Consider the following 288,358-nt stretch of genomic DNA (forward strand, 5'->3'; position numbering starts at 1 on the left):
CATACTTAGATAATAAAATGCCTGGGCCTGCTTGTGGTCCTCCAGTCCTCATATGAATCAACAGGATATAGCTACTGGGATATATAAGGTGACGGTATTAGTATACGTTTGTGTGTTTATAGTACATGTGCCAGTTGTATTGGTTATGTACTTACTGGGTAAGTATATTCTCTAGACCAGTTGAGGGAAGAAGGTATTAGATCAACCCGTATTAGGTCAGGTCTGTATATGGAAGGGAGTATTTTATTAAATATTTAAGAACAATATTTACTTTTATATGTTCCATATTATTTTAGTACTTACTTTGCGACATAAAATTATATAAGCAATATTGGTTCCAGCATTGTCCACTAGGTGGCGTGTTGTCCCAACTGGTCTTGTAGTGCTATACAGTTCCAGTGGTCTCCACTGTGGGGTGCTGGTCCGACTGTTCCTGTTCTAAATATAGTGAACAGGAAAAGTCTTGTCAAAAATATATCCCAATATGAAGATACCATCAGTGCATCTTTTGCACTATGGTATACTTACAGTTTTTGTCCTTTGGTTTAGAAGGAAGAGAGGTAGAAGGTCCGAGTAGCGTGGTCCGAGCGTCCTCACCGTCCCTCAGCTCGAGGGAAGTGACGCCCTGTTTGAGATTCCCGGCCTTTTATATCGTTCGCGCATGCGCAGTGAGTGCATGCTTATGTAACAGAAGATCCTTGCCGGATGACGCGTCGCGGGTGCGCGCGCATCCTGTCTTCGATGTGAACGGTACATTCGATGCGACCGCCGACACAGGAGGCGGAGTTTGGGTCCCAATTCAGGGTCCTATTGGCAGAAGATGACAGGAGGTCTGCTTAACTCCTTGTTCCCCGGTCTTAATCACCGGGGTTACCTGTGCCGGATGAGGTTTATTTGGGGGAAAAAGACCTAAAAAAAACCTAAATGACGTTCCCCCTTTTGGATGTTTTCAAAAAAGCCTAAAACCGGCTTCCAAATGGCACGTTATTTAAAATAAATTAATTCACTAATTGCTATATACATCCCCTCGCCTGGAAGTTTAAAAGCCTGCTTGTCTTTTTCCCCCAAATAAACCTCATCCGGCACAGGTAACCCCGGTGATTAAGACCGGGGAACAAGGAGTTAAGCAGACCTCCTGTCATCTTCTGCCAATAGGACCAGGAATTGGGACCCAAACTCCGCCTCCTGTGTCGGCGGCCGCATCGAATGTACCGTTCACATCGAAGACAGGATGCGCGCGCACCCGCGACGCGTCATCCGGCAAGGATCTTCTGTTACATAAGCATGCACTCACTGCGCATGCGCGAACGATATAAAAGGCCGGGAATCTCAAACAGGGCGTCACTTCCCTCGAGCTGAGGGACGGTGAGGACGCTCGGACCACGCTACTCGGACCTTCTACCTCTCTTCCTTCTAAACCAAAGGACAAAAACTGTAAGTATACCATAGTGCAAAAGATGCACTGATGGTATCTTCATATTGGGATATATTTTTGACAAGACTTTTCCTGTTCACTATATTTAGAACAGGAACAGTCGGACCAGCACCCCACAGTGGAGACCACTGGAACTGTATAGCACTACAAGACCAGTTGGGACAACACGCCACCTAGTGGACAATGCTGGAACCAATATTGCTTATATAATTTTATGTCGCAAAGTAAGTACTAAAATAATATGGAACATATAAAAGTAAATATTGTTCTTAAATATTTAATAAAATACTCCCTTCCATATACAGACCTGACCTAATACGGGTTGATCTAATACCTTCTTCCCTCAACTGGTCTAGAGAATATACTTACCCAGTAAGTACATAACCAATACAACTGGCACATGTACTATAAACACACAAACGTATACTAATACCGTCACCTTATATATCCCAGTAGCTATATCCTGTTGATTCATATGAGGACTGGAGGACCACAAGCAGGCCCAGGCATTTTATTATCTAAGTATGTATTATATGACCTACCATGAAACAAATGTCTCAGGATGGTCAAAAAACTAAATACCCTTACTACCATTTCATATATCTTGCAGAGATGGTTGACATTTTTCCTTGACAAAGGCCCCCCGCCGAAACGCGTAGGAATCTAAATACTCTCTCATACAAAGATCCAACGCCAACCATAGACGTTCGGGCCACAAGAGAGAGACTAATGTCACATTTCCACCATGTCACTTTTTTCATACTATTCTCCTTCACTCTCACCTATGGGTTCTTAGCCCATACATCACATGTAACATATTTTCTGCTAACCAGAAATGTATGATAATTTCTTTTATGTTATTTTGAAATAAATATTATATTTATACTTAGAAAACTTTTTGTGTATATTAGCCCCTTTAAAGTCCCACAAACCTTGACTTGAGGCACCAAACCTCTCCTTTCAAAGATATTTTAGGGATTATGGCTAAAACTGAACTATAAACTTCTTAAGGAATCGCATACCCAAAAATTTTGCCCCGGGTGGAAAACACACCCACTGCCTCACAGATTCCCCAAAGGAGAAAAAAACAACTTTTCCCACTCCTATGCTGACCAGCAAGGCATAGGAAAACTAATATATTAAAGGGTACAAACAAAAACCCTTTCTCCAGTTCAGCACATAACTGTAACAGGAGTGACGAAGGGATTTGAACCCCAAATAAAACTACTATACAGGCCAAAAAATATTGACCTGGTAAGTACCTGTGCATGTGTGATGGAGACAAACATGGAGGAACTGATGGGCACGGAATGGGACTCCCTAATGCAGGGGATCCAGGATAAATTTCAAGAGAAAGAACAAATGGACTCAGACATACTAGCATTATTTTCAAACCTCAGGAAACGCCTGGTAAGAAAATCTGCACTGTATTGGCACATCCAAAGCTTTAACAGATACATAAAGGAAAAAATAAACCCAGCTGGACTGCGCATTCAAATTTTCCCAACTATGGACCACATAACTGAACAAATGAAGAAAGAATGGGAAAATACTTTAAATGAATGCTCCAAAAACCTCATGATATTACTACAGGAGGAATACCGGAGACAAATTAAAAACCTAGATGAGGAAATAAAATCAGTATATGAACTACTTACCCCCCTTAAAAATGCACCACTATATAGCGAACAGGAAACCAAACTTAAGACACACCTAGAGGAATATGGAAAAGAAATACTACAAAAAAAGGAAAGAAAATACTGGCGAGACAAAAACGCATTTACCCAAGGCAGAGCATATAGATGGTCAAATACATCAAGAGCAAACAGAAACAGAAACAAACCAACAAAAAACCCCAACTACTCTACGGATTCATCATCCTACAACTCTGGGACCGATACCAACAGAGGCAGAGGTAGGAACCAAACAACAAAAAATTATCAACAAAACCCGCAAAGGAATTATGATAGAAGAGAATGGGGAACACATAATGAACCAGGGGAATTTGACACCCAAGAACAAGAAATTATTGAAGTACCCACAACCAGCAGACCTACCAACTACCAGATCTTCACAAGATCCCAAAAAAACAGGGATGAAAACCCAAAACAACCCCAAAAGGGGCCTTTTTTAGTCCGAGAAAAAACCAAAACCAAAACCAAACCACCATTAACACAGGTACAACAGGAGCAACAACTAGAGGAACCGAGGGACTGAATGTGATCAACCTCTCCTCCTACAACCTAACACCGGAACAGAAAGAGGTACTATCACTAGGACTGTCTTTTTGCCCCAATAAAACTATGGATACTTTTGAGGCTATAAAGGATATTAATTTATTCGCACGGAATCTATTATTGAAATTTTTGCATCAGAAAAAACCAACAACTCAGGAACAACCCACACCACTGACGGCCGCAGAATTTCGAGCCATCCGAGACCTAAACTTATTACTGGAAGAAGGAGGCCTGAGTGACTCTGAAGAAAATGATGAACCCACGGATAGTGAGGATGAAATAGAGGAAGCCGCAACAACTGACATTTTCCGGAAAAAGTCACACAAATTCCCACCACTAAGTACAAACCCTACCATCGCGCTATTTGTTAGGCAAATGTCAAAAGACGTCGAAAAAATACAAAAAAACACCCGAACAACCAACTTAAATCCCTCACAAAAGAGAGCATTACAAGAACTCAAAGAGATTGAAAATATCACTATCAAACCCTCAGACAAGGGAGGAAACGTCGTCGTGATGGACAACGACCACTATGAATATATGTGTATGCAAATATTGGAAAACAAAAAATGCTATAAAGCCATCTCACCTCTCATGATAGGGAATTACAAGGAGGAATTTTACAAACTAGTAGACAGCGCATATAATGACAAGGCTATATCTCAACCCCTCTGGGAATTCATTAGAACTAAACATCCGAGAACCCCAACTTTTTACTCACTGCCAAAAATCCACAAGAATCCAACAGACCCACCCGGCAGACCCATAATCTCGGGGAACGGGAATATTACGGAGAAGGCAAGTCAAGTCATAGACAACTACTTAAGACCGCATGTGACCCAACTGACATCATACACAAAGGATACGGTACACTTGCTACAGATCCTGGAAGGCCTCACAGTTCCAAAAGACGCATTACTGGTTACCATAGATGTAGAGGCTCTATACAATAATATTCCTCACTCACACGGCTTAAAAACCGTAGAAAAAACTCTTAACCAACAGAGCAACCGCGACAGGAAGTTTAACCAATTTATCCTCAATATGCTAAAGTTTATATTGAACCACAACACATTCTCTTTCGGTGGAAACTATTACCTCCAGGTTTGCGGAGTTGCCATGGGCACAAGTTGTGCACCCGCCTATGCCAACATATACCTCGGTGACTGGGAAAACGAATTTCTGACAGCAGAAGAAAACTCAGAATACACAGAAAACATCCTCTTGTGGCAAAGATACCTGGATGACATCCTAGTAATCTGGAATGGACCCGAAGATCTCATGAAAAAATGCCTTGAAAAAATGAACAAAAACAACCATAACATGTTTTTTACCATGTCATATCATAAAACCAAAATTCCATTCTTAGACACGTACATCTATAAGGACAACCAAGGGAACGTGATGTCAACGCTCTATAGAAAAGAAACGGCAGGAAACACAATATTACATGCCACCAGTTTTCATCCGGAATCTCTAAAAAAATCAATCCCCTATAGTCAGTTCCTGAGACTAAAAAGGAACTGCACAAAAGAAGTGGACTACAAAAAAGAAGCATATGACTTAAACTTGAGACTACAGGAACGAGGATATACCAAAACGTGCCTCAGAAAGGCATTTAACAAAGTCCAGGAAAAAAACAGACAGGACATCCTCTTCAAGAAATATGCCCCTAAGGCCAAAACGGAAAACAACCAACAAGGTTGATTTTGCGATTTTCCAATGAACATAAACAATTAAAAAAAATACTACAAAAAAATTGGTCTATATTGACCGAAGACCCCAATATAAAAGAACTGGTAACAGAAAAACCACTTGTTACCTACCGGAAAACAACCTCACTACAAGAAACACTGGTCCACAGCGAGTTTAAAACCAAAAAAGATCCCTGCCAGACTAAAGGCACTTTTCCATGCGGATCATGCGCACAATGTTCAGTTATTAAAAAATCCACATATAAGACACTACCGAACGGAGACCAGTTCACCCCAAAACATTTTGCAAACTGCAAGACCAAAGGGGTGGTCTACCTTATGGAGTGCGAATGTGGCAGCTTCTACGTAGGGAAAACGCGACAGGAGTTCGGCATAAGAGTTAACCAGCATTTACAAAGTATGTCCATAAGCAACTTTTATTTACCATTAGGCCGCCATGTGGCCAATCACCACAAAAACCATATGCCCAAAGTCCAATTCTCCATACTGGACAGGATACATATCCCCCCCCAGAGGGGGGGATTGGAACAAAGTGCTCCTCCAGATGGAACTTCGCTGGATAAAGAAACTAAATGCAGCCCACCCACCGGGCTTGAATGAAAATGTTAGCTACCGCCCCTTTTTGGAGGGCTTTGTATCTGGGAAAACCGATTGAGGCACAGTAACAAAAGACCTAACGTCAGACATTTATTCCCAAAAAAAACCCCCTCCACACATGGAGGACAACCTACCTTGAAAAATACTATTCCCCTCCGGAATTTTCCGATATTACATCTAAAACACCCTGCTGGGATCGAACATTCCCTGACCAAAATCAAGAACTTCATGTCTCATCCATATCACACATGAACAGCTCTATACTAATTGCTGCTCAAAATAAAATAAAATAAATAACTCTATTTTTTATTATATTATATATAACCTAAATGACGTTCCCCCTTTTGGATGTTTTCAAAAAAGCCTAAAACCGGCTTCCAAATGGCACGTTATTTAAAATAAATTAATTCACTAATTGCTATATACATCCCCTCGCCTGGAAGTTTAAAAGCCTGCTTGTCTTTTTCCCCCAAATAAACCTCATCCGGCACAGGTAACCCCGGTGATTAAGACCGGGGAACAAGGAGTTAAGCAGACCTCCTGTCATCTTCTGCCAATAGGACCCTGAATTGGGACCCAAACTCCGCCTCCTGTGTCGGCGGCCGCATCGAATGTACCGTTCACATCGAAGACAGGATGCGCGCGCACCCGCGACGCGTCATCCGGCAAGGATCTTCTGTTACATAAGCATGCACTCACTGCGCATGCGCGAACGATATAAAAGGCCGGGAATCTCAAACAGGGCGTCACTTCCCTCGAGCTGAGGGACGGTGAGGACGCTCGGACCACGCTACTCGGACCTTCTACCTCTCTTCCTTCTAAACCAAAGGACAAAAACTGTAAGTATACCATAGTGCAAAAGATGCACTGATGGTATCTTCATATTGGGATATATTTTTGACAAGACTTTTCCTGTTCACTATATTTAGAACAGGAACAGTCGGACCAGCACCCCACAGTGGAGACCACTGGAACTGTATAGCACTACAAGACCAGTTGGGACAACACGCCACCTAGTGGACAATGCTGGAACCAATATTGCTTATATAATTTTATGTCGCAAAGTAAGTACTAAAATAATATGGAACATATAAAAGTAAATATTGTTCTTAAATATTTAATAAAATACTCCCTTCCATATACAGACCTGACCTAATACGGGTTGATCTAATACCTTCTTCCCTCAACTGGTCTAGAGAATATACTTACCCAGTAAGTACATAACCAATACAACTGGCACATGTACTATAAACACACAAACGTATACTAATACCGTCACCTTATATATCCCAGTAGCTATATCCTGTTGATTCATATGAGGACTGGAGGACCACAAGCAGGCCCAGGCATTTTATTATCTAAATATGTATTATATGACCTACCATGAAACAAATGTCTCAGGATGGTCAAAAAACTAAATACCCTTACTACCATTTCATATATCTTGCAGAGATGGTTGACATTTTTCCTTGACAAAGGCCCCCCGCCGAAACGCGTAGGAATCTAAATACTCTCTCATACAAAGATCCAACGCCAACCATAGACGTTCGGACCACAAGAGAGAGACTAATGTCACATTTCCACCATGTCACTTTTTTCATACTATTCTCCTTCACTCTCACCTATGGGTTCTTAGCCCATACATCACATGTAACATATTTTCTGCTAACCAGAAATGTATGATAATTTCTTTTATGTTATTTTGAAATAAATATTATATTTATACTTAGAAAACTTTTTGTGTATATTAGCCCCTTTAAAGTCCCACAAACCTTGACTTGAGGCACCAAACCTCTCCTTTCAAAAACTTTTATACGTATTATCTTTTTGTTTATAGATATGGATCATACACCTACTCTTGAAGAAGTGGCGATATTAGGCCACGAAACGCGTCAGTTATGGATGTTATGATCATACTCAATTTACTTTATTATTGTCTATTGCTATGCTGGTTCTTTTAAGCTGGCTTGGGGACCACTCATCATCTGTATTACTCCAGTTTTTTATATACCATGCATTGTTTATCTTGTATGTTATGATTATATGATATATATATATATATATATATATATATATATATATATATATATATATATATATATATATATATATATATATATATATATATAATAATAAATACTATATTTTTACCGACCAACCTTGTCACTGTCATGTCTCTCATACAAAGTCCCAACATTTTGCCTTTTGGCTTTTTTTCTATATGAAATTAGGGATGGAGACACATGGTTTACCCCACCATGCGCCTCATTTAAAGTCCCGCCCTCCTCCCCCCCTTTTCCCAATGAATCAGGGATGGAGAGACATGACTCTAATTGACAGTTCCACACACATCTCTGCTTATTGTGCAGTGATTGCGTGTGATGGCTTATGTTCCTTTAAACCTCATATACTGTGTCATAACAGAATTTTTCTGGACCAGTTGGGGGCTTGATGTACTTGAGTCATACGGACAGTCTTATTTATACAATCTCTATTTATGTCTGAGATATATGTAGTAGTTATATACATTTATGTCATCAATTACTGTGTAATCACTACTTTTGGTGTTTGGCATGGATGCTCCGACATTGCTGGCTGGCTGGTGCGGCTTTCTTCCCCTGTCTTTCCCGGGAGCTGCGATGTGTGCTGTATGCCCTCCCCCTCTCCCTACCCCATTGGACATGGGTGATTGGGGGGGCGGTGCCACCACACATCGGCGCCACGTCCTGCGCCGACGTGTGACGTCATTTTGGCGCCGACACGCCGACGACTGTTTTACATCTCAGTGCATAAGAGGGAGCCCGTTGGACGGTCGGCACTGCCAGCCGCTCCCGCGGGTCTTCCCATCTATTGTATGCACCGACGTGACGCTGGATGTTACTGGTTTGGCGGTCCCTGGCGAAAGCAAGACACACTCCTTCATACTCCATTCCTGGGTATTCACCTCCTGACCTCCCCCACCTTCACCACTCACTTTGGATCACACATCTATTTTCTTATGTTCATTCACCTCGTGGTGTCCATCCTCTGGTTTTTTGGCTTACTTGGTTTTCCAATCCCACTCTCTCTCCTCTCTTTACTTTGGCACTTATTCTCTTGGCTCTCACATTTCTACCTTCTCATCTACATACACACTCCTCATTTAGTGTTTCTTTTCACATTATGCATAACTTCTTTTACACTATTTCAGTCACTGCCACACTTTCTTATTTTTATAATTTTATTTATTTTCAACTCACACCAATTCATATTATTTTAACTTTTACTCACACCATATATAATCATACCATGTCCATTCACATAACACACACTTCCCGACCCCATTTATATAGTTATACGTCATTATCTACAATTTTAACTTTTTTACTCATTCTATATTTTTTATCCAATTCATTTCCTCCAAATTCCCTTTCAGTCTCTTCCAATTTTTACTGATACAATATAGGCAATATTATGTGAAGTCCTCATAAAAACATACTTTTCTACTCATTTGATACAGGTATATGTTACTACCTATATTACCGCAGTTACTTGTACTTACAAATTCTTCCTGTGTGTGGCGCTATTCGCCTCTTCCGCTGACCCTCTGCATCCTCAGCTCCCGTGGGAGGCATTGGGTTCATGTCCCACCGTCATTGCCAGCTACTGCCGGAGCCACCATGTAAGTTGTGAGACTGTGGGGGGTTTTTCCCTCCCTCTCCCTTCCCCTCTCAGCTTTTTAATGACCATCATGCTATGCAAAATTGCAAAATACTTTTATACGTATTATCTTTTTGTTTATAGATATGGATCATACACCTACTCTTGAAGAAGTGGCGATATTAGGCCACGAAACGCGTCAGTTATGGATGTTATGATCATACTCAATTTACTTTATTATTGTCTATTGCTATGCTGGTTCTTTCAAGCTGGCTTGGGGACCACTCATCATCTGTATTACTCCAGTTTTTTATATACCATGCATTGTTTATCTTGTATGTTATGATTATATGATATATATATATATATATATATATATATATATATATATATATAAATAATAAATACTATATTTTTACCGACCAACCTTGTCACTGTCATGTCTCTCATACAAAGTCCCAACATTTTGCCTTTTGGCTTTTTTTCTATATGAAATTAGGGATGGAGACACATGGTTTACCCCACCATGCGCCTCATTTAAAGTCCCGCCCTCCTCCCCCCCGGTTCCCACCGTGAAGCATGGCGGAGGAGGTGTGATGGTGTGGGGGTGCTTTGCTGGTGACACTGTTGGGGATTTATTCAAAATTGAAGGCATACTGAACCAGCATGGCTACCACAGCATCTTGCAGCGGCATGCTATTCCATCCGGTTTGCGTTTAGTTTGACCATCATTTATTTTTCAACAGGACAATGACCCCAAACACCTCCAGGCTGTGTAAGGGCTATTTGACCAAGAAGGAGAGTGATGGGGTGCTGTGCCAGATGACCTGAACTCCACAGTCACTGGACCTCAACCCATTCCAGATGGTTTGGGGTGAGCTGGACCGCAGAGTGAAGGCAAAAGGGCCAACAAGTGCTGAGCATCTCTGGGAACTCCTTCAAGACTGCCGGAAGACCATTTCAGGTGACTCCTCTTGAAGTGTGACTCTACAGTTTTCATAGTCATGAAAATAAAGAAAACTCTTTGAATGAGAAGGTGTGTCCAAACTTTTGGTCTGTACTGAGATATATATATATATATATATATATATATATATATATAATGTGTATATATATATATATATAATGTGCGTGTGTATGTGTGTGTTTGGGGGTTCTAAGTAATTTTCTAGCAAAAATACAGATTTTTAGTTGCAAGCAATAAATGTCAGAAAAGTGGTAGAAGGTACAGCAGGGTAGGACAGTAGACGCGTTTCACACAACTGCTATGTGCTTATTCACTGCAAACAGTACATGTCATTCCTATCTAGAAATGAAATGGCTGCATCGGGGGTGGGGAAAGGAAAATAAAGAACTGTAGTGTTTTATAAATATAGATTACACAGAGGGAGAAAGGAAGGAGCTAGTGTGCAGAAGACTGGAGGGGCGGAGTTCCGATCCAGGCCGAGAGCCAGGGGAAACCCGCTTTTCTTCAGGAAAGTGAAACAAGTTTCAGCAAAACAGCGTACATCTGCCAGGCAGGAGTCACACATTGACTACAGTGATCAGTGTACAGCCCGGACACCGAGCACACCACTGACCTACCGACCGAGCCATGATCTGTCCAACAACTTCTCCTGTGTATGGGGGTGAGTGCACATTCTGGGGGCACAGTGTGACATCGGGGAAGGGTGGGATTGATCTCAGATCACTGAAAGAGATTCTCCCCCTGAGATCTGTACCATTCATATACCTCCAACAACAGAGGAGAGAAATCTGACCGATCATAGTGACCGTACTCTGCACACAGATACGGGGACTGCAGTTCCCTCCTCCTCCAAAGGATGGCAGCACCGCACACAAATCAAGAAAATTAAAGTGAACATAACTGCAATCTGCTCTCCCACCATGAGGTGGCAGCATAAAAACACGGCTCTGGGAAGTGGAAGTCAGTGGGTTCCTCCGGTGTGTTTTCTGTAGAGTCGCAGTTATAATCCTCCCGCCACTCCCCGCTCTTCTCACCCCACACCACTGCTATCTGCTCATCACATCCCATACAGATCCCCGGATCCTCTCTGTACTCCGCCACACTGTACACTCTCCATCTCCTCCCCTCTCATACCTCACATATACTCAGCCAATCACTGTACATTCTCCGCTCTACATCTCCTCCCCTCTCACACCTCACATATACTCAGCCAATCACCGTACACTCTCCGCTCTACATCTCCTCCCCTCTCACACCTCACATATACTCAGCCAATCCCCGTACACTCTCCGCTCTACATCTCCTCCCCTCTCACACCTCACATATACTCAGCCAATCACCATACACTCTCCGCTCTACATCTCCTCCCCTCTCACACCTCACATATACTCAGCCAATCACTGTACACTCTCCACTCTACATCTCCTCCAATCTCACACCTCACATATACTCAGCCAATCACCGTACACTCTCCGCTCTACATCTCCTCCCCTCTCACACCTCACATATACTCAGCCAATCACCGTAACTCTCCGCTCTACATCTCCTCCCCTCTCACACCTCACATATACTCAGCCAATCACCGTACACTCTCTGCTCTACATCTCCTCCAATCTCACATATACTCAGCCAATCACCGTACACTCTCTGCCCTACTTCTCCTCCCCTCTCACACCTCACATATACTCAGCCAATCACCGTACACTCTCCTCTCTACATCTCCTCCCCTCTCACACCTCACATATACTCAGCCAATCACCGTACACTCTCCGCTCTACATCTCCTCCAATCTCACATATACTCAGCCAATCACCGTACACTCTCTGCCCTACTTCTCCTCCCCTCTCACACCTCACATATACTCAGCCAATCCCCGTACACTCTCCGCTCTACATCTCCTCCAATCTCACATATACTCAGCCAATCACCGTACACTCTCTGCCCTACTTCTCCTCCCCTCTCACACCTCACATATACTCAGCCAATCACTGTACACTCTCCGCTCTACATCTCCTCCCCTCTCACACCTCACATATACTCAGCCAATCAACGTACACTCTCCGCTCTACATCTCATCCCCTCTCACACCTCACATATACACAGCCAATCACCGTCCCCATACATATACCAATCCCCACATTCCAATCCCAGCCCACGTCATTACCCTCAGCCGTGAGCAGGGGTGGGCGTGGTCTGTGAACTCCAACCTATCCCATGTCAGTGTAAGTGTTGGTGTCCTCCACTATTGCAGATCCTTCTATCTGAGCTGTGATTGGTGGAGGGGTGGAGTTGCTTTCAGTGTCATGTGACATCAATTTGTGACCCCTCTGAGGTCAGAGGTCACTGACAGGTGGAACTCACCTCCTTGAGGTGGGTTTTATCCCCCCATAGATTTGTATGGGGAGAGAAGCAGTTGTGATGTGAGGTAAAGCCCATGGACACCGGTTATAAATCTCACCATACATATTACAATCTGACCGCACAATCTTTATACACTCACATTTACCAAACTATGAATGCCAATGGATTGGACAGTTTAGGTCGCCCTCATATTACAATCAGGCAGATCTTCATGCTACATAGTTGTAGCGCACCCCCCCCCAACCTCCTAGGGCCTGATGGTGACCCCCAGAGACAGAGAGGGCCGACATTCCTCCTCAGGGTGTAGATCACTAGGCATAGTGGGTGGTGAACAAGTGAAAAAGATGGGTGCCAGTCACTTTTATGCTTAAACAAGAAGGGTTTTATTTTTTCTCAAGAGCAACAAAAATGGGAGAGAGGGGTGGGCACAGGACACCCTCAGTGAAAATAGCAAATAGGCAGACTCCGTACAGAAAATGACATGCAATCAGACAGAGGTACAGGAAGAAGACCTTGAGGCTCAGACTGACCTGGGAGGCAATTCCTTTCCCACTGGTCCAATCTCTTACAGCAATCTGTACTGGCTGGACAGCTTTCTTCCATATGAAAAAGGCAGGTAACTCACAAAAGGATGTAGGAGCTCTGTCTATTCTCACCTCCAGGCAGTACACAGGCTCTCCTCAGCAGAGCTTCAGGCACATGGCTAGGCCCCAGGCTTCAAGCCTACCCAGCAGCAGACACAGTGGCCCACACCCACACTCACTCCAGACAGGGGTCACCCATCAACCTACCTGTCACCATATACACTAATGACCCCTCAACCTACCTGTCACCGTATACACTAATCACACCCCGACCTACCTTTCACCATATACACTAATCACACCCTGACCTACCTGTCACCGTATACACCAATCACCCCCCGACCTACCTGTCACCGTATACACTAATCACCACCCGACCTACCTGTCACCGTATACACTAATCACCACCCGACCTACCTGTCACCGTATACACTAATCACCCCCCGACCTACCTGTCACCGTATACACTAATCACCCCCCGACCTACCTGTCACCGTATACACTAATCACCCCCCGACCTACCTGTCACCGTATACACTAATCACCCCCCGACCTACCTGTCACCATATACACTAATCACCCCCAACCTACCTGTCACCGTATACACTAATCACACCCCGACCTACCTGTCACCGTATACACTAATCACCCCCGACCTACCTGTCACCGTATACACCAATCACCCCCCGACCTTCCTGTCACCGTATACACCAATCACCACCCCAACCTACCTGTCACCGTATACACCAATCACACCCCAACCTACCTGTCACCGTACACACTAATCACACCCGACCTACCTGTCACTGTAAACACCAATCACACCCCGACATTCCCGAAAATATTTGGAGGGAGCTGAAGGTTAGAGTTGCCAAATGTCAGCCTCAAAACCTTGATGACTTGGAGAGGATCTACAAAAAGGATTGAGACCAAATTCCTCCTGAGATGTGAACCTGGTGGCCAGCTACAAGAAACGTCTGACCTCTGTGATTGCCAACAGGGGTTTTGCCACCAAGTACTAATTCAGGGCTCGACAAACCCCAGGCACCAAGTCGCATTGGCGACTAGAATTAGCGGCCTTGCGCCTGGGTTACACTGCCGGAGGGGGTCTTGTCGCCAGACATTCCAGTCCCCTGCGAGGTGCGGAAGTCTCCCGCATGCGGGCTGTGGCTCCCTGACACCCATACCCGCATGGGGGAGACTCCTGCACCTCGTGGGAAACTTAGGATTTCTGGCAAAAAACGGCATCTGTCAGCTGTGACAGAATGGAGCTGATGCTTCCTGTGTAGTTCCAGCTCCGTCCTGTCACAGGAAGAGTGATATCAAATGCACTCCGCCTGTGAGAAGAGAGATACAGGAAGCATCGGTTCCGTATGCTTTCTCCAGTGCTGCTCCTTATGCCCCGTACACACGTACAGATTATCTGCAGACTTTTGTCTGCAGACTTACCTTTTCTATGTAGTGCAAGGGCCTGCCGGATTGCATACAAATTGAAAGTGTTTAGGTTTGACCTCATATTATATGGTTTTGGTAAGTCTGCAGACAAAAGTCTGCAGATAATCTGCACGTGTGTACGAGGCATTACACTTCGTTGTCTGTCATGCGTCTCAGGAGCCAGCATTACCCGCAAGGTGTACCCGCCAGCAGTACCCACAGTAGTATCCGCGAGCAGTAAGTCACATGTGCTGGGGGTGCAACTAGCCACCAGCACATATTTGTAAATATCCCAGCATGTGCAGTGTCTCCGACTTCTACCACCACCATGACCACTTCAAATCACTGAAGTGGTCATGGTGGTTGGGGTGCTCCTCTAATATCTCTCAGAAGAAGTAAACAAAGTACACATGGGTCCAATGCCGGGCAACATCAGCCGGTTCTAAAAAAACTGTCCGCCATTGGGCCAGAGTGTATGGCAGCCCGTCCGACAGAAGCCGGCCATTCAGCGTGCGCAAAAGAAAGGATAAAAAATGGTAAAAAAGGCGCTGGTATCCCTTAATATAAAATAGATGTCAATGGTGCACTGATTTTCTGAAAATAATATAAATGTGTAAAATACAAATATCTGTGACCAATTAATTAATGTTATAAAATTAAAAAATGAATATAAGGTGCAATGCCTGGTGTTTGTCTGTGACAAGGAATAAATTAAGGTAAATAGTAACTTATTCTTAAAAAAAATGGTAAAAAATATATAGGTCAAATTTTATAACCACTAATCATATATACCATCATAAACCTTTTTGTAAAGTGCTAGGGCCACAGAATATATTGTGCAAACCCAATAAGGTGCTAAAAGCTGCAATAAAGAACCAATAAAGTGCTAGTGATCACTTAATAAACTTCTAATTCGAAAACGTATGTGAATAAAAACGCATATACAAAATAATGTATGAATTAAATTGGAAATTGGTTCCACATATATAAAATAAGGTGCATCTCTAAGGTTCACCTTAATAAACTCTAATTAAAAAACGTATGTGAAAAAACGCATATACAATAATATATGAATTACATTGGAAATTGGTTCCACATATACAAAATAAGGTGCATTTCTAAGGTGCTTAAAGGGTTAAAGCAGTGATCCAACAAAGACAGTTCGTGTAAGGTAGTGAATGATATTGCTTGAATATCAGGTGCTCCAGTGCATAAATATGATAATCTTTGTCTCTTACCGGATACAGGAGGGTCACACAGACCCCACAAGCCTGTGATCCCTTTATCCTTTGGTGGATCAAACCATGGGAACACCTCCTCTCCTCTTGGATATTAGTTGAATGACTCCAAAAAAGATAATTGGCTCCTTCTCCTCACTCCTCCAAATAATTACCTCTCACAGGTGTTTTTTAAAGCCCATGTGCAGGGAGACAAATAGAAAGTCAAAAATAGTGTAATACTGCAACTTTATTAACAAATATACATCTATTTAAAAAGTGGCTGCTTACTATTAGTTGTGCCCACCCGTCACAGGGCAATAGGCATTGGTTGCTATAGGTCGCTGGATGGGGACAGGATCTGCAGACTCCTGCTGTTTATCCCTCTGTGTTGCTCCCTGTAGCGTGCAGCGGTGCCAATAGGCGATCCGATCTGTGTACCAGTGCCTGTGGTTAGGAGGTAGCTTCTTCCTCTTTACTTCTGGGTTATTTCAGAGACCACAATGCATTTCGCTCTCCTAGCATCGTCAGGCGGTTACTCGGTCTAGCTTGTACAAGTATAGCTTCCTCTCTTACTATTGGCTGACAGTTATGTTAATCAAGTTTGCTCTTATGGGCGCTGTGCAAAAGACTATTAAGCGGCCAAATTAGCAACCGAGAGGTATGGAAGACACTGTTGCGGTATTTAAATATTGTTAAAACTGATGAGAATGTGTTTTGGAATAAAATGTATTAAATATTAACGTTTTTTTTTTTTTTTTTTTTTAATGCTCGTCCTTTATAAACGTTCAAATTCGGTATTATAATTGAGTAATAAAATATTGCTCCTGAAATGTAGTAAAAAATGTGTACTATAAAGGTATTTTGGGGAATCTTTAGTGTGTCTCTAATTTTCCTGCTCCCCATAGCAACCATTGTCTTTATGCTATCTTGAGACATTCACATTTTAAGAGAAATATATTGATATTACTTACAACATAGTTGTACATGTGTAAATTAAAACGTCCAATGTAAAATTCATTATATCCTAAAAAAACATATATATTAATGACACTCAATATATAGATATATTTAGTTTATTTAAATATCGCCATCTAGTGGGAAAAAGTTTTATGGACCTAGATCTAGTTATATATGCCATTTAGATATCGCCATCTAGTGAATAAAAAATGTGTATGGTGTTTTTTTTTTTTTTAACATAAAAAACAAATAATGATATTGGGAATTGTATATATAGATAATATTATAAGTTATATTTTATAGGCTGTATAATATTAAAAAATTCATAAAAATGTATAAATATATAAAAAAATATATAAAAGCTCTAGACTTTGATATTTTTGAGGCTTAAGATGAATAAAATAGTAAAATCTTTTTCTTATGTAAATATCAGTAGAGGGGAACTAAAATTTATGCAAAAAATAATTTAGGTCAATTGATTATGGTGTACCCTAAAATGATTGGACAAGCTGTGTTTTTTTAAAACCTTTGCGTATATTGTCTATATGTTCCCCCATTCTTACAGCTAGGGTGGGGGTAGTACGTCCTATATATTTGAGTCCTCAGGGACAAATGCACATATATGTGACAAACCTAGTGCCACATGTTATAAACCGCTTTATTTCAAATTCTCTATGGTCTGATGATAGAAATTTTTGTTCAGTTATTTTTTTGTGTTTGCTTACTCTACAAGCCTTACACCTTGTGCATCTGAAGAAACCGTTTCTTTCAAAAAACATTTTGGGTTTCTTTGGCGGATCTGGTACGTTTTTTTGCTAGAATATTTCGTAGGCCTGGGGCTTTTTTATAAATAAATTTGGGTTTTTTGGGGAGAAGTCCTTTCAGTGTATCATCTCTTAGTAAAATCTGCCAATTCTTTTTAATACAATTCTCGACATCCTTATATTGTGTGTTAAAACCGGTAATAAAAGCTAAATCAAATGCTGTGTTCTCCTTTTTCTTTTTTGTTTTTAAAAGTTCCGTTCTCTCAATTTCGGATACTTTTCTCTCTATATTTCTTAACTCGGTTTCTCTATATCCCTTTTCTTTAAACCGTTCAATCAATTTGTCTGTTTGGGTATTATAATCATTTTGGTTGCTACAGTTTCTCTTGATCCGCATGAATTGTCCCTTAGGGATAGCTTGTATCCATGCTGGGTGATGGCAACTCTTCTTGGAGATATACCCATTTGTATCCTCTTTTTTAAAATATGTTTTGGTGTTTAAGAAATTATTTTGTTTGTAGATTTCTAGATCTAAGAATTGAATCACATTTTTGGTAATTTTTCCGGTAAATTTTATATTGTATTTATTCTTGTTAATGTGTTGAAAGAATATGTTTAGGGATTCTTGTGAACCTTCCCATACAATCAAAATATCGGCGATGTATCGACGGCAATATTTTAATTCTTGCGGTCTATTCTTGTAAATTTCCTCTTCTTCTCATTTGGCCAGGAATATATTTGCTACGCTAGGCGCATATCGAGCTCCCATGGCAACACCTTTTATCTGGTTGTAATATTCTCCATTGTGCCAGAAATGATGATTTGTCATTGCCATATTTAAACCGTCTAGCAGGAATTCTCTCTGGGAAGACCGCAAGTTTGTGTATTTTTCGAATGCCCATTTCACTGCTTCTGTTGCATCCTTTTGTATTATGTTGGTGTAGAGAGACTCTACATCAACTGATGCTAATATAGTGTTTTCATTTATGATGATGTTTTCCAATGATTTTATGGTTTCTTTGGTGTCTTTCAGAAATGATTTACCGTTGATTTACTATTGGTTGCAAGAAAATATCAAGGTATTCTCCTACTCTGGCATATACGGAACCAATGCCACTAATAATTGGCCTTCCAGGCGGTTTTACTAAATTTTTATGGATCTTTGGGATCTGATATATTACCGGCATCCTTGGTGCTTTTATGTTTAGAGCCACAGAATATATTGTGCAAACCCAATAAGGTGCTAAAAGGTGCAATAAAGAACCAATAAAGTGCTAGTGATCACTTAATAAACTTCTAATTAGAAAACGTATGTGAACAAAAACGCATATACAAAATAATGTATGAATTAAATGTATTAAGAAATATTAGAAAGAAAAGGATGGGGCTTTGCAGGCCAGTGGGAGTAGAAGGATCGGACAGAAAACCAGTTTATAAAACCAAATAACATTTTATTAATACATAGGATAAAACGCATGGACCACCATGCATAGTAAATTTAGGCTAACATACAAATGAATAAAATCAAGCAAAATGGGTCATTAGCAACATAGAAATACATCCCATAGGGGAAACAAGATCAAAGCCTGTGTAGGATGGAGAGTGGGTCTCACGATGGAATCGGTCAATGTAGGTCCCCAGCAAGCCGACGCATTTCGCTCAAGGCTTCCTCAGGGCCTGAGAGACCATAACAGACCGGTATTTCTCTAAATAACATAAAGCATAACCAAATGAGTGTTATTCAATTGTACATCTACTAATAATTCATCAATATTACTATCATACAATGTTGCAAATGGTTCTGTTTTTTTACTGACCCTTGTTGATAATGACTCAGACCAGATGACAGGATTGTGATGGCACAGATACTGGATAAGAATTGCTGCTTCCGTATTTAAGAAATAAATTCAATGTTGGCGATTGAATTTTAATTATACTCTATTAGTGCTGAGTTCAGAAACTTGGACCCTCGTATACCATAACAGGAGAGGCTGTGAAGTAGAGCATCATATAGGTATGTATTAATATCCACTATGTGTTCCCTAATGTATTTGTAATATATGTGGTGCTTAACCCACCTTATAATCTCCTTTGACAGTAAATTCTAGGAGTAAGCGATTCTCCGTATCCTCTCCCTGATATATTCCACAATATGAATATTCGGAATTGAGTGTACAATATCTATCGGTGTAGAATATATGGTATCAGCTGAAGTTAGGCCTTTTAAATAGAGAGAATAATCGATACAGAAGATACCATAGGGTAGAGAGACGGTGACTACATAGAGTGAAACTTAGCATATAATAGATGGACCTATATAGTTAAAGGCACATAAAGGATTGAAGTTGGAGTGTTAACATCCACCTATTATGATATAGAAATAGCCTCAAACGTACACGGGCAGGCACATTTTAGATGATCATATAGGGTGTCATAGTTCCGACTTGAAAGTCCCAGGAAAACAGCAGTGAATACCTATAGATAATAAGGCCGATTATTATGGATACATGAGGTAATTAATTATATGGTATTTTGCTATGGCCAAAAGCCATAAAGAGAGGGGCTCCTATCATGATAGAGATAGAGGAGTAGGGAAGCATGAACCCACCTATTTGTAATGGAATGATAGCTCCAGGCTGGAGAAAACATGCATATGTATATCACTATGTTTGATAGAAGGGGTAATACATCCCGAGCTCCATAAGCCCTAGAAAGAATATCCATTTTCAAATTAAGGGTTCTAAGCCATTGCTGCTGTCAATATAGTGGAATGCATATCGCTATTCTAGGTCAGCCATGATGGTACTTACCTCAGTAACTGCAGTATACCGGCAGCCTGCCTGGGGTATCTTGCCTTCTGTGGGTAGTATATAAGGGATGAGAGAAGGAGGGAGTGGCCACTTTCTTCCATTTCGTTTGGCGCTCAAACCCTGTTGGAGACAGGTGAGGCCACTTGTTAATTGTCTAGGTCGGCGGTGGCGCTGACTTGCTGCATCACTTCCGGTCGCGCCGGAAGTGATGCTCTTCCCTTCGAGGTTGTTTACCTTGGATGGCAGACGCCGCCTAACCGCATCACTTCGGGTCGCACCGGAAGTGAAGCAATCACCTCGGTGTATACCCCGAGCTGTATAGGATCCGCCTTCTAGCTAGGAGTGCTTATACATACCTTAAGATGCAGCCTCTATTTTGTTCTATGGGCAGATGCCCATAAATGAACTCCCTCTAGTGGAACTTCAACAAAATGCTTCCGTTCACAGCCTTACTTCCCACAATGCCACATAAGGATCCGAGTTAGTCCCACAACAGCCATGTAGATGTCATATTTTTGCCAATTTAAAAGGTCATATTTTTTAGAGATTATATACTCGCAATTCATCATCAAGCATTATAAGATGATGTCTCAACAATATCTATGTCGTCCCCGTCATCTCACTGGTCATTAATCATAAATACATACATTTATCTCTGCACACAGGCAGAGTCACAATACATTACTGTGCATTTTATCTTCTTATATAGTTACATATATGCAGATATAGTCCTACATTAATGGCATGTATATAGTAATCTCTCTATGTGGAGAATCTCCATGCATCTTTTTTCCCTTTGTGGGTGAACACTAAGGGTGGGGAAAGGCGAGTGAGACCTGTAGGTAGAAGGGGCAACATTGAATATTAAAGAAACGGTTTGTAGCTGATTACATCGTTCAAGCCTGGATATACAGTCGCCTTGAGATCGTATATCCATCTAGCCTCCCGGGCTAGGACTTTTTTACCTATGTCTCCCCCTCTTGTGTCCTCAGGAATGACATCTAAGATGGTAAATTTTACAATAGATTGATCATATTTATGCTTTAGCCCTACATGACCACCAATAGGGGTATTGATTTGGCCGTTGTTGATATAGGAGACATGATCAGAAATTCTTTTCCAAAGGGGTCTAATGGTTTTACCCACATAGAACGCCCCACAGGGGCACAGCATTATGTATACTACCGCCTTAGTTTGGCATGTCACTAACTGATTAATGAATCTTCTACGTCCGTTTGGCATTGTAAAAGACTCCCCCTCAAGTATATATGGGCAAAAATCACAGCTCCCGCATTTATAGAGGCCTTTAGTGTCTGTTATCTCAGTAGGTCTGCGGTAGTGACTTGTAACTAGGCCATCCCTTATGGATTTAGTTCTCTTGTATGTAATATTTGGGTAATCGTCTAAATATTTTCTGAGTATTGGGTCATTTGTTAGGATTTCCCAGTTTTTTTGGAGGATATTACGGACTTCATTATATTGCATAGAATATGTAGAGATGAACCTGACTTTGTCATCTATTTTTTTGGTTTTCTCTTTGAAAAGTAGATCATGTCTGGTGTTCCCTTTTGCCTTGTTATATGCTTTTCTAAGCATTGTCCTACTGTATCCTCTCTGCAGCAAACGCGCTTCAAGCTTGTCTGCTTCCATTTTGAAATTTGTGTCATTTGAACAATTTCATCTCAATCTTAGGTATTGAGAGTATGGGATACTCCTAATTAGGGCCTTGGGATGGGAACTCTAGGGAATGCAGTATCACGTTCCCTGCCGTCGGTTTACGGAACAGGGTTGATCCAATACTTCCATCATCCTCAAAATAGAGAGTGGTATCAAGAAAATCAATCCGCTGCTTACTCCATGTCATAGTGAATTTCAGATTTAAGGTGTTAATTTGGAGTCGTTGAAAGAAGGCTTCAAAGAGGTCAATATCCCCGTCCCAGATGATGAGGACATCATCTATGTACCTGAGCCATGTAACTATGTGGCTCAGGTACATAGAGAGGGCCTCATCATTGAAAATATCTCGTTCCCATCCACCCAGGTGCAGGTTTGCGTAGGCCGGGGCACAACATGTGCCCATGGCCACGCCCTGCACCTGGATGAAATGGGAATGTAATGCTCCTGCGTTTTCTGAAACAAGATGGATTTGCAGCTGCAGAAAAACTCCACTCAGTAGTCATGTAGAGATAGGTTGAAATACCAATTCCAACTAGGAGGCTCAAGAGCTAGCAATCTAAACAACAGTGCAGATGATAGTAACAGTCCTTAATATGCAGAGCTAGATAGTGTAAGCTTAGTAGGAAGGTTTATGGAGGATTCCCCTGCGGGGTACTTATCACTAATAGCAAGCAGTAGTGGAGAGGTTCGGTATGAGCGAGTGATCCGGTAGCGGGATACAGGGATCAGTAGCGAGGTTCCGACAGCGAGGTACGCTTGTGAGCATGTGAGCTTCAAGGCAGGTTGAACGAACATGTGAGTGAGAACGCCGGCGGTTCAAATAGCCGCTTTGCGGCGCTCAGTGATGACAGCATCGGTCTTAAAGGTGTATGCGCACCTACCAGAAGAGAATGGTGGGACGCATACACTGACTTGGAAAGTGGAATAAAGGGTACCAGAGGTACCAGAACATTACAGGGAACCATCAAAAGTAAACACATTATTTTGCAAAATGTGTGCCAATCCATCCAAGATGAATTGATTGTAGGGTTTCGCTTGGGGGCCTCGTTCATTCAGGAACCTTTTTATTGTTTGTAATCCGAGTGCGTGTGGAATCTAGGAGTATAACGCCTCGATATTCAGTGCAATCATGATACATCCCATAGGCATTACTCGATCGTATAGTACTCTAAGTAGATCTGGTGTGTCCTGGATAAAGGAAGGCAAACCCGTTACATGGGGTCTTAGATATTGATCGATTAGTTTGCTTAATGGTTCTGTATAAGACCCGATTCCTGATATGATTGGACGTCCCGGGGGATTTTTTAAGTTTTTATGCTTTTTTTGCAATGTATAAAAAGTGGGTGTATGGGGTAGATCTATTTTTATGGCCTCATATGTTTCCTTATTGATTATGCCATTACTATACACTTCATAAATCAATGTTTTGTATTTGTTTTGGGCTGATAGAATTCTTTCTTCATTGATTGGCTTGTACCACTCTCTATTTTTCAGGATGTCCCAGCACATATTGCGGTATTGCAGGTGATCCATGATTACAATATTGCCCCCCTTATCGGAGGGCTTTATTATAATTTGGGGATTTTTTCTCAGTGATTCAATTGCCTGTTTATGCTGCCTACTCAGATTTTCTTTCGTAGAGTTGCGGATCTTTAGGCGATTAATATCCGCTGTGGTCTTATTTACAAAGGCCCAAATATTGGGGTTAGTCTGTAAGGGGGGAAATCTATTTGATTTTTTCTTAGCCGTAGGGGCTTGTGTTACATGCAGATGTTGTTGCATAGATACTTGTGTCCCTTCTATTTCCCTAAGGTCAATATCTGACTCAGATGTTATTTCCTCTATGTCTGACTCTGTAGGGGGATCGTTTTCATCAAGAAGTTGGATAAGATCTTTTAATGCCCTGAAATCTTTTACTGAGAAATCTTTCCATAGTTCTGACATCTCTTTGTTTTTTCTGACTTGCTGTCTTTCATTATCAAAAATATAGGGATAAGTTAGCTTTCTGGCAAATAACTGTAAGTCTTTGACGACGTCAAAGTGTGTTGTGTTACTATCAGGACAAAAGCTAAGACCCCGGGACTTCGACTTCATCCTGTGTAGGGATGTAAGAGGATAAATTTATAATCGAGAAAGTAGATTCCTTTGGTGAATCAATGGTATGTGTATCAGTGGGTGGTGTATCTACAAGTCATTTGTTTTTCACAACTTTGGGTGTGGCACCCAAATTTACATTGTTTGTAGCTCCTGCGTAGGATGTTATTAGTGCTTGTTGTGTGCATATACTCGTATTCTCATTTGTTCCTTGTGGTTTAGTGCGATTTCTCATATTACCTGTTTCCGTAGATAATAGTTGGGAAGGTGGAAGAGAAGTGGTGATAGAAGAAGAGTGAGTAGAACCGTCACCAAGATTATTATTAGATGAGTGGAAAACTGTGGGGTCTTCCACAAGTCTTTTCTTTTCTGTACCCCCGTGCTCCTCTGGTGCTTTGGGTCTTTTTCTGAAAGCGCGATTTCTCGGTCGTGAGTGTTCCGAAGTGCGTGAAGAAAAAGAAAATTGTGACATGTTAGAATCTGATTTGCTATCATTATAATTTCTCCTTTTGTTATTCTTTGTCCTCGCCAATTATTTCCTGTAAAGTTATTTCTGGGTTGTGGCCATGAATATGCTGAACCTGTTCCAAAAGCTAACTTATCTCTTGAGAGCTTCTGTTCTTTTTTCTGGATTAATTCTTTTGTGAATCCATCCAGTTGTTCCTTAATCTCTTTTTCCTTTTCTTTAAAGGTGGTTTTTACAAAAATATCTTTGTGCTCCAGTTGCATGGCTTTTATTTCTTCATTAATGGCTTTCTGTTCTTCTTGGTAGTAACCTACTAATAATTCCATCATTCTACGGGAGCAAGATTTTAGATTGCTCTCCCATGAATTTTTAAATTCTGGGCTAATTTGCCAGATGTTAGGAAACACCTGGATCCGCAGACCTTTGGGATTCAAATCCTCTGAAATATATTTTTGAAAATATTTTATGTGCCAAAAGAGACTAGCCCTGCGTTCTAGAGCGTGTTGCAATTTCTGTATAACCACCTCTATTTCAACATCATTGTTAGTTATATCTGAGCATTCTCGTTGTATTTTGATCATATATCCTTCCCAGTCATCCCCTAAAAATTCAGCCATGTCCCCACTTAAAGGGTCCTATCCACCTAAGAGAGGCAAGAGTCAATGTTCAGAGGCGTGGTATAATAATACCCTAGCGTCTGAACTAGAGAAATTACTTATGTATTTGTCCCTATTTTAATTTATATTTTTTAGTAATACATTTTACATATAGGATCATACAATAACAATAATATAGTTGATCGTACTACTCCCACATTAGCACGGACAGGAAAAGGGGGGAAGAAGAGAAGTGTGTGTTAACCACCCAAATATATCGCATACAAAAATTGCCGTGTAGTTTCGGCCCTAACCCCTATGAGGAGACCAAAAAATATTAGAAAGAAAAGGATGGGGCTTTGCAGGCCAGTGGGAGTAGAAGGATCAGACAGAAAACCAGTTTATAAAACCAAATAACATTTTATTAATACATAGGATAAAATGCATGGACCACCATGCATAGGAAATTTAGGCTAACATACAAATGAATAAAATCAAGCAAAATGGGTCATTAGCAACATAGAAATACATCCCATAGGGGAAACAAGATCAAAGCCTGTGTAGGATGGAGAGTGGGTCTCACGATGGAATCGGTCAATGTAGGTCCCCAGAAAGCCGACGCATTTCGCTCAAGGCTTCCTCAGGGCCTGAGACACCATAACAGACCGGTATTTCTCTAAATAACATAAAGCATAACCAAATGAGTGTTATTCAATTGTACATCTATTAATAAATCATCAATATTACTATCATACAATGTTGCAAATGGTTCTGGTTTTTTACTGACCCTTGTTGATAATGACTCAGACCAGATGACAGGATTGTGACGGCACAGATACTGGATAAGAATTGCTGCTTCCGTATTTAAGAAATAAATTCAATGTTGGCGTACATATATACTCTATTGGTGCTGAGTTCAGAAAACTTGGACCCTCGTATACCATATGGAGCTCGGGATGTATTACCCCTTCTATCAAACATAGTGATATACATATCCATGTTTTCTCCTGCCTGGAGCTATCATTCCATTACAAATAGGTGGGTTCATGCTTCCCTACTCCTCTATCTCCATCATGATAGGAGCCCCTCTCTTTATGGCTTTTGGCCATAGCAAAATACCATATAATTAATTACCTCATGTATCCATAATAATCGGCCTTATTATCTATAGGTATTCACTGCTGTTTTCCTGGGACTTTCATATCGGAACTATGACACCCTATATGATCATCTAAAATGTGCCTGCCCGTGTACGTTTGAGGCTATTTCTATATCATAATAGGTGGGTGTTAACACTCCAACTTCAATCCTTTATGTGCCTTTAACTTTATAGGTCCATCTATTATATGCTAAGTTTCACTCTATGTAGTCACCGTCTCTCTACCCTATGGTATCTTCTGTATCGATTATTCTCTCTATTTAAAAGGCCTAACTTCAGCTGATACCATATATTCTACACCGATAGATATTGTACACTCAATTCCGAATATTCATATTGTGGAATATATCAGGGAGAGGATACGGAGAATCGCTTACTCCTAGAATTTACTGTCAAAGGAGATTATAAGGTGGGTTAAGCACCACATATATTACAAATACATTAGGGAGCACATAGTGGATATTAATACATACCTATATGATGCTCTACTTCACAGCCTCTCCTGTTATGGTATACGAGGGTCCAAGTTTCTGAACTCAGCAATAATAGAGTATATATGTATGCCAACATTGAATTTATTTCTTAAATACGGAAGCAGCAATTCTTATCCAGTATCTGTGCCGTCACAATCCTGTCATCTGGTCTGAGTCATTATCAACAAGGGTCAGTAAAAAACCAGAACCATTTGCAACATTGTATGATAGTAATATTGATGATTTATTAATAGATGTACAATTGAATAACACTCATTTGGTTATGCTTTATGTTATTTAGAGAAATACCGGTCTGTTATGGTCTCTCAGGCCCTGAGGAAGCCTTGAGCGAAACGCGTCGGCTTGCTGGGGACCTACATTGACCAATTCCATCGTGAGACCCACTCTCCATCCTACACAGGCTTTGATCTTGTTTCCCCTATGGGATGTATTTCTATGTTGCTAATGACCCATTTTGCTTGATTTTATTCATTTGTATGTTAGCCTAAATTTACTATGCATGGTGGTCCATGCGTTTTATCCTATGTATTAATAAAATGTTATTTGGTTTTATAAACTGGTTTTCTGTCTGATCCTTCTACTCCCACTGGCCTGCAAAGCCCCATCCTTTTCTTTCTAATATTTTTTGGTCTCCTCATAGGGGTTAGGGCCGAAACTACACGGCAATTTTTGTATGCGATAAATTTATTAAGGTGAACCTTAGAAATGCACCTTATTTTATATATGTGGAACCAATTTCCAATTTAATTCATACATTATTTTGTATATGCGTTTTTGTTCACATAAGTTTTCTAATTAGAAGTTTATTAAGTGATCACTAGCACTTTATTGGTTCTTTATTGCACCTTTTAGCACCTTATTGGGTTTGCACAATATATTCTGTGGCACTAGCACTTTACAAAAAGGTTTATGATGGTATATATGATTAGTGGTTATAAAATTTGACCTATATATTTTTTACCATTTTTTAAGAATAAGTTACTATTTACCTTAATGTATTCCTTGTCACAGACAAACACCAGGCATTGCACCCTATATTCATTTTTTAATTTTATAAAATTAATTAATTGGTCACAGATATTTGTATTTTACACATTTATATTATTTTCAGAAAATCGGTGCACCATTGACATCTATTTTATATTAAGGAATACCAGCGCCTTTTTACCATTTTTATCCAGCTTGTATTGCATTTTGCAATTAAAAGGGCAGCAGGTTCTACAATCCAAAAAAATCCCCTAAGAACAAGGCGCCTTCACATCATCCACCCATGCGCAAAAGAAAACTGGCTCCAAAAATTTTTAACTGGCTCCTAGATTTCAAGCAAATTTGTCAAGACCTGTACTAAGTCATGTTTTGCAAAGGGATCAAATACGTATTTCACTCATTAAAATGCAAATAAATTCATAACTTTTTTAAATGCGTTTTTCTGGATGTTTTTGTTGTTATTCTGTCTCTCACTGTTAAAATAAACCAACCATTAAAATTATAGACCAATCATTTATTTGCCAGTGGGCAAACATACAAAATCAGCAGGGGATCAAATACTTTTTTCCCTCACGGTATAAACTATGATCTAATTTCTGATGTCTTCTCTTCCCAGGTCTCCTGTGTATGCTGATCATATCGGTGTCATCAGGAACGGTGTATGTACAGAGCGGATCAGACATCACTGACTGTAATATGAAATGTCCTCATGATGATGTTACTCTGGAGCTGTACAGAGAATGCAGAGGGGAGGACAGGACACTGCTGGAAAATCACTGTTATATAAACTACACTAAATCTCATGACCCCAGACATGACCCCAGACTCAGACTGCACACAGGGAGCGGCTGCTGGAAGCTGACACATGCCAGGAAGGATGACTCCTGTGTGTATAATATCTGGTGTCACTGTGCTCCGGGATATCTAATCTCTTCTACAGAGATGCGTGTACTGGGTAAGAGTCCATATACCATATAAAAGTTCTTCTCCCCCGAGGGGGGCCCATGCATTGGTCCGTTTGTGTTGCTCTGCAGGTTTGCCACCATTGCTGTCTCGTGTGTGGGAGAGGTGCGGGAGGTTAAAAGTGGTTCTTTCCATCGAGCCTAAAATTCTGAAGGAAAAAATCTCCCAGTATTTGTGACGGAACTGATGATTCTCATGTGAAATGACCCATAAGGTACAGTAAGTGCAGAAAGTATTCCTGATATCTATTGGTCGGGAGCAGTGGAAAGTTCAGACCCACAGGAGCCCCAGATTCCTCTTATGGATATAAATATGTATTGACCACTATAATTGGTGAGGTTCTACTATAAGATGAGTGTCACCCCGATTTTCTGGTCGCGGTTGGTGGTGATTACACACTCCTGATTCCTTCAAGCACCAATTTCCCAATGCGTTGAATGGTGGATTTGCAGGACTTTAGAATTTGGCATTATTAGGATCTCTATTGAGGAGGTGCTTCCTTAAAGTGCTGCAATTTACATTTAACTTCTAAAAGTCCGCTCTCCAACCCTCCTCATCTGGAATATCCCGGTCTGATTCTAGAGTCCTGAGATAAAAGAATTGTCTCCCCTTGAGATTCTCCATGAGAGTTCTGGACCTCATGGTGGTCGATGAGGCTGTTCCATTTGCACAATTACAGACCACATGAATATTCAGCCTGTATCCTGAGTCGGGTTTTAGGGGATACCCAGGGGGATGTCCTCCTCAGCTTTGCCGGTTGAAGGTACAAGCCTAGAACCCAAGGTTGATGAATATTCATCCCCTGTCCTGTACTGAACTGTAAGATATGGATTTACAGGTAAATCAAAATTGCTTTTCTTTATCCTTTATACAGATATATAACAAAACACTTTCAATGGTATACTGTATTTAACAGGCCAAAAGGGAGCAAATAATAGACATCTACTGTCAGGAATAGTGCAAGGATTTTTTGTTACCCTAGGCGAAACCTCATTTTGCCACCTCTCTTCCTTGTCTCCCTGCCCCTGACTCCACCCTCTACCCTGCCCATGTATACCCAAACTTTTTAACCACTTCCCGTCCGTCATATAGCAAAATGACGCCCGCAAATGGATTGCTCTAGCCTGACTGGGCGTCATATGACTCTGCGCGCCCCCGGTCACTGACACACCGCATCTCCGATCCCGGTAAAGAGCTGGTCACATAGTAAATAGGAAGTGCCATTGATCGGCTTTCCTCAGTTCTTGCCTGACAGGCGGGAGTAGAGGACAGCCGATCGGCAGCTCTCCTGATTACCAGTGCAGACCCTTGGGGGATGCCACTAGAGCCACCAAGGATTGCCCACCCATGGCCACCAGGGATACCAATCATTGCTCAGGGAGCCTGTCAGTGCCCTCCTCATCAGTGCTGCCCATCATTGCCATCTATCAGTGCCGCCCACCAGTGCCCATCATTGCCATTTATCAGTGCTGAATATCAGTGCTCATCAGTGCTGCATATCAGTGCTCATCAGTGCTGCATATTAGTGTCGACTATCAGTGCCCATCAGTGCTGCATATCAGTGCCTCATCATCAGTGCCACCACATCAGTACCACCCCATCAGTGCCTGTCAGTGCAACCTCAAAAACTTTTTTTCTCTTACGTCCTCTGGCAGTCGCAGCCCGTTCAGTATTCCTTCACCATTGGGTAATGGCGCCCTCTGCAGGAGCAGGCTAGGCAGTGAATAGACTTAGCAAAAAAGTTTTACACAAAGACACACCTTAAGGAGGCTGTCCCTCAGACATTACCCATAGCCACTCAGTGCTGCTCTTCAGTTTCTTGCTGCCTAGCTTCAGGAATAGGTCTAGGTTTCCCAGCTGGGTCTCCTGTCTCTTTTTCTTTGAAAAATGTTGGTTTTATTTTTCCTCACTCACTATCGCTAGCTAGTCAGGGGGATCCTCCTGGAGAACTACAAGCGACAGCCGGGCTGGGTCTCGCACTGGATAATCAAGATCCTTGTGGTGTCCCAGCCTGACCAGCGAGCGTGTGCAGGTTGTGGTCCGCCCAGGCCTCGCCACGACGGTGCCCTTGTGGATGGGGACAAGCCTGCGGAGAGCCTGTCTTCGCCGAGACGTCTCAACTCTAGAACACCCTGTGTTGCAGTGTCCACCCTTGGCTGACGGCATCCCCACTCAGGGTGGGAGGTGGTCCGTGTCGGAGCGGAGCCCGCGGTCCGTGGTATGGTGAGTGATGCTACCCCCCGTGTCACTGGAACAGTCACTGAGGGGGGGATTATGTGGGTCCATTCTTTTGGGGATGTCAGAACATGCAGTCTCTGTTGTGTCCCCCCCCCCCCTGGCTGGTCTGGACGGTCCCTGCCTCCCTGCCCCCTATGGGGGGGGGCGCTCTGCGGTAAATGCTGCATGGGGGGGGTGTGGGGACTTTTTACCTTGTCCTGGTGGTCTCCCTGGTGGATTCAAGCAGTGGCCAGTTCCTGGGGTCCTGACTTTTTGGCGCAGTTTATCTCGGCCGCCATTTTGGGTGAGGGCAGCCTGGCTGACTCCCTGTGAGGGCAGCAGCCATTTTTTGTTGTATTTGACGCCGGTACCAGTTCCACGTTGGATGTGGGCAGCCGCCTAGTAAGGGCAGCGGCCATTTTGCTGGTGCTTTTTTCCCCATTGATTTTAATGGCATCCATTTTTCAGTGGCTCAGGGCACTGTATCGGCCTCTAGTGGATGAAGTCACTTCCTTTTCCTGCAGCAATACGCGAGAGAGGCCTGGTAACTTACACTCTGACACTGTGGGGGCTGTTTCTTCGGTTTTCTCAGGCATTTCTCCTCAAAAATTGTGCTTTGCCTGTTTCTGCATCTATCTAAAGGGGGACTCAGGCGGCGGTGCAGGTTTGCGGTGCGGACCGTGTAAATCGCAGATTTAATGGGCCAGTGTCCAAAAATGTTATTTTCAATAAAAATGGAGTCCCAGGATAACAAATTCCCCACAGACCTGGTTGGTGCTTTGGGAACACCTGAAGCATCTTCCATAGCCTAAAAACAAATATAACAAAAAACTATCAGCACAAAACCAAATATGTGATATAACACTCAAAATAGGTAAAAACACTGTGCGTGAATGATATACTGAAAAAGTGCTTGAATATCACTGTACATAAAACATATATAGCCGGCAGCATACACTAATCGTGTTCACATCCCACAATAAATCAAAATAAATACAAAAAAATGTGCTGCGCCAGACGTGCACCAATAAACATAAATGATGTTAATATAATCAATATCTGAAGTCCATACAAGCTGTGATTGTGCTCAAAATCCAATAAATGTGCATTAGTGTCCAAGTGTCCAAATCAGAAATGCAATCTGGTGAAAAGTGCACACCAATCTGTGAAATCCCTCCACCTGCTAGATTGGCCTCTCACCTCCAAACAAGACCCAGACGGGCCAGCAAAAGCATATACTGAGGATATCAGACTCCTGGAAACACACTCCAGCCTCTCACCTCCGGAGGTCTCAAGACACGGGACATGCGATGCAAAATATAAAAGGGAAAATATAGTGCTCTCCGTTTCAACAATCAGGCTTTATTGAGGAAAATAGAAGTTTACTCACATGTACAGGGCACTTCACCGTGCCTGCTGTTATGGCAATAATAGCGTGTGTCACTCGAGACATGTTCGGCGTCAGTCACGCAAGCTCCGCCCCCCTATACGCGTTACGACGAGCGTATGGCTCCAACGTCTTCCTCGGTAGGGGTCAACCCCAGGGCAGCCATCAGAAATTTTGGGGCCCCTTACACAGCTTTAGGCCTGGGCCCCCCTGGGACTGACCACAAACATTCCTCAAGGCTTGCCCACTGGCTCTCCCAACAAATCCACCCACTGGCCATCCCACCATGTCCTTCAGTGCACCCACTTTTATTTTAATACTTTTACAACCTAATATATCCTCCATCCCATGTCCTCTTCCTCCTCCACTCACATATCCTCCATCCCATGTCCTCCTCCTTCTCCATCCCATGTGCTTCTCTTCCTCTTCCAGTCCCATCTCCCCCATCCCATGTCCTCCGCCTCCATCCCATGTGCTTCTTTTCCAGTCCCATCTCCCCCATCCCATGTCCTCCTCCTTCTCCATCCCATGTGCTTCTCTTCCTCTTCCAGTCCCATCTCCCCCATCCCATGTCCTCCTCCCCCATCCCATGTCCTCCTGCTCCTCCAGTCCCATCTCCTCCATCCCACATCCTCCTCCATCCCATGTCCTCCTCCCCCATCCCATGTCCTCCTCCTCCATCCCATGTCCTCCTGCTCCTCCAGTCCCATCTCCTCCATCCCACATCCTCCTCCATCCCATGTCGTCCTTCTCCAGTCTCATCTCCTTTCTATGATAGTCCTCTCTGTGTCCTCCCACTGTAGTCGTTCGTTCTATCCCTTCTGCGCTGTCAGTACAGCCCAGATCCAATCCAGTGTAATCCCTCCAGTATGTAGAGAAGAGTGTGGAGGGTATGAAAGTGGCAGAATGGGGAAGGAATTATTTTAATGGCAGTCTGTGGGGTGACTAGGGAGTGATGTTGGGCAGATAAGGGTCCAAGTGATGTCTGTCAGCTGGATGTATGAAGTGGTCTGGGGTGATGCAAGCTGGGGGGAGTAGGGGGCTGAGATGTGGTCAGATTGTGGTATTTAGAATTAAAAAAAATAAACTATTGTGCTCACTCACTAATAATATACAACAATACATAATACAAAATTGGTACCCAAAGAAAACATCCTCCTTTTATAAGCTGTAAATATATATCTATATAATCCACCTCCAGCACTCTGTTCATGTCCAGATGATGTGAAATTAATTTATGACAATTAATTTAACCCTGTGTTATCCAAGTTCTGAGTCTGTACAATCACAAGTGTAAACTAACCATATAAACAAAGGGTTAAATGAACGATCATACATTACCTTCACATTATCTGGACTGAGTGGTTGGGGGATGTTTTTATGTAGATAGGGCTGTGTGCCAGCTTGGGAGATATCTGTCACACTCCCTGTCTCTTCTTGATTCTCCTCCTCTCCTTATCCCTGCAATACCTACAAGACAAATCCTAACAGAAACTTTGGCAGCTTTTCATCCAAGGAGCCTTTGCTCAGAAAAATCTCAGCTCACCTTCTCCCTGTAGTTTGAGCAGCCGTCCTGGCCAGCAGTAGCTACACTGAACACCGCCCTTCTTCAGCACACCGCTGAAGGAGGAGGGGGATGGGGAGGGGTTTGAGTTAAAGATCAGTGCGGGAGACAAGGGAGTGGAGAAGAGAAAGGAGCTGTGGAGATTCTAAATATATACACCGCCGGTGCAGACAGTGTATGTATTTAGAAGCAATAACACTGCTGCTGTCCCCACAGTGGCAAGTATATCCCCCCCTCTCCCTCCACTTACCCTGGACCCTCAGTCCGCCCCTGGTCAGAATGGAGGAAGAGCCCAGACTCCATCGGCTAGTTGTGCTGTTGTGATAAGCAGCCGGGACCTGTCACAGAGGGGTTCATAGCGGCCCCGGTCCTCAGAGAATATGCGGGGAATGTGCCCAGAGAAGCGATCCCTGCCCGGGCCCCTAGAGACACCTGGGCCCCCTACAGGTGTATGGGCTGTACCCCCCTGATGGCGGCCCTGCCTCTAGCTGTTGCCATTGACATTCTCCAGGGTGAAAGCAAATGTTACCTAGGATTTTCAATTCCTACTTTGCTTAACCTCAAGACAAAGATATTTGAAAAGATTCCTCATTTGCTCTATAATGCGCACATTGTCACCAGTGTCAGTGAGGCCATAGAACAGCGCTTTGGATCAGTGTTACCCAGCCATGAAGCAAAGATGGCGACCACAACCCTGCCAAAGTTCTGCTTAAGCTGGCTTAAGCCCCGTACACACGTACCGATGGTCGTCATACAAATGTTCGTCTTTTCTCCCCGGGATGTCGGTGTCTGTTGAAAAGTGCAAAGACAGCACAAGGACAGCACAAGAATTTTGTCTGCAGACTTCAGCTGACTGCAGAAGTGACGTCATGTAATGGTTAACTTTCCCTGTGTTTTTAATTTTCTGAGCATGCCCAGTCTTGCAAATCTGCGGTCTGTCGGCCGAATTCTGTACTGACAGGCGAACAATCGTCCGTTCTGGTGTCCGCAGACAAAAATTTTCATGTTTGCACGAAAGACTTTTGTCCGAGGATTGTGCGCAGACATCTGTCGGAGGCACCATACTAACACGCGTACAATCGGCAGATCTTTCGTCCGCCGACGTTTGTATGCCGACGATCGGTACGTGTGTACGGGCCTTTAGCCCTGAGAAGAGAGAAGACATGAGGAGAACCTTACTGCAGGAAGCTATTGCTGTGGAACCACTGCACAGTCCAGCTGCACTGAGAGACGACAACTCTGTGAAATCTGATGAGTCAGAGGAAAACTTTTTTTGTCTTTAATAATAATGCCAAATCATCATCTGACAGCACAACTCATGATGAAGTCAGAAAGTACTTAGAAGATTCTGATAACAACAACCTGACATCTCTTAAGGCATTTTATATAGTTAAAGAGGAAGTAAACCCTCCTCTGTAACTTGTACCTATAGGTGATCCTATGATAAGACTTACCTATAGGTACTGTAAATATCTCCTAAACATGTACCGTTTAGGAGATATTTACCTTACATGCAGCCAGTGACGTCACTGGCGCATGCGCTCTGAAGGAACGGCCGCTGGTGCTGTTTGTTCAGAGACCGGTGCCGTGACCGTCGGCTCCGGCCAATCAGATGCCCGGATGCCGCGATCCCTGAACATGTCGCCCATCATACAGGTAGGCGGACGGCATGGCGGGGGCTCGTTCTAAGGTAAGTATTTCATAATGAGCTAGTATGCGGTGCATACTAGCTCATTATGTGTTTCTCTTTCAGGTTGCAAAAAGAAAAATATTTTTTTTTCTGGTTTACAACCTCTTTAAGAGACTTTTTATCAAGTACAACACCGCATTGCCTTCCAGTGCTCCAGTGGAGCGTCTTTTTAGTCATGGAGGCAATCTTTTGACCTCATCTAGAAACAGAATGAGTGATGACATTGAACAGGTCTTACTGCTCTGTTACAACAGACAGCACTGTCCCACTGACCTAACCCAAGATGACTGATGTGTGATGTGGACACTTTATCTGTCGCTCTATTGTCCAGTTTGATTTTTGGAGCATAAAGAGCACACACACACACACACACACACACACACACACACAGACCCCCAGGTTTAAACAATGTATTTCCCTAATTGCATTGATGGCTATGAGACATCAGTGTTTTTTCTTTTATTAACTGTTTTAATAGCTGTTTTATTGCCTACTTGGGTTTATGTATATGCTTTAACCGCTTGCCGATCGCTGCAAGACTATTTACTGCGGAGGTCAGCCCCTCACAGGCAGAGCGACGTAGTACTACGTTGCTAGCCTGTGAGGGTCTAGGGAGCAAGTGCGCGCCCCCGGAGGCGCGTTCCCGCTCCCGCGCAGTCACGGACCCCCCCGCGCGTGTGACCGGCGGACCCGATGTCCGCCGGTCACTCAGCGATCGTCGGTGGAGAGGGAGAAAGGCAGGCGGCTAATGTAAACAAGCCGCCTGTCATTCTCCCCTGTGTAGGAATAGTGATCATACGGTTCTACTATGTAGGACCGTTGATCACTGTTCCTACACCTCAAGCCACAGCCAATCACAGTTAGAATCACGCCCCTAGGGACACACATAACCCCTCCCATCTCAAAAAAAAGTTAACCCCTTCACTGACAGTGTAATCTTACAGTAACAGTGCATATGTATAGCACTAATTACTGTAGAAATGTTTAAAAAAAAACAACAAAAATGACACAAATCTTTCCCTTTGTTATTAAACGCGATAACTTTTGCGCAAACCAATTTTTGCGATTTTTTTTTACCAAACATATGTAGCATAAAACAAATTGGCCTGAAAATGTTAAAAAATTGTGATTTTTACATTTTTTTGGGGGAAATTTCATATAAAAAAAATGTGAAAAATATTGTTATTTTTGCAAAACTGACGCTCTTTATTTGTTTATAGCGCATGATCAAAAAATCGCACAGGTGATCAAATACCGCCAAAAGAAAGCTCTGTTTGTGGGAAAAAAAGGACGTCAAATTAATTTGGGTACATCGTCGCATGACCGCGCAATTGTCCGTTAAAGTCACACAGTGCCGAATCGCAAAATACCCCCTGGTCAGGAAGGGGGTAAAATCTTCTGGGGCTTAAGTGGTTACGTTTTTTTTTCAAGGCATCGTTACTTGCCAGTGTGTCCTGTTATAGCTATGCAAAGAGTTGATTCCTAAAACAGTATTAAACAATTCTAACAGTAAACAGAATTGAGTATTACTATAACATTACCCAACCTGTTATAATTGTTTGGAAATAGTTTAGTTGAAAATATCTATTAGAAACTTAAAAGTAATTAAAAAGTAATAAAATGTAATCAGTCCCTTTACTTTTATAAAGTAATTGAAAAGTTATACTACTTATTACATTTTGTAATTGTAACCTATTACATTTCCAAACTAACCTTCCCAACACTGTGTATGATTGGTGAGATCACACAGAGAACATCACAGAGTGCTGGGGGTTTTGTAGAAAGAGGAAACATTATCAGCGAACTTACCACATTTGACTGCAGTTGGGTTGTGAAATTTGCTCCTTTGAGTTTCACTTTATTATCAGCAGAATATGGGGGGGAGGGGGGGGGGGGTTCTTCTGGTGGAAATCTTGGCTGCAAACACAACCTGGTTACAATATTTTTAGTGTTTGATTTCAGAGCGCTGGAAGGTTTTCCTTTGTTAGGTATTTTTCTGTGCTTGCAGCATTATTAAAGCCCAATTAGAAATACATTATTTAAGTTAAAATAAAATCCTGGCATTCAAGCTTTAAAAATGTTACTGGTTGTTTCATTGAAGGAGTCTATAGAGGAGAGCAGATAAAAGAGACATTTAAGGCGCTGATTAAAGACTCACAAGATTCATTATATGACCAAAGTCTGTGGACACCTGACCATCCCCCCTATATCAGCTTGTTGGGGGTCCCCTTCCAAATCCATGGCCATTAATATGGAGTTGCCCCCCTCCCCCATCCCCTTTGCTGCTATAACAGCCTCCAGTTTTATGGAAAGGCTCGCCCCAAGATTTCGGGGTGTCTGTGGGAATATACCCCCATTTGTGAGGTCAGGTATTGATGTTGGATGATAAGACACCCTAAACCAGTGACGACAAACCTTAGCACCCCAGATGTTTTGGAACTATATTTCCCATGATGCCCAACTAGACTATATAGTGCATGAGCATCATGGGAAATGTAGTTCCAAAACATCTGGGGTGCCAAGGTTCGTTATCACTGCCCTAAACCCACCCCACCCCCCTCTGTCCCTGCTGTACTTACCTCCATGGGTGATTAGCTATCACTGCCCACACAGCCGGTGTAGCCAATCAGTGATCTGATATCCCCGCTCCTCTTTTCTTTCTTTCTTAGAGATTCTGGAATGGATCCGTATGATATTGACTGGTCAGCGCCAGCATGTGACTACTTTGACCAATCAGAATCACATTGGTCCATCCCAGAAACCATAAGAAACAAAGGGAAGAAGAGCGAGGATTTCAAACCACTGAACACTGGCTGTGTGGGAACTGACAGCTGATCACCCATGGAGGTAAGTACAGTGGGGGAGGGGGGGGGGGGTGTTCACCATTTTATTTTTAGTGAAAAGGTGAATTTACACTTTAAGGTGACAGGTGCTGGGACATAATGATCAGTGTTGATCCTGGAGGTTGGACATGTACAGTACAGGGGACAATGTAATGAATGGATTGTAGAAGATATAAAGAAACTCAGAGAAACATTGATTTGTGATCGGTAATTCCTCCATATCTTGTGTGGATGACATCTGTGGAATGGGGAGCAGTCAGTGTGACCCCAATTCTGGGCTCCATAGCCCTCCTATTCCTGTGTTCAATCTTATCTTCTATAATCCACCACCTAAAGAAGGATGAAACCTTATAATCTGTATATACCGCTTCTTCTGATGGTATAATCCTCTGTACTGTCTGTATATACCGGATCTCCTGATAGTATAATCTGTATATACTGATCCCCGGATGGTGTAATCTGTACTGTCTGTATATACCGGGGTCTCCTGATTGGATAATCTGTATATACTGATCCCCGATGGTGTAATCTGTACTGTCTGTATATACCGGGGTCTCCTGATTGGATAATCTGTATATACTGATCCCTGATGGTGTAATCTGTACTGTCTGTATATACCGGGTCTCCTGATTGGATAATCTGAGCAGTCGGTTAAAACCAGTTCTCCCGTTAGGATTGGATGATTTTAGGATAAAGCACTTTGCAAAGATAGATGTATAATAATGACACATGGAGTATAAAGTGTACCTGTCTAGTTACAATGAGGATCTATTATCTGTCCAGAATGTAATCCCATCTCTGAGCCTCCCTTCCTCTATGGAGGACAGGAACTCTTCACCTCTACATAGAAGAGAGAAGATTGCTCTCAATGGAGGGAAAAGTAAATTGCATTTTTCTTAATTCTCATTTTATCATTTGTGTCCCAGATTTCTATCAGTCACTGTCACACGTTTGGGACAGAACTAAACTATGTTTTTCATTGTATTTATATTTCATGTACATTGTATATATTATAATAAAATGTCATATGATTATAGCAGACATAGAACAAATCAAATAAAATGTGGAATTTGGATATAAAGATCTGCCTTCTTTACCTTCTTCCTGTACAAATAATCTGCAGAAAACCTCCAGATCAGCCATTCTCATCCAGAGTTCCTCCAGCTGTTGTGGATTGATCTCCCATCTGATGGGGTTTGTCTAGTTCCTGGGTGACACCGCCTGTCAGAACCAGAGGCATGACACCAATGATCTGTAGCTGTCTGTAAGGAGGACATTCTTCCCACTAGACGGGTGAAGTGTGAAGTCCTTATCTGTAGACATTCCCTGAGAGGACTATGGAGTCGGCCTTCATTAATGTCTCATATAATCGTCTCCTGGCTATGATGGTCATCCTCCGGCTTCACCACTGTGACTCCCTCACTCAGAACAAGTCTACAGATAAGGACTTCACACTTCACCTGTACGGGAAACAGAATTTTCTGAGGATCAGCAATGGCGTCCTCCATATTCTTTTCATAGATGATTTACATAGACCCATCCCCCACCCCAAAAAAGTAAGAGGCACAATTGATTATATTATTAATCTTTATTTGTATAAATAATAAAAGATTGACCAATGACATCATACAATGATAGGAAGGAATGTTGTCAGTGTATCCCCCACATTGGTGAGAAGTGGAAGTATTGGAAGAATAGATTTCAGCTTATCATTGCATTGAGCCGGCTGTGAGTAATGCAGCCCAATGGATGGGATGTGAGCGACCCGCATACATGCAAAGCCTCGTACCTCTGTATTATGTATGCAGAGCCTCATACCTCTATATTACATGTACAGCGCCCCCTCCCTCTCTATTACATGTACACACCCCCCTTACCTGTCACCATATAAACCAATCACCCCCCAACCTACCTGTCACTGTATACACTAATCACCCCCGACCTACCTGTCACCGTATACACTAATCACCCCCGACCTACCTGTCACCGTATACACTAATCACACCCCAACCTACCTGTCACCGTATACACTAATCAACCCCCGACCTACCTGTCACCGTATACACTAATCAACCCCCTGACCTACCTGTCACCGTATACACTAATCACCCCCCGACCTACCTGTCACCGTATACACCAATCACCCCCCGACCTACCTGTCACCGTATACACTAATCACCCCCCGACCTACCTGTCACCGTATACACCAATCACACCCCAACCTACCTGTCACCGTATACACCAATCACCCCCAGACCTACCTGTCACCGTATACACCAATCACACCCCAACCTACCTGTCACCGTATACACCAATCACCCCCAGACCTACCTGTCACCGTATACACTAATCACCCCCGACCTACCTGTCACCGTATACACTAATCACACCCCGACCTACCTGTCATCGTATACACTAATCACCCCCCGACCTACCTGTCACTGTATACACTAATCACCCCCCGACCTACCTGTCACTGTATACACTAATCACCCCCGACCTACCTGTCACTGTATACACTAATCACCCCCGACCTACCTGTCACTGTATACACTAATCACCCCCCGACCTACCTGTCACCGTATACACTAATCACACCCCGACCTACCTGTCACCGTATACACTAATCACACCCCGACCTACCTGTCACCGTATACACTAATCACCCCCGACCTACCTGTCACCGTATACACCAATCATCCCTCGACCTACCTGTCACCGTATACACTAATCACACCCCGACCTACCTGTCACCGTATACACTAATCACCCCCCGACCTACCTGTCACTGTATACACTAATCACCCCCCGACCTACCTGTCACCGTATACACTAATCACCCCCCGACCTACCTGTCACCGTATACACTAATCACACCCCGACCTACCTGTCATCGTATACACCAATCACCCCCCGACCTACCTGTCACCGTATACACTAATCACCCCCGACCTACCTGTCACCGTATACACCAATCACCCCCGACCTACCTGTCACCGTATACACTAATCACACCCCGACCTACCTGTCATCGTATACACCAATCACCCCCCGACCTACCTGTCACTGTATACACTAATCACCCCCCGACCTACCTGTCACCGTATACACCAATCACACCCCAACCTACCTATCACCCTATACATTAATCACCCCCCGACCTACCTGTCACCGTATACACCAATCACACCCACACACAGTGTAGCGCAGTACAAGGTGTCAGCAGTATGTGGGGGATATTTGGGGTCCATATTACATAACATGATCTATAGGGAGATGTGATGGAATAGAGGAGGAGGAGATTTGTAGTGATTATAACTGCAGACATTCCATCTCAGAGATCATCCGATCAGAGAAGTATTTCTGGTTGGATATTCAGGAGAAGAATTAGATGAGACAATATATAGCAGAATGTAATCTATAAATAATCATTACACAGAGATGTCACCCCTCCCCCCTCTATATCTTACATTATGGGAGGATTTTACTGTGGAAATTTAAAGATCGAAATTAACTTAAACCCATTGTTTAGAAAAGCAACACTTTTTGAAAAGTTATAAATTGTTAAAAAACAATCTCCCATTGGAGGATATATTTCTATTTACACCCCTTCATGTATAAAGCAGGGAGTGGATTGGTCAGGGATGATGGAGATGAATTTATTCTATCTGTAATCTCTGTAGAACGGGACGATTTTTTTTTTACATTTTTCATCGCAAATTTTACTTTTGTTTTGACTAAAATGTCATTTATATATCCCTCCAATGGGAGATTATTTTTTTTTTTTTTTTAACAATTTATAACTTTTCAAAAGTGTTGCTTTTCTATACAATGGGTTGAGATTTGCTTGTTTGGATCTTTACATTTCCACAGTAAAATCCTCCCATAATGTAAGATATCATAGAGGGGGGGAGGGGTGTGTATGACACATCTGCATTGTAAATGTATTGGTCCAATGGGAGGTTTCATTTCTGACCCATATTGAAGTATTGTGAAAATATCAGTTTGTAGCCAATAAGTTGATATTTGGGGCTCTTTATCTATAAATGTGCTCAGTAATATCCTCCCATGGTGTAAATGTTATAGAGGGGGGAGGGGTGACATCTCTGTGTAATGATTATTTATAGATTACATTCTGCTATATATTGTCTCATCTAATTCTTCTCCTGAATATCCAACCAGAAATACTTCTCTGATAGATGTTTCTGAGATGGAATGTCTGCAGTTGAATATAGAAAGAAAAAAAAGTGGATCTTTCTATAGACAGGTTGATGAGGTTTGCTGATAGATGAGAGGATGTGGGGTTTGTGGTCATAAGAAGTTCTGTTTGTATGTAAGAAGTACACCGGGTTGGTTTGTCCCCGGGAGTCGCTGTATATATAGAGTCAGAGATCTGTCAGGCAGAAGTTACACATCGCCTGCAGTGCTGAGTGCAGAGCCCGGACACCGAGCCATGATCTGTCCACCGACCTCTCCTGTGTATGGGGGTGAGTGCACATTCCGGGGGCACAGTGTGACATCGGGGGGGGGGGTCAGTGATATTGGTGGGGGATGGGGGTCAGTGATATTGGTGGGGGGGATGGGGAGTCAGTGATATTGGTGGGGGATGGGGGGGGGGTCAGTGATATTGGTGAGGGATGGGGGGGGGTCAGTGATATTGGTGGGGGATGGGTGGGGAGTCAGTGATATTGGTGAGGGATGGGGGGGGGGTCAGTGATATTGGTGGGGGCTGGGGGGGGGGGGCAGTGATATTGGTGGGGGATGGGTGGGGAGTCAGTGATATTGGTGAGGGATGGGGGGGGGGTCAGTGATATTGGTGGGGGCTGGGGGGGGGGGCAGTGATATTGGTGGGGGATGGGTGGGGAGTCAGTGATATTGGTGAGGGATGGGGGGGGGTCAGTGATATTGGTGAGGGATGGGGGGGGGGGCAGTGATATTGGTGGGGGATGGGTGGGGAGTCAGTGATATTGGTGGGGGATGGGGGGGGGGTCAGTGATATTGGTGAGGGATGGGGGGGGGTCAGTGATATTGGTGGGGGATGGGTGGGGAGTCAGTGATATTGGTGAGGGATGGGGGGGGGGGCAGTGATATTGGTGGGGGATGGGGGGGGCAGTGATATTGGTGGGGGATGGGGGGGGGTCAGTGATATTGGTGGGGGATGGGGGGGGGGGTCAGTGATATTGGTGGGGGAGGGGGTCAGTGATATTGGTGGGGGATGGGGGGTCAGTGATATTGGTGGGGGGATGGGGGGGGTCAGTGATATCGGTGGGGGATGGATGGGGGGGGCATAAACACACGGCTCCGGGAAGTGAAGTCAGTGGGTTCCTCCGGTGTGTTTTCTGTAGTCACAGTTATAATCCTCCCGCCACTCCCCGCTCTTCTCACCCCACACCTCCGCTATCCGCTCATCACATCCCGTACAGATCCCGGCTCCTCTCTGTACTCCGCCGCACCGTACAGATACCCGACTCCTCTCTCCGATGTCCGTGTCTCATCTGACATCTTCCATGTACTCAGCCTATCAACAGCTCTACAATCCAAGCCCCGCCCCTGTTTATTATCCCGCCTCCCAGGCCGTGTGCAGAGTGTGAGCTGTGTCTTGTTCTGATTGGCTGCAGAGTGTTCGGTGTGATACAATGTATCTATTTATATCCTTACAAGAAATAATAGAGGAGAATGTAGGGGGAGGGGATGGAAGTCTTCCTGGTGTCCCCCCCCCCTTATTACAGGAGAAGCCGATTTTACATTTTATATCCCCTTATCTACTAAACCAGGGAGATTTCCTTCATTTCTGCACGCGGTAAAATCCAGATTTTTCATAGAAACACGTAAAGAACACAAAAGTATTTATTTTCTGACAGCAGAGACCCCGGAGAATAAAATGATGGTTATTACACAATACTTAACCACTTCAGTTCCAGGATGTTTTAACCCCTTAATGACCAGGCCATTTTTTGAGATTCGGCACTGCATTGCTTCAACTGACAATTACGTGGTCGTGTGACGCTGTACCCAAATAAAATTGATGTCCCCCCCCCCACGGATAGAGCTTTCTTTTGGTGGTATTTGATCACCTCTGCGATTTTTATTTTTTGCGTGTTAACCACTTTACCATCGGAGGATTTTGCTGTCTTACGTCCAGGCCACTTTTTGTGCTTCGGCACTGTGCGACTTTACCTGACAATTGTGCGGTCATGCAATGCTGTACCCAAACTAAATTTACGTCCTTTTTTTCCCACAAACAGAGCTTTCTTTTGGTGGAAAGTCGATCTTTCTATAGACAGGTTGATGAGGTTTTCCAATCGAAGAGAATGTGTGTCAGGTTGATGAGGTTTGCCGACAGATGAGAGGATGTGGGGATTGTGGTCATAAGAAGTTCCTGTTTGTATATAAGAACAAATATATATATATATATATATATATATATATATATATATATTTGACAAAAAAAAATTCAATGAGCGTATTTTTATTGGTTTGCGCAAAAGTTATAGCGTCTACAAACTATGGTGTAAATACTGAAATTTTACGCAGCTTTAATTTCTGACTGCCTATCTCATTTCATGAAGTGCTAAAATGGCAGGGCAGTACAAACCCCCCCCCAAACTACCACTTTTTAAAAAGTAGACATCCTAAGGAATGTTCTGAGAGGCATATTGAGCTCATTGAATATTTCATTTTTTTGTCACAGGCGTTTGAAAAATGACTAAAAAAAAAAAATTTTTTTTTTTTTACACAAAGTTGTCATTGAAATGATATATTGCTCACACATGCCATGGGTATATGTGTAATTACATCCCAACATATATTTTGCTGCTTCTCCTGAGTACAGGGATACCACATATGTGAGACTTTTTGGGAGCCTAGCTGTGTACGGGACCACGAAAACCAATCCCCACCATCTTTAGGTTTTCTAATGGCGTAAATTTTTGATTTTACTCCTCACTACCCATCATAGTTTCGGAGGCCCTGAAATTTCAAGATAGCACAAAATCCCCCCAAATGACCCTATTTTGCAAAGTAGACACCCCAAGCTATTTGCTGAGAGGCATGGTGAGTCCATGGAATATTTTATATTTTGCCACAAGTTCCGGGAAATATATTATTATTATTTTTTTTTTTTGTTTTTTTTACACAAAGTTGTCACTAAATGATATATTGCTCACACATGCCATGGGTATATGTGAAATGACACCCCAAAATACATTCTGCTGCTTCTCCTGAGTACAGGGATACCCCATGTGTGAGACTTTTTTGCAGTCTAGCCGAGTACAGGACCCCAAAAACCAGTCCCCACTTTCAGGCTTTCCAAGGGCGTAAATTGTTGATTTCACTCCTGACTACCTATCACAGTTTCGGAGGCCATGAAATGCCAAGACAGCACAACCCCCCCCCCCCCCCCCCAAATTACCCCTTTTCGGAAAGTAGACACCCTAAACTATTTGCAGAGAGGCATGTTGAGTGTTTTGCAGATCTCACTTTTTGTCACAAAGCTTTGGAAATTGAAAAAAGAGGGAAAAAAATGCATTTTCCGTTTTTTTCTTAATTTTCCCAAAAAAATGAGAGATGCAAAATACTCACCATGCCTCTCAGCAAATAGATTGGAGTGTCTACTTTGCAAAAAGGGGTCATTTGGGGGGGGGGGGGGTTTGTGCCATCTTGGCATTTAATGGCCTTCAAAAGTGTGATAGGTAGTAAGGAGTGAGATCAACAATTTACGCCCTTAGAAAGCCTGAAAGTGGGGATTGGATTTCCGGGTCCTGTACGCGGCTAGACTGCCAAAAAGTCTCACACATGTGGTATCCGTGTACTCAGGAGAAGCAGCAGAATGTATTTTGGGGTGTCATTTCACATATAGCCATGGCATGTGTGAGCAATATATTATTTAGTGACAACTTTGTGTAAAAAAAAAAACAAATTGTCATTTTCCTGAAACTTAGGGCAAAATATAAAATACTCCATGGACTCAATATGCCTATCAGCAAATAGCTTTGGGTGTCTACTTTCCAAAAAGGGGTCATTTGGGGGGTGTTTGAACAGTCCTGGCATTTTATGCTCAATTTTAGCAACACATCACCCACTCTTCTAACCACTTGAAAACCAAGCCTTTTCTGTGAGTTTTTGTTTACATGAAAAAATATTTTTTTTTCACAAGAAAATTACTTTGAACCCTCAAACATTATATATTTTTTAAAAGCAGAGGCCCTACAGAACAAAATGGTGGATGTTGCAATTTTTTTTGTCACACAGTATTTGCGCACACATTTTCCAAACGCAATTTTTGCGTAAAAAAAAACACTTTTTTATATTTAATGCAGAAATACACTATATAATTCCAAATTGTTTGGTAAAATTTAAAAGATGATCTTATGCCGAGTTTATAGACACCTAACATGACATGCTTTAAAAATTGCGCACGCCCGTGCCGTGGCAACAAACTACGTACGGTTTTAAAAGCCTTTAAAAGTCTTTACAGGCTACCACTTTAGACTTACAGAGGAGGTCTACTGCAAGAATTACTGCCCTCAACCTGGCGTTCGCGGCAATACCTCACATGCATGCTGCAATTGTGGTTTACATATGACACTAGACCTACGCTTGTGTGCGCATTTGCGCGCAAGCACGGGGGGACAGGGGGGCTTGATTATTTTTTTTTTATTATTTGCTTTCTTATGTTATTTTGACACCTTTTCTTTCATTTTATTTTTCTTTAATCATTTTTATTGTTATCACGGTGAATTTAAATTTCCCCTATGATAGCAATCTGTAGTGACAGGTACTCTTTTTAAAAAAAATTGGGGTCTTTTAGACTCTAGATCTCTCCTCTGACCTTAACGCATCTGACCACACCAAAATTGTTGTGATAAAATACTTTCCCAATTTCCCAATGGCGCTGTTTATTTCTGGCGAAACAGAAGTCATGAATTGCTCGTAGCTTCCGATATCTTAGGCCATAGAGATGATTGGAGCCATTCTCATCTCCAATCAGCTCTATGGTTAGATAACTGAACCACCGGCTGCACTCTCGGGTTAATCGGTGGGACAGGAGAGCCCGAGAAAAACCGTGGAAGGCGGCGGAAGGCGGCAGGAGGGGGGGGCAGTCCCCTCCCACTGCATGTAAAAGCAGTCTAGCGGCCAATTATCCTCTAGGATTGCTTTTACATGTAAGCCGACCGCTGGCTGTAAAAAACGATAACAAGATGATGCCTAAATCTGCAGGCATCATCCTGGTATAACCACTCAAAGTCCAGCAACGTACCAGTACATTGCTGGTCCTTGTTTGGTATATAGGTTTTTTTTTTTTCATGCAGCCTGTGGGCTGAACGAAAAAAAAGAGAACCTATCAGAAATCAGCACAGGAATAATGCGTAGTATTACTCATCATTAACAGCCCAAACAACCACCCACTGAATTTAATGATGGGTATACACGACACTATCCACGTATACCAAAATAGGATTTTAACTGCAGTGCTGAAATCAGAAAATCACCACAGCTGCTCCCAGCAAAGGTATCCATATATGCTGAGCGCAAACGCTGTTTGTGTCAGAATATATAAAATCAATGCGTGGCAGCCGACGAGTACCTGCAAGAGAAACAGGTCACAAAATAATGAAAAAACAAACAAAGTACATTAAAAGTACAGTAGGAAGAGTAGAAGAACATATAAAATGACTGAGACTACAACTATTTTTAGCTTTTATGTATTTTTTTTTTCTTCAAACGTCGAGTTCCAGGTTCCAGGTTCGGGTCTCTCAAAATGACGATAGCCATCGAACATCTTTTGAGACCCTGTGTAAATGTGCCCTAAACTGTGCCGTGCTGTACCCTACGCTAATAATCCAGTAGTGTGTGGTAGCGACGGAAACACTGCCGTGTCTGGGTGAATGGAGGACAGCACGTAAACGTTTTGTTTGTCCCTCCACTTCACTGCAAGCAATTCCTCGCACCTCAAGCAGGCTCTCTCCCCCGAGCTCAGTGGGGCATTTACTAGCCGTTGGGGGAAGCCCCGGCGATTAGATCGCACGGTGCCACAAGCGCCAATTTGAAATTGAAAGAGGTGTCTAAAAAGTGGCACGCTTGTATAGAAGTTGTCCACGTACAAGTGGTACCCCTTTCCGAATAAGGGTGACACCAAGTCCCAATTTATCTTGCCGCTGCTCCCTATGTAGTCTGGGCAATCGGGGGGCTCCACAGTGCTATCTTTTCCCTCCTAGACACGGAAATTAACTGTATAGCCTGTGGCCCTGTCACACAGCTTATACAACTTGACCCCGTATCTGGCACGCTTGCTGGGGAGGTACTGTTTGATAGCAAGGCGGCCAGTAAACTTAATCAGGGACTCGTCAACGCAGACATCTTGTTGGGGGGTAAACAAGGCTGCGAACCGCTGATTGAAGTGGTCTACGAGGGGCCGAATTTTGTGGAGCTGATCATATTCAGGGTCTCCCCAAGGACGACAGAGTTCATTGTCGTTGAAATGCATGAACCGAAATATTTGTTCGTTTCGAGCCCTGGACATAGCAGCAGAGAACACGTGCATTTGATGAATTGGGTCAGTGGACCAATATAACCGCAATTCATTCTTTCTTGTAATGCCCGTGTTGAAGGAAAGGCCCAGATAGGTTTTAAACTCCTGAATCGTAATAGGATTCCAGGCGAATGGTCTGGCAAGGGGTGAATTTAAGTTGGCGGCGATGAATTGTTGAGCATACAAATTTGATTGTTCCACAAAAGATCTGAAAAGATCTTCAGTGAAAAACAGCTCAAAAAAGTTTATAGGATTAAAACCAGCTGTTTCCACTTGGATTCTGGGTTGGGCGGTGAATGGGAGAAGTACTGGCGCTGTGGAATCTGTGGGCTGCCAATTAGGATATGCCAGCGCTTCAGGGAGGACACTATGGGCTCTACGGGCCTGTCTTCGGATACGCGGTGGCTGCGGGCCACGACTCATGCTAGCCACCGCACCAGCTTCAACTGCACTCAGGTGACTCGCCACGTCACCAGGTGATACTGCAGTGCTGGTTGAAGGTCCAGGATGTACTAGGCCGCTCGTGCTTGCCAGATCACGAGAAGTGTGAGCGGCACTAGTACTGGCACTCTGCTGCATACGAGAAACTCCCGGTTCTTGCAAGTCAGCAACTCCAGAATGGGGTCGGGTACGCCTGACCCTAGCAGGGACCCCTCTGTCAGGGCTATCTGTCAGGGAGCCGCTGCTGTCATCTGGTTCATATACTGACCCTGATTCTGCCAGTGAGGCTTCCCCATCGCTCTCGCTTGACATGGACAGTATATTGTAGACCTCTTCACCACTGTACCAACGTTTGGTCATTTTAGTACCTAAATTTACCGGTACAGTAGTGTGACTACTAGGTAATAAAAGCACCTGGTTGTCGAGGACTATTTGGTCGCTACAAAAAAAAACTGCTAGTGCTAACAGAGATCAGGCCTGACTCTGCTAACGCAGCGGTTTTGTGTGATGTGTTTTTTGGAAGTGTCAGTAATCTATTGATTACTACACTTGCCTGGGTAAGGTGGGCTGGGCAAGGGGGCTAAACGCAGGTGCTAGCAGGAATCAGTGCTGATTGTGCAAACACTGCGTTTTGGGAACACTAAATTATGAGGACACTAGCATAGTTCTGATCAGATCAGATATTGATCTGTTCAAACACTATACTAGTAATGGAGGTGTGTGTGTGTGTATGTGTGTTAGTGTACTTGACTCTAACTGACGCTAAGTAACGGTGGTGTAGTGGGACCCTGACGCTAACTAGCTAGCCTAAGTTGTGTCACCCGTGACGCTAATACAGTGATCGGTAATCACTGTATATAGTGAACACTGTGACAGGGAAGTGAAGGGGTTAACTGGGGGAGATCAAGGGGTTAAACCTTTATAGGGGATAGATGGCGGGTGGCCTAAACCTATTCGGGCCTAGCGCAAGCGCAAATTAGGGTCACAAGTGACACTAAATACAGTGATCAGTAGTTATCTGATATACTGTATATATTAGTGCACTGTGTGATAGGGAGTGAAGGGGTTAACTGCGGAAGATCAAGGGGTTAAACCTTTATAGGGGATAGATGGTGGGTGGCCTAAACCTATTTGGGCCTAGCGCAAGCGCAAATTAGGGTCACAAGTGACACTAAATACAGTGATCAGTAGTTATCTGATATACTGTATATATTAGTGCACTGTGTTATAGAGAGTGAAGGGGTTAACTGGGGGAGATCAAGGGGTTAAAAGTTTATTAGGGGATAGGTGGCGGGTGCCCTACCCTATCTGGGCTTAGCGCAAGTGCAAATTAGGGTCACTAGTGACACTAAATACAGTGATCAGTATTTACCTATATACTGTATTTAGTGCACAGAGTAATAGGGAGTAAAGGGGTTAACTGTGGGTGATCAAGGGGTTAAAACTTTATTAGGGGATAGGTGGCGGGTGCCCTAACCCTATTTGGGCCTAGCGCAAGCGCAAACTACGCTCACATGGACACTTATACAGTGATCAGTAAAATATCTGTATACCACTGTATATAGTGTTCACTGTGAGGGGTTTGGGGGTGATCAGGGGTGATCAGAGGTGATCAAGGGGTTAAATGTGCCTATGTGAGGTGTGTCAGTGTAGTGTTGGTGGAAACTCACGTTTTTGATGTCTCTCTGTCTTCTCCTGGAACCGAAAGGACTCCAGGAGGGACAGTGACATCACTTCCCCTGCCTGTGTTTACATTACACAGACAGGGGACAGATTTCTATTGGCAGGGACAAATCGCCAGACACTGACCAAAAATCATTGGTCAGTATCTGGTGACTGAAACGTTCCCAAACGAATCCGATCGGAATCGGCTCCCGCGGTGCGCGGGAGCGTGCTCTGGGAGCCCAGTGTTGCCAACCGCCCGTAGATTTACGGACAGCCCGTAAAAACAGGGCACTTTTCTCCTGCCCGTAAATGCCCGTAGCAGGAGAAAAGTGCCCGTAAATCTATGGCGGCGGCGGCACTGTCAGAACTGCGCGTGCGCGGCGCGCAGTTCCGAAGATCCCCGAGTTCTCTCGCACTCGCAGAGAGATGCAGACTCGCACTGGATGATGATCGTCGCCGGACGAGTGCCACGGCCCGCCTGCGCCCGCCCCTGCCTCCGCCCCCCGCCGTCATTTAAATTTTCCCGCCGGCCGCCAGGCGCTGCGCCAGCAGTATGGAGTGGAGTCTGTGCTCCAGCGCAGCTGTGGAGTGTGGACAAGAACTAGAACTCTAGAAGATGCCGCTGGACGGACGGATGGTGGAGTGGAGTGGACAGAGCAGACAGGCTGCGACAGCAGAGGCAGAGAGAGCACACAGAAGAGCAGGAGGACTGGTCTGGTGAGTGGGGTTCTGAGCCACCGAGGCTCAGACACTCAGTACACTGAAGTAGTAGAGAGATGAGTCAGGGGGCAGAGGACATCAGTGTCCTGCTCCTGTGCCCCCTTCACCTCTCCACAGGCAGTGTCACACAGCTTCACTCTGCAGTAATGTCACTGATATTGCTATGGAGAGGTGAAGGGGACTTAGGAGGAGGACACTGATGTGGAGAGCTAAGGTAAGGGGGACAGAGGAAGAAACTACTGTGAGGGGGTGAGGAGGGCACTTCCATTGTCCACGCAGGCTCTGACCACCCCCTGTGCCATGACCGCAGTCTCTGACCACCCCCTGTGCCATGACTGCAGTCTCTGACCACCCCCTGTGCCATGACCGCAGTCTCTGACCACCCCCTGTGCCATGACCGCAGTCTCTGACCACCCCCTGTGCCATGACCGAAGTCTCTGACCACCCCCTGTGCCATGACCGCAGTCTCTGACCACCCCCTGTGCCATGACCGCAGTCTCTGACCACCCCCTGTGCCATGACCGCAGTCTCTGACCACCCCCTGTACCATCTCCGCAGTCTCTGACCACCCCCCTGTGCCATGACCGCAGTCTCTGACGACCCCCTGTGCCATGACCGCAGTCTCTGACCACCCCCTGTGCCATGACCGCAGTCTCTGACCACCCCCTGTGCCATGACCGCAGTCTCTGACCACCCCCTGTACCATCTCCGCAGTCTCTGACCACCCCCTGTGCCATGACCGCAGTCTCTGACCACCCCCTGTACCATGTCCGCAGTCTCTGACCACCTCCTGTACCATATCCGCAGTCTCTGACCACCCCCTGTACCATGTCCGCAGTCTCTGACCACCCCCTGTACCATGTCCGCAGTCTCTGACCACCCCCTGTACCATGTCCGCAGTCTCTGACCACCCCCTGTACCATGTCCGCAGTCTCTGACCACCCCCTGTACCATGTCCGCAGTCTCTGACCACCCCCTGTACCATGCCCGCAGTGTCTGCCCACCCCCTTCACCATGCCCGCAGTGTCTGCCCACCCCCTTCACCATGTCCGCAGTGTCTGCCCACCCCCTTCACCATGTCCGCAGTGTCTGCCCACCCCCTTCACCATGTCCGCAGTGTCTGCCCACCCCCTTCACCATGTCCGCAGTGTCTTCCCACCTCCTGTACCATGTCCGCAGTGTCTGCCCACCCCCTGTACCATGTCCGCAGTCTCTGACCACCCCCTGTACCATGTCCGCAGTCTCTGACCACCCCCTGTACCATGCCGCAGTCTCTGACCACCCCCTTCACCATGCCCGCAGTGTCTGACCACCCCCTTCACCATGTCTGCAGTGTCTGCCCACCCCCTTCACCATGTCTGCAGTGTCTGCCCACCCCCTTCACCATGTCTGCAGTGTCTGCCCACCCCCTTCACCATGTCCGCAGTGTCTGCCCACCTCCTGTACCATGTCCGCAGTGTCTGCCCACCTCCTGTACCATGTCCGCAGTGTTTGCCCACCTCCTGTACCATGTCCGCAGTGTTTGCCCACCTCCTGTACCATGTCCGCAGTGTTTGCCCACCTCCTGTACCATGTCCGCAGTGTCTGCCCACCTCCTGTACCATGTCTGCCCACCTCCTGTACCATGTCTGCCGTGTCTGCCCACCTCCTGTACCGTCTCTGACCACCTCCTGTACCATGTCTGACCAGAGTCTGCAGACTCTGATGTAAGGGGGAACTCTGTGCTGGCTGGGTTATGGTAACCCAACCTTCATGTAAATTTGAGAAATATGTTTTTTGACTTTTGTTTAACTTTAACACATTGCTAATAGCACTAGCTATATGTTTATAGTTAAAATATTGATATTTGCACGGTTTAGCACTGAAAATTGTTATTTTAGGTACTTTTTTCAGTGTCCGTAAAAAATTGGTGCTGTCCCTAAATTTTGGTTGTTCTGCCAGTAAATTTCCCTCCGGGGGGTTGGCAACACTGTGGGAGCCGTGATCGCGCCCGACGTAGGTCTACGTCGCTGGACGGGATCATGGCAAACTGCCGCAGTAACCTCCATGTGAGCGGAGGTAAAGTGGTTAAACAACAAAATAGCGACAATTTTGAAAACAAAACAATATTTTTTACTTTATGCAATATAACACATTCAATAAAAATCAAATTTCTTTATCAGTTTAGGCCAATTTGTATTCTGTTACATATTTTTGGTAAAAAAAAAAAAAAAAAATCCCAAAAAGCGTAGTTTGATTGGTTCGCGCAAACAAACTATGGGATGGATTTATTTACTTTTTTTTTTGTTTGTTTTTAATGGTGGCGATCAGCAAATTTTGGCAGGACTGCGACTTTGCAGTGCACAAATCTGACACTAAAGGCCCGTACACACGTAACGATTGTCGGCCTTAAATATTTGGCCGCCGAACGATCGTCCGATTGTCGGCTTGTTAGTATGATGCTTCCGACAACCGACAGCGACTTTTCGGCCGAACAGAATCGGGTGTGCAGGCATTAAAATTTTTATATGCCGTCACCAGAACGGCCGATTGTTCGTCAGTCAGTACAGAATTCGGCCGAAAAACAGCAGATTAGCAAGACTGGGCATGCTCAGAAAAGAAAAAAGACACGGAAAGTTAACCATCACATGACATCACTTCTGCAGTCGGCTGTTGTTGGCCGACAAAATTCGTGTGCAGTCTTTAGCACTTTTCAGGACAGCACCTGGACAAAAGACGGCCGATCGTTCGGCCGACATTCGGTACGTGTGTACGGGGCTTTAGTGACACTTTTGGGGACCAGTGACACCAATACAGTGATCATTGCTAAAAATATGGACTGTTACTGTATAAATGACACTGGCAGGGAAGATGTTAACATCGGCGATCAATGGGTTAAGTGTGCTCCTAGCAGGCCGGACTGGGACAGAAAATAGGCCCGGGCATTTTGGACTGAGCAGCCCAGGAGGGGGTGACAGGGGCATGGTGGGGCGTGGCGTGGTGGGGTGTGGCGGGGCGGGGCGTTTGTTGGGATGGTTGATGATAGGATTTAATGTTCCAGGATGTGTGGATTAGATTACGGTACCGTTTTTAGTTTAATCTGACAGACTGGGTCCAATTTAGATCAGAGCTGCCATATGATGCTGTTTTTTTTTGTCTTACTTTAAATCCTGTTTTGATGGTTGAGTTCTAAAAATAGTATGAAGCAGCACAAGATGAGGGTTACTCTAATCAAGGGGTAGACAACCTTTTTGGGCACACCTTCACACCCAGTGGCGGCTGGTGCTCAAAATTTTTTGGGGGGCGCAAAAAGAAAAATGTAATAGGTATTGCTTCACGTCAAAAAACGCGGTAAAAAAATTGCATGACTTTGAGGTCATGGTACAGGCATGGCACAGGTGATGGTATAGGCATGGCACAGGTGATGGCACAGGCATGACACAGGTGATGGCACAGGCATGGCACAGGGGATGGTACAGGCATGGCACAGGTGATGGTACAGGCATGGCACAGGTGATGGTATAGGCATGGCACAGGTGATGGCACAGGTGATGGTACAGGCATGGCACAGGTGATGGTACAGGCATGGCACAGGTGATGGCACAGGTATGGCACAGTTGATGGTATAGGCATGGCACAGGTGATGGTATAGGCATGGCATAGGTGATGGCACAGGTGATGGCATAGGCATGGCACAGGTGATGGTATAGGCATGGCACAGGCATGGCACAGGTGTGGCACAGGTGATGGTATAGGCATGGCACAGGTGATGGTATAGGCATGGCACAGGTGATGGTATAGGCATGGCACAGGTGATGGCACAGGTGATGGCACAGGTATGGCACAGGTGATGGTATAGGCATGGCACAGGTGATGGTATAGGCATGGCACAGGTGATGGTATAGGCATTCCCACTCCTTCACACCTCAAATCACCCCAATTCCTGCACCTTCACACCTCAGATCACCCCAATTCCTGCACCTTCACACCTCAGATCAGCCCAATTCCTGCACCTTCACACATAAGATCACCCCAATTCCTGCACCATCACACCTCATATCATCCCAATTCCTGCACCATCACACCTTAGATCACCCCAATTCCTGCACCATCACACCTCAGATCAGTCCCAATACCTGCACTATCACACCTCAGATCACCCCAATTCCTGCACCTTCACACCTCAGATCACCCCAATTTCTGCACCATCACACCTCAGATCAGCCCAATTCCTGCACCATCACACCTCAGATCACCCCAATTCCTGCACCTTCACACCTCAGATCACCCCAATTCCTGCACTATCACACCTCAGATCACCCCCAATTCCTGCACTATCACACCTCAGATCAGCCCCAATTCCTGCACCCTCACACCTCAGATCACCCCAATTCCTGCACCTTGACACCTCAGATCATAGAAACATAGAAACATAGAATGTGTCGGCAGATAAGAACCATTTGGCCCATCTAGTCTGACCAATATATCTGAATCCTATGAATAGTCCCTGGCCCTATCTTATATGAAGGATAGCCTTATGCCTATCCCATGCATGCTTAAACTCCTTCACTGTATTTGCAGCTACCACTTCTGCAGGAAGGTTATTCCATGCATCCACTACTCTCTCAGTAAAGTAATACTTCCTCATATTACTTTTAAACCTTTGCCCCTCTAATTTAAAACTGTGTCCTCTTGTGGTAGTTTTTCTTCTTTTAAATATGCTCTCCTCCTTTACCGAGTTGATTCCCTTTATGTATTTAAAAGTTTCTATCATATCCCCTCTGTCTCTTCTTTCTTCCAAGCTATACATGTTAAGGTCCTTTATCCTTTCCTGGTAAGTTTTTTCCTGCAATCCATGTACTAGTTTAGTAGCTCTTCTCTGAACTCTCTCTAGAGTATCTATATCCTTCTGGAGATATGGCCTCCAGTACTGCGCACAATACTCCAAGTGAGGTCTCACCAGTGTTCTGTACAGCGGCATAAGCACTTCTCTCTTTCTACTGCTTATACCTCTCCCTATACATCCAAGCATTCTGCTGGCATTTCGTGCTGCTCTATTACATTGTTTTCCCACCTTTAAGTCTTCTGAAATAATTACTCCTAAATCCCTTTCCTCAGATACTGAGGTCAGGACTGTGTCAAATATTCTATATTCTGCCCTTGGGTTTTTACGCCCCAGGTGCATTATCTTGCACTTATCCACATTAAATTTCAGTTGCCAGAGTTCTGACCATTCTTCTAGTTTTCCTAAATCCTTTTCCATTTGGCGTTTCCCTCCAGGAACATCAACCCTGTTACATATCTTTGTGTCATCAGCAAAAAGACAAACCTTACCATCGAGGCCTTTTGCAATATCACTTATGAAGATATTAAACAAAATTGGTCCCAGTACAGATCCCTGAGGTACCCCACTGGTAACATGACCTTGTTCTGAGTGTTCTCCATTGACTACAACCCTCTGTTGTCTGTCACTCAGCCACTGCCTAATCCACTCAACAATATGGGAGTCCATGCTCAATGACTGCAGTTTATTGATAAGTCTTCTATGTGGGACAGTGTCAAAAGCCTTACTAAAATCTAGATATGCAATGTCTACTGCACCTCCACCGTCTATTATTTTAGTCACCCAGTCAAAAAAATCTATAAGATTTGTTTGACATGATCTCCCTTAAGTAAACCCATGTTGTTTTTCATCTTGCAATCCATGGGATTTAATATGTTCCACAATCCTATCCTTTAATAGGGTTTCCATTAATTTGCCTACTATTGATGTCAGACTCACTGGTCTATAGTTGCTCGATTCCTCCCTACTACCTTTCTTGTGAATGGGCACGACATTTGCCAATTTCCAATCTTCCGGGACGACTCCTGTTACTAATGATTGGTTAAATAAATCTGTTAATGGTTTTGCCAGCTCACCACTAAGCTCTTTTAATAATCTTGGGTGTATCTCATCAGGACCCTGTGACTTATTTGTCTTCACTTTAGACAGCAATCTTAGAACGTCTTCCTCTGTAAAGACACATGCATCAAATGATTCATTAGTCATCCTTTCAAGTGGAGGTCCTTCTCCTTCTTTTTCTTCTGTAAAAACTGAACAGAAGTATTCATTAAGGCAGTCAGCTAGCCCTTTATTCTCTTCTACATACCTTCCGTCCTTTGTTTTTAATTTAGTTATTCCTTGTTTTAATTTCCTTTTTTCATTTATATATCTGAAGAATGTCTTATCCCCCTTTTTCATAGACTGAGCTAGTTTTTCTTCTGCCTGCGCTTTAGAAGTTCTTATAACTTGCTTGGCCTCTTTCTGCCTAATCTTGTAGATTTCCTTATCTTCATTGCTCTGGGTTTTTTTATAATTACAAAATGCTAGCTTTTTATTTTTAATGATTTGGGCCACTTCTGCTGAGTACCACAGTGGTCTCTTCCTTTTTTTGCTTTTACTGACAAGTCTAATGCAATTTTCTGTTGCCTTCAATAATGCACCTTTTAAGTATTCCCATTTCTCCTGGACTCCATGTAATCCGTTCCAGTCTGATAAGGACTCATTTATGACTAATTTCATTTTTGAAAAGTCTGTTTTTCTAAAATCTAAAACTTTTGTTTTTGTGTTGTGTGACTCTTTCACAGTTCTTATATTAAACCACACTGACTGGTGATCACTAGATCCCAAGGTTTCGCCTACAATGACATCATATACCGAATCCCCATTTGTGAATACCAAATCCAAAATGGCCTCCCTCAGGGTTGGCTCCTCAACCACTTGTTGCAGAGACAACCCCAGTAGGGAATTTAGAATATCTGTACTCCTGGTAGAACTTGCTATTTTGGTTTTCCAGTTTATATCTGGAAGATTGAAATCTCCCATAATGATAACTTCTCCTTTCATTGTCATTTTAGCTATTTCTTCAACTAGTAGATCATCTAGTTCTTTAACTTGACCAGGTGGTCTATATATCACACCTACACAAGTTACTGCATGATTAGCAAACTGCAACGTAACCCAAACTGACTCTATGTTGGCCTCACCAACTTGTATTAGGTTAGATTTAATGCTATCTTTCACATACAGGGCCACTCCTCCTCCTTTCTTGCCTTCTCTGTCTCTTCTGTATAAAGAGTACCCTGGTATGGTTATGTCCCAGTCATTTCTTTCATTAAACCATGTCTCCGTAACAGCCACTAAATCTACATTCTCAGATGCCATTATTGACCCAAGTTCATTGATTTTTTTACCTAAACTGCGAGCATTTGTAGACAGGACTCTGAGCTTATCATTTCTTAACCTCTGTGCTTCTGACCTGTTCTGGCATTGTTTCGGGGGGCAATTGGACTCTTGTATTTTCACTCTTTTGCCCCCCCTTCCTAGTTTAAATACTCTTTCGCAAATTCTTGGAGTTGTTCACTAAGTACATTTGTTCCTTTAAAAGAAAGATGCAAACCATCTTTTTTGTACAGTTCCTATCTATTCCAAGTAGAGCTATCATGAGAAACAAAGCCAAATCCTTGCTCTTGACACCATTTACTAAGGCATATGTTGAACTCCTTTATGCGCCTCTGCCTATCATTCTGAACATTATGCACAGGCAGAACTTCAGAAAATGAAATGGTGGATGCAAAATCCTGTACGTCATTACCAAGTGTGATAAAAGATTTTTTCACCTCTGACACTTCATTGCAAGCCAGGTCATTTGTCCCTAGATGGACAAGAACATCCACGTCCCCTTCCTGCTTTGCTTGCTTAACAATATTAATAATACGTCTTCTATCTCGTCTAGCAGTAGCACTAGGGAGACATCTCACAAAACCATTTTCTTTAAGCTCCACACTTCTTATGATTGAATCACCCAGCAACAGCTGCTTCCTTTGAGACTTCACTTTATCTTTTTTGTCCTTGGCTGCAGTCTTGCATACATTAGACATAGGAGATCACCCCAATTCCTGCACTATCACACCTCAGATCACCCCAATTCCTGCACCATCACACCTCAGATCACCCCAATTTCTGCACCATCACACCTCAGATCAGTCCCAATTCCTGCACCTTCACACATAAGATCACCCCAATTCCTGCACCATCGCACCTCAGATCATCCCAATTCCTGCACCTTCACACCTCAGATCACCCCAATTCCTGCACCATCACACCTCAGATCAGTCCCAATTCCTGCACCTCCACACCTCAGATCACCCCAATTCCTGCACTATCACACCTCAGATCACCCCAATTCCTGCACCTTCACACCTCAGATCACCCCAATTCCTGCACCATCACACCTCAGATCAGTCCCAATTCCTGCACCTCCACACCTCAGATCACCCCAATTCCTGCACTATCACACCTCAGATCACCCCAATTCCTGCACCTTCACACCTCAGATCACCCCAATTCCTACACTATCACACTTCAGATCACCCCAATTCCTGCACCATCACACCTCAGATCACCCCAGTTCCTGCACTATCACACCTCAGATAAGCCCCAATTCCTGCACCATCACACCTCAGATCACCCCAATTCCTGTACCATCACACCTCAGATCACCCCAATTCCTGCACCTTCACACCTCAGATCACCGCAATTCCTGCACCTTCACACCTCAGATCACCCCAATTCCTGCACCTTCACATCTCAGATCAGCCCCAATTCCTGCACCTTCACCCCTCAGATCACCCCAATTCCTGCACCTTCACAAATCAGATCAGCCCCAATACCTGCACGATCACACCTCAGATCACCCCAATTCCTGCACTATCACACCTCAGATCACCCCAATTCCTGCACCATCACACCTCAGATCACCCCAATTTCTGCACCATCACACCTCAGATCAGTCCCAATTCCTGCACCTTCACACATAAGATCACCCCAATTCCTGCACCATCGCACCTCAGATCATCCCAATTCCTGCACCATCACACCTCAGATCAGTCCCAATTCCTGCACCTCCACACCTCAGATCAGTCCCAATACCTGCACTATCACACCTCAGATCACCCCAATTCCTACACCTCAGATCAGCCCCAATTCCTGCACTATCACACCTCAGATCACCCCAATTCCTGCACCTTCACACCTCAGATCACCCCAATTCCTGCACCTTCACACCTCAGATCACCCCAATTCCTACACTATCACACCTCGGATCACCCCAATTCCTGTACCATCACACCTCAGATCACCCCAATTCCTGCACTATCACACCTCAGATCACCCCAATTCCTGTACCATCACACCTCAGATCACCCCAATTCCTGCACCTTCACACCTCAGATCACCGCAATTCCTGCACCTTCACACCTCAGATCACCCCATTTCCTGCACCTTCACATCTCATATCAGCCCCAATTCCTGCACCTTCACCCCTCAGATCACCCCAATTCCTGCACCTTCACAAATCAGATCAGCCCCAATACCTGCACGATCACACCTCAGATCACCCCAATTCCTGCACTATCACACCTCAGATCACCCCAATTCCTGCACCATCACACCTCAGATCACCCCAATTTCTGCACCATCACACCTCAGATCAGTCCCAATTCCTGCACCTTCACACATAAGATCACCCCAATTCCTGCACCATCGCACCTCAGATCATCCCAATTCCTGCACCATCACACCTCAGATCAGTCCCAATTCCTGCACCTCCACACCTCAGATCACCCCAATTCCTACACCTCAGATCAGTCCCAATTCCTGCACTATCACACCTCAGATCACCCCAATTCCTGCACCTTCACACCTCAGATCACCCCAATTCCTGCACCTTCACACCTCAGATCACCCCAATTCCTACACTATCACACCTCAGATCACCCCAATTCCTGCACTATCACACCTCAGATCAGCCCCAATTCCTGCACCATCACACCTCAGATCACCCCAATTCCTGCACCTTCACACCTCAGATCACCGCAATTCCTGCACCTTCACACCTCAGATCACCCCAATTCCTGCACCTTCACACCTCCGATCACCCCAATTCCTGCACCTTCACCCCTCAGATCACCCCAATTCCTGCACCTTCACAAATCAGATCAGCCCCAATACCTGCACGATCACACCTCAGATCACCCCAATTCCTGCACTATCACACCTCAGATCACCCCAATTCCTGCACCATCACACCTCAGATCACCCCAATTCCTGCACCTTGACACCTCAGATCACCCCAATTCCTGCACTATCACACCTCAAATCACCCCAATTCCTGCACTATCACACCTCAGATCACCCCAATTCCTGCACCTTCACACCTCAGATCACCCCCAATTCCTGCACCTTCACACCTCAGATCAGCCCCAATTCCTGCACCATCACACCTCAGATCACCCCAATTCCTGCACCTTGACACTTCAGATCACCCCAATTCCTGCACCATCACACCTCAGATCACCCCAATTTCTGCACCATCACACCTCAGATCAGTCCCAATTCCTGCACCTTCACACATAAGATCACCCCAATTCCTGCACCATCGCACCTTAGATCACCCCAATTCCTGCACCATCACACCTCAGATCAGTCCCAAATTCCTGCACCTTCACACATAAGATCACCCCAATTCCTGCACCATCGCACCTCAGATCATCCCAATTCCTGCACCATCACACCTTAGATCACCCCAATTCCTGCACCATCACACCTCAGATCACCCCAATTCCTGCACTATCACACCTCAGATCACCCCCAATTCCTGCACTATCACACCTCAGATCAGTCCCAATTCCTGCACCTTCACACCTCAGATCAGTCCCAATTCCTGCACCTCCACACCTCAGATCAGTCCCAATACCTGCACTATCACACCTCAGATCACCCCAATTCCTGCACCTTCACACCTCAGATCACCCTAATTCCTGCACCTTCACAAATCAGATCACCCCAATTCCTGCACTATCACACCTCAGATCACCCCAATTCCTGCACTATCACACCTCAGATCACCCCAATTCCTGCACTATCACACCTCAGATCACCCCAATTCCTGCACTATCACACCTCAGATCACCCCAATCCCTGCACCTTCACGCCTTAGATCAGCCCCAATCCCTGCACCTTCACACCTCAGATCAGCCCCTGGTAGGCTGGCACTGGCAGCAACAATTTTATTCAAATCAGGATTTCTTCTGCAAATAGGCTGGCATCAGAGTCAGACAATTACCAAAACCAATGTCATCATGTCACCTATGTGAACAAGGGGCGGACTGGGCCGTGGGGGCAGGGAGGCAATTGCCCTCCAGGTCGCTCTGATGCTTCCTAAAAAGGCCACTTGCTCCGCACCGCTTCCACCCCTGCAGACAGGCATGACACCCGCCGACCGCTGCTACATTGTGTTATACTTGCGGTCGGAACTTCACTGCTCTGCTGCAGCTCTGCAAGTATACTGTAATACAATGTAGCGGCGGCTGGCGGGTGTCATGCCTGTCTGCAGGGGTGGAAGCGGTGCGGAGCAAGTGGCCTTTTTGACTGGTGAGTCCAGTCACTTCCCTGTCAGTCGGAGTGATCTCCACCCGACAGGGGCTTCCTAGTCCCGGCCGAGCGTGATGTCATCCAGAGGCCAGGAGGCTGGAAGAAAGGACAGAGGAGAGTGCTTCTGTAAAGAACTGCGAGGAGCCAGTCCAGGCAGTGAAGCCCTGTGCAAGTGAGTTTCAGAGGCTGATAATACACCTTGTGTGAACTGGCTGAAGTGTTTAACTCATTGAGGGGAGGGGTTAATTTACAATGCTGTTTGTAAAATGCAGCATGGAGGGGGTTAATGTACTGCCACTGGCCACTGATGCATTAGTGACCAGTGGCAGTTAATTAACCCCTTTGTGCTGCATTAGTGACAGTGGCACCAGTGTCAGTGTTAATTAACCCCTGTATTGTGCAGCATGAAATGGTTAATAAACACTGACACTGGTACAACTAATGCAGCACAAAGGGGTTAATGACTGCCACTAGTTACTAATGCATCAGTGTCCAGTGGTGTATTTTATTTTTGTGCTACCCTAGGCAAGATTTAAATCGGGCACCCCCCATCTAAATGTATCCCACCCCAGCCACAGTATACTGTTCTTGTCTCAGGGTCTGATGAGGAAGCAACAGCTGTTCACAATGAATGGCTGCGGCTTCCTTATCAGACCCTGGGACATGAGGGCAGAGGATGGGGTCAGTGGGACATAGGACGTGGTCAGCAGGGCAGAGAATGTGGCGGCAATGGTAAGCACTGATCAGGAGCAATGAGTAAGCTGGATTGATATGCACAGACTTGTATAAAGTACTCGAAATTTCTACTTGAGTAAAAGTACAAGTGCTCAATCAAAAAGTGACTTGAGTAGAAGTGGAAGTGCTCGCAGAAAAAGTTACTTAAGTAGAAGTACTAAAGTATTCAACATTTTTTTTACTTAAGTATTGCAAGTCGTTTTTTCAAAAAATTTGCTACTTAAGTACTAAAAGTAAAAAGTACCAGTAGTTTTGAAAAAAAAATTCTACTCAAGTACTGAAAGTAGAAGTACAAGTACTGTGTTATGTAGTTATTAAAGAAAGAAGTCAAAAGTTTGAACATCATATTGTTTTTTATTATTTCAAATGATTTATTCAAATGATTAACCTGTGTTTGTTAGTAGTTTCTTGATGCACTTTAAGCGCTGTAGCACCATTTATTTGTTTGTTTCATATTTTCTTTTTATTGGAAAGATTTGGTATAGCAGCTTTTATTATACACAGCCTTTATTTTCGTATGCGCTGATTTACAAATGACATTATACACATTTTTTTGAGCTTTATGCAACCTGCCATCTACTGTTCTGGCAGTGGTAATTTTTTTAAAAGTAACGAGTAACTATGCAGCACAAAAAAAAATACTTGAGTAGAAGTATTGAAATCATCGAAAAAATGTAGTGAAGTAAAAGTAGAAGTAGGAGAAAAAAATTCTACTCTAGGAAAGTACAGATACCGCATTTCGGTACTTAAGTACAGTACTTAAGTAGTTCTACTTCGTTACTATACATCTCTATGCAGCACTAGTAGGTGGCACTGATGGACACTGATAGGTGGCACTGATCAAGCTGCACTGATGAGGCTGAGCTTGAATGCACCTTAAACACATTTATGGATATGAGTAGTGTTTATTTATTTATACATCACATTCATTTTGCGCAGTTTTTGTTGGGTTCACTAATAATCTTCTTTCACTGATGAGGCTGAGCTGATGGACACTGATCAGGTTGCATTGATGGGCACTGATCAGGTTGCATTGATGGGCACTGGTGAGGCTGCATTGATGGGCACTGATCAGGCTGCATTGATGGGAACTGATAAGGCTGCACTGGTGAGGCTGCATTTATGGGCACTGGAGAGGCTGCATTGATGGACACTGGTGAGGTTGCATTGGTGGGCACTGGTGAGGCTGAATTGATGGGCACTGGTCAGGTTGCATTGATGGGCACTGGTCAGGTTGCATTGATGGGCACTGATCAGGCTGCATTGATGGGCACTGGTCAGGTTGCATTGATGGGCACTGGTCAGGTTGCATTGATGGGCAATGATCAGGATGCCTTGATGGGCACAGGTGAGGCTGCATTAATGGGCACTGATGAGGCTGGACTGATGGGCACTGGTGAGGCTGCATTAATGGGCATTGATGAGGCTGGACTAATGGGCACTGGTGAGGCTGCATTAAAGCGGTTGTAAACCCTATTAAAAAAAAAAAAAAAAAACCTGCAAGACAAAGGCATAATGAGCTAGTATGCATCGCATACTAGCCCATTATGTTTAACTTACCTTAAAACGAAGCCCCGACACGGACCCCCGGACATCGATGCGGGCGCTGCCATGATCCCTCGTCGTCTCTTCCGGGTTCGGCGGCTCCGGCGCGCTGATTGGCCGGAAGAGACGGCTCCAGCGCGCTGATTGGCCGGAGCCGTGATGACGTCACTCCCGCGCATGCGCGCGGGAGTGATTTTTCTGGCAAGCTCCCGGCAAGTTAATTGAAGGTCCCCCCGGACCTTCAGAGCGCATGCGCCGCTCGCGCGAGCGGCTGCATGCACTGTAAATATCTCCTAAACCGTGCCGGTTTAGGAGATATTATTTGTACCTACAGGTAAGCCTTATTATAGGCTTACCTGTAGGTAAAAGTGTCAAAAAGCGGGATACAACCGCTTTAATGGGCACTGATGAGGCTGGACTGATGGGCACTGGTGAGGCTGCATTGATGCATTATTTTTGTTAAACCTCCTTTGTTGCTATTAACATTAAATTATGTTACCACATTGTATCATATTTGTCTTGCTTTATAACATCAATATCAGTTATAAACCAGGTGGGCATAGATGGTGAGCTCGGTGGTTCAATGGGCCACTTGACTGGACTTGCCCCCCAGGCCCAAGGCTGCCAGTCCTCCCCTGATGTGAACCCACTATTAGGGATAAGAAAAAAGTGAATCAATGAGTAGGGTGGGGTGGTATGTGCTAGAGAAGAGCAAAGTGATGGGGTGCAGAGAAAATTTGAATATTCTAGGCTGTGTGGGGAGAGGACAGAAGAGCTAAAAGCAAACTGGGATGGAAAGGGTGTAAGATCAGTGTGTGGAATGCTGAGCAGAGACCAGAGGCTGCAGGACAAGTGTTGTAGAGATTTATAGACAGAACAGATAAGAGAAGGAAAAAAAAATCAACAGGGCAGAGAAGCAAGGAGGATCGGTGTGGCTTTACTGGCTTACATTCACTGCATGTCAGAAAGTCTTATCTTTGTGACTGATGAGTGAGAGCCGCGGCCTACCGGGAATATGCCCGGTCTTCCCTATGGCCAGTCCGGCTATGGTTCCTAGGGAGTGCTTTCTAACTGTGTGGGAAATGGACTGACGGCAGGAAGAGGGAGATCAGTGTTCCTGATTAGTAGGAACACAAGATCTCTCTCTTCCTGCCTGACTGAGAGGGCCATCCTACCGAATGGGCACGCTCGGCAGTTCCCCAGCGACCCAGCCAAGCATTAGTCCCGATTCCCATGTGCATCCCGCCTCCAAACTTAGCAGGTGGTAAGCGCCTGTAGGTCCTGCGCTGCTGTCAGGCCACTTGGGCCATGGAGGGAGAGCCCACAACTGCAGGAAAGCCTGTCCGCCTCCACGGGAACAGCCACACACAGGACAATCGAGTCTGACTCCCATCCGTGTGTGTGTTCACCGGACCCAGCCGCCTAACTTAGAAGCTGTCATTAGCCTGGCACTGCTGTACCAATAAATATCGCCTGATCAATAATTTGCATTTTTATTCTCCTGGGTGATTGTGTAGGTGGGGCCCCAGTGCACTGCATTGCCTAGGGCCCTTTAATGCTCTTAAGATGGCACTGCTGACAGAACAGCTGTCTGCCTTGTTTACATAGGCAGTCCGTCATTCTGTCATTCTCCTAAACGATCGTGGGTGGCTGGCTGCCATCGCGGCTTCGGACCCGCTGATTGGCCTCTGCTGTGTCTAATCAAAGCGGGAGTGTGGCCCATACAGTTAGAAAGCACCCCCTAGGCTCACACTTAACCCTTTGATCACCCCTGAGTTAACCACTTTCCTGCCAGTGTCATTATTACAGTAACAGTGCATATTTTTAGCACTGATTACTGTAGTAATGTCACTGGTAACCCCAAAAGTGTCAAAAACGTCAGTCAGGTGTTCGATCTGTCCGCCGCAATGTCGCAGTCCCGCAAAAAATCGCAGATTGCTGCCATTACTAGTAAAAAATAAATAAATAAATATGACAAATCTTTCCCCTAGTTTGTAGACGCGATAACTTTTGTGCAATCATTTAAAATACGCTTATTGCATTTTTTTTTTTTTACCAAAAATATGTAGCAGAATACAAATTGGTCTGAAAGGTGGAGGGGATTGTAGCCGTATTAGTGCACTTGCGACAGAGACAAATCGAGTACTGTCCGTGATATTTTTTTTACTTGCACTAACATACAATTTTTCAGGACAAGCTTTCGGGGAATGTCCCCTTCATCAAGATCCAAGCAGTACTGATTCACAAAAGTTTTAACAGAATGGTAAAAAACAATCTCTAAGCCAAAGAAAAAAAAAAAAAAAAAAGAGAAAAACAAACGAACAGAAATAAAGCTTAGCAAAGCATAGCTAGTGAGATAGGACAGAGGGAGAGCTATGGGGGGGGGGGGGGTGGTAATCACAGAGGGGGTCATATAACTGTAGGATAATGAGTGAGGAAAACCATATCTAAGTTTAAGCCGTTATTTTTTGTGTCAAAAAGAAGTATCATTCTTAATTCAAAAGTTTTCCTTTCCTGGATAGTCCTGAAATTCCCTTTAAGAACTAAAACATTGAGGTCTTCTATAGTGTGGTCCAGTTGTGAGAAATGATGTCCCCCAGGTGTGCAGAAATTATTTTCTTTATGTTCCCTGATGGGATGTCTGTGCAAATTCATCCTCGCTTGCAACTTCTGTCCTGTTTCGCCTACATAAGATCCTTTGCTACATCTTTTGCATTGGATGAGGATGAGGTACACAACATTACTGGAGGTGCAGTTGTATGATCTTGTTATATTGAAGGTCCCATTTGTGTGTGTGACACTTTTAGAAAGATTTATCTGGTTGCAAAGTTTGCAGCATTTTTTATGGCAGGGTTTGCTCCCATTATTTGTGACTTCATAACCAGAATGAAGTTTCCTGCTGATTAGTTTATGTCTGAGGTTGGGTGGTTGTCTGAAAGCCAGTATTGGAGGTTCTTGGAATATTCCTTTCAGAGTTTCATCCTCTGTTATGATGGGTTGTAAATCTTTGATTATCTTTCTTATCCCTTCTAGTGCTGGGTTGTATGTGGTGACTAGAGGTACACGGTTATTTGTTTTTTTTTTCTTTGTATTGGAGAAGATTGTCTCTTTGAGTTTTCAAGGCCGTGTTTATGCCGGTGTTGATGGTTTTGTCTTTGTAACCTTACGGAAGGATTTTGCTAGTGTTCTGAGATGTTTATCTCTGTGTTCTGGGTCTGAACATATTCGGTGGTATCTGATGGCCTGGCTGTGTATGATGGCCCGTTTAGTGTGTTGGGGGTGAAAACTGGAACTGTGGAGGTAGCTGCATCGGTCAGTCTGTTTCCTGTATATTGAAGTATGAAGCTTGCCAGCCCTGATGTATACTGTGGTGTCTAGGAAGTTGACATGCCTGTTAGAATACTCCATTTTCAGTTTGATAGATGGGTGAAAGGTGTTAATCAATGAGTAAAACTGTTTTAGATTTTCCTCACCTTCTGTCCATATGATGAAGATATCATCAATATAGCGATAATATCTGTATGGTTTTTGTTGTGTGCTGTTCAGGAATTTGTCCTCCAGATCAGCCATGAATAAGTTTGCATATTGGGGTTCCATTTTACTTCCCATAGCAGTGCCCATACACTGGAGATAGATGTTATTATTGAAAGTGAAGTAGTTGTGTGTAAGAATGAATTCGATGAGCTGTGTGACATCCTCAGCACTGTATTTGTGGTTTGGTGAGGATGATAAAAATTTGTGACATGCAGCCAATCCATCCTTGTGAGGGATGTTACTGTACAGCGGTTCTACATCCATAGTGACTAGAAGTGTATTTGGTGGTAATTGTTGTATATTGTTGGGCCACTTAAACCCCCCCCCCCCCCGCCCGCGACAGAAAGTGGCTGTAGAGAGCCAGGAATGTACGCAAAGTGTGTTACCAGACTCTGGAATGGACACTACATTGCCCAAACTGTCCAGTGGGACTGCTGGGGACTGGGATTGTGTCATCCTCCCAAGACCGTGGCATCCTCCTAAGATCCTCCCCTACCATTTGGGGGAAGTGTAATGGGTCCCCTCCCCTCTGGTGCACTTTCGGTAGCATTCATCCAGGAGTTAGAGGGGTCTCAGGCACCGGGGGGTTTCTGCCCAAGGGGTCCCTGCCCAAGGGGAGGGTGAGCCTATAATAGAGGCCCCGGTGGTTGTCCCGGTCCCCCCAGTTCTGGTGCCCCTGATCCCAATGCAACCTGAGGCACCCCCGGTTAATCCATCTACAGAAGATGTAGTAGAGGGGAGTGGAGAAGGTGCTAGTGGGGGAGGACAGGCAGAAGCCCCTGAAAGCTGCTGGGCCCTGTCACCCTTCTCACTGCCCTAAGAGAGGGCAAAACTTTCGCTAATGTGGTTGGGGGTCCCACCAAGATTGCCCACCTTTATGACCGGATGGGTCCCGCCCCTTTCGTGAACCTCCAAATGCAGAAAATCCTGGGGGTGGTCAAGGCGGGTGGTCCCTGGGTGTGGGGGGTCCAGAGAAGAGAAGGCATAATGTGGTCCAGGTGAAGTTCCATGGCTCGGGGGAGGTTCCATCTAGAGCAAGGTTATAGATATGGTATTGGCCTTAGGGTTCCGTGTCGCTGGCCTATACGCAGTGATCCATCCATATAACTCAAATGAGTATGACGTTAGCTTCACCTCCCCCGTGGTCATGGAACTTTTCCTGACCAGGTATGAACTAGTAAAGCCGCATGAATTATGGCGCAATTTCCATCTTGTTGCCTTGTCTCGCCAAGAGGACATTAAGAATGTCACCATTTTAGTGAGAAACGAGTCCCTTCCTCCCGAGGACATAGTTACCTGGCTGGGGAGATACGGCCAGCCATAGTCACCGCTCAGGAAGGTCCTAGATGAGAGGGGGATCTGGACTGGGGCATGGCAGGTGAAGGTGAAACTTGGGAGGAGGGGACTGTCTGTTTCGCATATCCCGGCGAGCGCCTTTATTAGCCGGGACCGCATTATGGCCTTTTACCAGGGCCAGCCGAAGCTATGCTTGAAATGCAGGAGTCCGGCACACTTCTCTGCAGACTGCTCTATGTTGCACTGTGTGGGCTGCGGCAGTCTGGGGCATCTGGCTGGGGAGTACACCCTGATTAGGTGCAACCTGTGCGGCGAGATGGGCCATCCCTTCAGCCAGTGCCCCAAGGCTTTCCGGGGTTACACTTCCCTGTGCTGGGAGGGCCCCACAGGAGCATGAGGAGGAACAGCAAGGAGAGGGTGTGGCCCAGGCGGCAGAGGGGGCTAGTGCGGAGGCAAGGCCAGGGACAAGTTCAGAGGCAGGAGAGGTTGGTGAGGAGGGCAGGACAGCGGTGGGAGAACAAGTGGTAAGAAGGAAGTTCACCTCCCAATTGCGGTGGTCTGAAAGGAGGAGGGGACAGGAGACAGGTGCCCCTGCCGGGGAAAAGAAGGCTGGTTCAGCCAGCGGGGGAGTCGGGGAAGATCCGGCACTCATGCACCCAAAGGCTGTGTGCGATAGCGCGGCCAATGTTAGGGCCGAGCCTTTGGGTGGTGTGGGGGTGCCGGAGGAGGCCTCCTCTCCCCCCCCCCAGCCTAATATTTGGGGCCTCTTCCCCTGCTTCACAGGGGGTTGGGGTATTTGCCCCTATGTCTTTGCCCCCCCTTCCACAAAGGGTGGAAGGTAAGGGGAAGGCTAGGGCCAGGAGGGCCTCTGTACCATCAGTTGCAGAGGTGTTTGAGGGTAGGAAGGCCAACAAGGCTGTCCTGCCTAAAGCAAGGGGTGGCGCTCAGTCACAGGGCACTAGTCATGGGGTGCAGAAGCGCTCAAGGGTTGTCCCGCCTGGGCCCTCAGGTAGCCCTTCAGGGGAGGATAGCCCGGGGAAGTTGAGTGGGCCACAGCCTCCAAGGGCAAAAGGAAGAGGAGGATTCTCAAGGGGGTTAGTTCCAAACCCCTGTCCCCTGGGGATGCTGGGGGCAGTGGGAGGGCCCTCTTGGCCATCACTAACCCCTTTGGTGTGTTGTCCTCGTCGGACTCAGAAGACAAGGAAATGGATATGCCCTGCAAAGGGCCTTGAAGATTGTTTAGGGTAAGTAGAGGGAAGCATTACCACCTTAATTACTAAGGATGGCAGTGCTCTCTCCAATTCAGCTTGTGACCATTAATGTCACAAGTATCAGATCTGTGAGAGCTCGTTATGCGGCCTTCACTTTTCTCAGCGAGGTTGATGCTGACATTTTGTTTTTGCAAGAGACCTTGCTGGCATCGGTGGCAGAGATGCATGCAGCAAAGAGGGAGTGGAGGTGTGGGCCCTCCCTCTGGTCTCTTGTGGCCGAGCCTTGCAGTGGAGTTGCGGTCCTTTTTAAGACCGGTTCGGTAGACTGTCGACGAGTAATTGAGGTGGAAGTTGGCAGATGTTTGGTCATTGACGTTGTCATGAGGGGGCTTCTTCTGCGCCTAACTAATTTTTATGGACCCCAGTCCAAATGGGCAAGGAAGAGCCTCCTTACGGCTGTCAAGCCGTACCTTTTTACTTCCCAGCAGGTGGTCTTCGGTGGCGATTTTAACACCGTCACTAGGCCCAAAGACAGGGCAGGTGGCGGAGGCCCGCTGGGATATGATAGCATTTTTTTGAATAGCATAGTTAGGTTTGAATAGCATAGTTAGGGAAGCCGGATTGGAGGACGTGCATGTTCGCCACTTTCCAAATCACACCGGGTTCACCTATACCAGAGGTAGGTGTGGATGGTGGGAGGCCTGGAGATCTGAGAAGATCACATGGTTATCTCCCATCCTATGTACCAGAATCTCTGAAGGTGCTGAGAAAATGGCAGATATCGGCCCTTGAGGTGGGCTCTACTGGTTGGCGAGCGCTATATCAGAGGGTCATGTCCTCGGACATTTTGAAGCCATTGGCTCTGAGAGACTGCCCTGAGAGGGTCCTCAAGGAGGGGTTAGCCCTCCTGAATTCTGCTAGAATTCCACCGAAATTCTGGGACCTGGCATGGAGGGCGTTCCATGGACAGCTCTATGTCCGGGATAACCTAAATTACAGGAACTTAGGGGAGAGAGGCTGTCCCCGTCCAGAATGTGGAGGAACGCTGGAGTTCATGGACCACTTTTTGGTCCAGTGTCCCTTCAATGTGGAAGTTCAGGAGAGGGTCGGCGGTGCTATCGGCTACCCCCGCCTCTCGGCCCTTACCTATTCTGAGTGGGTCTATGGTGACTTCGGGGTCAGGAGACGGTTTGAGTTGTGCACCTTTTTTTTAGTCAGCAAGGTTGTGCTTTTTTACACATGGCACGCTAGGTGTTTAGTGTCCACTAGGGGTAAAACCCTGCCTGTCGATGTGGTGGCGGGTGATATCTTTGGTGAAGGTGAGGAATCTTGAAAGGGACAGGGTTGGATATGATAGGTGTAGATGTTTGGCTTCCTCGTCCAGCCGCCTTGAAGGCCATCCTTGTTCCTTGCCTGGTGGCGGGTCATTCCCTTTTCCACTCCACTAGATTTTCCTGACGGTTAGATTTTTGAAGTATGGCTGCATTCTCTGGTTTTCTTGTGATGCTCCGTTCTGCTCGGGTGGGTGGGTAATATTTTTGGGAGGGAAGTGGGATTTGTCCTTTTTTCTGTATATTGTTGCTGTCCCTCCTGGGCTATAACACAGGAGTGGGCCTACTACGGGAAGTTGTGTTCTTACATACAATGCTGTATGATCTGCTTATTTTTGCATGCTGTATGTTTTTTTTTTTTTCCATGCCTAAAGTTGGGTTTTTAGGCCATAAGCAAGGCCATGCTATGTGATGTGGTCAAATTGACCAGAGTAGAATTATTTCATTAGGACTATCATGGACTGATATGGACTACCAGGGGGTGGAAAGTGCATGGGATACCTTTGTTTATGTTTATAGTTTTATTTTTTGTATGCCTGGTAGCAGTTCCTGATGAACACAAAATTTCCAGCCCCCACTAGGTAGCGGGGATGCCGATCCATGGGACCGGTAGCACAGATTAACACCTGACACCCGCGATCGCTCGCCGCTGAGAGAAAAGGACGGTCGGCTGTTGAAAACACAGCTGACCGTTGTTCTCCCTGGGATGATCACAGAGCTCGTGATCCTTCTATATAGGATCACAGGTCTCTATGGTCATCTCACAGGCCCCCCCCCCACAGTTAGAAAACACTCCCCTAGGCTCACAATTAACCCTTTGATCACCCCTAGGTTAACCCCTTCCCTGCCAGTGTCATTATTACAGTAACAGTGTATATTTTTAGCACTGATTACTGTAGTAATGTCCCTGGTCCCCCCAAAAGTTTCAATAACAATCAGGGGTCCGATCTGTCCGCCGCAATGTCGCAGTCCCACTAAAAATCGCTGATCGCCGCCATTACTAGTAAAAAATAAATACATAAAAATTACATAAATCTTTCCCCTAGTTTGTAGACACGTTGACTTATGCGAAAACCAATCAAAATATGCTTTTTGTGTTTTTTGTTTTTTTGTTTTTTTTTTTATTTTACAAAAAATATGTAGCAGAATACAAATTGGCCTAAAAGGATGAAAAATTTTTGATTTTATAATTTTTTTTTTTCTTTAATTGTCGCTCTTTTATTGTTTTATAGCGCAAAAAATAAAAATCTCAGAGATGATCAAATGCCACCAAAAGAAAGCTCTATTTCCTGATAGACTCCATGGCAGCCTACGTGTGGTTAGTCCCGCCTCCTCCTACCTCATAGGACCCCACTCCCATAAATTTCACTCTGCCCTAGAGACCATGTTCCTTTTTTGTCCTCCTCCTGTTGGATGGATATCAAGTCTTACCTCATGAAGATTTTCAGTCTATTTCCTGGTGATTTACACGATTGATTCCAGGCTGAATTCCTGAAGAGTCCAGTACGCCCTAGCTACTAGCGGGGTAGGACACGGGTGTGCAATCCCATGCATTGGAGAAGCATAAAGCCTGGCCACTGGCGGGCAAGCTGAATATGGCCAATCGTCCTAGCTACTAGCGGGAGGCCCATTAGTACACCCCGAATCGATGCGCTGGAGGTTTTCGTGTCCCAGGTCAGACCGTGGTTTGGAGCGTGCTTGGTAACGTATGGCAGCCATTTTTTTGTATATGTATTTTGTCTTGCTGTGTTTTGGAACGCAGGTGCGTTTCATCTTGCGGCCCCCGGCTCTTCCTGTGTCCCAGCGCAGCTTCCGGGTCACCGCTGGGTGTCTGGGGGCGGTGCTGGCGCAGTGGAGTGGCTGTTCGTGCTCACACATGCGCACGGATGCTGTCTGTCATGGGGGGGCGGTGACGTCATCATCTGGCGGCAGATTTAAACTGCTGTCACAGTGGGTCACATTGGGATTGTACTGCGGGCATATGCGGCGGCTTCCCTGTGTTTGATCGTTCTCTGCTAGTGGTAAACTTAATCCTGCTGGATGTCTGTGTGCAGTCTGGTGTATGCAGCACTTCCTTATTCCTGTGTTTGTTACAGTCTTCCTGTTAAGAGCAGTATGGATACTTCACCGCCCCCCAGTGGCCAACCCTTACTCTACAGGTAAGAATGGTATTATTTTTACCTATCCCTGTACGGTTCGGATTTAGGGCAGTAGGGGTAGTTTTTCCCTTTTCTCTTAGCCCTTCTAGGTCTGATAAACAAACTAAAGCACACGAAGATAAGGACCTTACTAGGTCACAACGTCATCACACATCTCCTCATCTCCTGGCACTAGTCACCACAAGTCTTCTACCAAACATCACAAGGAAGGCTCCACGCTTGCATCAGCACAAAGACACCCTGATAGAAGATCTTGCTGGGGTTGTGGAGCACGTGTTTCTGATGGCAAATCACTATGTGATGCATGTTTTGCCCATGCCTCTAGAGAAAGGGGGAATGATAACCAGCAGGTGGAATCCCTGGTTAGACGGGTGGTCCAAGAATCCCTACAAAACCTGGAGGTTGACCGCACCTGTAGCCCCTCGGCTGGTATGGCAGACATCCCTGTTAGGGATAGTCTCAGTACTCCCGGCCCTTCTCAGCAGAGCATTTCCGGCTTCAACTCCTCGGATAGTGAGGACGAATCGGATACTCCTGGCACAGGCTTTGATTTTGCCTTGGTCCCTACCCTGGTTAAGGCAGTTAAGGGAGCCCTAAACTGGGAGGAGCCAGTAGAGTCTCCATCTAAACAAAGCAGGTACTTCAAACACCTAAAAGAGCGCCATAATTTTCCCTTTTTAGGTGAGCTTGGCAAAATCATCTCGGATGAGTGGGCATGTGCAGAGAGGAAAAATTCTCTGGTATCCAAAGTTTCCAGGATGTACCCATTCAAGAGTGAGGATGTGAAGCACCTGGAGTCAGCGCCCCTAGTGGACGCCGCCCTCATGAGATTAGCGAGGCACGTTACTTTTCCACTCGAAGACACAGTGTCTTTTAAAGATGGGCTGGAAAGCAAAATCGACACTGACCTTAAGAAGATTTATGTGTCTGCTGGAATGGCTTGTAAACCAGCCCTAGCCATTGCGGCTTTATCCAAGGCCATGGAGGCCTCGACACTAGAGGTGGATTCGGATCTAAGGTCTGTATCAGAAGAAGTAGCCAGAGCTTCTTCAGTGAATGAGCTCAGACTGGCGGCTTCTTTTCTGGGGGAGGCTTCCCTAGATATTATTCGTCTGGTGGCCCGGGTCATGCTCTCTTCAGTGACAGCTAAACGGGCTCTATGGCTGCTCCCCTGGCTGGCTGATCCTTCCTCCAAGCAGGCTTGGTGCCGTATTCCATTCGAAGGGTCTTCCTTCTTCGGGAACAAGCTGGAGAGCGCTATTTCGCGGGCCACGGGCGGTAAGTCGGGGTTCCTCCCGCAGGATCGTCGCCTGCTGGGTCAGAGAAGGACACAGTCCTGACAATCTTCGGATAGAGCGAAGGATGCTCGAAGTTACAAACCTGGTCGTGAATTCCGGAAAACATGGAGGAAAAATCAATCTTCAAACCAAAAGGCTTCCAAAGGAGCCTCTTCTAGTAGCCGGGAAGCGGCTAAGTCCTTTTGATGTTGGGCCTGTCCAGACGGTTCAGGTCGGTGCTCGCCTTCTCCGGTTTCGACACATCTGGGCAGCCTCGATAAGAGATTTTTGGGTCATCAGGACAATCTCCACAGGCCACACTTGGTCGTTCTGCAGTCCACCTATCCTCAAGTTCGTTCCCACAGCTCTTCCACGGTCGGAAGAAAAAAGGCAAATCCTTTCAGCATACGTAGATGCGCTGCTGCTTCAAGGCACAGTAGTTCCAGTACCAGCCAAAGAGAGGTTTCAAGGCCTCTATTCTCCACTCTTCTTAGTAATGAAGAAGAATGGCTCCTGGAGACCGGTCATAGACCTCACACATCTAAACTCCTTTATAAAAAAGGAAAAATTCAAAATGGAGACACTATTGACAATCCGCCAGGCGGTTCAACCAGGAGATTGGCTTGTGTCAATAGACTTGGAAGGATGCATATTTCCATGTGCCTATAGCAACAGAGTTCCAGGAATACCTGCGGTTTGCTGTGGATCAACACCATCTTCAGTTTACATGTCTCCCATTCGGGCTCACAACATCTCCTCGAGTATTTTCAAAACTCTTATTGGCTGTGGTAGCCCTGATCAGAATCTAGGGAGTTCGTCTTCACCATTATTTAGTCGACTTACTACTTCTGTCGCAAGATCGAGAGCAACTCCTGGTTCACAGAGATCTAGTCACTGCGACTCTTCTCGAGTTCGGCTGGTTGCTAAACCTGGAAAAGAGCCATCTGGAGCCCACACAGGCACTTATCTTTCTCGGGGCTCAATTCAATACAGTCAAGGGCACCATCTCCTTGCCTCTAGAGAAAATCCGATTATCAGAGACAGAGTACAGCTGGCTATGTCATCATCCCATCTCCGGGCCTCACAGTGCCTCAAAATAATAGGTACTATGGTGGCCACGACACCTATGGTGAAATGGGCTCAATGGAGGATGCGTCCTTTTCAAACAGGTTTTCTTTGCCAATGGTGCCCAGGCGACATGGATCATCTGATTTGGATTTCCCCAGTAATGCGGGACAGTCTCCTGTGGTGGTTGCAGAAGAGGAATCTACTCAATTGCCATTCTATCCTTCCCATCTCCTGGGTCACGATAACCACGGACGCAAGCAACACAGGTTGGGGCGCTCATTGCCTATCAGAGATAGCCCAGGGCAAATGGAATCCTCGGTTACACAGGGAAGTCTCGAACATCCTGGAGCTTCGGGCAGCATTTCAAGCTCTCCAAGCATTTCATCACCTTACAGTAGGAACATCTGTCCTCCTGAGGCTGGACAATACGACGGCAGTGTTGTATATAAAGCGTCAAGGGGGAACTCGCAGTCACTCTCTATTGAAAGTTGTCGAGCCAATAATGGTCTGGGCTCAGAAACACTTATCCAACGTCACTGCGGTTTATCTACCAGGATCACAGAACATCCAGGCGGATTTTCTATCACGAGTCTCCATGGACAACAACGAGTGGAGTCTTCATGCCGATGTGTTTCAGTGGCTAAAATCCCTAGGGTTCCTTCCGGAAGTGGATCTGTTCGCTTCCCCGTGCAACTTCAAGTTGGAGAAGTATTACACGAGATTCAAATGCCCACAAGCTTTCGGGGTGGATGCCCTAACAGAGCAGTGGAGGTTTCACAAGGCTTACGCCTTCCCACCAGTTACAGTCATCCTTCGATTCCTGACGAGACTCAGGTCGGAAGAAGTGGAGGCTCTTGTGATAGCCCCATATTGGCCGAACAGGCCCTGGTTTCCGATGCTGCTACAGCTGAGCTTTCGCGAGCCAGTTCCACTACCTTGCAGGCAGGATCTCCTGTCTCAGGGAACGGTGTTACACCCTTGCCCGGCCCATCTGCACCTGATGGCCTGGTTTTTGAAAGGGAAAGGCTGGAGGCATTAGGGTGTCCAAGCGGAGCTATCTCCACACTGTTGAATGCGAGAAGAGCTGGAACAAATAGAGTCTACGTAAGGATATGGAAGAAGTTCATGTCTCATATCTCCAGAAATATGGATGTGCAAGGCACTCCAAAGGTTCAACATATTTTGAGTTTTCTACAATCTGGCCTGGATCTGCCTTTATCAGTCAGCTCTCTTCGAGTTCAAGTGTCAGCTATCTCGGCTTTCACAGGAACATCCTGGGCAAAGCATCCCCTAGTGAGGCAATTTTTCAGAGGAGCTTCTAGGCTCAGACCACAAAGGAAGCCCAGATTCCCTAAGTGGGATCTTCCGCTTGTTCTGGATTTCTTTGCAGACCTCAGAAGAGATAACCTGGTTCAACTCTCCATCAAAGAATTGTCTTTTATAGTAGCATTCCTGGTGGCAGTCACCTCAGCAAAAAGGGTCTCAGCAAAGAACCCTTTTTGACGTTTTTCCCGGATCGGGTGGTTCTGATTCCCATGTTGGATTCTCATCCTAAAGTATCCTCTATTTTTCATGAAAATCAGGAAATTGTCTTGCCAACATTCAAATCCTCTGACTCTGCGACTCATCCACTGGATGTAGGGCAAATTCTGAAGCTATATCTGGAAGCCACTTCTCATTTCCGCCATATGGATTATCTGTTTGTCCTGTTCTATGGGAAGAATAAAGGCTTGCGTGCTTCATCTGGAACGATCGCATCTTGGATTGTCCAGTCCATTCAGTGGGCCTATAGAGCTAAAGGGTTGGCTCCCCCGGAGGCTGTGACAGCGCATTCTACAAGAGGAATGTCGACTTCTTGGGCAGCGTTCCATCATGTGGCTCCTGAAGTTGTATGCAAGGCGGCCTCATGGTCCTCAATTCACACTTTCATGGCTCATTATTGTGTCGAGCCAGCTTCTTTATCATCTGTTGATTTTGGTTTGCGGATACTATCAGTTGATGGTGCAAATCAAATTTCTTTTGAACAGCAGATTGCCCACCCTGGTGTGTTTGGCTAGTTATTTCCCACACGTAGGCTGCCATGGAGTCTGTCAGGAAAACGGAAAATTTATATCAAATACTTACAGTAATTTTCCTTTCCTGATGGACTCCATGGCAGCCCCCACCCATCTGCCGGAGGAGGCTATTTTATGGAACATGGTCTCTAGGGCAGAGTGAAATTTATGGGAGTGGGGTCCTATGAGGTAGGAGGAGGCGGGACTAACCAAACGTAGGCTGCCATGGAGTCCATCAGGAAAGGAAAATTACGGTAAGTATTTGATATAAATTTTCCATTTTGTGGGGAAAAAAGACCTCCGTTAAAGATATGCAGTGCCGAATCGCAAAAAATGGCCTGGTCATTAAGGGAGCAAATCCTTCCGATCCAGAAGTGGTTAAAGCGGAGTTCCAGACATTTACTCACCTGTCCAACAGTCCAGCGATGCGGCCGCCCGAAGCCTCGATCCTCTCCCTTGGCGCCGGCATCACTGCTGTGGGCACCCGGCTGTTACAGTTTGCGGCTTCACAGCCGGGTACCCACTGCGCATGCTCGAGTCGCGTTGCGCGCCGTGATTGGCCGGCAATCTTCTGGGACCTCTGACGTGTCCCAGAAGATTGCAGGGAGGGAGGGGGAGAGGAGAACTTCCGCTCAGGGCGCCGCGGCGCTCAAGGCAGAAGTGGGAGCGGGTACCTGTCAAAACTAGGTACCCGCTCCCCCCCCCAAAAAAATGACATGCCAAATGTGGCATGTCGGGGGGTCAGGACTCCCTAAAGCGGAAGTTCCACTTTTGGGTGGAACTCCGCTTTAATCGATAAACATTAACCAATTCTGGACCAGAAGGATTTGGAGCTGTAGTTGGATCTATTGGAGCAGCTGTATAGTGTGTGCTGGGGACAGACTCAATCTGTATTAGGACACAGCTGAAGTGTGGATATGGGGTGGGCACTTCAACCTACTTCTCTCTCATCTATTATCTATGTGGACAAGAAGAGTTCTGTACAGCTCGGGGCCCCCACCACCATACCATTTACTTGTCACAGTGATGAAAAAATATGTGCAAGCTCCAGCTCATGTTAGGAGTTTCTGCAGGGTAAAGGACTCTCAACTTATCCCCACATGAAGGAAAGGCGAGTATAAGCACAGTTGGTTAGCCATGTCACAGTCTCTGACCATCTCCTGGATCATGTCCACACAGTCTCTGACCGTCTCCTGGATCATGTCCACACAGTCTCTGACCGTCTGCTGGATCATGTCCGCACAGTCTCTGACTGTCTCCTGGATCATGTCCGCACAGTCTCTGACCGTCTGCTGGATCATGTCCGCACAGTCTCTGACCGTCTGCTGGATCATGTCCGCACAGTCTCTGACCGTCTCCTGGATCATGTCCGCACAGTCTCTGACCGTCTGCTGGATCATGCCCGCACAGTCTCTGACCGTCTCCTGGATCATGTCCGCACAGTCTCTGACCGTCTGCTGGATCATGTCCGCACAGTCTCTGACCGTCTGCTGGATCATGTCCGCACAGTCTCTGACCGCCTGCTGGATCATGTCCGCACAGTCTCTGACCGTCTCCTGGATCATGTCCGCACAGTCTCTGACCGTCTGCTGGATCATGTCCGCACAGTCTCTGACCATCTCCTGGATCATGTCCGCACAGTCTCTGACCGTCTGCTGGATCATGTCTGCACAGTCTCTGACCGTCTGCTGGATCATGTCCGCACAGTTTCTGACCGTCTGCTGGATCATGTCCGCACAGTCTCTGACCGTCTCCTGGATAATGTCCACACAGTCTCTGACCGTCTCCTGGATCATGTCCGCACAGTCTCTGACCGTCTGCTGGATCATGTCCGCACAGTCTCTGACCGTCTGCTGGATCATGTCCGCACAGTCTCTGACCGTCTGCTGGATCATGTCCGCACAGTCTCTGACTGTCTCAAGGAATTGAGAATGCCAATCAGCAGTGTTCAAACTCTAATCATGAAGTGGAAAAATGGATTTTTGTAAAATCTTACCGTAAAATCCTTTTCTCTTAAGCTCATTGACAGACGTAGTCCTTGTTGATTACTAACAACTCGGGTTATGCTGCCCTCTACAGGAGTAGGACTAGACAGGAAAGAAAACATTCTGGCCACACCTTAGGGGCAGTTCCAGATGGTATATCCTCTCTCTCTCTGCTACAGCAAATCAGTTATGTCACAAAGCAGTGTTTAGAGAATTTAACCCAACCCAACTCAAAAACAGAGGGGCGGGTACTACGTCTGTCAATGAGCTTAAGAGAAAAGGATTTTACGGTAAGATTTTACAAAAATCCATTTTTCTCTGTCGCTCATTGACAGACGTAGTCCTCGTTGATTACTAACAACTCGGGACGTCCCAAAGCAGTACCACAAATGAGGGGTGGGAAAATGGAAATCAAAATCCAATCTAGAAGGCCCAACCGGTGCCAACTAGAAGTTCTAAAGGCTCATCAATCAAAGATGAGACTCAACAGAAATTCCAACGGAAAAAAACCCTCGAGGTAGACCACCGGTCTCCTCAAATTGCGGCCTGCAAAACCGTGCGGCCAAATGAGGCATCCGCCGATGCCATCACATCAATTTTATAAAATTTTGTAAAGGTATGTACTGACGACCAAGTGGCCGCCTTACACACCTGGACCACTGACGCCTGATGGCGGTAGGCCCAGGAAGTACTGAGCGCTCGAGTGGAGTGCGCCTTAACAGGGAACGGAGGATTCCGACCCTTAATAGAATAAGCCTGTACCACCGTCTGTCTAATCCATTTGGAGATAGTCGCGGCAGATGCAGGCAACCCCTTTCTGGGGCCATCCGTTATCACAAAAAGTGAATCAGTTTTACGGAACGATTCCGTAGCCTTCAGGTATACCCTGATTGCCCGAACCACATCCAAGGAATGCAACGCATGTTCCCGATGATGATTGGGCTGAGGACACAAGGAAGGTAGCACAATATCTTCATTCAGATGAAAGTCTGAAACCACCTTTGGAAGAAAGGATGGCTTTGGATGAAGAACTACCTTATCCCTATGAACCACTAAATATGGGGACTGGCATGATAATGCAGCCAGTTCTGACACCCTGCGTGCAGAAGTGATAGCCACCAAGAAGGCCACCTTCTGGGATAAAGTAAGCAAGGGAATCACCCTGATGTTTTCAAAGGGAGGTTTCTGCAGAACCGACAAAACCAAATTAAGATCCCAGGGCGGTAAGGGCGCGCGGACTGGTGGAGCCAGGTGCCGCACCCCCTGAATGAAATTCCGCACCAAGGAATGAGTAGCCAAGGGCTTCTGAAAGAAGATTGCTAATGCTGAAACCTGACCCTTGATGGTGCTCAAGGATAGTTTCTGCTCAACCCCCTTTTGCAGAAAAGCCAAGATCCGGGTCACCGAATAGGTACGTGGAGGAAATCCCAAAGATTCACACCACGCGATATAAGTCTTCCATGTGCGATAATAGACCTTGCTGGAAGTCGCTTTCCTTGCCTTAATTAGAGTAGGAATAACTGAAGCTGACAATCCTCTGTCCTTCAGTACCTGGGTCTCAATGGCCAGGCCATTAAAACCAGCGACTGTAAAGCACAATGGGAGATCGGTCCTTGAGACCGCAGACCCTCCCTGAGAGGAAGTCTCCAAGGAGCGTTCGTGACTAGCATGTCCAAGACGGCCTGACCGGCTTGACGAGGCTAGCCTAGAATTTCCAGGATAACTGGAGTTTCCTCCATCTCCATCCTGCGGAGAAATCTCAGCAGCAATCTGAGAGGAGGGAATACATCTAATAGCTGACACTGCCTTAATGTAACGCTCTGGGGTTTGATTTAGTGAACTGGATTTGCAGCTGCAGAATATCCACTCAGTAGTCTGGTAGAGATGTGTTGAATCACCTTATCCAACTCTCCTGACTCATCATAGTGGCTCAGCCTGCTTCAGTATGCACATACACAAACACTCAGATAAGATGTTGCTGGAGTGATAGATATCTATGCAATAGTATTGAGGTGATATACTGAAGGAATAGGCTTGAGTAGTGATAGCAATTAATGATAGGCACTCAGGTAGTAATGTTGCAGGATCGATAGCAGATGGTGACAGATAGTATGCAGGAAGGTTAGCAATCATGTACAAGTAACAGGTGGTAGGTGATAGCAGATGAAGTGTACAGGAGATGCTAAGTTAATGCAAGGATATAAGTCACAGGTGGTAGTAGGCTCAAGAGCTAGCAATCTAGGTAACGATGCAGGTGATAGATATTGTAGTGCATATATCCTAAAGTTAGCAACAGTTCTTAATATGCAGGAATAGATAGCATGTGACTAGATAGTAAGGGATCCCCTGCGGGGTACTTATCACTAGCTGGTAAGCGAGGTAAAGGATCAGGTAGCGAGGTAAAGGATGAGGTAGCGAGGCTCCGGTCAGTCCAGGTATGGGGAAGATAGCTGGAGGATTCGGCAGCGTCAGACAGGCATGTATAACGAGCGGTTGCACGAACACCTTGTGAGTGCACAGCGTCGGTTGAAATAGCCGCTCAGAGCGGCGCCTAGTGATGACATCATCAGATGTTAAAGAGACATGCAGCTATATGCATTCCACCTACCTGAATGGTGGAACGCAATGCAGAAGTAAGAGGCTAGAAAGGTACTGAAAGTACCAGGATCTTACAGTACCCCCCCATAAGGCCGGCTCCAGAAGGCCTATAGCACTGGTCTCTCAGGGTATTTAGAGTGGAACCTTCGTATAAGCCTGGATGCGTGAACGTCAGAAGCATCCAACCAGGTGTCGTCTTGGGGTCCATAGTTTTTCCATCTGATGAGATATTGGAGTTTTCCTCTGTGGATACGAGAATCCAAAATCTCCCTAATCTCAAATTCTTCTCCCCCTTCAACTTGTACTGGAGGTGGAGGCAAGATGGTAGGTCTAATTCCTTGGTTGGGTATATGTGGCTTTAGTAGAGATACGTGGAAAATTGGGTGTATCTTAAGATCCGCCGGTAAAGTGAGTCGAACAGCAGATATTCCAATGAGTTTCTCGATTGGGAAAGGTCCCAAAAACAGAGGTCCAAGCTTTTTACTGGGGATTTTCAACCTCAAGTTTTTTGTAGATAGCCAAACAAGATCCCCAATAGTATATTGAGGAGAAGGTCTTCTACGAAGGTCGTAGTACCTTTTTTGTTGGCTATGAGCATGTGAGATGGTGGTGTTAAGTAAATCCAGAGAGTCTTTTATTTGGGTGAGATAGTCAGAGGCTACTGGGTTACTTGATGGCAGGATGCGTGGTGGAAGAAGTGTGGGATGAAACCCATAGTTTAGGTAGAATGGACTTTGCTTAGTAGTACTGTGGGTTGCGTTATTATAAGCAAATTCCGCCAAAGGGAGGAGGTCTACCCAATCATCCTGTAGGTATGAGGTGTAGCAACGCAAATATTGTTCAATACACTGGTTGACTCTTTCAGTTTGTCCATTGGTCTGTGGATGATAAGGGGAAGTAAGTTTCCGCTCAATACGTAGTATACGACATAGAGCTTGCCAAAACTTTGAGATGAACTGTGAACCCCGGTCAGATAAAAGAGTCTTTGGAATTCCATGTAGCTTGAACACGTTTCACTAGTAATTCCGCTGTTTCCTTAGATGAAGGTAGTCTGCAAATAGGAATGAAATGTGCCATCTTTGTCAGATGGTCCACTGACACTAGGATGGTAGTAAATCCTTTGGAAGATGGTAATTCTACTATGAAGTCTAGAGACACAACTTCCCATGGAACTTTGGGTATTGGTAGACTGAAAAGTAGACCAGATGGTTTTGTAGTGTCAATTTTGGACCTTGCACAGATGTCACATGAGGAAACAAATTTCTGTACAGACGTCTTCATTCCAGGCCACCAAAATTGCCTGGTGAGCAAATTAAATGTCTTAGTCATACCCATATGTCCTGCCATAGGTACGTCATGTGATAGTTCCAAGATTTTAGTACGCATACCAGGAGGTATGTAGAGTTTGTTGTCAAAGTAGAGGAAGCCTTCTGCATCAGCACTTAGTTGTGGTGGTGGTGAATCCAGTCCTAGACTGTGCAGAATCTCTTCCTTTAAGGAACGAACAACACCAATAATACGATCATGGGGTATTATAGGAAGTGAAGGGATTTCAGCACAGTTATCTTCGGTTAACCGTGATAACGCATCCGCCTTCTTGTTTTTATCTGCAGGTGTGTAGGTCACTAAGAAATTGAATCTTAGGAAGAATAATGACCAACGTACCTGCCGATGGGAAAGGGTCTTGTTGGTCTGAAGGTATTGGAGATTCTTATGATCTGTATATATGAGTATTGGCAACCGGGTACCTTCAAGTAAATGTCGCCAATTTTCAAGTGCCAGTTTTATGGCAAGCAGCTCCTTTTCACCCACTGGGTAGTTCACCTCTGGGCTACTTAGTGCTTTAGAGAAGAAGGCAACTGGGTGGAGTGGTGAAGTATTCGTTGGTCGTTGGGAAAAAACTGCTCCTACAGCCATATTTGACGCATCCACCTCTAGGATGTATTGGAGGGATGGGTTTGGATGGCGTAGTATGGGAGCAGAAGTGAAGCTTGATTTTAACAAGCGGAAAGCTTTATTTGCTTCTTCAGACCATTTGTATGTTTTTTTTACACTTGTGTGAGCGGTCTTACAATAGAAGAGAAGTTCTTGATGAACTTCCTATAAAAGTTTGAGAACCCAAGGAATCGTTGTAATGCCTTACGAGTTGTTGATACAGGCCAATCCAGAATACACGATATCTTGCTCATATCCATCTTGATACCATTCTTTGATATGATGTATCCTAGGAATAATACTTCTTCCTTATGAAATAGGCATTTCTTCAGCTTTACATATAAATTGTGTGCGAGTAATCTGGACAACACAAGTCTTACATGTTCAGACAAGGATTGAGAGTAAATGAGTATATCATCCAGATATACCACAACACAAACATTGAGTAGGTCTCTGAAGATGTCATTTATAAACCGCTGGAATGCTGCGGGAGCATTACACAATCCAAAGGGCATCACTAGATATTCAAATAGTCCATATCTATGTCAGGACCCGGACTTGAACCTGGGACCTCCATGGTGTCTGGCAATGACTCTACTCGCTGAGCTACCTGGAATGCTGGACAGCTCCCTGGACAAATCCTTGAATGATCCTGCTGTGAATCTTTATTGCCTTGAACCTTGAACCCTTTGCTCCTCCCATGAACTTCCTGTTATAAGCCATGTCTTTGCACTTCCTGGTCGCCAGAATATTGTGCCTTCAACAGCCGATATCTCGCTTGTCTCTCCTGCTGCCGTCTGTATCCTTGCTACTATCCGTTATCGACACTTGGCTTGTTCCTCGACTACTCTTCTGTTTGGTCCCAACCTGCAACTACTGGTTACCGACCTTTGGCTACTCCTTGACTACGCTTCAGCTTAATCCCTATCTGCTACTGGACTCTGACTTGCTCACCTCCTGGTGGGGCGATCTTGAGGACCGCGACCTGGTGCTAACACGCAGCAAAATCCATCTCCACCTTCAGGAGCGCTGGTGAAGACCGGTTAGTACTTAGACTCCGCACCTCAGGTGAGCCTGCGTCATCTGCCTGGGTGACCTGTCAGTGTTCCTATCCTGCTGGTTCCTGTGTGCCCTGCGACTGCTATAGCTACTGGTCTTCGAGCCTGACCCCGGATCGTGACAGAATATTCTGGCCCAAAACATGGAGGCCGCTATAGCAAGCATCGTGACTCCTCTTAGGCAACAAATTGCTGAGCTGCAAGAATTTGGTGTTACCTGCCAAGAAAAAGTTAATAAACTAGAAAGTCTATTGGAAAGACAACAGAAGGAGATTCATGCTCTGCAGAGACAACTACTGGACCGAGGTGATACTATCACACATATGCCTCAGCCTTTACCATCCAAGTTTAATGGAGACCGCCATCATTACAGAGGTTTCCTAAATCAGTGTCGTTTATATTTCCAAACACACCTTGCTGCATTTCCTTCTGAGAAGAGAAAGGTAACCTTGATTCTCGAACTTCTGACTGGAGAAGCTCTAGCTTGGGCCTCCCCATATATTGAGCAGGACAGTGCCATTTTAAATAATCTGCAGACATTTTTGACCGCAATGGATCAGGTTTTTGATGATCCCAACCGCTGTGCTACTGCTGAAGCAAAGCTGCATAGTCTGAGGCAGGGAAGGCGCTCTGTCGCTGAGTACACAGCAGAATTCAGATGTTGGGTTGCAGATACTACTTGGAACCCTGCTGCGCAAAAGAGTCAGTTCCGCCGAGGGCTTTCTGAACAGGTAAAGGATGAGCTCGCTAGAGTTGATACTCCTGATGATCTTGATGCCTTCATCCAATTATGTATCAGAATTGATCAGAGACTTACAGAAAGGAGGAAGGAGAGGCTGGGAATGTTTGCAAGTAAGAGTGGCATGCGTTTCTCTGCTACTCCATTTGTTCAGCAGGATTTCAAAGTTGCTCCTAATTCTAACACTCCTGAGCCAATGCAGGTAGATGCAATTAAGAGATCCATTTCCATTCAGGAGAAAGAAAGAAGACGTTCTGAGAACCTATGTCTTTACTGTGGAGATTCTGGTCATTATGCAATTAACTGCCCTAACAAGGTTAGAAGAACAATTGCATTGATTGATGTGATCAGGCCTGAACAAATAAACTCCATTAGCCAGTCCATCTCCCCGTTGGTCCAGGAAGAAAATAAAGTAAATTCTTCACTACCTCATTTTGTCCTCCCTATTAAACTTATCTCTGAGGGCATTGAGATTCCTTGCTCTGCTATGCTGGACTCTGGTGCAGGGGGGAACTTCATGGACATAGACTTTGCCAAAAACAATATGATTCAGACAAGAAATAAATTAGCCCCAGTCGATATGGAGACAGTGGATGGTTCACCCTTAACTTCTGGACCTGTTACCCATGAAACAGTCCCTTTGGTTCTCCAATTTGAGGCTAACCATCGTGAGACCATCAGTTTTCAGCTGATTACGTCACCTAAATTTCCTGTGATCTTGGGCATCCCTTGGTTTTCCACCCATAATCCCTCAATCAATTGGGAAGCACGCGTTATAAATTTTACATCCCCCCATTGTGAGGAATACTGTAGAGAGCCTTGTCCAATTAGTTCTCCACAGATTAAGGAAACACAGTTGGATGTGGTTACAGCACAGTCATATCCTAAACTGCCTCCACAATACCATGAGTTTCAGGATGTCTGTGATAAGAAGAACGCCGACCAGTTACCTCCTCATCGCCCATATGATTGCCCCATTGAGCTACTCCCAGGTGCAGAAATACCTTTCGGCCGCCTATTCAATTTATCAGAACCTGAATTAAAGGTGCTCAGGGAGTGGCTTGATGAGAATTTAGAGAAGGGGTTTATTAGACACTCAACATCCCCTGCTGGAGCAGCCTTGTTCTTTGTTGAAAAGAAAGACTCTACCTTACGTCCATGCATTGATTACAGGCACATGAATAAAGTTACTATTAAAAACCGTTATCCTCTCCCGTTGATCTCTGAAATGTTGGAAAGACTTCGTTCTGCCAAGATTTTTACAAAGCTTGACTTGCGGGGGGCTTATAACCTTGTTCGTATCCGCCAAGGAGATGAATGGAAAACCGCCTTTAGAACCAGATACGGACACTTCGAGTCCTTGGTTATGCCTTTTGGTCTTTGTAATGCCCCTGCAACCTTTCAACACTTCATCAACGATGTTTTTTTCGAGATCTGTTGGACCAATTTCTAGTTGCTTATTTGGATGACATCCTCATTTTTTCCAATAACCTAGAGGAGCATCGCAAGCATGTTTGCACTGTCCTTGAAAGATTGAGGCAGAATCGACTTTATATCAAATTGGAAAAATGTGAGTTTGAACAAACCCAGATCCAGTTTCTGGGGTATATTATTTCACCAGATGGAGTAAGCATGGATCCTGAGAAGATTAGAGCAGTAGTAGATTGGCCTGTCCCTGGAAACGTTAAGGAAATTCAAAGATTCATCAGGTTTGCCAATTTCTACAGGAAATTCATAAGAAATTTCTCTAAGGTGATAGCTCCGATTACACAGCTGACAAAGAAAGGGGTGCCCTTTGTGTGGTCATCTAATGCTCAGGCTGCTTTTGATAAGTTAAAGACTCTGTTCACTTCTGCACCAGTATTGGTACATCCCAATCCTGAGCTACCTTTTGTAGTGGAAGTGGATGCTTCTGACTCTGCTGTAGGAGCTATCCTTTCTCAACGAAGCGGTGAAAAGATGCAGCTTCATCCTTGTGCTTACTTTTCTCGTTTAATGTCTTCAGCTGAGAGGAATTATGACATAGGGAATAAGGAGTTACTGGCAATTAAGGAAGCCTTTTCCGAATGGAGGCATTTGCTGGAAGGTACTAAGCATCCTGTGACCGTTCTCACTGATCACAGAAATTTAGAATTCATTTGTTCGGCCAAAAGATTGTCTTCTAGACAAGCACGTTGGTCGCTGTTCTTTTCTAGATTTAATTTTATTATCTCGTATAGACCTGGGTCAAGAAATGGTAAGGCTGATGCCTTATCACGGATGTTATCGGGGCCTTCCCAGGAGAACCATGCTGAATGCACTATCCTGCCTCAAAAAAACTTCCTAGGTGTCACAAGTTCAAAGGCATTCTTGAGTCTCCTCAAAGAAGGTTACGAGAATGACTCACTCCTCAATAATCCTCCTATGGACATCAGTCTTGAGTTCAAGAATGGCTTTTGGATTAAAACGCATCGCCTCTATGTACCTGAGTCTGCTCGGGTTGAAGTCCTCCGGTTGAGTCATGACTCAAAACTTGCTGGACATTTTGGAGTTTCTAAAACAGAGGAACTTTTATCACGCTCCTTTTGGTGGCCTGGGTACAAGAAAGATGTTAAAAGGTATGTAGCCTCGTGCCTGACCTGTGCACGCAATAAGACACCCCGAGCTTCTCCTTTGGGGTTGCTCCAACCACTCCCTATCCCATCAAGACCATGGGGGTCAATTTCTATGGACTTTGTGGTTGATTTACCCCCCTCAAAAGGAATGACCACTATCTTGGTGGTCGTTGACCGCCTCACCAAGATGGCTCACTTTATACCAGTTAAGGGGGTACCCTCTTCGGAACAAACTGCCGAGTTGATGGTTCGAGAAGTCTTCAGACTACATGGAATTCCTGAAGACGTTGTGTCAGATCGAGGAGTACAGTTTACTTCAAAGTTTTGGAAAAGCTTTTGCTCAGCTTTAGGAGTAGCAATCAACCTGTCTTCTGCTTTTCATCCTCAGTCTAATGGTCAGACTGAGAGGACCAATCAAACTTTAGAACAGTACCTTCGATGTTTTGTTAGTTATCTTCAGGACGACTGGGTGGACTATCTTCCCACGGCAGAGTTTTCTTACAACAATTCTAGACATAGCTCAACCTCTCAAAGCCCGTTTTTCTTAAACAATGGTTATCATCCAGTTTTTATTCCTGATCTCCCTATCTCAACTCCAATTCCTGCTGTAGCCAACAGATTAACTATGTTGCAAGAGATTCAGGAGAAATTAATTGAGACTTTGAAGGAGGCTCAGGAATCTTACAAGAAGGCTGCTGATAGACATCGCCGATCACTTACTACCTTTCAAGTGGGTGACAAGGTTTGGTTATCAACCAAAAAAAGGTCCATGTTCCATCTGCAAAGTTGGGACAAAAGTTTGTGGGACCTTTCCAAATTTCTGCTCAGGTCAACCCAGTCACTTTCCGTTTAAAACTTCCCGACAGTATGAGAATTCACCCGGTTTTTCACATATCACTGCTCAAGCCATTTAAGGAAAATCCCTTTCCTGGAAGAATTCTTCCGCCTCCTCCACCTGTTGAAGTACAGGGTGAAGAAGAATTTGTAGTGGAGAGAATTCTTGATTCCAGGATCTTTAGGAATAAATTACAATATCTGGTTCAATGGGAAGGATATGGACCAGAAGAAAATTCCTGGGAGCCAGAAGAAAATGTTCATGCCCCTAGATTAACAAGGGAGTTCCACCAGAGGTTTCCTCTTAAACCTGGTCCTAAGACGTCCAGCGGACGTCCTGGGAGGAGGGGAGTACTGTCAGGACCCGGACTTGAACCTGGGACCTCCATGGTGTCTGGCAATGACTCTACTCGCTGAGCTACCTGGAATGCTGGACAGCTCCCTGGACAAATCCTTGAATGATCCTGCTGTGAATCTTTATTGCCTTGAACCTTGAACCCTTTGCTCCTCCCATGAACTTCCTGTTATAAGCCATGTCTTTGCACTTCCTGGTCGCCAGAATATTGTGCCTTCAACAGCCGATATCTCGCTTGTCTCTCCTGCTGCCGTCTGTATCCTTGCTACTATCCGTTATCGACACTTGGCTTGTTCCTCGACTACTCTTCTGTTTGGTCCCAACCTGCAACTACTGGTTACCGACCTTTGGCTACTCCTTGACTACGCTTCAGCTTAATCCCTATCTGCTACTGGACTCTGACTTGCTCACCTCCTGGTGGGGCGATCTTGAGGACCGCGACCTGGTGCTAACACGCAGCAAAATCCATCTCCACCTTCAGGAGCGCTGGTGAAGACCGGTTAGTACTTAGACTCCGCACCTCAGGTGAGCCTGCGTCATCTGCCTGGGTGACCTGTCAGTGTTCCTATCCTGCTGGTTCCTGTGTGCCCTGCGACTGCTATAGCTACTGGTCTTCGAGCCTGACCCCGGATCGTGACAATCTAGTTCTGAAAGCCGTCTTCCACTCATCCCCATTACGGATGCGGATGAGATTGTATGCCCCTTTTAGGTCCAACTTTGAAAAGTAGGTGGCTCCACGCACTTGTTCAATGAGTTCCGGAATGAGAGGTAAAGGATAGCGATCCTTTATCGTGATAGTATTTAACTGCCTATAGTCAATGATAGGCCTGAGACTTAGATCCTTATTGCGGACAAAGAAAAGTCCTGCAGCTGTGGAAGAAGTAGAGGGTCTAATAAACCCTTTCGCTAAATTCTCATCCAAGTATTCCTTAAGATGAGAAAGTTCATCCTGAGATAGAGGATAAACATGTCCGAAAGGTAGTTTACTGTTAGGGAGTAGATCAATAGAACAATCATAGTCCCTATGGGGAGGCAATACTTGAGCATTTTTCTCAAGGAAGACTTCAGATAGATCCTGATAGCATGATGGTGGTGTGATTTCATCTGACACCATGGACAGGATTTTTTTATAAGATTGGAGGTTACACGTGGTCTCGCAATAGTGAGAGGGGAAGGTTAGTGTCCGCGTTTTCCAATCAATGTTTGGTTGATGTATGTGTAACCAGGGAAGCCCCAAAATAATGGGAAAATGTGGTGAAGGTAATACATCAATGGTGGTGGTCTCAACATGAGACTCGTTAGTAGTAACAAGAAGTGCTTGTGTTTGATTGGTGATTGGACCAGAAGATAACGGAATACCGTTAATTTCAACTAACAGAGACAGGAATAGGTTTTGAAATAATAGGTATTTTATTCAAAGCAACAAAACTAATGTCAATGTAGTTCCCACAAGATCCTGTGTCAATCATAGCCTTGGTAGTGATTCTATTTTGGTCCCACTGTAAGATCAAATGAATGAAAAGGTAGGGATTAGAAAAAGAAGTCGTTAATCCCCCCAGTAGCACATGTGAACACTCACCCTTTTTTTTGCGGACAAGGGGACAGACGCTTATCAGATGATCAGCGGAAGCGCAATACATGCAGAGATTTTGAGGTTTTCTCCTGGCTCGTTCAACAGACGATAATGGTGGGCGTATGATTCCTACCTCCATAGGAGTAGGGTCAGAGGACGAAAACCGAGAAGGATTGGGTAATGGTACTCCCATTTTCTCAGCCTTCCTTTCTCGTAAACGTCTGTCAATATTGATGCTGAGTTGTATTGAGGCATCCAAAGTGCCAGGTAAATCCGCTCGGGCGAGCTCGTCTTTAACGGCTTCGGATAACCCGAGCCTGAACTGGGTTCGTAGAGATGCATCATTCCACCCTGAATCAAGGGTCCATCTCTTGAACTCTGCTACGAAGTCTTCAACAGGTCTCCTTCCCTGTTTTAAAGCCCTCAATTGGCTGTCAGCAGTACTCTGCCTGTTTGGGTCTTCATACAGGCTAGAGAGTTCTGCTAGGAACGCAGGATAGGAGTTGAGAAGAGGGTAATTTTTCTCAAAGAGAGAGTCTCCCCAAGCCCGTGGATCACCTGACATATATGAGATAGTGGTGCAGACTTTAATTTGGTCTGTATTGTAAGTACGAGGTTTTAAATTAAAAAGCAATTGACATGCGTTTTTAAATTCACTAAATTTTTTCCGATCACCTATAAACACTTGTGGAGGGTTTATTTTGGGCTCACGGGATTGAGCAGCAGTGAGCTGTGATACACGGGCTATCTGCTGTCTCAAAGTCTGATTTTCTTTTTGCACTTCGGTAAGAGAAACAATTAATGCATCTACCTTTTGTGTTAGGTGCATCACATGAGTGGCTAATTCTGCTGAATCCATCTTTTGGTGTTCGTGCAATCTGTAACGCTCTGGGGTTTGATTTAGTGAACTGGATTTGCAGCTGCAGAATTTCCACTCAGTAGTCTTGTAGAGATGTGTTGAATCACCTTATCCAACTCTCCTGACTCATCATAGTGGCTCAGCCTGCTTCAGTATGTACATACACAAACACTCAGATAAGATGTTGCTGGAGTGATAGATATCTATGCAATAGTATTGAGGTGATATACTGAAGGAATAGGCTTGAGTAGTGATAGCAATTAATGATAGGCACTCAGGTAGTAATGTTGCAGGATCGATAGCAGATGGTGACAGATAGTATGCAGGAAGGTTAGCAATCATGTACAAGTAACAGGTGGTAGGTGATAGCAGATGAAGTGTACAGGAGATGCTAAGTTAATGCAAGGATATAAGTCACAGGTGGTAGTAGGCTCAAGAGCTAGCAATCTAGGTAACGATGCAGGTGATAGATATTGTAGTGCATATATCCTAAAGTTAGCAACAGTTCTTAATATGCAGGAATAGATAGCATGTGACTAGATAGTAAGGGATCCCCTGCGGGGTACTTATCACTAGCTGGTAAGCGAGGTAAAGGATCAGGTAGCGAGGTAAAGGATCGGGTAGCGACTAGCGAGGCTCCGGTCAGTCTAGGTATGGGGAAGATAGCTGGAGGATTCGGCAGCGTCAGACAGGCATGTATAACGAGCGGTTGCACGAACACCTTGTGAGTGCACAGCGTCGGTTGAAATAGCCGCTCAGAGCGGCACCTAGTGATGACATCATCAGATGTTAAAGAGACATGCAGCTATATGCGTTCCACCTACCTGAATGGTGGAACGCAATGCGGAAGTAAGAGGCTAGAAAGGTACTGAAAGTACCAGGATCTTACACTTAACAGGCCATTCAGCGCATCTGCTGCGTCTGCTGCGTCCGCTGGAGGATCGTGGGCACGCGTTACCAATCTCCGCGCCTCCGGGATGCTCTGAAGAAGACACAGATGGTGAAATCCTTGGTGATCGACTTAAGTCATCACCCTGATATTGTCTGACTGGATCCGAACCAGGCTGCCCTAGAGCTACCTGGCCCAGGCAATCCGACAAAGTCTGATCGTTCTCTGTTCCCACACATTTATCAGACACCTGATTCCTATCAGGAGTGATGATTTCTCCTGGTTGAACATTAGAGACCGAAGTCACCCGGCTAGAGGCTCCTTGGTCTGTCTGCTCAACCGGATCCGATTCCTGTGGGGAACTGAGACTAATCTTTGGAAAAGGTAAAGAAAATGATCTGTTTAGGGAACGGTAACTAACGCTCCCTGTAGTACTTAAATGTTGGAAGGGAAGAATTGCACCGGTAGCAGTGATCGCTGCTCGATCTAGTGTTCTGAATACCGGTGAAGACGCCCCCCCCACCCTCAAGCCGGGTGGGGGCGCACCTTCAGGCTGTGTAAGCCTTAGCTTCAGGTTTGGCTGAGTCGGTTTTTTGTTTGTCCGACCAGCGCTTCTTGAACCCTCCTAGAGGGGTTTTGCCTTTCCCGCTCTCTCCGGCAGAGCGAACGAACCCTTTATGAGCGGCAAAGAAAGGTCCATGCTTGTTACGAGGTCCTTTAGCTTTAGCAGCCTGTGGCAAAAAAGTTCTTTTGCCCCCAGTGACATCCTTAATGATCTCATCTAGGGTGGCCCCAAATAGGCGATTCCCCTGAAAGGGGAGATTCGCCAAGGTCTTTTTGGAACCTAGGTCCGCTGACCAGCATTTTAACCACAGCACATGTCTGAGGATTACCGCTGACAAAGATGCATGCCCTAATAGGGGGGTGGCATCCAAGGCTGCGTCACAGACAAACTGTAGTCCTTGTATAATCTGTTCCATCAAATCAGATGTTGCCTGGGGGATACCTTTCCCCTTCAGGTCCTGGCGCACCAATCTCGCCCATTCCGTTAATGTCTGAGAAACTAGACCAAGAACAATTACTGGTCTAAAGGCTGACCCTATCAGGGAAAAGATAGTGCGGGACTTCGCTTCTATCTTACGATCCACTGAATCCTTAAAGGACGAAGCGTCCTCCACCGGAATAACCGTGGCTTTATTCAGTCTGGAAATATGTGGATCCACCACTGGTGGTACCGTCCATTTCTTAATGAGGGATTCCTCAAAACGGATAGTGTCTAGCAATGCGCTTGGAAATAGTAAAGGTACGCTTTGAATGATCCCATTCCTCTTTAATCTTATTACCAAAACATTTGGGTAAAGCAAAAACCTTCACCGTCTTGGTAGGTTTGCTAGTACCAAAGGGAATTTCCATTTCAGTTGCCTCTGCCGGTAAAACCTCAAGTCTTAAGGTTTCCCGAACCGCCACAACTAGTGCGTCCACCAATGCTTCTTCTTGTGCTATGGCGGAAGCAAGAACATCCTCCTCACTGTCTGAGGGAACTTTACCTGAGACAACAGCCCCTGCAGAGGGACCTGCAGCTGCAATGACCATCTCAGAATCTGAATCTGAAGTATCAGATGATATAGGGGTAGGCGGGGGTCGCTTTCTTGACCCCCGTTCCTGACAGGCCGTCTCCACCCGAGCCACCAAAGACTCCAAAACTGCTGTAAATGCATCCATACTCTGTGCACTGGCGGGTCCCGCGCCCCCCTCGAGAGAAACAGGTGGGGGTACCTGTGTGGCAGGGTCCATATTAATTCCAGACACTACCCAGAAAAAAATCAATTGCCAAAAAAAAAAAAAAAAATTTTTTTTTTCAGACCCCCAGCGCCACAATGCCCCTCAGTGTTACCTGCTTAGGGACCCCTACAGAGCGAGAGAGAGAGATAGACCCCAAGGCTCACCACTTGATGCTCAGAGTTTCAAATGCAACTTGTTTCAGCACTGTCTATAACAGACAGGAAGTCTTTGGCTGGCTTCCCGGGTAAAAAGGAGGCGGCTCCGCCCCTTTGCACACCTTCCGGCGCCTCCCCTAGCTCCACGAGGTGTTTTGGTCACCTCAAACATGGCCGGCCCCATGCTGGAGACACGAGGCTACGCCAATATGGCGGCCTCGTGCGATCTGCCAGACAATGGCGGCGGCCTGTACAGGATAACGGCGTGTCTGGCTGCCTGCGGGAGTATCTCGGCCCCACAAACCTTCACCCTAATGGTGATCAGCCTGGCCGGCGGTACCGGACCCTGGCGGGCCGCATGCGGTCCGTGGGCCGTCGGAAGGCAGCCTGCCCTTGCTGGAGGAATGCGATCTGGACTGCAGTTTATACATGCATAGACATCGCCCTATGAACACCTCTGACAGGTAGGATACCTTATGCTACCACAGTAATATTCTAGTACTGCCACTGACTTCAGTCATCTTTACAGTTTTGAAATGACATTAGATTGTCAGCTCCCAAACCAAGCCTCCTGGTTTCTTGTTCACAAAAATCACACTCAAATAGGGGGATCTGTGACATGTTATAGGATAGAGGGGAGACCCATCCTTACCATTTCAGCGAGGGGCCCGCGTTCACCACAAACCCGTCAGGGGGAAAAGGGGGAACATACTACTCACCATACCGGAACCAGGCGGGCGCCAACTCCTGACAGTACCCCTCTCAACCGGGGTGGGAGGGCTGTCGACCAATACGGACGCCGTGACTCATGGTCATTGGCGTTTAAGCGAGACGTTTAACTCGCAGGGTCAGTCCCCGTCCAGTGGGACTATGTCGCGGCCGACCCAGCGCGGAGCTATGGCCTGCACGCGCTCGTAGGCTGAACTGGGGTGACCACTGGATCTCAACATCCAGCCCGTCGCCCAGTTCCAGCTTTCTTGCTTGAAGATCTCACAGGAACACTGGAGAAAAAAGCTGTCTAAAAAATCTTTCTAAGAAAAAAATCCTGCCAGGACCGAAGATCCTAGCAAGGCATCTAGGTCCTTACTCCTAACTAGACAGAAAAAAACTGATTTGCTGTAGCAGAGAGAGAGAGGATATACCATCTGGGACTGCCCCTAAGGTGTGGCCAGAATGTTTTCTTTCCTGTCTAGTCCTACTCCTGTAGAGGGCAGCATAACCCGAGTTGTTAGTAATCAACGAGGACTACGTCTGTCAATGAGCGACAGAGAAAATGAGGGGTTCTGAAACCAAACCACGGTCAGGTAGACCAACTAAAATTTCAGCCACAACTGCCAGGAAAATTGTTCGGGATGCAAAGAAAAAAACACAAATAACTTCAGGTGAAATACAGGACTCTGAGGCCCCGTTCACACTGGGGTGATCCGACTTGGGGGGGCGACCTCCGAGGTCACGGTGCAAGCAGCGCGCCGCGACCTCGGAGCGGCCGGCACGGACTTCATAACATTGAAGTCTATGATGGTCGCTCCGGGTCGCCCCAAAGAAGCTCCGGATCCTTTTTCTAAGTCGGAGCGACTTGTGTCGCTCCTATTAGAACGGGTCCGCAGCTTCCCTATGGAAGGCGACCTACGGCGACCTGTGAGGCGACCTGGTCGCCTTAGTGTGAACGGGGACTGAAAACATGTGGTGTGGCTGTTTCCAGATGCACAATAAGGAGGCACTGGAAGAAAGATGGGCTGAATGGTTGAGTTGCCAGAAGAAAGCCATTACTATGCAAATGCAACAAAGTATCCCGCTTACAATACGCCAAACAGCACAGAGACAAGCCTTAAACCTTCTGCCACAAAGTCATTTGGAGTGATGAGACCAAAATTTAGCTTTTTTTGGCCACAACCATAAATGCTACATTTTAGAGACGTCTCAACAAGGCCCATGATGAAAGGTACACCATTCCTACTGTGAAACACGAAGGTGAATCACTGATGTTTTGGTGATGTGTGAGCTACAAAGGCACAGGAAATTTGGTCAGAATTGATGGCTAGATGAATGCAGTATGTTATCAAAAAATACTGGAGGAAAATTTGCATTCATCAGACCAGAAGCTGCGCATGGGACGTACTTGGACATTCCAACATGACAATGATCCTAAACACAAGGCCAAGTCCACCTGTCATTGGCTACAGCAGAATAAAGTGAAGGTTCTGGAATGGCCATCTCAGTCTCCTGACCTCAATATCATTGAGCCACTCTGGGGAGATCTCAGACATGCCGTTCATGGAAGACAGCCCAAGAATTTACAGGAACTGGAGGCTTTGTGCCAGGAAGAATGGGCAGCTTTACCATCTGAGAAGATAAAGAGCCTCATCCACAAATACCACTAAACACTTCAAGCTGTCATTGATGGTAAAGGGGGCAATACACGGTATTAAGAACTGGGGTGTGTAAACTTTTGATCAGGGTCATTTGGGTTCTGTTGTCATTATGATTTAAAAAGAGTAAACACAGTGGATTGATAATAAATGGCTTCAGCCAAACACCAACCATGAGTGAAAGAAAAGTTTTTCTGTTATCATTCATATTCTCCGAAAAATGGCCAAGAAATCATAAAATCTGCCAGGGTGTGTAAACTTATGAGCACAAGTGTGTGTGTGTGTGTGTGTGTGTATATGTATGCATGTATGTATGTATCTATGTATATGTGTGTATATATATATATATAATCTATATAAAAAATTCTGTAAAAATTGCACCGTTTGTAGACGCGATAACTTTTGCACAAACCAACCAATATATTGGGATTTTTTTTTTACCAAAAATATGTAGCAGAATACATATTGGCCTAAATTGATGAAAAAATTATATTTTTAAATTTTTTTTTTGCGCAAAAAATAAAAACCGCAATGGTGATCAAATACCACCAAAAGAAAGCTCTATTTGTGGAAAAAACCATCAAGTTTATTTAGGTATAACGTCGCACGACTGCGCAATTGTCATTTAACGTAGTGCCGAATCGCCAAAAAAATGGCCTGGTCATTAGGGGGGCAAATCCTTCCAGTCCAGAAGTGGTTAATGTTTATTGATTAACCACTTCTGGACCAGAAGGATTTGCCCCTTTAATGACCAGGCCCTATTTTGCAATTTGGCACTGTGTTAATTTAACGGGAAATCGCGCGGTCGTGGGACACTGTACCCAAATAAAAATGATGTCCTTTTTTCCCCACAAATATAGCTTTCTTTTGGTGGTATTTGATCACCTGTGCGATTTTTTTTTTAACAAAAAAAGAGCGACAATTCTGAAAAAAAAATTTCACTTTCTGCTACATAACATTCCCAAAAAAAAAATACCAATAAGCGTATTTTGATTGGTTTGCTCAAAAGTTATCACGTCTACAAACTAGGGGAAAGATTTATGTCATTTTTATTTATTTTTGTTTTACTAGTAATGGCGGTAATCAGTGATTTTTAGCGGCACTGCGACGGACAAATCTGACCCCTAACTGACACTTTTGGGGGGACCAGTGACATTACTACAGTAATTAGTGCTAAAAAATATGCACTGTTACTGTAATAATGACACTGGCAGGGAAGGGGTTAACACCAGGGGTGATCAAAGGGTTAAGTGTGAGCCTAGGGGGTGTTTTCTAACTGTGGGGGGGGGGTTGGCTTTTAAAATCAATACAGAGACCTGTGATCCTAAATTGGAGGATCACAAGTGCTCTTTGCTGATTCCAGAGAGAACAACGGTTTGCCGTGTTTACAACAGCAGACAGCTATTCTCTCTCCACGGGGATCGATCGCGGGTGCCCGGCGGCACATGCGGCCGCTGGCCCTGTGGATCAGCTTCCCCACTGGCGAGCGGGTGCGCGCCCCTCAGGATCGCTCCCGTGATTCGATTTGCAGGAACCTGCCAACGTATAACTGCAGCGGCTGGTCAGCAAGTGGTTAAAACATCCTGTGTGCATGAGGTCCTATAGCATAAGGATAATCATTCGCACAGCACAGCGGGTGCTCTATGGCTGTCAGTGTCACCCGGCTGTTAGGTGGGACTTTGCTGTGTTGCAATCTGTAATACACAGGACACCCATAAATGAACAAAGTCAACAGCCATGTGACACTAAGACAGAACCATAGAGCACCCGCTGTGCTGTTGAATGATTATCCTTATGCTGAAGATTATGAGGCACTGTGAGGATTTGGATGATTCTACTAAGATTAAGATTGAGGTGTAATACCTCAATTTACTGTGTGCTGCCCAGTGCCTCCTGCACTACCCTCCGCCACCACCAGGATTCCTTTCACCGTTCCCTCCCTGTCAGCTGCCTCATCAGTTCTGAGAGTGGAGCGGTTAAAGCACAGTACAGATCACTCCGCCAAGCACCAGGGAAGGAGAACAGTAGCCGGACTTCTAGAGCATGCGGCTGGGCACAGGAAATGAAAAAATAGTCCCTTCTCAGCTCCCACATCCAGAGCCCCTCTGCTAACCTAATGGAGCCCAGAAAAATATATTTATACAACCCCTATGCAAGTAGGAGCAGGGGTGTCATTTATTGAGCCCTATTTTATATTTGTTTGGAAGAAATGCACACTAAAGCTACCTGGGCCCCCCTGATCAGCTGATAGGGTCCAGACCCGGTACAACAGGGCTGTCTGTACTGCCTTATCAGTGGCCCTACCCCTAGCCACCAGGGTTCAGATACTACGAGGCCCTCAATTTCGGTCAGCTTTGTGCACAGTTGCAGGGCCCCAGCTCGTGCATTGAACATGTCCAGGGGCCAGTGTCCAGGGTCTCTGCATTGAAGGGGGCATGTACGCTGGTCACTGTTTTGAAGGGGGCACGCTGGTCACTGTGCATTGAAAGGGGGCACGCTGGTCACTGTGCATTGAAAGGGGGCACGCTGGTCACTGCGCATTGAAAGGGGGCACGCTGGTCACTCTGCATTGAAAGGGGGCACGCTGGTCTCTCTGCTTTGAAAGGAGGCACACTGGTCTCTGTGCATTGAAAGGGGGCACGCTGGTCTCTCTGCATTGAAAGGGGGCACGCTGGTCTCTCTGCTTTGAAAGGGGGCACACTGGTCTCTGTGCATTGAAAGGGGGCACGCTGGTCTCTGTGCATTGAAAGGGGGCATGCTGGTCTCTCTGCATTGAAAGGGGGCACGCTGGTCTCTCTGCATTGAAAGGGGGCACACTATACCTTAATTACTGAAGGCCCCTTTCACACTTTTGCAACCTCAAAGTCACGCAATTTTTTACAGCGTTTCTTGCCGCAAAGCAATGCCTATTACATTTTTCTGTTTGCACACCCTCAAAAATTTTGAGCACCAGCCGCCACTGCCAGGGGCCCATATTTGGCACAGAGGTAGGGGGAGATCTTCCTTTACCACTCTTAAAATGTTGGAGTAGCTAACCTGTATACATTATTCATACCTCCACCTATGACCCTGTACCGTACTACCCCAATATATCTCCTCACAGCACCCACACAGACAGGTTCTTCATCTCCTTCCAAGATTCTCACTGTGTGCACAGCTTACACTTCATCTTTTATAATACAAAAAAGAAGAATGCCCCAGGGACTTTGTAAGACACAATCCACAAGGTATAAAATGTACAAAATGTATTCAATTTTAAACACTTTGGTAAATACAATTGAAATAATTCTAGTAGACATAAGTACATAGATATATGCATGGGTTCCCATAGTTACATAAATCAAAGTATGACTGACAATCCAAGGTGTAAATGTATATTTGATAAAATGTCTCTACGCGTTTCATGAGACACTGCTCGCTTCCTCAGGAGTTACATATATAAAATCCTGAAATATGAGATAGTTGTTAGGCCTCAGAGCAGAAAGGAAGGATAATAAAGGAAAAGGGGGGAGGAGGAGGGGAGAGAGGGACAAAGAACGAGGGGGGGGGGGGCAGGAAAAAAAGGGAGAAGGAAGACCAAAACTTACAATTGTGTATAATCGTCCTAACGAACTTCCAAACCAGGGTAAATAGTTAAGTAGATTCATGGTTCCCATAGGACTCCCCATTGGAGATGAAGATGAAAGGAAACATAAGAGATCCCCAAATTCCCAGAACCCCAAATCTACTTGACTGTTTAATCTGGTTTGGAAGTCCGTTAGGACGATTATAGACAATTGTAAGTTTTGGTCTTCCCTCTCCCTCCTTTTTCCTTTCGTATCCTTCCTTTCTGCTCTGTGGCCTAACAGCTGTCTCTAATTTCAGGCCTTTATATATGGATTTCCTGAGGAAGCGAGCAGTGTCTCGCGAAACGCGTAGAGAAATTTTACCATATATGTACATTTACACCTTGGATTGTCATACTTTGATTTATGTAACTATGGGAACCCATGCATATATCTATATACTTATGTCTATCAGAATTATTTCAATTGTATGTATCAAAGTGTTTAAAATGGAATACATTTTATATCTTGTGATTTGTGTCTTACAAAGTCCCTTAGGCATTCTTCTTTTTTGTATTTATACATATCGGGACTAAGATACTTTCATGCCCCTCATATGCCAGCTCTCCTCTGTGTCATCTTTTATAATACCCAGACTGACACCCCGCCCACATCTCTGCTCTCCCTCCTCCTGTACTCCCTGAGAACACACCCACTAATGATCCTCAGCCACACCCCCAGCTTTCTGCATGGAAGGTGTACATGGGAAAAGGAAATGTGGGGCTGATTTACTAAAACTGAAGAGTGGTTTCTATGCAGAGCTGCACCAGATCTTTGCAATCAGCTTGCAGGTTTTAGTGCCGGTTCACCAGTTCGGCTCCAGAGCAATTTTTTTTATTTGTTGCATACATGTAAAAAGAGTAATTTTTGACAACAAAATTACTTAAACCCCCAGAACATGATTTATTTCCTGAAAAGCCGAGGCCATATAGAATAAAAAGGTGATAATTGCAAATGTTTGTTTTACAAGATATTTGCGCAACTGTTTATTAAACGCAAACTTTCAGGAAAAATAAAATAAAATTAATTTTAATACAAAACCTCACCACATATTACCCATTTTTAATTAAAATATAAAAGATGAAGTTACATAGAGTAAATACAATACAAGTAAAGGCATTCCATGTCTTGAATGCGCCTGTGATATCGCCAAAAACGAAGGTGCCCAAAAATCACCATAGGTGCCGCTTTAAAAGTCTTTACAGCTCATCAATTTAGAGCTAACTAGGAGCTCTTGTGCTAGAATTATTGTTCTCACGCTGAAGTTCACAGTGATATGTCACACGTGGGGTGCGACCACAGTTTACATTTGCATGCACACCCTTGCACAGGTGTGCGGGGAATCTGGGATTTCAGCTTTTTATTTTTTTAATATATTATTATAATTTTTTTTCAACTTTTCTTTCTTCTATTTTTTTTTTTCATTTATTTTTACTTGATTGATATCACAAGGGGATAATAAACTCCTATATGTTAGCATTGGTCAGGTGACCGGTAATGTGAGCAGCTCTGATTGTTATTACATGAGTGCCGACTGTCTGCGCTAAACAACGGTAGCGGGGTGATCCCTGCAGCTGCATATCATCCCATGGAAACCACTTGAAGTCACATGACATATACAGGTACATAATTTGGTGGCAAGTGATTTACCTGTCATACATCTGTAAGGACTCATTTACATTTATGGTTCGGGGAGGGGCAGTAAAATCACATGGTTTTTACTCCTTTAGTTGCAAAGGCAGTGGCCCGGGATATACACACACCACAACCATGATGCTCGGCTTCACAGTTATGGCACAAAATAATCCATCTGTCACATTGGGCAGGTAGTGCCGCCCGCCAAATTCAACTCATTTAATAATGGGCACACGCTGCAGCCATGTGGTTGTGGCATGGTGGTGCAGATTTTTAGGGGTTAGCACAGACCGTGAGGAGGTGACATAACTCTTCTTCACCGCTTGTCAAATGCCCTCTAAACAGCGATTCACCTTCAGAGGACAACGCTTATGTAAGTGGGTCCTAATCACTGAAAGGAGAGCTGAAAACTCTCCAGCCCCCGAATATTCAGCTCTCCTATCAGTGATCAGTAATCCTCAGCTGGCATTGATATAAACTATAATCACATTTCTGATGTGTCTTCTCTTCCCAGGTCTCCTGTGTATGCTGATCATATCGGTGTCATCAGGAACGGTGTATGTACAGAGCGGATCAGACATCACTGACTGTAATATGAAATGTCCCCAACATGATGTTACTCTGGAGCTGTACAGACGATGCAGAGGAGATGATACACTGCTGGAACACGAGTGCTTTAAAAATCAAACTAAATCTCATGACCCCAGACTGCAACTGCACACAGGGAGCGGCTGCTGGAAGCTGACACATGCCAGGAAGGATGACTCCTGTGTGTATAGGATCTGGTGTTATGATAGTCCGGAATATCTAATCTCCTCTACAGAGATCCGTGTACTGGGTAAGAGTCCATTTACCATATAAAAGTTCTTCTCCCCCAGAGGGGGGCTCATGGATTGGTCTGTTTGCATTGCTCTTCATGTTTGCCACCATTGCTGTCTCATGTATGAAGAGTGCGGGAGAGGTGCGGGAGGTGGAGTACAGCTCTTTCCCTCATTGGAAGAGCCTAAAAGTCCTAAGGGAAAAAATCTCCCAGTATTTGTGATGGAACTGATGATTCTCATGTGAAAGGGCCCATAAGGTACAGTAAGTGCTGAAATTATTCCTGATATCTATTGATCGGGAGCAGTGAAAATTTCAGAACCACAGGAGCCCCAGATTCCTCTTATGGCTATATACGTGTATTGGCCTCTATAATTAGTGGGGTTCTACTATAAGATGAGTGTTCATCCCGATTTTCTGGTTAGCGGTTGGTGTTGATTATACACTCCTGATTCCTTCGAGCCCCAATTTCCCCATGCGTTGAATAGTGGATCTGCAACAAGGAGAATATGGTCCCAATTTGGGGTTTAATACAGCATGCACACAAGGAAAGGAATTGTAAAAAATCAAAAAGTTTATTGTATACACATATTAAAAAGATCACAATAGGGCTGGGTATAAATCCAGGCCTGTTTAAAACATACAGACTGTAATGGAACCTCAGACCCACACTGTACTTGTGGTCTTCCGTCAGTATACGGCTTCCTCGCAGTCATGAACATAGATATCAAATCCCAGCCGCCGTCATACAAAACTAGCCTTACAGTTTGTATACTGGAAACAACTAACTCCTTTATTAAAAAAGAAACAGACTTTTATACACTTTAGAAGTAGGTCGGTCACTACATGAATATTTACCCAAAACATCACACAATGAATAGCTAACGAGGTACAGCTGACTCATGGCTTATCCCAATTAACATGCTAATTAACTCATTACACTTCAGCCAGCCTGGAAGAACAGACTGCCGGCACCATATGCTAATACTGAGAACCCACCGTAAACAATAGGTGCGCAAATCAGCATGATTTACAATGCGTGGAAGACAGGTGTTTGAGCTGATGACATGCATCTGTTACAAGTTCTACCAACTGGAGCAGTCCAAACCATCAATTTATCTGTCACATAGTTTTTTCACTGTCAGTGACTGTGCGAACCGTCACACAAACATATGTACAGAACAGACAGATTTCAATCATCTGTGCCAGTATCACAGTTACCAAATCAGCTAATCGGCATAGGATAAGCCAGTACAAAGGGATTCAGAACCGGTGATCCCAACATGTTTAAAAATCTATTTCTTCTTCAGTGTGCTTAAAAATATTTGGTATAAGAAATCAGCAATGGGCAACTACATGGCAGATGAGGTTTAATGTTGATAAATGTAAAGTAATGCACCTGGGTGCCAGAAACCAGAAAGCAAGCTACTCACTGGGGGGGGACCTCTGGGTGAGTCTAGGATGGAAAAGGACTTGGGGGTACTGGTAGACAACAAGCTTGGCAGTGGCATGCAATGCCAAGCCGCTGCAAGCAAAGCGAACAGAATACTGGGATGTATAAAAAAGGGGATTCACTCCAGAAATAAAGAGATTATTCTCCCACTCTACAAGACTCTGGTCCGGCCACATCTGGAGTATGCTGTCCAGTTCTGGGCACCGGTCCTCAGGAAGGATGTGCTGGAACTGGAGAGAGTCCAGAGAAGGGCAACAAAAATAATTAGGGGAATGGAGGACATCAGCTATGAGGAAAGACTGCAAGCACTGAACTTATTCTCTCTGGAGAAGAGACGATTGAGGGGAGATATGATATCAATGTACAAATACTGTACTGTAAACCCTAGCATATGGAAAAACCTATTCAGAGAAAGGGAATACAATAAGACACGTGGCCACTTACTAAAACTAGAGGAAAGTCGGTTTAACCTTAAAATACGCAGGGGGTTCTTCACTATAAGAGCAGTAAGGATGTGGAATTCTCTTTCCCGCAAACAGTCATATCAGCAGGGGGCATTGATAGTTTCAAAAAGCTATTGGATGGGCACCTTAAGGACCACAGCATACAGGGGTATACAATGTGCAGTTAACAGTACACACACACACACACACACACACATCATAGGTTGAACTGGATGGACTGATGTCTTTTTTCAACCTCACTAACTATGTAACAATAAATTGAAACAATGAATACATAGGTAAATCAATAAAAAGATGATTCCTTATTGATACTAGGGATGTGGCACGCATTTCAAGGACCCCAATGAGAGTAATCGCTCTCATGAATTCATTGGTAAGTATCTTAACTGTGTGTAATACACAACATAACAAAATACAGGTGTTACAGTCACAATTTTTTGTGTTATCTATACATGAATAGACATAGCGCAGTGCTTTGAAAGACCACCTACATAATTGTGTGTATGTGTAATATATATATATATGTGTATATGTATGTATGTATGTGGACTTACCCTGGGTATGTCTAAGGGTTAGAATAGGAACAAACTCAAATCCATACTGAGATTATGAGAGAATCCTCACTTGGTGTCTTCAGTAAACCCAATGAGAATCACAGCAGGGTATGACTAGTGATTTAAGGATTTGGGGGGAGAGCATCCAGTCCAAGGTATGTGGATAATGCCGTGTAGTGAAAAAAGAGGGAAACGGTCCTCAAGCAGGATGTTATAGTATGGCGCCAAAGGAAAGGGGTCCATAGAGGGTCAACCCCCCCCCCCCAGAAAGTCATCCCACAAGGATCACCCAAAGATGAAGCAAATCGAATAACTATCCAGGAGGCTAAAAGATATATTAAAGTAAAGTGGTATCAGATAATATCAAAAAATTCCCTAGGTTTAAAGGTATATTAAGGGAAGGGAAAGGGAAAGGGAAGGGGGACTTTCTACAATAGCAAAACTGTCCAGAGCTTACCTAAGTACACAGAGGTTCAATGAAGAGCAAAGTAAGGGACCCTCTTGATCCCAATGGATCAAATGGTAGCCAGGTAAGGAAAAACACATAAAGCTGATCTATTTGTAATCCCAGTAAATAGATTCACCTGTGTACCGTGGGAGGTCCTCAGATTAACCCCAAGCATTCATCCATATAATGGTGGAGTGTAGGTGTCCAGCATGACATCATCGTCCTGCCCAGGGCCATCTTTAAAAGATAGAATCACCTGCAGTGAATTCACAGGACACACATGGGGAGACCCCTGCAAAATCAGGGGTACATTCCCCTGTGGGTCCGGTAACTACTGTCAATATATTGATCATAAAAATAACATCCTTTTACCAAATGGCAGTATGTTCACAGCGAAGCATTTCGCAAACTGTCAGACTATGGCAGTGGTCTATATTTGGCAGTGCGAATGCGGATGTTTCTATATAGGAAAAACCATACAGAAAGTGTGGCAATGGATTTACCGCCATGTGCTCTGTATGAAACAAAAAAAACTCGGCAATCTCTTTGTGACGCCATGTCGTACTAGTACATGGCGGCCGGCTCCCACGTTTTTCTTTTATGGTTTTGGATCGCATCCATCCCAGTTCGCGAGGCGGGGACACCAACAAGGCCCTGCTACAATGCGAACTTCGATGGATCTCGAATTTGGAAGCTACATCACCCCCAGGCCTCAACAAGGCATGTAAACTTCAAACCCTTCCTCCCAGGGTTTTTCTTCAGGAGGATTCGATAGGGACCTCTAATACATTTCATTCGCTAGGCTTCTTTTGATTTAATACTCAAACCATTCCTATACAACAGAATAAAAACTCCTATAGATTTACCATTGGGTTACGCATCTCTCTCAATCCCCTGTTATTTGGGCTTCTTTCTCTTCTCTCCCCCCTTCTGTATCTTTATTTTTACTCTCATCTTCCAGAAACTTAATGTATGGGACATTTACCATATATCCTCAAATCTGTGGAGATCCATACATATACAGTGATTTCCTCTTATGAGGGTGTTCCCTGCATGTCTTTTATGTTATTTCACTATGCTGGTAAGATTGGATCATTCTGTCCACTGGATTTATACCTATTACTTTTGTTGAACAGTGATCTATATGAGGTCATATAAGGTATATATGAGGCCATATAAGGTCATATATATGTCATATATATATATATATATATATATATATATATATATATATATATATATATATATATATAAGCCTACCTCTCCCCCTTTAAGGTGAAGTCACCGTTGAAACAGTGGATAAGCGAGCCCTTTCTCCTCAGGAATGTGAAGGGTGTTGGTTTGGGGAGATGGTATATTCCTTATACACAAGTCTAAATACCACTGCCCAAGCTGCAAGAGTTAGGCTAGAAAAAGCAGCTGTTAAATGTGCTTTCAGTAGCTTTTTCCATTGGCGTTATTGCACGTTTGGCAACTTTGCTTTTAGCAGTGTTTTTTTCTGCCTCCATTCAAAATCAATGGTTCCCTATGGGAGCCTATTGATTTGAATGGAAGTCGCACCGCAAGTCGGATCAGGATGATCCGACTTGCGGTGCAACTTGCGCTGTGAGAATCTTGAGGGGGAACTCCACGCCAAAAATGGGGGAAAAAAATGCGTGAGGGTCCCCCCAGGTTCCAAACCAGGCCCTTCGGGTCTGGTATTGAATTTGAGGGTAGCCCCACGCTGAAAAAACGGCGTGGGGTCCCCCCCAAAATCCATACCAGACCCTTATCCGAGCATGCAGCCTGGTAGGGCAGGAAGGGGGAGGGGATGAGCGAGCGCCCCCCCCCGGACCATACCAGGCCACGTGCCCTCCAACATGGGGGGGGTTGGTGCTTTTGGGCAGGGGGAGCTCTGCACCCCCACCCCAAAGCACCTTGCCCCCATGTTGATGAGGACAAGGGCCTCTTCCCCCCTGGCCGGTGGTTGTGGGGGTCTGCGGGCAGGGGGCTCATCGGAATCTGGAAGCCTGCTTTAACAAGGGTGGCCCCCCAGATCCCGGACCCCCTACCTATGTGAATGGGTATGGGGTACACTGTACCCCTACCCATTCAACTCATAAAAGGCAGTGTATGTAAATAACGACAGGAAACGTTTTGGAAAGTTTATTAAAAATCTTCATCTGGTCTTCATCTGGAGCGGAGAGGGAGAAGACCAGAGCGGAGAAGACCGGATGAAGATTTTTAATAAACTTTCCAAAACGTCTCATGTCATTATTTACATACACTGCCTTTTATGGGGTGAATGGGTAGGGGTACAGTGTACCCCATACCCATTCACATAGGGAGGGGGTCCGGGATCTGGGGGGCCACCCTTGTTAAAGGGGGCTTCCAGATACCGAGAAGCCCCCTGCCCGCAGACCCCCACAACCACCGGCCAGGGTTGTGGGGAAGAGGCCCTTGTCATCATCAACATGGGGCTAAGGTGCTTTGGGGTGGGGTGTGCAGAGCTCCCCCTGCCCCAAAGCACCAACCCCCCCCCCCCCCATGTAGCTGCTCGCTCGTCCCCTCCCCCTTCCTGCCCTACCGGGCTGCATGCTCGGATAAGGGTCTGGTATGCATTTTGGGGGGGGGACCCCACGCCGTTTTTCGGCATGGGGCTACCCTCAAATTCCATACCAGACCCGAAGGGCCTGGTTTGCAACTTGGGGGGGGACCCTCACGCAGCTTTTTTCCCATTTTTGATGTGGAGTTCCCCCTCAAGATTCTCACAGTGCAAGTTGCACCGCAAGTCGGATCATCCTGATCCGACTTGCGGTGCGACCTTCATTCAAATCAATAGGCTCCCATAGGGAACCATTGATTTTGAATGGAAGAAAAAAAATTGTATAACGTGGCTGAATGTATTTCATCGTCGCGTTCGGTCCCGTTTTTGCATTTGAAACGCCGGGAAACACACGTTCGAACGCAAATAATTGCGTTCCAAAAAACGTCCCTGAACTCAACTGCCTGCAAATGACTGTAAACGACCCTGTGTACATGGACAGATAAGATAACATGTCGGTGGGTTCAGGGGCTTCTGAAAAAAACGCCCAACTGCTCCTAAACGGCCATTTACAACGTCCCATGTACATGGAGCCTTAGTCTCACACAGAAACATCCATGAAGCAAGTGCTTGATGCTGATTTCCCTGTGCCATGTGCATCATAGAATGGGACTCCATGGCAAAAAACATCTTCAGTTAAGTATTCTTGATATTTCTTTATCTGTATCTGCCAGTCTTGTATTATGTTCCTAATATTGTAATAGTTTTGTATGTACAGATTGCTTTTGCATAGTAAAAGCACATTTATACACTGCAGAGGTCTGAGCTTCTTGTTTGTACCGCAAAGTAACCTTGCTAGATAGACGCAAGCAAAACATTTTGGGGGCTCGTCCGAGATAATTGGGGGCTCGTTCATAACAATTGCGTGCACGTCCAAAACCGTTGGTGAGTCATGATAGACATTTATTGACTGATTTTACTATCAGACTTTACTGTCACGTTTTTTGTCTCCTCCAACCCCCCTTTTTTTTTGTCTTTTATTTTCTTTTGCGCCTTGGAGAAATTTCTGTGACCTGTCACCCCCCCCCCCCCCTTTTCTTCATTCCCCCGGCACGCAAAGGCCGTCCCGGTGCCTTTGGTCCGGCTCGGCCTCTCTTATGCGGTCCCCGTCTCTCTCTCCGCCCAGAGATGGCATGTCACCACATCACCTCCGGCTTGCTTTCCATCTTCCCCTTGCTCTTTAAGTATCAGCGGCCCGTCTGCATCTGACGTCGCCACGCATGCGCGGTGGCGCCGGACTCCGCTGGGCTGGGGGATCATTTAGAGGCCATCGGAATATTCCCCCGGAGAAGATGCTTCCCTCAAAGGGCCTTGTCCCCTCCCCCCAGCTGACCCTGGGCAGGACGTTGATGTTATGCTGGACACCTACAGTCCACCATTATATGGATGAATGCTGGGGGTTAATCCGAGGACCTCCCAAGGTAAACAGGTGAATCTATTTACTGGGATTACAAATAGGTGAGCTTTATGTATCCAAAAGGAGCAAGTGAAACGGACACAAGTGGGGACTACAATTACTTACTCAACCGGCGCTATTACCAGGTACCTATAAGTGTATAGAGTGATATATAAAATGCTAAAACAAATGATATATCTAAAAGCTGCTGCTATAAATCTAACCGCATAAAATGAAGGTGCATGATAGTGACAATCAAATCAGAAGTACTAAAACACACTAGCAGTGCTAAAATTCATAAATAATAAATGAAGTGCAGTCCATTGGGATAATGTCCATATGTTCATATAATCATGCAATGTGCCCAGAAACCGTGAATGGATATATTGCACTGGACCCTCCACCGCACCAACGTGCTCCCCCTAATGAGAGACACTCACCAGAAATCTGGTCATACAGGGACTTGTAATGCCAGCCTATCTCAGGCTCAGAAAACGATATCCACAGGAATTTCCCAGGACAAACGGCCCTCGATCAGTCTCAATCGGATCAATTCTTGTGGCCGACCCACAGGAGATTCCAATTACATCAGGGGTAGTACATGTGAAAATAATAGCTCACATAGGGCAATATTGCATGGCTAAAATCAGACTTTATTACCCACAAAAGGATCCCCAGTAGCTGATGCACTTACAACATATAAAACAAAGCAAGCTTGTCATATAAAGGATGAGGCATAAACCTGCGTGTAGAGGCCGATCCCCGTGGTGTCAGTTCGCCGCCGGTACCAGGCTGTAGCGAGCATCGGGTTCAGCATCAGACGCCAGGTCCTACCTCGTGACCGCGTGACCACGCCCTGACACGTTTCGTTAGCAAGTAACTTCAACTGAGGGCGTGGTCACGCGTGTACGGTCACCGCTATTTGACTATACCGACGGGGCGGGGGCACCAATCAGCCGGATGACGCAGGACCATCCCGCTCGTCATCACTTCCGCCCTTACCGGAAGTCATATCATGTAACATTGGCTTCCGCCCACACAGCGAATCACTGCCATCTCCGATCAAGACTATCCATTTTCCACAGCGCCTCTAGGGACGAAAAGGGAACTGGCACTTGTCGGATCACAGGCAGATCATATAGCCTATATATACATAATCAATATGTTACAATAAATAGCGACTTATTACAACAAGAATATCAAAATAAAAAGGTGATTACCATTCAATAAACATAACGATAATCACATGCATATTGTAAAAATTGTAAAAATTAGATAAAATTATCATTAGGATAATACATAAAAAACATCATTCTATATTTAAAATTAACCATATTAAAACAGGAAACAAAGGTTTAAACGACTAAATCCAAGAGGACAAAAGCATCACATGAGACAGGGGAAATTAAAAAAGTTAATAATCACTGATGAAACAGTTGATGTCTAAATCAACGTTTAGCCCTTTGGGGTGTAGAGAGTTGGTCAAAAATATCCAATACGTTTCACGCTTGGACAGCTCTCTTACTCTGTTTGAACCCCTCCAGACCTGTTTGACATTTTCAATTCCCCAAAATTTCAACTCACTCGGATCTTGATTGTGATACTTTTTAAAATGTAAAGAGACATTATGGTCCTTATAACCATTTCGAATATTTGCAATGTGCTCTGAAACACGTATTGCAATAGTTCTCTTCGTTCTTCCAATGTAAATTAAGCCACAAGGGCACTCCAAGCCGTATACCACATGAGTGGTATGGCAAGTGATGAGATCCTTAATGTCAAAGGTCTCACCATTCGCGGAAGAACTAAAAGAGGAAAATCCTCGCAAATGGGTCCGCACCTGTCTACATGTTTTGCAACGACGACAGGCATAAAAACCCGTCCTGTCGTCCCAAAACATGGAGGGCTTGGTGGGGGGGTCAAGGACCTTGCACACCAATTGATCCCCAAAAGTGCGCGCTTTTTTATATACAAAGGAGGGTGTAGATGGAATAAGGCTCCCCAAAATCCTATCCACACTCAATACACCCCAATGTTTTCTAATAATGTCCTCTACATCTCTATATTGGGAGTTGTATTGTGTGAGAAAACTCCACTCCTGTTTGTTATCAGTTGGTCTAACAGTATCCACCAGGCATTCCTGCTGAGAAATGCCTAGGACTTCCATGATGGTACTATCAAGCTTCCGTTCATCATAACCCTTCTCACAGAAACGATGTCGGAGAACCTGAGCCTGTGTCAGAAAGTCCGTATCTGAGGAGCAGTTCCTCCTCACCCGGAGGAACTGCCCCTTAGGGATATTTTGTAACCAACGTGGGTGGTGACCACTATAAATGGGTAAATACCCATTACGGTCAGTGGGTTTAAAGTACACACGAGTCTCCAGTGTGTGATTTTTTTTTTTTTTTTTTTTTACCATCACTTCTACATCCAAAAAATGGATGGACTCCTGACTCCAACTAATCTCCAATTTAACACCGTTATTATTGGAGTTGAGTGAGTCAGCAAATTCTCGCAGGGTACTTTCTGGACCTTCCCATATGAAAAACAGGTCATCGATGTACCTTCTGTAGATCTTCAGCTCGTTCTTAGCAAGCGCATAAATATACCGATCCTCCCACTCCCCCATAAAGAGATTGGCGAGGCTGGGAGCAAATTTAGCTCCCATTGCCACGCCACGTTTCTGGTTATAGAATGTTCCATTAAACCAGAAATAGTTGTGCGCTAAGCAGAACTCCAGTGCGCATTTCAAGAATCTCTTTTGGGGGTCCGGGAGGTCGGTACGACTACAGAAGGCCCAATTCAGAGCTAGTAATGCATCCTCATGCTGAATTATAGTATATAGCGAGGACACATCCGCTGTTACTAGAAAAACTTCTTTATCTGGGGATATCTGGACTTCCTTCAAGGCCCGGAGGAAATCTTTGGTGTCCTTAAGGTACGACCTCAGATTTACCACACTGGCCTGTAAGAAGAAGTCCAGGTATTCACCCAGTCTAGCGGTAACTGAATTGATCCCATTGACAATGGGTCTGGCTGGAGGATTATGTGCGTCCTTATGTATTTTAGGCAGAGTATATATCGTTGGTACTCTGTTAAAACTGGGCATAAGGTATCTCTGCTCTTTATCCGAAAGAACCCGATGATAATAGCCCGACTGTATCAGGTCTTTCAAGATCCTCCTATACTCTAGGGTTGGATCCCTTCTCAGCTCCTCATAGGTCTCTGTATCTGAAAGCATACTGCTGAGTTGGTTCAGATAGAAATCTTTCTTTAGGATCACTACCCCTCCCCCCTTATCAGCAGGTCTAATTATGACATTTTTTCTTTCCTCCAAGGCCTCCAAACCCTGTTGGATGTGTCTAGGGTTCACCCCTTTTCTGGGCCGCAGAGCTGCCACATCCTGCAGCACCAGATTTTTAAACACATGCACACAGTGGTTGGAGGACTGTGGAGGATTGAACAGGGAGCGGTTTTTTAAACCACTATCCACCCCCACAGTGGTATCCACACTGTAAGATCGACTGTTGTTACTAACTCGATTTGGATTAAGAAAATGTCTCTTTAAATTAATTTTTCTCACATACTTATGCACATCTACGTACACATCAAATTTGTTGAGGGGTCTATGCTTGGCACATTTCAAACCAGCATTTAAAATGTTAGTCTCTTTTTGCGTGAGAACAATGCCAGCCAAATTGTACACACCCGTTAATCCACTAGCCTTCTTTTTTTGTTGGTACTTCCTCCCTGCTCGACATCCTCGCCTACGTGTTGTGCTTGGATAGGATATTGGGAGGATGGGCCGGCCCTCGGTGGATAACTCGGGGGACCCCATTCCATGGGTCTCCCCCTCCAGGGTCTGCCACCCCGTCTCCCTCCCCTGCCCCGACCGCCCCTCCATAAAAAAGGGCGAGGTGGGGGTACAGGCGTGGATGGCGCATTCGCGTCACCCAATGAATCATACCTGTTAGAGGTTGGGAGGGGTTTAGGTGAATTAAGACCTCCTCTATATATAGATCCATCTTGCCCACTATTCCTAAAAGGAACATGTTGCCATTGATCGTGGTTGGATGGATAGTTATTGTCATTGGATTTAGTCTTTCCCTTTTTCTTTCCCTTTTTATTTGGCATCGGTGGTGCCGAATTGACATAGTAATTAGCACCCATACCACTAGAGGTGGATGGGAGCGGGGTATTGGGAACCGACTCCATGGGCCGTGCAATAGACTGTCCCGGCGGATTTTGCCAAGCATATATATTGCTGGTCCTGAAGTCTAACGTGTCCCTCTTATATTTCTTAATTTTCTCTTTATGTGTGTCCTTATCTATTTTATCTAATTTCTTCTTTACATCTGTATTAAACTTAATAACCTGAGCTAGATCTTTATCCGGCTCCAGGATTAATTGTAATTCAGCAATCCTCTTTTCAAGAAGAGCCATTTTACGTTTTTTCCTTTTCAGTACTAATTGTTGTAAGTCAGTACCTGCTTTGTTGAAAAAATCTAACCATTCCTTAGTAGATACCTCATCATCGAGGGCGTCCTGGGGACTAACGTCCCACCTCAAACTCCTCATTATAATGCCCTCTTTGATATATTGATTAAAGGTACAGATATCCCACCATGTTCTCACTTGTTTCTCAAGTAAGTTGCCTAACAAGGTGAGATTTAAGGTTAGATCATGTGATGGTTCCTCTATAAACTCAGCAGAAAAAATAGTTTCCTCAATGAGGTTCCTATTCTTCAAAAAGGATATGACATCCATAGCAGCCAGGTTTTAAAACACAAAAATATCCAAAAGGAGCAAGTGAAACGGACACAAGTGGGGACTACAATTACTTACTCAACCGGCGCTATTACCAGGTACCTATAAGTGTATAGAGTGATATATAAAATGCTAAAACAAATGATATATCTAAAAGCTGCTGCTATAAATCTAACCGCATAAAATGAAGGTGCATGATAGTGACAATCAAATCAGAAGTACTAAAACACACTAGCAGCGCTAAAATTCATAAATAATAAATGAAGTGCAGTCCATTGGGATAATGTCCATATGTTCATATAATCATGCAATGTGCCCAGAAACCGTGAATGGATATATTGCACTGGACCCTCCACCGCACCAACGTGCTCCCCCTAATGAGAGACACTCACCAGAAATCTGGTCATACAGGGACTTGTAATGCCAGCCTATCTCAGGCTCAGAAAACGATATCCACAGGAATTTCCCAGGACAAACGGCCCTCGATCAGTCTCAATCGGATCAATTCTTGTGGCCGACCCACAGGAGATTCCAATTACATCAGGGGTAGTACATGTGAAAATAATAGCTCACATAGGGCAATATTGCATGGCTAAAATCAGACTTTATTACCCACAAAAGGATCCCCAGTAGCTGATGCACTTACAACATATAAAACAAAGCAAGCTTGTCATATAAAGGATGAGGCATAAACCTGCGTGTAGAGGCCGATCCCCGTGGTGTCAGTTCGCCGCCGGTACCAGGCTGTAGCGAGCATCGGGTTCAGCATCAGACGCCAGGTCCTACCTCGTGACCGCGTGACCACGCCCTGACGCGTTTCGTTAGCAAGTAACTTCAACTGAGGGCGTGGTCACGCGTGTACGGTCACCGCTATTTGACTATACCGACGGGGCGGTATAACAGGTATGATTCATTGGGTGACGCGAATGCGCCATCCACGCCTGTACCCCCACCTCGCCCTTTTTTATGGAGGGGCGGTCGGGGCAGGGGAGGGAGACGGGGTGGCAGACCCTGGAGGGGGAGACCCATGGAATGGGGTCCCCCGAGTTATCCACCGAGGGCCGGCCCATCCTCCCAATATCCTATCCAAGCACAACACGTAGGCGAGGATGTCGAGCAGGGAGGAAGTACCAACAAAAAAAGAAGGCTAGTGGATTAACGGGTGTGTACAATTTGGCTGGCATTGTTCTCACGCAAAAAGAGACTAACATTTTAAATGCTGGTTTGAAATGTGCCAAGCATAGACCCCTCAACAAATTTGATGTGTACGTAGATGTGCATAAGTATGTGAGAAAAATTAATTTAAAGAGACATTTTCTTAATCCAAATCGAGTTAGTAACAACAGTCGATCTTACAGTGTGGATACCACTGTGGGGGTGGATAGTGGTTTAAAAAACCGCTCCCTGTTTAATCCTCCACAGTCCTCCAACCACTGTGTGGATGTGTTTAAAAATCTGGTGCTGCAGGATGTGGCAGCTCTGCGGCCCAGAAAAGGGGTGAACCCTAGACACATCCAACAGGGTTTGGAGGCCTTGGAGGAAAGAAAAAATGTCATAATTAGACCTGCTGATAAGGGGGGAGGGGTAGTGATCCTAAAGAAAGATTTCTATCTGAACCAACTCAGCAGTATGCTTTCAGATACAGAGACCTATGAGGAGCTGAGAAGGGATCCAACCCTAGAGTATAGGAGGATCTTGAAAGACCTGATACAGTCGGGCTATTATCATCGGGTTCTTTCGGATAAAGAGCAGAGATACCTTATGCCCAGTTTTAACAGAGTACCAACGATATATACTCTGCCTAAAATACATAAGGACGCACATAATCCTCCAGCCAGACCCATCGTCAATGGGATCAATTCAGTTACCGCTAGACTGGGTGAATACCTGGACTTCTTCTTACAGGCCAGTGTGGTAAATCTGAGGTCGTACCTTAAGGACACCAAAGATTTCCTCCGGGCCTTGAAGGAAGTCCAGATATCCCCAGATAAAGAAGTTTTTCTAGTAACAGCGGATGTGTCCTCGCTATATACTATAATTCAGCATGAGGATGCATTACTAGCTCTGAATTGGGCCTTCTGTAGTCGTACCGACCTCCCGGACCCCCAAAAGAGATTCTTGAAATGCGCACTGGAGTTCTGCTTAGCGCACAACTATTTCTGGTTTAATGGAACATTCTATAACCAGAAACGTGGCGTGGCAATGGGAGCTAAATTTGCTCCCAGCCTCGCCAATCTCTTTATGGGGGAGTGGGAGGATCGGTATATTTATGCGCTTGCTAAGAACGAGCTGAAGATCTACAGAAGGTACATCGATGACCTGTTTTTCATATGGGAAGGTCCAGAAAGTACCCTGCGAGAATTTGCTGACTCACTCAACTCCAATAATAACGGTGTTAAATTGGAGTTTAGTTGGAGTCAGGAGTCCATCCATTTTTTGGATGTAGAAGTGATGGTAAAAAATCACACACTGGAGACTCGTGTGTACTTTAAACCCACTGACCGTAATGGGTATTTACCCATTTATAGTGGTCACCACCCACGTTGGTTACAAAATATCCCTAAGGGGCAGTTCCTCCGGGTGAGGAGGAACTGCTCCTCAGATACGGACTTTCTGACACAGGCTCAGGTTCTCCGACATCGTTTCTGTGAGAAGGGTTATGATGAACGGAAGCTTGATAGTACCATCATGGAAGTCCTAGGCATTTCTCAGCAGGAATGCCTGGTGGATACTGTTAGACCAACTGATAACAAACAGGAGTGGAGTTTTCTCACACAATACAACTCCCAATATAGAGATGTAGAGGACATTATTAGAAAACATTGGGGTGTATTGAGTGTGGATAGGATTTTGGGGAGCCTTATTCCATCTACACCCTCCTTTGTATATAAAAAAAGCGCGCACTTTTGGGGATCAATTGGTGTGCAAGGTCCTTGACCCCCCCCACCAAGCCCTCCATGTTTTGGGACGACAGGACGGGTTTTTATGCCTGTCGTCGTTGCAAAACATGTAGACAGGTGCGGACCCATTTGCGAGGATTTTCCTCTTTTAGTTCTTCCGCGAATGGTGAGACCTTTGACATTAAGGATCTCATCACTTGCCATACCACTCATGTGGTATACGGCTTGGAGTGCCCTTGTGGCTTAATTTACATTGGAAGAACGAAGAGAACTATTGCAATACGTGTTTCAGAGCACATTGCAAATATTCGAAATGGTTATAAGGACCATAATGTCTCTTTACATTTTAAAAAGTATCACAATCAAGATCCGAGTGAGTTGAAATTTTGGGGAATTGAAAATGTCAAACAGGTCTGGAGGGGTTCAAACAGAGTAAGAGAGCTGTCCAAGCGTGAAACGTATTGGATATTTTTGACCAACTCTCTACACCCCAAAGGGCTAAACGTTGATTTAGACATCAACTGTTTCATCAGTGATTATTAACTTTTTTAATTTCCCCTGTCTCATGTGATGCTTTTGTCCTCTTGGATTTAGTCGTTTAAACCTTTGTTTCCTGTTTTAATATGGTTAATTTTAAATATAGAATGATGTTTTTTATGTATTATCCTAATGATAATTTTATCTAATTTTTACAATTTTTACAATATGCATGTGATTATCGTTATGTTTATTGAATGGTAATCACCTTTTTATTTTGATATTCTTGTTGTAATAAGTCGCTATTTATTGTAACATATTGATTATGTATATATAGGCTATATGATCTGCCTGTGATCCGACAAGTGCCAGTTCCCTTTTCGTCCCTAGAGGCGCTGTGGAAAATGGATAGTCTTGATCGGAGATGGCAGTGATTCGCTGTGTGGGTGGAAGCCAATGTTACATGATATGACTTCCGGTAAGGGCGGAAGTGATGACGAGCGGGATGGTCCTGCGTCATCCGGCTGATTGGTGCCCCCGCCCCGTCGGTATAGTCAAATAGCGGTGACCGTACACGCGTGACCACGCCCTCAGTTGAAGTTACTTGCTAACGAAACGCGTCAGGGCGTGGTCATGCGGTCACGAGGTAGGACCTGGCGTCTGATGCTGAACCCGATGCTCGCTACAGCCTGGTACCGGCGGCGAACTGACACCACGGGGATCGGCCTCTACACGCAGGTTTATGCCTCATCCTTTATATGACAAGCTTGCTTTGTTTTATATGTTGTAAGTGCATCAGCTACTGGGGATCCTTTTGTGGGTAATAAAGTCTGATTTTAGCCATGCAATATTGCCCTATGTGAGCTATTATTTTCACATGTACTACCCCTGATGTAATTGGAATCTCCTGTGGGTCGGCCACAAGAATTGATCCGATTGAGACTGATCGAGGGCCGTTTGTCCTGGGAAATTCCTGTGGATATCGTTTTCTGAGCCTGAGATAGGCTGGCATTACAAGTCCCTGTATGACCAGATTTCTGGTGAGTGTCTCTCATTAGGGGGAGCACGTTGGTGCGGTGGAGGGTCCAGTGCAATATATCCATTCACGGTTTCTGGGCACATTGCATGATTATATGAACATATGGACATTATCCCAATGGACTGCACTTCATTTATTATTTATGAATTTTAGCGCTGCTAGTGTGTTTTAGTACTTCTGATTTGATTGTCACTATCATGCACCTTCATTTTATTAGGTGAGCTTTATGTGTTTTCCTTACCTGGCTACCATTTGATCCATTGGGATCAAGAGGATCCCTTACTTTGCTCTTCGTTGAACCCCTGTGTTCCTGTGGGCCTAGGTAAGCTCTGGACAGTTTTGCTATTGTAGAAAGTCCCCCTTCCCTTTCCCTTAATATACAGTCAGGTCCATAAATATTGGGACATTGACACAATTCTAATCTTTTTGGCTCTATACACCACCACAATGGATTTGAAATTAAATAAACAAGATGTGCTTTAACTGCAGACTTTCGGCTTTAATTTGAGGGTATTTACATCCAAATCAGGTGAAAGGTGTAGGAATTACAACAGTTTGTATATGTGCCTCCCACTTTTTAAGGGACCAAAAGTAATGGGACAATTGGCTGCTCGGCTGTTCCATGACCAGGTGTGTGTTATTCTCTCATTATCCCATTTACGGAGCAGATAAAAGGTCCAGAGTTCATTTCAAGTGTGCTATTTGCTTTTGGAATCTGTTGCTGTCTACTCTCAATATGAGATCCAAAGAGCTGTCAATATCAGTGAAGCAAGCCATCATTAGGCTGAAAAAACAAAACAAACCCATCGGAGAGATAGCAAAAACATTAGGTGTAGCCAAATCAACTGTTTGGAACATCCTTAAAAAGAAAGAACGCACCGGTGAGCTCAGTAACACCAAAAGACCCGGAAGACCAAGGAAAACAACTGTGGTGGATGACCGAATAATTCTTTCCCTGGTGAAGAAAACACCCTTCACAACAGTTGGCCAGATCAAGAACACTCTCCAGGAGGTAGGTGTATGTGTGTCAGATCAAGAACACTCTCCAGGAGGTCGGTGTATGTGTGTCAAATTCAACAATCAAGAGAAGACTTCACCAGAGTGAATACAGAGGGTTCACCACAAGATGATAACCATCGGTGAGCCTCAAAAACAGGAAGCCCAGATTAGAGTTTGCCAAACAACATCTAAAAAAGCCTTTACAGTTCTGGAACAACATCCTATGGACAGAATAGACCAAGATCAACGTGTACCAGAGTGATGGGAAGAGAAGAGTATGGAGAAGGAAAGGAACTGCTCATGATCCAAAGCATACCACCTCATCAGTGAAGCATGGTGGTGGTAGTGTCATGGCGTGGGCATGTATGGCTGCCAATGGAACTGGTTCTCTTGTATTTATTGATGATGTGACTGCTGACAAAAGCAGCAGGATGAATTCTGAAGTGTTTCGGGCAATATTATCTGTTCATATTCAGCCAAATGCTTCAGAACTCATTGGACGGCGCTTCACAGTGCAGATGGACAATGACCCGAAGCATACTGCAAAAGCAACCAAAGAGTTTTTTAAGGGAAAGAAGTGGAATGTTATGTAATGGCCAAGTCAATCACCTGACCTGAATCCGATTGAGCCTGCATTTCACTTGCTGAAGACAAAACTGAATGCCCCAAGAACCAGCAGGAACTGAAGACAGTTGCAGTAGAGGACTGGCAGAGCATCACCAGGAATGAAACCCAGCGTCTGGTGATGTCTATGCGTTCCAGACTTCAGGCTGTACTTGACTGCAAAGGATTTGCAATCAAGTATTAAAAAGTGAAAGTTTGATTTATGATTGTTAATCTGTCCCATTACTTTTGGTCCCTTAAAAAGTGGGAGGCACATATACAAACTGTTGTAATTCCTACACCGTTCACCTGATTTGGATGCAAATACCCTCAAATTAATGCTGAAAGTCTGCAGTTAAACACATCGTGTTTGTTTAATTACAAATCCATTGTGGTGGTGTATAGAGCCAAAAAGATTAGAATTGTGTTCATGTCCCAATATTTATGGACCTGACTGTACCTTTTAAACCTAGGGATTTTTTTGATATTATCTGATACCACTTTACTTTAATATATCTTTTAGCCTCCTGGATAATTTTCCGATTTGCTTCATCTTTGGGTGATCCTTGTGGGATGACTTTCTGGGGGGGGGTTGACCCTCTACGGACCCCTTCCCTTTGGCGCCATACTATAACATCCTGCTTGAGGACCATTTCCCTCTTTTTTTCACTACACGGCATTATCCACATACCTTGGACTGGAGGCTCTCCCCCCAAATCCTTGAATCACTAGTCATACCCTGCTATGATTCTCATTGGGTTTACTGAAGACACCAAGTGAGGATTCTCTCATAATCTCAGTATAGATTTGAGTTTGTTCTTATTCTAACCTTACAGACATACCCAGGGTAAATCCATGTATGTATGTGTGTGTGTGTATGTACAATTATGTAGGTGGTCTTTCAAAGCACTGCGCTATGTCTATACATGTATAGATAACACAAAAATTGTGACTGTAACACCTGTATTTTGTTATGTTGTGTATTACACACAGATAAGATACTTACCTATGCATTCATTGTTTCAATTTATTGCTGATTTCTTATACCAAATATTTTTAACAGACATCCCTGTGCTACTTCCCCTGAAGAAGAAATAGATTTCAAAACATGTCGGGATCACCGGTTCTGAATCCCTTTGTACTGGCTTATCCTATGCTGATTAGCTGATTTGGTAACTGATAATTGCACAGATGATGGAACTCTGTCTGTTCTGTATATACAGTATGTCTGTATGTTTTAAACAGGCCTGGATTTATACCCAAGTCCTATTGTGATCTTTATAATATGTGTATACAATAAACTTTTTGATTTTTTTACAATTCCTTTCCTTGTGTGCATGCTGTATTAAACCCCAATTTGGGACCATATTCTCCTTGTTGTATAACTAATCAGGGGGACAGCATGACACCTTAGAAATCTATCATCCTACACACAATTTTTCCCTGCATAATGGTGGATCTGCAGGACTTTAGAATTGGGTATTATTAGGATCTCTATTGAGGAGATGCTTCCTTTAAGTGCTGCAATTTACATTTAAAGGGTAACTCCACTTTCATGCTACAGCTCTGTAATTTTCTGAAAATGCATAATGGCCGCCTGGAGCTGCTCTGTACACAGAATGTATACTGACCACACCCCCAGAAACCTAATTTCCTGCTTGTGTGATTGGCTCACCAATTTTCCCAGAAGTGTGAACTAAGATTCAAATCAGATTTCTGGCATCTCCTGCAACAAAAATGTCATTTCTGTGAGATATTCACAATAGAAACAAGTCTAAAGGGATACAGGCCCAGCAGATTTCCTCATTAGTGCTCTCAGTGGCGGTTCTACATGAAATTGCTCACCGGGCGAGACTCCATCCCTCACTCACACACATACAGTACATGCATCCACACACATATATATGTATACACATACAGCACATACAAACACACAGAGAAACACTGTACATACATACACACACTGATACATACATATAGCCTTTTTAAAAAAAATGCAGATCTACTGACCTGCCTGATGCAGACTCCTCCTTGCTTGGCTGACTTTCACTTTCATGTCGGGAGGACGCCGAGCAGGCCAGGAAGCTGGAAGAAGATGGTTTAGTGGTGAATTGGCGCAAGAAGAGGTCTCAAAAAAGTCTGGTCCTGGGGACCCGGGGGAGGGGGGGAAGGGAGAAGGGAAACACCAGGGGTAGGGGGACCCCCAAACAGTTCAGGGGGTAGCTGTCCACTGTAGCGGCTGCCGGCGGAAGAGACAGAAGAGATCTCTGGGGGGAGACAAGAGGGAAGACAGCGCAGCGCCTTCTAAGTGCAGCAAGACATTTATTGAAGTATGTGCAGCAGTATTACACTCACATTTAGTCGATGAATAAGATGCAGTTAGTCAAGTAATGTTGATCATCAGGAGCATCACTGGAGCGGGTCCTGGTGGTGGAGGCAGTGGATCCCGGTGAGAGCGGCAGGGGGGGTTCCTCCGTGTGTACAGGGACGGCCTCGGTGGTGTCCGTGGGCTCCCCGTCAACTGGTGGAACGCTGGCACTCGTGGGTCCTGGGATCCTGACGTCACTCCTGGCGGTGATGCGGGATGCTACGGCGATGCGTTATCGGAGCATGCGCTCCTTCTTCACGGCCGTGAAGAAGGAGCGCATGCTCCGATAACTCGTCGCCGTAGCATCCCGCATCACCGCCAGGAGTGACGTCAGGATCCCAGGACCCACGAGTGCCAGCGTTCCACCAGTTGACGGGGAGCCCACGGACACCACCGAGGCCGTCCCTGTACACACGGAGAAACCCCCCCCCCCCCCCCCCCTGCCGCTCTCACCAGGATCCACTGCCTCCACCACCAGGACCCGCTCCAGTGATGCTCCTGATGATCAACATTACTTGACTAACTGCATCTTATTCACCGACTAAATGTGAGTGTAATACTGCTGCACACACTTCAATAAATGTCTTGCTGCACTTAGAAGGCGCTGCGCTGTCTTCCCTCAGGAAGCTGGAAGAAGCCTCCCCATTCAGGGCACTGTTTATCATTAGCTCTGCACATTAGTGACAACTCTACGGACAGCTCAGAAACTCTTCACAGTTTTTTTTCTCTCACACGGGTACACATGCCTCCCTGGCTACTCCGACAAGAGTGGGAAGTATCGCATCCCAGCAAGTTGTGCGGACTTTAGACCGGCCCTTGGCAACCGATGATGATGTCATCGGTTGGCAGGACGTGATCGGGCGACTCACATAGCTTTCCCAGTGTAAGCAGCAGCTACATGAATGATTGACACAGCGGACATGCACCGCTGTTATCAAAAAAAGGTTTAACTGGTGGCGAAAAACAATCTTTTACCAAATGCCTGCTTGGTTGAGGACATTTTTGGCCACTTTGCTGCGGCACACCTGGGAACTCTTCACGGCACACTAGTGTGCCGCGGCACCCCGGTTGGGAAACGCTGTCATAGATAATAGAAAACCGCTTAGCGTCACAGATGATTTTTTTTTTCCTCCAAGTTCATGTGCCGCCCCCACACGTGTCATGAAAAAATGCCGCCCGGGCGGCTTCCCCGTTCGCCCATGCCTAAAACCGCCACTGAGTGCTCTGCAGCTGCACATGCGGGTAAGTCACTGGTCAGCAAGTGGTTATCCAAAGGTTTCTGTAAAAAAAAAAAAGTAATTGGCAGCACATGCTGTGGATGGGGGAACATTTCTATATGGCCACTGCAGTGAGCACAGCACTGCTCCTCTGACCATGGGGAGATGAGAGGCTTTCAGCTACACTTTACACTTGTAGCAGTGATGGGGGGGGTAAGTTATGGTGGTGGGATGGGGGGGTCAGTGATGGAATGGTAAGCTCTATAAGAGGAGGTGACACGGTATGTGATTGCCAGACTGAATTTTCTTGACTCTTCTTTTTCTATTAAAGATAACTAAACCCCTAAATAAAAATGTAATAAATTGCAGCTTACAGTCCTTAAATATTTTGTCTGCATTCATTTTATTTTTATAGACTAATATTTTTAGCAAATACAGAAAATATCTGTTGCTGCTTCCAGAAATGTCCGCTCCTTGTCACTTCCTATCAGCTGAACTTAACTTATAAACACCCTTATCTTCTTTCTGTACACTACTACACCCATCATCCCCCATGTAATGGGGGGTAACAAAGGCAGACATGTTTCAAATCCAAATGGGGAAGTAAATAGCCCTGCAGGAAAATCCAACCCAAATCATAAAAACCAAAAAATACTTTGACTCCAAAGCAATAGTGAATACAGCAATACAGAGAGATCAAAATTCATTAGATAAATTAACAAAAAAACCCAAAAAAAATCAAAATTTTCTGAAATGTCTGCACCCCAGAACCCAAAATTAAAATAATTTCCTGTACCACGGGGAAATTAACTGATACAGTCATATAACACTGGGGACTGTATGTGGGGGAAGAGGATTCAGGTCACATGAGTATTAAGCAGTGTATATAAGTATACAATAAGAGCTAGCACTCTATTCCATGTATCTGGGCTCTGTGTTGGTGACCTATGACTGATGGTGACTGTAATCCTCCAGATCCGGTTCTCATCTCCAACATCACCAGTAATGGCGGCCGGCTGGGTGAGGAGATGGCTGTGAGCGTCCAGTTCTCTGGAGAAGAGAGCGCTGTGACCTGGGAGGTGGACGGGGAGCCTCTCCCTGAAAGATACCGGCTGATAGATGACAATAGGACGCTGATTATCCCCAGTGTGCAGAGAGACGACGCCGAGAGGAGATTCCGGGTCAGGATCACAAACCCGGTCAGTGAGGAGATCCGGGAATATCGGCTGGAGATCAGAGGTGAGAGGGACAATTACTGGGGGGATGGGAGATGTTGTCATTCTTCCCTGGGACTTGCACTATTTGTATCCATGTGTGTGTATAAAGTATACAGTATGAGGTCAGTGTGCAGGTTTATATATAATAAAGCAGAAGTTTGCTGATGTATATACATTGTAATGTAACAAAGCAGACTGTAGAACGGATACATTGTATATTGATCACACATGTAATCTCTCACACAGAGATGTGTTCTAATCATTGTATTTATTTTCTGACAGATCTTCCATCAGATTATAGAAGATCCCGAATACTTCTCATTCCTGGAGTGCTCGGTGTGATTATTGGGATTATCTTGGTGTCTCTGGTGAGTAATGGTTACATCTTTCCTTTCTGTGATCGGTTTATTCCTCTAGATCAGCAGTCTCCTCTAGAGCGAGTCGGTTGATTTAACATGGATCTATACTGAAAGTTATGTTAGCGGTTTCTGGAAAGTATGAAGAGCAATGTAAGGTGTGAAATACTTGCTGCTCCTGGAGAGAATGCTGCTTTATACTCCCTACAGTATAGCCTGACTTTTTGGTCATGTGATGTCTTCTGAAGGGGAGTTGAGAGCTCGGGTTGGTTGATGTTCCTCTTGCAGACAGAGTTCTGTTTCAGGTGCTGGTCACATGATCTTTACTAAAGGAGGAAATTAATGAAGAGAGATGACACCACTCAGGCCAGTCTCAGTCCACTATTCAAGGTGGGTGCTGAACCTCGGCTCACCACCAGGAGAAGCATGAAAGAAGAAAATGGTCGCACACCACCACGGAATCCAATAAAGAAAAGTTCCTTTATTCACATAAGTGGTACAAGGTACAGCAGGGTAGGACAGTAGATGCGTTTCACATGACTGCTTCCTGCTTGTTCACTAACATAGTGAACAAGCACGTAGCAGTCGTGTGAAATGCATCTACTGTACCTTGTACCACTTATGTGAATAAAGGAACTTTTCTTCATTGGATTCCGTGGTGGTGTGCGACCATTTTTTTCTTTCATTCGAAGGAGGAAATTAGCCAAACTGAACCAAATCCAGCTACTTATAACTGTGTAAGCAGCACTGGAAAACCGAAGCAGCAACTGTTCCAGAAAAGTGAGCACTCCAGTTCTTCTATTATTATCCATTCTGGTTTTATATTCATGCTTAAGTCAAGGTCTGCTATAACCAACTCAGGGCTCTTATTTTGGTCATCTTAGGATAGGAATCAGGGCCAGCGCTACCTGTAGGCACCGGCCTAGAGTGCACATTAGTTAGGGCAGTGGACTCCACTAGTTCCCCTGTCTGATGCACACCAGGCTGAGCTTTGCTCAGTGCCAAGCAACACAGTCACCCCACCTTCACCGCCCATTTATATCCCATAAGAGGAGGGAGAAGGAGGTAGTCTAGGTCTGCCCCACCTCCTCCCCCATGCCCCCCCCCCCTGTGCCCGCACACAACCCCCGCATGCAGTCAATCTGTGTCTGGGAACGGGGTTTAGATGGGAGAGTTCAAAGCAGCCAGTGCTCCTGTGCTGATGTCTTCCTGAGCCTCTGAAGACAATGCAGCCCTGGGTGAGTGAACCTTCCCCTCTCTCTCTCTTCCTTAAATGTACCATAGTCTTCCTGCCTTCCATGTACCATCGTTATCCTTTCTGCCTTCCATGTGCCATAATGATCCTTCCTTCCTGGCTTTCCAGGCGCCATAGGGATCATTCCTGCCTTCCAAGAGCCATAGTGATCCTTCCTTCCATGTACTGTAGTAATCCCCCTGCCTTCCTTTCTTCCAAATACCTCTCTCCCTAAGGGTTTATCCATACCGCAAGACTTATTCTCTGGCTCCATCCCGGGTCCCTCAGGTCCTTCATAATACTCTAAGTTCTCTGTCTGTTTTCAGTGTATACAAAACCAGATGTATTGGAAATAATTTTCTAAATGATTGTGTTGAGGTTTATATGTATCCCTGAGACTCCAGCTTGTGGCACAGCAATCAAAGCATAGTTTATAGGTAAAAGGAAGCCCAGGTTTTGTTCAACCATGGCCCTTAAGACCCTCCCATAATCGTGTGACCACACCCACTTTTTGCTGGTCATTGTCTCCCTGATGTGTCCATCATTCTCAAGTTTAAAATTTGGGAGGCATGTGAGTACATGGGCAGCACACAAGGGGGTGGAGCCAAGGGGCAGCAAAATGAGGTTTCACCTAGCGTGTCAAATATCCTTGCACCAGCCCTGATAGGAATGAAGGGGATACATAGGAGAAGCCAGGTGGATGCATTATTCGTTTGTGGATGAGGTCTGTGCAGTGACATCTGGTACAGATAAAGGTTGGGGAGTGTGTGGGGATGGTTTTAAAGAATATCAGCCCTTAGATGTGGTGGCTGCATTTGTCTTATTTTTTCAGTCTAAGAATATCTTCATCAAGAACAGATAATAGCTTTCGAGTACATAAAAAGAGGGATTCAGTCACTTGAAAATAGGAGTGACATTGTAATTCGGCCTGCCGATAAGGGAGGAGGTTTGGTAGTCCTTAGTGGAACCTATTACAGAGGGGAAATGCTGAGACTCCTGGGTGACAGGAGCACTTATCAGATCCTGCCCCATGATCCCATGTTGGAGTTTAAGGATGAATTGCACTCTCTAGTGACAAAAGGAGAAAGAAAAGGGGTATTGAGTCATAAAGAGGCTTCGTATCTTAATCCCCTTTTTTGTAGAAGACCAATTATCTATTGTCTCCCTAAGATTCATAAAAGTACAGATAACCCCCCTGGCCGCCCAATCGTGAATGGAATAGACTCCATTTCTTCAAGATTGGGCCAGTATATTGATTACTATCTACAGCCAGTTGTGAGGGAAACAAGATCCTTTCTGAGAGACACTAAGCATATGATCCAACTCCTGAATGATTTGCCGTGTTCCAATGATAGTGTATTAATTACAGCAGACGTTGGGTCTTTATACACTATCATTGGACATGAGGACGCTTTAGCAGCAGTCAAATGGTCCCTAGCCACTTCAACTCTGACTAATAAACACAAAAGATTCCTATACAGAAGTTTGAACTTCTGTTTAAACAGGAATTATTTCTGGTACGACCATCGCTACTACCTCCAAACAAGGGGAGTAGCGATGGGGGCCAAGTTTGCTCCCAGTGTGGCCAATCTTTTCATGGCCCACTGGGAGGAAGAGGCTGTATTTGGCACCCTACCACAGGAACTTATTTGTTACAGACGTTATATTGATGATATTTTTATGGTATGGGAAGGAGACATGGCAGATCTGCAAACATTTATGGATAGGTTGAATAGTAACACCAAAAATATCACTTTAACATGGAATTTGGAGAAGGAAAAGATTGCCTTTCTCGATCTTGAGATTTATAAACACGAAGGTGCCTTGAGAACAAGGAATTTTTTCAAACCTACTGATAGGAATGCATTTATCCCCTTGGATAGTTGTCACCACCAGATGTGGCTTTGCAACATTCCAAGGGGACAATTCACTAGATTAAGACGCAATTGCGCTTCGGATAGTGACTATCAAGTACAATCAAAGGTTTTGGAAAAGCGTTTTCTTGAGAAAGGATACAAAAAGGACCCCATTAGAAAAGAATTGGAGGATGTGGGAAGGAGTAACCGCGATACTCTCCTGAATGGAGACAAAATTAATCCAGTGGATCCAGGTTACAGAATAATTTTTGATTACAATATACACTACAAAAAAGTAGAACGTATTGTTAAAAAGTATTGGCCTATCCTTAAAGAGGACAAAATTCTAGGACCCCATCTGACAGAATTCCCTAAGTTTATCTACCGGAAGGCCCCTTCACTGCGAGATAAAATCGCGCCTGGGGTTGTTGACCCACCTCGTATCAGGGAGAATCATATTTTTTCTTTTCTTTCTGGCACCTATACATGTGGGAAATGTGCTACCTGTAAGAGCTGCAAGAAGAACCTAAAGAAACGAAAAGAATTTGTAGCTACTGCTACTAATAAATCATATAACATCAAAAATCTGATCACCTGTAAAACGCAAGGGGTGGTGTACATGTTACAGTGTGAATGCCGCCTTCAGTACATAGGACGTACCTCTCGTGCTTTACACGTCAGGGTGGGCGAGCATATCACTAATATCCGTAAAGGTTTAGAAACGCATAGTGTCTCAAGACATTTTAAAAAATTCCATCAAAAAAATCCCAGTGGGTTGCAATTCTGGGGAATAGAGAGAGTCCACCCACACTGGAGAGGTGGGAATTTTATTAGACAGTTGAGTCAACGGGAGTCTTATTGGATTTTTGAATGTAAAGTTTTAACGCCATTAGGACTCAATGTTGAGTTTGATCTCAACTGTTTTATTTCTGACCGATGAGATATTTTTTGCCTTTTTAATGTTCCCATATTCTTATATTTTATATTTTATAGGGAATATATTTATTGTTTTGTTCTTTGTCTTTTATAGTATTCACATTGCGGTTTATATTTTGTAATTTTAATAATTTTATGTGCATTATTGTGTATATGTCACTTATTGTTCACATTTATGATTAGGCAATGCTCAGATACGCCATCCAGTGGAGAGTTGAGATTTAGCCGGAGTCACAATGACGATTACCACCCATTGAATCCTTTGGATTATGGGAAGATGTATTATTTTAAATTTGGGCATAGTATATTTATTAAATTGTATTTAATGTATTTCCACAAGCTGGTTCTTGTGGAAAGTTTTTAAATTGCCCGTACACACTGCATATAAGAATACAGGCTGGTCCTGGCTTAAGGGTCATGCAGTGTTTACTTCCTGCCCTTAGTTTACATCACTTCCTGTGTACATCACTTCCTGTGTACATCACTTCCTGTGTACATCACTTCCTGTGTACATCACTTCCGGTGTACATCACTTCCTGTTTCCTGTTTCCATTTGGAATCATACTGATTAGTTAATTGAAGACAGGAGGTGGGCAGATCATATTGTCATAAAAGACGGGTCCGCAGTATGGTACGTGACCCTTGCTGAAGAAGTCCCGCTTATTTTCACGGACGTAACGCGTACGAGGGATGTCACGTGACCCGCGGCCGCCTCTCACTCTTCCGGGTTGGTGGACCTGATGCACGCCTGCTTGCAAACTCTGCAGATATGCGCTGTTATTTTCTTCAAAAATGTGAGTTGTTTTCTTATATGGATTAAAGAGTGCTTGATTGCATACAGAGAGCATTAGATCGTTTTTTCTTGTCTCCTACACATATTGGTAACATTGTTTGAGGAGCTGACAGTGCATCGGAGGTGTAATCATTTACTACGCTTAAGGAAGAAAGTGTGAGGATGCTTTGATTTTGAGATGAAATGCTGGTTGACCCTGTAGGGTCTCTTTGTTAAGGTGAGCGGCAGTGTGAACAGGTGGTGGGATTGCATGAGCACTCGTGGAGACAAGCACCTTATGGAATTGCCCTAGGACCACTTTACACTGGAGACTTTTATCTGTTTATATGGACACCTATTAACACTGGGACTCTGCATGATTTTATAATTTTACCACTAGGATTGCGCTGCACTATTTTTCTATTATGTATTCAGAAGGTGTTTTGGAGATATTGCCCTTGAGTGCTTAGCTGCTGGTCCATTTATTAGTGGTGTGTACAAGAGTCCAGCGCTGAATATTTCTTTTTATTTGATTCTGTTTACAATCTTCCTTTATTCAGCTGCAGGACATGGATATATTTCAGTTTTTAGAACAAAGGGAAGTGAAGGTGAATGAAGTATTCTCTAATGTTCCCGTACCCCGTAAAGATCCAGAGGATCTAGGTTTTTTGTTTAAAAAACTTGGACATTTGTTCGAGAAAAACATAAAAATCTGGTGGGACATATTAACATTTGAATACTATTTATCTGCAAAAATTATTCCCAGACGTCTTAGGTGGGATGTCCCTCCTAATGACGGTCTGTTGGATCAAGTTTCCCTCAAAGAATGGGGGGAATTTTTTATTTCCAAAGGTTTAGAACTTTTAAGTTTTCTATTAATCCGCAAACGTAAGAAAAAAGATATGGTTGAATTACAAATTAAAGAAATAAAGGACAAACTAGAGCTTAAAAAGGATCATTCTGATTTTCAGAGACTTTCTAAAGATTTGAAAATTAAAATGGAAAAATGGGATAGGGACATTCAAGAGAAAAAGAAAAGTAAATATCAGAGAGATCTGACCGATTTTGGTTCCAATGATATTTTTAAATGGCAACAGTCCTTCTTGGAACCCTCATCTTCCAATATGGAAGGGGGGGGAAATGAAGAAATGGAAGCCTCCTCTTCTTCTAATAATATAAATGTAGAAAGGTCCCAGGGGTCTATACATCAAATTGTAACACCTCTGCCTCAACGTTCCCAGGTTTTCCATCAAAGAGGGAAGAAGGGAAAAAATAGGAGAGGACGGGGTAGGGGACATGACTATGGCCCCCCCTCGTTCTCTACATATGCCCCAATCTCTGACCCACCACCTCCACATAGAGATACCAATCAGTGGCAGATGGTTAGGGGAAGAGGAAGAGGAAGAGGGAGGGGAAGGGGTCGAGGAAACTATCACCCTTACCCAGCGAAGAGAGAAGGAGTTGATCTTTCAAGTAATAGATTTGCTCCTCTTCGAGATTATCAAGAGAATCAAGGGTACTCCAATCCGACCGCTTCTTCCTCTTCTTTTTTAGGGGGAGGGTCCCCTTGGAGGGGACCACAGACTCAGCTCCCCCCACGAGCATTCAGAACCCCGCAACAGGAACACCCCTGGAGAGGGAACCATCCTCAGTCAGGCAAACGAAAAAATCGAGAGGATGCAGGGGAGGACGAAAAGTCAAAAAAACAGAGACCTCGGTAGGAGCTGGAGTCTTTAACCTTAGCGGGATCCCACTCACAGAAGATGAGATGAGGGTTCTGGATAAGGGTTTGAAATTCGCCCCCATCAGAAATCTTAACAAATTTCAGACGTATATTAATATTCAAAAATTTACACGACAGTTGAATATTAAGAAATATTTCCTCTCCAATCCGATTACAAAAAATGCATCTTCTGATACAATTAATCAGTCTAATCTAAGGAATAGATCTACCTTTAACCCTCCAGGCCAAGATATAAAACATTTAGAAGTGTTCCGCAACATGGTCTGTGGGGACTTAGAGAAATTAAATGTGAAAAGAGTATCAGATCCCCAGTACATAAAAAGAGGGATTCAGTCACTTGAAAATAGGAGTGACATTGTAATTCGGCCTGCCGATAAGGGAGGAGGTTTGGTAGTCCTTAGTGGAACCTATTACAGAGGGGAAATGCTGAGACTCCTGGGTGACAGGAGCACTTATCAGATCCTGCCCCATGATCCCATGTTGGAGTTTAAGGATGAATTGCACTCTCTAGTGACAAAAGGAGAAAGAAAAGGGGTATTGAGTCATAAAGAGGCTTCGTATCTTAATCCCCTTTTTTGTAGAAGACCAATTATCTATTGTCTCCCTAAGATTCATAAAAGTACAGATAACCCCCCTGGCCGCCCAATCGTGAATGGAATAGACTCCATTTCTTCAAGATTGGGCCAGTATATTGATTACTATCTACAGCCAGTTGTGAGGGAAACAAGATCCTTTCTGAGAGACACTAAGCATATGATCCAACTCCTGAATGATTTGCCGTGTTCCAATGATAGTGTATTAATTACAGCAGACGTTGGGTCTTTATACACTATCATTGGACATGAGGACGCTTTAGCAGCAGTCAAATGGTCCCTAGCCACTTCAACTCTGACTAATAAACACAAAAGATTCCTATACAGAAGTTTGAACTTCTGTTTAAACAGGAATTATTTCTGGTACGACCATCGCTACTACCTCCAAACAAGGGGAGTAGCGATGGGGGCCAAGTTTGCTCCCAGTGTGGCCAATCTTTTCATGGCCCACTGGGAGGAAGAGGCTGTATTTGGCACCCTACCACAGGAACTTATTTGTTACAGACGTTATATTGATGATATTTTTATGGTATGGGAAGGAGACATGGCAGATCTGCAAACATTTATGGATAGGTTGAATAGTAACACCAAAAATATCACTTTAACATGGAATTTGGAGAAGGAAAAGATTGCCTTTCTCGATCTTGAGATTTATAAACACGAAGGTGCCTTGAGAACAAGGAATTTTTTCAAACCTACTGATAGGAATGCATTTATCCCCTTGGATAGTTGTCACCACCAGATGTGGCTTTGCAACATTCCAAGGGGACAATTCACTAGATTAAGACGCAATTGCGCTTCGGATAGTGACTATCAAGTACAATCAAAGGTTTTGGAAAAGCGTTTTCTTGAGAAAGGATACAAAAAGGACCCCATTAGAAAAGAATTGGAGGATGTGGGAAGGAGTAACCGCGATACTCTCCTGAATGGAGACAAAATTAATCCAGTGGATCCAGGTTACAGAATAATTTTTGATTACAATATACACTACAAAAAAGTAGAACGTATTGTTAAAAAGTATTGGCCTATCCTTAAAGAGGACAAAATTCTAGGACCCCATCTGACAGAATTCCCTAAGTTTATCTACCGGAAGGCCCCTTCACTGCGAGATAAAATCGCGCCTGGGGTTGTTGACCCACCTCGTATCAGGGAGAATCATATTTTTTCTTTTCTTTCTGGCACCTATACATGTGGGAAATGTGCTACCTGTAAGAGCTGCAAGAAGAACCTAAAGAAACGAAAAGAATTTGTAGCTACTGCTACTAATAAATCATATAACATCAAAAATCTGATCACCTGTAAAACGCAAGGGGTGGTGTACATGTTACAGTGTGAATGCCGCCTTCAGTACATAGGACGTACCTCTCGTGCTTTACACGTCAGGGTGGGCGAGCATATCACTAATATCCGTAAAGGTTTAGAAACGCATAGTGTCTCAAGACATTTTAAAAAATTCCATCAAAAAAATCCCAGTGGGTTGCAATTCTGGGGAATAGAGAGAGTCCACCCACACTGGAGAGGTGGGAATTTTATTAGACAGTTGAGTCAACGGGAGTCTTATTGGATTTTTGAATGTAAAGTTTTAACGCCATTAGGACTCAATGTTGAGTTTGATCTCAACTGTTTTATTTCTGACCGATGAGATATTTTTTGCCTTTTTAATGTTCCCATATTCTTATATTTTATATTTTATAGGGAATATATTTATTGTTTTGTTCTTTGTCTTTTATAGTATTCACATTGCGGTTTATATTTTGTAATTTTAATAATTTTATGTGCATTATTGTGTATATGTCACTTATTGTTCACATTTATGATTAGGCAATGCTCAGATACGCCATCCAGTGGAGAGTTGAGATTTAGCCGGAGTCACAATGACGATTACCACCCATTGAATCCTTTGGATTATGGGAAGATGTATTATTTTAAATTTGGGCATAGTATATTTATTAAATTGTATTTAATGTATTTCCACAAGCTGGTTCTTGTGGAAAGTTTTTAAATTGCCCGTACACACTGCATATAAGAATACAGGCTGGTCCTGGCTTAAGGGTCATGCAGTGTTTACTTCCTGCCCTTAGTTTACATCACTTCCTGTGTACATCACTTCCTGTGTACATCACTTCCTGTGTACATCACTTCCTGTGTACATCACTTCCGGTGTACATCACTTCCTGTTTCCTGTTTCCATTTGGAATCATACTGATTAGTTAATTGAAGACAGGAGGTGGGCAGATCATATTGTCATAAAAGACGGGTCCGCAGTATGGTACGTGACCCTTGCTGAAGAAGTCCCGCTTATTTTCACGGACGTAACGCGTACGAGGGATGTCACGTGACCCGCGGCCGCCTCTCACTCTTCCGGGTTGGTGGACCTGATGCACGCCTGCTTGCAAACTCTGCAGATATGCGCTGTTATTTTCTTCAAAAATGTGAGTTGTTTTCTTATATGGATTAAAGAGTGCTTGATTGCATACAGAGAGCATTAGATCGTTTTTTCTTGTCTCCTACACATATTGGTAACATTGTTTGAGGAGCTGACAGTGCATCGGAGGTGTAATCATTTACTACGCTTAAGGAAGAAAGTGTGAGGATGCTTTGATTTTGAGATGAAATGCTGGTTGACCCTGTAGGGTCTCTTTGTTAAGGTGAGCGGCAGTGTGAACAGGTGGTGGGATTGCATGAGCACTCGTGGAGACAAGCACCTTATGGAATTGCCCTAGGACCACTTTACACTGGAGACTTTTATCTGTTTATATGGACACCTATTAACACTGGGACTCTGCATGATTTTATAATTTTACCACTAGGATTGCGCTGCACTATTTTTCTATTATAGCTTTCGATCCTGCCAGATATTCAGTGTCCTCTTCCTTTCAAGCTTCTACTATGAATTCCCCTCCCCCATGTCATGGAGATGAAGACCTGTTTGTAGTCCAATTCAGGAGAGCAGCCTAGGGTGACAACGCATCTCTACACAGATACAGTGCAGTGAGTGAGCGTTGTCACCCTAGGACAGGAAGTATGTTATTCATAGATATACCAGGCAGGTGAAAATAAAGGAAAACAACAGAAAATGAATGCATCCATCACATCTAGGGACTGATAAGCTGCAATATATTACGGTACATATTTGTTTCGGGGTTTAGATCCACTGTGTTGGCACAGACAGCAGTTGGCATAGTGGGGGGAATTCAGACCCAGGGAAGCCATATCACATGGGAGAATGGACTATTGGATGACGGAGGTTGGGAATAAACTGGAGAGAGAACAGTCCCAATGCTGTAGGTTGGTGATAGTCTCTGCAGTTTTCTGAGCAGTGTCTGTGTGATTTATATTTCCAGATTTACTACAGGAAAATAAATTTGAAGAGCAATGGCGTCTCTAAAGATGTGCCACTGGCAGAGGACAGATCTGTGCCACCCATCCAGAATAAATCCATACCCACCAATGGTATTCCTCAAGATTCGCCACTGGCAGAGGTCATATCTGTGCCACCCATCCAGAATAATTCCATACCCACCGATGGTGTCTATGAAGATGTGTCACTGGTAGAGGGCAGATCTGTGCCACCCATTCAGAATGAAGCTATACCCACCAATGGTATTCTTCAAGATTCACCACTGGCAGAGGTCAATTGCTATCTCTGTGCCCTTCACACCAAAATGCACTCCATGCAGCACAACGCACAAAAATCTGCATATATGTAACATTCTTATCAAAATACAAACAAAAAGTGAGTATCCTGACCCTTGATGTGTCCTATGAAGAAAAACTGCATTTTAAAAAATGCAGGTCAGCCTGCAGAGAGATGTATGTCAACACGCATCAACCTGCATGTGTTTTCTGTGTGCTCAGGTGTGATTGAGCCTTCAGTGCCCTGACACCCCTCTTCTATCCTAATAGGTACCTATCAGCTGTATGACATCATCAACTGTATACCCCACCCACTCCTACTTCTGATACTCATGGTGTCATCAGGGGCGGAGTCTAGATGAGCTGCCTTTATGTAGGCGTCACCTATATTAAACATGGCGTCTATATAAAGATGCCGGAGTCTAGGTCCACATTGAAGTGGATGCACAGCCATTTTTTGTTTTAGAGTAGATAAGGGTGGTAAACCTCTCTCAAGTTATGTTTTGTCTTGTGTCCCAATGGGACGATTTCCCTTAACTTCCTTTCCTGGAGATGCAGAAGGAAATACATCTGAGATAGTTGTCACAGAGAGGTGTCCCCATTGACGGATTTTTCCTAATTTTTAGACTTCCCATTATGTTCTGTCATTCCTTCTCCCATTGGACAGGCACTGATGATGGAATCCCCACACATGTACACTGGAGTTACATTATCTCAGCATCCGACTCCATTCCCAGCATCTGTGAGATCCCAGGACTATACATTGTACTCTGCATGTACTACAGTCAGTGTGCAGAATAGCAACATTACCAGCAGGAAAGAAAAGGTTTTTGGGCAGAAAAGACTTTACTTCTGCTGGAAGGAGAAGAAGCCGGAGCCCCAGTGCATACAGATCCTTCATATTAGAAATGCTGAATGTTGTGATGGCAGCCGGACTGCCTGAAAAAATGATTTCTACATTTCTCAGGATTTTCTACTGATTAGTAATCTGTCATCTGTTTAAACCTCCCAGACGAGCAAAACGTAAATCTGAATGTATTTTTCTGGTGACAACACTGCTGGGTGATTGTTGCCATTTCCTGGCTATATGTCTTCTGTTGGAATGTATTTGAACATTGCAGGGTCATATTATGCACAATATTGTTGGAGGAAACTCCTGTTACCATTTATACTAAGCTGAACAGTCACTGCTAAATACTCAGAGAAAATCCTGATGTTACCGGAGTATTTGTGATGTTTACCGTTATAGAAAATAGTGACGTCACCTCCTGCACACAACATGGAGGTCCTAATGGGACATCACAAAAGTACAGAGGAGCCCAGAGGGAATCCAGAGTTTAGCACCGACAGCTTACAAAGACAAATCTGGCACTGGAGCAATAGGACTAACTCATCAACTCTGCCCTCTCCTCCTGTCAGCACATGTGCAGGCAGTAGAGCCCTGATTGGATCACAGTGTTGCCAATCCCACTCCTAGTCTGAGTGCTGCTGTTCAGAGGGTGATAAGGAGGTAATATCCAGACAGATTCAGATACTTATGCCCAACTGCAGGCTCCATCATCCCCCCTCACCCAGTAGTACATTATTTTTTTTCACTTACCTCTTCCTGATGTTTTCTGGATGATCATGTGTCATTCTGGGTTCATGTCCTCTCTAGTTTTCTCCCAGGATGGGCAGCCCTGGACAATACAGAATGTGGTGCTGACGTAGTAACATTAGTGCTGCTCTCTTCATCATTTCACAGTGAGTGGTGGGGGGGGGGGGAGCTATGCACAGGGGGCGGGATCATAGCACTTTGCACTCACAGTCTTTCCTCAGTCTTCCAGCAGGTCTAGTCATACTAGATGTACTTCAGCCTGGAAGACTGAGGACATCTTGTGGTGATGATGAGGTTCTGCAGGGGACAATTCACAATTACAGAAATGAATATTGTGTTGAGCACTGAGGCTGGACATGGACTGTAAGGATTTATGTTACATAGTTGGTGAGGTTGGAAAAATACATCAGTCCATCCAGTTCAACCCATAATATGTGTGTGTGTGTTTACTAAAGTGTGTGTTTACTAATGCACACTGCATTTGAAAGCGGCTTTTGAGCTCTCATTTATTTTCTGCCTGGAAACTCCCCTCCATGTTAGCCAATGTGTCCATGCACACTATGAGTTTTTTTGGAGTTTACAGGCAGAAAACATAACCCGTGCAAACGTGCATTTGTGAGAGGAGCTTTCGAGCAGAAAAGTGCCCAGAAATGTGTGAAAGCACAGAAACGCACAAAAAAAAGAAAAATTAGCTGGGGAGGGGGTTATAAAAAGAAAAGGTTATGCTCAAATAAGCTCAATGTAAATGTGCAAAAGAGCAAAAAAAAAAAAAAGCACACGCTTCTTCAAGCTTTTAGGCGAAGAAATAAAAGCTCCAATGCCTGTAAAAGCAGCTTTTTTATTTTTTTTTTTAGATGCAGTGTGCATGAGCCCTAAAGATGACAATAAAATGAATGTATTGTGTACGAGATGTAAAGAAGTGTTTACTTTTTTATGTTACAAATAGTATCATTTATATGGAGTGTATATAGAGGTTCTTCTGATGAAGTGTATACAGTATATTGGTAATCTTTACTCTATCATATATCAGTTCTCCTGACTGTATAATCTGTATCATTGGTGAATTCCGGTTCTCCCAATTCTCCTGTTAGCATTGAATTATCTCAGGATAAAGCACTTAGCAAATGGAAAATGTGCAATAATGAGGCATGGACTGTGTAAAGAGTACCTGTTTATTTACAATGAGGACCTATTATCTGTCCAGAATGTAATCCCATCTCTGAGCCTCCCTTCCTCTATGGAGGACAGCAACTCTTCACCTCTACATAGAAGACAGAAGATTGCTCTCAATGGAGGGAAAAGTAAAGAGCATATTTTTTTCCTCTTTTTACCATTTGTATTTTATATCAGTCTCTGACACAATTTTGGGACAAAAGTAAATTATATTTATTTATGTGATATTTTATACATGTTTTAATATGATTCATATTATCTGTAGCTGACAGAGCAAATCAAATAAAATTCAGAATTTGGTTGTTGGTTTCCCTTCTTTGCTGTCTTCCTGTACAAATAATATACAAATATCTCCAGTCTCCCCATTCTCAGCCAGGGTTCCTCCAGAGGTGCTAGGGGTTCCTCAGGCTCCTCGTGGCTGAATGACCTTCCATGTGATGGAGTCGGCAGAGTTCTGGAGACAATAAGGTAATAAAAATAAACAGCGGTTGCTCCAGAGTGTGTACTTCCAAATAACTTGCTGAAGAATTGTGAAAGTGGAGTGCAGCCCTCATGGGCAAATCAATGAATGCCTGAAGGAAAAAGAGGGGCCGTAACCTGTTAGTAAGGCCAGGCTGCGTGTCTCACAAACATATACAGTGAGTGTGTGTGTATATATATATACTGTATATGTGTGTACTGTAGCACTATTAAGGACAAATACTCATTACCCAAACAGTATATGCAGGGAAGGAGATAACACTAAACATAATATAAAATGAGACTTTAGAAAAAAAAATCAAGGCATCAAAAATAAATACAGGGAGTGCAGAATTATTAGGCAAATGAGTATTTTTGAGGATTAAATTTTATTATTGAACAACAACCATGTTCTCAATGAACCCAAAAAACTCATTAATATCAAAGCTGACTATTTTTGGAAGTAGTTTTTAGTTTGTTTTTAGTTTTAGCTATTTTAGGGGGATATCTGTGTGTGCAGGTGACTATTACTGTGCATAATTATTAGGCAACTTAACAAAAATCAAATATACAGTATACCCATTTCAATTTGTTTTTTTTACCAGTGAAACCAATATAACATCTCAACATTCACAAATATACATTTCTGACATTCAAAAACAAAACAAAAACAAATCAGTGACCAATATAGCCACCTTTCTTTGCAAGGACACTCAAAAGCCTGCCATCCATGGATTCTGTCAGTGTTTTGATCTGTTCACCACCAACATTGCGTGCAGCAGCAACCACAGCCTCCCAGACACTGTTCAGAGAGGTGTACTGTTTTCCCTCCTTGTAAATCTCACATTTGATGATGGACCACAGGTTCTCAATGGGGTTCAGATCAGGTGAACAAGGAGGCCATGTCATTAGCTTTTCTTCTTTTATACCCTTTCTTGCCAGCCACGCTGTGGAGTACTTGGACGCGTGATGGAGCATTGTCCTGCATGAAAATCATGTTTTTCTTGAAGGATGCAGACTCCTTCTTGTACCACTGCTTGAAGAAGGTGTCTTCCAGAAACTGGCAGTAGGACTGGGAGTTGAGCTTGACTCCATCCTCAACCCAAAAAGGCCCCACAAGCTCATCTTTGATGATACCAGCCCAAACCAGTACTCCACCTCCACCTTCCTGGCGTCTGAGTCGGACTGGAGCTCTCTGCCCTTTACCAATCCAGCCACGGGCCCATCCATCTGGCCCATCAAGACTCACTCTCATTTCATCAGTCCATAAAACCTTGAGATATTTCTTGGCCCAGTCTTGACGTTTCAGCTTGTGTGTCTTGTTCAGTGGTGGTCGTCTTTCAGCCTTTCTTACCTTGGCCATGTCTCTGAGTATTGCACACCTTGTGCTTTTGGGCACTCCAGTGATGTTGCAGCTCTGAAATATGGCCAAACTGGTGGCAAGTGGCATCTTGGCAGCTGCACGCTTGACTTTTCTCAGTTCATGGGCTGTTATTTTGCGCCTTGGTTTTTCCACACGCTTCTTGCGACCCTGTTGACCATTTTGAATGAAATGCTTGATTGTTCGATGATCACGCTTCAGAAGCTTTGCAATTTTAAGAGTGCCGCATCCCTCTGCAAGATATCTCACTATTTTTGACTTTTCTGAGCCTGTCAAGTCCTTCTTTTGACCCATTTTGCCCAAGGAAAGGAAGTTGCCTAATAATTATGCACACCTGATATAGGGTGTTGATGTCATTAGACCACACCCCTTCTCATTACAGAGATGCACATCACCTAATATGCTTAATTGGTAGTAGGCTTTCGGGCCTATACAGCTTGGAGTAAGACAACATGCATAAAGAGGATGATGTGGTCAAAATACTAATTTGCCTAATAATTCTGCACTCCCTGTATATACAGTACAATATATATTTTATATGGGAGTCCAAAAAAAGAAATGTAAATATGCATATAAAATAGTCCAAACAGAGACTCAATCTTTAGTGGGTGACCTGGACTGTATGGGCAGAGTAGGAGAAGGGATGTCTTCAGTCGGAGGGCACACATCACTCTAACCGCGGCATCATAAAAAACGACATCCACAAATAATGGAAGAGTAAAGACAGTGCAGGGGGTGACAATAAAAAAAACAACCTTGATGATCTGCAAAGTGCGGAGGCAGAATCTGATTGTCAGATTCTCCTCGCTCTGTACACGGCAGTAATCGGCAATAATCCACTTTCATTAGAAGTTCTTTCTAGGTGAAGTCATGCCGTCTGCAACTTTTCAACTTAAAATCTCAGGGAACAATAAACTGCACTGACAATTGACCTCACACATAGGGAAAGGAGTTTTGCAGGGGGGAGGGCAGAATATACAATGTGCGCACTATGAGCGGACATTCTCCTCGCCGGCGTTCTGTCCATTATGCGGAGAGAGAGCGAGGCAAAATCTGATGACCACATTCTGCTGCCACGCTTTGATGATCATCGAATAATTCCTCTGGAGATCTGCGCATGCGCAGTGTTGACGTCACACCAGCTGATTGGCAGATCACTACTGCGCATACACAGATTGTCGGAGGCATTATCCGATGATCTGCAGTAACCGACAGAACACCGGCAGTTGGGTTGTTTTCTATCACCAAACCAGTCAGATCCTGAATTAAGGCACAGACACTCTGCCAGAAGGGCCGGATCCATGGACAGAACCAAAATATATGGATTATTGTACCCCTAGATGTCCTGCCTGCACCACCAGCATGTGGGGTCTGTGTCTGGGAAGTGTTAGGAGATATTTAGGGACTAGAACATGGAAATACAGAACTCAGCATAGCTGGGAAAAAAAATTCTAAAACTACAAAAACAAAAGTTTTAAAACTTTGGAAATTGTGAAGAAACCGAATAAAACAAAATAGGTGACACATTATTACCATTTAACAAAATATTAATAAAAAATATACTATAAAAACAATGAATATGTGGTGTCCTCTTTTTTCTTTTTTTTTATAAAAAGGGGGCTCTTTTATTATGGATACATTGCATTAGGGCAATAGGAGAAGTTTTGGATAGTGACAAGCTTAAAGATATATATAGAAGGGAACATATAAATATATATATTCTTCTACATACTGACATCAAACATTGGAGTAGAGGAAAGGCTGGAATAAGAAGTGGCCAGTAGAGGGGGGTATGGAGCTAAACTTTCACAGGCAAGGAAGATAATATACAAAAAAGATACAATAAGGAAACAAAGTATCATTTTGTTGCCAAACAGCGAAAGATGATGTATATAGATACATATGTAACAGAAATTACTACAAATGGATAACAGAGGGAAAAAGGGAAGATCTATACAATCAATCACACTGAAAAACACAGTAGATTTTATATTATAGCATTGACCTCAAGTTGTTCATTCACCTTTGGGTTATAGAGGATCTAGTTTGTATGTCCAAAAGGTTTCTCTTTTGCAGAGCTTTTAAAAACACTCGGCCAGAGGGAGATGTTTGGGTAAAGCTTTGACACCATATATATATATATACACTGTTATATATATATATATATATATATATATATTGTGATATTTGGGGGTTATTTAGCTTAAATGTAGAGCTTACCAGTGAGCTTAGTCCACACAGTTGTGCTGTTTAAGGGCTTGTTGGCCCACTTGTATTAAAGAAAAAACAGTCCATCCAGGATTCCCACGCAGGGGTTTCAACTTTACATAGCAGTTAAGAAATAATAAGTGAAAAATACCAAGCCACCTGGCTCTCAGGTCAGCAATACAGCTCTGGCTTTGACCTCGGTCCTCTTGACCCTGTAACAGTGTCCCTGTTTGGTACACACTCTGTACCCCTACTGACACACTCTTTCACACCTTCCTTGCTGCTCCAGCCCACAGACTTGGGCCCTCCGTCTGCTCTGTCAGACTGCACCGTGCAGACATGCACACTTCTTCCTTGCTTGCCAGGACTCCTCAGGAGGGTGGAGCCCAGATTCCTGGTCCTGTCTGTCTTAAAAGGCCCAGATCCACCTGCACAATCAGTGTGCTGGCTGTTCCTAAGACCTGGTCCCAGGATTGGAGATTTCCTCCCACCCAGATCGCTTGGAAATCTCCAGACTCCAGGTCCCCAACTGGACTTTATCCACCATAGGGAACTGCAAACCCAGTCTTTTCCCAGTAAAAAAGTCCTCCTGGAGCCTCTCAACCTGCCTGGTTGATAATCCTGGGAGAAATACCTGCTCACCACTAGTTGCACTGCCACAATATACAGTATAAATATATATATATATATATATATATATATATATATATATGTATATATATATAGCCAATATGACCCCCTTTACAGCAGGCCAGGATCCCCATAGATCCTGCTTGAGAGCTGGCCAGGCCAGGGTCCTCCATATATCCCCTTTAGAACAGGGTCCCCATAGACTCTCCTCTTAGAGCAGGCCAGGACATTTATGGGGGGGAGGGGCCCCCCCCTTGCCTCCCCTTGCAGACACCCATGGTGGGCACATTGAGAGAGGGGTGGGAGGAGGCAGAGCTTTTCCAGCCAGCCTCTCCCATTTATGTGGAGGGGGCTGTGCAGTGTATGGAACGCAGAGACTCAGCCCTGTGACTGGTGCAGCCAACTTCCCTGTCACAGGCAGTGTTGGTAGTAACTGCGTTTAAGTAAACTGCGTTACTTAACGCAGTTACTTTTCAGGGTAACAAGTAATCTATCTGATTACTCGTCCTCTCCCTGTAACGCCGCTGCCGCTACTTTCGGCTGCGTTACCGCAATTACATCTACCGCCACTAGATGGCAGTAGATGTAATTGTATTCCCCCTCTCCTTTATGACCGCTGATCGCGGTACTGGAGAGAGAAGAGGAGGAGACTGAGTCACGTTTAGAGGATAGCAAGACCATATTTTTTTTTTTTGTTTTCTTCTTCATTAGTTTTGGATGGCATAAGTAGGAATGAGAAATGTAAGGCTTTAAATTCTGTCTGTGTCCCCACACAGGCAGGACACAGATAACATAATATTCTGACAGTGGTTTAAACCTACCAGAAAATGTAGTCTTTACTTCATGTACAAATTATATGTATAATCCCACGCTATGGATCTGTGATAAATATGAATATCTAGCTGCTGCCCCCACTGTAAGTGCCATTAAAGTGCTTCAATAGGGGACAGCTGCAATAAACCAACAATTCCAGGAAACACCCCATGGTGCGATGGCTCTGAGTGCTCTCACGTGTGTGCCCCTATGGGGTTACACTTACCAGATAGCAGGCCCCTTTGCAGGGGTATTTCAGCTTTATATATATATATATATATATATATATATTGCTTTCAAGGGTGACTCCTCTTCCCTCAATGGTAGGGACTCCATATGGATATAGAAAAAATAGCCTCCATAGTGCAGTATCGTTAAAACTGATATTATTTTGAAGAAAACATTCAATACATGTCCACTGTGCACTGCTGCCCCCTAGAGTCCAATATTCATATTACACCCAACAGGGAGCTCATTATCCACGACACTGGAAGGCAGAGGAATGCAAAGACCTACAGGACAGGGAATCACTGAGAGGAAGAGCGCCACCCTGTGGGATATACCGTGCATTACTCATCTAATGAAAATAATTTAGAAAGATTACTGCTTTGTATAATGTGCATTCTATTGTAGTGACATCACTGCGCTCCAGATATATTATACAGAGTGACATCACCGCCCTCCAGATATAACATATATTATACAGGAGTGACATCACCACTCTCCAGATATAAGATATATTATACAGGAGTGACATCACCACTCTCCAGATATAAGATATATTATACAGGTCCACCAGTGTTCCACACCGCCACCACCACCAGTGTGCCACACCGCCACCACCACCAGTGTGCCACACTGCCACCACTCGTGTGCCACACCACCAACAGCCAGCCACTCCAGGCAGCAGGTACCAAAAAACAAAACAAAATACAGTTACTCACAGTCAGGAGGACTCAGGACTCAGACTCCCACAGTGTGCCACACCGCCACAACTATTAAAGATCTCATAGAACGTAATTGCATTATAGAATAGTAAAAAAAAGTCGCAGTTACTTTGCTGAGTAACTAATTACTTTTTCAATGTGATAACTGAGTCAGTAACTCAATTACTTTTTAGGAGAAGTAATTTGTAACTGTAACTAATTACTTTTTAAAGTAAGATGACCAACACTGGTCACAGGACACATCGCCTACTCGCATCACGAGCGTTCCTGCACCCCGCTGACACCACCAGAACAGTAGACTCGACCAGCTCCGGAACTGCACATGCGTAGTTCCAGCTGGCGGTAAAGCGGCCTTTTTACGGGAATTAGAGCAGCCTGGGGGGAAAAATGCCTCCCTGCCCCCGGCCCAGTCTGCCCCTGAGTAGCATTGAATTGTGCTGCCGAGAACTCCCAACTCTCATGCACTGCTTTGAAGGTCTCTGTGCAAGGGCATTGGCTTCACGCATGCGCAGTAGCGGCAACTTGCCGAGATCTCTGACTGGAAGTGACATGGGTTGGAGATCTCGGCAAGTTGGAACTTTCGGCAGAATGCCGGAACAAGGGGGGAGGAGGTGGGAGGGGACCCTGCCCTGGGCGATATCTTAATCTGTGATGAGGGGGGCGCACTGGAAGCTTCTGCTGCTTCTCCTGCCTGACAGGAGTGACTGTCATTCTCCCTCCTGTTACTGTACAATGTATGATTCTGGACTCCTCCGTTCCAGCAACTTCCCCTCTGCCTCATCTCTACTCAGGGCCGGCCCCACCATGGGTCCCGGTGGGACCATGGGACCCAGGTGGCACTTAGAGAGCGGCGGCCGCCTCTTCTCTTCGGCTATTGCTAAAAAAAAAAAGGTCCGCGGCCGGCCTGACATGCGCATTTGCGCATGCGCCGCCGCTTGGAAAAGCCCGTAAACGTTCGGCTATTTCCGGGAAAAGCCAAACATGTACGGACTTTACAGAGCGGCGGCGGCTGCGGCGCTTGCGCAGTGTGCATGTCAGGCCGGCCGTGGACCTTGTGCCAACGTTGGTTTCCCCAAGATTTCCAGTTTCCCCAGGCACTCGGCTCTGATCGGAACTCCGCCTCTCGCCTCCCCAGCACACATGGATTCCGCCCCTCCAGCTTCCTCCAGCCTTCTGCACTCCAGCTCTGCCTCCCCAGCCATTTTTAAATGCTAAGGCGCTCTTTAGGAACAGGTAAGTGAGACTGCTCCATACACAGCCACACTACCTGCCATAATGCTGGGCTGCAGGCATACTACAGAAGATGCAGTGCTGCGGGCATGGTACATGCCCACAGCACTGCATCTCCTGTAGTATGCCCGCAGACCCGCATTCTCCTCTACCATGCCCGCAGCACTGCATTCTCTTGCACCATGCCCACAGCCCTGCATTCTCATGCACCATGCCCGCACCCTGCATTCTCCTGTACCATGCCCGCAGCCCCGCATTCTCCTTCACCATGCCCGCAGCCCTGCATTCTCCTGTACCATGCCCACAACCCCGCAATCTCCTGCACCATGCCCACAGCCTTGCATTCTCATGCACCATGCCCGCAGCCCCGCATTCTCCTGTACCATGCCCACAGCCCCGCATTCTCCTGTACCATGCCCGCAGCCCCGCATTCTCTTTACCATGTCCGCAGCCCCGCATTCTCCTGTACCATGTCCGCAGCCCCGCATTCTCCTGTACCATGTCCGCAGCCCCGCATTCTCCTGTACCATGTCTGCAGCCCTGCATTCTCCTGTACCATGCCCGCAGCCCTGCATTCTCCTGTAACATGTTCACAGCCCAGTTTTCTCCTGTACCATGCCTACAGCCCTGCATTCTTCTGTATTATGCCCGCAGCACTGCATTCTCCTGTACCATGTCCGCAGCACTGCATTCTCCTGTACCATGCCGGCAGCCCTGCATTCTCCTGTACCATGTCCGCAGCACTGCATTCTCCTGTACCATGCCCGCAGCCCTGCATTCTCCTGTACCATGCCCGCAGCCCTGCATTCTCCTGTACCATGCCCGCAGCACTGCATTCTCCTGTATCATGCCCCCAGCCCTGCATTCTCCTGTACCATGTCCGCAGCACTGCATTCTCCTGTACCATGTCCGCAGCACTGCATTCTCCTGTACCATGCCGGCAGCCCTGCATTCTCCTGTACCATGTCTGCAGCATTGCATTCTCCTGTACCATGCCCGCAGCCCTGCATTCTCCTGTACCATGCCCGCAGCCCTGCATTCTCCTGTACCATGCCCGCAGCACTGCATTCTCCTGTACCATGTCTGCAGCCCTGCATTCTCCTGTACCATGCCCGCAGCCCTGCATTCTCCTGTACCATGTCCACCACCCCGCGTTCTTCTGTACCATGCCCGCAGCCCTGCAGGGCACTGTGGCACTATAGACAGTAGAAAGCCTGGTGCGCTCATCTGCCCAGTGTCTACTGCTCTGTCCTGCTCCTGCTGTCACTCCATACACACTCACACCCCTCTGACTGCTTTCATAGTCCTATAGAATGTGTGGGCCTCTTGGAGGGCGTGAATTTTTTTTTTTGGAGGGGGGGCAGCATTTCATTCTTGGACCCAGGCAGCACAATGTCTTGGGCCAGCCCTGTCTCTACTGCACCCATAATCACTTCTCTCCTTCCAAGCTCCTCTCCCCCTCTCAGCTTGCTCTCCTTCCCGGCCAAGTCACTTGAGTGGGTCACTTTCATGTTGTCTGTCTCCTCTCACTTCCAGCACGTCTCTTTACCTTCCGGGCACAATCATATGTCAGCACTGATTGATTGTTCTTCTCCTCTCTCCTGTTCACAATAAGGCCCCTTTCACACAGGCGATCCGCCTGTCAGTTTTTCAGGCGGACCGGATCGGATGCTCCATGTATCTCTGTGAGCCAGCGGGTGTCAGTGGTGACATCTCCGCTGACACCCGCTGCTATCCGATCCTGTCCGTGAAATCCAGACAGATGGAACGCCTATTTTCCATCCGTCCAGTGGATTGGATGAGAACGGACAGGCAGTCTGTTCTCATCCGATCTCCCCATAGAGGACAGCAAGGATCTGACAGCTCCGTTTCCGCACACAGAGCAGAGACAAAGCTGTCATCTGCCTGCTCAGCGGGGATCGGCGAATCAATCCCCCCGCTGAGCACAGAACGGACCTCGTCGGACGCTAAGCATGTGAAAGGACCTTAACTCTTCACCTTCTGTCAGCTGTCCCCTCCATAAATCTGCACGACATGTCCTGCAGCCCCTGCTCTCAGCTCTGACCATTCCACGTGGCCGTTTAGCTGACCCTGTCTTTTCCCTAAAATGCAGCCCTAGCATTTTCTGTACAGTCCTTCAGTCTTCATTAAAACATATTCTTCCTACCCAGACACACCCCCCCCCCCCCCCCCGCCTATTCACTCTCTTATCCCCAATAACCAGTGCACTGCAGTTTGGCCACAATGTGATTGTATGTGCGTTTTACCTGGATTTTAGGTGCATTTCTATTGAATTTCTATTACAAAGTGCGTTTCTCATGAAAGCGCATCAGAGTCCTGCATGCTGCATCTTTGATGCGGTTTCAGAAAATGCACTTTGTAATAGAATTCAATAGAAATGCACCTAAAATCCAGGTAAAACGTACATACAATCACACTGTGGCCAAACCGCAGTGCACCGGTGTGACCCCCTATAAGGGTAGGTTCACACCACTGCATGTCAGCCACAAAATTGTGGCTTTCCTGACACACACAGAAACACCCCGTCCATTAGAAGATACACGGCAGTGGCAATAATTGTTAATGGCACCCCACACTGCTAACACTTCGCATTTTCACATGCACCAAACCACATAGTGTCTCAAAAATGAAACATCTGGGGTCTGTGTCCTCCGCTGTCTATGTCCTCCGCTGTCTGTGTCCGCCGCTGTCTGTGTCCCCCGCTGTCTGTGTCCCCCGCTGTCTGTGTCCCCCGCTGTCTGTGTCCCCCGCTGCCTGTGTCCGCCACTGCCTGTGTCCGCCACTGCCTGTGTCCGCCGCTGCCTGTTTCCGCCGCTGTCTTTTTCCTCCGCTGTCTTTTTCCTCCGCTGTCTGTGTCCTCCGCTGTCTGTGTCCTCCGCTATCTGTGCCCCTTGTCTGTGTCCTCCGCTATCTGTGCCCCCTGTCTGTGTCCTCCTCTGTCTGTGTCCTCCGCTGTCTGTGTCCTCCGCTATCTGTGCCCGCTGTCTGTGTCCTCCTCTGTCTGTGTCCCCCCGCTGCCTGTGTCCGCCGCTGTCTTTGTCTTTCGCTGTCTGTGTCTTCCGCTGTCTGTGTCTTCCGCTGTCTGTGTCCTCCGCTGTCTGTGCCCTCCGCTGCCTGTGCCCTCCTCTGCCTGTGCCCTCCGCTGCTTGTGTCCGCCGCTGCCTGTGCCCCCCCCCCTGCTGTCTGTGTCCTCTGCTGTCTGTGCCCCCCGCTGTCTGTGTCCTCCGCTGTCTGTGCCCCCCGCTGTCTGTGTCCCCCGCTGCCTGTGTCCCCCGCTGCCTGTGTCCGCCGCTGTCTTTGTCCTCCGCTGTCTGTGTCCTCCGCTATCTGTGCCCCCTGTCTGTGTCCTCCGCTGTCTGTGCACTCTGCTGTCTGTGTCCTCCGCTGTCTGTGCACTCCGCTGTCTGTGTCCTCCGCTGTCTGTGTCCTCCGCTGTCTGTGCCCTCCGCTGCCTGTGCCCTCCGCTGCCTGTGTCCGCCGCTGCCTGTGCCCCCCCCCCCGTCTGTGTCCTCTGCTGTCTGTGCCCCTCGCTTTCTGTGTCCTCCGCTGTCTGTGCCCCCCGCTGCCTGTGTCCCCCGCTGCCTGTGTCCCCCGCTGCCTGTGTCCCCCGCTGTCTGTGTCCTCCGCTGTCTGTGTCCCCCGCTGCCTGTGTCCCCCGCTGTCTGTGTCCTCCGCTGTCTGTGTCCTCCGCTGCCTGTGTCCACCACTGCCTGTGTCCGCCGCTGTCTGTTTCCTCTGCTGTCTGTGCCCCCCGCTGTCAGTGTCCTCTGCTGTCTGTGTCCTCCGCTGTCTGTGTCCTCCGCTGTCAGTGCCCCCCGCTGTCAGTGTCCTCTGCTGTCTGTGTCCTCCGCTGTCAGTGCCCCCCGCTGTCGGTGTCCTCTGCTGTCTGTGTCCTCCGCTGTCTGTGTCCCCCCCTTTCTGTGTTCCCACCTTTCTGTGTCCCCCGCTGCCTTTGCCCCCCGCTGTCTGTGTCCTCCGCTGTCTGTGCCCCCCACTGTCTGTGTCCTCCGCTGTCTGTGTCCCCCGCTGCCTATGTCCTCCGCCTCCTGTGCCCCCCGCTGTCTGTGTCCTCCGCTGTCTGTGCCCCCCGCCGTCTGTGTCCCCCGCTGTTTGTGCCCCCCGCTGTCTGTGTCCTCCGCTGCCTGTGCCCCCCGCCGTCTGTGTCCCCCGCTGTCTGTGTCCCCGCCGTCTGTGTCCCCCCCCCCGTCTGTGTCCCCCGCCGTCTGTGTCCCCCGCCGTCTGTGTCCCCCCGCTGTCTGTGCCCCATCACTGCTGCTACTTGATCATTGATTTGGTGTATTGTTCTACCGGTAGTGAATGATTCTTTTAGTGTGTTCGGTTCTGAGACTGACTCATAGGTCACCATTCTGTTACTCAGTAACTGCTGTACGTTTCACTTGGAACTTTTATACTGTAGGCTTGTTTATAGCATGTCAGTGTGCTGTGAGCGGCTGATTGGTTACAGGTAGGGGCGGAGCTCTCTTGCTCTAGGATTATATTACCAGACCTGTCGCTCCTATTAAGTCAATAGTGAACTGTTTCATACGAGTTCAGTCAGATGATCCGAGTCATCCAGTTCACTGAAAAGAATCCATTCAAAAGAACGATCCTTTCATGAACTGGACATCACTAGTCTAAGCCCCAGCCTGATTCTTCACCAGAGCCCCTGATGGTGGGGATGGACTTGCAGCAAGCTGGAACCAGGTTGCGGCCCCCCAGGTAGGCCCAGCTGAAGATGTGGTGACTGCTGGCGTGTGCAGAGTAAGTAGCAGACTAAAGGATATCCAAGAGACAAGCCAAGGTCGAGACAGGCAGCAAACAAACATAGACGGAGAACCAAAGCTGGGGTTGCAACACAGTAACTCAGATACAGAAGCCTAGCGGTATACAGATGGGCGCTCAGAGAACAGTGAAGTTGCTCAGGCAAGGTGCACTGCACTTAGCACGTCTATATATAGGGAAGCACACAGGGAGGTGACCCAGGAAGTAATAGACAGGAAAGGGATATAACCCACAGTGGAGCAGGGGACGCCCATAGGAGGACAGAGAAGCCAAACACCACATGTGAAAAGAAGAACGATCGAAGCACTGCAGCAAGGAGGTAAGACTCTACAAACAAAACTACTGGCTGGTGCACAGAGTAAGGTAGGCATTTAGTGGTTCTACATGTGTGGCAGCCCTTGCCACCAATCTTGAAAGCCAGGCACAGAAAATTGCTTTTCATAGGCATTTCGTTTTTCTTACCCTGCAATATGAAAAAAAAAACTGAGGGCGCCACCTAAGTTTAGTATTAAAAGTGCATTTTATTATATAAATGCACAAGCAATCACTCACAAACCAGGTAAGTAATATCACGTCATGTCACTCTGGATCAGTTTTGGTTTCTCCTTCAGTTTCTGCTGTCAAGTGTAGAAGCAGATCCCAGCCAGTGTAGAAGCAGATCCCAGCCAAAAAGTGTGGATCCTGGATGATGGCGGGGAATGCAGAGGGGCACAGAGGATGATGTCCACCACGGGGAAGGGGGGCATGGCTATGTGTTTTGTTTGTTCTGGTTTCTTTCTAAAGTCTCCACCACCCTGCTGCAATCACATGCAGTACACACACAGTTGCAGGGCGATTACTTAACGGCTTACCGACCGCCCAGTGACTATTTACGTCACTCGTTTAACGCTAAATACCGGGGTTATGGCAGCAGATAGCTGCCATAACCCCGGTATTTTATTTTTTAAACGGCGGGCGGTGGGCTTTCAGATAAGGGTCCGGCAGTCGCGGTTGCTGCTGGGCACTCACAATCGCTCCCCATGGAGACAGAACAGTGGTCTGCTGTTGTAAACACAGCAGACTGTTGTTCTGTCATCAATCAACACAGAGCTCCTGTGATCCTCCTATTTAGGATAACAGGTCTGTGTTCATTCCATAAGCCCCTCCCCCACACAGGTAGAAAACACCCCCTACCCCTAGGCAAACATTTAACCCTTAGATCGCCCCTGGGTTAACCCCTTCCCTGCCAGTGTCATTATTACAGTAACCGTGCATATTTTTAGCACTAATTAATGTAGTAATGTCACTGGTACTCCCAAAAGTGTCAAAAATTTCATCTCTAAAAACTCTTACTGTACTGGGTACTGTGCCTGGACGGCTGCTGGCTCTAAAAAAAGCTAGAAGGGACTCTGCAGGAACACAAGGAGAGAGGAAAGAACAGCGCCTTCTAAGTGCAGTAGTAAAACAATTCCAAAATATGAGTGCAACAACTGCTGCCCACGGAAGTTTTTTGTTATCTCATTGTATGCATAGAATAGAATGCATTAAGATAAAAAAAATCTTCTGCTTTTACAACCATTTTAACCGCTTCCCGACCGCCAGCCCCAGTTATACTGCGGCAGGGTGGCCCTCCTGCGCGAACCGACCAGAGTTGTATAAAGTACTCGAAACCCATACTTGAGTAAAAGTACAAGTGCTCCATCAAAAAGTGACTTGAGTAGAAGTACTAAAGTATTCAACATTTTTTTGTACTTAAGTATTGCAAGTAGTTTTTTTAAAAAATGTTGCTACTCAAGTACTGAAAGTAAAAGTACAAGTACTGTGTTATGTAGTTATTAAAGAAAGAAGTCAAAAGTTTGAACATCATATTGTTTTTTATTATTTCAAATGCAGCTTTTATTTATACATACAGTAGCATTTATTTTCGTATGCGCTGATAATACACATGTTTTGAGCTTCATGAAACCTGCCATCTACTGTTCTGGCAGTGGTAATTTTTATAATAGTAACGAGTAACTATGCAGCACAAAAAAAAAAGTATCGGAGTAGAAGTATTGAAATCATTGAAAAAAATGTAGTGAAGTAAAAGTGGAAGTAGGAGAAAAAAATACTACTCTAGGAAAGTACAGATACCGCCTTTCCGTACTTAAGTACAGTAGTGAAGTAGTTCTACTTAGTTACTATACATCTCTGGAACCGACATAGGTATACGTTGGTTGCGAGTCTGCAGCTAGGGGGCGAGTGCGTGCCGACGGCTGCGCGCTCCCACCCCCGCTCGTCAGCGGGGACTCTGATGCATGGGGCAGGTGGCTCCGATTGCCTCCTGACACCCGTGATCACTCCCAGCTGAGAGAGAAGAACGATCAGATGTTGTAAACACAGCTGACCGTTCTTCTCCCTGGAATGATCACAGAGTGCCTGTGATCCTTCTATATAGGAACACATGTCTCTATGATAATTTCACAAACCAGGCCCCCATACAGTTAGAATTACTCCCCTAGGCTTACATTTAACCCCTTGATCACCCAAATGTTAACCCCTTCCCTGCCAGTGTCATTTTTACAGTAACATTGCATATTTTTAGCACTGATTACTGTAGTAATGTCACTGGTCCCCCCAAAAGTGTCAAAAATGTCAAGCAAGGGTCCAATCTGTCCGCCGCAATGTCGCAGTCCCGCTAAAAATCACAGATCGCCGCCATTACTAGTAAAAAAAAAAAAACAATAAAAATTACATAAATCTTTCCCATAGTTAGTAGACGCGATAACCAATCAAAATATACTTATTGTGGTTTTTTTTTTTTTTTTTTTTTTTTTTACCAAAAATGTAGCAAAAAACAAAATTGGCCTAAAATGTTAAAAAAATTTTACTTTTTAATTTTTTTTTTTTTTTGAGAATGTTATATAGCAGAAAGTGAAAAATATATTTTTCTTTTCAGAATTGCTCTTTTTTTGTTTATAGCGCAAAAAAAAAAAATTGCACAGGTGATCAAATACCACCAAAAGAAAGCTCTGTTTGTAGGGGAAAAGGACATCAGTTTTATTTGGGTACAGTGTTGCACGTTCCCGCAATTTTCATTTAAAATAACGCAGTGCCGAATCGCAAAAAATGGCCTGGTCGTTATTATTTTATTTATTTCAGGTTCTTATATAGCGCTGTCAATTTATGCAGCGCTTTACATATACATTGCACATTCACATCAGTCCCTGCCCTCAAGGAGCTTACAATCTAAGGTCCCTAACTCACATAAATACACAGTAGGGCCGATTTTTTTATTTTTTTTTACACAGGATCCAATTAACCTACCAGCATGTGTTTGGAGTGTTGGAGGAAACCGGAGTACCCGGAGGAAACCCACGCAGGCACAGGGAGAACATGCAAACTCCAGGCAGGTAGTGTCATGGTTGGGATTTGAACCAGTGACCCTCTTGCTGCTAGGTGAAAGTGCTTACCGCTACACCACTGTGGTCATTAAGGGGTAAAGTCTTTTCCGGTCCAGGAGGGGTTAAATGGACTGTAGTGTGTTTTTGCAAAAGGCACAAAAAAAAAAAGAATATAAAAAAAGAAATAGAAGTGAACCAGACCTTACAATGGCTTTTTTTAATTATTTATTTTTCAACCAATCTAGGTTTGCTATACCAGATGATACACAACTGATTGTATCCCTACAGCAAAATAAAGTGTGAGATAGTAATAAACAAAGAGGATAAAAGTGGAGTTTCCCTTTAAGGTGGGAGTGTTGTGCGGGGACACTGACAAGGACAGCAGATGTGTAGGGATCGCTCAGTTGGGTTCGCTGCCCATAGCCGTCTATTTATAACCGACCACATGACCGAGTCCTCTGCGACACAGCACGAGGGCCCTTCACAGAGCAACACAAGACCGGGGTCACCCTCCCAGCTAATCCCAGGTAAGTCCCCCACAATATCAGCCAGGTGCGGGATTTCTGATGCTGCTGGGACTTGTAGTTCCACATAATGTAAGGCTACACTTGCATTCTGTCCAGAGAGCTGAGAATCCAATAGTAAACTCTTCCAGTGTATATCTGTACACTATGGGGAGATTTACTAAAACGGGTGCAGCTGCCCATAGTAGCCAATCAGCTTTTAACTTCAGCTTGTTCCAATTTGGCAATAAAACCTGGAAGCTGATTGGTTACTCTGCAAAGCTGCACCAGATTCTGTGCGCTCCAGTTCTTTTCTAAAGCTGCTCATACACTGGGAGGTTTTCAAACAAAACATTCCTATGAACATTTGTATGACAATTCTCAATGACTTGATGGAGGTCGTTCAAAAGTACTGAATGAGGAACTGCAGTCTGCGCACATCATGTGTAATAAAAACATCTTTGCCATTCTGAAGCTTCCCTCCAACCACATTGCATATTTTATATATAATGTGATTCTGTACTTGCCAAATATTCTGCAGAAATCTCCCTCCACTAAGTCTGGCTGCAGCCATTTTAACTGTGGGCAGCTGAAGCTGCTGCCTGTTCACTTCCTGGATTTACACAGACACACAGAGGCACACAGACACACACGTACATACACACCACTGCTTGCCTGCACATTTCTCCTCTCTAGATGAATACACATGGATCTCTGTCCTCATCCAGCCCCCTCCAGCTCTGCAGCTCTCCTTGGCTCTCCTATGACTCATCCCTTCCCCTTGCTGGCAAACTCTCAGAATTGGAGAGAGAGCTGTGCATGAGGTCATTGGCATAAGCTAATTGCCAACCAAGAAAGAGGAAGTTGGGCTGTATAAGGTATTTAACCGGTTGCTGACCACAGGCCGTGTATTTACGGCTCTCCCAGGCAAACCGACATAGGGCTACGTTGGTCGCGAGCAGTGAGCTAGGGGGCGAGCGCGTTCACGCCCCCACTCGGCATCGGTGACTCCGATGCACAGGGCAGGCGGCTCCGATTGCCCCCTGACACCCGCGATCGTTCCCCGCTGAGAGAGAACGGTTAGCTGTTGTAAACACAGCCAACTGTTCTTCTCTCTGGAATGGTCATAGAGCGCCTGTGATCCTTCTATATAGGAACACAGGTCTCTATGGTCATTTCAAAAGCCACGCCCGCCCCCCCCCCCCCCCACAGTTAGAATCACTCACCTAGGTACACATTTAACCCCTTGATCACCCACAATGTTAACGCCTTCCCTGCCAGTGTCATTATTACAGTAACATTGCATATATTTAGCACTGATTACTGTAGTAATGTCACTGGTCCCCCCAAAAGTGTAAAAATGTCAGTTAGGGGTCCAATCTGTCCGCCGCAATGTCGCAGTCCCGCTAAAAATCGCAGCTCACAGTCATTACTAGTAAAATAAACAATAAAAATGACAAATCTTTCCCGTAGTTTGTAGACGTGATAACTTTTGCGCAAATCAATCAAAATACAAATGGGCCTAAAATGTTAAACTTTTGATTTAAATTTTTTTTTTTTTGGGAATGTCATATAGCAGAATGTGAAAAATATTGTTTTGGTTTTTTTTTTTCAGAATTGTCGCTCTTTTTTTTTTTTTTTTTTATAGCGCAAAAAATAAAATCGCACAGGTGATCAAATACCACCAAAAGAAATCTCTGTGGGGAAAAAAAGACATCAATTTTATTTAGGTACAGCGTCGCACGACCGCGCAATTGTCCGTTAAAGTAACGCAGTGCTGAAATCGCAAAATATAGCCTGGTCATTAAGGGGGCAAATCCTTCCGGTCTTAAAGTGGTTAATGGCAGAAAAAAAAAATGTTTTACTATCCAAAGTTAAAACAACAAGAGCAGAGGATTTAATAGATGGAAAAATGGACAAAATTTACTGAAGAGCCGCTTTAAATGCTGTTTGCCTTCATTCACTTTTGGAGTAAATGGACTTTAAGGAATGAAAACCACATTCACTGTTAGAAATTTATTCATTTGTGAAACATTTTCCATCCCGCTCTGTTGAAGTTTCTCGTCACTGCAGCCAACAAACATTGATTTGATAATCATTAGGAAATTAAGCGAATGTTCTTAAAATGAAACATCCAGTGCCAGGACAAGGTCATCTAGAGCCCAGGGAGAACATGCCAAATTGCAACCCCCCCCCCCCCCCCAGATGTATGATTATGTGTCAGTAAAAATCCCCCCCACCCCAAAAAAAATTAAGCACTAATCTGCATGCTTACCCTCTAAGGATGGACCCCCCTTCCTCCCAGTACACATCCGACCACCCTGCTGAAATCACCGCTCCTGGCACATATCTCTGAAGCTCAAATCCTCACTCTCCCCATATGCCCCCAGCACAAATAAAAAAAATCACTTCCTTCCTAGCACAAATCCTCTACCCCTCACATTCCCCACCAAAGTCCTCTCCCCCCCCCCCCCCCAACATTCCAAATGATTGGAGGGTATTTGTGCTAGCAGGGGAAATGGGGGGGGGGGGGGTTGTGCTAGGAGGGGGCCTCCTATCCTAGCACAAATCCCCCCACCCCAAATATCCCCAACTAGCACAAATAACCTCCAATCATCTCTACTAGCGCAAATCCCCCCCACCACCATATTACCTTTTGTAGCACAAACCCCCCAAATCCCTCTTCCGAGCACAAATCCTCTTTACCCATCCCCCCTCCCAACACAAATCCCTCCAAATCGCCAAACTTCCCCTCCTAGAGCAATAACCCCCCAAATCCCCCCTCCCAACACAAATTCCCATCCCCAATCTCCTCGTGGTGCCCAGGGCAGTTTTTTTAGAGCCGCCAATGTTTTGCAGGATCATTGCAGTTCAGATACATTCCCAATATTGCAATGGCGGCTGGTGCTCCCTGGGCCGGGGGACAATAGACGGACCACACCATATCCCCCTGGACCACACCATACCCCCCCCCTGGACCACACCAGCCCACACACCATACCCCCCTGGACCACACCATACCCCCCCCCTGGACCACACCAGCCCACACACCATACCCCCCTGGACCACACCATACCCCTCCCCCCCCCGGACCACACCAGCCCACACACCATACCACCCCCCCCCAGACCACACCATACCCCCCCCCGGACCCCACCAGCCCACACACCATACCCCCCCGGACCCCACCAGCCCACACACCATAACCCCCCCCCCCCCCCGGTCGCCGGCTCACTCACCCTGGACATGTGGAGGGCAGGCAGCAGCAGCAGCTTCCCCCTCAGTCTCCTGCGTCTCCTCCCTCCTGCTCCTCAGGACCCACTTCCTGATTGGCCAGGAGGAGAATCCGTGTGACAATAGCGAATATTCATTCGCTATTGTCAAACAACTGGGTCGGCTCAGGGCGCACTGCTCTGCTCCCCCCGGGCCAACGTCTTTTTTGAAGCCTATTAGAGCCTCTGGCTCTAATCACATGCTTCAAAAAATAAAAAAATAAAACCACATTGGAATCCATGAGTCCGGTGCCCTGCATGCAGATTAGGGGGCCGGACACATGGATGGGGGGGCGGCGCCCCTGCGCCCCCAATGGATGTGCCACCACTGCTATATTGTGACAATTGGGTTAATTTACTAAAGGCAAATAGACTGTGCACTTTACAAAGTGCAGTTGCTTCAGAGCTTAGAAAATGGGGTAAAGCTTTACTTTGTAAAGAATACCCAATCACATGCAAGGGAATTATAAAAAAAAAAAAAAAAAAAAACAGCATTTTATGCTTGCACATGATTGGATGATGGAAGTCAGCAGAACCTCTGCTCATTTACTAAGCTCTGGAGCGACTGCACTTTTCTAAGTGCACAATCTATTTGCCTTTAGTAAATCAACCTCATTGTATCAATAATGTAAAAGTTCCCAGACATGAAGTTTGACTTTCCCTATCCGGATCCCGTACGTCACTTTGTGTCAGGCTGGATATTTTTATTTCCGATGTCCTCAGCACAACGCGGCGGGGGGAGCGCTGGAAAAGGGCAGCGAAATACTTGGAGACGATCGATGGCGTGAGCGAGGCCTCAAGGTCAAAAAGGTGAAATCATTCAGTGTGAGAACAGCCAGCAGAGGTCGCATCAACCGCAGATCAATTGGATGATTATCAGTTATTAGAAGTCTGATGATTAATCAGATATCGGATGTCCCCTCTGATCATCTTCAAAAGTGCAGACATGACTCATCACAACACTGCAGAGACGACATAACCTGACTACAAAAAAGGATGTTTACTGTAATCTGAAAAGGGAAGGATGTGTTTTCTGATTCCGTATTTCCCCATAAGGGCCGGTTCACATTTCTGCGATCACATCGATCGCATGTAATTCGGAGCGCACTGCTCCTAAAATTACATGCAATCTCTGTGCAGTGCAAAATCAGCCATACAGTTTGTATGGCTGAATTTGCACCGCAATCGCACCTAACACGCACATGACCCTTTTTTGGTCCACAGCAGAATCGGATCGCATGGTGGTTCACACTAGTGCGATCCGATTCTGTGCAAACTTGCAGATTGCACTGCGATATGCAATCTGATCTGGGGGGTGTTGTTAACTTTTATTGACACCCCCTGCGTATCGCATATGGCAGTGTGGACTGCCAGGGGTGCGGAGGCGATGCGGGAACACGCTGTATATTCGCAGCGTTCCCGCATCTTACAAATGTGAACGGGCACTAAAAGTGACAGTTTTCACTTCTATACATATTTGATATACAATTAGTGCCGGGAACGCTGTGAATATACAGCAGAGAATGCATCAAGGTTAGATTCCCAACCACGATACCACCTGCCTGGAATTTGCATGTTCTCCTTGTGCCTGCATAGGTTTCCTCCGGTTACTCCGGTTTCCTCCCGCACTCCAAAGACATGCTGAGAGGCAGGCTCGGGAAAGCTTGTACATGCTCGGCAGAGCGGGCGCATGCTCAGTGATGTAATTTTTGAGAGTGAGGCACTCGGTCTCAGCGCAGCGACAGTGCCTTGTTGTCACATCAGCAGGTAAGACCAGACCCCAGACCACTCCACAGCCTCTGACTACCCCCTGCACCGTGTCCATAGCCTCTGACCTGATCACCACCTGCACCTTGTCTGCAGTCTCTGATCGCCCCCTGCATCATGTCCGTTTCCTTTGACTAGACCTCCACCTGCACCATGTCCGCAGCCGCTGACCTCCACCTGCACCATGTCCGCAGCGGCTGACCTCCACCTGCACCATGTCCGCAGCCGCTAACCACCACCTGCACCATGTCCGCAGCCGCTAACCACCACCTGCACCATGTCCGCAGCCGCTAACCACCACCTGCACCATGTCCGCAGCGGCTGACCTCCACCTGCACCATGTCCGCAGCGGCTGACCTCCACCTGCACCATGTCCGCAGCGGCTGACCTCCACCTGCACCATGTCCGCAGCGGCTGACCTCCACCTGCACCATGTCCGCAGCGGCTGACCTCCACCTGCACCATGTCCGCAGCGGCTGACCTCCACCTGCACCATGTCCGCAGCTGCTGACCTCCACCTGCACCATGTCCGCAGCGGCTGACCTCCACCTGCACCATGTCCGCAGCGGCTGACCTCCACCTGCACCATGTCCGCAGCGGCTGACCTCCACCTGCACCATGTCCGCAGCGGCTGACCTCCACCTGCACCATGTCCGCAGCGGCTGACCTCCACCTGCACCATGTCCGCAGCGGCTGACCTCCACCTGCACCATGTCCGCAGCGGCTGACCTCCACCTGCACCTTGTCCGCAGCCGCTGACCTCCACCTGCACCATGTCCGCAGCCGCTGACCTCCACCTGCACCATGTCCGCAGCCGCTGACCTCCACCTGCACCATGTCCGCAGCCGCTAACCACCACCTGCACCATGTCCGCAACCACTAACCACCACCTGCGAGATAAAAAATAGGTGCGCGAACCTTAAGTGAGAGAAAGGTGAAAGAAAGCAGCACTGAAAACAAAATAAGATATGGAAGGTTGTAACATGTGAAACATAAATTACAAAAGTGCGCTAAACATGGAGAACAAAAATGTTCACAAAAAGTGTCTGCTGGACATCCAGCTAAAAATAAAGTCTATATTTCCAAATGGTGAGATTGTACACAAATCTTGCAGATCCAAGGAATATAGTGAGATTGGGGAGTGATGGGAGGTGGGTGTAGCCTCTTCCCAGGTGGTGATCCAAAGTGTGCTCTAACATACACGTGATACACCCAGTGGTAGGAAGGGACTCTTACCAAAATGTGAAGAGATGCAATCATGTAATGTGTAAAATCCTGGAGTCCATCACTCCCCAACCTCACTATATTCCTTGGATCTGCAAGATTTGTGTAAAATCTCACCATTTGGAAATATAGACTTTATTTTTAGCTGGATGTCCAGCAGACACTTTTTGTGAACCACCACCTGCACCATGTCCGCAGCCCCTAACCACCACCTGCACCATGTCCGCAGACACTAACCACCACCTGCACCATGTCTGCAGCCACTGACCACCACCTGCACCATGTCCGCAGCCACTGACCACCACCTGCACCATGTCCACAGCCACTAACCACCACCTGCACCATGTCCGCAGCCACTGACCACCACCTGCACCATGTCCGCAGCCACTAACCACCACCTGCACCATGTCCGCAGCCACTGACCACCACCTGCACCATGTCCGCAGACACTAATCACCACCTGCACCATGTCCGCAGCCACTAACCACCACCTGCACCATGTCCACAGACACTAACCACCACCTGCACCATATCCGCAACCACTGACCACCACCTGTACCATGTCCGCAGACACTAACCACCACCTGCACCATGTCCGCAACCACTAACCACCACCTGCACCATGTCCGCAGCCCCTAACCACCACCTGCACCATGTCCGCAGACACTAACCACCACCTGCACCATGTCCGCAGACACTAACCACCACCTGCACCATGTCCGCAGACACTAACCACCACCTGCACCATGTCTGCAGCCACTAACCACCACCTGCACCATGTCTGCAGCCACTAACCACCACCTGCACCATGTCCGCAGCCCCTAACCACCACCTGCACCATGTCCGCAGCCCCTAACCACCACCTGCACCATGTCCGCAGCCCCTAACCACCACCTGCACCATGTCCACAGACACTAACCACCACCTGCACCATGTCCGCAGACACTAACCACCACCTGCACCATGTCCGCAGCCCCCAACCACCACCTGCACCATGTCCGCAGCCACTGGCCACCACCTGCACCATGTCCGCAGCCACTGACCTCCACCTGCACCATGTCCGCAGCCACTGACCTCCACCTGCACCATGTCCGCAGCCACTGACCTCCACCTGCACCATGTCCGCAGCCACTGATCACCCCCTGCACCATGTCCGCAGCCACTGATCGACCCCCGCACCTGCCCTATTTAAAGCCCTGTTCCATGTGCCCCTTTTATACTTTGTGCACCTGCCCCTTCAAATGTCTCTGCACGGCCCTGCTGAGAGGTTAATTGACTTCTTCTAAATTGATCCTACTGTGTGTATGTATGAATGTGAGTTAGGGACCTTAGATTGTAAGCTCCTTGAGGGCTGGGACCAGGGCCAGGACAAGGGGTGGGCAGGAGGGGCACTGTGATATCATATGAGATGGGGGGGCGTCACAAGGAGATTGGCAGGGGGGTTTGTGTTGGGAGGAGGAATTTGGGGGGTAAGAATTGTTCTAGGAGAGGGAAATTTGGGTGTGTGCTAGAAGTGTCGATTCAGGGGGATTTGTGTTGGGAGGGGGATGGGAGAAGAGGATTTGTGCTAGGAGGGTTGATTTGGAGGGTTTGCGCTAGTGGAGGTGATTTGGGGGGTGAATTAGTGCTAGTAGGCAGGAGCAGACTGGCAACTTTCAGCCCAGGGGGCATGTACAAACCAGAGGCCCGTGATGCAGAGACTGCCCCCTCTCCTTCTCTTCCCGTCCTCCTCCTGACACCCATTCCAGGCTGAAGCCCTGCTCCGGGTACTCTCTACTCACCGCCAGGCTTAATCTGGGTTCCCAACCTGGCCAGCAAGGGGCAGCTGGGGGGAGCTGGGACAGCTCGGTTGGGGCTGGCCAGGGGAGGAGAGTCTCAAGTGGGGCATGGAACCGGCCTCTGCTCACACAGTTTACACTATCTGTGCTGGGGGGGAGGCCTGCGCTCTGTCCTTGTCTTCATCCTGCACTCAGTAGGTCAGTGGCAGAGACTTTTTAGTTCTCTTCACCAGGAATCCTTTAGCCATGTCTGTGGCACAAGCAGTGCAGCCTTTTTACAGGACATCAGAGCGGCCCAGGGGGCAATTGCCCCCCTGCCCCCTGGCCCAGTCCTCCCCTGCTAGTAGGGATGATTAGGGGGTGTCTGTGCTAGGAGGGTGGATATTTGTGCTTGGAGGGGGATTTGGATGAGGGGGGGGGGGAGAATGTGTACTTGGAGGGAAAATTTTAGGGCTGGAGGATTTGTGCTAGGAGGGGTGATTTTTTTTTTTGGGAGTGGGGCATTTGTGCTGTGGGGATTTGGGGGAAGGGGGGGGGGTGGATTTGTGCTGGGAGGAGGAATTTCATCATAGGGGTGGATTTGAACTGGGAGGAGGGGGAATTTATGCTTAGGGGGTAATTATTCAGATTAGTGCCCAGTTTTTTGTTTTTTTGTGAAGGGAGGGGTTTGCGAACACATAATGCACATACATCTTGAGGTGAGGGGGCACAGTTTGGCTTATTGGCTTTGGCTCTAGGTGACTTTGTCCCAGCACTGGCAGGGACTGATGTGAATGTACCAAATACTGTATATGTAAAAAGCTGATTAATTGACGGCAATATATAGAGCATGGGTGTCCAACCTTTTGGCTTGTCTGGGCCACATTGAGTGTAGAGAAATTTTCTAGGGCCACATATAAAATATAGTTAAGGTATATAAGTAATAAAACGCTGCCGTGCCCTTCCCGCGCTGCTGCCCCCCCAAGCACTAATTTAACACAACTAGAGGATGATCCCTTCCGAGGCTGCCTACAGTTAGTTGGAAGCCGCTGTGGCCATTTACCCGACCCAACTTCCTTCTTCCCCATCAAAAAAAAGAAATTGTCAGGGGGCAGTGGGCCGCATTGCCTGGGGCTCTGGGCCGCATGCGGCCCCCGGGCCGCAGGTTGGACATGCCTGATATAGAGGTACTAGTAATAAATAAAAAATAAAATAAAAAGTCGGGAAATACCGCATTATAACCACTAGATGGAGCTGACAACCATAGGTAATAAACAAATAAATAGGAGGTAAACACAACAATAAGTCCCAAGTGCAAGTGGTGAAAGAAATATAATCCAGGGTGATGTGTGTGGTCACAGTGCATGCCAGATCCCGACAACAACAGGGAATGATGTATGCGCTCACCAGAAAGATACCGTATAGTACATGGGTCAAATAGGCTCATATGGTGTATGGTGGGTCTCCAAACTGGTGCTGCAACCTCGGACACTCCAATACAAACGTATCGCGGATGTAGGCAGAAGAAGGCTGTACCCACTAAAAATTTGGCGACCCATCTGTTGAGTGGGTATTCACGTATACCAGCAAAAGCATACCATGCAAAAGAAGCTCCACTCCGGTACCTGTGAAGGGATGCTGTGATATCCGGGCCACCCATAATAGTTACCCCCTGATCAAGGGATTAAATGCTCCAGAATTTACTAAACACTCATATAGTTAGGGGTGGAGTAACCCTAAAACAGTGGTCTCCAAACTGCGGCCCAGGGGTCGGATGCAGCACTTTGCTTACTTTTATCTGGCCCCTTGGGCACTATTTCATGCACTGACAACAACGGGGCACAACTCCTCCCAATGACCCCAATGATGGGGCACAATTTCTCTCAATAACACCAATGATGGGATACAATTCCTACCAATGACACCAATGCTGGGACACAATTCCTACCAATAATGCCAACAATTGGGCCCAATAACACCAATGATGGGACACAATTCCTACCAATGACACCAACAATGGGGCCCAATGACACCAATGATGGGACACAATTCCTACCAATAACACCAACAATGGGGCCCAATGATGGGACACAATTCCTACCAATAACACCAACGATGGGGCCCAATGACACCAATGATGGGACACAATTCCTACCAATGACACCCAACAATGAGGCCCAATGACACCAACAATGGGGCCCAATGACACCAATGATGGGACACAATTCCTACCAATAACACGAACGATGGGGCCCAATGACACCAATGATGGGACACAATTCCTACCAATAACACCAACGATGGGGCCCAATGATGGGACACAATTCCTACCAATAACACCAACGATGGGGCCCAATGACACCAATGATGGGACACAATTCCTACCAATAACACCAATGATGGGGCCCAATGACACCAATGATGGGACACAATTCCTACCAATAACACCAACGATGGGGCCCAATGACACCAATGATGGGACACAATTCCTACCAATAACACCAACAATGGGGCCAAATGACACCAATGATGGGACACAATTCCTACCAATGACACCAACGATGGGGCCAAATGACACCAATGATGGGACACAATTCCTACCAATGACACCAACAATGAGGCCCAATGACACCAACAATGGGGCCAAATGACACCAACGATGGGACACAATTCCTACCAATATCACCAACAATGGGGCAAAATGACACCAATGATGGGACACAATTCCTACCAATATCACCAACAATGGGGCAAAATGACACCAATGATGGGACACAATTCCTACAAATGACACCAACAATGAGGCCCAATGACACCAACAATGGGGCCCAATGACACCAATGATGGGACACAATTCTTACCAATGACACCAACGATGGGGCCCAATGACACCAATGATGGGACACAATTCCTACCAATAACACCAACGATGGGGCCAAATGACACCAATGATGGGACACAATTCCTACCAATGACACCAACAATGAGGCCCAATGACACCAACAATGGGGCCAAATGACACCAATGATGGGACACAATTCCTACCAATAACACCAACAATGGGGCAAAATGACACCAACGATGGGACACAATTCCTACCAATATCACCAACAATGGGGCAAAATGACACCAATGATGGGACACAATTCCTACCAATATCACCAACAATGGGGCAAAATGACACCAATGATGGGACACAATTCCTACAAATGACACCAACAATGAGGCCCAATGACACCAACAATGGGGCCCAATGACACCAATGATGGGACACAATTCTTACCAATGACACCAACGATGGGGCCCAATGACACCAATGATGGGACACAATTCCTACCAATAACACCAACGATGGGGCCCAATGACACCAATGATGGGACACAATTCCTACCAATAACACAAACGATGGGGCCCAATGACACCAATGATGGGATACACTTCCTACCAATGACACCAACAATGAGGCCCAATGACACCAACGATGGGGCCCAATGACGGGACACAATTCCTATCAATGACACCAAAGATGTGGCAATGTTTGTTCCAACTGATGCCTGGACATTTTCCACTCTTGATGGCCACAGTCTGGCCCCCCTAACGCCTGAAGGACAGTAAACTGGCCCTTTGTTTAGAGAGTTTGGAGACACTTGCCCCATAACATTCTTATTTTCCTACAAGATCCTTTAATTGAAATTGCAACATTTGTCTCCTGCAATATCTTTCATGTATTACAGCAATTGTCAGATTTTCCTAATTCACTTTTTCTTTTCTCATCCCAGCACTAATGACTGGAGGAAAATTCTCCGACCCCCCAACCATCAGAGCGCTGGGCGCAGACTGACCTATCCTTCATAATGGTGAGTAATACTGGAGGATCCCAGTTATACAATATATCACAGGCCCAATAACCATCAAAACATGAACAAATTAAAAGATTTCTAACGTACATATGCTTTAAATTGTTATTGTTTGAATTGTTGGGATGAGCCCCCAACCTATACTTTAATTATTGATTGGATTATCTCAACTCTCAGGTGATTTAATACCCTTAAACCTGACTTCCAGCATTCCACTGCACACTGTAAGGCTCTCACAATGTGCATTAGAAGCTGCAGCAAGTCAGATAGAGCCCATCTCATTTTCTGGACTCATTAGTTCTCCCTGGCCTAAGTGTTCCCGGGCTCACCCTTTTTTCTTTGGACTTTTATTCTTGGAGACTCAACTTCATATGTGTACCTATGGCAGTCAATATGCATGCTTCTTCAGAAACACCCAGTCCTCCTGACTGATAATGGTATTGGTCCATGTACATTACTCCCACATTTTTAAGGTGGGAACGAGGGATGGGAACCACTTAAGCCCTGGAAGATTTTAACCCCTTCCTGACCAGGGCCTATTTTGCGATTCGGCACTGCGTGACTTTAACGGACAATTGCGCGGGCGTGCGACGCTGTACCCAAATGAAATTGATGTCCTTTTTTTCCCACAAACAGAGCTTTCTTTTGGTGGTATTTGATCACCTGTGCGATTTTTTTTTTTTTTGATCATGCGCTATAAACAAAAAAAGAGCGACAATTTTGCAAAAATAACAATATTTTTCACATTTTTTTTATGAAATTCCCCCCAAAAAAATGTAGAAATCAAATTTTTTTAACATTTTTGGCCAATTTGTTTTCTGCTACATATGTTTGGTAAAAAAAAGTTGCAATAAGCGTATTTTGATTGGTTTGCGCAAAAGTTATTGCGTTTACTAACTAAGGGAAAGATTTTTGTCATTTTTGGTGGTTTTTTTTTTTTTAAGGAGTAATGGCGGCGATCTGCGATTTTTTTTTTTTTGCGGGACTGCGACATTGCGGCGGACAGATCGGACCCTTAACTGACACTGACACTTTTGGGGGTACCAGTGACATTACTGCAGTAATCAGTGCTATAAATATGCACTGTTACTGTAAAAATTACACTGGCAGGGAAGGGGTTAACTGTATTGGAGAGGCAGGGGTTAAATGTGTCCCTAGGGGCGTGCTTCTAACTCTAAAGAGGCGTGGCTTTTCATGTAACCACAGAAACATACAATCCTAAATAGCAGGATCGTATGATCTCTGAAGTTGCACCAGGGAGAATGATAGGCGGCTTTGTTTACATCAGCCGCCTGCCTTTCTCCCTCTGCAGCGGGAGATCGCGGGTGGCTGGCGGACATCCGAGCCGCCGGTCAATCGCGCTGGAATTTCCGAGAACGAGCGGGGGCGGGAGCGCGCCTTCGGCGGCGCGCGCTTGCCCCCTATTGGTTTGTGGGCGAGTGACATATATATATATGTCACTTTGCCCAGGAGGGGCTGACCGCCGCCGTATATAGTCATGCGGCAGTCGGCAAGGGGTTAAAGGAGAATTATAAAAAAAAAATGATTGCTTAAACCCACAAGTGCTTTTTCACTACTATTCCTTTATATTGGCTTTTGGAATTAACAAATGCAGCAATTTAGAAATTGGATGAAAAGTTTAGCACTGAGAAACACTTTTTTAAAGATAAAATCTGAGATAAGAGATAAGATCAGAGTTCACAGGGCATCCCTTACATCTGAGTCCCCCTTACCTTAGTTTACTCACTTGCTTGGAGGCAGGAGAGAGAAGGGAGGGAGGTGTGGGGGGGGGGGGAGACTTTGGTCGCAGACATTGGATGGTGAGCTCACTAACTCGAGGATGGAGGCTCAGGCATCGATACCTTTCATCCATGATGTATCTGCCATTTGCTGAGCTTCAAACTTCCAGCCCACACATCCCTTTCTTGAGGCACAGAACGTGGAGTGTGAGTGGGCAGACAGAGGGGTAAGGGCGGGAGGAGGAGAAGCAGATCAAGCCCTCCTCTCCTATCTATGTATGGGCGTGGAGCCCATGTGCACCACATTTATGCACTCAGCGGTTGTGGTACTTGGTCACTTGGGGAGTCCCAGACCATTCTGAATATGGTGTCCGGGTTTCAGGTGGTCTTACACACACATGACATTACCTAGCACAAAGAAAAATATTTAAAGCTAGATCCATGTCATCTAAAATCGTTGTATAGCACCCTCCTAGCATAGAATGCTGGGCAATTTTAGTTTTTGGGCTCCTTCTGTAGTCAAGGGAGAAGTGATTGCTTGTTCTGGTCTGTTCAGGGTTTCACAGGCTGGGAGTTTGATTGCTTTTCCAAGAAGTTTCCAGATCATAGGTAGGGAAATTAAAAAGACCAGCCTGAATTTTTATCATGCCCTGGCCCATACTTGGAGAGGAGTGTCCAGAAGGAGGCTGGGGAGGTGATAAATAATTTGGAGCCCTGGAGAGATTGTTCTTTCCTTGGCAGGGAGGGTTCTACAGCCTCTGGGGCTGCTGCCCTAGGAGGACTGAATTGCTGCTATTTGAGGTCTCAGCTGTGGAAGAGCTGAGGTCCTGGAGCAATATTTTTCAAAAGGCCAACTGTGGGACTCAAATTTGGGTCTGTTCTGGAGAAAGATTGTCTCCATCACTGGTCCAGAAGAAGCTGGAAGGTGTGCAACTGTCCTAAGGACTTGTGAGTAATGACCCTAAATTGATTTCTGGTTACTGTGTACTTTTGGATATAAGAGTTAGAGGTAGCTATGGACTGAGACAGCTCTCATAGGGTCTCAGAATACTTGCCATTCCCCTCTGTCCACAGCAGATTATCTGAATGGGATCCTGAGGAAAATTGTCCTGTTACTGTGCAATGTTTTGGAGTATCTGGAGCCCTAACCCCTCTCCTGTTTTAATGTTCTTCAAGCAATAAATATCAAAAAGACAACCCCTAGACGGAGTTATTGGAGCCAGTGTGTATGGACTGGTGCTTGTGGGATTGGGAAGCTTCTGTACTACATGGGAGGAACCAGCTATTTCCAGTGGACTACATGGGGCAGTCAGGTCTGCTGTTGGAAACCATGGGGCCCTGTACAGCCTACCTGAAGGGGCTCCCCTATCCCCAATCGAATGCTCTCTGATGAGCGATTCAAATGCTGACCACTCTTCAGAGAACAAAGCACATGTGAACAAGTGTTTTTTTTTTTTACTTTTTTTTTTTTAATTTAACTGCTGTTGGAGGGGGGGACTTTGGTGATGTTGTTCTTTTGAGAGAAAGGGAATGAGGACATAGATTCCTCCATCCCCCTTCTTTGGAGACCAAGATGCACAGATGAATAAATACGAAGTGTTTAGAGGCTTCCTGTTCCTTCATAGGTTGAACTGGATGGACTGATGTCTTTTTTCAACCTCACTAACTATGTAACTATGTAACAAATGGAAGCATAGTACACAATTTACTATGCTTCAGTGATGAATGAACACAGGAGCGATCACTCAGTGTGTTCTTTCAGGAAAAGAAGGGGCTTGTAAATGACCCATTAACCGGTCCCCTGCCCTCCATCCTGAAATGATCCCTCTGTGTGCCCCTCAGCAGCTGCCAGCGGGAGGGAGAGGAAAGGAGAGAAGCTGACAGTGTGATGAGGGAAAGGGTATACAGGGGGCCCCGGCAGTGCAGCTGGAGGGAAGGAGAGGAGGAAAGGCTGGTAACGCAGCAGGGGAAGCCACAAGAGGATCAGTGTCAGCAATAAGGCAGCACAGCCAGCTGTCCTGCTCAGCAGGTGCCCAGGCCCCCCTTTTGAGCTGATGGAGCCTGGGCCCAGTACAGGAGGACCAGCTGTACTGCCCTTATTAGCAGCCCTGGGGGCAGTGCTACACTTACAAAAAAATACTGCAGCTGTTGGCAGGAGTTGTTCCAAACAATATTGCATCAGTTGTATTCAATAATTGCATCTGAAATTATTGTGCAAAAGATTAGTCTTTCCTTACCTATTTATCAATACGTTTTCTTTTACTTAAAGGGAAGGGCAACAAAGCCACGTCCTGGTCAGCACAGGCACTGCCAGAACTGCTTTAGTAAAAGATGCCAAGCTCCAATCAACACCGGCGTCTCCTGTGTAATGATAAGCTGCAGCTTGCATTGCGGTGCCACTTTCCATATGTGCAAGGAGGAGGAACATCAGCTTCTATGCCCTAACGAATGGGTGCCATGCCTCAATTCAGTTTTTGGATGCCCACTCTACATGAATAGGTGTAAGCAGGCCAGGCACCTTCGGGTCTGCCCAGCTAGTGTGGTCTGCTGTTCCATGGCCTGGAATCGCTGGCCCATTTTGAATCAGGATCAAACGCTTTACGAAAATCTTCTGAAGGAGGAAGAAAGTGAAGCATGCCTGGACTTGGCATTATCTCTACAGGATCAAAAGATTCTTTTTAGATCTCTTAAACTAGCGGAACTTTTCCCAGAGCTCTCCGAAGACCCTAAAAACACAATAAACTTGGAAAGGCCAATGGAAGACCAGGAGGCCGGTGCTGTTGGAGGAACTGATCTATCATCTAATGTAGAAAACTGTAGCAGTGTGGAAGCAGGTGGCCTTACTCAATTTCAGCGAGAAGCTTTGGCTCGGGGTCAAGTCGACCAAGATTTTGGTCAGTTTTCCAAGTGGGAGGCTATGTTTAGCAAAGAGAAGAAAGCAGCTGAATATCTAGAGAAAGTCGGAGAGCAAAGCACCAGTACATCAGCTGGAGGCAGCAAAGCAGCAGGTGGCAATCCCAATGCAAAAGAAGGGGAAAATTCTGAAACGAATGAGGGAGAAAAAGACGAGGAATCCAAGAGAAAGCATATGGAACTATCGGAGAAGACTGGCCTTGCTCCATGGCAAGATGGGGTCTTGGAAAGACTGAAAACAGAAGTGGATTGTGGCAGCTATAACATGTACATTGTGCATCATGGCAGCATGCTTATCCGATTTGGACAGATGGCGGCATGCACTCCCAGAGAGAAGGACTTTGTGTATGGAAACCTGGAAGCCCAGACGGTAAAGACCCTGTGCACCTTCAAAGTACCAACAAGCTACTGTGGCCGTAGAGCCAAACTCGGGGACGAAAATCCCAAGAAGGAGAAAGCTGAGAAATTGGTGGACACATCTGACCTAGGCCTCCCTGAAGAAGACTTGTCACAATCTAAGACTATTGACACAATCTTGATGTGTGCCCTGGAAAGGGAGCTTAAAGGTCATGAGGTGTCACAGATGAAGGCCCTAGATGGACTGCTCATTGATTTTGGAACTCAAACTTATAATTTCGGTCAAGATCCCTTCACTAAAAATAATGTTTTATTGGATCTTATGACGGAGAAAGAAATGAGATGTTTAGGTCTTAAACTGGATATCCTGAGTGAGAGTGTATGTAGCAGACATAACCAGAGTAATTCATCCTTCACCTTTTCGTGCCAACTCTTCTTCCGTAGAGATGAGTTCTCCTCACATTTTAAAAATGCCCATTGTGACATACAGTCCAGCCTCGGTGGCTGGTTCCAGCAACGTTGCCCACTATCCTACTTAGGCTGCACCTTCTTGCAAAATCGGTTTCGTCCTGCGGGAGTGAGGTCACAGGTCATCTACAGCAAACAACTCAAGACGTTCGCAGTGAAGCCACTGATGGACTGTAGTTTGTATGAGGGAGTAAGACCCAACCTTTCAAGGAGCAATCGAGGAAAAAGTAAAGACTCCCTCTCCAACCTTCCACTTGAGGTCTTACAACACATTGCTGGGTTCTTGGACAGCTTCAGTCTCTGCCAGCTGTCCCAAGTCTCTTCCCTTATGAGAGATGTCTGTGCCTCGTTATTGCAAGAGAGGGGGATGGTCCATCTTCTCTGGGAGAAGAAGACTTACTCTCATGGTGGAAGTTCATGGAGGTGTCGGAAAAAGGTAAGTGTTTTGTTTGGATGGTTATGGCATGAGATTGATAGGCAAAGGTAAAAACCCCAAATGTGTTTGTTTTATAAATGGAGTAGAGAAGGTTTACAAAATTTTTAATTGTCTGTGTCACATTGGGGTGATTTTTAACTCAATTTCTGCTTTAGGTGGCACCCTTAAATGTTAATAAAGTAAAAATTCCCCAAAGGATACACTTTCTGAAAAAAGACCTGACAGAAATTTTAAAGCTCGACTGGCAGTTGTTAGAGTTGTATAAACTGTATGTAGCATCAGCTACATACAGTATACAGCACCAGAGCCAGTACAGGGGGGGGGGGGGGGCGGAAGGGTCGGGTGCCCTGGGCGGCACCATTTGGTAGAGGAAGGGGGGCGCAGCGCAGCACAGGTGAAGTGTGTGTGACTACTAACATACCGGGCGGGCAGGTGAGCGGCCGCTAATAGCTGTAACGAAGTGAGACCTTCACTTCCCTGTCAGGCGGGTATCTCCACTGACAGGGAAGTGAAGGGCTCACTTCGTTACAGGCAGCCATTAGCGGCCGCTCACCCGCCCGCCTGGTGTGTTAGTTCATACCAGGGGCGGACTGACCCATCTGACCCGGGACCAGTGGGGGGCCCCATGAGAGGCTCCTGGGGATGAAGACAGTGCCGGATCAACGTCCGGCATTGTGCTTCACTCAGTGAAGATTCCTGTCAGGCTGCCTTCAGTTCTCCGAATTCCCTGCCCGCCTCGATGACCCTCTTGCTTGCTAGTACCGGCACTGCTCACGAGTACGGACACAGCTTGGTCGGCTTGGCATGGCACTACTCCCGGTTTTTAACATTGGCGTCTATAGGAAATCTTGGTCAACTTGACATAGCACTGCTGCCGGTTTTTAACATTGGCTTCTATGGGAAATCTCAGTCAGCTTGACACGGCACTACTCCCTGTCTAACATTGGTGTCTATGGGAAATCTTGGAAAGCTTGGCATGGCACTGCTCCCTGTCTAACATTGGCATCTATGGGAAGTATTGGTTTTGAAATGACACTGACTTTTTCTTTATACCCCGGGGGGGGGGGGGGGGGCGCAGTTTGCCATCTTCGCCCTGGGCACTAGATGACCTTGTCTCGGCACTGTACAGCACTGTGTATTGACAACAGGGCAGGGACTTTCTCGCCCCATTCCTAAATCGAAAACCATATTAGGCTGAGAGCTGCATTGCCATTCACAGGAAGCCTGTTTTTTTTTATGAAGAAATGCAAGGCTTCCTCTGATTGGCTGAGGTGGAGATCACAATGTCAAATGCCCAGTGGAGAGGATGATGTCATATGCCCACCTGAAGGCCTGTAAGAAGACACAGGAGGGTGCAAACACCTAGTGCATTACCACCACCAAATTGTATTGAATATAGAAGCCAAAAGCATACTCACACACATAAGAAGGTACTAACATAACAAAACACTACTCCAGCTTCGGGCGATACCAACATAGCTGCGGTTGGAAAGCTGACATGTTTCTGGGGGGCAAGCCCCCTTCCTCATAGCTGAAGGCCTGCATCCCTGAGAAATGGAAAATCCCTCTCCCATCTATAAATATGTGGCTCAATAAGGTGGAGGAAATAAGGAGAATGGAAGACCATATCCTCTCCTCTTTAAATGTGCAATTTAACTTCAACCTTAGTTGTACTGGAATGCCTTCACCTTCTTAGCTGGGAGAAAAGCCCCGTACACACGTACCGATCGTCGGCCGAACGATCGGCCGTCTTTTGTCCAGGGCTGTTGTGTTGGTTGAAAACTGCAAAAGACTGCACACGAATTTTGTCGGCCAACAACAGCCGACTGCAGAAGTGATGTCATGTGATGGTTAACTTTCCATGTCTGTTTTCTTTTCTGAGCATGCCCAGTCTTGCAAATTTGCTGATTGTCGGCCGAATTCTGTACTGACTGGCGAACAATCGGCCGTTCTGGTGTTGGCCAACAAAAATTTTAATGCTTGCACGACAGATTTTTTTCGGCCGAAAGTGCGCTGTCGGCTGTCAGAAGCATCATACTAACAAGCCTACAATCGGCCGATCGGTCGTCGGCCGAATCTTTACGGCCGACAATCGGTACGTGTGTACGGGCCTTTAGGCCCTAAAACTAAGCTGTACTCAAAACAGATCTTTACTGCATCTGAGCACCAAAAAACCTCTCTATTTAAAAAAAAAAACTCCATTTAATTAATTTATTATTCAAAGCAAACTCGCCCATCCAACCACGTCTCCATGTTTTCTTTGGATATGGAGAAATCCCTTTAAAGAACACCCCAACAGCATTTCTGCCCATAGCCATCTTGAGTAAGGGCAAAGGATTCATGTAGCATTTACTTCCTGGAATCCATCTGCCCATAGCTCAAGCATACATGCAGGAGAGTGCGCTTATCTGAGAAACCCCTCCTCTTTTTCTCCCCTCCTGAGGAATCCTGAGATGTATGACATCATTTGCCTAGGCAAGAAACCAGAAAGTAACTGAAGAAATGTAAAAAAAAATATTTGAAACAAATAACTATAGTATATTTTAGTGATCAACCATTATCGGTTTTTCGTTGCCGATACTGAAATTTTGGCCAATGCATATCGGTATTGGCCGATATTTTCGTACATTTAAAAAACATTTATTTTTTTTATTTTTAGCACTTGACAGGTACTGTTGTGGAGAGAGCTGGGGGTCTAAAAGACCCCAAACCCCTCCTCTGCACTTGAAAGCATTAAAAACGCCAAGTTTGGCTGTTTTGAATGCTGTAATTTTTTTTTCAATCTGGCGTTGAGTACCCGGAAGTGATGTTATAACATCACTTCTGGGTTTCACACGGAGACCTGATCAGAGCCGTTGGGACGGACGACCCGGGTGAGCTGCGGAAGGCGGCAGGAGGGGGGGCATCACCTCCCGCTCCTTGTAATGACAGCCGAGCGACTTCTCAGCCGCATCGGTTGTAATTACAAGACAGCCGACCGTCTGCTATGGATGCCGGTACCAGGGTGATGCCTCTAGCTGCAGGCATCACTCCGGTACATGCACTTTCCCAAAATATTGGCAATATCGGTAACCTAAGGGGCCAATTCCGATATAGCGGGGAAAGTGCATATCGGCCGGCTTGTATACAATGTCTGTCCTTCCAGGATCATGAACAGCGCATTAAAGTCAGGACATTGCTTGACCAACGCGTTTCATCACACTCTGACGTCATCCTGGGGAATTTTCTGCTCCCAATGCTCCTAGTCCGGACCCCCTAAAGTCTGAAGGATAGTAAACTGGCTCTTGTTAAAAACTTTTGGAGACCCCTGCCTTAGTGCATTGGAGTGCCATTTAAAATGAATGGCACTGCAACACAGCAATGAAAGTAATGTGGAACACACAGATCAACGAAAAGCCGAAGTGTGAATTAACCTGATTCAAATGAAAAGTAGATTAATATATTGCATACAAATGACCCTGAGGATTTCCCAGCTGGGTGGATGAATGGACTTTGATTGCGCTATTTGTAAAAGTTGGAAGAATAGGCAAACTTTTGTGCACTTTGGAGCTTTTATCTGTAAACAGATGTTAGAACTTATAGGCTGTCAGGGTGCTATTCAGAATAAGAATGAGCATGTGCTGAAAAGGAGTCAGAAGAATAAAGATGTGCAAGTTCTGAAAAAAAGACCTGGTAAAGTTGCCAATACTTTACATGGTTGTGCACATTTGCCTAGAAATGCGCGTGAGTGCAAACATTTGCACATTCGTGCACACCTGCTGCCAGAACTGGTGCCAAACGCCCTATATAAGGTCAATGGCTACACTTATGGCACTTTTCCACTGCAAGTACCGGCTTGGCTCTACTCGGCCCTGCTTGGCCCGGTTTGGTTTTCCACTGCATGGTACCTCATGGTACGGTGTTGGAACGGTTCGGTACGGTTTGGTATGGTTTGCTTTTCCACTAAAGTAGTACTAAAGTAAGTGGGTGGGATAACAATGATTCTCTGACCAATCAGTGGCTAGTAGTGACAAACAGTCAGCTGCATGCAAAGGATTGTGGGATATGGTACCGGTATGGTACCTCTTGGAACCACAATCGAGGTGGTACTGTTTTAGCGAGCCGTACAGTTCGGTTCCATGTAGTGGAAAAGCGCCGCCGTACCGTACCGTACCGAACCGTTCCTACACCGTACCATGCGGTACCAGCAGTGGAAAAGCACAAAAGCGAGCCGAACCGTTCGGTTCCATGCAGTGGAAAAGCGCCATTATACTCTGCTGAATGATCTTCAGCTACCAGTACTCCTTGCTCCTGTTTCTTGTATTCTTGGATTACCCGTTACCTGCCTCAGGACTCTGCTGCCTGATCCCTGGGTTTGACCATGGCTTGCTCTAGGGACTCTACTTCTCTTGCTCTACTGTGTATGACCCTGGCTTTCTCCTAACTACCCTTCTGCATACTTCCTTGCTCGCTTTCCTGTGTATGACTTTGGCTCTCCTCCTGACTACGCTTCTTCAGTCCTGTCCTGTCAGCCTGCTCCTGCTTCTTCCTCAGGTGCCACCTTGCCTGTGGTCACTGCCCTGATTTAGCTTCACACCTGGGGTACTGAGTTCCTGCCATCTGTCCTTACAGACCAGCTGACAGCTATCCAGTTGCTCTGCACTGCAAACCGCTTCCAGTGGATCTACCTAACCGGCACCCATGCTTCTTTGAGCCTAGCATTCCCTGTTCCCACCTTCAGGGGTGCGCGGCACTTAGCTGCAAGGGAAGTCCCCTCATCAAATTGGCCTCAGACCAGGTACGTGAAACAGACGTAGGGTGTTCAAGATAGTGTCACAACAAAATGGGGCATATATCGGGACTTTAGAGGTACCATCTGAGACCAATATTAATGGTGTCACACCAGTATTGGTGTGACACCATTAACCACTTAAGCCCCGGAAGATTTTACCCCCTTCCTGACCAGGGCCTTTTTTGCGATTCGACACTGCGTGACTTTAACGGACAATTGCGCGGTCGTGCGACGCTGTACCTAAACGAATTTGACGTCCTTTTTTTCCCACAAACAGAGCTTTCTTTTGGTGGTATTTTTTTTGGTGCGATTTTTACTTTTTGCGCTATAAACAAAAAAGAGCGTCAATTTTGCAAAAATAACAATATTTTTCATATTTTTTTATATGAAATTCCCAAAAAAAAAGTAAAAATCAAAATTTTTTAACATTTTTGGCCAATTTGTTTTCTGCTACATATGTTTGGTAACAAAAATCGCAAAAAGCGTATTTTGATTGGTTTGCGCAAAAGTTATTGCGTTTACTAACTAAGGGAAAGATTTCTGTCATTTTTGGTGTTTTTTTTAACGCGTAATGGTGGCGATCTGCGATTTTTTTTTTTTTTTTGCAGTACTGCGACATTGCGGCGGACAGATCGGACCCTTGACTGACATTTTTGACACTTTTGGGGTTACCAGTGTCATTACTACAGTAATAAGTGCTATACATATGCACTGTTACTGCAAAATGACACTGGCAGGGAAGGGGTTAACTTTATTGGGGAAGGAGGGGTTAAGTGTGTCCCTAGGGGCGTGCTTCTTACTGTGATTGGACATGGCTACTGGTGTAGGAACAGTGATCAATGGTCCTACATAGTAGAACTGTATGATCACCATTCCTACACAGGGAAGAATGACAGGCGGCTTGTTTACATTAGCCGCCTGCCTTTCTCCCTTCACGGCGGACGATCGCGAGTGACCGGCGGACATCGGGTCCGCCGTTCACATGCACGGACTTCCCCGAGAACGAGCCGGGGCGGGCGCGCGCCCGCCCGCTATTGGCTCACAAGCAAGTGACAGGCTAGTGACGTACCGGTACGTCACTTTGCCTGGCCAGGGCTGACCGCCACAGTATATGTACTTGCGGCAGGTCGGCAACCGGTTAATATTGGCCTCAGACGGTACCTCTAAAGTCCCGATATATGCCCCATTTTGTTCTGACACTATCTTGAATGACATGGGATGTGGTGCCTCTAATTTTTGAAATATTTCTAAATATGAGATAATTTTTGATAGACGTAGGGTGTTGATCTGGTGGTGTTCCTAATATGACTTTTGGTAAAGTGTGTAATGAAGGTTCTGGGGTTGTAGCTGACTTCCAGCCCAATTCCTCACCTTTGCTCTCTGGTCTTCCTCCCTCCAGGTCTGGAATTTCAGCAGCCTCTTCTCTCCAGTCCACCGATGGACCTTTGATGACATCTCTTCTATATCTGAACACCTCAAGGTCTGTCCTTTCAATGTCCCAGAGCGAAGGAAAGAGCCATTCCAGCTGCCCAGCATGTATGATTCACAGAAGGAGATGAGGAAGAACAGCCTGCTAAACCTTCGAAGAAAGCTGTAGACGGGGGCTTCATATTAAACAAGCAACTGAAAAAAAATGTTTGAGAGTTTACACCAAACCAAACACCACACAAGTTTTCTCTGGAGCTGACACTCATTAGGGTTTAGTAAGCTGGGCAATGTGAGGACATAATCCATGGTGGTAAAGATAGTAAAACACTTTGTAACCTGTATGGGGCTCGGAAAAATTATTCCAGGGTTCCCTAGCTTGGTAGTACTGCGAAGGCTCTAAGGAAGGTTCGGTATATAGAGAGCAGTAGAGTAGCAGAAGTCTGAATGAAAACCAGAACTATTTGAGTTAATACTTTAGGACATATCAGATCTTGGTGCGTTTTTTTTTTTTTTTTAAGTTCTAGAAAATATTTTAGATAGGAGTATGTAGGAGACCATAAAGTAAAGTATTTTTCATGGAGCTGGTCACATAGGAAGTACATATTTTAGAACAAAGCAGATTCTGTTGGGGTGAATATTAAAGTGTCACTAAACACACATCATAAAAAAAAACAATCAGTAAATGGTGTATTACATGCCGTTCACACTCACTCAGTCACTGAGATTCGTTTCTGTATTCTGCAAAAAACCTGGTTGATCCTGCTGTTCCCTATCTCCCCCCTCTTCTGACCGTGTCCTCAATTCAGCTAGGAATTTTGCATCTGTGGTGGTAACTCTGCACATGCTCAGTTTTCAAAGAGTTTGTTGAGGGTTTCCTCCTTTATAACATCTGAGCGGCCCATGTGACTATAGAGTCCCACATGTGGGCGTATACATAGTGGTAAGTGACAGCCCGCTCCTTCCCTCCTCTTCCATGCCCACTAACCAGCTAAACATAATGGGGGCGGGATATTACATGTAGATTGATGGAGGCTTCACCTCCCTCTTATTCTAAGACACAGGCTGAAGGGGAGTGACACAGCCTGTGAATGTCAGAAATGCGCCCACACCATATTATTGCACAAAAATAATAAAGATTTGATTTCAAACATATATATATATATGTATGACAATTTTTAAACAGTTTATTGATATTATTTATTTTTTCTCTGTATTCCAAAGGCTGTTTTTTTTTTTTATTTTGGACGTGAAAAGAGGACTCAAAGCTCCTCCTGCTTACGTTTTCCTGGGAGAGAGCTGGGTCATGTGACAGCTGTATATCAATTAGGAAAAAGATGTACTTAGATGTTTTTTTTTTTTTTTATTAAAATAATTACAGAGCCATTATCCACATACAGAAATAGAAGGGACAATGTAAATTAAGCAGTGTGTGTTTGGTATCACTTTAAGTATAAAGCATCTAAAATTTTAGTGTTTAGTGGATGCCGGAGCATTTAAACTCATAAATGTTTAAAATATATATTGGAGATTGTGACGGTACTCACCGTCACTGGGAGTGATAGACAGATACTAAATGGACACTGAGAATATGGTTTGGATTACTTCAAATGGGACAGTAATATTAATCAACCATATATCTCAAGAAACATATGAAGACTGCTTCACACAGTCAGACTCATAGCAGATGCTAATATCATCAGCTCAACCACCTGTCTTCTACACATTGTTGAATATGCTGATTTACTCACCCGTTATCTACAATGGGTTTTGTGTTTACACTTATGATAATGTGTATTGTACTTCATGAGCTTGAGGACGGCAGTCTGCTAGTTAATTGGCTCAGGTTGATTAAATCACTGTCATCTGTTAGTTGCTGAGTGGAAATACTATACTGTTTGTGTTGCTTGTTCCTTAGATATGTTAATTATATTTCTGTATACAATTTAATCTGCATATGATGATGTAATCAGGCTCGTGACCTGGTGGGGTAATTTGATCAGGAGGGGGATGTCCTCATGTGTGTATAAATTGTGGGAGACTGTTCAATAAAGGGGAAGGTTCCAGAATTAGTACAGAATTTGTACAATCTAAGTTGTTGGCTAGCTTTGTATGGGGGGGCGGCTAGAATATCTAATATCTATGTTCAAGACTGGAGGAAGCTATATACTGACAGAAGCCCACAAACACAGTGTGAGTCGCAGTTCCCTTCCAAAAAGATTTCAGCTATGGGATCTTGCACTTCATTCTATACACTTGCCAACCCCGGTTTTGTTTCCCGTTGGCTCTTTAGACCAGTGTTTCTCAACCTTTTTTTCAGTAGAGGCACCCTTTAAACATTATGAACAGTTTCGAGGCACTCTTTAAAAATTATGGACAGTCTCGAGGCACCCCATTCTAAAATGTAAAAACTATTTTAATAGTTTTACATAATGCAGCAACATCCACACAAGTAGGACACCCAATGTTAGAGGTGATTTATTCTTCCATCAAACTGGTACTGACTAGTATTCCAGTGTTTCTCTTCTCCCTTGGTTTTTCTCCATCACTCAGCTAATGTGACCCCAAATGCTGATGGAGAGGGGCAGGGGAGGGTCAAACCAGGATGATATGCAGGTGACTGACATCCTCCTTATCAAGTGAGGATGCCTTCGGTTGTTAGAACGCCAGCAGCTAGAAGGTTGTAATAGTGCATAATGAAAACCTTGTGTAACTAAAAGGCAGGTTTCAGCCACACGCCAGGTTGTGTATAATTTTTGGGCAATTTTTAGGCATTTTGCCAAGGCACCCCTAGAAAAAAAAAACCTCAAGACACCCCAGGGTGCCTGGGCACACTGGTTGAAAAAGGCTGCTTTATACCATTCCATGAAATGGAGAATGTAATAGGAGCAATGGGAATTCCAAGAATTGGACAAGAAAAACCAAAACCAATTTTTAGGCATTTTGCCAAGGCACCCCTAAAAAACACTTTAAGGAACCCCAGGGTGCCTGGGCACACTGGTTGAAAAAAGGCTGCTTTAGACCATTCCATGGAATGGAGAATGCAATAGGAGGAATGGGAATTCCAAGGGTTGAACAAGAAAAACCAAAACTCCAAGCCATTGGGAAGAGTGGGCAGTTAGACCAATGAGATCTTGCTGCTTGTGTTCCCAGTACGTATAAAAAGTCAGGGGGATAACTCAACCTGCCAGACTCCAACAATAACTAAAATAATACAAGTGGATCTGCCTTCCTAAAGCAAATATAATGTCATGTGTTTATGAACAGGTGATTATGGAAAGTAGAATGCACAACTATAGAGGTCACTGATTACCTCCTTATTCTTAGTTTTGGTCTGGAGACATCTGCTTCCTAGGGCTAAATTCATGTAGGGACTGCCAGCTTCTAGGAGTTTGTAATCTCGAGATATACATGACTTAAGTGCAGCACAGAAATCATTGTTTGTCATGAAGACATTAAATCAGCCATGTGGAGCTGATGGCTTCCTTGTTTTCAGTCTTTGTCTGTGATTTAATCAAAACACAACATTCCCTACGCACACATTCAAGATAACCGGCAGTTCAGTGATGCTGGGTGCTGTAATGATCATAGGTTAGAAATGGTGGATACCCAAAGTGAAGAAATGTCATAAGCACAGCCGATAAAGGCGGGAATATTGTCCTGAAGGATAATGAAAAGTATAAGGAGATGTGCATGAAGATTTTGGACAACAATAAGTGCTATAAGCAAATATCACCACTAATGATAACATCATACAACAAAGTTTTCTACAAAAAAGTTGACAAAACTTTAAACGAAGGCGCCATTTTAAAAACCCTGTGGGAGTATGTAAGAACAAAACATCCCAGGATACCCACTTTTTACTCTTTGCCAAAGATACACAAAGATGAAAAAAAACCCCCTGGGAGACCCATTATTTCAGGGAATGGGAACGTATCAGAAAACATCAGTCGGGTAATAGACGCACATCTTAGACCGCACGTGACAAAATTATCTTCGTATACAAAAGATACGATTCATTTTCTTCAAATCTTGGAAGGAGTTACGGTCTCAACTGACACCTACTTAGTGACAATAGACGTGGAATCCCTCTACAACAATATACCACATGACAAAGGAATATTGGCAGTCAGACAAGCACTAAGCCAACAGCACTAAGCACTAGAGTCGTTACGATCAGAAATTCAACGACTTTATTATTTCTATGCTGGACTTTATTTTACACCACAACTATTTTTGCTTTAACGGTCTCTATTTCTTGCAGACATGTGGCGTGGCCATGGGCACGAGCTGTACTCCGTCTTATGCAAACATATACTTAGGTATGTGGGAGCAGGACTTCCTCAGCAGCGATGAGAATACCATATACTCTAGCCATATAATATTATGGCAGAGGTATATAGATGATATTTTCATCTTATGGAGTGGACCTGAAAACCTCATAAAAGACTGCCTGGATCGCATGAACAACAATTCTTTCAACATGCATTTTACTATGCAATACAGCAAAAATAAGATTAGTTTCCTTGACATCTGGATTTATAAAGACCATAACGGTAACCTCAATACAACCCTGTTTCGAAAAGAGACCGCAGGGAACACGATACTTCATGCGGATAGCTTTCAGCCAGCAGCCCTAAAGAAATCTATTCCATACAGCCAGTATCTAAGACTCAAAAGGAACTGTACCACCCAAGAAGACTTCAAGTGGGAGTCTGACAAACTGACTAAACGGCTGAGAACAAGAGGCTACTGGAAAACATGCTTGAGGAAAGCATTCAATCGAGCGAATGGGAAAGAACGACAGGAAGTTCTGTTTAAAAAACAAACTGAAAAACCCACAGAAAGGATAAGCAGAATTATCATGTGATACACAAAACCAACATGATTCTATCAGAAAAATTATTAGCAAAAACTGGCCAATACTTACCGGAGACCCGAGCCTAAAACATCTGATCCCAGAAAACCCACAAACCACCTTCAGAAAGGCAGGATCCCTCAAACAGTCACTAGTACATAGTGAATATAAAGAGGGACCAAGAAATGATCCCTGTAAAGACAAAGGGACTTACCCGTGCGGAGGATGCTCCCAATGTAAGGTGATTGTCAAAAGCACGACAAAAATATTACCCAACGGTGAGCTTTTCACACCAACCCACTTCGTTAATTGTAAGACCCAAGGGATAATTTATCTCATGGAATGTGACTGTGGGGCCTACTATGTAGGAAAAACCAAACAGGAGTTCAGAAAAAGAGTGGGTAAACATATGTTAAGCATGGAGATGTGTAATTTCTACCTCCCACTAGGTAGACATGTAAGGGACAAACATCAATCAAAAATGCCAAACGTAAAATTTATGGCCCTGGATAGACTCCACATCCCGAGGAGGGGAGGCGACTGGAACAAAACCCTCCTGCAAAGAGAGATGCGTTGGATCAGACGCCTCAAAGCGACTACACCCCCAGGCCTAAATGATGCTGAAAGTTTTAAACCTTTCCTTGAAGGTTTTGTGTCAGGTAAAACTGACTAAAAAGAACCATTACCAGACACATAAAGAAATTCCAGTGTAAACATCAGAAAAAACCATCAATCTGACCGGAATTTTATTTATCTTTTATTTCTTGTTTCCTGTCATTTTTTCCTTTTTCTTTTTCCCCCCTTCCCTTGGGATATATATATATATATATATATATATATATATATATACTTTTCAATATATATCACCACACATGCCTCATCAACAGGCACACAGAACAGAAATTAATTCAATTTCAATCTCCCCCTTCTCATCTAGTCTGGGAGCTATGACACCATCCCCATACATAGACCGATGTATAGGCACACATACAATCCCCCCAAAAAAGCCCTCAAATGATCGTTTCTTTATTTCCAGCATATTTGGAATTTTTATGGATATACAAATTGCTACTGTTAAATAATGGAAAAGGAAAATTGCAGAATACGTTTTATCATATATTGTTGATGACATAAAACAGTGTAAGCAGACTCAGATCAGGTCATTGGGACAATCCCCTCTGAATATCCAGGAACTAGCACCCGGCACGGAAAGCCCCGCTATCATAGGCGGGGCCTCTATGGGCCACTAGCTTCTTCACCTATGCCTGGCGGCGTCTAGGCTTGCCCCTCCTCTCCTTGTCGGTGGCCCTCTGATATGTCAGGGACGAACGGACTCCCCACCGATGCGTGCACAACAGCTTTTGGCACATGCGCAGTACGTGCGGGCGAAGTCCTTCCGCCCTGACATGTAGGACCACACTGCGCAACACTGCACATGCGCGGCCTACATAAAAGACGCCGGGGATCCCTGGAGCGTGCCATTCATCTCCTAAGCCTTGGAGAGGAAGCACCTCCTGGAGGACGGCGAACAGGATCTTTTTTGGCTGGCTGGATTCACAGAAACCCCCCCCCCCCCCCTACTGGAGAAGGTAAAGAACGTGCTAGAGTTAAAATGGGACATATACTATGCATACCATAGGTATTTGGACATAGCCAAAACAATTGTGTTTTCTCTGACACTCAGATCTTTCCAGTATCACAAGCCACAGCTAAAGCAAGGTAAAATAAATTAATTATTTACAGAACAAGAATTCAGAAATTTTCGCTGATAGCCTACCCGATGTATATACATATATCTCTATTAGGGAAATGACAGCCCGCCATTGAGGGCACAAAAACAGTGAGGGAAGCTCTCTGTCACCTCTGGATCATGTGAGTATCCACGAGATCCAGATATATGACACCAAAACTTACCCCAGAAAAATATGTGATTAACCCCTTAAAACTTGTTTTTTTCAGCCAACCAAATCTCTACCGCACTCCATCTTTCTTGGGGATCCTGTTGCTACCCTGGAAAAAGAGAGGTACCTCCACACACTGATCTTAAGTCTGCACAAAAAAACAATATGTAAGCAAAATTTTGATTACTGAATACATATGATACAAGCCAAAGAATTTACTTTATCTATATTTTACTAATAATGAATAATATGATTGTAGATATGGTGAACCCTTGAAAAAGGCATAGCCGAATAGGCAGAAGCCGAAACGCGTTGGTTTTTAGACGCCCCCTGAAACATCCAAAAAGCATGGATGCCAGGAAATTTGTTTCTAAAGTCACCATAATCACAAGTGTCACACCTTTACTTTCTTGCACCTATTCACGGGTGGGTTTCTTACCCACCAAGCACAATACTATATACACCTGTATGAAGTTGTAAATAAATATGTTTTTTACAAAAAACTTTGAAAAAATCGCATAAATTGCATTTCTTCAAAATCTGCCTTAAAGTCCCACCCCCCACTTGCCTGAGGAACCAAACATTTATGTAATACAAACCAGGGATGTTGGCACACTACTAATAGGAGATATACAACTTATATCCCAACCCTCAGTTCACTAGAGTTCAAAACCCCATAAGCACATCAAGGGTTCCTCAAAAGGGTCCAAAGCTTTACTCCATGGTCATATGTAGAAATGTTTGGAAGCAACGCAGGGCCCCTTCATCAGGCAAGTGACTTCCCTGATGAAGGGGCCCTGGGTGGCTGTGAAATGTTACTACATATATATTATGTGACCACGGAATAAAGCTTTGGATCCTTGGTGTGCCGATGACATTTCTTCACCTTGTATGTGGTTACACACAGATGCAGACATAGTGGATGCAGGGCCCCTTTCAGATGGAGGAGAATCCGTCAAGCGGATCCACCTGCTCAGTGGGTGATCTCCCTGCTTATTCCCGCTGAGCAGGCGGATGACAGAGCAGACACGGACACAGTCCCTTGTTCTCTATGGGCTTATCCATTTCCATCCGACTGTCATCTGATCTGCTGGACGGATGGCAAACGTATCCCCAGCCGCTGACATCCGCCACTCTATATAGAACAATGGGTGGTCCGATCGGGTCTAGCCTGGAAAACAGACAGATCGGTCCACTGGTGGGAAAGGGGCCTAAACAATTCAGGGCCTGTTCACATTTGTTTGTTTTGTGCAGCCTTTGCAATACATGAAAATGCATTACTTGTATGTAGCACCCTCCTAGGTAGGTGCTAGTGAGAGAGTATAGGGTGGCTCTGTCTACTTAGTAGAGTGGCTGATGGCAAATCAATGTTGCTCTTTGATTGGCAGATAGCAGGATCTGTTAGTGAGGTCTGATCATTGTGCTCAGTATGCGATTCATTATTCTAGAGAGTGTTTCACACTGGTCCAATAGGGAGGCATGTTGGACAGTGGGAGGAAACCTGAGGAATGTATGCATACGCTTTGATACACTCCATGCGCTTGGCAGAGGCGAGTCGCCTCAGTGCATTCTGGGATACTGTATAAAAGCCAGGAGCACATGTGCTGCAGGGTCCTTGGCTGGAGAGCAGAGTCCCGGAGGGAAGAGGGCGGCTGCCGCTTCCTCTGTAGCAGTGGCACATGGTCGCAGGAGGTCATCCTGAGGGCCAGAGGAACGGAGCTGAACCCAGATGTTCAGGAGAGCTAACTAGTGGGGAGATACTGCAGACCCTGGAAAAACATTATCGTGAGTACAGGGGCTCGTGTCAAGGAGCCTGACCTGAGGGGGGCCACCCCAGGAGTAGGATAGTCAGTGGACGGGTGTCAGCAGTCAAGAGAGAGGATACTGAGGAGAGTGTCCTGAAGATAACATATAGTTCATCAAGTCGTCTTAAGAAAGAAACTCAAAACTAGGTTCACCTCAGTGGCAGGGTGAATTAACAGCCTGGCTGTACCTAAAGGTAGAGGTCCTCCCACATTGCGCATAATTAATTCTGAATATCCCACTATTCCCTTCTCCCATCCCCAATTTATGATAAAACACAAAAAAAAAAAAAAAAAAACAACCACATACCCCTGGACTGGTTATTGGAGCGAGCCGAGGAGGAAAAGTGAGAGACTGTGCATATCAAGGTTGCTAATGGTAACTCAGGGGGGACCCGTAAGTGTGGAATCTGGCAGTCCTCAAGGGGGCAGTGCTACATGTAGAAACCCCATTCTTCCCAATGTGGTTGGTTCACATCTATGCTCTGCAGATTAAGTGTGAAACTGAAATTATAGAGGTCCTCTCAATTCCACATATAAAAGACTGGGTATAGGAATTATGTCACCGCATGGGAATGGAGAATCTGATGGCCTATCTTCATGACAACCAAGACCACCATAACAATCTTAAGGCCTTTGGATCTTTTTTTATGGGAACTTCAGCTTATAAAAATCTCTCCTTGCGCCATGGTGGGAAATCTGTGGACCTCATACCCTCCTTGAAGGAATGGCATGGTGGGCTGGATGTTTTACTATATACTATATGTACTAGATATGTGGTCATAGGGGTGCCAAACTGGTGGCCCTTCAGCTGTTGCAGAACTACAAGTCCCATCATGCCTCTGCCTATGGGAGTCATACTTGCAACTGCAAAGCCCCATGGGACTTGTAGTGCGGCAACACACTTAAGCCCCACACTGCACCCGTGTCTTCCGAATCTCTCCTCTTCCCCTTTCTCCACACTCAAGCTAATCTTTTCTTCCTCACATTTTTCCTCTATCCGTTTTATGGTGTGTGGTCTTCGAACTTGTCCATCCAGCATGGACTACACTGAGAATTTGCTGAAACAGGCTGACATATGTAAGACTTTCATTGCTTGTAACCTCTGTATGATGTATCAAAACCTATGTATCTAAAGAATATCTAAAGGCAAAACTTTCTTTTTTCCATTTTGGATAGAGTAAGGGAGGGTTATAACCCCCTGTCACGTTTTTTTTTTGCCATCTCTGTCCCATTGGGGAGATTTCCCTTTACCTCCTGACTCAAAACATAAAGTGAGAGGAAATCACTCTAAAAGTAAGGGAATCCCCGATTGTCACTACAACCAGTGTCCCCATTGGAAGATTTGCCTTCTATTCCTGTTCTGGTGACAACCCAAAATTTGGAATTCTCTTTCACTTTCGGTGATAATGGCAATCAGGACAAATAGAGAGGGTGAATCTGCCTAACGAAAGGCCACAAAATCAAGATATGTTTGTAATCCCTCTCCACTCTTATCCAAAACTAAAAAAAGTTCTCTCTTCAAATATACTTTATTGCCTTAAGAATGGTGGTCTGTCTTGACATTACACTGTAAACCTTTATTTTCGCAAAAAAACAATAAATATGTATATAATCCTTATATGTGCCACTCTAGAAATTTATAAAGTCAGATTCCTCCCACTTATATAACAATTAAAGTGTAACCACTTGAAAAAATGCTGAGTGCATATTATATAGTGTAAACATCAAACAAATGCAATATGTATCATTGCATAATAGGGAACATAGATCTCCCAATGCATAAAAACGTATACTATTCCATACTTGCCAACTGTCCCGCAAATAGGAGCCTGTCCCAGGTAAATTACTTTGTCCCGGCAAGCTCCCGTTAATCGGGCTGCCGTAAATGCCCGTTACGAGCAGCCGGTGGGCGTAAAAAAAAAAATGGTTGCGGGCCGACATCGTAAGGGCACGTGCGCCGTTCCCGACGCCTGCCAGGCTTGGGAAAGCTCGTACAAGCTCGGCCGGGCTACATTTCTATCACGTTAAAGAAAAATTTATGTTGGCTACTAGGCGCAGGGATGATTTAAGCCCCCCCCCCCCCCCCCCACAGTACAAGAAGATTTTCCCTTTTTTGCGGACCTCTCTGCATTCACCATGCAGCAAAGGAGACAAATTGCTACCATCACCAAACCGCTGAATAACCACAGGATATCCTACCGCTGGCTTTACCCTGCCAAACTACTTGTCACTAGAGAGGGTGAATCCTACACGATCTCGTCAATTAAAGAAGGTTTCCGTCTACTCCGTTTATGAGGGTATACTAGAACCCCCTGAACCTAACCGAGCGACAGCTAACCAGAGGAACCTACCCCCCAAAGATTCCTCTGAAGAGGAGGACATATAATCCCGGAGCCCATTTATGTTCATTTCGCTTGCCCCAGAGGACGGCCACTGGAATTTTTCCTTCTCCCCAGATTCCGATAAGCCCCCTGGCAGCAAACCCCCACAACCACCGCCCAGGGTTGTCAGGAAGAGGCCCTTGTCCCCATCATCCCCATGGGGACAGGGTGCTTTAGGGTGTAGGTTGCAGAGCCCCCAAAGCACCCACCCCGCCATGTTGAGGGGGTGTGGCCTGGTATGGTACAGGAGGGGGTGGGGCCGCTCGCTTGTCCCCTTACCTGACCTGCTGGGCTGCGTGCTCGGAAAAGGGTCTGGTATGGATTTTAGGAGTGGGGGCACACTGGTTTTTTTTTGTTGTGGGGGTTCCCCTTAAAATCTATGCCAGATCGAAGGGTCTGGTATGGGTCTTGGGGGGGGCCCACGCAGTTTTTTTTTCAATTTTGGCGTGGGGTTCCCTTTCAAGATCCATACCAAACTCAAAGGCCTGGTATGGATCTTGGTGGGGGGGACCCCACACTTTTTTTTTTTTTTTTTAAATTTTGGCATTGGGTTACCCCTCAAGATCCTCAGAGAACAAGTTGCACCACAAGTCGGATCATCATGATGGATGTGACTTCTATTCAAATCAATGGGCTGAAAGTCAGATCAAAGACGGCTCTCATAGGGAACCACTCATTTTGAATAGAGGTAGCTCTATTAATAAACGCTGCTAAAAGCTAAGGCGAATAAACGCACATTAACGCCAATTCAAAAAGCTACTAAAAGCTAATTTTTAAAGCCGCTTTTTCTTGGAGTAGGTAGTGGCTTTGCAGCTCATTTTTTCTAACACCCTGTGTGCATGAAGACTAATGCTGTCAACAGATCAGCCTCTACAAACTTGGCAGTGCCTAAAAATAGAGAACTGAGCATGTGCAGAGCGATGGAAGACGATGTAATACTGCATTTTACACAGTATAGACACTTATTTTTAACCACTTGACCACCGGAGGATTTTGCTGTCTTCCGTCCAGGCCACTTTTTGCGATTCGGCGCTGTGCGACTTTAACTGACAATTGCGCGGTCGTGCGACGCCGTACCCAAACGAAATTTACGTCCTTTTTTTCCCACAAACAGACCTTTCATTCGATGCTATTTGATCACCTGTGCGATTTTTACTTTTTGCGCTATAAACAAAAAAAGAGCGCTTATTTTGAAAAAATAACAATATTTTTAACATTTTTTTATATGAAATTCCCCCCAAAAAAATGTAAAAATCAATTATTTTTTTAATTTTTGGCCAATTTGTTTTCTGCTACCTATGTTTGGTAAAAAAAATCACAATAAGCGTATTTTGATTGGTTTGCGCAAAAGTTATTGCGTTTACTAACTAAGGGAAAGATTTCTGTCATTTTTGGTGTTTTTTTTTTTAACGCATAATGGCGGCGATCTGCGATTTTTTTTTGTGGGACTGCGACATTGTGGCGGACAGATCGTACCCTTGACTGACATTTTTGACACTTTTGGGGGTACCAGTGACATTACTGCAGTAATCAGTGCTATATATATGCACTGTTACTGTAAAAATTACACTGGCAGGGAAGGGGTTAATTTTATTGGAGAGGGAGGGGTTAATGTATGCCTGGTGCTTACTGACGTGTGGGGGGGGAGGTGACTGAGTGACAGAAGGACAGATCGGATGTCCAGCTATGCTGAACACTCCGATCTGTCAGTCCCTGTCACTATGGAGATCCGCCCGCTCTGTTTACACAGGCGGGCGGATCTCCTCACTAGATTCCCCGACGATCGGGACAGAGCAGCGGCGATCGCCGCTGCTCCTCCCCTGGCCCGACTCCCGCTGTGAATGAAAACAGCGGGAGCGCGCCTCCGGCGGCGCGTGAGTGCCGCCTACAGGGGGAGGAGTCCAGCGACGTAGGTCTACGTCGCTGGACGGGAACGAGCCACTTTGCTGCAGTACGCTCCATGTGAGCGGTCGGCAAGTGGTTAATGTTTTACATAGCTATACCTGCAAAAAGGGCCGACCTGAAGTGATCTAGCAGGACTTCATCTTCTGACTAAAGTTCTACTTTAACAGAATAAAATACAAAAACATTGGGGGTTAGAGGCTAAAGTTTTTACATTTTTAAAATCTTTATTACGTTCTAGAACAACATTAGAAAAAAGATACAGCAACATCTATCAGATGTTACAAAAGCAGAACCATCAGATACAGTGTAAAAATTGCAGAGATAACATCTGGTAAAGTATAAATCAAGATAACACTGCAAGCGGTTTGGAGGATCGGCGCAAAAAAGATCTACAATAGCAATCGAGTAAGAAAAAACATCAAACAAATGACGGGATGAGAGGGGGTACAGGTCCAGTTCCCCATAAAAAACGTATACTATTGAGTGCTAAGGGGGTAAAGGTGATTGGTAGAATGCCACCTTTTATTGTTCTAGGAAGGGGGGAGGAGACAGAAGTAGAGAGCAAAGAAAAGGAAAAAACTAAAATAATAGCAGTTAAAAGAAGGGGTGCGAGTCATCTTCTGCCACTGCTGTGTAACAGGGACTGCAAAATTACTAAAGAGTGCTTTTTCTTCCTTTTTTCTATAAAACAAATAGCATAAAATTTAAAATTCTGCGTAGGGAACCATAGTACATTAATGTGGTTTTCCTGAAGTCACTCCAGTGCAGAATGTGGAAAACCTGACTGGCAGTGAGAATGACATCATCCTGGGGCTGGCACATATAAAATCACCACGTGAAGCTATTCCATGGAGTGAAGATGTCCCTCTACAATCAAATAAATTCAAACCTAAACTGGGCCACAGCAGTATTGTACCATAGTCCATCTCATTCAGCAAACCCCCCCCCCATGTATTCTGTGGGTACCCAACGAGCTGCAGGACTCAATTTCAGATAACAGGTTTAAGAAAGTATTTGCTATTTACAGAAGTAACATAAATATAAACAAAATGTAAACGTGGAACAACACATGGAAATGTGAATAAAACACGGCATTTCCTTCCTTCCTTGGGCGGCTTCTCTAACAGTCCAGGACAGCACGCAGGGGTACAAACAAAAATCATAAATAAAAAAGGGGTGTTTCATTGGCTGGGTGGTTTCTCCAAAATCTCTGCCTTCTGCTTGTATCTGTCCCGGATTTCTCGCAGATCGGCCAGCAAGTCCTGCTTCATGAACACCTCGTACTCCCGCTCAGTCTTAAGGCGCTTCTCCTCCACGTGTTTCTGTAACAGAAGACCAAGAAAGATCAGCCTGAGATGTGAACACAAGTCACCATGTGACAAATATGGATCTCACTTCCATCAGTGGCTTAGTGGTTGGCACTCCTGCCTCGCAGCACTGGGGTCATCGGTTTGAATCCCGGTCAGGACATTATCTGTAAAAAGTTAGCATGTTCTCCCTGTGCTTACATTGATTTCCTCTGCGTACTCCGGATGAATTGGCTCCCATCTATATTGGCCCTAGCATGTGTATGCATGTGAGGTAGGGACCCTAGGGTGTAAGCTCCTTGAGGGTATGGACTGGTGTCAACGCACAGTATTGTAAAGTGGCTGCTGCATGCTGTACTTGAGATTACCGGAATAACATATGTTTTGTAAGGGCCAACTCTGATTTTCAGTTGGTCAAAAGGTTTAATTTTACCCTTATGTAGGACATGTGAAAGTAAATATATGCACCCTGAGATCCATACAGTTGAGTCAGGGATGTGGAGCAGTTCAGTCAGGTGTGTGTTATGATGTACCAGAGAACAGTTCATTTTAGACATAGCCAGATCCCAGATTTGTACTCGAAAAGGAGGCCAGAGCGGCTCGAAAATGCAGTTATTTACAGGCATTTATGTAGCACTGACCATTAACACCATGCTTTACAATACAAGTATTGGGCGGCTGCTGAACACAGAAGAATTTTTACCTGTATGCATAGAATAGTAAAAAACCTACACACACACACATTCTTTGGATGGGCAGCGATTAATGAGCACAAAATGAAGCATGCTGGAATTTTTAAAAAAGATGTTGCTCTGCAGAGCAATGACATGAAGAGGCTCCATTAAATTGCAGTGGGGCTGCACCTGCACTGCAAGGGAACATTTTAAAGTTTCCCAAAATTGAGCTTTAAATTGATGCTATTATATGAGAAGTTTGATCTCCCGATTCCCAAACTATTTTGTATTCATGGCAGATATTATGATGGAATTGTGGGCGGTTCCTCACCTCGATTGCTCCCACATGAGAGGCCACAGCGGTCACCACCCGAATCATCTTATTGCCCACTTGTCTTGACTCCTCTTCAGTCTGGTGCTCAACAAGCTGCAACCTGGAATGGGAAATGGAGATTGTGTTCTTCTACAGTTGACAATCTCTGTGTACATAACTAAAGAGGAATACATCTTGCAAAAAAAAAAAAACTGCCATTTTAAAGTGGAAGTAAACCCTCCTATCGTTTTCAAGCAAGGAAGCTGCCATCTTGCCCTTTGTTTGATCTTCAACTGCCATGATGCTGCATATGTGATCAGTTATGATACCAGCCATTGGATGGTTTGACAGTTTGGTTGAGAGCACTACCAATGGGAGTGTTACATTTCCGGCACGTGCCGGAAATGTAACTGTTTTTTTCAAACTGTTAAATTAATGGGTTTACTTCCTCTTTAAAATGGAATTTAAAGTATTTGATTATATACAGTGCCTTGAGTCACCACTGGGATTTTGTATTATATAAATGAAAAAGAACAAAAGAATGTTGATTATATATATATATATATATATATATATATATATATACACACACACACATATATATGTCATACATACATAATATATATATATATATATATATATACATATACATACACACACGTATATATATATATATATATATATATATATATATATATATATATATATATATATATATATATATACATATACACATACATACACACACACACACACATATATATATAAAATTTTGGTATAAAAAATATCCAATAAAAAACTATACATACAAAATATATATATATATATATATATATATATATAAAATTTTCTGGTAAGAAAAATATCTAATTAAAAAAAAAAAAAAATTGTGTCATAAATTTAGGCCAAAATGTATTCTGCTACATTTCTTTGGTAAAAATAACCCAAATCAGTATGTACAGTATGAACTGGTTTGTGTGAAAGTGAAAGTCATAGAGTCTACAAACTATTTTGTATATATTTGAAAATGTATCGCTCCTGATGTACTGGTGGCCAATCTTTTTGGAATCAATGCCCCTTTTTGGAAAGAAGACAGTCCGGAGGTATTTGGAAGAGGCATGGCAAGTTTTTAAAGTTGTAATTTGTCACTTTTTTGGGGAAAATTAAATTAATTTTTTATTTACATACTGTCATTAGCGCAGTACAGCATCATCATATGACTGGTGTGGCGGTGATCAAGGAGCACTGACTGGTGACAGCATGTCAAAAAAAAAAAAAGTTAAATATTTTTTTAAACTTTACTATTTTTTTTTTTTTTTTAAATACTTTCATTAGAGCAGTTCAGTATAACCAAAGTAACATTGTATCACTCTGGGTGGTGATCACGGATTTCTTCTTTCTTTTGTTTTACACTGATTGTTGTTACAATGATTATCAGCAATATTTTCAACTATTATGGATGGGTTACAATTATGCTAGCTGTGATGACTAGTGATTTGTGATTTGCTACAGCTAATCACATGGTACAGGGTGCAGTAATCGGCCTAGGTACCATGTGATAACTGTAGGCCAATCATAGCTCACTGGCAAAGGAAGCAGAACTATTACTGGGTACCAGATGTACGTGATTGTGCCTGCACATGTCGCCCTGGCGCAGTATATGTACTTTGGTGGGCCAGCAAGTGGTTAGTAAAGCCCCATACACAAGTACCGATTGTCGGCCGTAAATATTCGGCCGCCGACCGATCGGCCGATTGTAGGCTTGTTAGTATGATGCTTCCGACAGCCGCCAGCGCATTTTCGGCCGAACAGAATCTGTCGTGCAGACGTTAAAATATTTGTTGGCCGTCACCGGAACGGCCGATTGTTCGCCAGTCAGGACACATTTCGGCCGACAGACAGCAGATTAGCAAGACTGGGCATGCTCAGAAAAGAAAAAAGACAAGGAAAGTTAACCATCACATGACATCACTTCTGCAGTCGGCTGTTGTTGGCCGACAAAATTCGTGTGCAGTCTTTTGCAGTTTTCAACAGAAAAGACAGCCCTGGACAAAAGACGGCCGATCGTTCGGCCGACGATCAGTACGTGTGTACGGGGCTTAAGGCCTAAAAAAAGGCTACCGGCAGCTACTCACATGCACACAAAATGGTTTGCAGGATATAGAGGGCAATAAAATGAACCTTGTGGTACCCAATCTCCAGTATTATCAGATGATGATAGTTACTCATATGCCTCCATTAGGAAAATGTGGCTACACAAAGCTGTGCCTCTGTCCTAACTACTATCTCCCAAGGACGGGAGCTGTGCAGCCTTGTGTTAGAGCCTCTGTTCTGTACTTACTCCTTCTGTGCCCTCTCCAGGTCCTTCATAGCCTCATCCAGCCCTTTGTTCACTCCGGACTCCAGCAACTGGCGATGTTTCTCTGCAGACTGCAGCTCAGACGCCCATTTCTTCTCCTGTTCTTCTGCATCCTGGGAATATCACAACAATTATATAAATGGAGGGGGCACCAATTCCCATAATCCTATCTTACAAACATCAAAACAAAGATCCTACCTTATTCTTCTGCAGTAAGAGCTCATCCAGCCTCTGGGCCTCATCCTTGAGTTTCTTCACATCATTTCGCTTATCGGAGTTCAGGGATCTCAGCTACAGGAAGGAAAGGACACAAATCAGCGTGCAATCTTTTCTACAATAATATTGGGAGACATTTGCGGTGAAATAGGATTTTTGTACTCAACGTAAAAACCCTTTTATTGCATTTTTTGGAGGGACACCGGAGATTTTGTACTGTCAGGTTATAATACAGGAGACTGATGCTGAAGAGCCTCAAGAGGCACTTCCAGATCTAGCAGAATGTACTTGGCAGGAAACTGTTGCACTCGATCCTTAACCGCTTGCCAACCGCCCCACTCAGATATACTGCAGCAGGACTGCTCGGCTGCGCATGATCACGTAAATGTATGTGAATATGTGCACGTGGTTTCGGCAGCGCGCGCCGCCGGAGCCGCGCTCCCGCTGTAATTAGACACAGCGGGAGCCAGACCACGAGAGTAGCGGGCTTGATTGCCTTCAGCCTCCTGCAATCTTCGGCTAGAATGACAGAAGAGCCGCCTGCTTATGTAAACAAATCAAGCGGATCTTCTGTCAGACAGGATGGGAAAGATCGTGTGATTCAGCTTAGCTGAATCACCGATCTCTCCCTTCCTCTTTCCAACCCATCCCCCACACAGTTAGCAAGCATAATTGGGAACACATTTAACCCCTTGATCACCCCCAGTGTTAACCCCTTCCCTGCCAGTGTCATTTATACAGTAACAGTGCATATTATTTAGCATTGATTACTGTAGTCATATCACTGGTCCCCAAAAAATGTAAAAAATGTCAGTTAGGGGTCCGATCTGTCCGCCACAATGTCGCAGTCCCCGATAAAAAAACGCTGATCGCAGCCCATTACTAATAAAAATAAATAAAAAGTCCATATATCTATCCCGTAGTTTGCAGACGCGATAACTTTTGCACAAACCAATATATGCTTTTTGGGGTTTTTTTTTTTTACCAAAAATATGTAGCAGAATACAAATTGGCGTAAACTAATAAAAAAATTAGATTCTTTACATTTTTTTTATTGGGAATGTTTTATAGCAGAAAGTAAAAAATGTGGTGTTTTTTTCAAAATTGACGGTCTTTTCTTGTTTATAGCACAAAATCTGAAAACCGCAGAGGTGATCAAATACCACAAAAAGAAAGCTCCATTTGTGGGGGAAAAAAGGACATCATTTGTTTTTGGGTACGACGTTGCATGACCACGCAATTGTCATTTAAAGCAACGCAGTACAGAATCTCAAAAAATGGCCTGGTCATTAAGGGGGTAAAACCTTCTAGAGCTGAAGTGGTTAAGACCACAGTCTTAAATGACTGTCTGACAGCAATAAGAGAAGGGCGCACCGACCTAGTGCATTGCCACTAAAAAGGTTTATTACATTTTTTTAAAAAAAAATGTATATTATACTCCCAAAACAATCGCAGATAGCACACATGTAAACATGATCAACACAAGATCTCCAAGGTAGCCAGGGAACTGCGCGGTGCTGGATAGCATGCAGATGTCTACATGGATCTGCTAAGGCTATCAGCCCTTTTCTGGCTCTGAGGAAGAGGGTTCGCCCTCGAAACACGTCAGCCTAGCCTTAGCAGATCCATAGTGGTAATGCACTAGGTTGGTGCGCTCTTCTCTTATTGTTGTCTTTTAGTGTGCATTGGATACCCTTGGTCCTGACGGGGCGGCAAGACAACAAGTGATACCAACAAAAGACTATTAAACACCTATATATATTTTTTCCCCCCATCATACACCACTTGAGCGCAGGAGATATGTTTTAAATGACTGTCTATCTGAGCCACTGAGAAATGGTAGAACAAGAAATTGGTTCACCCTTACAGAGACCATCAGGAATGACAAGACAGAGTCCGTCTTTCTGAAGAAAGCAGTGACCGCAAGATAAACAGAGCCTGAACTACATCCAGGCTATGGAGGAAGAACACCTTCTGGTGGACTGAAGTCGGGCAGAGGGACGGAAGGACGATGTGCTGGTTGAGGTGAAAGGCCACACTACCTTAAAGTGGAGTTTAAACTCAAACTCAACCCGGCTCAAGTAATGTGGCACCCCCAAGCTTCCCTGCTTGGCCACCGACATCTTTGGGAAGCTGGCTTCCGAGTCTCAATCAGCGGCCGGGCGGGGGAGGACGTCACTCTTGTGCATGTGCGGGAGCTTAGTCAGATTCGGCATTGCCGAATTTTTACAGTGAGCTGAACTAATGCCGGGGCATTTTCTACTCCCACTGGCCACAGTCAGTCTCACAGTAAACTGACCCTTTGCTTAGAAAGTTTGGAGAGCCCGGCTCTACATCCAGTGGATGACAGTTACTCACCCCACTTAGCATTTACACTTTTTACAGTAAAACCAATAGTAGCTGGAATTTTGAAGGGGCCCAGGGATGCAAACAGTAAGGCAGCTACCGATGCATCAGCCTGCACAGTCTTGCTCAACAGAGTGCCGGGCAAACACTGGGGCAATGCCACAGCTCTGGAGCTCTGCAGCTAACTTACCAGTACACAGAGGTCTGAAAAACAACACAATGAGGAATCCAGTACCTGAAAATTACATTCTAGGCTAGCCCTGCAATGTCCAGCAGGGTATGGGTACACTCCAAATCAAAGGCTAACCCGGATGTCTGCATATAGAGACCAGCTCAGCAGGAATGTTGACAGACGGAGAAAAAAGCAAAACAGCAGATCTAAAGAAATGACATTTATTCTCCTAGCAGAAAACTAAAGCCTAGTACACACGCAACGAATTTCCGCCGACCGATCGTCCATCTTTTGTCCAGAGTGGGGTTTTGTTGGTTGGAATGTGCTCTAGACTGCACACGAATTTTGTCGACCGACAGAATTCTACTTCAGAAGTGATGTCATGTGTTGGTTTGCTTTCTTTGTGTTCTTTCATCTCTGAGCATGCCCAGTCTTGCTCATAGGATTTTTCCCTGTCGAAATCTGTACTGACTGCATGAAAATCGGCCGTGTTTTGACGGAGGACAAAAATTTTATAGCCTGCACACCAGAATTTTTTCGGGCAAAAAGTCGGAGTTGGTTGTCCGAATCATCATACTAACAAGCCGAAAATCGGCAGATCGGTCGTCGGACGAAAATTCCCGGCCGAATTTCGACTCGTATGTACGGGGCTTAAGGAATGCCGGGAGAAGGAGGGGTTATCCAGAGCTGGCCTACATTTTTTTTGCAGTATTCAATTCCTCGTGTAGGCAGCAGTATAACCCGATCATACAAGACTTCCTGTGTCCCTCAAGTGACTAAAAAGTAATGACAGCCAGCAATTAATTCGTCCCATTCATCCTCAAATCAGCACAATGAAAACAGAATCTGTTTAACTGCTACAGATGTAAGAAGAAAACTGTATTCTACATTATATAAAGATCTGTATGATAATCAGAGCTCCATCCCACCTGCTCATTCACTTCCTGAATCTCCATCTTCTTATCAACAGCCTTCGTTATCTGAGCTTCCGACTGTGTCAGCATCTCCAGCAGGGGGAGCTATAGAAAGCAAAGGACAAAGAATTAGTGTTGGATCAGAGACTTGTTAATAAAACGGCATAGAACTTCTTTAATACGTTGTACTCGGTTTAGAAGTAAAATTTTCACACTCCCGGCAAGGTGTGCAGATAAGACGTGTGCTTTCTGTGTGAAATCCGTCCTCTCTGTACATTGGTCTGACATGCCCCTCACAGAGCCTCAGCTAGAGCGGTGCAACCAGCAAACTTCATGCTCCCTGCGGATTGAAGATCTCTAGCGCTGACCCAGCAGAAGGGTTTGGCAAACCACTGCACTCACACAGAGCTGCACTCTGCTGCCTAGGGGCATGAACTCTGAGGTGTAGCTGGAGCCGACTTCAATAAAAAAAATAAATTACCGTATATTAAAAAAAAAAATTAAATAATAATAATAAATATATATATATATATATATATATATATATATATATATATATATATATATATATATATATATATATATACACACATACATACTCACACATTTTTATTATAATTAATAATAATAATAATAATAATAATTTATAATGCACCCTGCGCCCTCACTGTATTTAGTCTTAAGCCTCATGCACACAGGGCTTAAAGCAATTGTAAGTCTTCGTTTTTTTAAATTTACAAACATGTTATACTTACTTGCTCTGTGCATACTTACTTGTCTTGCACAGAGCAGCCTTGATCTGCCTCTCCTGAGGTCCCCTGCGGGAACTACTGGCTCCTCCCCTGTGCCAGGTGCTCCCACAGCAAGCCGCTTGCTATAGGGGCGCTAATGTGGGCCCACTACCAAGCCGACCCTGAGTCCATTGACACAGAAAACAGCTTGCCCTCGTCCCCTTCTTAATAGTTGTGATTGCCAATGCCTGCTGCTGCCTGAGCAAATGAGGAGGGAGAGAGTAGAGAGATGCTGTTCGCGTGGACATTCCTGGATAGAGGTCGGAGATGCAGGGGGGCTGAGCACTGATGTTTTTTTTACCTTAATACAGAGAAAAGTACCGTAAAATCCATTTCTCTGATGTCCATTGACAGACAGCTCCTGATCTTCTTGACCATTAGGTTATGCTGCCCCCTACAGGAGTAGGACACTAGGTAGAAAAATAACTTAACTGCGCCTATGTCCCAGGAGGTATACTCCCCCTTACTGCTATAGGGACTCAGTTTTGTCACAAGCAGTGTCAGAAGTAATACAACTCCACAGAGGGGTGGGTGCTGTGTCTGTCAATGAACATCAGAGAAATGGATTTTATGATAAGTCAGAAATCCCATTTTCTCTCTCGTTCATTGACGGACACAGCTCCTGATCTTCTTGACCATTGGGACGCGCCAAAGCAGTTTTAAACATGAGGGGTGGGAACAGCAAGAAAAAATTCCCAAGGCTAAACCATAGGCAACCAGATAACAGGAGCTCAACCAAACTACCTGGGGCCCACCTGAAAAACATTACACCCCCCTGAAAGAGTGGATCAATGTGCCTTAATGAAATAGTGATATCCCACGATACCAGAGACATACATTTCAGCTAGTGCCCAACTCACAATGGAAATATGCTCCCTGGAAATGACATTAACAAGTCATACATTGATAAGTACAGACATATTAACACATCTCATTCATACCTTCTGGACACTTAACAGTTAGACTCTGCATATAGATTACAGACGACACCTGAACACATTGATAAGTACTTGCGTATTAACACATCAGACAGCTGAGCATAGACGGGAAGGCCCTTCCACAAAAGATACGTCAAACACAAGACTTCTCACATTTACATCAATGTGTTAGGGACAACAAAACCTTTTCATGTATTTTCTTAGTAGATATATTCTATTGTTAAACTGACCCATGGATTGTACACAGTTCAAAATGTTTTTTCCCACTAAAATGGCCCATAAATGTGTGAGCTGTGAATAAATAAATTAGATGTATTTCCATCAAGCTTGAGTGCTGTATGCTTGTACATCTCCTGGCCAGAGAGGGAAAATTCACTGCACGAGGGAGTTAGAACTGAAGGGTCGTAGGTCTGGGACCTAAACGAAAATCATCTTGCAACTGCCTTTGACGTGAACGAGTTAACACCCCCAAAGAGGGAACAAGCCCCCTAAACAGCAGCCTGCAAAACCTTGCAGCCAAAAGGAGGCATCCGCAGAGGTCAACACATCCACTCTATAAAATTTTGTGAAAGTGTGCACCAACGACCAAGTAGCCGCCTTGCGCACCTGTGTTACTGACGCCTGATGTTGAAAGGCACAAGAAGCACTGCGCGCCCGCTTAGAGTGCGCCTTTACAGGGAAAGGAGGAACCTGACCCTTAATCGAATTGGCCTGAGTCACCATCAGTCTGATCCATCTAGCAATGGTCTCAGAAGAAGTGGATAGTCCTTTTCGAGGCCCATCCGTAAGCATAAAAGTAGCTGCCAGGTACACCCGAAAAGCCCGACCACATCCAGGGAATGCAACGCAGGAAAGCCAATATCTGAGCCAACGAAAAAGAGCGAGGGTGAACACCAAGTGACTAACACCACGTACGATGGTAGATCTTCCTAGAAGTAGACTTCCTAGCCTTCAGTAGTGTGGGAATCACCGACCCAGAAAAACCTCTATCCTTCAGCACCTATCTTTCAACAGCCAAGCTGTCAAAGCCATTGACTGTAAAGCAGGATGGAAGATTGCCCCTTGGGACAGCAGATCCTCCCTGAGAGCTAGTCTCCAAGGGGCATTGGCGACCAGCCGCACCAGGTCGGCATGTATCAAGACCAGTGAGGCCAATCTGGTGCCACTAAAATGACCGGAATTCCTTCTGCCTCGATCCTGCGCAAGAGTCTCGGCAGAAGCTTGAGAGGAGTGAAGGCGTAAATCAGACAATACTGACCCCCAGGGGGCCACCAGTGTGTATGTGGCGTCCGCTAGTGGATCCTGTGACTGTGCCACAAACCTGTGCACCTTCCTGTTGAGCCGAGACGCCAACAGATCCACCTCGAGGGTGCTCCACCGGAGACACAGCTGATGATACACCTCTGGATTAAGGGACCATTCACCTTGGTCCAACACCTACCGACTGAGATTATCCGCCTGCCAGTTTTCCACGGCTGAGAGGGCCGTAACGAAGCGTTCTGCCCACCGAAGAAAGCCGGCTACCTCCAGAGCTGCCAATACACTTCTTGTTCCCCCCCCCCCCGGTGATTGACATACTGTAAGCCACAGTCGTGGCATTGTCCGATTGGATTCACACTGGACACCCATTCAGACGATCTGTCCAGTGATTCAGGCACAGCCTGATTGCTCAGAGTTCCAGGACCATGATCAGTTGTCTGGATTATTCCAGTGTCCAAATTCCCTGAGCGGATTTCCAATGCAGGACACCTCCCCACCCGAACAGACTAGCATTAGTGGTGACCATTATCCAATACAGGAGGAGAAAAGATTTGCCCTGTCGAATAGCTGGAGAGGGAAGCCACCAGATCAGAGATCCTTTTGTTTTTCGGCTCATCCTGATTTAATTGTCCAAAGACTACAGACAGTTTTCCCATTTGACCAAGATCTACCTTTGCAGGGACCTCGTATGGAACTGTACAAATCGAAGGTAGACACCATCAGGCCCAGCACCCTCATGCAAGTCCAGAGGGACGACCACCCGCTGAACAGCAAGAAATGAATCACAACAAGCAATGGCTAGAGCAAAGTCCAGAGTCAGACCCAGATAGTCCAGTTTTCGAGGAAGGAACCAGAGCAGACTTCTGAAAATTCATAAGCCAGCCGAACACCCTCAGAGTCCGTACAGTGATGTCCACATCCATCAGAGCAGTAGGAGACACTGCTCGCAAGAGAAGGTTGTCCAGGGTAGCCCAGCACTGCGATTCCTCGCTGACGTAACAACGCCAGCACCAGAGCCAACACCTTTATGAAGACCAGAGGAGCAGAGGCGAGATCAAAGGGTAACACCACAAACTGATAATGCTCCTCTCCCACGGCAAAGCGGAGGAAGCGTTGGTGACAGACACATATTGGAATGTGCAAGTAAGCGTCCTTGATGTTGATAAAGGCAAGGAAATCCCCCTGATACAAGGATGCCACCACCCTGCGAACAGACTCCATTCTGAACTTCTGTACCCGCACAAGCAGTTCAGGGTCTTGAGATCCAGAATTGGACGCACCTTGCCATCTTTCTTTGGGACCGTGAACAGGTTTGAATAAAACCCCTAAAAACGTTCCGGAGTTGGAACCGGAACAATTACCCCATGTAGTAACAGGTCTTGCACTGCTCTAAAGAGGGCTTGCAATCGGTCCAGGGACAGACACACATTGGAAGGAAAAAACCTCTTCGGAGGGTAAGAACAAAACTCGATCTTGTAGCTGGACCGCATTACTTTGTGGACCCAATTGTCTTGCACCCAGGAGGTCCACGGGTACCGAAACCAGCGAAGATGTCCCCCCACCCCAGGCACGGGTGAGGGCGCACCTTCATGCAGAAGTAGCCTTGGCTGAGGGTCTGGAGAAACCCACTTTGGACTTGCCAGACCAAGTTCGTTTGGATCCTCCCGAAGAGGCCTTGGAAGGCTTTGAACCCTTGTCAGCCGACCCTGAGGGACGAAAAAACTTCCTGTGAGCGGCGAAGGATGGGCCACGTCTGAGACGACGTTCCTTATCCTTACTTGCCTGCGGAATAAAGCTGCGCTTTCCCCGTGTGAGACTCTTAATGATGTCATCCAGGAGCGCTTCAAACAGGCGATCTCCTTGAAAAGGAAGATCAGTTAAGGCTTTTTTTAGAGGTCTGGTCTGCAACAACATTTGAGCCACAAAACACGCCTAAGGACCACTGCCGAAACAGACAGTCTAGAAATCAGGGGAGCCGCATCCAAAGAGGCATCACAGATAAACTGCAGCCTCTTGACCAACTGGTCCGCTAGCTGCACAAAGGCAGGGGGGGAGCTGCTCACCCTCCAGGTCACGGTGTAAAAGCTTAGCCCACTCGGTCAGAGTTTGTGACACCAGGGCAATGGCGAAGACAGGTCTCTGAGTGCCAAGCAGTCCACAGTGAATATACTGCAGGCCACAACCTCTGCCTTTCTGTCAGCCTGATCCTTAAAAACTGGCGATTCTTCTACAGGAATCCCACAGCTAGAATGGACGCTCAGAAGGCTCCAAAGTAATGGCCGCCATGCAATTCAATGCCTAACACAAAATGGCCACCATGGCTACACAAACATGGCCGCCAGCCTATACAGAAAATAGGATACAACAAAATGGCGGTTCCACAAGTCTCCCAGGGACCCTGGAGGGATCCCTGGACCCAGGCAAGGCACACAGCAAGAAGCGCACCCCCCTGCCCCTATCACTTGTACAACACCCTGCCCCAGCAGGTAGCCAGACCACCATACAACCACAGTATAGGTGGAGGGGGGCAGATGACCGACAGGGCCATCATACTCAAGGAGGGCCTAACAGGAACCCTGGGGTCCAACTGTTCGAGGGAGGGGCCTGCGTCCACCTCAAAACCCTCCAGGGGTAGAGGGGGGGATAGCTACTCACCATATCAGGAACCAGGCGGGCACCATTCCAGACATAACCTCCTCGCCATCTATATGGGGGGGCTGTCAACCAGGAGGAACGATGTGACGCAGGCCGAGACCCGGTCGTATGCGACCTCGCGGGGCGTTTAACTCGCAGGCCAACCCCCGTCCAGTGGTGCTATGTCACGGCCGACCTAGCGTGGAGCTGAGGTCTGCGCATGCTCGCTGGCCAGACTGTGATGACCACTGAATCTAGATTATCCAGCCCATCATCCAGTCTGGCAGTTGATTGTAGATCTCACAGGAAAAAAACAGGAGAAAAGGAAAAAAGAAAATCTATCTAAAATGAAAAAATTTCCAGTACCAGAGATCCCCGCAAGGAACTAGGTCCTTACTCCTGACTAGGCAGAAAAAAACTGAGTACCAATAGCACAGAGGGGCAGTATACCCCCTGGGACTGTCCATAGGTGTAGTCAAGTTGTTATTCTGCCTAGTGTCTTACTCCTGTAGGGGGCAGTATAACCCAGTGGTCAAGAAGATCAGGAGCTGTGTCCATCAATGAACGAAAGAGAAAAGAAATTTCAGCATTTACAATCACTTTAACAAAACGCCTTTTTTTTACATTCTCAGCAGCTACATTCTAGCTGTTTACTATCTTCCTGGTAATTTCAAAAAGTTCTCATATACCATGTTTTGTAACATTTTCCAATAAAATTCTATTAAAAGTGAAGAAACGCCTTTTTTACGGGCATCTGGTATTTTTTTTTTTTTTTAGCATGTAAAAAGGAATGCAATAAGTGGGTCAGGGGTGCAATGTCAGGCTCCTGTAGACAAGTCCTACAGCTTTCTGCCCGTTCCTCTGTACAGGCTGCCAATGTGAAAGCTGAGAGGCTTGTGAATGAACTACCAGCCCACCCATCAGTACCCATGTGGTTCATTGACAACTAAAAGCTGTCTGCCGCAATGGCAGAGGGAACTTGCAGTTTTCTCATTCACAGATTTCTGTGAAGAGTGAATGAATGACTCGGCTGTGCAGCAGTCCCACACAACTGTACCGATTTTGAAACGTGACAGCGGATGTGAGTAGAGGATCCCCCGCTCGCTGTCAAAGTGGAGGAAAGGGTGAGGAGAACATGTGGTGGAGCATGTTACACCCTAAAATTGGACATAACATGCTCCAAAAGGTGAAAAGGCGAAGTTTCACTTTTGAGAGGGAAGTGGGTACCTGGTTTTGACAGTGGCGATCTTAGAGGAAGTTCACCTCCCCTCCCCTCCTTCCAAGACCATTCACAGTCGGAAAGTGGCTGTGAAGCCGCAAGACTTCACTGCCGGTTTCCTTTATTCAAAATGCCGGCACCTGCACATGAAGCGGATAGAAGAATCGGCTAGTGTGAGGACAACGCTGGATCCTTGGACAGGTAGGTGTCCTTATATTAAAAGTTAGCAGCTACAGGGAGGGGGGGGGGGGGGGGGTACGACTAGAGATCAACTTTAATCGCTTGCCGACCACATGCCGCCTATTTACTGCGGCAGTGTGGCTCTTCCAGGCAAACCGATGTAGGGCTACGTCAGTCGCGAGCCTGCAGCTAGGGGGCGAGCGCGCACTGCCTGCAACGCGCTCCCGCCCCCGCTCATTATCGGGGAAGACGTTGCACAGGTCAGGCGGCTCTGATTGCAGCCTGACACCCGCGATCACTCCCCGCTGAGAGGGAAGAACAGACGGCTGTTGTAAACACAGCTGACCGTTCTTCTCCCTGGAATGATCACAGAGTGCCTGTGATCCTTCTATATAGGATCACAGGTCTCTATGATCATTTCACAAGCCACGCCCCCCACAGTTAGACTCACTCCCCTAGGCTCACATTTAACCCCTTTATCACCCGGACTGTTAACCCCTTTCCTGCCAGTGTCATTATTACAGTAACAGTGCATATTTTTAGCACTGATTACTGTAGTGATGTCACTGGTCCCCTCAAAAGTGTCAAAAATGTCAGTCAGGAGTCCGATCTGTGCGCCCCAATGTCGCAGTCACGCAAAAAATCACAGATCGCCAGCATTACTAGTAAAAAAAAAAAAAAAAAACAATACAAATGACATAAATCTTTCCTGTAGTTAGTAGATGCAATAACTTTTGCACAAGCCAATCAAAATACGCTTATTGGGATTTTCTTTTACCAAAAATATGTAGCAGAAAACAAGTTGGCCTAAAATGTTAAAAAAATTTAAATTTTTTATTTTTTTTGGGGGAATGTTATATAGCAGAAAGTGAAAAATATTGTTTTTTTTTTTTTTCAGAATTGTTGCTCTTTTTTAGTTTATAGCGCAAAAAATCAAAAATCGCACAGGTGATCAAATACCACCAAAATAAAGCTCTAACTGTGGGAAAAAAAGGACATCTATTTTATTTAGGTACAGCGTCGTACGACCGCGCAATTGTCCGTTAAAGTAACGCAGTGCCGTATGGTAAAATATGGCCTGGTCATTGGAGGGGAAAAATCTTCCGGTCCAGAAGTGGTAAAATATACAGTTGACAGTTTTTTGTTATACTCCTAAGAGTAAGTCAAGAACTCTTCTTGCCTCAGGAGATATCTGCATGAAAGCCAATGCGACCAGAGAAGCATACGCTATTAGCACAACAAAGTTATCGCCTACAAGCGATCCACCCCCGGATCCTTACATTGATCTGATTTCGGCAGTGGTGCAGACTCTCCTCGCTGTCCAGGTTACAGTCGATCTGGAGGTTGTAACCGCTGGCGTTTTCTGCCGTGGAGGGAAGAATGCGTAATTTTCGAGCCATCTTGTGAAACTCCGCTATCTCCGAGTCCACCTGAAGAGAAACAAAACGCGCTGGAGTCAGTGTAATCAGAATTCACAGAACACAGCTTACACATCTGGGTTTCGATCTATATAAAGGTGCAAAACTACCAATATTGTGATATTCTTCAGGGTGAAGCTATGGATTTCCCAACAGGGGCATATTAGTATTGTTACTGGCAGCCTTGGAACCGTTCCAGGCTGCAGGTTCATACCAGGTTCTTATTTCCTGTCCACTGCAGTTAGATTTTATGGGGTTAGAAATGTCATTAGAAGGCCCACCTAGTTCTCTGGGATTTAATTTATCTATTATAGTTCAGGAAGTGATTACATATGCTTGTGGTGTGTCTGTTTCCCAAGGTCCTAAGCCAAGCAGCTTACTTCTGTGCGATAAAGATGCTAAACAGCTTACAGTGGGAGGGACTGGAATACAAAACCTGCGTATTCACACCAAATTTAGGAGGAAGACAGCGTAGAACTGGTGGCACTAGAGGTTGCCTAGTGGCAGATTACTGTGTGAAAGGAATTGCTTCCAAAGGGTTATATTCCAATTGTAGGTGATAGACTCCATGGGGTCCAGGGCTGCTACCTTTCTGATAATGACAACCGAGGAGCGTTACCACAGGGAACACTTGGGAGATTGGAGAGGAGCGCTCGGTGTCCAGAAAAATTTCTCACTTGATATTTACAGTTTTTTTTATTGAACATAAAAGTATACAAGTAGCCAACGTGTTTCGGGGGAACTGCCTCCCTCTTCTTCAGGGCTGTATTTCTTGGCGAATGGTTAGGCTGAGACAGCTGTCCCTGCTCCACAATGCCAGCATACTGCAGACATGCTGATTGAATATATTTAACCCTCTCTGAGAGGGAAACACGTTGGCTTCACTAGGATATTTGTATCTTCAATAAACTACTAATAAAAAACAAGTGGAGCCAACGTGTTTTGGGGGGATTGCCTCCCCGTTTTTCAGGGCTGTATTTCTTGGAGAATGGTTAGGCTCTGAGAGGGTTAAATATATTCAATGAGTGTCTGCAGTATGCTGGCATTGTGGAGCAGGGACAGCTGTCTCACCCTAACCATTCACCAAGAAATACAGCCCTGAAGAAGGGAAGGCAATTCGCCCGAAACACTTTGGCTCCACTTGGATACTTTTATTTTTAATAAACTACTATAAAAATCAAGTGGAGCCAACGTGTTTTCGGGGGAACTGCCTCCCCCTTCTTCAGGGCTGTATTTCTTGGAGAATGGTTAGGCTCTGAGAGGGTTAAATATATTCAGTCAGTGTGTCTGCAGTATGCTGGCATTGTGGAGCAGAGACAGCTGTCTCACCCTAACCATTCACCAAGAAATACAGCCCTGAAGAAGGGAAGGCAATTTGCCCGAAACACGTAGGGCTCCACTTGGATACTTTCATCTTCAATAAACTACTATAAAAATCAAGTGGAGCCAATGTGTTTTTGGGGGAACTGCCTCCCTCTTCTTCAGGGCTGTATTTCTTGGAGAATGGTTAGGCTCTGAGATGGTTAAATATATTCAATCAGCGTGTCTGCAGTATGCTGGCATTGTGGAGCAGGGACAGCTGTCTCAGCCTAACCATTCGCCAAGAAATACAGCCCTGAAGAAGGGAAGGTAAGTCGCCCGAAACACGCTGGCTCCACTTGGATACTTTTATCTTCAATAAACTACTATAAAAATCAGCAAGTGGAGCCAACGTGTTTTGGGGGGGGGGGATCACCTCCCCCTTTTCAGGACCGTATTTCTTGAAGAATGGTTAGGCCGAGACACCTGTCCCTGCTCCACAATGTCAGCATACTGCAGAGCTGCTGATCGAATATATTTAACCTTCTCAATCTCCAAGAAATATAGCCCTGAAGAAGGGGGAGGCAATTCCCCGAAATACGTTGGCTCCATTTGTATACTTTTATCTTGAACAAACAACTATGAAAATCAAGTGAAACATTTTTCTGGACATTGGGCGCTCCTCTCTAATCACTTAAGCGCGTAATCAAATGGCTCAACAACTACTGCAGTGTTTCTCAACCAAGGTTTCGTGGAACCCTAGGGTTCCTCCAGAGGTTGTTAGGGGTTCCTTGAGCAATGGGCAGTTTCTGCCTCTCCGATAAGTTCCCACTGACACCATTGATCTTTTAAGCTATCTGGAAGAAGGTAATTCTTCCCAGTGTCCACAAGTGTAAGAAGCATTCATCCCACTGACCATCACACTAATGTATCATGAGTTGTAAATTTAGTCATTTTTAGCAGGGGTTCCCTAAGACCTGAAAACTATTTCAAGGGTTCCTCTGTGTTGAAAAGGTTGAGAAAGGCTGAACTAGGGTTTACATAAAACCCAACAATGTTATTATGGAGGACACTCAGGGTGGCCTGGGGCTTTCCAGCTTTGTCTGGATGCTTCAAACTGAGATCTGACTACAATGTACTGAAGTGAAATACGATAAAGGTCATTACCGATTCTTTGATCTTGGCGTATTTGAGCTCTTCGCTCCATAGAAGCTGCTTAGCATCATCCAGCTCTTTGCTTAGTTTGGCCTGGGTCTCCTTCAGCTCATTCTCCTCGTATTTGATCCTCTCAATGTCGGCTACAGAGTATTTCTGGTGGTCTAGGATATTCTTCAGTTTCAGGTTCTCCTGCTTCATCGCTTCAAACTCCAGCTCTGGAGAAGAGGGGAGACCATGCTAAAAAGTTTGCTTTCCTGGTCTGTCGCCACTTCTTGTATATTTGAAGGGTATGAGATAGAACAAAAAGAGAGGGAAAATGCCCTCACTGGGACACAGGGCAAAATAAATAAATTCATCCAGTAAAGGGAATAAGGGTTAGAACCACAGTCAGGTTTTTATTAGCAAGTATAAACGAGCCAATGCTGACCAAACAGATTCACACAGGGTGCAGTTACTCTAGTGAGGCTACTTTCAACCAAATCAGGCCAGCCCTTAAAAAGGGGATCCAGAGTTGAAGATCACTTGTACAAAGCCTATGGAGAATACCACTGAAAAGGTCTAGGGGTCCAAAATCTTTCAATATTGTCATTAGTTCATAACAAAAAAAACTAAAACAGCCAATGCATTTTGGGGGCTCAAATGTGTCCCCCTTCTTTAAGGCTCAGATATAATAAGCAGTTAGGAGGACTCATATATGCTAATACACTAATCCTGGGTATACTTTTGATGCTGAATCCCCCCCCACCTATTTTGGATAGAGCAAGGGAGGGTTATAACCGCGGTCATTGCAAAGTTTTCCCTTCACTTCCTGTCCTATAGCCAAACAGGAAGTGAGGGGAAATCCCTGCAAATTAAGGGAATTCGTTGGGAACCCCCAGGTCACCGACACTAGTGTCCCCATTGGAAGATTCCCCCTCTATTACTTTTCTGGGGACAACCCAAAATTTGAATTAGAGAGGCTGAATCTGCTTAACGGGGACACTGACACTGTAAACTGACAAATTTCTGATCCCTCTGCCCTCTATCCAAAACTAAAAAAAAAAAAAGTTTTGCCTTTAGTTATTATTTAAGTCCAAAGAGGTGCATTACATCTCCTAAACGTATCTCTATTAGGGATATCTGACAGGTTTACTGCTCTGCCGGGAGCATACATTGCTACTCGGGGCTGTGAGAGGAGAGAGAGAAGTACACAGAGCAGCTATGCCCTGACCCCCCCCTCTGCTGCCCACTCAAAGAAGCCTTTGTATTTTGTGAATGCATTCACATAATACAAAGGCTTCTGTGATTGGGCAAGAGGGAAGGGGCAGGCATTGCAGTTGCACTAATACTGAAGATGCTTAGACCTGAAGCATCAGCACTGGGTTCCCCAGAAATACAGAGATAGCCGTCTTCCGGGAGTGCAATAAAACGGTCAGATGTAAATAACAGAGATAAGCGCAGGAGAGGTCATGAACTCAGTGTGCCTTCACTTTTTTACAAAGGAGCTGAAATCCTGGAATCCAGCTTTAACGTTCGCCCTGTATACAATCCTTGTGACCATTTCTGAGTCCTCCTAACTAATAATACTTAAGCCTGAAGAAATTGGGGGAGAGGATTCTGGAAGACATTTAAGCCCTCAGAACGAGCTGTCTGCTTTAGATTTTCTTGTGCCTGTATGTATGTGAGGTAGAGACCTTAGAATGTAAGCTCCTTGGGGTCAGGGACTGATGTGAATGTACAATATGCAGGGAGATGCAAATAAATGCCTCTAATAAAGGCAAACTACAAAATATAAACTATAATATACCAACATACCAGCATGGCATGTGTAAAATGTGGATGTCACATGACAAACTGCTTTCAGCTAAACTTTCCAACAGCAAGATGCAGATTCAGTAAGTGCAATCAGTAATCAAAAAGTGCAATAAGTTGCTAAAGAGAAAGAACCCCAGCAACCAATCAGCTTCTTCAGTTTTGAGAAACCGGATTGGATGTTCTTTGTTTCTCAGGCAGAATTATACACATGCACTCACCCACGGCCTCCAGCTCCTCGCTGACGCTGCTGACACGCTGGTCCATCATAGCTGAATGAGACTCCATCTCGGTCAGGTAATTCTGATATTTCTGAATGTCAGTCTGCAGGGAGGCCTTCAGTTTCCTCATGGAGGCCAAACGGTCCTGAAAACAGCAAAATAAATCCAATCAATACTGTTAAAGGAGATCTACAGCCAAAGCTTGTTTGGCTTTACTTCTCCTATGGGTCACAGGAGGGAAGTTCATTCTGCACTCTTGTGACCCGTTTTCAGCAGAGAGAGGTCTGAAGTCCACTCTCTGCTGAAGAGCATTACCAAAGGGAGGGGGGAAATATGGGGAACACCAGGAAATCAACTCAACACCCCTAGATCGGGGTGTGAGGATGTGACATAGACAATTGGAGTGCAACACCTATTACCCAACGATATATAACCTGTGAGCCAAGCAACTGGAACAAGGATCAAGTAAAAAGAAAGAAGAAGTTGCAAAAATGGCTCCAACAAGGGTGTGGTGTATATAAAATTCCGTACTTTATTGAGGCAAAAAATTAAACATGAAAACCATCAAACATCAAAAATACATGATAGAAGGTGTGCTCATTGACATAAGGATAAAATCATGTAAAGTGGTCCTGTCTCATAAAAACACTGCATACGCCTTACTGAAACCCCACCCACCACCCCATCTAAACACTGTGTGAGGTTAATGAATGAAAATCTGCCACTAGAAATGTAGAGAGACCAGATGGGATGTAAACTCCAGAGGTCTCCCAGTATGAGATGAACTCCCAACAGTGGGCAATGTGGATCTAGTGGCCAGACTGAATGAAGGTTTTCTAGGCTTTGGAGCAAAAAGGAGCCCACACTTGTAGATACTCTATGAGCAATGTTCACTCCCACGGTAGAGAAATGTTGCAGCTTATGGCTCGACCACTGTTAACTCTGGCATATGGACGTAAAATTCCATTTAATGGCTCCTCCACTTGGATATAATCCTGTAGGGGCAATAATGGCAAGAACACGGCAAAAGCACAGCAGCAGCAACTGATTGTAGCAAAGCAAAAAAGCATGAAGCAGTAAGCAGCAGTATAGATGCATATAAGCTGGCAATATAAGCTTCTCCAATGTATAACAGGGGGGAGTACCGCGCTTAAAAGGTGCTTAGTGCATGTTAATCATACATTTAATAATTTACTTTCAGTGCTTTCAAATGTTTAAAATAAAATATAAATATTCTCCAGTGTATAAAATTATATAAATATTCTTCAGTGCATAAAATTTAAAAAAAATTTCTCATTAATAAATAAAATATTTCTTACAAGTGATGTAAATATGTGCTATAAACAATCCTTAAATATATCAAAATTTGTAAAAATGAAACATAAAAATCAAATGCCAGTGATAAATTATGTGCTTATAAGTTTCCAATAATTAAATAGTTCAAAAGTGAAAAAGTGCCAAAGTGTCCTTGTATATATAAATAAAATGGTGTATATTCAAACGCCTTTTCTTTCCCAAAATTCATGCAGGTGCTCTTCCATGCAGTGGCCACTAGGTGTCCTAAGCGCTCACCTCAATTGGCTTTATAACCAGCTTTGTATGGTATCATATGTAATCCTCCTTTTCTATAGTTGATGGGTCCGGTCACTAATTCTCACACTTATCCCTTTTAACGCGATATTCCAGGGGGTGTGTGTGGAGCCTTTGAATCTCCAAAATAAATGGGGCCACAATAGTGATCCCTGGAAGAAGCTGTGTGGGCACGCAGCGTAACGCGTAGGACGCCAAACCGGAAGTGACGTAGCGACATTACAATTGTTATGCATTGGCAAAGACGAAGGAAAATGTGAGTCTGTTATTTTTATCTCTTTTAATAAAATTACCAAACGGTACCTCACTATTGTGGCCCCATTTATTTTGGAGATTCAAAGGCTCCACACACACCCCCTGGAATATCGCGTTAAAAGGGATAAGTGTGAGAATTAGTGACCGGACCCATCAACTATAGAAAAGGAGGATTACATATGATACCATACAAAGCTGGTTATAAAGCCAATTGAGGTGAGCGCTTAGGACACCTAGTGGCCACTGCATGGAAGAGCACCTGCATGAATTTTGGGAAAGAAAAGGCGTTTGAATATACACCATTTTATTTATATATACAAGGACACTTTGGCACTTTTTCACTTTTGAACTATTTAATTATTGGAAACTTATAAGCACATAATTTATCACTGGCATTTGATTTTTATGTTTCATTTTTACAAATTTTGATATATTTAAGGATTGTTTATAGCACATATTTACATCACTTGTAAGAAATATTTTATTTATTAATGAGAAATTTTTTTTAAATTTTATGCACTGAAGAATATTTATATAATTTTATACACTGGAGAATATTTATATTTTATTTTAAACATTTGAAAGCACTGAAAGTAAATTATTAAATGTATGATTAACATGCACTAAGCACCTTTTAAGCGCGGTACTCCCCCCTGTTATACATTTCTGAATTGTGTAGGTTACCAATAACAGTACCTGCAGCTTTAAAGGAATTTAGGATTCATATAAAGTGACAGCGCGAGAATTTCACCAACCCAATATCTTATAAGCTTCTCCAAGTCCAGGTCCTTATCCGGTCAGTGTAACCAAGGAGCCAGTCATCACCTATGGCGGTGGATATAACGGTCCGGAGTAGGAGATATTTGATCACAGGTTAGTTCAGTAAGCAAGTGTCTGGACTTAGGACAGATGCAGCCAGCAGCTAGGAGCAATATAGCAGACAGTATAGCAGCAGACAAACAGGCGTTTTCTTAGGCTGAATAGCCGACTACTGACCGTAAAAGTCTTGTTGATTTGTGTTCCATGCACCGGTAATCCGGGTAGTCAGGAACCATCAGACATCGGTCCTGCCGTGGTGCCAAATGTCGCTTCCTGAGAATGGAGGTATGCCGAGGCGTCCGCCAGAGGGTGTGGGAGCTTCCTGCTAGTCAGCGTGGGTTTGGCGCCAAGCAGCCGACGGACGTTGGAGCGGTCCGTAACTTCTGCGTGAAGATCAGGGTGGGTGGCGGGAGGAGTCAGTGGCGTAGCAGCGTGTGACGTCGACGCGTTTCGCAGCACGCTTCTTCAGGACAGAAGGTCTCTCTACATTTCTAGTGGCAGATTTTCATTCATTAACCTCACACAGTGTTTAGATGGGGTGGTGGGTGGGGTTTCAGTAAGGCGTATGCAGTGGTTTTATGAGACAGGACCCCTTTACATGATTTTATCCTTATGTCAATGAGCACACCTTCTATCATGTATTTTTGATGTTTGATGGTTTTCATATGTTTAATTTTTTGCCTCAATAAAGTACGGAATTTTATATACACCAAAGCCTTGTTGGAGCCATTTTTGCAACTTCTTCTTTCTTTTTACTTCACTCTCTGCTGAAGTCACAGATGTCAGTCCAGGCACCGCGTCATCACCACAATGGAAGTTGGGATCCGCCAGGTGCCTGGACCAACACCCGGCTCAGGCTCTCAGAAAGCCGCTGAGAGCCTGAGCCGGCTGCACCCTGCCCCTCCACAGCCCAGCACTCCAATGAGCGAGGAGGGAGCAGAGAGTGGTGACTGACAGTCAGCAGCGCTCTGCTCGGGGAGATGTCAGAACTGAGTGATCGGTGGTGTTCGATCGCTCGGTCCTCAGTGCAGAGGCGCCAGGGGACAGATGCAGCATCGGACTGATACTGCATCCACATAGGTAAGTATAATTCTCAAAAAAACAAAGCCATGCTTCTCTTTTAAAACCACCATTGTCAAGGTGAGACTTGCCTAGAGTGCCACTTACAACTACTGTCCTATATAAGGATGCCCACTCTGGCGAGATTAAAAAATACACATTCTGCATAAGCACAGTGTCTGTACAGGCGGTCCCTGGGCTACAAACATCTGACTTACAAAAGACTCCTACTTACAAATGGAGGGATACAACAGGAAGGAAGGAGAAATCTCCCCCTAGGGAGGAAAATCCACTCCTGTAAGAGTTCTCATGGGGAAAAGGTGTCTCCGCTGAAGCTTTATCACCAATCCTTGTTTCCACAACAACCCAAAATTTTCAAAATCCAGTTGTCATAGGAACATAAAGTGAGGTGAAATCTTCTGACCAGGGGTACAGACAGCAAAATAAATGTTACAGGAGTGTTAACCCTTCTCTATGCTATCCAAAAAACGTAAAGATTATTATTTTAGCTGGAGCTACACTTAAAAAACGTACCTGTTCCGACTTACAAACAAATTGGACTTAAAGCGGTGTTCCAGCCTCCCCGTCCAAAAATTAAAAGTCAGCAGCTACACACACTGTACACACACTGTACACATACTGTAGCAGCTGACTTTTAATATTACAACACTTACCTCTCCTGGAGTCTGTGATGTTGGCACTGCAGCCGGTGTTTCCATCGGCTGTCGGGTGCTGCCGCCGCCATTGCCGGTGGGGAAATCCAGCAGTGAAGCCTTGCGGCTTCACTGCCGGGTCCCTCTTGCGCATGCGCAAAGCACGCTGCGCATTTGCATTGGCTTGGTGGCGGGGGAAGGAGGAGGGGGACAGCGCTGCCGACTCCCAGAAGTGGGGAAGGATACCTGTCAAAAACAGGTACCCATTCCCCCCCTCCCCCCTGTGGCACCGGAGGGGGGGGGGGGAGGAAGCAAATGAGCAGGAGTTTCACTTTTGGGTTGAACTCCGCTTTAAGAACAAACCTACATACCCCATCTTGTTTGTAACCCGTTGACCGCCTGTAATGCAAAGTTCCATTTCCAATGTAGTCAGTTCAACTTCATGGAAAACAAAAACTAAAAAAAGAAAACACGCATACTCTCTCTCTCACTTCCCCTGGAAGCTACATAAAAGTTGATTTTAGGAGGTGAGTGGAGGGGAAGAGGAGCTAGCCCTGCACTGACAGCAGTTAGACACGCCCAGAAGAGGAGAGGGATATGACACGCAAGGTGTAAGAGGGCTGGCAATTTCCAAAGGCACATAGCAAGTGATGAAAAAACAATTTTGGGGTAAAAAAAAAAAATCTGTGCTTTAACCTGCAATTTTTTTTAAGATTGCTGACAGGGTCTCTGTAATGAAGGTAGAAAAACCTGGAGAAGCCTGCTGTGCAGGAGTGACACCTCGATCTTGTGGATAGAGGGGTGGAGAAACAAAAGGCTACTGCAAAATACAAGGACTCTACTGCCAAGCCAGGTCATAGCTGGCCCTCAATCTGTCTATCCAAAGATATGGAATTGGACCCTGAAGACCGGCACTTACCGGTTCTCGCTCCTTTTCTTTCTCCAGCTTCTCAATTTCTTCTGTCAACCTCAGAGCCTCCGTCTGCAGCGACTCCAGGTGAGACTCGTCCACAGCATACAGCTCCTCTGCAGAAGATACAGCCGCCAGTTAGAAGGCCATAAGCACAGTTTAAAAATCCAATATTGAGGCGGCATTCATACCCGAGTGAAATGTTTTTTGACTAATTTGAGTGTTTTGTTGCTAGTTTTTAAAGCGTTTGAGAGTTGGCTTTTTTTTATTTTTATTCATCAATAGAGAATAATATCTGCTTCATCATTTGTTGCTATGTTATTCAGCAGTGACCCGGCCCCGCCCTCTCTCTTTCTTGATTGACTGACTGATTGACAGCAGCGGGAGCCAATCACGCCACGCTGCTGTCTCAGCCAATGAGGCGGGGAGTCCCGGGCAGCGCAGAAACACCTGCAACATCGCTGGATAGAGATGGGGCTCAGGAAAGTATTAGGGGGGCTGCTGCACACAGAAGGTTTTTTTTTTATCTTAATGCATAGAATGCATTAAGATAAAAAGAAACCTTCTGCCCTTACAACCCCTTTAGGGTTCATTTATTTTACTATTTGTTAGGGGTTACATTTTGCTTATTTTTGGGGTAGGGGGTTTAGGTGTTAATTTAATTTATTGATTTACGATTATTTATTAAATGTATTATTTAAATTATTGTATTTGAGCAGAAAACTGTTCAAAAATGCGTGTTTATTCAGTGTTCATTTTGACGTCAAATTTCCATGAAATTTCTCTACAATTTCCAAGCTCACATTATACTCCTGGAGTAAAAATCTAACATCATGTAGTGGGGGGTGGGGAAGTAAATGGAAATGAGGGAGTGCACAGGGCAGAGAAATGTATGGCCTGAGGGGGCTATTATTGTACAATGAGCTAAACGCTGCTACATTGCTGGGAGGGGGAAGACACTCACCAAGCACTGCTACATTGCTGGGAGGAGAGACACTCGCCAAGCACTGCTACATTGCTGGGAGGGGAGACACTCACCAAGCATTGCTACATTGCTGGGAGGGGAGACACTCACCCAAGCACTGCTACATTGCTGGGAGGGGAGACACTCACCCAAGCACTGCTACATTGCTGGGAGGGGAGACACTCACCCAAGCACTGCTACATTGCTGGGAGGGGAAACACTCACTAAGCACTGCTACATTGCTGGGAGGGGAGACACTCACCAAGCACTGCTACATTGCTGGGAGGGGAGACACTCACCAAGCACTGCTATATTGCTGGGAGGGGAGACACTCACCCAAGCACTGCTACATTGCTGGGAGGGGAGACACTCACCAAGCACTGCTATATTGCTGGGAGGAGAGACACTCACTAAGCAGTGCTACATTGCTGGGAGGAGAGACACTCACCAAGCACTGCTATATTGCTGGAAGGGGAGACACTCACCAAGCACTGCTACATTGCTGGGAGGGAAGACACTCACCAAGCACTACTACATTGCTGGGAGGAGAGACACTCACCAAGCACTACTACATTGCTGGGAGGAGAGACACTCACCACGCACTGCTACATTGATGGGAGGGAAGACACTCACCACGCACTGCTACATTGCTGGGAGGGGAGACACTCACCACATGGTTTGCAGGTCATTGTTCAGGATTTTTTCTTCCTGAGCGTTTTGGAACTCCAGCTACGATACACTGGGGTGTAAATGGGGCCTTAGGGACATCAGCTAGTGGACAGACTGAGATTAGAAGAAAGGCTCGGGAACAACACTTACTGAGTTTGGTGCACACCTCCATGTCCGCTTCTTCATATGTGTCCCTACCCTCCATAAACTGGTCGTAGCACTTCACAGTGTAGTCCAGGAACACCTACATCCACACAAAAGAAGAAGATTACAGGCCTGACAAGGGATAGGTTAGCACCCTTTATTTCAACAAAGAAAATTCCAATAAGAGGATATGTGCATTTAACGTATTTTAGGCAGGTTTGTACCTGTATAATCAACCCTTGTGTAGACATCCAAGAGCACGGAAACTGCTGCAGGGTGCCGCCATCTTGGATGTGATGTCAGCAGCCTTAGCGATCACTCAAGTGACTCTCCATAGTGTTTTTCTTTGCACCTCCCCCAGAAGTTACATAAAATGTTATATAGGGAGGTGAGGACTGGAGGAGCTGGGCCATACCTACCCCAGAAGAGGAGAGTGCTAGAACATGCAAGGAGGGGGTGTACTATTCCTATGCTGGAATGATCGCATTTTCCAGCAAGCTCAAAAAGTACATTGTGAGCCAATACAAAAAAAAAAACATTCTAAGTTGGTGACAGGGTCTCCTACAGCAAAGTTAATCTGGAGAAGTTGAAGCATACACCGCTGAAGATACATGAAGGAAAAATTGGACCGGTGGAGTGACCCCTCTCTGACCAAAGATATCAGGGACAGAAGGACACATGACCCATCTATGACCAGAACTATGAGAGACAGAAGGACGCATGACCCATCTATGACCAGTGATATCAGAGACAGAAGGACACATGACCCATCTATGACCAGAGATATCAGGGACAGAAGGACACATGACCCATCTATGACCAGAGATATCAGGAACAGAAGGACGCATGACCCATCTATGACCAGAGATATCAGGGACAGAAGGACGCATGACCCATCTATGACCAGAGCTATGAGAGACAGAAGGACACATGACTGCTCTAGGACCATAGATATGCAAGGCACAGGACCCTTGTATGACCATAGATATGGGATAAAAGGTACATAAGTGACCGTACCTGGTTGAAGTCAATCCCATTCTCACTCTGTGCACCCAACTGAGGCTCCTCGAACATATGATTTTCTTGCTGTATTTCCCACATCAGCTGATAAATAGAATTTAAAAAAAACACACACATTTAAAATTTCAGCAGACTTGCAAAAGAAGAGTCTTGACATACTTATCGCAGCACACCATTTACATCATGTGATCTGTGTATCTCTATAACTAATCTCAGAGATCCTAAGGTACAGAGCCACTCGGATTGACTCTGTAAACAGTGTTTGCAGTAACAAAGTACACAGACGTAATACAGCAGACCCCCAGATGACACCCCCACCTCAGTGAGAGGAAACAGATCCCATCTTGGCATCTTGAGGGACATTCGGGAGTCATAAAAAGGGGACCATTTACCTACACTAGACCCCAAGGGGTCGTCTGGTAAGTGGGCTGAAATTAGGGTGAAGGATTCCCCACTTAAGTGTGCACCTGGATGTTTACGGTCATTTTACCACTTTGACCATCACCGAGCACAAAAGCACTTTTTTTTCGGAAACCATTAAAGACTGTTACATTTGATATGCATATATAGACTATATGTTTATGCACTTGGATATGTTTAGGAGTTTAATATTCACTTAAATGCACAGTCACTTTATCCTACACTATATTATTTGAGCACTATTGGTGTGACTCATCTATATTTATATCGATTTATATATTTATTCGATTCTTAAATGATAAGAATGTTTTTATAATTTTCACTATATGGTTTTTATTGCATATATTAGGTAATTAGCACTATGCACTAATATTTGAGCGCAGTCTCCACTTTTCTTGCACTTCACTCAACTTATAGTTGTTTGGACTAGCAGCTCATACTGATTTATTTATTCATTTTTACTGATCATAAGTATTTTCCTAGGCGCGATCACGTGAGTGTATACCACTTAATAATTTTTCACTGACTGTGAAAACCTTACAATGGACCTCATGCAACTTGGATTCTGTGCCTCTCCACTCTTCCCCCAGACTCTGGTACCTTGATATCCAACATTTTCCACAGTCAGTGATGATTTAGGGAGCCATGTCATCTGCTGGTGTTGGTCCGCTGGGTTTTATCAAGTCCAAAGTCAGCGCCACCCTCAAGCAGGAAATTCTAGAGCACTTTATGCTTCCCTCTTCTGACCAGCTTTATGGAGATGCTGATTTCATTTTCCAGCAGGACTTGGCACCGCCCACACTGCCAAACCTACCAATACCTGGTCACATGATCATGATATCACTGTGCTAGATTGGCCAACAAACTCGCCTGACCTAAACCCCATAGAGAATCTGTGGGGTATTGTCAAGAGGAAGATGAGAGACATCAGACCCAACAATGCAGATGAGCTGAAGGCCGCTATCAAAGCAACCTGGGCTTCCATAACACCTCAGCAGTGCCACAGGCTGATCGCCTCCATGCCAAGCCACATTGTTGCAGTAATTCATGCAAAAGGAGCCCCGACCAAGTATTGAGTGCATACTGTACTGTACATGGACAGGCTTCTCACTAAGCCTAAATTTCTATATTAAAAATCCTTTTTTTTTTTTTTTTTGATTGTCATATAATATTCAAAATTTTCTGAGATACTGAATTTTGGGGTGTCACTAGCTGTAAGCCATAATCATCAAAATTGAAAGAAAAACGCTTGAAATATATCACTCTGTGTGTAACGCATCTATATAAAATATGAGTTTTACTTTTTTAATTGAATTACTGAAATAAATTAACTTTTTGATGTTATTCAAATTTTATGAGATGCACCTGTATGTGCGGTGACAAAAGGGTGTGCTGTAACACCTTCACATAGGCGTCACTGGGCAGCCTAGGTTTTTGTGCTGAGAGCGCACTCACTGCGTGCTCCCAGCACAGAGACTGAGCTGTTAAAGACAACTCTCGGTACCTGCTAACGATCAGTAACTGGCGTGATTGGCTCCCAATCATGTGACCACTTTGACAGCCAATCACAGTGGTCACATGATCTCCAACCCCTTGCTCTCCCTGGGCGTTCAGAACCTTTTAAAGGGATTCTAGGGAGGGTGAGAAATTCAGTATCCAGATTGAAATGTCATTACCTTAACGCAGTCTATTAGCCAGACTAGAGCCGCCACAATCTGTGGCCAAGTGTGGGGGGCTCCGACTGTGTACATGGAGCTTTTTGACAGAGGAAAGGGGTACCTAAGCAAGAGAAAGAGAAAACAAAAAGAATGTCATAAAAATCCAGACTAGCTGCTACATTTATAGGAAGGTGAGGGGTGGAGGAGCTAGACCAGCACAGACAGTATTTCGACAATCTCAGAAGTAACTTACACATTCCCAGCAGTAATAAAAGGCTAATTCTGTATTGAAGCGGAGTTCCGGCCTCAAAATCGATACTCCCGATTTTTTTTTTTTTGGTCACTTACCTTGATATTGAAGAAAATATACTCACCTTCCTTCCATTTCCTCCTTCTGTGGCCGCGGCCCGCGCCGTCTTTTCCGGCTTGCGATGACTCATGACTGATGACTCACTCACAGCTGAACGTCATCGCTCCCAGAAGTCAATGCGCCTGCACCGGCCCCGCTCATAACTTCCGGTGCAGGCTTGGCATTCCCTGCTGAACAGCTTCTGGGCATGCCCAGAAGCTGTGCAGGGATGCCGCGCCTGCACCGGAAGTGACGAGCGAGGCCGGTGCAGGCCATTCTGGGACCCCCGACGTCACAAAAGAGGCAGCAGAAGAGGACGCGCTGGCTTCAGCTGCCCACACCTGAGATGGCAGCTCTGGAGAATACATTTTCAAGGTAAGTATTTCTTCTAAAAGGTAAGTGCGACCCGGGACAGTTCAGAGGCTATCCATTGTGGAATGTACTAGCCCTGACTGTCCTGGGGGTATTTTTATTAAATTTTCACCCCCGAGGCCGGAACTCCGCATTAAAGACCCTATTAGATTGTGTAGCACCCTCTAGTGTAGTAGAAGTGTATATAGTTGTAGTGTAGGTAAAATTGGGTTGAATCTGGGTCAGGGCTGAATGACTCAGGGAGGCTGGATGACTCAGACAGCACCTCTGGTAGCTCGCCCTGCTCTCTGGAACCTTGGAGAAGCTTCTTGGTGCACAAAGCAAGATCCGTAAAGACATGGATGAGTGAGTTTGGGGTGGAGGAATTTGACTGGTCTGCACAGAGTCTTGACCTCAACCCAATAGAACACCTTTGGAATGAATTAGAGCGGAGACTTCTCGTCCAACATCAGTGCCTGACCTCACAAATGCACTTCTGGAGAATGGTCAAACATTCCCATAGACACACTCCTAAACCTTGTGGACAGCCTTCCCAGAAGAGTTGATGCTGTTATAGCTGCAAAGGGTGGGCCAACTCAATACTCAACCCTACAGACTAAGACTGGGATATCATTAAAGTTCATGTGTGTGTAAAGGCAGGCGTCCCAATACTTTTGGTAATATAGTGTATTATACAGCAGGGGTCCTTTTCTATTGCAATCAGTAGTCTTGAATCTGTCCACTGCCACCCCTCACCAGGTACCATTCTAAAGCAGTGTTTCTCAACCTTTTTTCAGCCAAGGAACCCTTTAAAAATTATGGACAGTCTCAAGGCGCCCCATTCTAAAATGTAAAAACTATACCAATAGTCGTCCGTAATGCAGCAACATCCACAAGTCCAAGTAGGACACCCAAAGTTAGAGGTAATTTATTCTTCCAAAGCAAATACACTTTTGTAAACTGGTACTGACTAGTATGCCAATGTTTCTCTTCTCCCTCAGTTTTTCTCCATCATTCAGCTAATGTGAGGGGCAGGGGTGGGTCAAACAAGGAAGACTGACATCCTCCTTATCAAATGATTATGCCAATGGTCTTTAGGACACCGGCAGCTAGAAGGTTGTAATTGTGCACATTGAAAACCTTTTTTTGAAAACAATTTCTGGGCAATTGTTAGCCATTTTGCCAAGAAACCCCTGAAGAAACCTCAAGGCACCCCAGGGTGCCTGGGCACACTGTTTGAAAAAGGCTGTTCTAAAGCACTAAGCACTGCAATGAACAGAAAGTCCGCACCACTGTATAGAACAGATGTTGGCATTCCTAGAAATTATTGCCTCCTAGTGGTAGATTGAGGTATAACCATTTCAGCACAGTACCGCCTTCTAAAGACACATTTTTCACAGGTCTCATTCCATTGCATCTCCTAATATAAGAGGATTATTCCTCATTTAAGAGCAGTGGGAGGAGCCATGGAAACCATTACTATATTCCCCAAAAGCACATCCAGAACTAGAACTGTATATTGCAAATATAAAACCATTTATTCCAGATTGCATACAGCCATTTCAGGCTTTGTGGTCATCATCAGTGCAGTGTATGGAAACCATGACTTCTTTGGAGTAGGACTTGGGACTCAACAAGTCAGTGTGACTATATTGGTGAGAAGGAACTAAAGCAACCAAAAAGCCCCCCCAACCATATCAGTGCAGATAACAGTAAAGCCTTCCAAAGAACAGAAGGTATTCCCACGCCTTCCAAAGAACAGAAGGTATTCCATCGCATATCCCAAAATTAAGCCAATTATTCCTCATTTTAGGACAGTGGGCGGAGCTCAGGACTCAAGGCTTTCTCCCTGTTAGCATGTCATGTCGGAGGAGACGCACTCACCCCAGGTCTTTGAATATGCGGGGGATCTCCTCCTCAAACTTGGAGCTCGGGAGTTCATAGTTCGGGCAGATGAAGCTGTAGATGAAGGCGAAGATCTTCAGAAAGTCCTTGGTAGAAGGACCCTGGAGTGATTTCACGGTGAGGGTCTGGGAGTAGCTGTTCTCATTCAGAAACTGCGGGGAGAAGCAGAGAGGACTCCGAGTGAAACAGACAAAAATAAGCTGGTTTGTTTGTTTTTTTTATTTATTCTACTCTTTTTTTTTAATTCTTTTTTGACAGTTTTTTTTAATGCAATAAAAGGACAAAAACAGAACACCATGTCTTTGGGGAATCCCCCATAATCTGCTTATATTTTGACTTTCCTGGTCCCCCCCCAAAAAAAATATCTATTTTAATTACATTCCTTATTTTAGACACAGTGATATCATCACTAGGTCTGTTCTCTGTGCAAACCAGGCAGATAATGGCTGGTGGGAGGGGCCAGCAGAGAGCTGTATATGGGTTCCTAAAGACATCACAGGACCCTGCCTCAGTACTCCTCTAAAAATCCTTTAGCACTGATGCAAGCAGTGGACAGGCTCTTGAGAGGGAAATGCCCAATTTACCAAAAGCCGTGATCACATTATGCTTGAGTCCCGAGTCTTCTCCTGTTTAAAGCAGGCGGGGTCTGTCTTTATGGTCCACATCGCTGTTTGCATGACATGGAAACTTACCTTTGGATGACCAGTGGTGGGATCCATAAGGGGAGTGACATCAGTGCAAGGGGAGTGAAATCAGTGCACTCTGTTGAAGCTGATCAAGCACAAACAAGCCGGCATTTCGACAGCTTTGAACCCGGAAGTGCTCAGAGCCGAGTGCTTCTGTGTTCACACTACCGAGCTGAAAACATTGCACAGAACTCCCACTACTCTCCATCCAACACCCGTCATGGAGGTCCTGAGCTACCTACTGTACAGCGGTGCCAGTACAAAAGTTAAAGTGGTGTTCCAGCCTCCCCCTCCAAAAATTAAAAGTCAGCAGCTACACTTACCTGTCCTGGAGTCCAGCGATGTCGGCACTGCAGCCGATGTTTCCATCGACTGTCAGGTGCTGTTGCCGCCATTGCCGGTAAGGGAACCCAGCAGTGAAGCCTTGCGGCTTCATGGGCGGGTCCCTGCTGCGCATGCGCGAAGCACGCTGCACATTTGAATTGGCTTGGCGGGCCGGCGGAGAAAGGAGGAGGGGGCCAAACTTCCAAGGGACAGAGCTGCGACGCCGTCTTCCGAAAGTGGGGAAGGGTACCTGTCAAACACATGTCCCCCCTCCCCCCTAAAAGGTGCCAAGTATGGCACCGGAGGGGGGGGGGGGAGGCAAATGAGCGCAAGTTCCACTTTTGAGTGGAACTACACTTTAAGAAGGCAGGGCTCTATGATCCCATCTATTACAACACTGTACTGTACATTCTACCCTCAGGCTCAACTCAACACAAAGACAAGGCGTACCTCACACAGCTGACGAATGCACTGCTGGATGAAGGATTTGTCATGGAGGGGTCTGGGGTCCTTGATTTTCTCTGACCCTCCGAAGGCCCCATACTGGCTGTTCCTGGTTCCACTGGCCCTGGAGAAATAGGACACGGTCAATCAAAATGGTCACAAAACATTGGTCCTTGCCTGAGTCCCCCACCTGCCCCTCTCTACATGTTGGTACTATTCCATGTAACATCACCACCAGGCATGGAAGTTCTTACATTGGCAGCTGCTGGCAGTGGGCAGAACGGTGGCTTAGTGATTAGCACAACTGGAATAAAGCACCAGGGTCCTCGGCTCAAATCCCAACCAGGACACTGCCTGCATGGAGTTTGCATGTTCTCCATGTGCTTGTATGGGTTCCTCCCACACTCCAAAGACATGCTGGGAGGTTAACTGCCTTCTGTTTAAATTTGTCCAAGTGTATGTGAGATACAGAGCATCTGAAAATTATTCACAGAGCTTCATTTTTTTCCACATTATGTTACAGCCTTATTCCAAAATGGATCAATTATTTTCTTCAAAATTCTACAAACAATCCCCCATAATGACAACGTGAAAAGTTTGTTTGAAATCTTTGAAAATGAATTAACCACTTAAGCCCCGGAAGAATTTACCCCCTTCCTGACCAGGGGGTTTTTTGGGATTTTTTACTGCGTGACTTTAACGGACAATTGCGCGGTCGTGCGACGCTGTACCTAAACGAATTTGACGTTCTTTTTTTCCCCACAAACAGAGCTTTCTTTTGGTGGTATTTGATCACCTGTGTGATTTTTACTTTTTGTGCTATAAACAAAAAAAGAGCGTAAATTTTGCAAAAATAACAATATTTTTCACATTTTTTATATGAAATTCCCCCAAAAAAAATGTAAAAATCAAAATTTTTTAACATTTTTGGCCAATTTGTTTTCTGCTACAAATGTTTGGTAAAAGAAAAAAAAAAAATCGCAAAAAGCGTATTTTGATTGGTTTGCGCAAAAGTTATTGCGTTTACTAACTACGGGAAAGATTTCTGTCATTTTTGGTGTTTTTTTTTAAGGAGTAATGGCGGCGATCTGCGATTTTTTTGCGGTACTGCGACATTGCAGCGGACAGATCGGACCCTTGCTTGACATTTTTGACACTTTTGGGGTTACCAGTGACATTACTGCAGTAATCAGTGCTATACATATGCACTGTTACTGCAAAATGACACTGGCAGGGAAGGGGTTAACTTTATTGGGGAGGGAGGGGTTAAGTGTGTCCCTAGGGGCGTGCTTTTTACTGTGATTGGCTGTGGCTACTAGTGTAGGAACAATGATCAACGGTCCTACATAGTAGAACCGTATGATCACTGTTTCTACACAGGGGAGAATGACAGCTTGTTTACATAAGCCGCCTGACTTTCTACCTCTGCACCGGCGATCAGCGAGTGACCGGCGGACATCGGGTCCGCCGGTCACACGCACTGACTTCCCTGTGAACGAGCCGCGGCGGGCGCGCGCTCGCCCGCTATTGGCTCACTAGGAAGTGACAGGCAAGTGACGTAGATCTACGTCACTTTGCCTGACCGGGGCTGACCGCCGCAGTAAATAGTCGTGCAGCGGTCGGCAACCGGTTAAAAACAAATAATGAAAAAAAAAATTCCATGTACACAAGTATCACAGCCTTTGCCATGACACTTAAAATTGAGCTCAGGTGCCTCCTGTTTCCACTGATCATCCTTGAGATGTTTCTACAACTTGGAGTCCCCAAAATAAATTAAGAGTCAGCAGCTACAAATACTGTAACTACTGACTTTTAGGCTGGGTTCACACAATTCGCATGACAGGAGAGTGTGACCGACTCTAGATGGAGCCGGTTCACACAGCTCCGGGGCGGTCCGCATTGGAAAAGGGTCCTGTGTGTCTTCGGCTCTGTTTCAGGTGCAAACTCAGGCAAAAATTCGGACCGGATTTGCACCTGAAACAGTGAACAGGGAGGCACGGGACCCCCTGCTGTGACCTGTGGCCGCATCATTGTGAACCCAGTGCTAAAATAAGGACACTTACCTGTACAGATTATTTGGTCTGCTTGTGGTTCAGGCACCAGCATTTTAACTAAGGGAAACTGGCAGTGAAGCCCTGTGGCTTCACAGCTGGCTACCCACCGCGCATGCATGAGCCGCATTGCGCTTTATGAACGGTCCCACAGGTTGCGGGGCAAGAAGGGAGGGCTGAACTTCCACTAAGATCGCCACAGCGACATGACCTAAAGTGGAAGCGGGTACCTGTCAAACCCAGATACCTTCTCCCCCCTCCCCCCCAAAAAAAGGGTCAATGATTAAAATGAGGGGGGGGGGGGCAGATGCACTCAAACAGAAGTTCCCTTTCTAGGTGAAGCTCCACTTTAACCACTTTACCACCGGAGGATTTTGCTGTCTTACGTCCAGGCCACTTTTTGCGATTCTGCACTGTGCGAATTTAACTGAAAATTGCGCGGTTATGCGACGCCGTACCCAAACAAAATTTACGTCCATTTTTTCCCACAAACAGAGCTTTCTTTTGGTGGTATTTGATCACCTCTGCGATTTTCGCTTTTTGCAATATTAATTAAAAAAAGCGACAATTTTGAAAAAATAACAATATTTTTCTACTTTGACAGTTAAAAAATATCCAATATATTCAATTTTTGTCATATATTTAGGCCAAAACGTATTTAGCTACATGTCTATGACAAAAAAATTCTCAATGAGCGTATTTTTAACCGCTTTATGACCAGAAGATTTTACCCCCTTCCTGACCAGGCCATATTTTGCGATTCGGCACTGCGTTACTTTAATGGACAATTGCGCGGTTGTGCGATTCTGTACCCAAATTAAATTTATGTCATTTTTCCCCCCACAAACAGAGCTTTCTTTTGGTGGTATTTGATCACCTGTGCGATTTTTACTTTTTGCGCTATAAACAAAAAAATAGCGACAATTTTGAAAAAATAACAATATATTTCACATTTTTTTTATATGAAATTCCCCTCCCAAAAAAATGTAAAAATCTAAATTTTTTATCATTTTAGGCCAATTTGTTTTCTGCTACATATTTTTGGTAAAAAAAAAAAAAAAAAATCGCAATAAGCGTATTTTGATTGGTTTGCGCAAAAGTTATTGCGTTTACTAAGAGAAAGATTTCTGTCATTTTTTTTATGGCGGACAGATTTCTGTCATAATTTGAGTAATGGCGGCGATCTGCGATTTTTTTTGCGGGACTGCGACATTGCGGCGGACAGATCGGACCCTTGACTAACATTTTTGACCCTTTTGGGGGTACCAGTGACCAGTGAACCCTGCAATCTGACCCTGCCTGTCACTTAGGAGATCCGCCCGCTTTGTTTACACAAGCGGGCGGATCTCCAGACTCGATTCCCCGACGTTCGGGGAAGAGCGGCGGTGATCACTGCCGCTCCTCCCCTGGCCCGACTCCCGCTGTGACTGAATACAGCGGGAGTGAGCCTCCGGCGGCGCACGCGCGCCGCCGAGAGAGGGGAATGTCTGGTGACGTAGGTCTACTTCGCCAGACGATAACGAACCACTTTGCCGCAGTACAGTCAACGTGACTGGTTGGCAAGTGGTTAAACTGTTTGTTACCTTAACACTTCATATTTCTGATATATGGCTGCTGTACCATCTACTTGTATGAGAACTTCTCTTTGTATGGCTTCCTTTGTGTGAAATCCCTGGTGTTCCTGCCAGTCCCTCTGCTTTCCTATTAATAACTGACCACACTAAACAGGAGAGCACACTGCAACCAGTTCTCTAGCTGTGCTGGGAACTCAGCCTGCTCTCCTCCAATGATTATGCTTGTCCTGACCTGCCCCCCGATGCACAGCCATTCACTGGGAAGCTCAGTGTGCTGCCGCTTCTCCTCTCCCCAGCTCTTACGCAGACAAGACCTGAGAAAATGTGAACACTTATAAAAAAAGGGGTGGCCAATATTTTACGAGGTCCATTTGTAAGGACAGACCGAGCGTTTGATTTTCTGAAAGACTCAGTAGCCACCAGGCAAACCCGAATTGCCCGAACCACATCCAAAGAATGCAAAGCAATTTCCTTGGGATGCTTGGGCTTAGGGCAGAGTGAAGGCAGCACAATATCTTCATTCAGATAAAAATCAGAAACCAACTTGGGAAGAAACGACTGATTAGGTCAAAGTACCACCTTATCCCTGTGGAGGTGAGCGGCAAGACAACGCCGCCAATTCAAACACTCTGTGAGCAGAAGTGATAGCCACCAAAAAGGGGCAACCTTCTGTGAGAGTGTAAGCAGAGGAAACTCCCTAATGTTCTCAAAAGGAGATTTTTGAAGAACAGATAATACTAAATTCAGATCCCACTGAGGTAGCGGGGATCGCCTCGGAGGAGCCATATGACGCACCCCCTGAATAAAAGTGTGAATCAAGGCATGCGTAGCTAAAGGACGTTGGAAAAATACAGCCAAAGCCGGCACTTCTTTTTTGGTCTTGCTCCAGGCCACCTGTGGATTGCAGTTGACCAAGCTGTTCAGACAAAGGATCAGTTAGTGGGTTGAGACAAACCATTTACCACTGAGAGGGGTGCTTACAATGATATCGGAAATCATATTACCTGGATATTCGCCTGAATCATTATTGCTGATGTCTCCTTATACCAGGGCCGGAGTGGGACTCATTTTCAGCCCTGGAGTTTCATGACTTAGACCGGCCCACTTTAGTTCATGACTGACTATATTAAAATAATGTAATTAAAACCTCAGAATATAAGTTTGCAAAGGTTCTCTATTCTCTACAGCCTTGTAATTCATTGTATTTTTCAAAAAATATTTACAATTCAGTGCAAATTCAGTAGCCTAATGCCCCATACACATGTGCAGATTATCTGCAGACTTTTGTCTGCAGACTTACCTTTTCTATGTAGTGCAAGGGCCTGCCGGATTGCATACAAATTGAAAGTGTTTAGGTTTGACCTCATATTATATGGTTTTGGTAAGTCTGCAGACAAAATTCTGCAGATAATCTGCACGTGTGTACGGGACATAAGGCCTCTTTCACACGGCCGCTCCGGTTTTTTTGTCCGCTGTGGCACTTTTTTTTTTTTTTTTATTTTTTTTACGGACACGGATGACACTTGTGTCATCCGGTCCGTATGTCTGCATATCATCCTATCCGTTTGCGGATGATATACAGACATAATGCATGTCTATGGGGTACAGGGGGAGATAGTTAGAGGCTGTGGGCATGGTACAGGGAGAGATGGTTAGAGGCTGCGGGCACGGTACAAGGGGAGATGGTTAGAGGGTGTGGGCATGGTACAGGGGGAGATGGTCAGAGGCTGTGGGCATGGTACAGGGGGAGATGGTTAGAGGCTGTGGGCATGGTACAGGGAGAGATGGTCAGAGGCTGTGGGCATGGTACAGGGGGAGATGGTCAGAGGCTGTGGGCATGGTACAGGGAGAATGAATATAGTGAAAAAACTATCAGCGCAAGACTAAGTGAAATTCAAATGTGTATAAAATGTGCTAGAATAAATCAATATATAAATCCGGCTGCATACACAAATTAGACATAAGGCCTCTTTCACACGGCCGCTCCGGTTTTTTTGTCCGCTGTGGCACTTTTTTTTTTTTTTTTTACGGACACGGATGACACTTGTGTCATCCGGTCCGTATGTCTGCATATCATCCTATCCGTTTGCGGATGATATACAGACATAATGCATGTCTATGGGGTACAGGGGGAGATAGTTAGAGGCTGTGGGCATGGTACAGGGAGAGATGGTTAGAGGCTGCGGGCACGGTACAAGGGGAGATGGTCAGAGGCTGTGGGCATGGTACAGGGGAGATGGTCAGAGGCTGTGGGCATGGTACAAGGAGAGATGGTCAGAGGCTGTGGGCATGGTACAAGGAGAGATGGTCAGAGGCTGTGGGCATGGTACAGGGGGAGATGGTCAGAGGCTGTGGGCATGGTACAGGGAGAGATGGTCAGAGGCTGTGGGCATGGTACAGGGGGAGATGGTCAGAGGCTGTGGGCATGGTACATGGAGAGATGGTCAGAGGCTGTGGGCATGGTACAAGGAGAGATGGTCAGAGGCTGTGGGCATGGTACAAGGAGAGATGGTCAGAGGTTGTGGGCATGGTACAGGGGAGATGGTCAGAGGCTGTGGGCATGGTACAAGGAGAGATGGTCAGAGGCTGTGGGCATGGTACAGGGGGAGATGGTCAGAGGCTGTGGGCATGGTACAGGGAGAGATGGTCAGAGGCTGTGGGCATGGTACAGGGGGAGATGGTTAGAGGCTGTGGGCATGGTACAGGGAGAGATGGTCAGAGGCTGTGGGCATGGTACAAGGAGAGATGGTCAGAGGCTGTGGGCATGGTACAGGGAGAGATGGTCAGAGGCTGTGGGCATGGTACAGGGGGAGATGGTCAGAGGCTGTGGGCATGGTACAGGGAGAGATGGTCAGAGGCTGTGGGCATGGTACAGGGAGAGATGGTCAGAGGCTGTGGGCATGGTACAGGGGGAGATGGTCAGAGGCTGTGGGCATGGTACAGGGAGAGATGGTCAGAGGCTGTGGGCATGGTACAAGGAGAGATGGTCAGAGGCTGTGGGCATGGTACAAGGAGAGATGGTCAGAGGCTGTGGGCATGGTACAAGGAGAGATGGTCAGAGGCTGTGGGCATGGTACAGGGGAGATGGTCAGAGGCTGTGGGCATGGTACAAGGAGAGATGGTCAGAGGCTGTGGGCATGGTACAAGGAGAGATGGTCAGAGGCTGTGGGCATGGTACAGGGGGAGATGGTCAGAGGCTGTGGGCATGGTACAGGGAGAGATGGTCAGAGGCTGTGGGCATGGTACAGGGAGAGATGGTCAGAGGCTGTGGGCATGGTACAGGGAGAGATGGTCAGAGGCTGTGGGCATGGTACAGGGAGAGATGGTTAGAGGCTGTGGGCATGGTACAGGGGGAGATGGTCAGAGGCTGTGGGCATGGTACAGGGAGAGATGGTCAGAGGCTGTGGGCATGGTACAGGGAGAGATGGTCAGAGGCTGTGGGCATGGTACAGGGGGAGATGGTCAGAGGCTGTGGGCATGGTACAAGGAGAGATGGTCAGAGGCTGTGGGCATGGTACAGGGAGAGATGGTCAGAGGCTGTGGGCATGGTACAAGGGGAGATGGTCAGAGGCTGTGGGCATGGTACAGGGAGAGATGGTCAGAGGCTGTGGGCATGGTACAGGGGGAGATGGTTAGAGGTTGTGGGCATGGTACAGGGGGAGATGGTCAGAGGCTGTGGAGGGGTCTTACCTGGCCGTGATGAGAGGCGAGCGCCACTGCTGGGCCACTGCAGTTTTTTTCTTTCCATTTAAAAATGGCGCCCCCCCGGCGTCATTAGGTCACTGCTGGCAGAGGAGGCGGGACAGATTACTTAGCTGAGACAGGAGGCGGGGCGGAGGCGGGACGAAGTGCTTAGCTGGGAGGAGGTGGGAGGGAGAGAAGACATCCTCGGGTCTGAGAGGAGGCGGGGCGGAGGCGGGACAAACTGCTTAGCTATGAGGAGGCGGGACGGAGGTCGAGCATAACTATAATAATGCAGAGCTTGCTGATTACATTTTTTCTCTACCTCCGTCCCATCTCCTCCCAGCTAAGCAGTTTGTCCCGCCTCAGCCCCGCCTCCTCTCAGACCCGAGGATGTATTCTATCCGTGCCGCCTCCTCTCTGCTAAGCAACCAGTCCTGCCTCCTCTGTGTCAGCTGTGTTCTAAATTTTAGAACACCGGTGTCACCGGCCCTCAACCCGACCAGCCCACCGGGAATTCTCCCGGTACTCCCGATTGGCCAATCCGGGGCTGCCTTATACCGTGGACACTTACCTGATCAAGCAATGTAAGTTTATCCATTAATTTGGAGGCCACGAGATTCTGGTAAGCGGCCATTCTCCCTCTGCTTAGCGTTGGTGGTTGCACTTACCAAGGTTGAAGCATTGGTGAATACCACCTTTTCTCTTGCATGCTGCGATCTATGATGCCTTTGTTTATGGAGTCTGTTCGTTTCAATTTCTACATTCATCTATTTTACACATTTTTTGGACACTTTACGTATTTTCATTTAAGAATTTTGCACTTTAACCACTTACCGACCAGTCACGTTGACTGTACTGCGGCAAAGTGGCTTGTTCCCGTCCAGCGACGTAGACCTACGTCTCTGGACACCTACCCTTGTGGGCGGCGTGCGCTCTCGCTGTATTCAGTCACAGCGGGAGTCGGGCCAGGGGAGGAGCGGCGGTGATCAGCGCCGATCTTCCCCGATCGTCGGGGAATCGAGTCTGGAGATCCGCCCGCTTGTGTAAACAAAGCGGGCGGATCTCCTAGATGACAGATAGGGTCAGATTGCAGGGTTCAGCATAGCTGAACCTGCGATCTGTCCCTGTGTCACTCAGTCCCCTCCCCCCACACACGTTAGTAAGCACCAGGCATACATTAACCCCTCCCTCTCCAATAAAATTAACCCCTTTCCTGCCAGTGTAATTTTTACAGTAACCGTGCATATTTATAGCACTGATTACTGTAGTAATGTCACTGGTACCCCCAAAAGTGTCAAAAATGTCAGTCAAGGGTCCGATCTGTCCGCCGCAATGTCGCAGTCCCGCAAAAAAAAAAAAAAAAATCGTTAAATACTCATTACTCGTTAAAAAAGAAAAAAACACCAAAAATGACAGAAATCTTTCCCTTAGTTAGTAAACGGAATAACTTTTGCGCAAACCAATCAAAATACGCTTATTGTGATTTTTTTTTACCAAACATAGGTAGCAGAAAACAAATTGGCCAAAAATGTAAAAAATTTTGATTTTTACATTTTTTTTGGGGGGGGGGGGGGGGGGAATTTCATATAAAAAAATGTTAAAAATATTTACGCTATTTTTTTGTTTATAGCGCAAAAAGTAAAAATCGCACAGGTCATCAAATACCACCAAAAGAAAGCTCTGTTTGTGGGAAAAAAAGGACGTAAATTTAGTTTGGGTACGACATCCCACGACCGCGAAATTGTCAGTTAAAGTTGCACAGTGCCAAATCGCAAAAAGTGGCCTGGACGTAAGGCAGCAAAATCCTCCGGTGGTAAAGTGGTTAAATTTATTTATTTATGTCTATGGACTTTTCACTTTATGATTATGTTTTATCAATTTATATCAATTATCAGCGCTGCACTTATTGTATATGTTTATGTATAGGTTTTATCTATTGATCTGGGTTAGCTGCTACTTGTTTTTTCAATTTTTACACTACCACTATTTATTGAGCGCAGGTTTTTTATTTGGTTTGTATAAAGCCGACACTTGGCCTTTGATAGTGCCCAAAGCCAACCGCTGTTCAACCCCTTTTTGAAGAAAAGTCAAAACCCTATAAACCAAGAACAAGCGAGGGTGCACCTCAGCGATTCACACCATGAAACGTACGATTTCCACGTACGGTGATAGATCTTCCTGGAAGTAGACTTCTTGGCCTTCAATAGCATCGGAATCACAGAATCCGAAAGACCTCTATCCTTCAATACCTGGCTTTCAACAGCCACGCCGTTAAAGCCAGCGACTGCAAAGCAGAATGGAAGATCGGCCCTTGAGACAGCAGATCTTCTCTGAGAGGAAGTCTCCAAAGAGCATTGGTGACCAACCTTACCAGGTCGGCATGCCAAGACCGGCGAGGCCAGTCTGAGTCCACCAGAATGACCGGAACCCCCTCCACTTCTATTCTGTGTATAAGCCTTGGTAGGAGTTTTAGCGGAGGAAATGCATAAATCAACCAATACTGACCCCAAGGAGCCATCAGTGCGTCTGTGGCATCGGCCAGAGGATCCCAATACCTGGCCACAAACCTCTGAACCTTCTTGAGTCGACAAGCAAACAGGTCGACATCGGGTGTCCCCCACCGGACACACAGAAGATGAAACACCTCCGGGTGTAGGGACCACTCCCCCTTATCCAACACATGAAGACTCAGGTAATCCACCTGCCAGTTCTCCACACCTGGGATGTGCACATCAGAGAGAGCTGGAACAAACTTTTCTGCTCAAGCCAGGATCTCGGCCACCTTCCGGGCCGCCAAGACACTCTTGGTGCCCCCTTGATGATTGATGTAAGCCACAGCCGTGGCATTGTGCAATTGAATCCGGACTGGACAACCCGGCAGACGAGTTGTCCAGCAACTCAGGCAAAGCTTTATCGCTCTGAGTTCCAAAATAATTATCTGAATTTTGGACTCTTCTACTGTCCAGGTCCCCTGGTCGCAGAGCTTCCCCAGCCTGATAGGCTGGCGTCCGTGGTTACCACAATCCAATACAGTGGAAGGAAGGACTTGCCCTGGTGTAGTACTAATGAGCGAAGTCATCATAGAAGAGCAGTCTTTGTGCTGTGACTCAACCGAATCATAATGTCCAAGGACTTTGGTCTTTGTTCCATTTGACAAGAATCTCCCTTTGTAAGGTTCTCATGTGGAACTGAGCAAACAGGACCACCTCAAAGGTAGACACCATCAGAACCAACCCACATGCAAGTCCTCAGAGAGGACAGATTGTTGGCTAACAACAAATGAAAAGCCCCTGCAACTTTTGCAGCTTTTCTGAGGGAAGAAACACCCTCGCTGAAGCGGAATCCAGAGTTAAACCTCGTACACACGCAACGAATTTCCGCCGACCAGTCGTCCATCTTTTGTCCAGAGTGGTGTTTTGTTGGTTGGAATGTGCTCTAGACTGCACACAAATTTTCCCACACGACAAAATTCTACTTCAGAAGTGATGTCATGTGTTGGTTTGCCTTCTTTGTGTTCCTTCTTCTCTGAGCATGCCCAGTCTTCCTCATAAGATTTTTCCCTGTCGAAATCTGTACTGACCACGAAAATCGGACGTGTTTTGACGGAGGACTTTTATAGTCTGCACACCAGAATTTTTTCGGCCGAAAAGTCGGAGTCGGTGGTCGGAAGCATCATACTAACAAGGCGAAAATCGACGGATCGGTCGGACGAAAATTCCCGGCCGAATTTCGACGCGTGTGTACGAGGCTTTAGGCTCAGATAATCCAGTCTTGAGGATGGTATCGGGGCAGATTTTGTGAAATTGATGTTCCAACCGAACTCTTGCAGAGTCTATACAGTGATTGTCAAGTCGCCCAACAGGGCCGAATGTGAGTCTGCTCTTAATATTAGATCGTCCAGGTACCCCAGTGCTGAAATCCCCCGTTGGCGCAATAATGCTAACATCGGAGTCAACACTTTGGTAAAGACCCAGGGGGCGGAGACTAGACCAAAGGGTAACGCCACAAATTGATAATGCTCTTCTCCCACAGCAAAGCGGAGAAAACGCTGGTGTCCATCCAAAATAGGGATGTGTAGATATGCGTCCTTGAAAATCTCCTTGGTGTAAAGACGCCTCCACCATTCGAATAGACTCCATTTGAAACTTCTGTACCTGTACAAAGCGGTTCAGAGCCTTGAGGTCCAGAATTGGACGTACTTTGCCTTCTTTTCTGGGCGCAGTAAACAGGTTTGAATAAAACCCCCTGAAAGCGTTCCAGAGAGGGATCCGGCACAAACACCCCTTGCGACCGCAGGTCTTGTACCGATTCTCGTAGATCCCTTACAGGTCTGGAGATAGGCGTAGATTGAATGGGAAAAAGCAGCCATTTTTAAGGTTTCCCGCACCGACACCATAAGTTCCTCCACCAGCGCGCTTTCCCGCGCGGCAGCTGACGAGGACATGACCTCCTCGCCATCAGAATGCGAAGATGCGCGCAGGTTATTCACGCCCCGGCGAGGTTTTCCACTCCTAGTGGCCTAGTGCTGGACTATAACCTGCTCACACTCGCTGGCCAGGCTAAGAGACCTTAAAGATCTAGAATATCCAGTCCGAAACCCAGCCGGCTGTTGCTTGTAGTTCTCACAGGAACTCTAACTAAAAATAAATAAAAAAAAAAAAGTTCCCAAAAATAAACAGCTAAGACCGAAGTCCCAGCAGGGAACTAGGTCCTACTTCTAAACTAGGCAGAAACAAACTGAGGGCTGTGGGGTTATGCCTGTAGGGACGGCCCCATAGGCATGGTAAAGCCTTTTTCTGCCTAGTGCCTACTCCTCTAGGGGGCAGCATAACCCAATGGTCAAAAAGAATATGGAACTGCGTCTGTCAATGAACAATAGAGAAAAAAGTATTTATAATGGGTTTTTATATCTATAAAAATGTTTTGCCTTTCATTTCTATTTTTAACTGAACGGTTTGTTTTACAAGGCGATCGTTTACAATCACTTTAATTTCTAAAGTTAAAAGGACCCCTTTAATTTACAAAAATCTTACCTCTTTCCAAAGAAACTGGTCTTCCTCTCTGAAGTTCCAGAGTTCGTTTTGGCCATACTCAGCTTACCCAGTCCAGGCCTCTCTTTGCTGAAGAAAAACAAGCATTTGCATAAGAGACAAAAGTATCCAAATAAACATATGCTAAATACATTCAATGAGACAAGAATACCCAAACCTTGGACAGCTAGTAGGCAATGCTCGAATATACTGTGTAATGCTAAATGGCCTTGGATCCTCAAGGGCGGGGCCACATCTTAGTGGTAATGCACACCGCCTGGGCAGCAGGAGCAAATACACTATTGGTGGGTGTACAAGTCACATGACCTCTGATAATCTAAGTGAATGAAAGGATTTATCCTCTAGCTGCGAAGGGAGAAAAAAAACAACTCCCCCATTTAGCTCATGTCAGATCCGACAGACCCCCTGATGCCCACCCTTCATCCCCCCGATAAGGAGTGTGACTGTCCTCTGCTCAATGCACTACAAGAATCCCACCAGATCAGTTTTAGTGGCCAACGTTTATAAAGATTTTCTGCATATTTCTACCTAAATATTTAAAGCATAACTCCACTTTTGTTGAGAAAAAAACATTTCCCTCTGGGTGATCTCTGTAAATGACAAGGATTTTAACAAACGTTGTTGCAGATTCCTAACTTTTGTTATTCTGAAGAAATCATTGTTTGTTCCTCTGTGCTAAGTGGGTCTAATGGGAGTGGTGTCGTAATTATCTATCAGCTGTGGCAGCTGCAGGGCTCTAATGAGGAAATCTGCTGGGCCTGCATCCCTTTAGACGTGTTCCTATTGGGAGTATCTCACCAAAAATGTAATTTTTGTTGCAGGGGATGCCACAAATCTGACTTGTATCTTAGTGCAGACTTCTGGGAAAATTGGTGAGCCAATCACACAAGCAGGAAATTATGTTTCTGGGGGTGTGGTCAGTATACATTTTGTGTACAGAACACCTCCAGGCAGCCATATTGCATTGCAATTTCAGAAAATTACAACAGCTGCAGATTGAAAAGGAAAGGTCATTTTTAATAACATTCAATTACAATATGATTTCTGCCGCAATTGTATACGCCATATTGTTTTTCCTTTATTTACTATTTTTTTTCCCCACGAATGTGGTGTTACCCTTTAAATTAATGTAAACCCTCCATTTCCCCAGTGAACTGACTGGCCTCAGGTGACACACAGAGATGAGACAAATCCTCCTACATAGGTTGTACCTGTTAATCTGCAGTATTCTCTTCTCTACAGCCATTCAAAGTCTAGAATTTACAAAGCTCATCTCAGCTGTCAAAAAAAAAAAAGGGGGCGGAGAGCTAAAATACAATTGGGAGACACTCAAATTTAAAAGTGTTAGGACTGCAGATAAAACAGGGTGCTGTGTCGTGGCTCTGCAGCTTACACATGCGTTTGCAAATGCGTGTCAACTAAACCCCTGTTCTTTATTTATATCGAGACAGGTCTACTTGGTTGGTGGCAGACTGGAGGGTGAGTACATCAGACTGGGGGCTGGCTGGCTTCCATGCACCTCTTTTAATCCTTTTCAATTTGTTTTTTCCGATACAGGGATGGAGACGCTGGGCATACCTGCCGGTGTCTCACTTAAGGTCCCACATAGCCCACATTGTCTAGAGAGCTAAAATACAAGCTGCAGATCTCAGTGAGGAGTTCTGAGAGCTGATTGGAGGGAAGGGACACACCCACTTCACACAGCACACAGGAACAGAGCTGAGGCTGTCAATCTCCTGGAGCTCCTCCCCTGTCACCATCTACCTCTTGGTGTCAGGAAAGCTTGTAAGAAGTGACTCATTATGTTAACAAAGCAGCATACAGAAATGACACTTAGTGCTTTGGATTGTTTTTAATGAGCTTTGCTGTTCTATCTTCATTTCTCACATACTTTGGAGTTTTCTCTTTGGAACTGCGGGACACATCCTTAAGCTATTATCATCACCACCCTATTTATCATTTACCTTTTTTGTATATTACACATATATATTAAATTTTTTAGCTCAATACGGGCTGGATGTGTCCACATATTTTTATTTATTTTTTCATTCCATGGATCACACTCCAAAGTTGGCTGCCCTCCGAATGTCCCCTTGACCTGGATGGGTTCTCCTGCCACAGCCCCGGGGGAGACGTGTGTCTGACGCCCCTTCACCCCCCTTTTTAGATGCTGGTCTCACAAGTTGAGCTGACACAAGTTGAGCTGTCTCACAAGTTGAGCTGACAATCATGTGTTTTGTTTTTTTGGAATTATTTATTATTTTTATACATTTGTCATATTTACTTCTATTCATAGACATCTTCTTGCATTACACTCCTGAAGAAGCGAACAGGGTTCTGCGAAACGCGTCAAGTTTTAGGATGTCAAGATTTTTTGTGTATTATATTTATACCAATCATGTATTTTTCTTTTTACGCATATATTACTATGTACTAGTTTATTATGAATCTACTTTACCAACTCTGAACTTTTACATGTCAGCTCTTCATTTCATATGTTCTTACCATATTCAGGAATTGTCATTTTGTACCTATGATTATGGAATATTTTTGCTGTTTTGCTTTGTTGTTTTTTCAATAAATTCATTATTATATATATTCTGTATACCAATTTTGGCAAAGTGGCCGGCCTCATTTAAAGTCCCATGACCTTTTTAATTTTATCTGTTAGGATTGAGACAATTACACACTATAGAAGGATATGCTTTGTTCATATTTTGTCTGAGGTTTACAGCCACTCTAAATGTTGATGGGAACCCCCTAAAATTGAAGTATTCTATTACTTTTAACTCGTGATCAACCGATATCGGTTTTTCATTGCCGATGCCGATATTTTGGCCATTGAATATTGGTATCGGCCGATATTTCCGTACATTGAAAAATAAATTTTATTTTTAGCCCTTGACAGGTACTGGTGTGGAGGGATCTGGGGGGTCTAAAAGACCCCAAACCCCTCCTCTGCACTTAAAAGCATTCAAAACGCCAAATTGGGCTGTTTTGAATGCTGTCATTTTTTTGAATTTCTCGCCGAGTACCCAGAAGTGATGTCATGATATCACTTCCGGGTTTTTACATGGAGACCCGATCAGAGCCGAATGCGGCTTTGATCGGGTCTTTGGCGGCCGTGCAGGCTGGTTGCCCGGGTCACCCGGGAGAGCCACAGAAGGTGGCGGGAGGGGGGACGTCCCCTCCCGCTCCTTGTAATGATAGCCGAGCAGCTTCTCAGCCGCATCGGTTGTCATTACAAGACAGCCGACTGTCGGCTATGGATGCCGATGCCGGGGAGATGCCTCTAGCTGCAGCCATCACTCCGGTACAGCACTTTCCTGAATTATCGGCAATATCAGTAAACTCAGGGGCCGATTCCGATATATCGGGGAAAGTGCATATCAGCCCTCGATATATCGGCTTTGCCAATAATCGGTCGATCCCTACTTTTTAACCCTTTCATTTTTTTTTTTTTTTGCACGTGGGCAAAAAATAAAATAAAAAATAGTGGGCTTTGATGCAGGCGATTTGCTCTCACAGTAGTCACATGATCTGGAGCCTGCCCCGTTTGCCATCCAATCAGAAGCCCTGACTGAGAGCTGTTGGTGACGGCTCAGTCAGTGTTTTGGGACTCTCAGCACACAATCTCAGGCCACCATGGACGCATATAAGTGATGGGTGGGCATTAAAGTTCACCTGTCCTGCCATCACAAATGCGTTACTCAACAAGCCAGCAAGTAAAATGCACATTTTAGGCTTGAAGATTACTTAAAACCCAAAAAACATATTTTTATTTTATATGGAGGTATAAAGGCAAAAATAATACCCCCCCCCCCCCCCCCCGCGTTACATTCAGCTGGTGGTACTGCCAAGTCAACCATGTACAATGCATTTGGGAAACGGTAGTGCGGGCTCTTCGGAGTTGAAACAGGAAAGTGACATATTGGCTCATCACCGCCTGCCAAATGCCTTTTTGAAAAGCGATCTGCTGCAGATTGCTCTTTATCAATCCACAACTTGATGTTGAGTTATTCACTTTAAAGGTCATCACAGAGGACAAGGGGGCACTCTTTACGTCCATAGCACCGGTTCTCAACTCCTGTCCTCAGGATCCACTAACAGGCCAGATTTTAGGTATCACCTTAGGGAGATGCAGACTAGAATACTGCAAACATTGAGCACCAAATTATGTCACCTATGATGTTTTTCAGTTATCTTGCAAACCTGGCCTGTTAGTGGGCCCCGAGGATAGGAGTTGAGAATCACTGGTCTAGAGGAAAAGAGATTTTGTCTCCAAATACGGAAAGGTTTCTTCGCAGTAAGAGCTGTGAAAATATGGAATAGCCTCCCTCCGGAGGTGGTGCTGGCCAGCTCACTAGATTGCTTTAATAAAGGTCTGGATTCTTTCCTAGGTGTACATAATATAACTGGGTACTAATATTTATAGGTAAGGTTGATCCAGGGTGTCATGCCTCCAGCATAAGGAAATAATTAATTCTATTGGAACTTGTAATACCAATCTTGTCCACAAGATGCCACTGTGACATAGACTGTTGTACAGTACTTTATGGTACTTCCTGTTCTCTATTGCTGGATATTAGTTCCACCCCTCCCTGAGGAGAATCTCCATTTAGATTTACCTCAGGAAGGAGCAGTCAGCGTCTGAGGTTGCTGTGGGAAGATTCCTGAACCCCCCTTTGAAGCATCGCTGGTATGCTCAGAACTGTCAGTTATATACTCAATGCATATATTGTTTGTATTTGTACACTGATTGTATGTTTATCTGTTTATTTACAGTTTCACCTCTATTCACATATCCATTCTGACTTGTAACTTGTTCATGTGACCACTATTCTATCTCTGGAATAAAGCCTTAAAGTTACAAAAGGACTGGTTATTGCAGGATTAAAGGTTTAGCTGTATGTTGAGCTGCACACGCCTGGGGCATACGTGTAGTGAGAACAGAACACAGGGAATATCCGATTGTCAAACGGGGGATCAGGAAGGAATTTGTCCGCCTGCTGTAGCAAATTGAATCATGCTTTGCTAGTGTTTTTTCGCCTTCCTCTGGATCAACTGCGGGTATAAGATTGTGTATATGGGATTGAATTTTTTTTTTTAATTGGTTGAACTAGATGGTCTTTTTCCAACCTGACCATGTAAGATGGCTAACACAAGTGTGAATGAGTCCTTACAAAATGATCCTCTTTGAAAATTCCTCAGCAAAGAGAACTCTTCCTAAGTTCGGTAACCCCTAGCATCCAATCAGAATTCAAGGTCAGCACAAAAAAAAGATTCTGATTGGTTACTATGCTGCAGGCAATTTTCTTTTCCCTTTGAATAAAGTGAGGGTTAGATTCTGTCAAATTGTTATTTTCTGTAGACGATTCCCCCAACTTCCAGAGCAGAGAAATCTCAGAAATGTGAACAAGGATAGCAAAAAAAAATAAGAAGTCTGTCTGTAGGGACTTACGTCTGTGGGGTGGACAGTCCCGCTCGGTTGCTGTCTTGAACCCGCAGGGGTTGCAGGGACTGCCGGTTGGCGGCTGAACTTCTCCTCATTGTTCCTGGTCAGAGACAGAAAACATTTGGTGGGTTATCGATTTGTAAGATGCAAACCATCCAATTATCGAACGTTCTATGTTCCAGGCAGCCGATATGTGGGGGCCCCGGATGTAGAAGAGCGCTATGTACCCCACTCATAGACTATCAATGTATATTATATGTGTCCCAGAGTCCAGCACTGCACTCACCTCCACATGGTTATTTCATGATGAAAGCTCAGTCATGTGACCTGTCAGTCATGTGACCACACCCCTTTCATAATGTGCTAGAATGTGATGCCCCCTACACATGATGTAATTGCCTTGCAGGGGATGTTTTCCCCCAAATCCACAGCTGTCACCTTAGCAACCAGCCCACATCCATCCACAGCTCTCCCCCTTAGCAACCAGCCCCCATCCTTCCACAGCTCTCCCCTTAGCAACCAGCCCCCATCCTTCCACAGCTCTTCCCTTAGCAACCAGCCCCCATCCGTCCACAGCTCTCCCCTTAGCAACCAGCCCCCATCCATCCACAGCTCTCCCCTTATCAACCAGCCCCCATCCATCCACAGCTCTCCCCTTAGCAACCAGTCCCCATCCATCCACAGCTCTCCCCTTAGCAACCAGTCCCCATCCATCCACAGCTCTCCCCTTAGCAACCAGTCCCCATCCACAGCTCTCCCTTTAGGAAACAACCCACATCCATCCACAGCTCTCCCCTTAGCAACCAGCCCCCATCCATCCACAGCTCTCCCCTTAGCAACCAGCCCCCATCCATCCACAGCTCTCCCCTTAGCAACCAGCTTCCATCCATCCACAGCTCTCCCCTTAGCAAACAGCCCCCATCCATCCACAGCTCTTCCCTTAGCAACCAGCCCCCATCCATCCACAGCTCTCCCCTTAGCAACCAGCTTCCATCCATCCACAGCTCTCCCCTTAGCAACCAGCCCCCGTCCATCCACAGCTCTCCCCTTAGCAACCAGCTTCCATCCATCCACAGCTCTCCCCTTAGCAACCAGCCCCCGTCCATCCACAGCTCTCCCCTTAGCAACCAGCCCCCATCCATCCACAGCTCTCCCCTTAGCAACCAGCTTCCATCCATCCACAGCTCTCCCCTTAGCAACCAGCACCCGTCCATCCACAGCTCTCCCCTTAGCAACCAGCCTCCATCCATCCACAGCTCTCCCCTTAGCAACCAGCCCCCATCCATCCACAGCTCTTCCCTTAGCAACCAGCCCCCATCCATCCACAGCTCTCCCCTTAGCAACCAGCTTCCATCCATCCACAGCTCTACCCTTAGCAACCATCCACAGCTCTCCCCTTAGCAACCATCCTCTATCCACAGTTCTCCGGTTAGCAACCAGCCTCCATCCGTCCATCCACAGCTCTCCCCTTAGCAACCAGCCCCCATCCATCCACAGCTCTCCCCTTAGCAACCAGCCCCCATCCATCCACAGTTATCCCCTTAGCAACCAGCCCCCATCCATCCACAGCTCTTCCCTTAGCAACCAGCCCCCATCCATCCACAGCTCTCCCCTTAGCAACCAGCCCCCATCCGTCCATAGCTCTCCCCTTAGCAACCAGCCCCCATCCATCCATAGCTCTCCCCTTAGCAACCAGTCCCCATCCATCCATAGCTTTCCCCTTAGCAAACAACCCCAATCCATAGCTCTCCCCTTAGTAAGCAGCCCACATCCATCCATGGTTCTCCCCTTAGCAACCAGTATTCATCCATCCACAGTTGTCCCCTTAGCAACCAGCCTCCATCCACAGCTCTCCACTTAGCAACCAACATCCATCCACCCACACCTCTCCCCTTAGCAAACAGCCCCCATCCATCCACAGCTCTCCCCTTAGCAACTAGTCCCCATCCATCCATAGCTCTCCCCTTAGCAACCAGTCCCCATCCATCCACAGCTCTCCCCTTAGCAACCAGCCCCCAGCCATCCATAGCTCTCCCCTTAGCAAACAACCCCAATCCATAGCTCTCCCCTTAGTAAGCAGCCCACATCCATCCATGGTTCTCCCCTTAGCAACCAGTATTTATCCATCCACAGTTGTCCCCTTAGCAAACAGCCTCCATCCACAGCTCTCCACTTAGCAACCAACATCCATCCATCCACAGCTCTCCCCTTAGCAGCCAGCCCCCATCCACTCACACCTCTCCCTTGGGCAACCAGCCCCCCCACCCCCATTTATAACTTTCACCCTAGCAACCAGCCCCCCTCCCCCATCTATAGCTTTCACCTTAGCAACCAGCCCTCATCCATTAACAGCTCTCGCCGTCATTACTAGTAAAAAAAAAAATAATAATAATAATCCATAAATATATCCCATAAATTGTAGACGCAAACCAAACAATATATGCTTATTGGGATTTTTTTTTTTAACCAAAAACGTAGCAGAATACATATTGGTCTAAATTGATGAAGAAAATTGGATTTTTGTCTTACTGTAAAATCCTTTTCTCTGATGTTCATTGACGGACACAGCTCCAGAATCTTCTTGACCATTGGGTTATACTGCCCCCTACAGGAGACTAGGCAGGAAAAAGCTTTACCAAGCCTATGGGGCAGTCCCAGGGGGTATACTCCCACTTCCTGCTATAGGCACTCAGTTTTCCTGCAAACAGTGTCAGAAGATAAGTAACCCAACTTAATAGAGGCGTGGGTGCTGTGTCCGTCAATGAACATCAGAGAAAAGGATTTTACAGTAAGACAAAAATCCAATTTTCTCTTTCGTTTGACGCACACAGTTCCAGAATCTTCTTGACCATTGGGATGTCCCAAAGCAGTGTCAAACATGAGGAGTGGGAAAAACACAGCAGAAAAAAAAATCCCAAAGGCTAAACTTAGCCAACCAGGTAACATGGAGCTCAACCAGGAACAACTGGAGCTCACCTGAAAACAATACACCTTCAAAGAGGACCAAGTCCTCTCAAACAGCGGCCTGCAAAACCTTGTGGCCAAAAGCAGGATCCGCAGATGCCAACAAATCTACTTTGTAAAATTTTGTGAAAGTGTGAACCGACGACCAAGTGGCCGCCTTGCAAACCTGCGTCACTGATGCCTGATGGCCCGAAGGCCCAGGAGGCACTAAGCGCCTGAATAGAATGCGCCTTAAACAGGGAAAGGAGGAACCTGACCCTTGATTGAATGGGCCTCCACTACCGTCTGGCTGATCCATCTGGAAATGGTTGCGGCAGACACGGCCAACCCCTTGCGAGGTCCATCCGTAAGGACAAAAAGTGAGTCTGATTTTCTAAGCGACTCGGTTCCCGCCAGGTATACCCTGATTGCCTGAACCACATAGACAATGTAAGGCAATCTCCTTAGGATGCTTAGGCTTAGGACACAGGGAAGGCAACAAAATGTCTTCATTCAGATGGAAACCAGAGACATCCTTAGGAAGGAACCACTGACAAGGGTGAAGCACCACTTTATCTCTGTGAACTACCAACTAAGGTGAACAAAAAAACAAAGCTGCCAGCTTGGAGACCCTGTGTGCAGAAGTAATCGCCACCAAGGCCACCTTCTAGGACAAGGTAAGCAGAGGAATTTTGCGAATATTTTCGAAAGGCAGTTTCTGAAGAACTGACAGTACCAAATTGAGGTCCCGCGGAGGCAACGGAGACCGGATAAGTGGAGCCAAGTGGCGAACCCCCTGAACAAAGGTGCAAACCAAAAATTTCATAGCCAAAGGACGCTTAAAGCGGTTGTATACCCGTAAAAAAAAAAAACCTGCAAGACAAAGGCATAATGAGCTAGTATGCATCGCATACTAGCTCATTATGTATTACTTACCTTAGAACGAAGCCCCGACACGGACCCGTCGGACACCGCTGCGGGCGCTGCCATGATCCCTTGGCGTCTCTTCCGGTGTTGGCGGCTCCGGCGCTGTGATTGGCCGGAGCCGCAATGACGTCACTCCCGCGCATTCGCGCGGGAGTGATTTTCCGGCAAGCTCCCGGCAAGGAAAACTGAAGGTCCCCCCGACACTTTAGAGCGCATGTGCAGCTCGCGTGAGCGGCTGCATGCACTGCAAATATCTCCTAAACTGGCACGGTTTAGGAGATATTAATTGTACCTACAGGTAAGCCTTATTATAGGCCTACCTGTAGTTAAACATGTCAAAAAGCGGGATACTACCGCTTTAAAGAAAATCACCAAGACCAAAACCTGGCCCTTGATGGTACCAAAGGCCAGGTGCTTTTCCACACTTCTTTGGAGGGATGCCAAAATTAGAGCCACCGAAAAGGAACAGGAAGAAACCCCCAGAGACTCACGCCACCCATTATACGATTTCCAGACGCAATGGTAAATCATTCTAGAGGGTCTATTATAGAATTGTTAAAAACCATCACAAATGGTACATAAGCCCCATAAAAGAAGACAGAGGCGTCAAACTAGTACTGCAATATAACAGAATAAGCAAAAACTGGTTAATATATAAATATTATCATACTACATCACAGAGGATGGACCTCATGAGGGGTGACAGGAGAAGAACTGCCGTCCGTCGGGATCCCATGATGTTATATTCAAATGGTAGGAAATGGATAATTTTAATGCTCTACATGTTTCGCTATTTTAATAGCTTCATCGGGAGCTTATAACATAATTCTGTATAGTATTGCAGTTCAGTGGGACAGTTTAATTGCCAGCAGCATAAAATTAACGAGGATGGTGTTGGGTCTATAAGCAGGATCGAGATAAGTAACAGGTGTATAGATGTTATCCTGGTAGAGGATTATATTGTGGACAGGCAAGCCTGCAAGTCTAGCCACATCTAAGAACCGCTTTCAATTCTTGTATGGCTTGGTATGAAAAAGGTAAGTAGCCATGGTAGAACGAACCACAAAACTTTTTATTGAATCAAGGGTAGATAAACTGGAGGCAGCCAAAACGATTCTGCCTAGGACGCACACTTTCCCCGGATGGGTAACCACCGCCAAGTCCTTGCCTTATCCATCCAAACATTTTTCTAGTATACTTGGGATGTGGCACTCTATTACTTTTTGTGTCTGGTTTTCATACTGTTTAGCGCTCAGAGTGCTGCTATCTGACTGCGCTCTAAGTCTTTAATCTTTCTAGAGGTAGATTTTCTAGCCTTCAACAGCGTGGAAAACACAGAGTCAGACAACCCCCTATCCTTCAGCACCTGGCTTTTAACAGCCAAGCCGTCAAAGCCAGCAACTGTGAAGCAGGATGGAAGATCGGCTCTTGGGCCAACAGGTCTTCCCTGAGAGGGAGTCGCCAAGGGACATCGGCGACCAGCCGTACCAGATCAGCGTACCAAAACTGGCAAGGCCAGTCTCGGGCCACAAAGATGACCGGAATACCTTCTACCTCGATCCTTTGCAGAAGTTTGAGAGGGGGGAAAAACAAATATCAGAAGGTACTGGCCCTAAGGAGCCAACAGTGCGCACGTGGCGTCAGCAAGAGGATCCAAACACCTTGCCACGAATGTCTGCACCTTTCTGTTGAGACGAAAGGGCCAACAGGTCCACTTTGGGAGTTCCCCCATTGGAGACGCAGCTGATGAAACACCTTCGGGTGAAGTGACCATTCTCCTTGGTCCAAGGCCTGTCAATTGAGGTAATCCGCCTGCCAATTTTCCACCCCTGGACCATGCACAGCAGGGAGAGCTGGAACCAAACATTCCACCCACTTTAGAATGTCAGCTACTTCCCGAGCCGCTAGGACACTTTTTGCTCCCCCTTGGTGATTGACATATGCCACGGCCGTGTCATTGTCCGATTGAATCCGTACCCAACACCCCTGAAGACGAACCGTCCAATGGGCCAGACAAAGTCTGATCTCCCGAAGTTCCTGTACATTGATTGGTAGCTTGGACTCCTCCCCCTTAGAATGCCGGCTACTTCCCGAGCCGCTAGGACACTTTTTGTTCCCCCTTGGTGATTGACATATGCCACGGCCGTGCCATTGTCCAATTGAATCCGTACCCGACAACCCTGAAGATGAACCGTCCAATGGGCCAGACAAAGTCTGATCGCCCGAAGTTCCAGTACATTGATTGGTAGCTTGTACTCCTCCACCTTAGAATGTCGGCTACTTACCGAGCCACTAGGACACTTTTTGTTCCCTCTTGGTGATTGACATATGCCACGGCCATGGCCGTTTTGCAAAAAATGGCCTGGTCATGGGGGGGGGGGGGGTAAATCTTCCGGAACTGAAGCGGTTAGCCACTTTCCATCCAGGCCAATTTTGACACTTACATGTAAAAATCTACTTTTTTTTGCTAGAATATTCGTTAGAACCCCCCAAACATTATTATTATTGATTTATTTTAAGCAGAGGCCCTATAGGAATAAAATGGTGGTTGTTGCAATTTTTTTATGTCACATGCTATTTGCACAGTGCACTTTAAAAAAAAACAAACAAAACAATTTCATAATATAAAAAAAGCAGTAAAGTTAGCCCAAGTTTTTGTATAATGTGAAAGATGATGTTACCGAGCAAAAAGATACCCAACAAGCCACACTTTCCAATTACGCACGCTTGTGGAATGGCAGCAACCTTCGCTATTTAAAGTTCTCCATAGGTGACGCTTTAAATGCCTTTACAGGTTACCAGTGTAGAATTACAGAGGAGGACTGGTGCTAAAATCATTGCTCTCACTGTAACGATTGCGGTGATATCTCACATGTGTGGTGCGATCGCTGTTAACATATACATGCGGGAGTAACGTATGCGTTCACATTAGCGCGTAACCACGATGGGTGGGTGGGGGGGGGGCGGTGTCCTGCAATCCAGAACGCCAGGGCGTGGACCGAGCCTAATATATCCTTCTGTCTTCTGTGCCCAGCACCCTTACCACCCCCACTATCCTCTGCCCAGCACCCTTACCACCCCCACTATCGGTTGCTGCGCACTCTGACCTTTCTAAAGGCTCCATTCATACCTCAGCGGATCCATTTACTGGAGTTTTTCTGGAATTTTTTTAAGCATTTTCACACCGTCACCACCCCTCCACACCCACCCCCGGTCGCTGTGCACTCTGACCTTTCTTGGGCTCCATTCACACCTTAGTGCAGCATTTTTTTTGCGTTTTTGCAGCATTTACAATCAGTTTTTAGGCTCTGTTTACACCATGGTGTTCCAGATCACAGGCGATATCACAGTGATTCTGCATTGCTGCAAGTAACTCCCATTACTCTCAATGGCACCCCAATTGCAGCGCAATTTTGCTGCGATTGTCGGTAAAATTGCGCAAACAAAATTGCGGGAGGCCTGTCGCCCAAATTCTTTTGGACAACAGCCATCCTGCGATTCTGCTTGCACAATTTTACCACCATTCATCGAGCAACAATAGCGCCATGATTGGGGTGCCATTAAAAATGTAACGCATTGCACGCGCATTCCGTGTTTTGCAGCAATTCAGAATCGCAGCAATTCCACCGGTGACCTGGAGTGCCATGGTGTGAACGGAGCCTCATAGGTCCTGCCCCCTCCTGTGCCCAGCACCGTCACCACCCCTCCACACCCTCCCCCAGTTGCTGCGCACTCTGACTTTTCTTAGGCTCAATTCACACCTCAGCACAGATTTTTTTTTTTGGCGTTTTCGCAGCTTTTTCCAAGCGGTTTTCAGGCTCTGTTCACACCATGGCGTTTCGGAATTGCAGGCGATATTGCAATGATTCTGCATTGCCCCAAGTAACCCCCCATTACTCTCAATGGCACCCCAATCGCAGTGCGATTTTGCTGCAAATGTTGGTAAAATTGTGTAAACAAAATTGCAGGACGCCTGTAGCCCAAAAAAAGAACTTATTTTGGGCAACAACTGTCCCGTGATTCTGCTTGCACAATTTTACCGCCATTCGTCGAGCAACAATAACGCCATGATTGGGGTGCCATTAAAAATGTAACGGGGATCGCAAGCGCATTCCGTGTTTTGCAGCAATTCAGAATCGCAGCGATTCCACCCATGACCTGGAGTGCCATGATGTGAATGGAGCCTCATAGGTCCTTCCCCCCTCCTGTGCCCAGCACCATCACCACACCCTCCCCTGGTTGCTGCGCACTCTGACCTTTCTTAGGCTCCATTCACACCTCAGCGCAGCGTTTTAATGGCGTTTTTTGGGCATTTTTGCAGCTTTTTACACGCGGTTTTCAGGCTCTTAACGCAACGTTTTTTTTATTTCACCATTTTAGTGATTTTCAGGCTCAGTTCACACCATGGCGTCCTGGATCGACGTGATTCTACATTACCCCTAAAACGCGGAACGCGCTTTACTATCCCTCTTACTTATAACCGCTCCCCAATCGCGGTGCGATTTTGCTGCAGTTGTCACCCCGGCGAAACGCAGTAAAAAATCCCACAAACAGAATTGCGGGACTCCTGTCGCCCCCAAAAAAACACGAACTTCTATCGGGCGACAGGCACGCCGCCATTTTGTTGGCATGATTTTACTGCGATTCGTCAGGCGACAATCGCGCCAGGAATTGGGGTGCCATTAAAAATAACAGGGATCGCAAGCGCGGTGACTCCGCCCAACGCAACGAAGTAGAAAATCGCTCAGGTGTGAACAGGGGGCCTAAACCTCTCTGCCCCTCCCCCTAGCACACTCCCCTCCCCCAGTCAGAGGCAATATGCAGGAAAACAATGGCGTCACCCCTAGCAACAGTGTAAGGAGGATGTGGGGGAGGTGTGCTGTAATAACCCCCCCGGGCCCACATGAATGTTTACAGTGAGTCTGGGGCCCCGGGCCCCGCCACACACTCACCGGGCGGCTTTCACGCTCCTCGCAGCGGTCTGATAATTTAAACTCGGCGCCAGTGCGTCCCCCCACTCAGAAGCACTCCCACTGCCCCGGACTGACAACCCAAGGCACGCCCCCCTCTGAGCCCCCATCCAATCCGATCAACCATAAACCGCAGTGGGCGGGGGGAACTGGAGCCATGTTGGCACACCTAGACCTCCGCGCAGATAACTAAAGATCACAAAAGCGGAAGAGCTTGTCACGTGGAGTAATAAAAGAGCAGCGATAGGTGGCGCCATGTTGGTACTCCCGGAAGTAGGCGAGCCAAGGATCTGGGGAGAGTAAAGATGGCGGATGAAGATGAAGATCAGACGGTGAGATGATAATATGGAATGTATGGATGGGACTCCGGCCAGGAATGGGTTGTTTTGCTGTGTGAGAGAGTCCCCCATCAATGTGGAGGTGACATGTGCTTTGTGTACCCAGAATAAAAGTCCAGACATGACACTCCTGTTTTGGGGTAACATACCCAGCTTTGTTCATCTCCCTTCCTGTAATCCCAGGGTGTCACAGCTCTCCCACCCCCCATCTCACTTCCTGTAATCACAGGGTGTCACAGCTCCGCCCCCATCTCACTTCCTGTAATCCCAGGGTGTCACAGCTCTCCCACCCCCCATCTCACTTCCTGTAATCCCAGGGTGTCACAGCTCTCCCACCCCCATCTCACTTTCTGTAATCCCAGGGTGTCACAGCTCCGCCCCCATCTCACTTCCTGTAATCCCAGGGTGTCACAGCTCTCCCACCCCCCATCTCACTTCCTGTAATCACAGGGTGTCACAGCTCCGCCCCCATCTCACTTCCTGTAATTCCAGGGTGTCACAGCTCTCCCCCATCTCACTTCTGTAATCACAGGGTGTCACAGCTCCGCTCCCATCTCACTTCCTGTAATCCCAGGGTGTCACAGCTCCGCTCCCATCTCACTTCCTGTAATCCCAGGGTGTCACAGCTCCGCTCCCATCTCACTTCCTGTAATCCCAGGGTGTCACAGCTCCGCCCCCATCTCACTTTCTGTAATCCCAGGGTGTCACAGCTCTCCCCCATCTCACTTCCTGTAAACCCAGGGTGTCACAGCTCTCCCACCCCCCATCTCACTTCCTGTAAACCCAGGGTGTCACAGCTCTCCCACCCCCCATCTCACTTCCTGTAAGCCCAGGGTGTCACAGCTCTCCCACCCCCCATCTCACTTCCTGTAAGCCCAGGGTGTCACAGTTCTCTCCCCCATCTCACTTCCTGTAATCCCAGGGTGTCACAGCTCCGCCCTCCATCTCACTTCCTGTAATCCCAGGGTGTCACAGCTCCGCCCCATCTCACTTCCTGTAATCCCAGGGTGTCACAGCTCCGCCCCCATCTCACTTCCTGTAATCCCAGGGTGTCACAGCTCCGCCCCATCTCACTTCCTGTAATCCCAGGGTGTCACAGCTCCGCCCCCATCTCACTTCCTGTAATCTCAGGGTGTCACAGCTCTGCCCCATCTCACTTCCTGTAATCCCAGGGTGTCACAGCTCCGCCCCCATCTCACTTCCTGTAATCTCAGGGTGTCACAGCTCCGCCCCCATCTCACTTCCTGTAATCTCAGGGTGTCACAGCTCCGCCCCCATCTCCCTTCCTGTAATCCCAGGGTGTCACAGCTCTCCTACCCCCTATCTCACTATCTGTAAACCCAGGGTGTCACAGCTCTGCCCCCATCTCACTTCCTGTAATCCCAGGGTGTCACAGCTCCGCTCCCATCTCACTTCCTGTAATCCCAGGGTGTAACAGCTCCGCTTCCATCTCACTTCCAGTAATCCCAGGGTGTCACAGCTCCGCTCCCATCTCACTTCCTGTAATCCCAGGGTGTCACAGCTCCGCTCCCATCTCACTTCCAGTAATCCCAGGGTGTCACAGCTCCGCCCCATCTCACTTCCTGTAATCCCAGGGTGTCACAGCTCCGCCCATCTCACTTCCTGTAATTCCAGGGTGTCACAGCTCCGCCCCATCTCACTTCCTGTAATTACAGGGTGTCACAGCTCCGCCCCATCTCACTTCCTGTAATTACAGGGTGTCACAGCTCCGCCCCATCTCACTTCCTGTAATCCCAGGGTGTTACAGCTCCGCCCCCATCTCACTTCCTGTAATCCCAGGGTGTCACAGCTCCGCCCCCATCTCACTTCCTGTAATCCCGGGGTGTCACAGCTCTGCCCCCATCTCACTTCCTGTAATCCCAGGGTGTCACAGCTCCGCTCCCGTCTCACTTCCTGTAATCCCAGGGTGTAACAGCTCCGCTTCCATCTCACTTCCAGTAATCCCAGGGTGTCACAGCTCCGCCCCATCTCACTTCCTGTAATTCCAGGGTGTCACAGCTCCGCCCATCTCACTTCCTGTAATTCCAGGGTGTCACAGCTCCGCCCCATCTCACTTCCTGTAATTACAGGGTGTCACAGCTCCGCCCCATCTCACTTCCTGTAGTCCCAGGGTGTCACAGCTCCGCCCCATCTCACTTCCTGTAATCCCAGGGTGTCACAGTTCCGCCCCCATCCCACTTCCTGTAAACCCAGGGTGTCACAGTTCCGCCCCCATCCCACTTCCTGTAAACCCAGGGTGTCACAGCTCCACCCCATCTCACTTCCTGTAATCCCAGGGTGTCACAGCTCCGCCCCATCTCACTTCCTGTAATCCCAGGGTGTCACAGCTCCGCCCCATCTCACTTCCTGTAATCCCAGGGTGTCACAGCTCCACCCCATCTCACTTACTGTAATCCCAGGGTGTCACAGCTCCGCCCCATCTCACTTCCTGTAATCCCAGGGTGTCACAGCTCCGCCCCATCTCACTTCCTGTAATCCCAGGGTGTCACAGCTCCGCCCCCATCTCACTTCCTGTAATCCCGGGGTGTCACAGCTCTGCCACCCATCTCACTTCCTGTAAGGTGTTTTCAAGCTGTAAAAAAAAAAAAAAACCAGGGCCAGCGCATTCTGGAGCAGCATTGTAAGGCTGTAAAAACGTCTGACGCGGCTAAACGCATGTTAACGCTGTATACAGCTTTAAGCATTTTTAAGCTGTAGCAGTTGGATTTGTGAGTGGAAAATAGAAGAGGGCAGAGAAAGGCGGCTAAACGCACATTAACGCCAATGCAAAACGCTTCTAAAAGCGCGTTTATAGCTGCTTTTTCCTGGCGTCAGAACTGGCTTCGCAGCTCGTTTCTTTCAAACCCCCCGTGTGCATGAGGCCTAAAAGGACAGTGTAAAAATAAAAAGTTAAATGTGCAGATTATCGGCACCTAATATCGGCTATCGGCCTAAATGGTGGCTGGAAAATCTGTATCGGCCCTGAACAAAACTATCTTGGTCGATCCCTAGTTTACATCTGCCAACGCCAAAAGTGACTTCATAACGTCACACCTGGCCTCCGAAGGTCATAGAGATGGGTGGGAACCATCTGGTCCCCGGTCAGCTCTATGGTAAATAGCTGCCGCCGGCCGGTTTATTCTTCGGCTCGCCAACTGCATGGGCTAGTCAGTAGAAGAACCAGAGGGTGGCTCGCCAATCACATGGGCGAGCCGGTAGAAGAACCGGAGGGCGGCTTGCCAATCACATGGGCGAGCTGGTAGAAGAACCGGAGGGTGGCTCGCCAAACGCATGGGCGAGCTGGTAGAAGAACTGGAGGGGGGCAGGAGGGCGGCTCGCCAATCGCATGGGCGAGCTGGTAGAAGAACCGGAGGGTGGCGGGAGGGCGGCTCTCCAATCGCATGGGCGAGCTGGTAGAAGAACTGGAGGGTGGCGGGAGGGCGGCTCGCCAATCGCATGGGCAAGCTGGTAGAAGAACCGGAGGGTGGCGGGAGGGCGGCTCGCCAATCACATGGGCGAGCCGGTTGAAGAACCGGAGGGTGGTGGGAGGGCGGCTCGCCAATCGCATGGGCGAGCTGGTAGAAGAACCGGAGGGCGGCTCTCCAATCGCATGGGCGAGCTGGTAAAAGAACTGGAGGGGGGCGGCTCACCAATCGCATGGGCGAGCTGATAGAAGAACCGGAGGGTCGCGGGGGGCGGCTCTCCAATCGCATGGGCGAGCTGGTAGAAGAACCGGAGGGTGGCTCTCCAATCACATGGGCGAGCTGGTAGAAGAACCGGAGGGTGGCGGGAGGGCGGCTTGCCAATCGCATGGGTGAGCTGGTAGAAGAACTGGAGGGGGGTGGGAGGGCAAAAAATCAAGCTGCTATGTGTGTTTTTACATTGAAGGGAGTCTCCAGCAGAAAAAAAGATATGTGAATGATGCCTGCAGGTCATTCAGATATCTTCACTCAAAGCCCAGGACGTCATACAGTATGAAAATGGTTAAGCTGAAGGTGTTGTGTTAGAAGGTCAGGGCTCACATACACTTTAATTATCCATCTGCTTTTCCAGTTTGAGGAGGAGAACGAGGAAACGGCAGGAGGAGCGGAAGGAGGACTCGGCAGGCGGAAGAGGCTCTTCTCTAAGGAGTGTAAGTTGGGACTTTGGGGGATAAGTAAAGGACTGATATAAAAAGCAGCGGTGTGTCTTCCCATATTACCCTTTGCTGACCACAATACAGAGATATACATTGCGGTTTGCAAGTGCTTTACCGGGGTTATGGCTGAAAATATCATCATAACCCCAGTACTTTTTTTTTTTTTTTTTTTTTTTCTTCAACCGGCGGTTGGCTTTCTTATGAAAGCGACCGAGTGTCTCATTCACCTCTGGATCTCTTTCAAGAACGTCCCCTCCCGCCACTCGCCAGTGTTTCTCAGGCTTACTATCCTCACCGGCGCACCCGAGAAACGATCCGACGGTGCAGCCGGCTGGTCATAAATACGGAAAGAGACCAGATCTCGGGGACCACAGAACCCCAAATCACCGGTGTCAGTGAGATCAGGGTCCTCAGGGAAGAATAGACCCCCAAATCATTGGTGTAGGTGAAGTTAGGGCTCCAGGGAAGAATAGACCCCCAAATCATTGGTGTCAGTGAGGTCAGGGCCTCAGGGGAGAATAGCCCCCTAAATCATTGGTGTAGGCGAGGTTAGGGCTCTAGGGGAGAATAGACCCCCAAATCATTGGGGTCGGTGAGGTCAGGGCCCCAGGGGAGAATAGACCCCCAAATCATTGGGGTCGGTGAGGTCAGGGCCCCAGGGGAGAATAGACCCCCAAATCATTGGTGTCAGTGAGGTCAGGGCCCCAGGGGAGAATAGACCCCCAAATCATTAGTGCCAGTGAGGTCAGGGCCCCAGTTTAGAATTGACCCTCAAATCATTGGTGTCGGTGAGGTCAGGGCCTCAGGGGAGAATAGCCCCCTAAATCATTGGTGTCGGTGAGGTTAGGGCTCTAGGGGAGAATAGACCCCCAAATCATTGGTGTCAGTGAGGTCAGGGCCTCAGGGGAGAATAGACCTCCAAATCATTGGTGTCGGTGAGGTCAGGGCCTCAGGGGAGAATAGCCCCCTAAAACATTGGTGTAGGCGAGGTTAGGGCTCTAGGGGAGAATAGACCCCCAAATCATTGGTGTAGGCGAGGTTATGGCTCTAGGGGAGAATAGACCCCCAAATCATTGGTGTAGGCGAGGTTAGGGCTCTAGGGGAGAATAGACCCCCAAATCATTGGTGTAGGCGAGGTTAGGGCTCTAGGGGAGAATAGACCCCCAAATCATTGGTGTAGGCGAGGTTAGGGCTCTAGGGGAGAATAGACCCCCAAATCATTGGTGTCGGTGAGGTCAGGGCCTCAGGGGAGAATAGACCCCCAAATCATTGGGGTCGGTGAGGTCAGGGCCCCAGGGGAGAATAGACCCCCAAATCATTGGTGTCAGTGAGGTCAGGGCCCCAGGGGAGAATAGACCCCCAAATCATTAGTGCCGGTGAGGTCAGGGCCCCAGTTTAGAATTGACCCTCAAATCATTGGTGTCGGTGAGGTCAGGGCCTCAGGGGGAGAATAGACCCCCAAATCATTGGTGTCAGTGGGATAGTGACCCCCAGGATCCAGATAAGATAGTGGCCCCCCAGGGGAGATAAGACTCTCAAATCCATTGTTGGTAGGGAAATTTTGGGCCCCCTGTTGATGAACACTGACAGTACTGGATACCACTCCCCAGTGTCTCCTCTAATGATCATCTCTCTGGTGCAGCAGTGCGGGAACTATCTCCGATGCGTCCGGTGCGGATCAATCTGCCCGTCGAGTCATTCTAGCCAGGATCCGTCCATTTAGGAAGGGGAATAGAAGTACGCTGACTTTCTCAGTGACACCGCAAGAGGGGACCTAGCAGAGGATCCTCCTAAGGGGTCAATCTGAGCCCGGTGTGACAGCAGAGGGCGGCTGCGGCCGGGTGATTGACAAGCACTGCTCTAGAGGATACAGACCAAGGGTGGGATTGTATGAAAACGCTTGTATATAGAGGGCAAAATAAGTGACTTTTTTTTTTTTTTTTAAATGGGGAGTAAAGTGCTGTAGCAACCAATACTAATGTCATTGATCATGTGCCTTACTTCTGTAAACTGAAATCTGATTGGTTGCTGTAGGTTAGTATCTTCAGCACTTTATAGTGAGCCCAGTGTGATCAATGTGGTGGTATTTACTGGGAGAGCCAATCACACGGTGTCACCCGTACTGACACTCTGCTCTCTCCTGCAGTGCGCTGTATGATGTATGGATTCGGAGACGATCAGAACCCGTATACAGAGTCTGTGGATATTCTGGAGGATCTGGTGATAGAATTCCTCACTGAAATGGTCGGTATAAATCATCTGTAATATTGCTTGTCAGTGTACACATCACAAATCTTTACATACAAAATATATAATGATAAAAAAGGTGTTGAAGAATATTCAAAACACTAAAATATATCTAAAACACTAGCAGCGCTAAAACAGAACACAAGTCCTTCAAAATCGTTTGTATATCTATAAGCAGTCCAGTCCATAAGCCTATGGGTCACATAGAGTTCATCAGAAAGGGTAAGGGAGTGAAGGATCCTGATTTTATCCACCAGACTTACACCACCATTCGGTGCTCCCCCCCCTATTCACAAAACTCACCAGAGCCAGGTGAAAAAAGATCCTTCAAAATATCTACCAATCAGCAGGTGTAGGACTCAAGACTGGAAATGCTTAGCTCATTCCTTCCAAATATTACTCCGTCCAGAACCACATGCAAATGAACAGAGTGGGAGTGACAATAGTGTAATTCCGCAAAACAATTTATTAATGGAAAACACAAAATGAGCCCCTCTCCCCTCCAGATGTCTACTTGCAGGAAGGACATAAGTGAAGGCATTGAGTCAAACCATATGCACGCTGGATGGCCACCAATTCCAATTCCTTAGGGTCAAGGGAACATGGATGATGTCCGGCGTGATGTAGATAAGATGGGCGACCGCGCACATCAGCTCTGACGAGTTTCATCTTGTTGACTTCTCCTGAGAGGCAATCATTTGCATGTGGTTCTGGACGGAGTAATATTTGGAAGGAATGCGCTAAGCATTTCCAGTCTTGAGTCCTACACCTGCTGATTGGTGGATATTTTGAAGGATCTTTTTTCACCTGGCTCTGGTGAGTTTTGTGAATAGGGGGGGGAGCACCGAACGGTGGTGGAAGTCTGGTGGATAAAATCAGGATCCTTCACTCCCTTACTCTTTCTGATGAACTCTATGTGACCCATAGGCTTATGGACTGGACTGCTTATATATATATATATATATATATATATATATATATATATATATATATATATATATATATATATATATATATAATATATATATAAACGATTTTGAAGGACTTGTGTTGAAGCACTCGAGTTCTGTTTTAGCGCTGCTAGTGTTTTAGATATATTTTAGTGTTTTGAATATTCTTCAACACCTTTTTTATCATTCTTGGTTGTATAGCAGCTGCTCAGACTGTGTCAAAGGTTTTCACTACAGTTGCCATCTTATTATGTTTTGAGCGCAGGGTGAGTGGATATATGAGATTGGTCCTCCGTGTCAAACATACTTTTCACTCCTTTTGTTTATATACAAAATATATAGTTTGGGGTTTGGATATCTTCTACCCCCTTCCTGCCCGGCCTATTGTAATATGATAGCGGGAGCCCTATTATCCTGGGAGGACATCATATCACATCCTCCCAGGATTGCGCCCCATGAACCACACTCTGGCTCAATATGTCACCCCATGGCACACTTCAGGTACCATGTGAGCACTGTGGCCAATCACAGCAGATCACATGACAGTTGTACGTAATGAAAGGCTTTGTTTCATGTCATACTACTGTGATAAGCTCTGTGATTGGTCACAGTGATCACATGGTACAGACAGACCATCTGTACCATGTGATTAGCTGTGGCCAATCATAGCTAATCACAATAGTAAACACTGAATGAATAGTTTTTAATCTAAAAAAAAATATATATATATATTCGTGTGTGTGTGTGTGTGTGTGTGTACAGTATCTCACAAAAGTGAGTTCATCCTTCGCATTTTTGTAAATATTTTATTTATTAAGAAATGACACTTTGCTACAATGTAAAGTAGTGAGTGTACAGCTTGTATAACAGTGTAAATTTGCTGTCCCCTCAAAATAACTCAACACACAGCCATTAATGTCTAAACCGCTGGCAACAAAAGTGAGTACACCCCTAAGTGAAAATGTCCAAATTGCCCCCAAAGTGTCCATATTTTGCATGGCCACCATTATTTTCCAGCACCGCCTTCACCCTCTTGGGCATGGAGTTCACCAGAGCTTCACAATCAAAATGGACAGATCCTGCACATGCTGATATACAACAAGTACAAAGAGGAGTACTTCACCAGCCCATGGCGCTGTCCATGTGTTCACCTCCTTTGTTTGTATGTTTTTTAGCTGAAATGTCCTGGTTGCTGCTGCTCCTCTCTCACTCCACTGGGGGGGGTGGATCAAAACAATTCAAATCTGTAAAGAAAAGCGCACGCAACCTCGGGCAATAACGCTTTAATAAAGGACAATAAAACAGTACATTGGAATTGCACTCACACTTTTTCCTTTAAGACAATCGCTTTACAGCATTCCAACAGGAGCTACTCACTCCTCCCGTCCCTCCAGATGGTGACTCTGTGGTCTATGGTTTGAGGTGCCCATGTGGCTTAATTTATGTTGGCAGGACAGTTAGAGCAATGCGCACCAGGTTTGGCGAACATCGCCGGTTTATTGAGCAGAAAAAAGACAAGCACAGCGTGCCAAGACACTTCTGTAAAGCGCATGGTGGGGATACTGCAGGCCTGGAACTATTTGGGATTGAAGCCATATCTATGACTCTCCCAGAAGGTGAAAGGTTTTCGATCCTGTGCAAGCAAGAAACATTCTGGATCTTTACGCTTGGGTCCATGTCGCCGGGTGGGCTCAATGAGGAGCTGGAAGTCAACACGATCATTTGACATATCAGCACGGGGGTGTGGGCATGGTAGAGTGGGTTCTAGCACATGCACATACACATGGTTACTAAGGGTAGGGAACATAGTCCCTGCCCGGCCATGTGTCTGTGAAGTGTGCACAGAGGCATACGCACATTCGTGTCCACACAACAATATCTGAGCAGCTGGGTATGAGAGTAGGTGTATATGTACAGATATATATTTGGGGATACTCAGGGTGTCACCACCGATGGGTATGTGTAGGTATATGTATTTCTCATGTGTGTGTGTGTGTGTATATGTATATGTATATATATATATATATATATATATATATATATATATATATATATATATATATATATATATATATATATATATATATATATATATATATATATATATATATATATATGAGAAATATAAACAACTGCCATGTAGTATATTTGGTTAGCCTATATGGAGTAGTATCCTATCCTCATATACTAATTGATATTTGCATATGTGCCATATGGAATTGAATCTTATCATATTGAATTTTAATGAGACTAGTATTTTTATTTATTTATTATGTGTATTATCCTGACTTATGAAATTATTTTGGTAGATGGATGAGAGATAATGTGGAATTAATATGATCTGTCAACTATTGGTATTAGGAAATGCTGATGTAGCTTAGAGTCTTGTATACATATATACTTTTAGGATACGTTTATGTATTTTTAGCAGGAGACAACCATTGCTATGTAGGGAATGTGATATCCACACATGTATCTATAATAGCTCTGGTTAATATCCGCGCTGGTATTGTACTGTTTTAAATTGTATTTTAAATTGTATCTTAATCTGTATTTTTAATATATGTTTTTTAATATATGTTTTTTAAAAGTGGATAGCCCCTTGCTTCTCCCGTCCCAGCCAAGGTGGATAAGGATTATCGGTTACTGGCCCCTTTAAGAATACACAACTAAAAAATTAGGGCCGATGGTATCCCGGGTATATAGGGAGGGGCGTTAGCAGGAAGCAAGGTGGGACCTGAGGAAGGAGGCTCAGCCTCCGAAACGCGTTGTCCGTAGTAACAGCAGAGGCAGTGCACCCGTGTCTTGAATCCCCCACCTCGCAGCTCCGTACAACTTGTGGCTCCGGCTTTGGCTGAGGCTCTCCTGAGGCGCCGTAGATCACGTCGGTATAGTGTGCAGGCGCACTAGAACCGGCATCCGGTGACCAGGCAACACAGGAAGTGAAGGAGAGCGGGGATACAGCGGTGGCAGCCGCGGATGAGGAGACCGCAGAGTCACCATCTGGAGGGACGGGAGGAGTGAGTAGCTCCTGTTGGAATGCTGTAAAGCGATTGTCTTAAAGGAAAAAGTGTGAGTGCAATTCCAATGTACTGTTTTATTGTCCTTTATTAAAGCGTTATTGCCCGAGGTTGCGTGCGCTTTTCTTTACAGATTTGAATTGTTTTGACCAGAGCTTCACAGGTTGCCACTGGAGTCCTCTTTCACTCCTCCATGATGACATCACAGAGCTGGTGGATGTTGGAGACCTTGTACTCCTCCAACTTCTGTTTGAGGATGCCCCACAGATGCTCAATAGGGTTTAGGTCTGGAGACATGCTTGGCCAGTCCATCACCTTTACCCTCAGCTTCTTTAGCAAAGTCGTCTTGGAGGTGTGTTTGGGGTCATTATCATGTTGGAATACTGCCCTGCGGCCCAGTCTCCGAAGGGAGGGGATCATGCTCTGCTTCAGTATGTCACAGTACATGTTGGCATTCATGGGTCCCTCAATGAACTGTAGCTCCCCAGTGCTGGCAGCACTCATGCAGCCCCGGACCATGACACTCCCACCCCCATGCTTGACTGTAGGCAAGAAACACTTGTCTTTGTACTCCTCACCTGGTTGCCCCCACACACGCTTGACACCATCTGAACCAAATAAGTTTATCTTGGTCTCATCAGACCACAGGACATGATTCCAGTAATCCATGTCCTTAGTCTACTTGTCTTTAGCAATCTGTTTGTGGATTTTCTTGTGCATCATCTTTAGAAGAGGCTTCCTTCTGCGACGCCATGCAGACCAATTTGATGCAGTGTGCAGCGTATGGTCTGAGCACTGACAGGCTGACCCCCCCACCCCTTCAGCCTCTGCAGCAATGCTGGCAGCACTCGCACTTCTAGTTCCTAAAAACAACCTCTGGATATGACGCTCACCACGTGCACGCAACTTCTTTGGTTGACCATAGTGAGGTCAGTTCTGAGTGGAACCTGTCCTGTTAAACCGCTGTATGGTCTTAGCCACCATGCTGCAGCTCAGTTTCAGGGTCTTGGCAATCTTCTTATAGCCTAGGCCATCTTTATGTAGAGCAACAATTCTTTTTTCAGATCCTCCGAGAGTTCTTTGCCATGAGGTGCCATGTTGAACTTCCAGTGTTCAGTATGAGAGAGTGAGAGCGATAACACCCAATTTAACACATCTGCTCCCCATTCACACCTGAGACCTTGTAACACTAACGAGTCACATGACACCGGGGAGGGAAAATGGCTAATTGGACCCAATTTGGACATTATCACTTAGGGGTGTACTCACTTTTGTTGCCAGTGGTTTAGACATTAATGGCTGTGTGTTGAGTTATTTTGAGGGGACAGCAAATTTACACTGTTATACAAGCTGTACACTCACTACTTTACATTGTAGCAAAGTGTCATTTCTTCAGTGTTGTCACATGAAAAGATAGAATAAAATAGAGTATATAAACACAAAAATTGATCATTGCACAAGCATTGCTGAAACTGATTTATTAAGTATAAAAGCAAGCTAAGCACAAAGTACTCACAATCGGATCAAATATTGAGAGCAGGGTTGAAAAGATGAAAAGTTTCAAACCAAGAAGATGGCCGACCTCAAGCTGTACGTCTGCGTCGCGTGACTAGGCTCCTCCGGACGCGTTTTGTCATAACTGACCCCATCAGGGGTGTGGCCACGTAACGTAACTCCATCCAATTTATAGGGACATCAGCCGGAAATGTAAAAACATCAAAAACTGATGAAAAATACACCCAAACGACTATAGGGTGTGAGAACATCTAAATCCAACGAATGATCTAATCAAATATCATATAAACTATCAGTAAAACCTCAAAATGCGAAGAGAGAATTGAGTTGAATAGGGAGCTGGGATCGGAAGTGACGTACGTCCCACAAACCGGAAGTAGTCACTCAGCATTCCGGAAACCGGAAGTGGATATGACGTTCATGCGTTTCACTGCCAATCCGGAAGTCATACCATGAAGTCTGCCACTTCCGGATTGGCAGTGAAACGCATGATATGATATTTGATTAGATCATTCATTGGATTTAGATGTTCTCACACCCTATAGTCGTTTGGGTGTGGGTGTATTTTTCAAATGCCATCAATTTTTGATGTTTTTACATTTCCGGCTGATGTCCCTATAAATTGGATGGAGTTACATTATGTGGCCATGCCCCTGATGTCAGTTATGACGAAACGCGTCGGAAGGAGACTAGTCATGGGACGCAGACGTACAGATTAAGGTCAGCCATCTTTTTGGTTTGAAACTTAGGGGCAGAGGAGGGATTTGGGGTCTTATAGACCCCGGATCCCACTATAAAGAGTACCTGTCACTGCCTATTACTGTCACAAAGGATGTTTACATTTGTGACAGAAATAAAAGTGATAAAAAAAAATGAAAGCAACAGTATAGTATTAAAAAAAAAAAAAAATACATTAATAATTTAAAAAATAAATTAAAGTGCCCTCGTCCCTCTATGTGTGCGCAAAAGTGAACGTCGGTCGCGCACACACGCAATCGGCGATCTTCCCACACATGTTAGAGTATCGCCGTGAACGTCTGATCATGGGCAGTAATTTTAGCACTCTGTCAATCTAAAGTGGTAACCTGTAAAGGCTTTTAAAGCGTCGCCTTTGGATAGTAAAATGTACGTTGATTGTCGCTGCTGCACAGGCGTGCGCAATTTTAAAGCGTGACATGTTTGATATATCCGTTTACTCTGCATAACATCATATTACAAAGAAAATGGGTTATGTATTGTGTTTGTGTGCATTTAAATTTTAAAAGTGTATTTCGCTCCAGAAAAATTGCGTTTGAAAAAATGACTGCGCAAATACTGTGTGACATAAAAAAAAATTGCACATCAACTTATTCTCTAGGATCTCTGCTTTTAAAAAAAAATATCTAAAATGTGGGGGTTCTTCGAAATTTTCTTAGAAAAAAAAAAAAATTCTTTCTGGTAAACAAAAAGTGCCAAAAAGACCTGGTTCCTAAGTGGTTAATTGAACTAGCTGAAGTTAGATGCTGATTGGTTACCATGCAGAACTGCACCAGATTTTGCACTCCTCCAGGTTTGGTAAATTAACTCCTATGACACAATACTGAGCATCCTGCACTGCACATAAAAAATATATCTGATGACCGGTCCACTTTAAGGCCATTTATTACATTTTATGAATGTTTTCTTGTGTCTTCAGCGGTCCTATAATAATGATTATTCTGCACTTCTTTCCCTAGGTACACAAAGCCATGTCCATCGGGCGCCAGGGGCGGGTCCAGGTGGAGGATATTGTGTTTCTGATCCGGAAGGACCCACGGAAGTTTGCCAGAGTGAAGGATCTGCTCACCATGAATGAGGAACTGAAACGCGCCAGAAAAGCATTCGATGAGGCCAACTACGGTTCCTGAGCAACCCTCATGCTGCTTTCACTCTGCATTCGATGCATCACGTTTGAACAGTGTTTCCCCAGTGTGGGGAATGGGTGGGATTTTTTTTTATGTAAATATTGTTTCAAAGAAAACCAATAAACTTTTTTTTTTTTTTTTAAGTATTTTGTCTTTTCCAGAAATTCTGATTTAATTTCATTAAAGCCGAAGTGTGCTTCTATTTGACCTTCTTTGGTTCCTCTCCATCATCATGCTAATGAAATTTTTAACCACTTTACCACCAGAGGATTTTCCTGCCTAACGTCCAGGCCACTTTTTGCAACTTAGCACTGCGTGACTTTAACTGACAATTGCGCGGTCATGCAGCGCCGTACCCAAACGAAATTTACGTCCTTTTTTTCCCACAAACAGAGCTTTCTTTTGGTGGTATTTGATCACCTCTGCGCTTTTAATTTTTTGCGATTATTAATAAAAAAATTGACATTTTCTACTTTGACAGTTAAAAAATATCCAATATATTCAATTTTTGTCATATATTTAGGCCAACATGTATTTAGCTACATGTCTTTGACAAAAAAAATTCTCAATGAGCGTATTTTTAACCATTTTAAGACCGGAAGATTTTACCCCCTTCCTGACCAGGGCCTATTTTGCGATTTGGCACTGTTACTTTAACGGACAATTGCGCGGTCGTGCGACGCTGTACCCAAATTAAATTTGTCCTTTTTTTCCCCACAAATAGAGCTTTCTTTTGGTGGTATTTGATCACCTGTGCGTTTTTTTTTAATTTTTGAAAAAAAGAGCGACAATTTTGAAAAAAAAAAAAAATATTTTTTACATTCTGATATATAACATTCCCAAAAAAAATTTTAAAATCAAAATTTTTAACATTTTAGGCCAATTTGTTTTCTGCTACATATTTTTGGTAAAAAAAAAAAATCACAATGAGTATTTTGATTGGTTTGCGCAAAAGTTATCGCGTCTACTAACTACGGGAAAGATTTCTCATTTTCATTGTTTGTTTTTTTTTTTTTTTTTTACTAGTAATGGCGGAGATCTGCAATTTTTTTTTTTTTTTTTTTTTTTTTTTGAGGGACTGCGATCGGACCCCCTAACTGACATTTTTGACACTTTTGGGGGGATCAGTGACATTACTACAGTAATCAGTGCTAAAAATGTGCACTGTTACTGTAATAATGACACTGGCAGGGAAGGGGTTAAATGTATGCCTCATGCTTACTGACATGTGTGGGGGGAGGGGATTGTGTGACAGACACAGATCGCAGGTTCAGCTATGCTGAATCCTGTAATCTGTGACTGTCTGTCACAGAGGAGATCCGCCCGCTTTGTTTACACAAGTGGGCGGATTTACTCACTCGATCCCCGACGATCGGGGAAAAGAGGCAATCACCGCCTCTCCTCCCCTGGCCCGACTCCCGCTGTGCCTGAATACACAGCAAGCCTCCAGTGGCGCGCGTGCGCCGCCGAGGGGGGGGTGGGATCCAGCGACGTAGGTCTACGTCGCTGGACAGTATCGAGCCACTTTGCCGCAGTACCAGCTTAGTGAGCGGTTGGCAAGTGGTTAAAATAAAACCCTTCAGTTTTCAGCCCTTATTACTGACCCAGTGACCTCATTACTGGTCCTTTTATACTTCTCTATGCATTGCAAGTAGATTATAGCTGGTAGGAGGGGTCGGCAGGGTGCTCCCCCGCCCACTCCTTAGTAACCAGCTATATACAGTGTTTTTTAAAGGGAAAAAAAATAATACGCAAAATGCATCAAACATCGCATCACAAACACAACACTTGCGTTTCTGGTGTGATTCCATTGAAGTCTGTTACAAGCATAAACGCGGGGAAAAAAGGTCCCCAACCCTTTCCTAAAACGCACCGGCTGCAAAACGCATGGATGTGAATGTGTACTTTAGGAAACCATGTTAAATGGACTGTAATGTGTTTCTCCAAAACTGCAAACGCACAAAAAAATGCATAGGTGTGAACGCAGGGTAAAAACAGACGGATGGGGATAAGTTCGCCATTTGTCCCATGGATGACTGCCCCATAGAGGAGAGCGGGCTGTGTCCGTGTCTGCTCTGCATAGCGGAGTGGACACAGACTTGTCTTCCACCTGCTCAGCGGAGAGATGCAGGTCTGCTCCTTCTGGAAGGGGCCTTAGTGACCAGTGGCAGTTATTTAACCCCTTTGTGCTGCATTAGTGGCACCAGTGTCAGTTTTAAATAATTAACCCATTTATGCTGCATGAAGGGGTTATCAAACACTGCCACTGGCCACTAAGAATAAACACTGCCCCCGGCCATTATGATTAAACACTGCCACTGGCCACCAAGAATAAACACTTCCACTGGCCACTAAGAATAAATACTGCCACTGGCCACTAGGTTTAAACACTGCCACTGGCCACCAAGATTGAACACTGCCACTGGCCACCAAGATTGAACACTGCCACTGGCCACTAAGATTGAACACTGCCACTGGCCACCAAGATTAAACACTGCCACTGGACACTAAATATAAACACTGCCCTTGGCCACCAAGATTAAACACTGCCGCTGCCCACCAAGTATAAACACTGCCATTGGCCACTAAGAATAAACACTGCCCACTAAGAATAAATACTGCCACTGGCCACCAAGATTAACCACTGTCACTGGCCACCAAGATTAAACACTGTCACTGGCCACCAAGAATAAACACTGCCACTGACCACTAAGAATAAACACTGCCACTGACCACTAAGAATAAACACTGCCACTGACCACTAAGAATAAACACTGCCACTGGCCACTAAGATTAAACACTGCCACTGGCCAACAAGAATAAACACTGCCACTGGCCACCAAGATGAAACACTTTTACTGGTCACTAAGAACAGACACTGCCACTGGCCACTAAGATTAAAGACTGCCACTGGCCACCAAAAATAAAAACTGCCACTGGCCACCAAGATTAAACACTGCCACTGGCCACCAAAAATAAAAACTGCCACTGGCCACCAAGATTAAACACTGCCACTGGCCACCAAGATTAAACACTGCCACTGGCCACTAAAAATAAACACTGCCACCGGCCACTAAAAATAAACACTGCCGCTGGCCACCAAGAATAAACACTGCCCGCTGGCCACTAATTCACACTTGAGCGTAGCGTTTTTTACAGCGATTTTACCGCGATTTTTTTCAGGCGTTTTTCATTGACATCTATCAAAAACGCTGGTAATCAGCCCAAAAAGAAGCTCATGTACTTTTTTCAGCTACAGGCGTTTTGCAAAACGCTCAGATGTGAACGGGGGCCATTTAAATGAATGGGGTTTTACTTGTTGGGCGTTTTGGAAGCGTTTCTTTTGAGCGTTTTTGGAGCTGAAAACGCCCAGGTGTGAATGGAGCCTGAGAATAAATACTGCCCGCTGGCCACCAAGAATAAACACTGCCCGCTGGCCACTAAGATTAAACACTGCCACTGGCCACTAAGGCTTGGTCCACATCTATGCGCCCTTCACAGGCATGGCAGTCTATTCATTTGAAAGGGTTACCGTGCCTGCTTTTCTCACAGAAAAAAGGTGTGTGCTTCTTTTTAAAAACAAGGCTACAGGAAAACCGCATGGTGCTTTTGCATCATGCGATTTGCCTGCGTTTCCCGCACCCGCAAATGCGCTGAGTTTTTAGATGCATTGGGGTGCCATTCAGAATGAATGGCAGCTCAGCGCATTTGTACTGCAGGTGGTTACGGGGATCGCTGCGATTCCAGCACCTGCAACCACCCACACAGCTGTGAACCGAACCTCATGCAGTGTAACTAAAGTGATTGTAAACTATCAGCTTGTAAAACATCCTATTATATTCTATTCTATATAAAAATACTTTTTTTCCCTTTTTTATAAGTGATCACATTCCCTCTGTTCTCTACTGCATAAGAGCTGGGGGGAGGAGAAACAGCAGCATTCTCCACTTCCCAGTAAATGGCTGTGCAGCGGGGGGCCTGTAAAAACAAGTCTGATCATTAGAGGAGAACACACTGAGTTCCCAGTACAGCTCAAGAACTAATTACGATGTGCTCTCCTGCTTAGTGTGGTCAGTTTTTATTAGAAAAGCAGAGGGACTGGTGGGAGCACCTGGGATTTCACACAAATTAAGTTTTCTTCTTGTCAACCTTTTTTTGGGGCCTTGCTAGTTAAGTTCTTTAACAAAAAAAAAAAAGGTGATGCACCCTGGGTATTTTTGATCTCTTCCATGTTGCTCAGGTAGATCTCCGCCTCTCAAAGGTTGCCTACCTCTGTGTTAATGCATGTCCATAGCTCCAGACTATTGTTTAGATGGATTGGCACGATTTTGGAACCCAATCCCCCTGACCCTCTTCCAACCTCAGCTATACCTCTTTTTCGGCCAGATATCTAGACCAGCCTTTCTCAAACGGGGTGCCGCAGGATCCTGGGGTTTCATCTGAGGTCCTGAGGGGTGCCGCGGCATCGTGGTTGGGAAATGCTTTTAGATCTGAGATCCAGCTCCGCCAAATGTACATCAGCACAGCAGGACCTCGGTTGGAACAGTGCAGTGAAGGGCTGTTGAAGGGGGAGGCAGCGTCCTGAGCTCTCAGCCTCCCCTTACAGGGCAATACCAGGTAGGTGTGCAAGGCTGCATGTAGGGCTGGTACAGGGAGTGCCCTGGGTTCTGACACTGCAAGCGGCCAGCGATCCTAAGCTACACCCTGCAGCCAACTTTATGTCACTTGTAATCAGTGTGACTACACTTGCCCAGCACCTCTCACATCCTTGTGGACTATAAATAAGAACAGTCCTGCCCTGTAGCTGTGGTGATAGGAAAGCAGGGCACAGAGGGGAGAGTGGGGATTGGCTTTAGCAGAGAGTGGTGTACAAAGATGTTGCAACAGGGGGGATTGAGGTGTGGAGGTCAGCAGAGAGGAAGGTTTGGGGGTACAGAGGTGAGCAGAAAGAGGGGTTTGGGGTACAGAGGTAAGGAGGTGAGTGGGGGAACAGAGGTGAGTAGAGTAGCTTTGTGCTACAGAGGTGAACAGGGAGGGGGGTTTTGAAGTACAGAGGTGAGCTGACAGGAGGTTGGGGTACAGAGGTGAGCAGATTGGGGGGGGGGGGTTGAGGTACAGAGGTGAGCAGATGGGGATGGGGTACAGAGCTGAGCAAAAGGGGTGGGTTGGGGGTACAGAGGTAAGCAGATGGGGGGGGTTGAGGTACAGAGGTAAGCAGATGGGGATGGGGTACAGAGCTGAGCAAAAGGGGGGGTTGGGGGTACAGAGGTGAGCAGACTGGAGATTTGGGGTGTGGAGCTGAGCATCCCGAATCTGAGATTTACATCTGTGCTGCTATGTGTAAGGCACCCCATTCATTTCAATAAAGTCCCTACCTGCAGAAAAACAGGGAAAGAAGTCCCCAACCCCTTTTTTTTTTTTTTTAAAGCCCTGCATTTTTCAATGTGTGGGGGTAGCATTAGGAATTTATGACACCCCTTTGCTTCAGCTAAAGAGCAGCGCATTTGTCTTCATGTCGGCACCCAATTTTGTGTTCCCCGACACGCAGTAATGTGAACCAAGCCTTAAGGCTACGTTCACATGTCAGCGTAGCGATCGCGGGCAGATTTACCGCGATTTTGCCCCGCGATCCAGAAATCATTGCAAATTGCGGGACGCCTGTGCGTTGCCCGTGATTTGCAATAGCACCCCAAACGCTGTGCGATGTTGCCGTGATTTCCCCCTGCCGAATCGCGGTAACATCGCGCAAAAAAAAGTCGCGGGACGCACGACGCCCCAAAGAAACTCTTGTACCTTTTTTGGGCGTCATGCGTCCCGCAAATATTTTTTGCGCGATATTACCGCGATTCGGCAGACGGAAATCGCGGAAACATCGCACAGCGTTTGGGGTGCTATTGCAAATCACGGGCAACGCACATGCGCCCCGCAATTTGCAATGATTTCCGGATCGCGGGCAAAATCGCAGTGATTCTGCCCGCGATCGCTACGCCGACATGTGAACGTAGCCTAAAGTGGGGTGCCTCGAGACTGAAAATACTTCTCAACAGGAAAAAGGTTGAGAAACACTTATCTACACCACTATAAAAATGCACTTTTAAAGACACTTTTTTTCACTAACTTAAAAAAATGCAGATGAAAATACATACATAGTTACATAGTTACATAGTAGGTGAGGTTGAATAAAGACAATAGTCCATCCAGTTCAACCTGTGTAGGTGTGTGTGGCCGTAATCATCCCTCATACCCCTGAATGTTCTGATCCTTGAGATGTACGTCTAAGAGTCTTTTGAAAGCCACCATACTTCCCGGAGAAACCACCTCTTGTGGTAGAGAATTCTACAATCTTGTAGCCCTAACAGTAAAGAACCCCCCCCCCCCCGTTGCATGAGGTTAAAACGCTTCTCCTCTAATCGCATTGTATGCCCTCGAGTCCTCGTGCACTCCCTATGACTGAATAGCTTTTTTTCTATGCCGAGATCACCATTGAGATATTTATAAATTGCTATCATGTCCCCCCTCAGACGTCTCTTCTCCAGGGAGAATAAATCAAGTGATTGCAGACGCTCTTCATAATTAAGGTCCTCCAATCCCCTAATTCGTTTAGTTGCCCTTCTCTGGACTCTCTCCAGCTCCAACACATCCCTCCTGAGGACTGGCAACCAGAACTGGACAGAATACTCCAGATGCGGTCGGACCAGAGTTTTATAAAGTGGAAGGATTATAGTTTTATCTCTGGAATGCATCCCTTTCTTTATGCATGCTAATATTCTGCTGGCCTTGGCAGCTGCCGCTTGACATCGCATGCTGTTGCCTAATCTATCATCAACCAAGACTCCCAGATCTTTCTCCATTTTTGATTCCCCCAAGGGTTCCCCCCCTAAAGTGTATTTGTGCTTTTATGTTTTTAGTCCCCAAGTGCAAAACCTTACACTTCTCCACATTAAACCTCATTTGCCATGTCGTTGCCCACTCTGTTATTTTGTCCAGGTCATTCTGTAGGATATCTGCTTCATGCTGTGCAGTTATTGCCCTGCCCAATTTTGTGTCATCTGCAAAAACTGATAACAAACTACTGATCCCGACCTCAATACTGTTTATGAATAAATTGAACAAGGTTGGTCCCAGGACTGAGCGGGGTCCCCCGCTTACTACCTCAGACCAGTCTGAGTATGCGCTGTTTATTACCACCCTTTGGACTTTAGCCAGTTCCGTATCCAAGAGCAAACCCTGCTGTTGATACCTGCAGACCTTATTTTATACAGAAATCTGATACCCTAATATTTTCCTCATGTTACCATACAATATGTCATCTCTGTTATCTGACCTCACATGAGGACCACCGACTAATTACCTCATAAAAGACATACATCCCTCAGTCATTCTATATTGTCTCAGCACAGGCCTTGGGGAGGGATTATGCTGACTGTGACAGGCCCAGCCAGGACAGGGGCTTTTTAAAGGGACTGAAGGGTGGCCTCTTGCCTACGGACTATGGGCCCTGGCTTTTAAGGGAACACTACTCTTTGGAAGGTGTGTGCTTGGGAGAACCCTTGGAGTGGTCTTGTTTGGATTCAAGTCCATATCTACCCAAAACACACAGACTCTGGGAACTGGAGGTTCCATATACATATTTGGGGCCTCTATACCTCAAACCAGCAATGACTGTAGATGTTAAAGCAGTGTTCTAGCCTCACCCCCTCCCCCTCCAAAAATTAAAAGTCAGCAGCTATACATACTGTAGCTGTTGACTTTTAATATTAGGACACTTATCCGTCCTGGAGTGCAGCGATATCGGCACCTCAGCCAATGTTTCCATTGGCTGTCGGGTGCTGCCGCCGCCATTGCCGGTGAGGGAACCCAGCAGTGAAGCCTTGCGGCTTCACGGGCGGATCCCTAATGCGCGAAGCGCACTGCGCAATTGGATTGGCTCGGCGGCGGGGGAAGGAGGGGGGGGCAAACTTCAGAGGGACGGGGCCAGCGAGCCATCTCCCTGGAGTGGGGAAGGGTACCTGTAAAAAAGAGGTACCCGTTCCCCCCTCCCCCCTCCCGAAAGGTGCCAATTATGGCACCGGAGGGGGGGGGGAAGCAAATGAGCCGAAGTTCCACTTTTGGGTGGAACTCCACTTTAATGTAATCAGCTCAAACCACTGAGGTCTCCTGCCGTAATGTGTTTATTGTAAGTAGGTCTCTCCCATAGTGTGCCTCCTAAGTGTCTTCCTCCCATTGTTAATTGGCTCTCCTATTGTTTCTGTCTGTCTTCTCATCTATGTGTTTATACTTGTGATAATGTGTATTGTACAGAACTTTGTATTCAAGATTGTAGGTGCTGAAAGGTCTGGTCACATAGGCTGGTTTAAGTGCCTAGTTAATTCGCTCATGTTAATTATATCACTGTCAGCTCTTAGTTGCTAGATGTGGATTATCATATAGTGTATTTTGGTTGTTCCTTTGTTATGTTAATTATATTCCTAACCCAGGATGATAGGCTGTGATCAGATCCAGAAAATGCTCATCTGACCACTCGAAGATCTAAGAGGCAACTTGCAGCAAAGGCAGGCTTCCCTGCTTGGTGACATTCTCCACAACCATCCTGTCGTTGTCCATAAGGAACTTCACTCTTTTTTTTGATAAAGATATTCTCTAAATTCCCTCAAAGCATTAGGAGCTGCTGATAACTCCAACACATTTAATAGATGAAGGACCAGTCCCTTCCAAAGATCCTGAATCTGTTTCTCTGAACAATGGGCACCCCAGCCCTGGAGACTGGCATCAGAAGTAACTGTGATCCAGTTTCTAAGGCTTAGGGACCTGTCCAGAGCCAGATTGACTGTTGACATACACCAGCAAAGATCTCTGTCTACAGAAGAAGGGAAAATAATGGACTGGCTTAGCGCACTCCCCTGCCATTGACAGACAAAGCACACTTCAAAGCATATATGTGCCACTGTGCCAACTGGACTACCAGGATGGTGGATGTTGTTAGAGGCAAGAACACAAAACTTCCCTGCAGTCATTGTCAGCATCTGAACCACTCTTTCTGTGAATGCAATAACGTCTAAGATCTTCCTTCAAGGTATGAACACATTTTCTTGAACTGAATTAAGTAGGAAACCTTAGAACTCCGGCTTGAAGACCAGTAACTACAACAGTATGGAGGTCCCCACCGACCAGCAGGATATAAACAAAGAAAAATAAAAGGCTCAAGCTACACCTCGGTATAGATTTAGGGAGGAATGTTAATATCCCAAATAGCCCCCCAGCAAAAAATAAACTGTCACTCCTCAATAATATAAATTGACCCCTTGACGACTTCTTTTGATGACGAAACGCGTCGGATAGTACTCTTGGTGACGCACGCCGTTACGTGGAGGAGACGTGGCGGCCATCTTTTTGGTTATACAGCACGGTACGCTGAGAGGAGTCCTCAACATTGATCCGAGATGCCTGTTTCTATTGCAACATTGTAAGTGTTTTTAAGTTTTGTGTGAGAATAAAAAGTTTAAGCAGTCTGCGCTATGAAGGTGTCCCTGCTCTTCTGTTTCATATCACACAATTGCTTGAATTTGCCAGTCCTGGACCTGTGAGTGGGGGATCGCTTTTCAATCTGTACTTTTGGCTCCCTTTGATCTCTGTAATGGGGATCATCGATATCTGGTAAGCAGTGGTGTTTTCAGAGTGCTTGGTGGCGGTTCTCCGGTTCTGAGGTCTTTCACTTTTCTTCAGTTTGGAGTGAACACCTTATGGACTGTTTTTGTTCAATTGATTTGGGACATTTGCTTGGATTTAGCGCCACAGATATTGCTACAATATAAAGAGAGAGTGGAATCCAGTCTAGACTGATCACAGCATACAATTAAAGAGGAGAGAGTCCTCAAGAGTTTCATCAAAGCAGAAAAAACCGGGGTAACAATGCAAATATCCTTGTTAAAAAATACAAATGTTAAAAAATTCCACCTCCACCATAACCCAAATAAAAAATGACAACGTTGTCACCACAGACAGGCACCAGACACACACCTACACCTGAATAAGAATAATAGGTGATGAACAGGGCAGTTCGCCACAGTCCACAACAGCAGGGTCTGCTTAGGAAGACAATGAAAAGTCAATCCAGAAAAAACAGAGCTGTACACACTTGGTGAAATGATCAGGTGAGTGTTCGGTGTGGAAGCCTGCTCCAATCCCTTAGAAGCTGCATAGAGGTAAATCAAACCCTCAGTCAAATGACACAGAGTTCTGTGCTGTATGGGCAGTATGAGTCTTCCACTCCGTATAGGGCAGCACACAGGATAACCTAGAGCAAGTGAGTGGTGGATGAATACAATACAAGTGGTGCGCAAGTATGGAGGTGTTAGAGATGCTGAATGAGGGTGAGATGCAGGTAGGTATGCAGCTGGACAGAGTTGTATAAAGTACTCGAAACCCATACTTGAGTAAAAGTACAAGTGCTCGATCACAAAGTGACTTGAGTAGAAGTGGAAGTGCTCAATCAAAAAGTGACTTGAGTAGAAGTACTAAAGTATTCAACATTTATTGTACTTAAGTATTGCAAGTAGTTTTTTTAAAAATTTTGCTACTCAAGTACTGAAAGTAAAAGTACCGGTAGTTTTGAAAAAAAAAATTGCTACTCAAGTACTGAAAGTAAAAGTACAAGTACTGTGTTATGTAGTTATTAACCACTTAAGCCCCGGAGGATTTGGCTGCTAAACGACCAGGGGGTATTTTGCGATTCGGCACTGCGTGACTTTAACGGACAATTGCGCGGTCGTGCGACGCTGTACCTAAACAAATTTGACGTCCTTTTTTTCCCACAAACAGAGCTTTCTTTTGGTGGTATTTGATCACCTGTGCAATTTTTACTTTTTGCGCTATAAACAAAAAAACAGCGTCAATTTTGCAAAAATAACAATATTTTCACATTTTTTTATATGAAATTCCCCAAAAAAAATGTAAAAATCAAAATTTTTTAACATTTTAGGCCAATTTGTTTTTTGCTACAAATGTTTGGTAAAAAAAAATCGCAAAAAGCGTATTTTGATTGGTTTGCGCAAAAGTTATTGCGTTTACTAACTAAGGGAAAGATTTTTGTCATTTTTGGTGTTTTTTTTTTTTTAACGCATAATGGCGGCGATCTGCGATTTCTTTTGTGGTACTGCGACATTGCGGCGGACAGATCGGACCCTTGACTGACATTTTTGACACTTTTGGGGTTACCAGTGACATTACTACAGTAATCAGTGCTATATATATGCACTGTTACTGCAAAATGACACTGGCAGGGAAGGGGTTAACTTTATTGGGGAAGGAGGGGCTAAGTGTGTCCCTAGGGGCGTGCTTCTAACTGCGATTGGACATGGCTACTGGTGTAGGAACAGTGATCAACGGTCCTACATAGTAGAACCGTATGATCACTATTCCTACACAAGGGAGAATGACAGGCGGCTTGTTTACATTAGCCGCCTGCCTTTCTCCCTCTCCACCGACGATCGCCGAGTGACCGGCGGACATCGGGTCCGCCGGTCACACGCACGGACTTCCTAGGGAATGAGGCGGGGCGGGCGCACGCCTCCGCGGGCGCGCTCTCGCCCGCTATTGGCTCACAGGGAAGTGACAGGCAAGTGACGTACCCATAGGTCACTTTGCCTGGCCGGGGCTGACCGCCGCAGTATATGTACTTGCGGCGGTCGGCAACCGGTTAAAATAGTGAACATGGACACACAGGATAACACTATGTGCTTTTAGAAGCAGAAAAACAATTGTCACCTTGTCAAATACATCTTGATACTCATGATATTCAGTAGGCAACACTGAATCTGAGGAGGTACAAAGTACCCTAACAGGCCCATGGATACAAACAGTGCCGCACTGTGGAGACCAAGAGAGGATCTCGATCGACTGCCATTCAAAGGTCGGATTGTGTTTCTGAAGCCAAGGGTACCCCAAAACAACAGAGTAGTGTGGGGACGATATAACCTGGAAACAGGTTGACTCCCTGTGAACAGCCCCTATAGCTATGTCAACTGGAAAACAGCCTCGTGGGTATCTTGTGCTGGTTGCAGGGGTCTGCCATCAATCGCCTCAATGACTAGTGGAGAAACATGGGGGCTGCAAGGATATGGAATTCACAGCAGCAAACATACTGTCAATAAAGTAACCAATCGCCAGCCTACCAACGCCTGAGTAACCACTGAACCTGCTGCCCAGGAGAGGACAACTGTGATTAGTGGTTTATCTTTACGGGAAACTGGGGACGAGGAAATTCCACCTAAGATCTGCCCCCGACAGGACCTTAGGTGCAAGCATTTCCCGGACAGGTAGGACAAGATTTCAGGAAATGCCCATAAAGGCCGCAATACAGGCACCGGTCCTCCCTCCTCCTAAAGGCCTGCTCAGCCTTGGAAAGGCAAGTGAACCCCAGCTGCATGGGTTCACAGCCACATGCACCATCCCCAGGAGGCATGGGAGGTGAGGGAGGAATGGGTGGGGAAGTAAATATAGGAGCCAAACTGGTAGGAGGCCTCCGCAGGCGCTCCTTAAACAATGGTCTCTCCCTGAGCCTGGTATCAATCAAAATCAGGAAAGAAATGAGAGCCTCAAGCTCGTCAGGGAGATCCTTGGCCACAATCTCGTCCTTCAATGCATCGGAGAGACCATGAGAGAAGACAGCTACCAGAGCCTCATTATTCCTGCCCACCTCTGCTGCCAGGGTACGAAATTTGATGGCATACTCGGCAAAGGTTCATATACCCTGTTGAATGGACAGGAGCAGCTTAGCAGCAGAAGCAGAGCGAGCAGGCACATTGAACAGTGTTGCCAACCGCCCGTAGATTTACGGACAGCCCGTAAAAAAAGGGCACTTTTCTCCTGCCCGTAAATGCCCGTAGCAGGAGAAAAGTGCCCGTAAATCTACTGCGGCGGCGGCACTGTCAGAGCTGCGCATGCGCGGCGCGCAGTTCCGGAGATCCCCGAGTTCTTCTCTCAACTCTCGCACTCGCAGCGATGCAGACTGCCAGACTCGCACTATTCGTTGGACGAGTGCCACTGCACTGCCCGCCTGTGCCCGCCCCTGCCTCCGCCCCCGCCATAATTTAAGTTTTCCCGCCGCAGCCGGCCGCCAGCGACAATGCAGAGTCACTCACTCTTTCTATCTGGAGTGGACTAGGAGATGCTGCCGCTAGATGGATGCCTGGTGGAGTGGACAGAGCAGTCGCAGACTGACAGCCGAGGCAGAGGACTGGTAAGTGCTGCTGGCCGAGTCACTAACTCTGTCTGTGGACTGGAGTGGAGTGAACTAGGAGATGCTGGATGGATGGTGGAGTGGACAGAGCAGTCGCAGACTGTGACAGCTGAGGCAGAGGACTGGTAAGTGCTGGGGCTCCGAGCCTCCGAAAGCTAGCAGGAGCAGACTGGAGTAGAGAGATGAGTCAGGGGGCAGAGGACATCAGTGTCCTTCTCCTGTGCCCCCTTCACCTCTCCACAGGCAGTGTCACAGCTTCACTCACTCTGCACTAGTAATGTCACTGATGTTTGTGGCTGTGGAGAAGTGAAGGGGACTTAGGAGGAGGACACTCATGTGGAGAGCTCTGACCATCTCCTGTACCATGTACACAGTCCCTGACCACCCCTCTGTACCATGTCCGCAGTCCCTGACCACCCCTCTGTACCATGTCCGCAGTCCCTGACCACCCCTCTGTACCATGTCCGCAGTCCCTGACCACCCCTCTGTACCATGTCCGCAGTCCCTGACCACCCCTCTGTACCATGTCCGCAGTCCCTGACCACCCCTCTGTACCATGTCCACAGTCCCTGACCACCTCCTGTACCATGTCCGCAGTCCCTGACCACCCCTCTGTACCATGTCCGCAGTCCCTGACCACCCCTCTGTACCATGTCCGCAGTCCCTGACCACCCCTCTGTACCATGTCCGCAGTCCCTGACCACCCCTCTGTACCATGTCCGCAGTCCCTGACCACCCCTCTGTACCATGTCCGCAGTCCCTGACCACCTCCTGTACCATGTCCGCAGTCCCTGACCACCCCTCTGTACCATGTCCGCAGTCCCTGACCACCCCTCTGTACCATGTCCGCAGTCCCTGACCACCCCTCTGTACCATGTCCGCAGTACCTGACCACCCCTCTGTACCATGTCCGCAGTCCCTGACCACCCCTCTGTACCATGTCCGCAGTCCCTGATCACCCCTCTGTACCATGTCCGCAGTCCCTGATCACCCCTCTGTACCATGTCCGCAGTCCCTGACCACCTCCTGTACCATGTCCGCAGTCTCTGACCACCTCCTGTACCATGTCCGCAGTCTCTGACCACCTCCTGTACAATGTCCGCAGTCTCTGACCACCTCCTGTACCATGTCCGCAGTCTCTGACCACCTCCTGTACCATGTCCGCAGTCTCTGACCACCTCCTGTACCATGTCCGCAGTCTTTGACCATCTCTTGTCTTTTATCATGTCTGCAGGGGAGTCTGGACTCTGGAGAGGAGTCAAGAGTGAGAGCGCTGCCGGGATGGGGGGTCACGGGAGAAGTCAGATGTGCGGGGCCTGCGGAGTGGAGACAGGGGCCATCTGACTGAGCCCTGCACAGTACACCTCAGAGGAGGTCAGTGACAGAGCCGCCAGACCAGTCTGATGGGGGGGTCACTGATGTAAGGGGGCACTGATATAAAGATCCCTCTATATTAGTAACCTCCCCCCCATATCTTAATGTATTCACTCTGTGTAAGGTGGTCTCTGGTCACCAGATTGCCCCCCCACATCAGAGTTCCTGGCGTTCCCCTTTACATCAGAGTCTGCAGGATTCTCCCCTTACAGTGCGAAGGGGGAACTCTGCGGACCCTGATGTAAAAGGGAACTCTGATGTAAAGGGGAATGCAGTGGACTCTGATATATGGGGGAACGCTGTGCTGGCTGGGTTATATTAATCTGATCTTCATGTTAATGGAGAAATATGGTTTTTGACTTTTGTTTAACCTAAACACATTGCTAATAGCTCTATCTACATGTTTATAGTTTAAGTATTGATATGTGCACGGTTTAGCACTGAAAACAGCCTGTTTATGTACATTTTTGCAATGCCAGTAAAAAATTGGTGCCGTCCGTAAATTTTGGATGTTCTGCCAGTAAATTTCCCTCTCGGGGGTTGGCAACACTGACATTGAATACCCTATGGAAAGAGGCAACAAAACTTAGGTAATGGAATATCACAGGATTATCGTTCTCCCATTAGGGATCGCCCAGGCCAAGGCCTTGTCCGAGAGCAACGAGATTAGGAAGCCCACCTTGGACCTGTCAGAGGGAAACACCTGAGGAACCATCTTAAAATAAATGCCCACTTGGTTTAGGAAGCCACAACACTGACTAGGTTCACCCCCATAGCGCTGCGGGAGGGGGGCTGAACCAGTCATCCCTCTGGTAACAGCGATTCCAGCTGCAGGAGCAGGAGTAGCAACAGGAGCAGCAGCAGGAAGAACCTCTTGCCTAGCAGCACCAAGAGCAAGGTGTGCTGTGCGTTCAAGCAACGCCTGAGCGAAGCGACCCAAAAGGTGATCTTGTTGATTGAGCCTGGAAACCAGCATGGGGAGCGTAGGAGCACCTTAATCGTCAGGATTCATGGCCCTTGTATACTGTCAGGATGCCAGGAAACCAGGCCACAGGAAGATGCAAGTAAAATAAAGCAGTTTATTAGAGCAACAACATAAACGCACAGCAAGAGTGAAGAGCGAAATCAGGAACAGCCGGGGTCAAGTCCAGAGTGGGAAGTCATCCAAGCTGGGGTCGAGTCCAGAGGCAGGTAGTCTGCCGATGCCGGGTCATCTGCCGATGTGGAATCGAGAGCCAGGATAGTCGTCAGTCAGCCAAGCCAGGTCATGCACAGAGGAACACGGAGAACAGAATACTGCTATCAGCGATGCACCTTGGAGCACAAACACAAGGGCAAAGGACTGCAAGCCAACAGGTGATATAAATAGTCAAGTGTGCAACATCATCAGGCAGTAGGCAAGTGACGATTCAAACAGAGTTTATAAAAGACAGCAGTCTGCACATGTCCAATATTGCTGCCAACAGGAAGGCAAGGCAAGACCTTGACACCTAATTAGTAAATAGAGTCCTTTCGTGTGTAATTTAATCTCAGTATAAATACAGCTGTTCTGTGAAGCCCTCAGAGGTTTGTTAGAGAAACTTAGGAAACAAACAGCATCATGAAGATCAGGGAACACACCAGACAGGTCAGGGATAAAGTTGTGGAGAAGTTTAAAGCAGGGTTAGGTTATAAAAAAATATCCAAAGCTTTGAACATCCCACAGAGCGCTGTTCAATCCATCATGGGAAAATGGAAAGAGTATGGTACAACTGCCACCCTACCAAGACATGGTCGTCCACTTAAACTGACAGGCGGGGCAAGGAGAGCATTAATTAGAGAAGCAGCCAAGAGACCCAAGGCAACTCTAAAGGAGCTGCAGAGATCCACAGCTCAGGTGGGAGAATCTGTCCAGAGGACAACTATTAGTCGTGCGCTCCACAAATCTGGCCTTTATGGAAGAATGGCAAGAATGCCATTGTTGAAAGAAAGCCATAAGAAATCTCGTTTGCAGTTTGCGGGAAGCCATGTTGGGGACACAGCAAACGCGGAAGAAGGTGCTCTGGTCAGATGAGACCAAAATTTCACTTTTTTGGCCTAAAAGCTAATGTGTGGCAGAATACTAACACTGCATATCACCCTGAACACACCATTCCCACTGTGAAACATGGTGGTGGCAGCATCATGTTATGGGGATGCTTTTCTTCAGCAGAGACCGGGAAGCTGGTCAGAGTTGATGGGAAGATGGATGGAGCCAAATACAGGGTAATCTTAGAAGAAAACCTGTTAGAGTCTGCAAAAGACTTGAGACTGGGGCTGGGGTTCACCTTCCAGCCAGACAATGACCCGAAGCATACAGCCAGAGCTACAATGGAAT

General features: G+C 45.6%; 4 protein-coding genes across 5 annotated transcripts; 3 read left to right on the forward strand and 1 right to left on the reverse strand.

Annotated features, from left to right (window-relative positions):
• Positions 1-11,130: 11,130 nt before the first annotated feature.
• Positions 11,131-139,347, forward strand: LOC309547919 (uncharacterized protein; the record flags this gene model as incomplete). Its single annotated transcript, XM_082247919.1, has 5 exons — positions 11,131-11,251; positions 28,810-29,148; positions 127,905-128,168; positions 128,429-128,514; positions 138,982-139,347. The coding sequence occupies exons 1-5, from the start codon at positions 11,218-11,220 to the stop codon at positions 139,345-139,347; spliced, it is 1,089 nt and encodes a 362-aa protein (XP_082104045.1). The 5' UTR covers positions 11,131-11,217.
• A 19,029-nt stretch (positions 139,348-158,376) lies between these two features.
• On the forward strand, positions 158,377-182,561 carry FBXO40 (F-box protein 40). Of its 2 annotated transcripts, none has more exons than XM_082245415.1 (4): positions 158,377-158,403; positions 170,179-170,256; positions 174,265-176,169; positions 182,340-182,561. In XM_082245415.1, the coding sequence occupies exons 2-4, from the start codon at positions 170,254-170,256 to the stop codon at positions 182,535-182,537; spliced, it is 2,106 nt and encodes a 701-aa protein (XP_082101541.1). In that variant the 5' UTR covers positions 158,377-158,403; positions 170,179-170,253; the 3' UTR covers positions 182,538-182,561. The 2 variants fall into 2 exon arrangements, with proteins under 2 accessions (XP_082101541.1, XP_082101542.1); XM_082245416.1 differs by having other exon boundaries at positions 158,377-158,387; positions 170,173-170,256.
• Positions 182,562-196,320: 13,759 nt separating this feature from the next.
• Positions 196,321-248,556, reverse strand: LOC309545961 (kinetochore protein NDC80 homolog). Its single transcript, XM_082245417.1, has 16 exons — positions 248,467-248,556; positions 242,988-243,074; positions 230,652-230,769; positions 229,171-229,343; positions 226,605-226,707; positions 224,506-224,592; positions 223,495-223,588; positions 221,721-221,827; positions 216,426-216,570; positions 214,423-214,628; positions 211,819-211,968; positions 203,532-203,621; positions 200,067-200,159; positions 199,851-199,981; positions 197,528-197,630; positions 196,321-196,537 (listed from the first exon to the last, which is right to left on the reverse strand). Exons 1-16 carry the CDS (start codon positions 248,553-248,555, stop codon positions 196,397-196,399), a joined length of 1,917 nt encoding a protein of 638 aa, XP_082101543.1. The 5' UTR covers position 248,556; the 3' UTR covers positions 196,321-196,396.
• An 8,989-nt stretch (positions 248,557-257,545) lies between these two features.
• LOC309545182 (transcription initiation factor TFIID subunit 13) lies at positions 257,546-271,459 on the forward strand. The gene is made up of 4 exons (XM_082244320.1): positions 257,546-257,632; positions 261,692-261,770; positions 263,923-264,020; positions 271,224-271,459. The coding sequence occupies exons 1-4, from the start codon at positions 257,606-257,608 to the stop codon at positions 271,392-271,394; spliced, it is 375 nt and encodes a 124-aa protein (XP_082100446.1). The 5' UTR covers positions 257,546-257,605; the 3' UTR covers positions 271,395-271,459.
• Positions 271,460-288,358: the final 16,899 nt, after the last annotated feature.

The sequence above is a fragment of the Pelophylax lessonae genome (assembly GCF_965119305.1).
Source record: "Pelophylax lessonae genome assembly, chromosome: 2".
NCBI lineage: Eukaryota > Metazoa > Chordata > Amphibia > Anura > Ranidae > Pelophylax > Pelophylax lessonae.

Bases quoted from the DNA above. Each gene is read 5' to 3' on its own strand.
- LOC309545182 (XM_082244320.1), top strand. From the start codon at position 257,606: ATGGCGGATGAAGATGAAGATCAGACG. The intron at 257,633-261,691 runs GTGAGATGATAA...CTGCTTTTCCAG, and splicing joins ATGAAGATGAAGATCAGACG to TTTGAGGAGGAGAACGAGGA. The intron at 261,771-263,922 runs GTAAGTTGGGAC...TCTCTCCTGCAG, and splicing joins GAGGCTCTTCTCTAAGGAGT to TGCGCTGTATGATGTATGGA.
- FBXO40 (XM_082245415.1), top strand. The intron at 176,170-182,339 runs GTAAGTGTTTTG...TCCTCCCTCCAG, and splicing joins CATGGAGGTGTCGGAAAAAG to GTCTGGAATTTCAGCAGCCT.
- LOC309545961 (XM_082245417.1), bottom strand. From the start codon at position 248,555: ATGAGGAGAAGTTCAGCCGCCAACCGGCAGTCCCTGCAACCCCTGCGG. The intron at 224,593-226,604 runs GTAATGACATTT...TCTATTTATCAG, and splicing joins GGCTAATAGACTGCGTTAAG to CTGATGTGGGAAATACAGCA. The intron at 223,589-224,505 runs GTACGGTCACTT...GTGTGGATGTAG, and splicing joins ATGGGATTGACTTCAACCAG to GTGTTCCTGGACTACACTGT.